Source organism: Carettochelys insculpta, chromosome 1, assembly GCF_033958435.1.
Source record: "Carettochelys insculpta isolate YL-2023 chromosome 1, ASM3395843v1, whole genome shotgun sequence".
NCBI classification, from domain to species: Eukaryota; Metazoa; Chordata; order Testudines; family Carettochelyidae; genus Carettochelys; species Carettochelys insculpta.
Genome location: NC_134137.1, coordinates 266,481,919 through 266,770,276, shown reverse-complemented (window position 1 = coordinate 266,770,276; position 288,358 = coordinate 266,481,919).

The window sequence follows — 288,358 nt, the reverse complement described above, 5'->3', positions numbered from 1 at the left end:
GCCTGATGCAAAAAGGGCTCTTAAGCAGCTGTTATCAAATGTTTTAGGAGTGATGAAAACCAGGTAATTTGGCAGCAATTGCAAAGTTTTTGCCGGCTTGCTGTGCTGTTGGAAAAGTTCAAAAAATAAAAAAGGAAATCCATCCTCAGTAATGCAGTTACGGGAACGAGCATCCAAAGGGCAGTTTCACTGGGGACATAGTGATTTCGGCATGTTACAATTAGAGGTTTGCGAAGCTCATCTATTTCATTTTGCAGCGGATGGTGTTTTGGTTCATATGGGGTCACATTCTTTGAGGGCTAGACTGTAACATTATAATTTGCCCTGAGTAAGGAGGGACATATCATTGTATTGCCCTGGGAGAAGACCACAGAATTAATTGTAACTCTACCATTGTTCTTTCCTTGATCTTTCAGAGCTCAGGAGAGTAAGTTATTTCACCTTTTTTCAGAGAGCATCTTATTTCCCTTGTGTGCCTGGCCAGCTTCTTTGACCTATGAATGGAGAGAGAGCAGTAGTGGCAGACACAGAGTTGCTCCTATTTCCCCCTTTCCATGGGTCACAGTTCAGGGCAACTGCAAATATCTTTTTCCCCTCAGTGGTCCAACAACAGAACCCATATTAAGTCTTCTGATTCCCTTGCGATGGGCTTCCTTGGGTAGAACCATTGTCTCTCTCTCCAGCCTGACCAGGGTATTTCAATGCTGAACAGCTTCCTGCCTCCCTAAATTATTCCCCTTAAAAGACAGTTTGCCTAAGCCAGCTTGCTTGCTTTGTCTGCAGACACTGGGCATGTCTAAATTGGCATGTTCTGTTGACAGAACAGGCCTTTTGTCGACAAACCTCACCAAGCACCATGGTTAACGGGTTCTGTCAAGAGTTTGTTGACAAAACTCAGCTGTTCAGTCAGCAGCGTTATCCCTGTTCCCAATCAGGAATAGTGCATCTGTTGACAGTGTTTTGTCAACAGAGTGCCTGTGTAGATGCTTCTGTTGACAGAGAGGACTTCCAGTTCCCTGGGCAGCCTGTTTGCGGAGCTTCTGGTCAGCTGTTCTGTCAAGAAAGGGCAGGGCAGTCTGGGTTTTTCAATCTGCTTTTGTGTATAAACACCATCTGTTGACAGAGTTACTGCGGAAGTTTCTCTGTCAACAGCGACTTCTGTGGACAGAGGCTGCCCTTGTAGACATGGCCACTAAAAGTAGTTTAAATTGTCCACAGTTTTAAAACATCACAGTTCTTTCTAAGCAAGCTTATTCTAGGGCAACAGCACTACAGAGAAACCTATTAAATGGTACTATACCATACACAGAAGCTTATTAGTTCACCCGCACCACTCCTACCCCATCTACACAAGGGGTCTGATTGGTGTCAGTCATTTAATTCTTTCTCTAGGAAATGGGGCACAGGTTGCCAGCAGAAGGGATTGAACCTGCAATTAGAGAGGCTAAAGCCTTGGGCTCTACCACATGAGCTAGAGGCTAGCAGCCTAGGCTGTATTGCAGGGACTCACTCACCTTAGTACATGGTCTCAGCACCTCTGGGGATTACCTGTGGACCAAAGTGTTTGTCTGTTTGCTGGATCAAAACAAAGGCCCCTGAGCCAGTTCACCTCCAGGTTATCTATGTTCTTTATCTACCATTCTCTAAGGAATCTAGTCTGAACCTTTGAGGAATCGATAACAATGTTCCCTATAAGCTGAGCACTTGGACAGCTTCTCAGGAGAGATTCAGGTGCCACCCAGCTGATTAGCAGAGTGCCCAGAACTATACACAATAGGTGGCATATGTTTTTCTTGGTGGTGCACATTTGCACATGCCTTGGTGCACATAACAAAATTTATTCTACCCAGGAATGGGAAAAATGCTCCATAAATCGGTAATCAGGCAAACAATGAATCCTTTCACCTAGGCAAAGCTTTGAAGGGCTGATGACCATTACATGCACCCCTTCTCCTGGAGAAGCTACATGCAATCTCACAACATACAATTTCATTTTTAATACAATGGACTCCAGAGATATTAAACTTAGTTTGAATTTGAGCCACAGAATTCTGATTGGAATTAACACTTTCTCTGAGTTTGAGAAATGGAACTCATTATAAATCATTGGTAAACATATATTCATACCAGGAAAAACAGACATCTCACTTGCATGTTTCAAATGTTTGTCTGAATCTTTTCTCTAAATTTACATCTTTGGTCTTGTTCAGTGTTATCTTCAGAATTTTATTAAAGGCTAATCAATTTAAACAGAATTAATTATTGTTATAATGTTACCCTAGCAACAGCATGAGGGTTACCATAGTGATTTTGCTTATACACATTAAAATAAGTCCAGTCTATGGTTTACAGAATTGGCAATTTCAAAACCAAAGAAGAAGACATGAATTTCCTTATCTGGGTCAGTGGAACATCCACTACAAAATTAAAAGTGGACCAAATCCAGGGATCCCTATTGTTTTCAGTTTCTCAACTCTTTTTTTTTTTTTTTAACCTTAGCCCCAGTGGAATTTTGCCTGTGTAAGAATGAAGAAAAGCTGAGAGCTAATACAAGTATTTTAGACACAGCCTATAAGTGGTCATGCTCTCCATTCCTGGGACACCTCTGGAAGGAATTCTGCCTCAGGGAGCTGAGATTTTTCCTGCAGTAGCCTATTTCTGGACAGTTTAAAGAGGAAGAAGTTGTTCCCTCACAGTATGAATCCCACTCTGGTCTAAAAGAGGAGCAGGGCCAGAGCCCTTTCATCACCTTCCCTTTTCCCCCATTGGTGGTGTTCTGGTGAAATGAATGCCTTCCAGTTCCCAACACAGCAGCACTGTCATGAAGAGCACTGCATGGCTGGAGGATGAGTGGAGGAAGGAGCTGACCTCTCCACTCCTTAAAGCTTTGGTTGGCTAGAGAGCTGGACTGAGATCCCACCCCAACATAGTACTGCCAGCTCTCCTCTCTTTAGAGGATAGCAGTGCCACTGGGTTGCAGGGCAGGGCATATGTTGCTACTGCAAGGACACAGCAGGCCCAAAGTCAGCCTGAGGTTGGGGTAGGAGGTACGCCCAATTTGCAGCATGGCTGTGTGGTTTTGAGTATTCTTGCACTCTCCGCCACACAGGAATCACCCCTACACAAGGGAAAGAGTGCTGTAGTTTGTGACTAAGGGCTGAAACCATTTATGCTGTTTGTCGTGGTTTGAATGGAGACCTTCTGTGAAGTTTCTTTGGTATATTTTATTCTGTTCTCCTTAACTGTTCCGCCTAATGACCCTGTCCGTGATTCTGCCACTGCAAGTAAGAATAGATGTGCATGCTGGAAGGCTGCTGAGGGAATCCCAGCCTTCCCAAATGCAATCATCACAAAATTGTTGTGTGGTAGGTGAGGATTATTAACTGCCATTACCAAGCTGGGAAACTAAAACCCAGAGGTGCTTTTCCAGGGTCCCAGAAAATGTTATGTCTGGAGCCACAGGTTCTCAACGCCTTAATGGAATTCTTGTATCTTAGTGTTTTCTTGCTGCCATGAAGACTATCTGCATGTGTGCTTGAAAAGATACTGCTAGACCATGCCACTGTGTTGTGAAGTTCTGCAAAAGTCCGTGAGGAATCTTGTGACTGCTCTAGTATTGCCATGACATTGTAATAAGTCTCACAAAAACTAGTATTTTCTTCGAAGATACATCTCCTCAAGTTCAGTGAAAATGCAAAAAACTGAAATTTCATTTTTTAAAAAGCAGGTGCATGGTGCTGTCATGGTGGTGGAGAAAAGAACGAAAATATGACCCAGACATACTCTGTCTCCTCAAAGACAAAGAGTATCCCAAATACATTGTTTAAAAACAAATCTCATGATTCATAAGATACTCTTGATTTTGGGGGATCCAATTTATTTTTTAACGTTTAGGGTTGGTAACCAGGCAATTAATTTATAATGTCACCACAATGTCAACATTGCACATTTACCTTAATTAACAATGTCCGTTTTCTTATTAAGCTATCACAACCCCACAACTGCTTTGTATTAGCCCACCTGTAGCCGCAGATTGAAACCAAGCATCAAATACCATCCTTTACAGCTTTCATCACTCAAGTTTACTTCAAATTATTTCTTTCGGGAGCCAAAGCCAAGGACCCGTATGGGTCAGACATGTTGTATACCATCTTCTGCATTATTTGGGCTACTAAGCTGCAAACCTGCTACCATGTCAAGTGACAAAACGCTCAAAACTTCTGAATAGGAATGCAAAGGTTGCTCACAATGTGTGTTTGTTGGGTTTGACTCACTTCCTGTGACTACACTGGCTTCTGCCCACAAATAAATGTTTGTGCTTTATAAATGATTTACATGGTTGTTTCATCTTTTCTGTCAGGGTGGTCAAACAGTGGAATAAATTGGCGAGGGAGGTTGTGGAATCTCCATTGCTGGAGATATTTAAGAACAGGTTAGATAGATGTCTGTCAGGGATGGTTTAGACAGTACTTGATCCTGCCATTGGGGCAGGGGGCTGAACTCGATCACCCCTTGAGGTCCCTTCCAGTTCTAGTGTTCTATGATTCTATTCTATGATTCTGGGAACCTGAGTTGCTGCTGTTACACAAATGAACTTACCTGTTTTTTACAGCTGTATGTAATACGCACTCTTGCAAGTGTCTATTGGCACCTCCTTTGGTTGCTGTTTGCCTTGGTCAAAGGCAATGGTCACATGGGCATGTCAAACTCAAAGCCTACTGTGTGCCACACAAATGAAAACTGATAGTTTTCAGCATCACCAAAGAAAATGTACTTCTTTTGGAAAGATGTAATTTTTATCATTATAGATTATGTTTGAGGTATATTTTATAATATATTTCAGGTCTTCTTTGAACATAATACAATAATTTTAACTGAGACTTTAATATAGGTTGACCCTCTCTCATCCAGAACTATCTCATCTGGCAAACTCCATAATCCAGCATGATTTTAGTTAGCTGGATGACCCCTTACCATGGGTATGGCCAAGTTTCCCATGGTCCCATAATGTTTGTTTCTAGCCACTAGACCTGGTCGCAATGCTCTATGCTCTTATTTTTCTCTAAGTATCTTCTAAGAACCCAGTAATCAATGGAAGTGTTGGTAATGTGCTAGAAAATATTGACCTTTCATCATCTGGCAAATTCCCTCATCCATACCAGTCAGGTCCCAAAAGTGCCAGACAAGAGACATTTAACCTGTACTTAGCGTGAATTTAATTTTTTTAATTTTATTAATAGTTCATAAAATATGACATGTAAAATTGTTGTTACTTGCTCATATATAATAATTTTTAATTTAAATATAAATTTAAGGTACTTCTTGCTTGGTTTATGATACATAACTTGTTTTTTTGACATTAAAACAAGTATAAACAGTGGTTAATCAAACAGAACAGGCTTCTGTGAAAATGTGAGATACTTTTTAAGTTTGAAATTTTTCTTAAACATATAATTATTTGTGCAGTTGCAAAAATGAACATATATTTATTGATATAAAATTAACATAATATATGTTGTGATTTTATTTGGGAAAGTTCCCCTGGCTGTGTCTCCAGGACTGGAGCTTCTGCCAGGCTCCACACCCTGAATGGCTACAGGGGTTCCCCTGACCCCAGCCGGGTCCTCAGGGTGGGAGCTGCCAGTGGAGCTCCCAGCCCCAAAGCTGCCTGGTTTCCCCTGGCCCTGGCTGGGTCCCTGGGACTGGAGCTTCTGGCAGGGCTTCCAGCCCAGAGGCTGCCAGGATTCTGGCCCCAGCTAGGTCCCTGTGGCTGGAGCTGCCGGGGAGGGTACATGTAGCTGCCCGCTGCAAAAAAATTGGTCAGGCTGCATATGGCCCACAGGCCACATGTTTGACATGCTTGGTCTACAACAAGGGGTTCAGATGTGGGGAGGTGCTGTTAACTGGATGTTCAAGTAAAGAAAACATGGGATAAAGAAAAGATGACTCCGAGAGACTATTAAAGCACAGGGCTAACATATATGAAGGGACGGCTCTATTAGAACCTGAGCAAGGAATAGCTACACATAATTAATTCATTGATTTAGAGGTTTGACCTTCATCATTACATTGGCTTTTGAGCTGGGTAGACAGGCCAGAATGAAGCAATTTGGTTTGTTTATTGCTTGGAAAGGAAAACATCTTGCCGTAAGTATTCTTATTTTCTAAGAAAACCTTAAATTAATTCATATAATCTCTTCTTGGAAGACTTGCAGAAATTATATATATATATGAATTACTTATTATATTACATTACTATATTACATATTATATATATTAATTACAGTATGGCTATGTCTACACGTGCCCCAAACTTCGAAATGGCCATGCAAATGGCCATTTCGAAGTTTACTAATGAAGCGCTGAAATGCATATTCAGCGCTTCATTAGCATGCGGGCGGCAGCGGCGCTTCGAAATTGACGAGCCTTGCCGCCGCGCGGCGCGTCCAGACGGGGCTCCTTTTCGAAAGGACGCCACCTTCTTCGACGTCCCCTTATTCCCATGAGCTCACGGGAATAAGGGGACTTCGAAGTAGGTGGCGTGCTTTCGAAAAGGAGCCCCGTCTGGACGCGCCGCGCGGCGGCAAGGCTCGTCAATTTCGAAGCGCTGCTGCCGCCCGCATGCTGATGAAGCGCTGAATATGCATTTCAGCGCTTCATTAGTAAACTTCGAAATGGCCATTTGCATGGCCATTTCGAAGTTTGGGGCACGTGTAGACACAGCCTATAAGAGATAAGATTAATGAATTTTACAGTATAATGAATTAATACATAATTATGGTGGAAGTTGATACAACCAAATACATGGCCCCAACCCACCTTCCAAATTTAAGTTGATGGGTTCACTAACCAAAATATCTGTAAACACAAATATTTGAAGCTTTGTGGGAGCCCTAAACCTAGTGATTATTAGTCTTGTGACTTAATTCTGTTATCAGATCATTTGGTTTCCAGTTATACAAGACAGCTGGGAGGAGTTCAAGTTTTATTGTCAATCATACATGCTCTATAACATGTCTAAAAACATGTACAGATACACAGGTATTTTGTCAAAGGTATTTCTATAATCTGCATATTTAATTTTAATTTATATATATTTTTAAAGGACAGCATTAGGAACCACAGAAATCCATGTCAGAAAAATATGTCATAGCTTTAAACTTCTTTTTCCTGTGATTGCTCTGTTGATGGCACTGGCTCACCCGCTCTTTGGTTCAGTAGAAAAAAATATTTCACCTTTGCATCTAGTCATTTGTCAGAATGGGTGAGGTTGGGTGTGGATTTTCATAAGGCACTGAACTTGCGCTCTAGAGGGCAAGACATTTAAGGCGACATTAAGATACTTTTGTGCTTTCCCAATTCTAGAGTGTTCTGAGTGCTCCCTATGGGCCCAAGTTTTGGCATGCTCCATTGCCCGTTAGTCATGTGCCAGAGATGTACAGAAGTTCCACAGTGCTGTGAGCTGAGCTCTGCCCCGGCATACTCTATCTGCCTCAGCATGACCTCTATCCCTTATGGATGTCATCTATAGTGCTTGTTCTTGCGGAATCCTCCCCAGCCTTACACAGCACTTGCAGGGCTCTTTCACACTCCTCCAGCCCTCTTAAGTAGTATACAGTGGCCAAAATGGAGGTGAGGAACTCTCTCAATCAATCAACTGGGTCGACAACACAGATGCCAACTCATGAAGGTAAATGGCAAATGTTTATTCCGTATGTGACTGATGCTGCTTACCAGAGCCACGTTCTGCTCTCAGTCAAGGGGTTTCCCCTGTTTAATATATTGTATATGAGATCAAAATCTGGCCCAAAGGGTTTATTAAGTAAGTTGATTTATCTGTACTTTGCAGAAAAAGCTTATTCATTCACATAATTCATTCCTGCAAGAATCTTATGGATGATTTATCAATTAAATAGCTTCTCATGTGACAAGCAAAAAGGAATAATGTGTGATTGAATTAATTATGATATTTTGTGAGGAAATATCCTTTAAGTAGAGAGTCTGTTAGTAACTGTAAATGTGGGATCATGATAAATTTAGAAAAGCACCAAGATTTTTGCTCAATTAAAATGCTCTTACACAAATTAGTGGCTTTTTAACAAAGTCTAAAGCTGGGTTTCTGTAAAATCTTTGTACATTAAGTCTTAATTATTTCTCCCTGTCTTCCCAAAATATAGCATAAAACCACTTGTACAGGACTTTATATTCATAAAGTACATGACAAACAATAATTTAAGCCTCAAAACACTTCCACTAAGTAGGTGAGCAATTATTTCTGAAAAAAATACTTCACTAAGGCTACGTCTACACATGCATGCTACATCGAAATAGCTTATTTCAATGTAGCAACATCGAAATAGTCTATTTCGATGAATAACGTCTACACGTCCTCCAGGGCTGGCAACGTTGACGTTCAACTTCAATGTTGCGCAGCACCACATCGAAATAGGCGCTGCGAGGGAACGTCTACGTGCCAAAGTAGCACACATCGAAATAAGGGTGCCAGGAACAGCTGCAGACAGGGTCACAGGGTGGACTCAACAGAAGCCGCTCCCTTAAAGGGCCCCTCCCAGACACAGTTGCACTAAACAACACAAGATCCACAGAGCCGACAACTGATTGCAGACTCTATGCATGCAGCATGGATCCCCATCTGTGGCAGCAGCAGCCAGAAGCCCTGGGCTAAGGGCTGCTGCACATGATGACCATAGAGCCCCGCAGGGGCTGGAGAGAGAGCGTCAACCCCTCAGCTGATGGCCGCCATGGCGGACCCCGCTATTTCGATGTTGCAGGACGCGGATTGTCCACACGTGCCCTACTTCGACGTTCAACTTCGAAGTAGGGTGCTATTCCCATCCCCTCATGGGGTTAGCGACTTCGACGTCTCACCACCTAACGTCGATTTCAACTTCGAAATAGCGCCCAACACGTGTAGCCGTAACGGGCGCTATTTCGAAGTTGGCGCCGCTACTTCGAAGTAGCGTGCACGTGTAGACACGGCCTAAAAGAGTAAAGGAAGAAATTGTATTACAGAGGATTCCAACTGTTCCAGTTTTTTGACTCCCTTAAAGAAATGCAAACATCTTGAACTCAGCTCTCGCTGTAATGATTCCAAATGCAGTGCTCCCTCTATAGTTGGTTTCTGGGCAATCTCATTCATTGACACAACTTCAACTCAGATCAATTTAAAATATAATCTTAACCTGAATAGGACACATAGACGCTACTCAGTGCAAATAGAAATATTGCTGCTTCTATGAATAATTGTTACCCAGGGCAATATAACCCTTCATTATTGACTGTCAGACCACATTACTTCATCTATAGTGCTTTAACTTTAAAACCTAAAAATGTATAATACATATGCAACAAAGGTCAAAACAATCAAACAAACAAAAGACTAGCAGGTCTCATTTCCTAGTCAAGTGATCCATTTCCACTGTACAGTCATACTAATATATACTGCAATGTGACTTCTTAGAGAGAAAAAAGGCCAGATTCAATGATATACCAGTTAATCTGGGTTAACAGTGTCTTAGTAGGTGCATATGTGGAGTGAGTCGAAAACTGAGTTTGACCACTCAATGCAATTATTTTCCTTGTGGTACAGATTAGGCAACCAAGGCACAGAAGGTATGTGTATGCAGCAAAGAAAGACTCACGGTAGCAAGTCTTAGAGCCAAGGTCAACTGACTTGTGTTCACAAGGCTCATGCTGTGGGGCTAAAAATAGCATCCTAGATATCTGGGCATAAACTGGAATCCAAACTTAAATCCAGCCCAGGGAAGGCTACAGAAGGAACCAGTCTTGAAACCCAGATTTGAAATTAGTGGTACTTGATTTTAAGGGCTAAAATCTAATTCAATCAGCTAGAAAAAAATTCAATCAGCTAGAAAAAAAAAGTGCATTGCTTCATTCGTAATTGTCCAGTGTATTTTCTATAAGGCTATTATTTCCCTCTTATTTCCCACAGTGCTTGTGCAAGTATACTTAATGACCTAATATATTTGTTAGTTTCTAAAGTGCTACATGACTGCTTGTTACTAATATGGCAAAGTGAGAAGCTGATCTAATGTAACTAGGCATATTATGAGATGCTCCAAATATCGGAAACCCTTTCGCTCTGCTAAGCTGGGGTACCATGAATATGCCATAGTGACCAATGGGCAGGAACTTTAATATTTGGAAACAAAATCTAAAGATATGGTTCTAAGAAATATCCCCAAATCTTTATTCACTAGATTGCTCAGGCTCAGATTCTAGATGACTTTGGAGTGCAAGTCCCAGTGGAAGTCAGGCAAGAGTGTCACCCAATTCCTCACATTGGGTGCGTCTGCACTAGCTGGCTACTTCGAAGTAGCCGGCACAACGTCGAAATAGCATGTGTCGCTTCTACATGCGCCGTGTGCTATTTCGATGTTGAAATCGATGTTAGGCAGTGAGACGTCGAAATTGCTATTCCCATCTGAAGATGGGAATAGCGCTCTACTTCGACGTTCAATGCCGAAGTAGGGTGTGTGTAGATGACCCGTATCCCACTACTTCGAAATAGTGGGCTCCTCCATGGCGGCCATCAGCTGAGGGGTTGAGAGACACTCTGTCCAGCCCCTGTGGGGCTCTATGGTTGCTGCGTGCAGCAGCCCTTAGCCCAGGGCTTCTGGCTGCTGCTGCTGCTGCTGCTGCTGCTGCAGCTGGGGGTCCATGCTGCATGCAGGGGGTCTGCAACTGGTTATTGGCTCTGTGGATCTCGTGCTGTGCCAGCCGAGTGTGTCTGGGAGGGACCCTTTAAGGGTTTTGCTGGCCCCTTATTTCAACAGGGAGCTCTTGTGTGTGTGGACGCTCCGCATTGCCTTCTGGGGTGGCTCCTTTCGATGTTCTCCGTTGCTACTTCAACTTTGAACGTCGATGGCACCAGCCCCGGAGGACGTGTAGACAAGATGTGTAGAAGTAGCCTATTTTGATGTTCTTACTTCAAAATAGGCTACTTCAACATAGTAATAACAGAGTATTAACAGGTAATAACAGGGGTAAAGCTTTTATTTATAGATTTTGTTGTTATTGTTATTGTTCTGTTTCATGAGGATTTGCAGACCTTGAATCTCATCCTTGAACACAAGATATGAAGCAAGATCAAGCCTCAAAGCTAAAATCCATCTGCTGCTACCCGGATGTATATGGTTTGAAGTAGCAAACTTGGAAAAATCACCAAAGGGTACCTGGGCTATGGCACAATTGCAAATCAGAACGGCAACATCTACACTAGAAGCATCTGTCGACAGTAATCTCTGTCAACAGAGTAGTGACGATAGATGCCAGACTGCTCTGTCCTCTGTCGACAGAAAGGCTGACCAGAAGCTCTGCAAACAAAGCTGCCCCAGGAACCAGAAGCTTTCTCTGTCGGCAGAAGCGTCTACGCTGTATGCTTGTTGACAGAACTCTGTTGACAGAAGCGTTAGTCCTCAAATTTTTGAGGGATAACATTGTCGAGACAGAAGCAGAGTTCTGTCAAGACTTTGTCAACATAACTCTCTAGGGTAGACACAGCCTACAGGTTTGGGCAGGCTTGTCTGAGAGGTCTGCAATCTGAAGTTCACTGGAGATCAAGACCTATTTTGTAACAAAACCTGAAGTAAGATAACGTCTTCTGGTTACTGATTTTGTTACCAAAGTTTCATACAACACACTACAGGTTGAAACTTTCTAGTCTGGAACTCTCTTGTCCAGCGACATCAGTAATCCAGCATGATTTTAGTTGGTTAAACAACCAGTTATCATGGTCCCATAAAGTTTGTTTACAGCCACCAGTCCTGAATCTCAGTGTTCTGTGCTTTATTTAGTTGTATTTCACCTCTAAATGCCTTCTAAGAGCCTCATAAGCAGTGCAAGTGTTGGTAGTGATACTAGACAATATGGACTTCCCTGGTCCAGCAAATTTTCTCGTCTAATACCAGTCAGGTCCCAAGGATGCCGGATTAGAGAGGTTCAATCTGTACATAAATTTTTAGGCTGCAATTCCCCAGTGAAAAGAGACAACCCTTGGGACAGGGTGACTGTCTCCTTGAGGGCACTAATGAATAGTGGTCAGTCAACACCTCTTCTGTTGTGTGTCTGTTAACTCCTGAGACATTCTAGAGTGGATAAAGAACTACAGAAGCAGAGCTACATGCTGGGAGAGAGGAAGATGGTTGCAGAGGGATAGTTAAGGCTTAAGGGAAATGCAGGCTGCAGTTTCTGTAAGGACCTGAAAGAAGAAGGATTGGGTAGGACAGGATTCCCATCTTTCCCAGCCAATAGGGGAAATCTCAGAACTACGGAGTCCAGCAGGAGGCAGTCTACTTGCTGAACCCTCCTAGATCAAGTGTCAAAGGCCTGATGTGGGGAAAAAGGTTAGCTGGAGGGAAGGCTGGCTGAGGCTGTAATGGTGGCCTAAATTACAATTCTGGGTTGAACTGGAGTCTGGAGCTAAGTGTAGACACTGGGGGAGAAGAAGCTTCTTACTGAGTGGGGTAGGACTGATGACATTTGTACTTCACGTCATTATTTGAAGAGAGAAGCAGTTGTGGAGTAAAGGAGTACAAGAAAGGAAATTGAAGCAGAGCATCACAGAGCCATGACAAGTCAAAAGGGGTACGAAGGGGCAGACATGCCCAGGCTGGTGCCAGACTTCGCTGGACCCTAAGCAATGGGGGGTGGGCCTTTGCTTGGGGTCTCCTGGAAGGGGCAGGGCAGGGGGCTAGTCTCCCACTGTAGGCCCTGAGTTCTGCCCAGACCATACCATATTCTGGTGTCATTTTAAAGGGGTCTAGGCCTCCAGCTGCTGCTGCTGTGGTACTAGCAGCAGCAACCTGCAGCTGTGGATCTTTTTGAAATCACTGGGTCTTCAGGCATCTACCCCCTTTGCCCCTCCCCTGTCAGCAGACTTGGTCATGTCCTTTGACAACCATGCTTTCCACGCATCCTTTCCACAGTATTTTAGTGCAGGCTCTGGGCTGGCATAGGCCCTCTGGCTTCGAGTGACATTCATCTTGTTGTTTTTAAGGGCAAAGAAAAATGTTAGACTTGACGAGGATACAAACACAATCAGTTTTAAATAGCACTGCATTTAATTCTTCATCCCATGTTTGAACTCAGTCAAACCACTAGGATTTTTGGAAAAGCTTGTTATTTACTCATTGCTGTTTACCTGCCCTACTCGGTGCAATATGCTACGACTTAAATTGGGTGGGCGTCACTGACAGAAAGATATGCTCAGGGTCAGGGTACAGAGGTAGGTTAAAAAAAATCGATGTATCTGGCTCTAGGCAAAGCCTTCAGGGAGACCTTAGCAACCCCCAGAATGAAAAGAAAATCTGGGAGCTGCCAAGAAATCCTCAGAGACACATATTCTGTTTCTCCTTTTCACGTAGTCACTCATTCTGGGCCCCAGTTTTACCTCATAGACATTATGGACTTTTTGTCACTGACTGCACTGGACTAAAGATCTAGACAGTAGGGCTACATCTACACGTGAATGCTACATCGAAATAGCTTATTTCGATGTAGTGACATCGAAATAGGCTATTTCGATGAATAACATCTACACATCCTCCAGGGCTGGCAACGTCGACGTTCAACATCGACGTTGCGCAGCACCACATCGAAATAGGCGCTGCGAGGGAGCGTCTGCACGCCACAGTAGCACACATCGAAATAAGGGTGCCAGGCACAGCTGCAGACAGGGTCACAGGGTGGACTCAACAGAAGCCGCTCCCTTAAAGGGCCCCTCCCAGACACAGTTGCACTATACAACACAAGATCCACAGAGCCGACAACTGGTTGCAGACCCTGTGCATGCAGCATGGATCCCCAGCTGCAGCAGCAGCAGCCAGAAGCCCTGGGCTAAGAGCTGCTGCACACGGTGACCATAGAGCCCCGCAGGGGCTGGAGAGAGAGCGTCTCTCAGCCCCTCAGCTGATGGCCACCATGGAGGACCCCACAATTTCAATGTAGTGGGACGTGCAACAACTACACGGTCCCTACTTCGACGTTGAACGTCGAAGTAGGGCACTATTCCTATGCCCTCATGGGGTTAGCAGCTTCGACGTCTCGCCACTTAACGTCGATGTTAACATCGAAATAGCGCCCAACACATGTAGCCTTGGCGGGCGCTATTTCGAAGTTAGTGCCGCTACTTCGAAGTAGCATGCATGTGTAGACACGGCTTAGAAGTGCTGCATGTAGTAGAAGGGGGAGATTCTAAGCTTACTGGCTGCAATGAACATAAACATCTATCATGGATGATCTAGAGCGGGGTGGCCAACCTCTGGCTCTGGAACTGCATGCGGCTCTTTGTATTGGTGTAAAATGTGGGACTGGAGCAACAGGTGTCAACTGTCCCATGCGCCTGGGATGCTCCCTGCTGAACACTCGGCTCTGCCTGAGACCCTGCCCCAACTCCGCCCCTTCCCCAAAGCCTGCTGTGCTCTCACTCCACCCCGCTTTCCTCCAGAGACCCCTTCATGCTGTGAAACTGCTGATCATGGTGGCAAGTACCAGGGGACCTGATCAAGGGGGCTGCTGGTGGAGGGTGGGGTGAGGGGTGGAGCTAATGGGATTGTTGATGTATTACCTTGGCTCTTTGGCAATGTACATGGGTAAATTCTGGCTCTTTCTCAAGCTCAGTTTGGCCCCCCGATCTAGATATTGCTTGGTCCTGCTGTGAGGGCAGGGGACTGGATTTGGTGAGCTCTCAAATTTCCCTCCAGTTCTGGTGTCCTATGATTCTATATTCCTATTTGTTTCACTTGGCTTTGGATCATGCTAAATAAACTGAATATTCAATAGAGATCACAGAGCAGATCAGAGAGGAGAATTTACTCTTATTACTGTTTTTAAAATTTTCTCTTGAAATTCAGACTCTTCAAGAAAAGTGAAAGAAGAGGGTTTTGGTGTTTTTTTAGACTCCAAAAAGCTCCACATTTCCAGAACTTTGAGTTTTGTTGATGGGTTCTCTGAGCTAAAGCTTTACTTAGGTTTCACAAGGGATTTTTCAAGTCCTTGCAGTGATAATTCTAGGATATACAGGTCAACAGAAAAAAGTCTAGAAGCTCAAAGTTCAAATTTCATTAGTCTGGAACAGCAGCAGTGCAGTCCTGTGCCCTGCTTCTCTATTAATCAACAGAAAGCTTTCTCAGAAATATAAACTAAAATTAGAAGTGCCCCTGCTGTTTAATCTTCTCTTTATTAAAGGATGTCCCATTTCTTTTTAAAAGTGCTGTGTGTTTTGGAAGTGACTTGTTTTGTGTTTCATCCTGTGTGGATTTAATCATAAGACGAATCCACCAGAGCGCGGTACTTAAAATGAAGCAGCAATCCTTGACAGGACTAAAGGCTAGTGGTCAGTCAACATCTATTCTGTGGTGTGTGTGTGTTAACTCCTGGGACATTCTAGAGTGGATGAAGACCTAAAGAAGAAGAGCTACAGGTTGGTTCCAGGGGGATAGTTACCTGCAGTAACTCACCTGAATTATTTGGTCTAAATGAGATGGGAAGGAGGATCAAAAGGAAAGGATCCCTTTCCACAACTAAGCAAATCCCATGTTCAGTCTAGGACACTCCCAACATGGCTGAATTATTGTCCTGGGCACAAGTAACTTGGTTTCTTCTAAGCTACAGAGAAATAAAGTCAACACAGAGATATGCTACTTTTAAATAAACTGAGTTACTGCAAAAGGCTGTCAGCAGGTGAGCCTTGGCTCCAGAGACAATGATAGACTTCACTACAGTAAAGGCATGCGGCAAGCACTCTTTTTCAGGTGCAAGGGAAGGTACAATCAAGCCCTTTTAGGCTGTACAAGTGAATGAGGGCTGCAAGGACTGCCCCTGGCAGTAAGGTTGATGGGTCTGAGCTTAGCCAAGGGAACAGTGTGTTTCCATGGTTGCATAGGCAGCGGCCAGGAGACTGGCTGCACACTGTGTGTGTGTTGTCAGAAGAGAAAGCCAGGCAAAGGAGTTAGTTAAGTGCTACCATGACAGGACACAGGGTGAGACCATTTCATGGAAATAGAGGGTTGCAAAAAGGAAGATCTGAGGACTTCCAAGGAAGGAAACTGCTTACCGTGTGATTCTACTGTGTTCAGGCAAACTATATATTTTTTTATAAATAAACAATTTTACACCAATATACCTGCCTCATGTCTTCAATTTCTCATCCCAACAATCAACCCTGCACGACCACAAATAATGGTGAATCTCTGTGGCCAGTGGAGCAACAGTATTAATAATCTTGGGATCTGAATTTCTGCTAGAAACTGTTTTCAAGCAGGTATCTAAAAGTTACTTGATTTGCCTTGGCCTTTCTCTTAGGTCCATGGTAGTGAATTGTGAAATTTGTGTTGCCTTCTTGACCCAGGCTCCCCTGTGGTTAGCACTGGATAGCTATTATTATTCATAACACTAATTAACAATTATTACATATTCCCCACTAAAGACAGTCAAATTGTATTCATAATGATTTATTTGAATAATGTTTCATGTCAATTGAAGAATAATATTTCAAATCTTTCTGCATTAATCAGCTATATAGATGGCTGACTATTGTGGTATATATTCCTATGTACTTGAACATTTCTAGATCGTATTCAAACAAAACTTCTACTTTCTCTGGAAGGAATGGAGGGTAGGTCCACTGTATTGATCTTAACTAAATGTTTATATACTTGTGAAAAAATAATTGTTTTGAAAACTTATCATGCTAGCTTCCTGTGAATTGGCTAAGGGCTTGAGTGAGCCTCATTATCCCAAGAGAAGTTTACCAAATAAACAAACTGGAAAAAGCAATAATTTGCCCCTAAATTATTTCATTTATAGTTATATGCTACCCTGATTACTTGATATAACTATTCATAATAGTTAGCTGTATTGCCATGATGTTCAGAGGCCAAAATTAAAATTGAGCACCTTGTAAATAAACAGTAAACAAATGCTAAGCAGCTGGGGGGCAGGTATTAATGAAACAGACAAAGGATGGGAGTGGGATCACAAGTACAGAGCTTGGCCTAAAGTCATATTCCATGTTATTGGCAGAACCAAGAATGAAATCTATGTGCTCTGACTCCCAGTCCAGCACAACATCCCTCAGACCATGTCACTTAACAGCACAGAAAGAATTGGTAAATATTTTTACAAAAATGTTTTTTTTTTAAAGATGACTGTCACTGTAAACCAAAGCAGCAGAAATGTAGCATTTTAAAGACTAACAAAATGATTTATTTGGTGATGAGCTTTTGCGGGACAGACCCACTTCTTCAGATCAAGTTCATTTCCAACACAGACTCACATGTAAGTACAGAGGACCAAAAAAATCAAATAAGATAGAATGAAGGGGGTGAGAGGTGGAGGGATGTTAATTGTCTGTCTGAGATAATTACGAGCATCAAAGAAAGGGAAGCATGCCTTGTAAAGTGTGAGGTAGTTCATGTCTCTGTTCATACCGTGTGTTAATGTGTTGAATTTGAATATGTACTCTAACTCAAAAATCTCTCACTCTAATCTGTTGTTAAGTTCTCTGTGTTCCAGGACATAAACTCTCAGGTCTTTAACAGAATGGCCCATTCCACTGAAGTGTTCACTGACCAGCTTATGTGTATTGAGTTTCTTGATGTCTGCTCTGTGTCCATTTATTCTTTGGCAAAGGTTTTGCCCAGTCTGTCCAATGTACATAGTGTCAGGGCATTGTTGGCACATAATGGAAGTGCACGAGAATGTGCCTTTTATCTTGTAACTAACATGATTAGGTCCAGTGATGGTATCCCCATAATACATATGTGGACAAAGTTGGCAGCAGGGTTTGGTGCAAGGAAGAGTTCCAGAATTAGTATTATTGTGGTATAGGCTGTGATTGCTGATGAGAATCTTTCTCAGGTTAGGAGGTTGTCTATAGGAAAGGACAGGCCTATCACCTACAGCCTTCTGGAGTGTAGCGTCCTGAACCAGAATAGGTTGTAGATTTTTAATGATGCATTGCAGGGGTTTGAGCTGGGGGCTCTCGGTAGTGTGTCACTGTAAGACTTCCTAATTAAACATCACAATATAAGATTTGCCTTGCAGCTGGTTAATAAAAAGTGGAATCCCACCTTCAGTATTGGACAGTACTTGGAAGGAAAAAACAAAGTATTAGACAAATTAAATGTAAGGAATGTGCCAGCAGGAGCTCAATACTGCTGAAGGACTCACCAAGGATTTGGGGAATGTCTCTTTCAGAGATCATTTGCATGAAAATGCAAAGGTGTACATATGTAATGCCTTGTAACAAAGCCTGATAGGAGCAGGTGAAGCAATGAGGTTTTGTCTATTGTAAACAACATGTTGTAAAGTCACAATTTATGACATCACCCAATGTAAGAATTGTAGAGTCTCACCAATGCCTGAAGTTGTTGTTGGGGTACAGGGCAGTCATCACTGCTGCATAAGATATGGATTGCAGAGGGCTCCCTCTGTCTAAGCATTGTAAGGAAAAAAGGAGGGGGAGGGATAGTGGTTGAACCAGCTGTCTGGAAGCCTTTTGGCTGTACAGCTGTAAGGCTGGTTTGACTAGTTCTTTCCCTGGCTGTTCAAAGGTAGACCTAAAGACAGGTCTATAGTTATTCTGTGAGAATCCACCTTGATGGATATTGAGATGCTGTGGCTAGGCCCAGAGCAGAATGGCATTGTGAGCTGAAATCACTGGTAGCTGAAGCTATGGTGAACTGGAATCACAGGGTTTTACCTACAGCAAACCACAAGGATCAGCTACAGGCTGGTAGGCACGACTGGCAGACGGCTGGTAGGAGTGACTGGTGGGTAGCTGGTGAGGCAGCTGGCAGGGAGCAGGCAGAATGCCGAACCACTGCAAAGGTGGCATTGCCTCAGGTTCAATGAGGCAACGCATCCAGGTGATGTGTCAGGGCCTGCATGAACTGGACAGAGTTGTAAGTGGGGCATTTGAAGGGGGTACACAGAAAGTTTGGGAGTCTGGATTGGCTGTTTACGGCATTGGATTGGAACTCCCACATATTAGCCGTGTCTACACGTGCACGCTACTTCGAAGTAGCGGCACTAACTAAGTAGCGGCCACCCTGCATGTCCCTCAGCCATCCAAACCAGCCACCCCACCTGCGATGGCTGCCCGGCAGCCCCCCCAGCGCCCCAGGGGATCCCCCCCCAAGGGGAGCCAGGGCAGCCAGCCCAGCCAGGCGGGCAGCCAGGCTGGCAAGCGGCAGCGGGGCCCCTCCTGGACGGAGGCCGAGCTGCGGGACCTGCTGGGGCTCTGGAGCGAGGAGGAGGTGCTCCAGGTAACGGGGAGCAAGAGGCGGAACGCGGATGCGTTCGCTTGGCTGGCCGATGGCCTGGCTGCCTGGGGTCACCCTGCCCGCACTCCTGATCACGTCAGGAGGAAGGTGAAGGAGCTGCGGCAGGGTTACTCCCGGGCCCAGGATGCAGCCAGCCGATCTGGGGCCGTCCCCATCACTTGCCCCTTTTACAGGGAGCTCAGGGACATCCTGGGCCCCCGGGACACCTCCTCCCCTCCGGCCACCCTTGATACTTCGGCCGACGAGCCCCAGCAGGCCCTGCAGCCGGAGTCCGCCCCGAAGGTAAGCCCCGCACCCCAGGGGCCCCCCCCGGAGCCCACCCCTGGGACATCGCGGCAGGAGGAGGAGGAGGAGGGGGGCTCCTCCTCCGCAGAATCCGGGCTGCAGATCCTCCTCCTGCCATCCCGGAGCAGCAGCCGGACTTCCCCCCCCCGGGGATCTCTGGACCGTGGGAGTGGACCGACAGGTATGTACCCCCCTCTGGTGTACACCCCTGGGCTTGAGGGGAGGGGGGTAATAGATATGTGTCCGGGGCCCCCCACATGCTCACATGGCCATGGCCCCAAGGACAGCAGGGCAATGTCCCTCACAGCAGTGCATCAGCCCCTGCCCCCTCCCACCCTGCACGACAGTGCCATGCCCCATCCCCGGGGCAGGGGGGAGCGGAACCTCAAGGGGCCCCCGGGAGGAGGGGGTGGGACACCCCGCAGCAGCAGCAGCAGCAACAGCAGCAGCAGCATGTGATGGAGTCGGGGGAGTGCAAAAGGGAGACTCAGGCTAGATATGAGCAACAAGAGCCGAATAGCTCCCAGGGGCAAAGGATGATCCTGGGGCTACAGCTGGCAGGTGACACCTCTGCCCTGAACAAAGAGGAGGGAGGAGCTGAGCTGGCTTGGAATCGGGGGGGGAGGGCGGGGGCCACAGGTAGAGGCTAGGGGAAGGGAGACCTGGAAGGCAGCCAGCCTGAGGAGGGGGAAAGCTGCATCCCAGAGGGGCACCCCTTGGGGTCTTCTCCCCAGGACAGGTTGGAAGGACTGTCTCTTCCGACAGCTGGTGCTGTCACTCCTGGCAGAAACTGGGCATCTGTGGCCTAAGAAACCTCTCCTGTCAGACCCTGCGGAGTGAAGTGAGAATCGCTCCCACCAGGGGACGGGGTGCAGTGCAGGGGGACCCCTGAACCCCATCCATCACAGAAGCATCTCCCGGGGACGGGGATGGGGAACCTGCAGCAAAGGGCTGGGGGGAAAAAAGGCCACTGCTCGGGGCCCACACTAACGCCTGTCTCCATTCTTCTTCCCCCCCTCCTCTCCTGTGTCCCGCACCTGCACCATCAGAAGGACCGGAAGAGAGCGCTGTTGAGGCATCAGCGGTCCCAGAGAGCCCTCTGGGGCCATCGCTCCAGGCAAGCCCCTTGGCCGAGGACCGACCGGCCCCACGGCGGGCTAGACGGCGGACCCCGCACCACCACCAGCCGACGGCGACGGACCCCCAGCTGCTGGCCATCCACCGTTGGCAGCTGGAGGTCGCAGAGCAGCACCTGCAGCTGCAGGAGCGGGCGCTGGCCTGGCGCCAAGAGGCATGGGGGGCCTACATGGAGACTTTCAACCGCCTGGTGGACTACCTGGCCCCCCATGACACAACGACCGCCGCAGCGCCCGACGTGCCTGCTCCACCCGCCGCACCACCAGCTGCTCCGCCTGTCGCCGTCCCGTCCGCTGTCGCCCCGCCACCCACCGCTGAAGGCCGGAGCGCCGAGGGACCCCTGGAGCCAGCTGAGACTCGCCGGGCATATCTTCCGGTCCGGCCCGCCCCCAGCCAGCCCCGGAAAGGGCTGCGGCCGCGGCGGGGCTCCCGGCCGCCACGCCCAGTGCCGGACTTTAGGGGCGAGGGGCCCAGGACGTGGGCCCCCCCCTTGTATATAGTTGGAACTTATTATTTTGTGCCCCCCATTTGCCCCGTCCCCCCCATATAAATAGTTCTCCCTTTTATCCTCCCTGGTTTTCTTTTTATTACTGAGCACACTTTTTTCTTACTATTGTTTTATTTGTACGTATTACTTTGGTTCCACACGTTGTATATAGTTTGTTCTTGTTTTATATATTTATAGTTAAAAAAAGAGTTCTCAAAGAAAAAGCAGTTTAAGTTCAGCCACAAGTGCGTGCTGTCATTTGTCGAGGAAAAGTGGGAGGGGGGTGTGGTTGGGTGCTCCATGGTGTGGGCGTTGGGGCAGGAGTGTGGTGGCGGAAGGGGCGGGCAGTGGGGGGCCTGGCAGAGTTCACCCAGCGGCCTCATCATCGAAGTGGGCCCGCAGGGCCTCCCGGACCCGGGTCCCTTCAGGGTCCACCTGCCGACTGGGGGCAGCGGGTGGCTGCACGTCGGCCCTGCCAGCCTCCACAGCCCAGCCCTGGAAAAAGGCCTCCCCCTTGCCCTCCACCAAATTGTGCAGGGCGCAGCAGGAACCCACAATCAGGGGGATGTTGTTGGGGCCCGCATCCAGGCGGGTCAGGAGACATCTCCAGCGTCCTTTCAGGCGGCCAAATGAGCGCTCCACCACCTGGCGCGCGTGGTTCAGGCACTGGTTGAAGCGCTCCTGGCTAGCGGAGAGCTGGCCCGTGTACGGGTGCATGAGCCAGGGCCGGAGGGGGTATGCCGCATCTGCGATGACGCAGAGGGGCATGGTGGTGTCCCCCACAGGGATCTCCCGCTGGGGGATGTAGGTCCCCACCTCCAGCCAGCGGCACAGGCCCGAGTTCCGGAAAACCCGGGCGTCGTGGGTGCTGCCAGGCCAGCCCACATAAACGTCCTGGAAACGTCCCCGGCTGTCCACCAAGGCCTGGAGGACCACAGAATGGTAGCCCTTGCGATTCAGGTATCGTTCTCCACTGTGATGCGGGGCGCGGATGGGGATGTGAGTCCCATCCAGAGCCCCGAAGCAGTTGGGGAAGCCCAGGGTGGCAAAGGCCGTGATGGTGGCATCTGGGTCCCCCCACCTCACGAGCCTGTGCAGGAGCATGGCGTTGATGGCATGCACAACCTGCAGGGAAAGCACATGGGACAGCACCAATGAGGGGTGAGCAGGGTGTGCGTGGCCCTGCCCTGCCCTCCCCCGCCCTCCTCTGCCCTGCCCTGCCCTCCTCTGCCCTGCCCTCCCCCGCCCTCCCCTCCCCTCCTCTGCCCTGCCCTGACCTCCCCCGCCCTCCCCTCCCCTCCTCTGCCCTGCCCTGCCCTCCTCTGCCCTGCCCTCCCCCACCCTCCCCTCCCCTCCTCTGCCCTGCCCTGACCTCCCCCGCCCTCCCCTCCCCTCCCCTGCCCTCCTCTGCCCGGGCCCCCCTCCCCTGCCCTACCCTCCCCTGTGGGTTCTCTTACCTCCATGAGGAGAGCCCCGACAGTGGCCTTGCCGACACCAAACTGCTGCCCCACGGATCGGTAGCTGTCGGGAGTGGCCAGCTTCCAGACAACGATGCCGACCCGTTTCTCCACTCTGAGAGCACGCCGCATGGCGGTGTCCTGGTGCCTGAGGGCAGGGGTGAGCCACTGGCACAGCTCCATAAATGTCTGCCGGCTCATCCTGAAGTTCCTGAGCCAGCAGTCGTCGTCCCACTCCCCAAGCACCAGCCGCTCCCACCAGTCGGTGCTGGTGGGGTAGCTCCACAGCCACTGGCATGTGAGGTGGGGGGGGGGGTGCTGCAGGGTTGGGGGTTGAGCCCTGCTGCCCTGGGGGCAGCTCCTCCTCCAGTGTAGCAAGGAGGTGCTCAGCTGCCTCCCACATGGCATGGATCAGGGCAAGCCCTGCTCCTGCCGGGAGGGCTGGGTGGACCTCTGGCTGCTGCTGCTGCTGCTGCTGCTGCTGCTACTGCTGCTGCTGCTGGGGGTCCATGACTGCGTCGCCCGGGGTCTGTGTGCCTATGGCTCCTCAGACCGCGTGCTGTGCAGGCTGAGTGTGTCTGGGAGGGGCCCTTTAAGGGAGTGGCTAGCTGTTGCCCCGGAAGCGCTAGTCCACCCTGTGACCCTGTCTGCAGCTGTGCCTGGCATCCCTATTTCGATGTGTGCTACTTTGGCATGTAGACGTTCCCTCGCTGCGCCTATTTCGATGTAGGCTTCACGTGTAGACGTAGCCATTGAATCCTGCCTTGGTTGCTGCTGATTCCTTCCGGCAGAAGGGCTACATACACAATGAAGTAGATGGCTAAAAATTCTACTGTCTAGAAGTTAAGACACAGCTGATAGAGGTCTGTTTAGCAGGAAGTTCAGAATTCAGCTACTCGGTATTCCAGTGCTCTTATTATCAAAGAGACAAGAAATTTCACTTCATATAACCACTTAACCCTTCTGCCATTTAGACAATCTGTCTAATCAGATGAGGTAAAGGAACAATTACTTTTAAACTAGGTGAGCAAATTAGGGTTTACGAGAATATGCACACAAGAATGAAATTACACAGAAATGTACAAGGGAGCAAAATTACCATAAATTGGCAGATTCTCAAATGGTGTAAGTTGTCAGTAGAGCTATGGCAGTTTGTGCTGGATGAGGATCTGCTTCCGAATATTTAAGAGATGTGAATATTTACTGTTGCTATTCCCTGACTCCTTTAATCCAAGTTATTTTTGGTAATGGTGAGAAATGGCTGAGAGAGCTGAAGAATGAGCACCTCTTGATATTCCTTTAATAATTGAATACCAAAAAATTCACACCAAAAGAGAGTTAAAGGTTGGAAGTGTGTTTCAGTGCATTCCAGCTAATGCCTTTCTTCCAAAAATATTACATTTCTTGAATAAAATTCTACACCTTTCAGGGAAAACAGCATAACAGGGAATGAACAGTTACGGAACATAGCCAGTTCCACAGTGCTGTAAATAGAGTGATGGATTATGTATCAGTTTCAAAATGTCTGGAAATCTTTAACTGTACATGTCCTGAATATGTAGACTCTGGATTTTTCAAAGCTATGGAATTTTTGTGAAGACAGTGTGATACCATTCTAGGGGGATTAGCTGGATTAATTGGTAACCCAGTTGCAAGATGAAATCTTTACTTTTTTTTAAAGTGGAAGGTTTTGCTTGTTTGGCATTTATTTATTTATTTATTTATTAGAAAATTCCCAAAGGTTTAAATTGGGCTGGAAATAAATAGTCAAAAACAGTAAAAAAATTGGTCAGTCGGCTGACTGAGAGCTGGTACAGTCCTAGTCCTTAATGTACAATGAGTTATACCATCGTAACCAGTCCCAAAATTTTGTGCTGCTCAGCATACTCCCTATGATTTGGACCCATGGTATAGAGACTCTAGAAGAATTCCACAGAGACTTTAACAATCTGTACCCCACCATCAATTTATGCCTCGATTACTCCATGCAAGAGATACATTTCCTGGACACTACAGTACAAATCAAGGATGGCCTGATTGGTACCACGCTCTACCAGAAACCCACTGATCGCTATACTTACCTACACCCTTCTGACTTCCATCCTGCCCACATAACTAGATCCATTGTTTACAGTCAAGCCCTGAGGTACAATCACATTTGCTCCGATCCTACAAAGAGCAAAAACTACAAGATCTTTACCAAATATTCATAAACCTGAATTACCCACCAGGAGAAATAAAAAACAAATCGACAGGGCCAGACAAATACCCAGAGACCAGCTACTCCAAGATAAGCCCAAAAAAGCCAAGAAGAGAAAGCCACTGGTCATCACTTACAGCCCCCAACTCAAACCACTGCAACAAATTATTAAAGACCTACAACCTATCCTCAATCAGGATGCCACACTCCAGAAGGCCCTAGGTGACAGGCCTGTTCTGTCCAACAGGCAACCTCCCAACCTTATGAGGATTCTCTCCAACAACCACAGTCTATACCTCAGGAACACCAGTCCTGGAACTCTTTCTTGCAACAAAGCCCGCTGCCAGCTTTATCCACATATCTTTTCTGGACATACCATCACTGGACCTAACCAGGTTATTCACAGAATCAAAGGCACATTCTCATGTTCCTCAACTAACATCATATATGCCATTATGTGCCAACAATGCTCAAATGCTTTGTATATTGGACAGACTTCAAGCTCCCTTAGACAAAGAGTTAAGGGGCACAAAACAGACATAAAAACACTCCTAATCCACAAACCTGTCAGCCAGCATTTTAATGGAGTGGGCCATTCTGTTAATGACTTAAGAGTTTGCATGTTACTGAAGAAGAATTTTCACAACACTCTAAAAAGAGAGACTGCTGAACTCTCTTTTATATTCAAATTCAACACATTAACACATGGTTTGAATCAGGATGGGAATTTTCTGAGTCACTATAGGGGCTCATTTGCATACTTGGTTTAATCTAATTCTTGACTCCCCCCACCCCTCTTGTGCCCCTCTACTCTCTGATTTGCTCACCTTGATAATTTTTTTTCTGATTTTCCATCTTGATTGCTGTTTTTGGTTCTCTGTGCCTTAAATATTGAGTTTGTTCTGGTATGGCTATGGTCTGAAGAAGTGGGTCTGTCCCACGAAAGCTCACCTAATAAATTATTTTGTTAGTCTTTAAAGTGCTACTTGACTACTTTTTTGTTTTGATAGTATGTAAACTAGCATGGCTCCCTCTCTGTTACTATTCCCTATGTGAAATAAGGACAACTGGTTTTGTAAAGCAAGAGGTTATTGAAGTATAAATTAACCACAATGACTCACCAGTGATTCTCAACTACAGGCAAATTAGGAACACCTTAAAGATACACCATGCAATCTTCTTTTCTGAGAGTGCTGTCAGTCAGTTTTTATTAGTGCTATGTGATGTGAACATGTTCCCCAGCAATTATAGTGGAAACCCCCTCCCAGTTCATTTTGCATATTGTGTTATACAGCTATAATCAGCGATGAATCAACACAGCAACATGATCTCCTCCCACTCCCTTGAATTTTGGTGGTTTGAATAAAATAGAACACTAAGCAGAATCACTCCTGGGATTTGTTTTCACACACCCAAAACCAGACTGATAAAGATTTGCAAAACCAAGTCTAAATCCTGGCCTTCTCACTCCATTTCCAGTAAGAACAATGAGTCCATACTGACCTGGGTTCCACTGGGGGCTTCTTTGCCTCAGCAGGATATGATGGGAAGACGCATTGTATCCCATTATCTGTCCATAGTACCATCTACCCATCACACAATGTTTTATTAGAACAATGTAGAATCATGAGACCATTCTGAAAGGCTACTTACTCAGAATCCAGTCACAGCTTCCATTTCAAACACCTGGCGGGCATGGAGATAAATGAAGAAAACAGCTTGATTTGCAGTGATTCACACAAATGTCTGTAGTTTGTTGGTTACAGCCAGCAGCACCTGCATAGTCACAGTATTTTTGTTTGAAATTCAGAACACCATTATTCCATGAAAGTGCTTTGATGGCTAGGTGGGTGGAATGAACAAATCTCAGGTCATGACTGGGGAGCCAATACGCTGAAGCTGATCTTTAGGTCTTGGAACTTTTATTATAAATCTGCTAGCATGGGCTGGCTCAGGGGTCAACAACCCTTGGCATGAGTGCCACTCTGGGCATGTGAGACAATTTTCTTTGGCATGCAAGGCAGGAGCCCAGCCTCGTCCCTTCTCCCCACATGCAGCCAGGAGCTTGCTCAAAGCCATGCCACCTGCGGATTAACAAAATCCAGCTAACGCTGCCAACCACCACCTAAGCAGTAAAGCTCTGCATCTTCATCTATTTATTAATGAAACTGTTGTAAATTGGACTATTAGTGACTTTAAAAAATATCACCGGCACTCAGACCATACCAAGAGGTCAAAGGTCAAATATGGGCACTGTGCCTCCAACAGATTACTGATCCCTGGGCAGTATATAGGATGGCTTACTTTTATTGTATGGCCTAACAACGCAGATTTTTAATTAGCATGGCAGTCATTTACAGAACATATTCAAAGAAACATCTGATCACATTTGTATATAAATAAACTGCTCTCTCTTTAGGAGCTAGGCTTTTAAGAATGTGAAGTTATTCTTTAAATCTGATTTAATTAGTTTACTTTTGAAAAAAATGTATCAGATGGATGTGAAAAGGTCATTAGAGCCGTGTCTACACGTGCACGCTACTTCAAAGTAGCGGCACTAACTTCGAAATAGTGCCCGTCACGGCTACACGTGGCGAGCGCTATTTCGAAGTTGAAATCGACATTAGGCGGCAAGACGTCGAAGCCGCTAACCCCATGAGGGGATGGGAATAGCGCCCTACTTCGACATTCAGCGTCAAAGTACGGCACATGTAGACGATCCACGTCCCGCAACATCGAAATAGTGGGGTCCGCCATGGCGGCCATCAGCTGAGGGGTTGAGAGACGGTCTCTCTCCAGCCCCTGCGGGGATCTATGGTCACCGTGTGCAGCAGCTCTTAGCCCAGGGCTTCTGGCTGCTGCTGCTGCAGCTGGGGATCCATGCTGCATGCACAGGGTCTGCAACCAGTTGTCGGCTCTGTGGATCTTGTGTTGTATAGTGCAACTGTGTCTGGGAGGGGCCCTTTAAGGGAGCAGCTTGCTGTTGAGTCCGCCCTGTGACCCTGTCGGCAGCTGTGCCTGGCACCCTTATTTTGATGCGTGCTACTTTGGCATGTAGACGTTCCCTCACAGCGCCTATTTCGATGTGGTGCTGCCCAACGTCGAAGTTGAACGTCGACGTTGCCAGCCCTGGAGGATGTGTAGACGTTATTCATCGAAATAGACTATTTCGATGTCGCTACATCGAAATAAGCTATTTCGATGTAGCGTGCACGTGTAGACGTAGCCTAGGTGTTCTATTGTTCCTTCAATGTTGCTAAGAGGAATGGTACTTAAGGCAAGCCTCCATCAAAACAGAGGGGTTAGGACCTGTGGTGAATGGAAGGGGATAAGACAATTTTCTGACATACTAGCCATTCAGATAGCTAAAGTACTTAACCCTAAATTCCTTGCCTGTAAGGGTTAAAGCCACAGACAGTGAGCCCTAGTGAGTCCCATAATTGCTTACGGAAGTAGGTAGTGAGTTAGCAGGAAGCCAGGGCAGCCAATGGAAACAAAGTATGGGCTTTTGAATCGGAAGCAGCAGCCTCCTGCTGAAGTTGTATGGCCAGAGCTGAGCTTCTGGAAAGACCTGTAAGGAGCCAGGGAACCAGGTATGGAGAATCCAGTCACATCCATGCCCAAGGAAGGGCTAAGTCTTGAAACTACAGATATGTTAGCAGAACAAGTAAAGTTTAGTCAGGGGTGATCAGGCTATTTTCTTTATTTTGGAGTTTGGTGGACTTCTCTTTGCTGAGCGCATTTAGCTGCCCTCTTACATTATAACTTTCCAAGCTGAAAATCAGAGAAGCAATGCTCTGTGTTTTTAATCCTTTTCTCAATTGCTCTGTAACACCTAGCAACCAAGCAATGTTTCATCAAATGTGTTTTCTTTTAGTTTTAAATTTAAAAAAAAAAAAACTTTTAAGAACTTGATTTGATTATTGTGTCCTGGAAGGCAGGAGGTTTTGTGTGCAGTTGCCTAAGACTGCACAGCCATTCTCCTAAGAAAAACTAAAATTTCATTTTCAGCTGATTTCAGCAGCTGGGTTTCAATTTTCCTAAAGAAGGAGGGTTAAAGGATCTTGAGGGTCCCCCATACGAAGGAATGCCCAAGTATGCCCTACTGGGTTCTCAGAGGCGTTTTGCATTTGGGTGGTGGCAGTGATACCAGTCCAAGACTGAGGACCTGTAGCCTTCAGGAGTTTTTAGTACAAGCCCTCAGTGGCAAGGTGTTTTAAAGTTTCTTGAGCATCCCCACCTTCTGCACTCAAAGTGCTGGAGTGGGAAACAGCCTTGACAGGACTTTGATTGATTAGTCACTGCCTGCCACTTCTAAAAGGGACTGAGCTCCCACTCCACCATCTTTGCCAGAAGAAACATCATGTCTTCACTGTTTTCTATTCTCTCAAATTGATGTCCACTGCATTGTTCACTGAAGGAAATTATGGCGGCTTAAGATATGGATGTTAAATCATGTATGGATTGAAGTAGAGGATGTGTCAAAACCCTCTATTGTGCACAGTATTTACCCATGATTCACAGTTTGGTCATGGAAGTATGCATCTGAGAGCCTGGAATAACCAATGGGTTTAAACTCTACACTGAATCTATATCTGGTATGGTATGCCAAGGTAAGTTGTTCCTTGAAACAAAAGGAAAGCATCATTTAGCATCCCTTGATTTCACATTTATTCTTATTCATAGAGTCAGGTACTGATTCCATATTTAAGCAATGACTAAGAATGTTTTTACCTCATCTCATCATCTTGAAAGACATTTCTACCTGCTTGATGCATGGCATATGTGGGCTCCCGCCTGGTATAATATCGCAGTCAGACTATATGGCCCTGCATGCAGATGTAAAGTTATACCACTAAATCCAGTTATACCAAGTGGAGCTCATTAACACCATGGCAGAAAGATAAAAGGGTATAAGCATAGTTCTGAGACTAAAGACAAGCACAGGAAAACATTGTGAGGCGAGGACCCCTGGGAGTAAATATATCAAGAGGGTGATAAGGAACTAAGATTTATGTTGAACTGTTTTTAGGTATAGTCCTACCAGAAATTTAGGAAGCTGAATTGGAGGCCAATTCCAGGAAGGGGAAGAATTGAATAAGACCCAAAATTTATGTTCATGAGTCCTTTAATTGTTGCAGAATATAGGCCCTTCCTCTCTGTACTTTGTACCATAATTGAGATTTCCAGACAGCACCAGAGATTTTCTTCACAAAGGGAGACTATGGAGGATATCCTGAAACAGGAATGAGAGAGCCAAGTTTAGGCTGCAACCCAACAGCCAGGCAAGAAGCCATGCAGGTGGGGGCGGAATGGAGAAGAAACTTGTGACAGGTTTGTCACTGGGCACTGCAGTCCATAATCCATGTCACCTTGTGTGCCTATGGATCCTACAGTTATTTGTGGCTTCCAGCATGTTCCCTCTCCCCTCCCACTCATAGGAGATAGTGAGCTATTCCATGAGATGAAATGAGCTATTTTCTTCTAGGATGACATGGTCAGGCCTAAGCTGTTTCCATGAGGCATCTCACAGAATCTTTTTATGAGAAAAAAGCCGTCTCATTAAGGCCAGAGCACTAACCAGAATATATTTTCTAAATTACCAAAACCAGCATTTTCTTTTTTCACAGCCAGAACCCTGGCACTCAGAAGAATTTCTGGGGCATTTCACACATCCTTTAGATAAGTCACTGTAATCTAATTTCTGTACCTGCATATATATAATGCAGTTTGAGATTTAAAGCACAAGGATCTCCATAACTAGCAGTTGAATAGTAGTTAAGGACTTCTAAAACTGACTAAAAATAAAATCCCTTTAACACTGACTTCCCTGCTGGAAGTTTAACATTTAAAATGTGTAGTTCTGCTTGAGTCTAGTTTGACTGGCAAATGTCAGTCCATTTTCAATTATCTCCATTTTTGACACCAACTTATCTTTTCCTTGAGGACACAGAAGGTTTCATATCAGTGTCAGTGAGATCCGTGGGCATCTTGAAAAAATAACTGAAGTTTGATTTAGGTAACTGTGATCCATAAACCCACTCAATGCCAGCTAGCAAGGGGGTTACAAGAATCTTGTGATCCTGGTCAGCAGGGCCAACAGCCACTTCAGGCCCAGAGACAAGGTGGAGGGGTGCCTGGAAAGGGTGGGGCTTAGGGCAGTCATCCCTCCCCCCACCCATGCTCGCTCACAGCCACGCGCAAAGCCGTGGCACAGAACTACCACAGAGTTTCAGTGGGGCCTGGAGCTCCGGCCACCGTTGCTGCTATTGCAGAAAGCACCTGAGATTTTCTTCACAAAGGGAGGCTATGGAGGATATCCTGAAACAAGAATGATAGAAAGAAGTTTAGACTGCAACCCAACAGCCAGGCAAGGAGCTGTGCAGATGGTGGAGGGGTGGAGAAGAAACTTGGGAAGGAATTGTCACTTGGCTCTACAATCCATAATCCATGTCACCTTGTGTACCTATGGATCCTACAGTTATTTGTGGTTTCCAGAGCATGACCTCTCCCCTCCTGCTCTTGGGGAGATAATGGGATATTCTCTGATCGTGGTACATACATTCTGATTCACCCAAAATATCAAAAGACATCTTATATTTCACAAAAAATATGAATAACCACTGTGACCCCTGCTTTTATTTATGTACAGAGGATGTATGCATACTGAAAATATACTCCTAGCATGTGGGTCCACACAGAGTTGACAACCAAGATTCTGACAGGTAAAGGATGTCTCTTCTCTTCTCTGCCTGCTTCTAAATTAAGCACTGTAAGGTAATATAAGGTAAGCACCCCTTATATACAAAGTCAGTGAGAGAGACGGGAAATCTGTAAGAAGTCAGCACATGAGAAAATAAACATGGGGACTTTATCCTGACTCTGGGTGCAAACAATAAACTTGGGAGAATGTAAGAGGTTAGGCAAGGAAGACACGTCTTTATCTTGCACTCAGGAAATAATAGGACAGCCAGATTACATGGAATTACAATAGTCCCTGGCTGAAATGCTGCAAAGGATACCGGGGGAGAGGAACTTCTTTAGGCAGAAGGATGGCCTGTTCCATTGTGTTTAAATCCAACTTTTGGATGAACTTTTGCCAGTGATCTTGTTTTGTCTATTATTGTAGCTGAGTGCTGTGGTATGATCCAAGGTGTTCCTCTTGAGTCAAAACATTCAAGCTGGTGTGCACTTGGTTCTCTTGAGAAGAGCAAACCTCCCTGGTATTTCTGTGTGTTCTGTGGCAGAGGGGCCCGATGCTCAAGTGGAGCCTTTCAATGGGGGCTGGCATGCACCTACTGTTAGCCTGTAAGGCAAAGCAAAGGGTGGCATAGCCAAGAAGAAATTGTTTGGGTGGCTAACAAGCAGTTGGTGTCAGGGAGCTGACTCTCAGTTAACCACAAACAAGTCTTCATCATGCTGAAGGTTAAGCACAGTCCTGAGCTCCCTGAGAGCTGTCACAACAATTTACCAAGTATTTGACAGAGAGTTCAAAAGAAGTGGTTCTTTAAATTCATTCCTTTGGGGAAAATGACAGTTACGGTAAAATCACTGACAACATTTGATATTAGAATATCTTATGAATCTCTCTTTTGGGGTTAGAAGAGCCATCTACACTGTCATTCAGAGCGTTTGTCAGAGGCCGTCTAGAAAGTGCCAGTGTTATGAGGGTTGACAATACCTCTTTCAATTTCATCTTTGTTTTGTAAGAATATCCATAAGAAGATTTATTCTTTGTGTTTACAGAATGTTTGGACATTTTTCTTCACCCGAAAAAAAATGGAGCTTGTGAAATCAAGAATGCTAAAGCCAGGCTTGCAAGAGACAGATGTTGGGCAAGTTTTCTCTCTCTCGCAATCACTTGCTAATGCTTTTCCATGTCAAATGAAGATTAGTCCTCATTTGTTCTTCTTCTCATTTTCTAAGAACTGAGCATGCGTGAAATATCAATAAAAATTTGCTTAGATTCTTCAGTGGAGTTCAACAGTGGAATGAGTTTTCATCTAGAGAAGGATTTCTAGTCACATTTCTTATGAAAGGCAGGTTCAGAGATCCTTTTAAAGGATTAATAAAATGATGAATAGTTGTAAACCTGTTGCAGAATAGAGGTAGCATATCATATATGGTTAGGCTTGGCAGCATTTAATATCTATCAATTGTAAAAAAATCAATATAAAGCTTTTTCCAACTTAAATTTCCATAAGTGTGCCAAATTATGGGGTTTAACATGCCCCCCATTTTATTAATTTAAATGTGTGCAGCTTCAGGAAATTATGGAGGCTGGTCAGCAAATAGAGTGGTCAAACCACTTAGGCTGCGTCTACACGTGCACGCTACTTCGAAGTAGCGGCAGTAACTTCGAAATAGCGCCCGTCACGTCTACACGTGTTGGGCGCTATTTCGAAGTTGAAATCGACGTTAGGCGGCGAGACGTCGAAGTCGCTAACCCCATGAGCGGATGGGAATAGCGCCCTACTTCGACGTTCAACATCGAAGTAGGGACGTGTAGACGATCCGCGTCCCGCAACATCGAAATAGCGGGGTCCTCCATGGCGGCCATCAGCTGGGGGGTTGAGAGATACTCTCTCTCCAGCCCTTGCGGGGCTCTGTGGTCACCGTGGGCAGCAGCCCTTAGCCCAGGGCTTCTGGCTGCTGCTGCTGCAGCTGGGGGTCCGTGCTGCATATACAGGGTCTGCAACTAGTTGTTGGCTCTGTGTATCTTGCACTGTTTAATGAAAGTGTGTCTGGGAGGGGCCCTTTAAGGGAGCGGCTTGCTGTTGAGTCCGCCCCGTGACCCTGTCTGCAGCTGTGCCTGGCTCCCTTATTTCGATGTGTGCTACTTTGGCGTGTAGACGTTCCCTCGCTGTGCCTATTTCGATGTTGGGCTGAGCAACGTCGAAGTTGAACATCGACGTTGCCAGCCCTGGAGGACGTGTAGACGTTATTCATCGAAATAGCCTATTTCGATGTCGCAACATCGAAATAAGCTATTTCGAAGTTGGGTGCACGTGTAGACGTAGCCTTAGTGACAGTGGCAGTTCAAATTCAAAACCAGCTAAAGCATTACAACCATTAAAACACAAATGGTCAGCATCGCTCATCAAAATATACAAACTAAATATCTTTAAATCAAACTAATAAGTTCTCAAACACCATTTTCCTTACTTTGTCTATCTGTAAATACTTATCAACAAATGTATTTGTACTAGTTGTGGGTATATGATGAAATCGATGTTTAGAAGAAAATGGTTGAGTATTTGGTCATTATAACAATTGAATAACTGTTTATTAAACATCTATTAATCATTTATTAACCCTTTATAAAGTATTTATAAGTCTGCCCTTGGTGTAGTGTGATTGAATTTGCATGAACACTTCATAGTACAACAGCAGATCTGTCACCAGAAGTAAAGTAACTGAAGATCTTCTCTTCAAATTTGCAGTAACCAAAATACAGGGACTGTTTTTACTTTCTCTTATCACTGAATTGCAGCAACACCTGTGATTGAAAGCGACAGTGGATAGATACTCCAGATGCCAAATCACTGACCCCATCCGCTTCTACCTGCTATCTCACGTGTATGACATCATGTCTAGACAGGGGGAAAGAAAGCCCAGCTAGACAAGGTTTCCTACATACAGCAGGCTGTGACTTTAATCACCAAATGCCTCCAGATCCTGCTTTTCTCTGCAATTCATTTCTACAAAATGAATATTGTATCTGGTGCATCTTTCCAGTGTTGAAAATAATCATTCATGTGGCACGTACGCTAAAAGGAAATGTGTTTCTTTATTGGTAATAGGGACCAGATGCAATGGGAAAAAGACAAAAGGATGTAATAAGTTTAAAATCACAGACTGAAAAACTAAAAGGAAGGGTACTATCTTCCTGCCCCAATCCAACCTCCTGCTGACAGGAGAGGCTGGTTACAAAGGGATTCACCCAGGAAAGGTCAGCCAGCGACAGACATACCTTGTCTCCCCAGTGGCTTCATAGGGAGAAATAATTTTAAAATCCATCTAGGACTCCACAGGAAAATATAGCACCTATCCTCGTGAGTCTGGCCTTGCAGCCTGTTGGTCCAGCTCTTCTTGTATTGGGGGTAGTTCCAGCTGGCTCATAAACTGCACTGGTATAGGTGAGTAAAGTCACTGGGCAGTCTTCTCTGGACTGTCTTTCTATCAGAAGGACAATGTCATGATAAATATGTGAATTATAGACTCAATTGGAATGTTTTTTAGGAAAGAGTCAGAGCAAAGGGAAGACATCTCTGCATCTAGGATACATCCCAAGAATTTTCAAAGATCATTGCACAAAGGAAGAATTTCAGCCATGAGCTCTGGAAAAAAATAATCAAATTTCCCTGGAATTTTGTGCCGTTTGTACCTCTTCTAAATGAATCACTTTCCAACCCCAGCCTCAGGGCTATTCCTTCTAATCTGAAAAAGGAAACACAACATCAGGGTGAAAAAGCTTTTGGGCAGGTTCTGTTCTCAGTTACAGTACACACTTCTTTGTCACTATGCTATACTTTAGCAAACATGGTAGGTGTGAATATAAAAGCGCACACCTACTATACATTTAAAATCTCTTCATTACCTCAAGGCTTATAAAAACAGTTCTGCTGAAAACATTAACATTCTTTGGCTTTTCCTCCCTCCTGAGAGCTACAATTTGTGCTTCATAATCACACATGTTGAAAGGAAAACAAAGAGGAGCAATTCATGTAAGTCTGGAAAAAACTCTTCTGGGATCAAACCAATGTTGCAAACTATGCCATGTCAAGGCAGTATAGCTTACCCCAATTTTATCTATAAGTAGAGTCATTGCTAACTAAACTAGACTGGATGTATAAGGAATCTGCCTGTTCCTAAGGGAAAATATATTCCTTGAATCCCAGGAAATTTGAATTGGCATTAGTTTGTGCATTTTTCTTGTTGGTGAAAGGAGTTGGTAGAGGCAGAATTATTCCACTAGATTGAGTCCATAGTGACTCCTATTAAATATTTACCATCAAGTCTTAGCTAAGAGCTAGCTATATCTCCTTTCTCCCACACCAGGACTGCACTGACCTTAGAATACACCTTGCTATTTTAGAGATATGGAGCTCATTCCGAGTATTTGTAAGCTCTGGTGGAGTGCTTTTGGTAATCCCATTGTGTCAAACTGTCCTCCAACACTCTTGTTCTTCCTTCTACATTCCTGGAGAGAAGGGAAGGTTTGTTATTGTTATCTAACAGGTGACGGGGGGATGCAAACAAATTGTGAAAGAATTGTACTGGGTAATGCTATCGCCTGGGCAGCCTTTTTATAATTCTGCCCTCTTTGTACCAGAATCTCCAGTCTGTAATGCTGTGTTTAAACTACTATAACTATATTGACTTCAGTGGTGTTCCACTGGTAAAACTCACTAGGGAATCAGACCCTTGATGGATTGCAGCATCTTATGGCCAGCCTGCAGGATTTTGCTGTACTGTGATATCCTTCTCCTTCCAAACTTGGGCTAGAGCCACACTACAGTGGAAGACTGACCTGCTGATGGTCGGTCTTCTGGGGTTTCATTTTATGCATGCATGAAAAGATGCTCCCAGAGGTTATCGACCCTCATACTCCTTGCAAGAGGTGAGGAACAAGGAAGGGTGATGAGAGAAATGCTCCCATCAACCTTCCTCTGTGTGGACAGACATGGAAGTCAACTAACAATAAATCGATTTTAGCTATGCAATTGGCATAGCTAAAATTATGTACCAGTGGTCAACTTTTATGTCTAAGATGTAGCCCTTGGACAGGGATATTGTATTAATATTGAATGGCCTTATGTGGGTCATTGTGTTCAGGTTTTGTGAAGAGAATGACTAGAATCTCAAAGTTCAGCTCCAAGATCTAAAGTATGGGACAAAAAAGCAGTCCTGTGGCATTTTAAAGACTACCAATATAATTTATTAGGTGTTGAGCTTTCATGGGACAGACCGACTTCATCAGATATGGAGAATCTTGATGAGTGAAAGAAATTATAGGGTTCAGATGAATGAATGCAATTATGGGGTTACAGAACCAAGTTTTTGATTTACTCTCATATAATCTCTACTTTTTCCTGAGGTACCTATCACCCTGGTATTTAAACACTGAGGAATCTCTAATTCTAATATGTTGCATTTAAAAGTAACACTAATCACTCCTTTTGTCATCTGTTACTTGCTTGTGAAACTTCTTCTGTCTCCTTTGTCATTTAGCAATGCTGTTTTCAAATGAGTACTCTTACATGGGAAGTACTGCATATTTGAAAACAAAAGGGGAACAGGGAAGTGTCCTTGGTTTAGTAGGAATTTCTATTTCCAGATGAATTGCTCCAAAATACACCTGTTACACATTTTTAAAGCTGTGCTTTTGTCATGGATATTTTTTAGGAAAAGTAATGAACAGATCATGGGCAACAAACAAAAATATATGGGAGCCCCTAACTAGTCCATTACTTCCACTAAAATATCCCTGAAAATATGGGATGGTAGGTTCAGCATTCACTGCTGCTGGGTCTCCAGGGTCCCCTGCTGTTTCAGTGAGCAGGAGCTCTTGGGTTTCCCCATGCAGCAGCTGAGCAGCTCTGTCTTCTGCAGTGAGTGTGAGCTCCAGGATCCCGCCACCAGTGGGGGCAAGCCTACAGTGGGGTATCCCTTCCCACCATAAATAAGAGCAACTAAAATATTAGTGGGCAAAAACATTATTAGGGGGCTGGAGCATATGACTTATGAGGAGAGGCTGAGGGATTTAGGCTTATTTAGTCCACAGAAGAGAAGAGTGAGGTGGGTTTTGCTAGCAGCTTTCAACTACCTGAAATGTGGTTACAAAGAGGGTGGTCTCAAGTTGCAGTGGGGAAGGTCTAGGTTGGATATTAGGAAAATCTATTTCACTTGGAGGGTGGTGAAGCACTGGAATAGGTCAGCCAGCAAGGAGGTAGAATCTCCATCCCTAGAGATTTTTAAGTCCTAGCTTGCCAAAGCCCTGGCTGGAGTGATTTAGTTGGGGTTGGACCTGCTTTGAGCGGGGGTGGGGGGGGTTGGACTTAGTGACCTCCTGAGGTCTCTTCCAACCCTATGATCCTATGACCATGGCCACTGGGATCTCAGCCCACTCCTCCCCGACTCAATAGGCAGCTGCAGGGTCCCCCCCGCACCAACCACCACAACTGAGCAGCTGCAGTGTGCACTGATACCCACAGTGGCTGTCCAGTTGCAGTGTCCCCACTGCTTCCTGCTGTGAACGGGCAGCTGCAGCTCCAATGCCCACTCAATGGCCTGCATGACTGGTTGGCAGTGGGGTCCCTCACCTGTGAGAAGGCTGGTAGCTGTGGGGGGGTGGGGGCATGCTGGGTGGGAGGTCCAGCTGTGGGGCAGAAAATATCATGGGGGTCAATGAAAATTACGGGTTCTGTAACTCCTGTGGCATAATCGTTGCCTTATCCATTGCTCATCAGCTTGCTTAAATATTGATAAGTGATGCTTTTGTGTATAGCAGGTGAAACTCTTCTTGTCTGTATTCGTTTCAGGCAGCACATCTGCCGCAAAGACAGAAATGAAAGTGGGCCAGTATGAGTGGCCATGAAGGACTGTCTGGGGAGTCTGGTCCCTTCTGCTCTCTTCTGTGTCTGAACCGGTCACTTCCAGGGGCCCAGATCTGCAACCCTACCTTGTCCAGGACCTCAGCATTCCAGCAAGTTGCAGCTGTTACTTTCACCCCTGCCCAAAGACCAGTAGGTTGTTTTATGTTTCAGTTTAAATGGTGTTTAGAAGAAATGAGACTATCATTGAATCCTGGAGCAAAAACAAATATCAGAGCTCTAGCAGGAAAATGCCTTGAAAGTTATTTTATGTCTGTGTGTCTTCATAAAAACTGAAGTGCAAGTCTCTGCAGTATATGTAATTCAACAGTGAATTTAATATGAAGTGCTATCCTAATCCTTTAAATATTCATACAAATTATTTAATATTTAGGCAGTGCTGTCTCTCTAAAGTTATGAGTGCTGCTTCCAAAGTTCATTACCAAGATTAACACCTTCCTATATGCAGAAGAGTAGTGGAGACAACATATTTGTGGGTGAATTTAGCTAAAAAGATTGTACAAAGAAGTTACAATAAAGTTTGTGTATCCGTGAAATGTCTATTAAAAATGAAATACAGCTCCTGAACTCTTAAATCATCAGTATAATAAAAGAGAGAAAGCCAAGCTAGTGTTTGTTTAAACATGAATGCTTTAGAGAGAGATGGCAACAGAAAGCTGTGTCTACACTGCGAATGCAATGGATATGCCTTGTCCTTGAGTAATTTGTGCTGGAGGCAACTATATTGAATTTCTAGCACCAAACAGAAGGGAGAGACAGGATGGCTTTCCAGCTTTAGATGTTCTCCCTTCTTTCAGTTTATTATTGAGTCAGTGCTGCCAGAAGTAATTTTTATCCAAAGTCCTATAGAAATCTTTCTAAATACCTTACTTTTGCTCTTTTTGCATCCCACTATCTGTTCAAAAGTAAGTTTTGTATCTCATTTGCTATAGTCCCCTCCACATACACAAGGTCTTTTTCAGCTTCTTTCACAATCCCAAAATTTCAAAATACAGAAGCTGTGTTTTTACTGTCAACCTACAAAAGACCACAAAAAGGGCCATACTGGGTCAGACCAAAGATCCATCTTGCCCAATATCCTGTCTTCCAAAAATAGTGAATGCCAGGTATACCTGAGGAAATGAAGAGAACAGGTAACCATCAAATGACATATTCCCTGTGGTCCATTTCCAGCATCTAAGTTCAGGCTTATCAACCAGCTAGTAGCACATCTCTACTATTTGGGTACCTGGTAGTATAACTGCCTATAGACAGATTTGAACCTGCAACTGCTAGAGCTCAGTGCAGGCACCTCTGCACTTTGAGCTAAAAGCCAGTGGCTTCATAGCTCAGGTTATAAAGGACACTCATTCTTTCTCTGTGAAGTGGTCTAGGTGCCACTACATGAGACAGTGACCCACCCATAGCTGAATATTAAAAGAGAGAAAGCTGTGCTAGTCTGTATACTATCAAAACAAAAAAGCAGTCCAATAGCACTTTAAAGACTAACAAAATAATTTATTAGGTGAGCTTTCGTGGGACAGACCCACTTCTTCAGACCATAGCCATACCAGAACAGTCTCAATATTTGAGACACAGAGAACCAAAAATAGTAATCAAGGTTGACAAACCAGAAAAAATATTATCAAGGTGAGCAAACCAGACAGCAGAGGGGCAGAAGGGTAGGGGGAGTCAGATTATCTGATTTGCTTACCTTGGTAATATTTTTCTGATTTGTCAACCTTGATTACTATTTTTGGTTCTCTGTGCCTTAAATATTGAGTCTGTTCTGGTATGGCTATGGTCTGAAGAAGTGGGTCTGTCCCATAAAAGCTCATCACCACACATAGGTGTGGGGGTTTGACCAGCACTGAGCTGTCCAGGGTGCTACAGTTCCCTTTGGCCAGCGAGTAGCACTATCTCTAGGCTTTAAGCTCCAGCAAAGTGACTATCTCTAAGGCTACGTCTACACGTGCACCCAACTTCGAAATAGCTTATTTCGATGTTGCGACATCGAAATAGGCTATTTCGATGAATAACGTCTACACGTCCTCCAGGGCTGGCAACGTCGATGTTCAACTTCGACGTTGCTCAGCCCAACATCGAAATAGGCACAGCGAGGGAACGTCTACACGCCAAAGTAGCACACATCGAAATAGGGATGCCAGGCACAGCTGCAGACAGGGTCACAGGGCGGACTCAACAGCAAGCCGCTCCCTTAAAGGGCCCCTCCCAGACACAGTTGCACTAAACAACACAAGATACACAGAGCTGACAACTGGTTGCAGACCCTGTGCCTGCAGCATAGATCCCCAGCTGCCGCAGAAGCAGCCAGAAGCCCTGGGCTAAGGGCTGCTGCCCACAGTGACCATAGAGCCCCGCAGGGGCTGGAGAGAGAGCATCTCTCAACCCCCCAGCTGATGGCCGCCATGGAGGACCCAGCAATTTCGACGTTGTGGGACGCGGATCGTCTACACTGTCCCTACTTCGATGTTGAACGTCGAAGTAGGGCGCTATTCCTATCTCCTCATGGCTGCGTCTACACGTGCACGCTACTTCGAAGTAGCGGCAGTAACTTCGAAATAGCGCCCGTCACGTCTACACGTGTTGGGCGCTATTTCGAAGTTGAAATCGACGTTAGGCGGCGAGACGTCGAAGTCGCTAACCCCATGAGCGGATGGGAATAGCGCCCTACTTCGACGTTCAACGTCGAAGTAGGGACAGTGTAGACGATCCGCGTCCCGCAACATCGAAATAGCGGGGTCCTCCATGGCGGCCATCAGCTGGGGGGTTGAGAGATACTCTCTCTCCAGCCCTTGCGGGGCTCTGTGGTCACCGTGGGCAGCAGCCCTTAGCCCAGGGCTTCTGGCTGCTGCTGCTGCAGCTGGGGGTCCGTGCTGCATATACAGGGTCTGCAACTAGTTGTTGGCTCTGTGTATCTTGCACTGTTTAATGAAAGTGTGTCTGGGAGGGGCCCTTTAAGGGAGCGACTTGCTGTTGAGTCCGCCCCGTGACCCTGTCTGCAGCTGTGCCTGGCTCCCTTATTTCGATGTGTGCTACTTTGCCGTGTAGACGTTCCCTCGCTGTGCCTATTTCGATGTTGGGCTGAGCAACGTCGAAGTTGAACATCGACGTTGCCAGCCCTGGAGGACGTGTAGACGTTATTCGTCGAAATAGCCTATTTCGATGTCGCAACATCGAAATAAGCTATTTCGAAGTTGGGTGCACGTGTAGACGTAGCCCATGAGGTTAGCGACTTCGACGTCTCGCCGCCTAACGTCGAAGTTAACTTCGAAATAGCGCCCGACGCGTGTAGACGTGACGGGCGCTATTTCGAAGTTGGTGCCGCTACTTCGAAGTAGCGTGCACGTGTAGACGCAGCCTAACTGTGGCTTTGAAGCTCTTCTCATATGGCCCTGCTTGGCCTGATGGGCTGCTCCCTACAACCTCTCTGATTGGCTGCTTTCCCTGCAGCCATTCCAGGTTGCTTGGAGAACTCCTCTACTGCTCTTTTCCTGGTAAAGGTGTAGCAGGATATTGAGGCCTCCAGCATGGTGGGCCTAGTTCACCCCATGAGAGCCCCTCCAACAAACTGACAGTACATCGCTATTGCCTTTACAGTAGGGTGGAAGATCATGGAGAAAGAATGCATGATAAGGGGTAGATGAATAATTTTATCTGAATGTTTCCATGATTATTTCAAATAGCAAAATTCAGTTTCTTTTCAGGTTCAAAATCAGGCCACTCAAATTAGGTCAGAAATGAAAACTTACAGCAAGTGTCTTTGTTCCCCAGACCCCTCCCAGCCACATTAGCTTTCATACACCCATTAATCCTTCCAGGGTTGCCTGAAATTCACTTACCCTTTCCTCTCTTCAAACTCACTGTCTCTTCAGGGTTTCTTTCTCCTCCACCCTGCTGCTGTCTGCCCCATAATCTTTTTTAGCAACTCGTAAATTTGTTGTCAACAAAGGAGTTTCAGTTGAGAATGTGTCACATTGGAGTCCACCTATTCCAAAACACAATATCAGATTTCCAAAGTTCTATACCATGAAAACAGAATTTTAAAATTCTGGAAATGATCAGTTAATGATCCAGCCATTTTATTGTATTTCATTATTCGCTGCCATACCTCTCCTCCAGTCTTGACATCAGCCCTCCAACCTTAACTTTGCCCCTTAACATTTGTGACCCTATTTGCAAAGGCCAATGTAAGGTTATTAGGCGATCACAAAATACTGCTTCCTGGTCAAGAGGTACATTTCCATTATTGTGTAATGCTGGAACATATTACAATGTTACTCACTACAGAAAAGAGTACATATATTGGTTGATGTACAAGGTGGTTAAAATACAATTATTCAGGGTGTAATGGGGCCTCTCTAGCTCCTGGTCTGAGGAGCCTGTTCTGTCCACAAACTAGGCGTAGACCACTTTGGTGGCAGGCACATGTGCTTTTATTGAGTGTTAAAAATCCCGCCACCTTCTGTGTTGCAATTCTTGGTCACAGTAACCCGTCCAGTTACCCAAGCTAGCTTCTCCCACTTTCACATTCTGGGGCTGCTAGCCTGTGCAGCCAAACCCAGCTACAGGGGAGCAGAGCCTTCCACTCTTGGCTCCTCCCCTACCTCTCTCTCTGTACCATTCATGCACTCCCCTTCCTCTCAGTACCAGCTGCCTTATACAAACCTCTGCTCAGGAAGCTTGCAGCTGCCCACCATCAGGCCTGGGCTTGCTCAGGTCTCTCCCGTTACTCTTTTTGGGTGGGGCTGCCATAACAGTGCTCTGGCTCAGGCTCTTTGGCCAGTGATTGTCCTTCAAATAGCTGGTTTGCAGTTTTACATAAGAAACTTAAACCAGAATGTAAATCTGCAACATCATAAAATCTGGGTCTACATGTGAGTGCCCTTTCGAAAGGGTGAAAATCAAAGTTTGGCAGTTGATATAGCGGCCGTTGAAAGGGAGCACCCGCCACCATTTTTTGGATCACCACTTCGATCTGCTCTTTCAAAGTGCTGTCGAGGTCTTTTGAAAGAGAGTGTCCACATGACTCCAAGCCCTCTTTCAAAAGAAAGGAGGCAAGAAACACCACAGATGGGGTCCCATGGCCAACAAGCCCTTCTGGAGCCGCAGCCAGCCTCTCTCTTTAAAGACCAATCCCTCCACCCTCCCCTTCGCATGAGCCGGGTGCTGCCCAGCCTTTCCCAGCCCGGAAGAGCCCACTCGTGCCCATGATGGAGGCCCAGCAACAGCTGCTGCAGGAGGATACCCTCATCATGGACATCTTGCTGGCAGTGCTGTGCACCACTGCTGCAGCTGCACCTGAGCTCATCAGGTGGCTGGGCAGTCCCCATGGGGCCGCAGGGCTCCCCCACCTGGGGCACCGCTGGGTGTCCCCCCCAGGTGCCCTGACACCTCTGGACCCACCCCAGCTGCACCAACTGGTGGGAGTGCATGGTGCTAGGGGAGTGGGGTGAGGAAATGTGGCTGCGGAACTTCCACATGTTGAGGCAGACCTTCGAGGAGATCTGCCACTGGGTTGCCCATGCACTCCGGCACCAGGACACCTGCATGCAGCCAGCCCTCACCCTGGAGAAACAGGCCGCGATCTCCATCTGGAAGCTGGCCACCCAGGACTCCTACCGCTCTGTGGGACAACAGTTCAGGGTTGACAAGGACACCATGGGGGCTGTACTTATGAAGGTAAGGTGGGGCCAGGTGGGTGGGGAGGCTGGGGCAAGGGGAACCCTCTGATGCAAGGGGCTGGATGGGGGCAGGGGCTGGATGGGAGGGAGGCAGGGGGCTAGACAGGGTGGGGGCTGGATGGGGGGGCAGAATGGGGACGAGGCAGGGGGAGACGGCCGCCACACCCACACTAGAGCACGTGTCCGCCTTTCCCACCTGCAGGTCATCAGAGCCATCAATGTGATGCTGCTCCATAGGGTTGTCCACCTGGGGGATCTGGACGACACAGTCGCCGGCTTCCAGGACATGAACTTTCCAAGCTGCATCGGTGCTTTAGGTGGCATGCACATCCCAATCTGCACCCCGTCAGCACAGCACCAGCCAGTACATCAACCAGAGGGCTACCATTCAGTGGTTCTCCAGGCACTAGTGGACATGAGCAGCCGATTCACCAACATCTGTGTGGGCTGGGCCAGCCGCACCCACAATGCCCAGGTCTTCCGGAACTCCAGCTTCTGCCAGCGCATGGGGGCCGGCACCTTCATCCCCCAGAGGGAGATCCCAGTGGCGGAGGATGTCATCATGCCTCTCTGCATGGTGGCAGATGTGGCACACCCCCTGCAGCCACGGCTCATGAGGCCATACATGGGACACCTCAACACCACCTGGGAGGTGTTCAATCAGCACCTCAACCACGCCCGCAACTTGGTGGAGAGGGTGTTCAGGCGCCTAAAGGTGCGGTGGAGGTGCCTCCTTACGTGGCTGGAGGTCAGGGTCCTCAACGTGCCCCAGATGGTGGGCACCTGTTGCGTCCTCCACAATGTCATGGAGGGAAAGGGGGATGCCTATGTCCCTTGGGGGAAGCCCTCTGGCCAGCACCAGGTATGAGCAGCCAGGCACCGCCCCATCTGCCAGGCCCACCAGGATGGCCACCACATCTGGGAGGCCCTCAGGAAGACCTTTGCTGACGCCACTTCTGACCCGCATGCACACCCACATCCCAAGCACATCTACCCCCCACCATCCCCATCCCCAAGAGCACCACACCCGCACATCCACCACCCACCATCCCCCTGAGGGACACAGCATGGAGTGGTGAACAATAAAAGAAACATTTATCTATACTATTTTCGTTGTTAACTATATACGGGAGCTGAGGCTAACCTAACTTGGAGGGGGACAAGGCACTCATTCTGCGGCTGGGGTGGAGGGCTGCAAGCCCCGTTGGCCCCTGGAGCCCCTGCCTCCCCAGGTGAGGGGCCCCCTCCAAGGAGGAGAGGGTGTGGGTAGCACCAGCAGATATTGCCAGCGAGTAGGCCTGGTGGGGGCGGGGGGGGCAGGCTTGGTGTGGGTGGGGGGGGGCAGTCTCGGTGGGGGCAGGGGGCAGGCTCAGTGGGAGCAGGGGGGCAGGTTCAGCAGGGGAGCTGCCGGGGGGGCCAGGAGGCAGGCAACGGTGGCCGTATGGTCCTGGAGGATGTGGCTAATGTCCACCAGGGTGGTCAGCAGCCTCTCCCAGGCTGCCCTCCTCCACTCCATGTTGGCTTGTGCGAGTCTCAGGTGTTGCTCAGCCACCTCTGCTTGGCACTGGCTATCTGGGTCCTATTCGGCCCGGTGGGGGGCCCTCTGGCCACAGCCCCAATTGCGCACTGCCTGGGGTGGCATCCAGGCACCTCCAAGGGCTCTGGGGCGGGGCTCTCGGGGACAAGAGACAGTGCAGGGCTCTCCTGGCCCATAGATGGTGCAGCTGTGTGGTGAGGAGGACAGCATGTCAGTAATGTGTCCCGGACAGAGGGGACCAGGCTGTGACCCATCCACCTGAGCCCACCCCATGGGGCCCCCACCCCCACAAAGGACACTGACCCCCCAAGGGGCACCGACCCACCCCCCAAAGGGCTGGGCCTCCCGGCCTCTGTGTGCGTCCAGGGGTCTCTCATGCAGGTGGCCCTTCCCAGCCTGCGGTGTGAAGGCCCCAGGCACTGTCTGGCACTGACCAGCTGCCACCCCTGTGCGGCTTGCAGCGCTGTCCACTGAGGGCGGGTGCTGGGCATCGCTGGTGCACCACATCCCATGTGGGGGATGAACCTGTGTGTGGCCCGGGACAACCAGTCCTGTGTGTGGGCAACTAGCCATTGCGTCACCCCCACCCTGTGGAGCAGGTGTGCGCCCCTCCCTGTACATACTGGAGGGTCTCTTGGCGATGTCCAGGGATGACCAGCTCCCAGTCACCTGGCTGGAAGAGCAGGAGGGAATGACGATGGTGAGGTCCCCCTCTTCACTCAACCACTCTGTGGTCCCCTCAACCTCCTGGGTCCCCGGTCTCCTCATCTGGCTGCAACTCCTTGGTGGATGTGTCCAGGAATGCTGGAGGTGGGGAGCTGTCCTGGGGCCCCAGGATGCCCCAGAGCTCCCAGAAGAAGGGGCTTGTGGCTGGAGCTGCTCCGGAGTGGCTGGCCTGGTCCCTGGCACACACAGAGCCCTGCCACAGCTCCTTGACCTTGGAGTGTACCTGCTCTGTGGTACGCTTCGGGTATCCCCTGGTGTGGAGGCCCTGCACCAGGTGGGTGAAGGCAGCTGCATTGCGCCGCTTCACCCCCATGTGGTGCAGGACCTCCTCGTCCTTCCACAGGCTGAGGAGGTCCCACAGCTCCCACTCCATCCAGGAGGGGGCCCATTGTTTTTGCTCCCTCTGGGAGCCCTGGGAGCCCTGTGGGGGCTCAGAAGCGGGGCCATGAGGCTCATGGGGGGGCTGGCTGCTGACCACGCTGCAGTGCTGGACCGTGCGGCTGGAGCACATGCAGAGGCTGCTCCTAGCACGCTCTCAGCTTCCTGCCACGGGTTTCCTGCGTGCATGCAGCTTTGAGGCAGCCGAACGCAGGGACCGTAGAGCCCCGCTGCTACCAGCTGGAGTGGCCCCGCTTTCCAGCTGACTGCCACCATGGCGGACCCCTCTTTCAAAAAAGCGGACTGTGGAGCTTCTACATGTGTACTCTTTTGATTTAGTATTTCAAAAGGGGCCGATCTTCCTGATACGGGATCTGGGTTTGGATTTCGAAGTCTGTGCCCTGTTCTTTTGATTTTCTTTCGAAAGACGAGTTTACACGTGTGGACGCTCCTCCCGCTCTTTCGAAGAAGGGCCACTTATTTCGATTTTTTTGCACGTGTAGACACAGCTCAAATGAATAGAACTGTGTGAATAGAGATTTTTTTGGTTCACTGGAATGTAGCTTCTGATTGTCACCATACAGTATGCCTCTGTTGCTTTTGTTACTTGGTGATTGAGAGCTTTATTACATTACCAGTTTACATGTGATATATGCATTTATCTTTAAATAGAATGATGAAGTAATTACAAAGCACAACCCCTTACAACATTGTTGATCTTTTAGATTATTGGAACTTCAGCCGTTCAAAGTAGACTTGATCTATCTCCTCTCCGCTCTATATGCACCTTTCAATGATGACTCAGTGCAACTGGAATGACTTTCTTATGTACAGTAGCGAACCAGCTATTTGGAGGGCTGTTTTTAGTAACTATCCTGTGTTGAGTCAGAAAACTAGAGTGCTTTTTTTTTTCCTTTCTTTCCATCCTGCACAAACCTCTTATTTGTTCTATTTCTATAACTGAGAATGATGGCTAGTGTGGGTGCTTCTGTGTTCCTGGAGATTATTTCTATAGGTGAAAATAAATATATATACTCAGAATGAATCAAAGAACTGATATCCTTTACCTCCCTTCTCTCCTTTTCCTTTGGAAACAGATAAATTACACTCGGTTTGAACTATCATTCATTTAAATACCTTGTGATTTTATGTTTATTTAAAGTGGTTTGAACTTCGTGATACATAACAGTCACTCAGTATTGTTTGCCACACAATACTGCCAAGTGTGTGCTTGCATGGACCTTTTTCTTTGCTGGCACAAATCTCTTAAACTCTAATTTCAAATAAATAGCTTTAAGAAGTGAGGATGGATATTCAACACAGCGCACCAAAGAAAACGAAAAGGAAATTAAAATTTCTGGGATGCTTATCCTGACCAAAAAAATTCAAGCTCTGTACATCTCATTGTATAGAAACCAAAATTAATTAATAAACAGTAAAAGTTTAATTGTATTTTGGGCATGAGCCTATAAAATTCTACCTTCAGATAGGATAGTACTTTACTGTGGCCTACCTCATGAACCAAGCATATCCAAAATTGTACCTAAGTATGCTAATTTTTCCAGCACTTCATCTCATTTAAATACTGTAGGCCTGACTTGCAGAAGCCCTACACCAGTATAAAACACAGATGCTTGAACTTTGGGCACAATTGCACCCTAGGGCTTCAAATAGCAATCACAAACAAAATACACAGTCTCCGCCTTCTGCAAGTCCATTTACAATTATTCCAGCACCATGGCTTCAAAGTAGGTGTGAAATCAGCAAATCAGATGATATAAGCGATGCACAAATTTCTGGGCAATGAAGAATCAAGGCTTGTAGATTGCTAAGATTTTACAGTCTGTGGGGCACATAATTGAAAGAGAGATTCCAATCTTTCCCATCAATGGTATAATACCTCTCCTGATGTTGAATAAAGAGCTTTTTAGGCTCTCAGATATGGCAAATACCAATAACTATGTGCACTATTGGGGAGGTGGGATTATAGCAATAAAAATGAACAAGGCAATAAATGGGGAAAGAGGTGGGTGTTCACTTGCTTACAAGCACGTACACATATATACACACAGGAGGGAATATATGATCAGGCAATTTTATAAAGGTTTTATCATGAGTTGAGAATGACAATAGGATTGATATGAAACTAATGCACACATGTAGAAGTAATTATAGCAGTAAAGATGGATGGAAAAGACACCACTCATTGTCTAGTCCATCTGATGGCCAACAGCTGTAATGTTCTTCCTGTTTGGTTTTAAATATCAAAATCAAGAAGCTTCCACCACGTCTTCTGGGAGATTATTGAACAGCCTAAACGAGGTAAATGAATTGAAGAGACAGAGTTCTGGTAGAACTAATTGAACTCAGAAGACTACTTTCCTGCTTAAATTCAAGTGCCTGCTAAAGTACTTTGATGAATAGAGGCCTTACTCTTGTCTAATAAATGGATTCACCAAGTTCCCTAGTTATTTTAGACTCACTCTACTTCAGAAATTTTTTTTGAGTAAGGACATACAATGAAGGGAATGCAATATCCCATGTTTATTTTCCTTACAGCTTTACAGAGAAGGATTATTAAGTCACTGCACCTTCGCATGATCCCTCTGCACATGCCACTGAAAATTGCCATGTTCATCTTTATTGCTGTAGGACAGTGCAGATTCATGTCTAAGTTTCAGTCACCTTTTCCCCTTTCCATAGACAGGGAGAAGAGGAGATGTACTTACCAATACCAAACACCCCAAGTGCCTTTCGGATAGCAAACCGAGTTCTGATTCCTCTTTGAATGCGAGAAGTTCCTCCCCTACAAATGTACCAGTGTAGCTGCCTAAATCTCTCGCTTTCCTCTGGCATCATGTACAAAGCAGTCATTCGAAAATCTACAGCATGTTGAAATGTAACAGTTGACACAGAATGAAATATTCTGAATCGCCTCTTAAAATGTATGAATTTCACTAAAATGCTGATTGGCCTGGTTAGAAGGGGGAGATTAGGGGAATGTAGAAGTATGTAATTCAGGGCCCACAACCACATTCTTTAGATTGACCATATGGCACTGGATACATGGCCATGTTTACTTAAGTTGGAATAATAAACATTTCATTGTATTCTGAACAATTTCACTTCAGAACATAATTATTAATTTCCCCACACTTTAGAAAATTGGTTCCAGCCAGTCGCACTGAAATATTAATCTAGGCATGTGCAATGACAGTTTTATTATGGCTTAGGGTTGTCATTCATCCTGTTTCTTTTTGGTTTTGTTTTGGTTTTGCTTCTGTTTTGTAGGTCTGTTCCCACTTCTGTGCTTTTCACCTAAATTCTACAATCAACATTTACAACATACAAATGATTGTTTGATGATTGAAGGAAAAGCTCAATGAAACTGTTTGAATTTAATTTCTACCCTTCGTGTGCATCACACCATTGAATGATGTCATGATGCAATACACAACATAATGTTGTCACGGACATGAGGACTCAATGTTATGGTGTCATAATACGTCACAGTGATTAGTCCTGTAATAAAATCCAGAAAGGCTCTAATTACAAGAACAACCCTCCCACACTAAAAATTGCAGCCTTTTCAATGCATGTTCGTGTTCTTTTCCTCAAACATTGAAAGAATTGCACAATGTTTTAGGAAAGTGATTTTTGAGTAATTTTGCTTTAGTATTTTTCAACATTGATTAATATTCTTGAATAATTCTTGAATAATTCTTTTCACTTTCCTCTCTGAGCACTGACTAGTTCCTAAAAACAGCCAATCACATTTGTTTAGTTTTGCTCGGAAATGAGCAGTTTGGCACAATCTGAAGTCATTTTTACTGAAAAAGTTTTTCCTCCACTGTCTTTGTCCCTTGTTTCTCTCTCCTCACCCCCACTCCAGCTCTCTAGTCTAGAGATAGACGTTGTCATGACAACATGTTTACAGCCACTGTATTCCTATGAGTTTTATTTTCCTTTTGCAAACAGCATCTGACAGGGATTTTATTAAGAGCCATCAGTATAGATGTATCTTCTTTCAGTGCACATCAATAGCTGCTGAATGCTCTTGGTAAAATGGCTATAAGGAGAAGTGTTTCTAATATTTAGTTACACTTTGTATTTTGGGGAAAGGGCCTCCTCCAAAAAGCACCCAGGAGCATATAACATGAACCGTTAAATACGAATACACCAAAAGCCTGAACAATTTCATTTCCAAAAAAAATCAACATTTGCATTGATCAGCTGGGTAATTCTGTGCACATAAAGGCAGTTCTGTATGAGATTACAAATGTGCGTGCACAAATTTTTGCTTTGTGAAGCCAGTTGGCTCATGAGCCTCCATATTTTGCAGGCACAGCTTCAGAACGTGGTGAAGAATGTTGAAAGTGTAATACTTTGGGAGACCTTCAGCACAGCTCATGTGAGTTAAGTATCTGAATTTCATCATTTAATTTTTTGCCTCAAATGTATACCTGTGTGTTGGTGCAGGAAGGGGCAGGACTGCCTAGGCCCCATCCCTAGGTCTCACTGCTCATCATTTGCCTCTCTATGCTCCCTCAGTGGTTGCACTTGGGAGAGTTCTATGGGACAATCACACCCTGGCAGAGGATTAGAAGCAGAGTCTGGCTGGGATAGAGGTCAGCTCCTCAGACAGTCCTTGGATAGAATTTCACAGGCTCAGTCTCACGGAGCCTATTGCCCTTTGTGGGGTTTCTCTCCCTCTTCCCGAGGCATGTTTAGTGTTTAACTTGTGCCAGGGCTCAGCCCTTATGCCTTTAGACTTGGCAGATCATAGCCCCAGTGCTTCTGGGCTTGCTGCATCAGTTATCGATGAAAAAAGATTCCTTGAGCCCCAGCAACACTTTTATTACACATTAAGCACTGGGCATATTGCATGGCTGTCAGCCAGGCCAGTTCTGGAAGCAGTATGTTCTGTGGCTATCTCCTGGCTCACCAACGGGAGAGGAGTGGGCAGAGAGGGCAGTTGCCCCAATGCCAGGTGATTTAAAGGGGCCTAGAGCCCTTTCAATGGATGCTGGGGCACTGCTTCAGCACTCCACATGGCTCTTACCTGGGGAGGCAGAGGCAGGGTGCGGCATGCTCCAGGCGATGCTGGAGACAGGGCTTCAGGACAGACAGGGTGGTGCTGAGGGCTGGCTGCCCTCAACCACGTCCCTTCCACCTTTGGCCCCACACTGTCAGGGAGCATGGAGCCACTGCCCTTGTATATCTTGCCCAGGAGCCCAGCATGGCTGTTGGCTCCCAGGCTGTACCCTCCTCGGTTGGCCTTCCCCTGTTACTAGCAGCATCTGTATGGAGGAGCCTTCTTCCTGTTCAGCGCCCCTTCCTAAGTTAAGCTTCCCCTTGTAAGTCCCTCCTCCTCCGGCTGAACAAGCCATGAAATGTGCCTTGTTAATGCACTACAACCACAAGCACAGAAGAGCTCAGGAGCCTGGGGAGGATGTGTCCCCTCACAGTTGGATTTTTTTCCTCTCTCCTTCTCTAGATGATTCCTTTTTACTATTTAATTTCTTTCCTGGCTTTTTTTGTTGTTGTTTTTTTTTCTTCCTGTCAGCTGTGGATTGAAAGCCTATTAGGGCCTGTCTGACTCCTTCCCAAGGGAATACCCACAGAGGTTGTTCATCTTAAGATGAGGGATAAGCTGGGGAAGAAAAGTAGGGACTCCATAAACACTCATGGGCTGTGTCTACACTAGCCCAAAACTTCGAAATGGCCATGCAAATGGCCATTTCGAAGTTTAGTAATGAAGCGCTGAAATGCATATTCAGCACCTCATTAGAATGCCGGCAGCCACAGCGCTTGGAAATTGACATGGCTCACCACTGTGCAGCACGTCCAGATGGGGCTCCTTTTTGAAAGGACCCTTCCAACTTCAAAATCCCCTTATTCCTATTTGCTGATAGGAATAAGGGGATTTCGAAGTTGGTGGGATCTTTTCGAAAAGGAGCCCCATCTGGACAAGCTGCGCGGCGGTGAGCCATGTCAATTTTGAAGTGCTGTGGTTGCCGGCATTCTAATGAGGTGCTGAATATGTATTTCAGCGCTTCATTAGTAAACTTCAAAATGGCCATTGTGAAGTTTTGGGCTAGTACAGACACAGCCATGGTGTTTTGCTTGGATTGTGTGTCAAGAAAGTGTGAATCTGGAGATTCTTGCATCTTCTGAAGATACACACCTCCTAGAGTGGGAAGAGACCTCAGGAGGTCATCTAGTCTAGCCCCCTACCCCCTTAGCAGGGCCAAATACCACCTCTAATACCTATTTGGCCTGATCCCTAAACAGTCTCCTAGAGGACTGAGCCCACAACCCAAGGTTTAGCAGGGCCATACTCAAACCACAGAGCTATCTCTCCCCATGACAAATAGGTCTTCCTTCCTGAGTCTAGGAAAATATCCAGTAGGAATTGATCATATAACTTGGGACCCTGCACCTCTGTATCTGCTCTAGTGCCTTCTGATGGTCTGGCCTCCTTGAAAATCATGACTTATTAAATTTGTCATGAGACTAAGTATTGCAGGAAGTTTGCTATTCAAGGTTTAGAGAGGATCATAAATGGGACCAAAAATTCTTGAAATATTTTGAAGTCATTTTCTTACCATAATTTTAAACAAAAAGGAATAGTTTTACATTAAATTTTTTAAAAAAATCATTTTTGATTATTTTTGCCACATTCTTTCTTTTCACTCCTTTTCCCCTCCCCCCATTTTGTCTCTGATTGAATGGGAGGGTGGAAGAAAATGAGTGAGAGGCAAAATGAAAAATGAAACCCATTATATAAACAAACTGGGAAAGCAAGGATGGATGTACAAGGGAGCAAAATAAAGAAAAAAACATAATTTTGGCATTTCCTAAATATGCAGTTTCATTTGTGATAGAAACAGTCTTTTAACCTGCTGTTTTGTAGGTAATTAATTAGGTCTATAAAGAGGGAGAGAATGAGTGCATGCATGAAGACATGCACTGGTGAATACTGAAAAAAGTTAAATGAGTTTTCACATTTTTAAACTTTTTTTTTTCCTTTCTGAGAATACTCTGATGAAAGTGTTCCTGGGAAGCAATGTTCAATGGAATAGAGAATAAGAACCAAATATTTCAGAATATGTATTGAAAGTGGAATTTGAACTTGTAATATGTGCTGTGGCAATCCAGTCTTTATAGTGATGGGTCAGAAACTAACTTAATAGTTCAAATATTGGCTGTACACAACAAACTGATTGTGAACGACCTGCCCATGATGAATAACTCAGGTCTACTGTTAACATTAATATTTTCAAATGGAGAAAGCTTTGATATGGTGAAGGATTGTCTGCAATGAGAAAGTGTCAAAGTTCTCATAAATAATTCATGCTACCTGTTATTTGCCTAGTTTCTCTCTGTATCCTGTTCGCTTGGTTGCTGTAAATCTCACACTCATTCAGTCTGAGTGTTGTATGGAAGACTGAAGTTGCTGTTCTCAGGGGAACCTGGGGATGAAGGATGCATATTGTCAGTCATTTTTACATCCCTTCGCAGAGCTGCCAAAAATACTAAGCTGTCATTGTGCCAGGTTTTCCGGTAGTTAGTCACTTTCACCAGAGGTAGAGATAACATGCCAGCCCACACTTAGCTGCTTAAAACCAGTGATGGATCATGACAGTGTGTTTTTTCTAATGAAGATTATTTTATCTCCTCCCACTCTTGTGGCCTAGGGGCAATGCCAGGCACAGGTGTGGGCTGATGTGCATGTTAATGCCATACAAGTAGACAGGAATAGTTAGTATTTTTTATCTGTGAGTGAATAGAGCACATATGCTCATCCTTCCTTCTCAAGTTCATTGGTTGTGATTCAGAAATTAATCATTTTAAAAAAAGCATAAGAGAAAGACTTTTGTTGGCAGTGAACACATCTGTGTCTCAGACAAGGCTGTGGGGATTCAGTACAGGATTGTGGCAGTATCTATTTATTTACATGTATAACCCACAATGGATATGCCTGGCCTAGATTTTAGGTGCCATAACTTCCAATTAAATACACAGGTCACATAAAACATTAAGTTTCCACTTATTCCTCCCCTCAACTCCTGTCCTTGCCACATGTACCTAGCCTTATCCATCCCCAATACCTTGTGTAATCACTTAAACTGGTGTAAACACTACCATTCCCATCAGGCACACAGCGGTGGAGAATGAAGTCTAGTGTCCATTGCTAATAATGCAAAGCTAACCTGGGGGGAATTCCTTTCTGATCACCATTCCTCAGTTCCCACTCATCCTTACACTGCAAACAAGGAAGGATCTCTCCTGCCTGGCCTTTATGTGGCAGATCATTTTGCATATATAAAGACCTCACCTCCCAAAACTGCCAGTCCATAACTTATGGCATTTAGAGTTCGATTTTTAAAACACCTAGCACCCAGCAGCTCCCATTGTCTTCATGGGACGCTCCTGGGCACTGAGGTCTTTTAACAAATTTGGCTGCTTATGTCAGCTCCTTTCCTGGGAGCTGAGCTCTTTCCAAACTCCGACCAGAATAGCTGTGGAGCAGCTTTGACTATAGGATCCTTCGGCACATATTGGGCACATTTAAATGTGAAATGTTCTTCTGAGTCACTGCTTTCCATGACAGCCTTCCATCCTGTAGGTATTGCAGATTTTCTTTGTTTTCAGATGTTTTATCTTCCACTGAGTTGTATTAAAACACACTTCTGTTGGATTGTGGTAATTTAACCAATCAATTCAAATCATTCTGTAACAGTAACCTGTACTCCACAGTATTCATACCCTATCAATCTTTGTGCCATCTGCAAACTTAACTAGCAAAGATTTTTTATTATCTTCTTGAGTGAAGTTAAAAGCATTGAGCAATGTCAGTCCAAGAACTGACCCCTGGAGGGATCTTATGTGGACTAGCCCCATTTATTGATATCCCCCTATTAACAGCTACGTTTAGCAATCTGTCAGGGCTCCAATTTTAATTAATATAAAGAGTGTACCAAATTTATCTGACACAATGCAAGACTTGTGGACTGATTTAACCCTTCATGGACCACATCTCTCCTGTTTCCTTTAGGGTGCTTCCTTATTTGTTGCCACTTCTGAGGCAGTTTGTAGTGTGGCTGCTGAGGCCTCAGCTATTCAGTGCATGCACAAAAGAAATCTGTTAATATTGGGTCCTACATTGTAAAGTGTCACTTACAAACCTCTTTTCTGACATATCCACTCACTTTCCAGCTGAACATTGCAATGGAATGCATCTCGGCAAGCACCATATTCATGGTGAGTGTGGAGGTGGGAGTGGCTGGTAGCTGTGCATACACACAGAAGAAATTCCGTATGGGGCTAGAAAATTTCCTGTGCAGGAACATAGTCCTAATTATACGACGCTTCTCAACAGGTGGGTAACACATTGGCAGACATCACCTTTCTAAAGATAAGCAAGGAAACCTGTGCATAACTTCTCCACATGGAATCCACCTATGTTCTGCTTTGGTCCTTGCACAAGTGATTGCTCAGTGGACTGGCATAGTGTCTTACAAAGGGGCAGGGGACAAAGCTGCACTGCTATGGAACCTGCGGCAGAAAATTAAGTACCTCGGGAAAAGTTTTCATAGCCCTCTCTGTATAATTCCTTTGAGATCATGATGAGCAGGAACGCCCTGCTTGGCCATATCAGTTAGCCACACAGGGTAACATGCAGCTCACAGAAACATAGCCAGCCTCCCTCTTTTCTACTCCCTTATCCCTGCATTCCACAAGCCATAACCACTTACTCTGGGCTCATTCCCTGCTTTCTGGTCCCCAGAAATCAGTTCCTTAGACTGTCTATGCACCTCAATATCAGAAAGTATTTCCTGGCTGCCTGATACAGTCAGTGACAATGGGGGATGTGGGGAAGAGGAGTGGCCCTCATCTACCTCAACCTGTTTATCTACTATTTCATCGTCCAGGTTAGGTCCTCCATGTACTGCCTCTGTGTCCTCCAAAAGTGCCCAAGGGACTGTTGGCAGTGGAGGCGGGGCTACCATCAAGGAGTGCATTCATCTCCTTAAAAAAACAGCAGGTCTTTTTCATGTTGAGCTCATGTCATGGGCCTTATGATAGGGTTGTCTGAGTTCTTTAATCTCTCCAGTGCACCACAGCATGTCCCATGCAGGCCCCTTTTCACAGCAGGGTCAAGAAATGTGCCTGCACATATCCCAGTTCCTGTGAATCACTCTCAGCTGGGACTGAACAGACTCCTCTCCCCATACACTGATCAGAGCCAACAGCTCCAAGGCAGTCCAAGCAGAGGAGCATTTGGCGTGGTGGCCAGCCACGTGCACCTTGGAGGGTACCATGAGACTGCTGCACACTGAGCCAGCCTGCAGAGGGGTAGGGGCTTCAGTTGCTCAGGCTGCGTAGGGCGCCACGACTTGGAAAGACGGCTCTGCGTGGTATATCTCATCCCTTGCATCAAATGCCCCAGCAACTATGTGGGTGAAACCAGACAGTCACTATCGTCTCCAATGAGCTCACAAAGAAAAGCCAGCCAACCGGAAATGGGATTTATATTTCATGAGGTTTGCAAGGGGGAGGAGTGGGTAGCTAGTCATCTAGCTGCAGGGCCTCAGAGTTCAATGTGCTGCCAGAGTGGATGATTGGGAATTGTGGGCCATTTCCTGGAATCCAGAATCAGCAACTAAATGACTCAAGATGTCTACGCTGCATGCTTGTCAACAACAGAAGAGGGTGGAGAAAATAGTCCTCTGAGAAGCTAAAAGTTTCATGTCTTTTTGTGACAAAATTTGTGTTGCAGTGTGAATGCTCGTGCAGTCTGGTCACCAACAGGCACATTATCTCAACAAAACATGTCAGTGTAGACAGCACCTCAGTCCCATCCTCAAAGGAAGGGATAAGCCTGGGAGCTTAAATTCATGACTTTACGAGAGACTAAAAATTCTGTACTAAATAGAGACACTAAATTTCCCTATGGTGTTAATGGGCCACTTCACCCGAACAGTCCCTTGAAATGTAACTGAGTCTGTTTATTGAGAATATTGAGTCTGTTCTGGTCTGACTATGGTCTGAAGAAGTGGGTCTGTCCCACAAAAGCTCACCTAATAAACTATTTTGCTAGTCTTTAAAGTGCTACTTGACTGCTTTTTGTTTTGGTAGTCCCTTGAAATATGTGTCAACTACTGCTGCAAAACAATCACTTCCACCTTGTATTTAGCTGTAGCACTGAGTACATTTCCCAGACCTTCAGCAGAGCTTTGTGAAAGCTCAAGAGCTTGTCTCCAGCACCAATAAAATTTGGTCCAATAAAAGATTTTACCGCACCCACCATATCTTCAGAAGAAATAAAAATAGAAATAAATACAGGCATAGTGAGTGGACCTAAAACATTTCTATTAATTTGAAAGATGTTATCAATTCTGCTGGTAATTCCTCTTCATTTTAAAGCTAGAGGATCTCTTTCAAAGTGTTAACAAGTTTGTGGTGGTTTGTTTTTGAACAAGAATAATCTTTTTTAAGGTTTATAGACAGATGGAAAGTGTATGTTTGTGTATACAATACTGCCTTAAATAGCTGATGGTATAACAACAAACTGCATATTAGAGGCAGAACTGGTAGTTGTCTGCGGTGCTCATTATGATAGCATCTGAGTGTTCTGCAGACTTGTATTATTTATTTTCACAATAATCCTGTAACAAGGTGGTGTTTTTAACCAAAACAGGGAACAGCAGCACAGAGAAAGTAAAGCCAATATAATCAAAAGTGTACACTAATTGTGGATCTCCAATTTAAAATGCCAAGGGCTAGATGTTTCACAATGTTTAGCATTATGTGGAGTTGATGGCTTTTGTATGCTAACTTGTTTTAGCTCAACATACAGAATCTAGCCTATGGGTTCCTTGCATTACAGCCAAAATATTCTAGTAGAAGTCTATATATCTATTGTAAGAAAAGATATATAAGCAAGTAAGCAGACCAGCCCTATGGGCTACACTGATACTTTATATGTTCAAGCTACTGCTCCTGTTGATGTCAGTTGCAGTTCTGAATGCTCATCACCTCTGCAAATCAGATGCTAAGCTGGTCATGTGGGAGATAAGGCACATACAATAAGCAACCACCTGTGAAAAGGTTGTCTTATATGGTTTGCTCAGCATAATACTGGAACTCCAGCAGAAGCAAGGAAGGAATATAATTCAGTTCTTTAACATGGCATTCAACTTCTTCAGTCATGAGGTCCTCCTTTTTCTTCCCGTTGTTCCCTGTCTCAGTCATTACACATCTACCTTCTGCAGCAAATGAGGCAGGTATCATACAAACAGTCAGCCTCCTGCACTATGCTAATTCATTCCCAAAAGCAGGTCTGTTCTGTGCTCTGAATGAGGCAGGGCCCTGTGTCAAGAATTCTGAGACAAGAATGAAAGACTATGTATAATGCACAAGGAGTCTGAATTAAGGTTGCTCACACCGCTTTCTGCAGCCCAGGAGGAAACTAGTAAGAGCAGAATGTGAGAACAGATTTTAACTTGGGTTCTGCTGCTAGGTTAATGAGCCTTCCAGCCAAATTATCTAGTGGTTCCTTTTAAAAAGTGAATGTATTGTATACTTTGGCATCTGTTTACTGGTATCATTTACAGCTCGATACATTTATTTGTCTATTTCATACACCCTCAGCACAGAGTTGAGGTCTTGTTAGTTGGGATGCCTTTTCCAGATTCACATATTAATCTTCATTTGATTTGCAGTCCCCGGAGATATATAAAACTAAGGATTTTTCATGGCAGGCTAGTACTAAATGAAAGTAATACAAGGGATTGTTGGCCAGTCTGCCGGATGTGTAATGAGGGCTAGAGGAGCAAGGTGATTACTTCATGAAACTGAAGCACTGATGGACAAAAGCCTGGATTTAATTGCAGTTTATTGTGTGTTGTTTGACCCTCCTTGTACATCATTTTGAATAATATTTTATTTTATTGTGTTACGGAGCCAGATACTCAACTGGGATTGCAGGTGCTTTATGGATAGCAACTAAAAGACAGTCCCTACTCAGAAGACTATTGCCTAAGGACCCCATCCAGCAAAGTTCTTAAGTACATGCTAAAGTCTCACACTATTCAACAAAGGACTTAAGACCAGGGATTTTCTATTTAGACAGCAAGTTATTCTGTGCCAGGATTTGTCTTTTATTACATATTTGCAAAATACCATGCACAGTGAGGCCATGACCCTGATGATCTCCTCTATGCGACAGCAGAGTAAAAATGAAAATAAGGTTTATTTGTTCCTCTCCTTGCATGAAAGCATCTCTGGGTATTTGTAAAGCAGAAAAGGAACCTACCTAAGAAACCTTCCTGCAATAAACTATAGAAAAAGTATAGTTAGAATTATTAATACTTAACAGAGCTGGTCAAAAATGTGAACAACATTCACTCAGTACAATATCAAATGGTAAAAACCTTATGTTTCCTAAACACTCTCTCTCTCTCTCTCTCTCTCTCTCTCTCTCTCTCTCTCTCTATATATATATATATATATATATATATTGATCTAACATTTTGTCTGTACATGTGAGGGTTCAATTAATTTGTTAAGATCTAAATGAGGCAATTTTTTTCTGTGCCATCTAATTACCATGCTCTGATTTCTGCTCATGAATGTGACACTGCCTCCAACTCTTTGTGGGGAGTATCTTCCTTTCCAGATTTGAAACCTGCAGGCTTAAAGGCAGAGTCTAATGACACCCTCAGGAGCAGTCTCCTTTGAAAGTTAAGACCAAGAGCTTTGATTTCAGGTCACCCCTCCCATGTGGCTGTCTTTAAAGTTCATCTGAATTAACATTCAGTGATATTTTTGGCAGCTTTGACTGCCAGCCAAATCATTACAGTGGAATAATAATGCAAATAAACTTTGCATAGCCCCATTAAATCATTAAATGCCACATTGTTCTGTAATGGGAGTGACATTTCAGTATTTCTAAAGCATCAAATGCATCCTGTGCTTGCTGCCATTTATTATGTCTTCAGGTGTTAAAATTGGTGGCAGAATATGATAACGCTGGGGCAAGTGAGGGGGTAATCTGAGGACCTGGGATAAGCACTACAGAAGCAGAAATGATTGGAAAAATACAGAGATAAGGGTATGTCTCATAAAAGAACTGCAGTATGTATCAATGTGGGGTGTCTCAGAGCATGCTCTGCTAAAGCTTGATCTGTAATGTTAATGACCACACATTATGACAGCTCCACAATGAAAAGATTATTTGGCTAACATTTGGGGGAATATTTTCAAAGGCATTTTTAGCCATGATTCCTAATGACTTTTCTGGGGGCTGAATGGTTAAAAAAACCTGAGCAGCTCTTTGAAGACGTACCCCACCGCTCACCATATAGTGCATGGCTTAAAAAGTAAAGCTGCAGGGCTTTTTAAAGGATTTTCTGAAGCCCAAAGGCACCCCTTGAGAAAAAGCCAGATCATTCAAGAGGATTTTAGGGTTGTGTTTGATTCTTTTGCCTTTTAATGAATTGACTGGTATTTCTATTGGTTAATTATTTTTATGACAAAAATATGGCATAATCCAAATTATGGCTCACTAAATTCTGTGATTTATAGAAAACTGGAACAAGTTATTATTTCAGTCTGCAAAATACAACCAGCTGGCCGATCCTGAGAGAGTCCACAGAGCAGAGATCACAATATACCTGCAATCTGGGTTTGTCTGGATGCCCAAGTAAGACCTGACTGGAGCACAGGAAAGCCTGTCTGGATTAGTTTTAATCTAGCTGGTGCAGGTAACATAGTTGTGGGGATATAATGACATGTGTCTTCAATGCAGGCTAGCTGTCCCAGTTCAAGCCTACTGGGGATAGGGGTGTGTACCTAGCTGTGAGTGGCTGTCTTATTAGACCTGGTCCTCTGAAGAACCCCCTGCAGCTGCAGTGCTAAGGGCAGGGAGAAGTGAGCTTGTGTCCACACATTCCCCTGAGAAGCCTCCCCCCATCCTGCCCCCCAGCAGCGGCTGAGGCCAGATGATGGGGAGAAGGAGTGAGCAGGTGATTCTTCCTCCTCAGAAACAAATGAGCAGGGAGCCAGCAGAGCACGGAGTCCAACCCTGTCAGACCATGCCCCAGCCAGTCAAGCTGAGGCAGCACAAGGGGGAGGATGTTAAGTATGTGTAAGAGATTAGTGCTTCCATCCCTGAAACAAACAGGAGTGGGAAAGAATTGTGATTTCCCAGGTTTCCTAAGTAGGTGCAGCTGCATCCCTGTCAGAGGACTGGGCTTAAAGTCACAAGCTAGCCCTAAAGGTCTGCAAGAACGATAAGTTTTGAGGTTTTAGTTGGAAAAGCCTAAGAAAAATAGACAGCTTTTTGCATGTCACCAAGAGCTTTGTTACTGAATAGGCAAAGAGTCTATGGCTAGAAAAGATCATTAGGATAATCTAGTCTGACCTCCTGTGTACCCAAACTGAAGGATTTCATCCAATAGTTCCAGCAGTGGAGGGGATTACTCTTTGCTGCTATGCCAGTGAAGGCTATCAAGAGCAATAAATTATGGTTGGGCTAAAGCATATCGTTCAGAAAGACATCCAGCCTCCAGTTAGACCGGCACTTCAAGGGAGCTTTAAGGGAATTAGATGCCCAAATCCCTTGGAAATGGCCCCTTTGAAAATCCAAAACTTCAACTGAGGGTAAATCTACCACTTCCTCCTTGGCAAAAAGTTGCATCTTATTTTCCATTTCAATAGTTTTCAACTTCCAGCCATTGGCTCTTCCTCTGTTTTATTGCAAGGACACAGCTATGCAACAGCTGCACATTCATAGGTCTCAGAGAACCCCGGGAGCAGACTTTGCTTCTGGGGGCACGTTGTCAAACTGGCAGGGCGGTAGAGCACTTAGCTAAGAGCACAGTCTATCACACACAAAGAGGTGACTGCCTGTGTGCTATTGATTGAGGCACCCAGAGCTACCAAATTCCTATTATGCTTTTATCTTGTCCCACGTCAGACCGATTCCAACATGTAACACTTTTATATTTAAGTGAGTGGAAAATGAATGGGTATTAGTATCTCCAATTCCCTCACAGGTTCTTCTTCATCTGATAGAGAAAAATAAGGTGCCTCCAGCATTAGCTGCATGAAGGATTTGTGCTATCCTGGCTAACAGGTGCCAATTGCATCCTCACTGTCATCACAATTCTCCTTTGTGGAGTCACCTAGCTTTGCAAATCTGAGGGTGGGGGAAGAACTGACTGCACAAGAACATTATATATATTACCCTATGAGCCAAAGAGGAGGGTGTTTGTCTCATTTTTAACACTAATGTTTTGTACATACAGCTGAAATACTTCCTCCTAAACTTTTGGGCACTGTAATAAAGAAAAAAAGAACCCTGATGTGTTTGCATGGTCAGGCTGTTCAACAATCGTGCAGCATTGGAAAGAGGTGGCCACAACAGTGAAAACAGTATTTGGCTTCAGTAGCCAAACCTCAGCTGAAAATTGTGTCTGAGGCTACAGACCAATGACCTGGGTTTGAACTCCACCACACAGACATTGGTTATTGAGAGCTATAATCATTACTGAGTGTGTGATTTTATAAAAATGGAAGAGTAGAGAACAAAGCAATGGCATTCAGACCTGTCTGAGGTAGCAGCAGTGGAACGAGCAGTGTATTGATTCAGAGAGCACTTTTATGAATTTGAAGGAATGGGGGCCATATTTTGAAATGCATTTGGATTAAGCATGCTGATATAGGCTGAGGCTTCCATTCTACAGGTCTCCTACATCTTCCTCCCCACACCCTAGTCCCCTCCTTCCCTTTCATGTCCATTTGCATTTTTTCTTTCAGGCTTACCCCCAGACTCCACTATACCTGTCTAATATTGTCTGATTTTTGTACTGTTTGATTTTGCAGCTTTGACGTACTGTAAAGCTGTGTAACTGAATAATTGCAGTGCTTTTCTTCATTTTGGGTATTGGCACCCTTACCACCAGACTGTCCAGTTATGTGGGCTCCCTCCTCAAACCCTATGCCAACAAAACTCCCAGCTATCTCCAAGATACCACCGACTTCCTGAGGAAATTACAAAACATCGGAAAACACCATCCTTGCCGCCATGGATGTAGAGGCTTAGTGCGCTAATAGTCCATATGAAGATGGATTACAAGCAATCAGGAATACCATCCCTGATGTCACCACAGCCAGTCTGGTGTCTGACCTCTGTAACTTTGTTCTCACCCACACTTACTTCCGATTTGGGGACAATTCATACCTTCAGATTAGTGGAACTGCTGTGGGCACCTGCATGGCCCCACAGTATGCTAATATATTTATGGCTGACCTGGAACAATGATTCCTCAGCTCTTGTCCCCTATTACCACTCCTCTACTTATGATACATCGATTACATCTTTATGATTTGGACCCATGGTATAGGGACTCTAGAATTGCACAGAGACTTTAACAATCTGCACCCCACCATCAACTTATGCCTCGATTACTCCACTCAAGAGATACATTTCCTGGACAATACAGGACAAATCAAGGATGGCCTGATCAGTACCACACTGTACCAGAAACCCACTGACTGCTATACTTACCAACACACTTCTAGCTTCCATCGTGCACACACAAATAGATCCATTGTTTACAATCAAGCCCTTAGGTACAATTGCTCTGATCCAACTGACAGAGAACAAAAACTACAAGATCTCTACCAAATATTCATAAACCTGAATTACCCACCAGGAGAAATTAAAAAGAAAAGAAAACAAATCAACAAGGCCAGATGAATACCCAGAAATCAACTACTCCAAGATGGGCCCCGCAAAAGCCAAGAACAGAACACCACTGGTCATTACATACAGCCCCAACTCAAACCACTGCAACACATTATTAAAGACTTACAACCTATCCTTAATCAGGATGCCACACTCCAGAAGGCCCTAGGTGACAGGCCTGTTCTCTCCTACAGACAACATCCCAACCTTATGAGGATTCTCACCAACAACCATAGACTATACCACAAGAACACCAATCCTGGAACTTTTCCTTGCAACAAGCCCTGTTTACAACTTTGTCCACATATCTATTCTGGAGATACCATCACTGGACCTAATCAGGTTATTCACAGAATCATGGGCACATTCTCATGTTCCTCAACTAACATTGCCATCACGTACCAACAATGCCCAGATGCATTGTATATTCGACAGACTTCAAACTCTCTTAGACAAAGAATTAATGGGCATTAGACAAACATAAAAACACTTCTGATTCGCAAACCTGTCCCCCAGCACTTGAATGGAGTGGGCCATTCTGTTAATGACCTGAAAGTCTGTGTTTTACTGAAAAGGAACTTTAACAGCCGTTTGGAGTGAGAGGCTGTTGAACTCTCTGTTATATTCAAATTCAACACATTAACACATGGTTTGAACTGGGATTGCAATTATTTGTGTCATTATAAGGACTCTTTACATACTTTGCTTTATCTAATTCTTGACTCCCCCCCCCGCTTCTGCCCCTCTGCTCTCTGATTTTCTCACCTTGATAATAATTTTTCTGATTTGTCAACCTTGATTACTATTTTTGGTTCTCTGTGCCTTAAATATTGAGTCTGTTCTGGTCTGGCTATGATCTGAAGAAGTGGGTCTGACCCACAAAAGCTCATCACCTAAGACATTATTTTGTTAGTCTTTAAAGTGCTACTGGACTGCTTTTTTTTTTGATAGCAGAGTATTAGAGGATCTTATGATGAACACGTCTAATGTGTATAAGAAAATCTGTGACCAGTCCACGTCTGACACAGAGGCACCTGCCATGCTGTGAGAAGTGGGGTGGGAATATTGCAAGGTTTATATACAGTATATAGCTTATCATTGCCTTCTTAAGTAACATTAATGACCCCTTAATGAACAGAATTGTCTGTTACCATATCATGGTATAATTTTGACTAATAAACAACTTAAACCTTAACTGTATAATAGAAACTTTAAGATTCTAAAAGAGAACTCACTACTAATATGCTTGCCCCAAACCAAAGGGACGAATTCCAGACTATTACACCAGAACCTACCTCTACAGCAGTACAGCATGGATACAGACCAGCACAACACCAGATGAAAGACAACAAAGACCCACTGTTCAAATGCTGGAAAAGAACTTATTTCCAAAGTGGCCAGACATTAGGGCTGTATGTACACTAGCAAGTTCTTTCAAAAGATTTTTCAAAAGAAGTGGGCTCTTTCGAACGATCCCACAGAGTGTCTACATACAAGAAATATTCTTTCAGAAGTAAAATGAAAGGATGCAGTGTTCCCTTCAAACTTACTCTTCCAGTCCCTTTTCAGGAAGAACGCCTTCCTTCGGAAGCTTCTATTGAAAGAAAACATGTAGATGCTCTGCAGAGCCTTCTTTTGAAAGATCAGTCCTCATAGCACCTGACTTTTTGATCTCTGGCCTGTTCTTTTAAATGAACGGAGGCTGTATAGATGCTAGCCGTGTCTACACGTGCACGCTACTTCAAAGTAGCGGCACTAACTTCGAAATAGCGCCCGTCACGGTTACACGCGTCGGGCGCTATTTCAAAGTTAACTTCGACGTTAGGCGGTGAGACGTCGAAGTCGCTAACCACATGAGGGGATAGGAATAGCGCCCTACTTCGACGTTCAACGTCGAAGTAGGGACCGTGTAGTCGTTGCGTGTCCCGCAACTTCGAAATAGCAGGGTCTGCCATGGCGGCCATCAGCTGAGGGGTTGAGAGATGCTCTCTCTCCAGCCCCTGTGGGGCTCTATGGTCACCGTGGGCAGCAGCCCTTAGCCCAGGGCTTCTGGCTGCTGCCGCAGCAGCTGGGGATCCATGCTGCAGGCACAGGGTCTGCAACCAGTTGTAGGCTCTGTGTATCTTGTGTTGTTTAGTGCAACTGTGTCTGGGAGGGGCCCTTTAAGGGAGCGGCTTGCTGTTGAGTCCGCCCTGTGACCCTGTCTGCAGCTGTGCCTGGCACCCTTATTTCGATGTGTGCTACTTTGGCGTGTAGACGTTCCCTCGCAGCGCCTATTTCGATGTGGTGCTGTGCAACGTCGAAGTTGAACGTCGACATTGCCAGCCCTGGAGGACGTGTAGACGTTACTCATCGAAATAGCCTATTTCGATGTTGGCTTCACGTGTAGACGTAGCCGCTGTCTTTCAAAAGAGCCGGTCACTCTTTTGATCCACTTTTTTTGTGTGTGGACGCACTCTTTTGAAAGAAGTACTTTTGGATGAGATCTTCTGGAAGGGCTTCTTTCGAAAGATCTCTGTAGTGTAGACGTAACCTAGGAGAGGAGCCAATTTGGATAAAAAGGCTAAAAGAGCTTATAAACACTTCCCAACAGATGTTACTCAGAGAACTGTCAGTTCTAGAATCTGATGATATATTTTATTTCAGTTCACCTCAGCCATGCCTGGCAGAGCATTGCAGGATCGTCAGATGAACACATGTGGTGTGTATATGTGAGTGCTGTGACCTGTCTGTATCTGGCACAAATGTGCATGATATTACTGAAGATGAATTCTACTTGTATCTTTTACAGTTAAGAAAGGAAGCAGTGTAGCTGGTATTGAATTCTGTTAAATATCTTAAATACATCTGTAAGCCCTTGGTAGAAGCTGGAATAGGAAACAAGTTGTATGTATTTAAAGAGCCTGTCACGATATATACGCCCACAAGTAAGGTAATTTACTCCTTTTTTAATCCACTTCTCCTTTGACATTGGAAGGCTGGGGCTGACAGGTCTGAGAAATTCTGTTGTCAACCACAAAAAATTAAAACACTTTTTGATGGAATTGGGCAAAGAAAAAAAAAATCTCAGTGTTATTTAGCCTAAAATTGACCTGTCAAAATTTCGAGAACACCAGTCTTCTTTTAGCCTGGTAATAACAGTTTCAGTGCTAGCAGCAATGCATTGCTGTTTAATGTCCCACAAATTAACCTTTAAAATCAGCTAAGCTTTCATTTCAGGTTGGCTTCCAGATGCCCCGAAGGAGAAGTCAGTAACTGCTCAAGCCAACAGCGGTAGAGGGGGATCGAGCTGAGTGGAAACTAGGACTTTGCAAGTTTTTGGCTAAAGTCTATAAGGCTTAAATCCTGTATCTATGGACCACTGGCCTACAGGATATGCTTTCTATGAACCCCACCCCCATCTCTTTTGCAACGTTTTCCACCCTGCCTTAATAATTGAACGATATGGCATAATTAAAGGCTTCAGAAATCATTCATAATTTCTCCCCATTGTTACATTTTACGTAAGAATAGATACCACAGTTACTAATCAATAATAGTACAAATTTTATCTGTAGATCTCACAGTACTTTGACAGTGGGTAAGCACTATTATAATTTCACAGATTGGGAAAATGAAGCATGGAAGTTTGAAGTGTCTTGCCAAAGATGGTGGCAGAATGACTGAATCCATGCTTCTTGACAACTATAGATTTCTCATGTCTGTCAGTCCATTCCCTTGCCTATTGGGTTATGATGATCATCACCTATACCCCATCTAAAGAGTAATGCATCAGTCGAATGCAGAAGTGACCCTGTATTCCAGTCCTTGTACTCCACTGGATTCTGGCGTAACTCTGGGGACTTTATCAAGTGGTATGAGTGAAAAATTAGAACTGGGTCTATCCATTCTGGCAAACAGCAGAGCTCTTCAGTCAAACAGAATTTTGTTAATAAATTGAGTCAATAATAATATCTGTTAGGTGTTATGGAATTCACAAGACAATAATATAAAACTCAAAATGACCTCAATTATTAGAACTCAACCACTGTGAAGCCTCCTGGTATGGAGACATCATTCAAACTGACAGTTTGAATTACGTTGCAATGTTTGACCTGGTCTGTCACATTATAAAATATCCACTTGTGAGAATTTGACTTTATCCTATCAGACATCTTCGCATGCTTCAGGAAAGGTTGGGAATCTGTAGGTGGTTTGCCTGTGTTGCTTACAGAGTGGTTCTGAATAGCAACTCTCGTTCTTCAGCCAACCCTCGTTCTTCATCCAAGATCAAATTAAATATGGATTGTGAGGTTCACTAGGCTACATTTGTACAAGTGACTCAGGAGTTTTTTTCTTATTCTCAGAAGGAACAGAGACCATTTGATTTGTAAACCCATTGAGTTTCAAAGTGCCATTTCAAAATGGGACTTAGCCACCTTTGAAAATTTGACCCTATACCCCTGTTGCTCATGTAAAAATGAGACCCAAAGCTTGTTTTCTGTTATTTACCTAATTGGCAATTTGCTCTCAGGAGCTGGAGCTGAAAGTCCATGTTTACTATAGCCTCCATAACCCTGGGAATATTCTGATTTTACCTCTCTTATCCTCTAAGAGCTTCTCGTCAGCAGGAGCATCCTGACAAAGTTGGTAATGTTTGCTGGGGTTAGGCCAAGGCAATTTGAATTTATACTTTCCAGTGAAGGTGAATCTGGCCCAATGTGGTTTTCAGTGAAGGATCCTCTGCTTGCCAAAGTCAAAACTCAAAATTCTCAGAAACAAAATCCACCGCTTTTCATCAGAATTAACTTTTTAGTCCTGCCGTGTATTATGTTTATCCTAATTGACATACTGCCAACCTAAGTGTGGCAGTGGACTCCCTGCAGCTGCAATACATGCAAGAAAAATATTCTAACAAGGCCTCACTGCATTCTCAAAGAAGGACTAACATCAAATGAAAAATGAAATCACTATCCTAGAAGATTAGGGGCTTGTCTACACTAGCTCCCTACTTCGAAGGGAGCATGGTAAGTAGGGTGTCGGGAGATTATTAATGAAGTGCTGCGCTGCATATGCAGCACTTTATTAAGCTAATTCTCCCCTGTGGCAACTTTCAGGAGTAAAAGGACTTCGAAGTTGCCCAGGCACTTTGAAGTACCAGCAGGTTAGCCACAGCTACACGCGAACTGGCACTTCGATGTTTTAACACTTTGAAGTTGCACAGGGGATAATTAGCTTAATGAAGTGCTGCATATGCAGCACAGCACTTCATTAATAATCTCCCAACACCCTACTTACCACCATCCCTTGAAGTTGGGAGCTAGTGTAGACAAGCCCTAGGACTAGGAAGAAAAAGTTGCTGTAACAATCCTGCAAGGCACAGAAAATCTTTACTGTTTTCCAACCAATACGAAGTGCATCAGCATCAAAGTACCTGTGAGGGGAGACTCCAATATCTCCTAAGTATTTCAAGAAATAATACAAGTAGAGGAGCCCAGCAAGTTAGCATAATATCTAAGGTCCATTTGATGGTACTGGGTCTTGCAGGCCACAAAGGGGACAGTTGCACAGGGGCCTGGTATTTCAAAGGAGCCCGGAGTTCCAACCACAGCTCCTTCAGCAACAACAGCAGCCAGCGTTCTGGGCCCCTTTGAAATACCACAGCATTATTGCCCCATTTCGCCGCACAGCTCTGAAGAAAGGGGTGGTGGGAGGAAGAAGCACCAAGGTCTGAGTGGCAGTAAGGGTTGACAGCTCTAGGCCCCAACCCTTCTGCCCTTGGCCCTGCTCTTTCAGGGGTCATGAAGCTGGCTCCCTCACACCTTGCTTTGGGACCTGAGGTGACTGTTGGCCTCACTAGAGGCTTTACAAATGGGCTATAGAGCTTTTCACTTTTCAGCCTTTGGCTCAAATGCAGCTTGTGTCTGTGGTGACCAATACCATTATTGTCCATTTGCTTTTCAGCAGCGTCTGTGAAAAAATTAATCAAGCCTCAATTTAATTCCTGGTGGAGGGCCATATTACAAAGCTACTCTATAGCTGTCACTGTTTGTCACCCTTGTTGGCCTTCACATTACCAAAAATAAAGACTGAATCAGCCTGGAGACCGAATAACATTATCACAAGTAGAGGAGGCCGTTTAATGTCAGAGATGAGATGCATTGTTGAGATCTGTGAAAGGTTGTTCTGAGGCAAATCTGTCTTGTGTGTAGCACCCTGCATGGAACTTGGAGAGAAGAAGATGCTAGGAGTTTGGAGGAGGCACAAGCTGTCCATCTCACTTCTTTCAGAAGCACTAAATTCTCATTTAAAATGATTAAAACCTGCGAACAACATCATGTAACTGGAGAAGAAGTGATGTTTTAATTATACTTCTCCCAGCAAGATTTATAGGGCCAAATTCTCAACTGGTGCCAATCAGAAATCAATGGAGCAGGAGCAATGCTCATTCATGCCAGCTGACAGGCTGACCCATGATGTCTAATTGAAATGGCATTGGTAAAGACTTTTCCCCTTCTCTGTGTCTTTTTTAGAAAAGAGACACATGATTTCATAGCCAGAAGTGACAATATGACACAGTATTGGTCAAACAAAGCAAGGCACTAGGGCAAATCTTTCTATATAACCCAGCCCTGAGCACAGTGACAACAAAATGGATAATTTTAACTTCTCTTAAGTAAAATAAATTATATTAAGATATTTCATAGGACGTACCCTTCAGCTCTCTTTCCAAATAGTCTCTTCTCCTAGCCAATATTAGAGCAAAGGAGAGTGAATTAAAAATACAATACCTCATTATTCATCAGTGCACTTGGGCCATTATGGCTTTAGTACGGAGAAAATATCCATATGTAGTTACTATGGTGAACAAGCTGATTTTCAATTCTACTTAGAAATCAGTGCTTGAGATATTGTTCATCATAAAACGAACAGGTTACTTGACATTTGCCTGATTTTGTCATCTGACCTGTCCAAAAAGAGCAAATGAACAAAACAACACTTGCATAAACTGCTAAGCTGGAAGAAGGGGAAATATGCCAGCAGCCTTGGTTGGTTAACTTGGTAGCAATATCTGAGTTAACAACACCTAACATGCAGCCTTTGAAAGTCTATTCATCATGAAAGGATTGCTCTCTCCGCTTTGCCTTTAATCCCACAGGAGAGATCTAAATTAGGTGCACTCAGTGAATCCAGGAGCTGAGAAATAAATAGTTGAAAAGCTCTAGCCACTTTGTGGTTTTGCTTTCTCTAAAGATGAAGCAACTAGGCTTAAATGGTACCTAGGTCTACAGTAACTGGGAAGGACAGTGAAGGTCACAATGTAATTTTCCGTATTAGAGGACAGTGACTAGATTAATAGGATTTAGGGACTAAAATGTGAAATCCATCACAAATGGAAGGTTTGCAAAGACACATGCTGAAAAATTCACATTCTAAACATTAGCTGTTCAGCATTTCAAGCTTGCCTTCCCACCATTATAACACTGACAGTATTTAAGCAGCAGTGCTTAGCAAAGAAGTCTCTGCCTACCCACATGAAAGTAAACCAGCATCTGAAGCAAAGGTGAAAGTTAGGGGTTACAGCTTCTCTGCACTGAACATCTTTTGCTTTGTGAGGCATGTGTCTCCCAGTCAGAGTTCTCATGTCATCTTTCTCTTTTTCCAAACAGAAATTTCTTTTAGTCATAAGATTTGGATTCAGACTTGATTTAATCCTCCAGAGTTAACCCATGAAGAAATTTAGTTTGGTAACATAGCTGGAATTCCAGATGTTTCAATAGAGAAACCATACCATAATATAAACATAGTGGTAATTGTATTACAAGGGTAGCTGCCTCATTGTGTTTCTCCTTTGCTACATTATAAGCAGAGTTGTCTTTACTGATGTGACTGCTGGGAGCAAATGGTCTCTTCCTTTCATTATCAGAGAGGTAGTAGCCGTGTTAGTCTGTAGCTTCGAGAACAACAAGAAGTCTTGTGGCACCTTGTAGACTAACAGATATTTTGGAGCATAAGCTTTCGTGGGCAAAGACCCGCTTCATCAGATGCATGAGGGGGGGAATGGTTTCAAAGGGGTATTTAAAGAGTGGGGTCCCAGTAAGAGGGAGGGTCAGAGCTGACAAGGTCTATTCAGCAAGGTGGAAATGGCCCTGTATCAACAGTACGTATCAAAAGAGGAAAAAACAAGTCAGATCAGACAGTGGGATGTGAGCCTTTGTCAGAGTCTAATGGGGAGCTATTAGCACCCAAAGCAGAGAAGCTGCCTTTGTAAACTGTAAGCCACTCCCAGTCTCTGTTTAATCCATGGTTAATGGAGTCAAATTTGCAAATAAATTGCAGCTCAGAGATTTCTCTCTCCATTTGATTTTTGAAAATTTTTTTGTTTCATAACTGTCACCCTTAAATCTGCCACTGAATGTCCAGGAGGATTGAAGTGTTCCCCCACCAGCTTCTGTACATTACCGTTCCTGATGCTGAGAAAGAGAAAGCCTGTGGGGGAGCACTTCAATCTCCCTGTACACTCAGTGGCAGATTTAAGGTTGACAGTTATGAAACAAAAAAATTTTCAAAAATCAAATGGAGAGAGAAATCTCTGAGCTGCAATTTATTTGCAAATTTCACTCTATTAACCATGGATTAAACAGAGACTGGGAGTGTCTCGCAGCTTACAAAGGCAGTTTCTCTGCTCTGGGTGCTAATAGCTCCCCATTAGACTCTGACAAAGGCTCACATCCCACTGTCTGATCTGACTTGTTTTTTCCTCTTTTGATAAGTACTGTTGATACTGGGCCATTTCCACCTTGCTGAAAAGAACTTGTCAGCTCTGGTCCTCCCTCTTACTGGGACCCCACTCTTTAAATACCCCTCTGAAACACCTCCCCCATGCATCTGATGAAACAGGTCTTTTGCTCACGAAAGCTTATGCTCCAAAATATTAGTCTATAAGGTGCCACAAGACTTCTTGTTGTTCTTCCTTTCAGTAAACCTCTAGATTTTTTTCCTGAGGACAACCCAGCTTAGAAAATGTCCCAGAAAAAATGGTCAGTTCCACTTTAGACATCAGCTATTCTTTGAGCTAAGAAAAAGAAGTAAAATACTAAGCCATCTTGTCCACATGGAAATAATTTTACACATCACGAAACTTGTTGGGAAGCCTTTTTTTTGAATACTAGCATCTTATGGAACTTTACACAGATTGGAATATATGGCAAAGTTTATAGAGTGAACTAACTGTAAATAAGTAGCTGACCCAGCTGCCTATGAAGAAAAACAAGGAGCTAAAATGAATTCATGAACATTTAAGCCCTATCCCCAACTGGTAGATAAGCTCTAGGGAAAGAATTCAGAAACAATCATTTTTTATGTATAAGACAGGACCCAAAGAAAGACGTGGAGACAAATATAAAGTGATCAAGATCAGTACAGATTAAATCAGCAACAGAGGTGCAAAACACATATTTTCCCAGGAAAAACACATTGAACTTAGTGTAACTTGAAGGGGTACGAGTGCCAGACAAAATTTAGCTTTCAGTCTTGCAAATACGGAGCTTAATGTGCCCTGAGGTATGTTGATGCAAAGTCCACTGAAGTCATGAATTGAATAGCAGAATTTGCCCTGCAAAGATTCCTCCTTTCCATGGATCGGTCTGGCCTAAAGAGAAAACATGCTCACATGAAAAGTTGTGTTGGAGTAGAGCAGATAGTGCTGGTTGGAATATGTTCTCTTCAGTTTCATTTAATGTAGTCTGGGTGGAAGCATGAGGGAGGACAAGACTGGCTCATGATCTGCAGCTTGGTAACTAGGTCAATGAACTGGTGAGTTACAGGCCCAGGTTTAAATCACTTTTCTGTCTGAGTCAGAGTGATCTGGAATGGGGAAAAAACCCACCTCTGCTCTACTAGGCAGGCAGCACAAAGAGGAAAGATCTCTCTTTTTTTTTCCTTCCACTCACTGAGTCAGACTTAATATAAACTCCAAAGTTTTGTCAGCTTAATTATGTCAATCAGGAACTCCTTTCCCCATCCCCAGCTGACATAACTATGCCAGCAAAACCCCTCCTGTAGAAGCAGATATGCTATCATGAAAGTGCTCCTGCAAGCATAGCTAACGTCATTCAGGGAGAGGACGTTATTATGCCAACGGAAAAGCAATCAACATGAGCTTCATGTTAGGCTCTGAGACAGTACAGCTTAACTAGCAAGGCATCTGAAGCATAGATAAAACCTTACCCCTAATCGTTCTACCAATACTTACATTCTGAATTAGTGGAAATTACTGATTAGTGACTCCAACATTAAAATGCACTATCAAGTTGCAAAACCCTTTTTAAAGGTTAAGTTGTTTTTGGCATATGAATTTATACTTTTTTACCACATAATGTTTACAATAGTCTTTAGTCATACTTTTTTATGTGCTATATACATCCTGACTTCTACATGGGAGTTTCATAGGAAATGGTCCAATTACCACATGGTCCTTTGTTGTTGTTTAGTCTCCCATTATTAAGGTACAAATCCTCTTGGAAAGCATTGCAACATGCTGTCATTAATCACAGGTTTATAAGCCTGTTGCTAAATCATTAAATTATCAGCTGGCCCATAGGAATGAGCATGCATAAATATAAATCTCCATGTAACATTTAATATCTAGATTCTGGAGGAAGAAAAAAATGCTTTTCATTATAAAGTTTCTGTGAATCTATCATAATATAGGACTGAGGAAACTAAGCAATATAAAAAAGCCAAATAGAGCACTGAGACCACATCACTTCTGCACTTTTAGCAGAGGATCATAGAGTTTGATAAATGTTTAGGTAAAGGTTGCCATTTCTCCCGAGGTAATCATGATGTCATCATGAATTTGTGTCAGTCAGAAGCAATCAACTTGTTGATGTTGCATGCAAATGATTTCCTTGCATACATAAATGTTCTTTGACCAGTGCTAGCTAGGAGACAAGAACCTTCTGGGGAAAATTAGGATGCCTTAGAAAAACCCTGAATGGATAGCAATTTTTGCAATGTATACAGCATAGGTGGTCATAACTAAAGGTTAGAGCATGAGTCAGGCTTAATGGTCAGAGTGGAATATAAAAGTCAGGTACTAGGCAAAAGGCCAGAGCTGAAAACAGTAAGATGGTAATCCAGGTATCGAAATCAGAGAGTGTAAGGGACCAAGTCAGAAGTCAGAGCCAGGTCCAATATCAGGTGCCAGGCCAAGCCAGGCCAGGGGTCAAAGACTGTGTTGGGGTAAGGAAGAGTAGCATGGGCCTGGAATAGATCAAGACAGCAGGAACTGGGAGTAGACAGAGGTCTAAGATGAGATGACAGGAAGCAGCAGGAATGCAGGACTCAGAAGTCAGGTAAACAGGAGTCACAGCCAGTCAGGGATTCCTCAGGTTGCTCAGAAAATGTCCTGTTATTACTTCTTGATTTATATAGAACTCCTTAGTCAATTGGGGGCTGAATATTTCACCCAGTCAGGAACTTTGAGTTTGCAGCCCTCATGAGCAACTCATTTCCCGGTCTCACTTTTACTTACTCAGTTGATCTGGTGGGAAACAGCACTCCCAATGGACCTGGATTCAAGGCCCGTGATCCCTCACAGCTTATGGGACATGTAGGCATTACCAAACCCGTGTTGAGTAATGTCTTGCTCTGAAAGTAATCCCACTGGAAGCAGCTGTTTGCGCTCTCTTTCACACTGGTGTAAATCTGGAGCAATTCTACTGAAGTCAATGGAGTTATGTGTGTATAACATCTATGAAAGAGGAGACTCAGGCAGGCCCAATGAATCTAAATAGGAAGTAAGATGCTATTCAGGACCCACGTCGACACGAGCCGGCTACTTCGAAGTAGCCAAGCCAACTTCAAAATAGCGCCCGCCACGTCTACATGTGGCGAGCGCTATTTTGAAGTTGAAATCAACATAAGGGCTACGTCTACACATGCACCCAACTTCGAAATAGCTTATTTCGATGTTGCGACATCGAAATAGGCTATTTCGATGAATAACGTCTACACGTCCTCCAGGGCTGGCAACGTCGATGTTCAACTTCGACGTTGCTCAGCCCAACATCGAAATAGGCACAGCGAGGGAACGTCTACACGCCAAAGTAGCACACATCGAAATAAGGGAGCCAGGCACAGCTGCAGAAAGGGTGACGGGGCGGACTCAACAGCAAGTCGCTCCCTTAAAGGGCCCCTCCCAGACACACTTTCATTAAACAGTGCAAGATACACAGAGCCAACAACTAGTTGCAGACCCTGTATATGCAGCACGGACCCCCAGCTGTAGCAGCAGCAGCCAGAAGCCCTGGGCTAAGGGCTGCTGCCCACGGTGACCACAGAGCCCCGCAAGGGCTGGAGAGAGAGTATCTCTCAACCCCGCAGCTGATGGCCGCCATGGAGGACCCCGCTATTTCGATGTTGCGGGACGCGGATCGTCTACACGTCCCTACTTCGATGTTGAATGTCGAAGTAGGGCGCTATTCCCATCCCCTCATGGGGTTAGCGACTTCGACGTCTCGCCGCCTAACGTCGATTTCAACTTCGAAATAGCGCCCAACGCGTGTAGACGTGACGGGCGCTATTTCGAAGTTAGTGCCGCTACTTCGAAGTAACGTGCACGTGTAGACGCAGCTAAGGAGGAGAGATATCGAAGTCACTATCCCCATCAGGAGATGGGAATAGCACCCTACTTCGACGTTGAACGTCGAAATAGGGCACGTGTAGATGATCCGCATCCTGCAACATCGAAAGACCGGGGTCCGCCACGGCAGCCATCAGCTGAGGGGTTGAGAGACGCTCTCTCCAGCCCCTGAGCTCTATGGTGGCCGCATGCAGCAGCCCATTAAAGTTCCCCGCCCCCTTATTTCCTGTGCAGGAAGCTGAGAGCCTGTGCAGGCAGCAGTACTGCCACGTGCAGAGCCGTCATGGACCTCCTCAGCCTGAAGGCAAAACCCTGCACCCCATGGCACCGGACATTACGGGTGCGGGGCCGAGGATGTGCCCCCCACCCTTTGTACATATCCCCATTTGTAAATAGTTTGCGTTGGACCCCTGTTCTGTTTTGCTTCCTGCCACCCCATGTAAATAGTTCCTCCCTTTATATATATATATATATATATATATATATTATTAATAAGAGAATGCACTGTTTGGTTACAAACAACATGTTCATTTATTTGCCGGAAAAGTGTGTGGGGGGTGCTCTTGGGTGCTCTGAGGTGTGGATGTGGGGCAGGGAGTGTTGTGGAGGATGTGGGGGGTGCAGTGGATGGCGCACCCACAGCTGGCCCTGCCAGCGTTCACCTCACAGCCTGGTCAAAATGGGCCCGCAGGGCCTCCCGGACCCGGATCCCCTCAGGGTTGACCTGGCGACTGGGGGCAGCGGGTGGCTGGATATCGGCCCTGCCAGCCTCCACAGCCCAGCACTGGAAGAAGGCCTCTCCCTTGCTCTCCACCAGGTTGTGGAGTGCGCTGTACGCGCCTGGCTGGCTGTGACATGGTTCGTGTAAGGGTGCATGAGCCAGGGCCGGAGGGGGTATGCCGCGTCTGCGACGACACAGAGGGGCATGGTGGTGTCCCCCACAGGGATCTCCCGCTGGGGGATGTAGGTCCCCGCCTCCAGCCGGCGGCGCAGGGCCGAATTTCTGAATACCCGGGCGTTGTGGGTGCTGCCAGGCCAGCCAACATAAATGTCCAGGAAGTGGCCCCAGCTGTCCACCAAGGCCTGGAGGACCACCGAATGGTATCCCTTCCTGTTGAGGAAGCGTCCTCTGCTGTGCTCCGGGGCACGGATGGGGATATGGGTCCCATGCAGAGCCCCAAAGCAATTTGGGAAGCCCAGGCTGGCAAACCCCACGATGGCAGCATCCGGGTCCCCAAGCCGCATGAGTCTGTGAAGGAGCAGGGCATTGATTGCGCGGACGACCTGTAGGGGAAGGACATGACAGAGCGCCAGTGAGGGGTGTGCAGGGTGTGTCTGGCCCTCCACCCCAGGGGTCCCCCCCAGGGCTCCCCAAGGGCTCCCCACTCCCAGGATCCCCCAGGGTTACCCCCCCAGGGCTTCCCTCCCCAGGGTCCTCTTACCTCCATGAGGACAGCCCCGACGGTGGCCTTGCCCACGCCAAACTGCTGCCCAACGGATTGGTAGCTGTCTGGAGTGGCCAGCTTCCAGACAACGATGCCGACCCGTTTCTCGACTGTGAGGGCACATTGCATGGAGGTGTCCTGGTGCCATAAGGCAGGGGTGAGCCACTGGCAGAGCTCCAGGAATGTGTGCCGGCTCATGCAGAAATTCTGGAGCCAGCGGTCGTCATCCCACTCGCCAAGCACCAGCCGCTCCCACCAGTCTGTGCTCGTGGAGTAGCTCCACAGCCAGCGGCGTGTGCGGCAGGGCAGGGGGGTCAGAGGGCAGCAAGGTCTGGGGCTGCTTCCTCATCCCCTGGGGGCAGCTCCTCTTCCACAAATAGAAGGTGATCAGCTGCCTCCTGCATAGCATTGAGCAGGGCAAGCACTGCTCCTGCAGGGGCGGGTGTATGGACCTCTGGCTGCTGCTGCTGCTGCTGCTGCTGCTGCTGCTGCTGGGGGTCCATACTGCTTCAACGGGGTGTGCGTGCCTGTGGCTCTGCAGACCGCGTGCTGTGCAGGCTGAGTGTGTCTGGGAGGGGCCCTTTAAGGGAGCAGCTAGCTGTTGCCCCGGAAGTGCTAGTCCACCCTGTGACCTTGTCTGCAGCTGTTCCTGGCACCCTTATTTCGATGTGGGCCGCTGTGGTGTGTAGACACTCCCCTGCAGTGCCTACTTCGATGTGGTGCTGACCAACATCGACGTTGAACGTTGACGGCACCAGCCCTGGAGGACGTGTAGATGCTATTCATCAAAATAGCTTATTTCGATTTCGCTACATTGAAATAAGCTATTTCGATGTAGCGTCCCTGTGTAGATGTAGCTAGGGTGAGCAAATTAAGCTGCCTTTGGCCCCTAAACTATAAGCTCTTTGAGTCAGGGCCATGTTTTCTGCAGAATCTGTAAAGCACCTAGCCTATTTTAGTTGCTAACCAAAATATGATTGTTAATAATGATGGTAATTAATGGGGACAAAATAATGTACTGAGTTATGAAATAGCCAGCCTGTTATTCAACTTGTCTTAAGTATGCACTAGATTAATGCAATTTTGAAGAGAAAAAATCACAAATCAATCTTCTCCTGCCCTCCTTAATACTATTTAGACACCAGAGTAATTATGCTGTTCTTTTTAATGATTTAATTAAAAGTTTTTGTCCTTCACTGAGATCTCAAAAAAATGTTCCTCAGCAAACAGAACTTTTCCACATGATGCAATTTAAAATAATCCTTCACTCTCCACCTGCATAAGAATTGAAGGCTTTGCAGGTTATTTTCCAGGGCTGTAGGCACCTGGATATTTTTTCCCCTCATTAATTCCTTGCCTTTTGTGTAATCACACTGTGTGCTTTGGTTAGTGTTATACTGATGTGGTTGCTTTGTTTTTCGCCTCATCTTTGGTCAGAATTACATTTTTCTTTCACTGTTTTTATAAAATATTGTTTGCAAATTTTGGAAAATACTTTTCATGGACGAGATAACCGACTAAGCCTGGTTGTCCTTTCACTTGCCTTAGTTCACTGGCTTGGACTCAGTTCCCCATTTACTAATGCGCAAAGGGAAGGTGGATCAGTCCCTAAAGGCAGATTCTCAAAGGGATTTAGATGCCCAGATCTCATTGAATTTAAAGGGAGTTAGATGACTAAATAACTTTACAGATCTGAGCCTAAATGTCTTTTAGAATCAGGTGTTATTTTCCTCACACACAGTAGTGAGACTCCATTGAAGTCAAAAGAATAACAGCGGCAAGGGAGCAGACAGGCAGGCCCAAAATTCTAAATGAGATCTGAATTAGGATTTATTTCAGTCACACAAAATTTCACATCACCCTGCTCTTCTAGTTAAAACATGCATCGTGTCAAACTCAGGCTGTTAACCAGCGTTTTTTTGTTAAAAAAATAAAAAATAAGAGAAGCCAGTACTCAGTTAACTCCCTGTCCCCCTCCTAACCAATCTCATGGCTGGGGCTGCCAAGGTGCTGGAATAAAAAAAAGCACTACCACTAACACCTGACCCAGTTGAAGTCAATAGAGGTTTTGCCCTTGACTTTAGAGGGGTCAGGATTTCATCCTTTTGAGTCAATGAGACAAATTCCACAGATGATGGTTCTTTTCGGAGATGAGAACACTCTGGGAATATCTACACTGCAGAGATTTTCTGGAATAGCTTATTCCAGAGTTATTATTCTAAAAAAAACTATTCTGGAATAATGTGTCTACAGTACAGGGAAGTCCCAAAATAAGCAAAACTTATTCTGAAATATTGTGTTTACACACAATAGGGCTGATTTTGGATACTGCTTCCAGGGGCTCTAATCCAAAATAATATGTCTACACAGCCACTTTCCCAATTTGGTAAGAAGGGTGCTTTCAAAATCAGGGCACTCTTACAAAGGAATCCTGGCTAAATGGCTATTTCTTTTTCAAAATCAGCACTTTCAACAGGCCAGGTGGCTACCATTATGCAAATGAGGTGCTGAATATTTATATCAGTGCCTCATTTGCATTTTGAATAGCCATAATTTACATGACCCTTCCAAAAAGGAGGAGTAGTGTAACCATGGTCAATGAGACTTATCAATTTTGAAATAAGACAACTGCTCTTTCAAAATTATTTTGAAATAGTGATTGCATTGTGTAGACACTTGTAAAGTTATTTTGAAATAGTGGCCATCATTACGAAATAACTTTCCTATGTAGAAGTACCCTCTAATAAGAACAGCCATACTGGGTCAGATCATATATCCATCACTCCCAGTATCCTCTTTTCTGACAGTAGCCAATGCTAGGTGACCCAGAGAGAATGAACAGAATGGATCGTCATCAAGTGATCAGTTCCCTGTCACCCATTTCCAGCCTCTGGCAAGCAGAGGTTAGGAACACCCTCCATGCCCATCCTGGCTAATAGCCATGGATGGACCTATCCTCCACGAACGTATCTAGTTCTTTTTCAAACGCTACTATAGTCTTATCCTTCACAACATCCCCTGGCAAGAAGTTCCACAGGTTACTGTTCCTTGTGTGGAAAATAAAATCCTATTGTTTGTTTTAAACCTGCTGTCTATTCATTTCATTTGGTGACCCCTAGTTCTTGTGTTGTGAGAAGGAGTAAATAACATTTCCTTATTTACTTTCTCCACACCAGTCATGATTTTATATACTTCTATCATATCCCTTCTTAATCGTCTGTTTTCCAAGCTAAAAAGTCTCAGTCTTATTAATCTCTCCTCATACGGCAGACGTTCCATACCCTACATCATTTTTGTTGCCCTTTCCTGAACCTTTTACAATTCCAATATATCTTTTTTGAGATGGGGCAACCACATTTGCACAAATTATTCCAGATGTGGACATACCATGGATTTATATACAGGTAATATGACATTTTCTGTCTTATTATCTATTCCTTTCTTCATGAATCCCAACATTTTGTTAGTTTTTGATAGCTTTTCGGAGAACTATCCACAATGAGTCCAAGATCTCTTTCTTTGGTAAAAGCTAAGTCAGATCCCATCATTTTATATGTACAGTAGGGATTATATTTTCCAATGTGCATTACTTTGCATTTATCAACATTGAATTTCATATGCCATTTTATTGCCCGATCACCCAATTTATTAAGATCCTTTTGTAGCTCTTCACACTCTGCTTGGAACTTAACTATTTTGACTAATTTTGTGTCATCTACAAATTTTGCCACCTCCCTGTTTATCCCTTTTTCCAGATCATTTATAAATATGTTGAATAGCAGTGGTCCAAGTACAGACCCCTGGAGGACACCACTATTTACCTCTCTCCATTCTGAAAACTGTCTGTTTATTCCTACCCTTTGTTTCCGATCTTTTAATTAGTTACCAGTCCAAGAGAGGACATTCCCTCTTATCCCATGACAGTTAAGTTTGCTTAAGAGCCTTTGGTGAGGGACCTTGTCAAAGACTTTCTGAAAATCTAGATATACTATATCCACAGGATCCCCTTTTTCTACATGCTTGTTGACCCTTTCAAAAAATTCTAATAGATCAGTGAGGCACTTTATATATTGTATATTGGACACATTTCAAGCTCCAGGGAAGGGATAGTTCAGTGGTTTGAGCATTGGCCTGCTAAATCCAGCAACATGAGTTCTATCCTTGAAGAGGCCATTTAGGGATTGGGGCAAATAGATGTCAGGGATGGTGCTCAGCCCTGCTAAGGGGACCAGACTAGATGACCTGTTGAGGTCCTTTCCATTTCTAGGAGTTGTGTTTACCTCTGAGTTAATGGGTACAGAACAGACACAAAAATACTCCTGATCCACAAACCAGTCAGCCAACCTTTTAATGGAGTGGGCCATTCTGTTAATGACTTAAGAGTCTGCATCTTACTGAACAAGAATTTTCACACTACTTTGGAAAGAGAGGCTGCTGAACTTTCTTTTTTATTCAAATTCAACACATTAACACGTGGTTTGAACCAGGATGCAAATTTTCTGGGTCATTATATGGGTTCTTTTGCATACATGGCCTAATCTAATTCTTGACTCCCACCCCCACCCCTCTACTCTCTGATTTGCTCACCTTGATAATTTTTTTTCTGATTTGTCAACCTTGATTACTATTTTTGGTTCTCCATGCCTTAAACATTGAGTCTGTTCTGGTATGGCTATGGTCTGAAGAAGTGGGTCTGTCCCACTAAAGCTCACCTAATAAATTATTTTGTTAGTCTTTAAAGTGCTACTTTACTGCCTTTTTGTTTTCTTAGGTCAGGAGGCCATCTATAGAAAAGGACAGGTCTATCACCTAAGGCCTTCTGAAGTGTAGCACTATGAGTCAGAATAGGTTGTAGGTTTTTAATGATGCGTTGCAGGGGTTTGAGTTGGAGGCTATAGGAGATAACAAAAGGTGTTCTTTTTTTGATCTTCTGGGGCCTCTCTTGAAGTAGCTAGTTTCTGGGTATTCGCCTGGCCCTGTCAATTTGTTGTTTTTTTTTTACTTCTCCTGGAGCGTTATTAAGTTTTATGAATGCTTGGTGGAGGTCTTGGAGTTTTCGGTCTCTGTCAGTAGGATCAGAACAGATGCAATTGTATCTAAGGGCTTGACTATAATTGATCATGTGGTGTGTGCTGGATGAAAGTTGGAGGCATGTAGGTAAGTGTAGCAGTCAGTGGGTTTCTGGTAGAGAGTCGTGTCTATGTGGCCATCAGTGATTTGTTCTATGGTATCCAGGAAATGAATTTCTCATGTGGAATAATCAAGGCTGAGACTGATGGTAGAATGCAGGTTGTTAAAATCTCTGTGGAATTCTTCTGGAGTCTCTTTGCCGTGGGTCGGAATGATAAAATATCATCAATGTAGCGTAAATAAAGGAGGGATAACAGGGGACGAGAGTTAAGGAATAGTTGTTCTAGGTCATCCATACAAATGTTAGCATACTGTGGGGCCATGTGAGTGCCCATAGCAGTGCCACTAATCTGGAGGTATAAATTGTCCCCATATTGGACATAATTGTTAGTGAAAAAGTTACATAGGTCAGTCACCAGATTTGCTATGGTAACATCAGGGATGGTATTTCTGATAGCTCGTAGTCCATCTTCATGTGGAAAATTGGTGTAGAGGGCCTCTACATCCATGGTGGCAAGGATGGAATTGTCAGGAAGGTTTCCAATGTTTTGTAATTTCCTCAGGAAGTCAGTGGTATCTCAGAGATAACTAGGAGTGCTGGTGGCATAGGGTTTGAGGAGGGAGTCTACATAGCCGAACAGTCCGGTAGTAAGGGTGCCAGTACCTGAAATGATAGAGCGCCTAGGTTTCCAGGTTTGTGGATTTTAGTCAGTAAACAGAATAATCCAGGTCGGGGCTCAGATGGTGTGTCTGAGTGAATTTGGTCTCGAGTAGAGGCAGGGAATTCTTTAAGTAGAATGTGTAGCTTCTTTGGAAATTCTAAAGTGGGATAGAGGAAAGAGGTGTGTAAACTGTGATGTTGGATAGTTGTCCAGCTGCCTCCTGTTCATAGTCTGACTTCTTCATGATGACTATAGCACCCCCTTTGTCAGCCAGCTTGATTATAATGTCCAAGTTATTTTTGAGACTGTGGACAGCATAGCGTTCAGCACAGTTGAGGTTGTATTTCATTTGGTGGTGTTCGCATATCATTTCAGTCTGTGCATAGTTGTGGAAGCATTATATGTAGAAATCTAGATTGTCACTACACCTGTCAGGGGGAGCCCACATAGGATTGTTCTTCTTTTGTTGTTGGTAGGGGGGATCTAGTGAGTCAGACTGATGATCATTGGTGAGTTGGAAATACTCTCTTAGACGGAGAGGATGAAAGAAGGCCTCGAGATCACCACAAAATTGTATTGGGTTCATGGAAGTGGTGGGGCAAAAAGAAAGACCCCATGATAAGAGAGGCTCTTTACTATTTAGTTTATCAATTTGCTCCAAAACCTCTTCTAATGACACCTGTATTTGAGACAGTTCATCAGATTTGTTACCTTAAAAGAATTACTCAGGTTTGGAAATGTCCCTCACATCCTCAGCCATGAAGACCGAAGGAAAGGAATCATTTAGTTTCTCTGCAATGGCCTTTTCATCCTTGAATGCTCCTTCAGCACCTCGGTCATCCAGTGCCCCACTGGTTGTTTAGCAGGCTTCCTGCTTTTGAAGTACGTAAAAATGTTTGCTATTACTTTTTGACTTTTTGGACAGCTGTTCTTCAAATTCTTTTTTGGCCTTCCGAATTATATTTTTACACTTCACTTGGCAGAGTTTGTGTTCCTTTCTATTTTCCTCACTAGGATTTCACTTCCATTTTTAAAGGATGCCTTTTTGTCTCTCACTGCCTCTTTATTGTGTAACCACAGTGGCATTTTTTGGTTCTCTTACTACATTTAAGTTGAGCCTCTATTATGGTGTCTTTAAAAGTTTCCATGCAGCTGGCAGGGATTTCACTTTAGGTATTGTGCCTTTTAATTTCTGTTTAACTACTTCATTTTTGTGTGGTCTCCCTTTCTGAAATTAAAAATGACACTCTTGGGCCACTGTAATATTTTCCCAGCCATAGGAATGTTAAATTTAATTATATTATGATCCCTACTACCCAGAGGTCCAGACACATTCACCTCTCGGATCAGATTCTGTGCTTCACTTAGGTCTAAATCAAGAATCGCTTCTTCTCTTGTAGGTTCCAGGACTAGCTGCTCCAAGGAGCACTCATTTAAGGTGTCAAGAAACTATCATAGTTTTCCGTCCTGAGGTGACATGTACCCAGTATATATGGGGGTAGATGAAATTCCCCATTATTATTGTGGGTGTTTTTTTTTTTTAATTTTGGTAGCCTCTCTAATTTCCCTGAGGATTTCACAGTCACGATCACCATCCTGGTCAGGTTGTCGGTAATATGTCCCTACCATTATATTCTTATTATTCAAGCACGGGGTGACTATCCGGAGAGATTCTACGGTACAGTTTGGTTCATTTATGATTTTTCTTTCATTTGATTCTATACTTTCTTTAATGTATCGTGCAACCCACCCCTTCGCAGCACGACCTGTCGTGTCCCTTCTGATAAATTTTGTACCCTGATGTTACTGTGTGTCACTGATTATCCTCATTCCATCAAGTTTCTGTGATACCCACTATATCGATATCTTCACTTAACACAAGGCACTCTAGCTCACCCATCTTATTATTTAGACTTCTAGTATTTGCATATAAGCACTTTAACAACTTGTCACTCTTTAGCTGCCTGCCATTACATGATGTGATTGAAAGAGACTCTGTTTTACGTGACTGTTCCTCATTAGATACAACCTGTGTTTTATCATGTTTATCATGTTTCATCCTCTCCTCCTTACTAGGACATAGAGAATCTCCAGTAAGAGGTCCTACCCTAAGGGATGCCACCATCTGAACCAGGTGCGCCTTTGCACCTGTTGGCTTTCACCCAGCCTTTAGTTTAAAAACTTGCTCTACGACCGTTTCAGTTTTAAGTACCAGCAATCTAGTTCCATTTTGGTTTAGGTGGAGCCCATCCTTTCTATATAGGCTCCCCCTTTCCAACAGTTTCCCCAGTTCCTTGTAAATCTCAACCCCTCCCTCTTACACCATCGTCTCATCCACACACAGAGACCCTGCAGTTCTGCCTGTCTAACTGGCCCTATGTGTGGAACTAGAAGCATTTCAGAGAATGCTACCATGGAGGTCCTGGACTTCAATCTCCTACCTAGCAGCCTAATTTGGCCTCCCAGGACCTCCCTCCTATCCTTCCCTATGTCATTGGTACCAACATGTACCACGACCACCGGCTTCTACTTAACACTCCACATAAGTCTATCTAGATGTCTTGAAAGATCCACAACCCTTGCACCAGGCAAACAAGTCACCATGCAGTTCTCCCAGTCATCACAAACCCTGCTGTCTATGTTCCTAATGATTGAATCACTCATAACTAAAACTTGTTTCTTCCTAATAACTGGAGTTCCCTACCCTGGCAAGGTCTCATCTGTGCGAGAGGATACTCTGACATTATGTGTAAGGTAGGTCCTGGCTCCAGGATCATTTCACTCTGCTGCAGGTAGATGTCCTCCTTCCCTGAGACTTTCATCTTCCTCAACAGCGCCAAGACTGGACTGTCAGACTGGAGGTGGAGCCGTTCTGCTATATCCCCAAAAGTCTCGTTTGTGTACCTCTCTGTCGCTCTCAGCTCCTCCAGTTCTGTCACCCCAGCCTCCAAAGCATGTACACAGTCTCTGAGGGTCAGGATTTTCTTGCACCGTACGCACACATAGGCCACCTGCCCAGAGGGAGGTAAACATGCATGCTGCATTGGGTGCAATAAACTGGATAGCCCCCACCCTGTTACTGGGCTTCTGCCTGCATGGTCTTATTAAACTTGAAGCGGGTCACATGGGCTAAGTTAGGTTGTTACTGACTTTAAATTCAAGTTGGACGATTTAAGTAGAGCTAATCCCCCCTCACTTTCCCCCTTAAACTCCCTCGCAAAACTCCGCTGTTAGCTGCTCCTGTTTAAAAGATCTTCTGGTCACTTAGGCACAGGCTTTATAAAGCCTTTCCCTGCCTGAGTAGCCCCACCCCCTGGTTAAGAGTTCAGGGGTTGCTGTCCACCTTGCCTACCAGGCTGCTAGGCTCAGCACACGGTCAGCACATGGTCTTCCAAACAAACAGACCACACGGCATTTTTCAGGCAGGCAGCAAGCACACTACAACACAAGAACGCACACTACAGACAACAAACTTACCCCAAGGGTCACATAATCACTCCTCCTACACCTGGAGGACTCCCTCGTAAAACTCCCCTGTTAGCTCCTCCCTTTGGCTAGCTTGACGTATGACAACCTGCCACATATTTACATCTAGGTATTATTGACTCACACACTAGAACTGAATTCAGCTGGCATATCAGTGCTATGCAGGGTGAGAAAGTGATTGCAAGTCCTAAACCATATAGAATTTTATAAATCAAAGGCAACCATTTAAATTTCATCTAGAGGACAAGGAGCCAGTGCAGTTGCTGAACTGATGAAATGTGCCAGTGCCACCAAGTATTTCTGAGGAATAGCCTTGTATGGACTGCAGTACAGTAACTGAGTCTAGGAGTCACCAGGTCGTGGATAATGGTGGCAAAGATACCGAAGGAAATGTCTCAGTCATTTTACCAAAGGTAAGTGAAAAAGATGCCTGTAGGCTCTGGTGGCATTTAGGACTCCCCAAGCTGCAATCACATCTGTCACAAGCTTCAGCCGGCTGGCTGTCGGCCATACAACTCACCAAAGTGCATAGGCAAAGACCTTCATAAAACTAGACACAGGACTCAGGTGCAGTATTTTGGTAAAACCTTTATTTTAGGAAGTTACTTTTGGTAATTACAAAGATGCAAGCAGCCCACGTGGGGAATTAAAGGAGGCTCTGACTCCCCATTAATGCCTGGTTTGGGTGTGAAATCCAAATCCAAATCACTGGTGAGCCTTGAAAGAGCACATGAAAGGGTGACTCTGCCAGGAAAGGGTTAAAAGCTACCTGCCTGTCATCCAACTCAAGGAGGGATTAAGGGAAGGAGGTGACCTCCTCTGGGGGAGCTGAGAGTGTTAAAGGAGAAGTATCTGGAGGCTGTCTTTGTCCGGGGAAGTGGTTTGATTTGTGCTACTCCTGTGGTTTTGTGCGTGAATGAGAAATTGTGACTGACACAGGGCTTTGAAATGGATTTTATATGGCACTGGTTCTTTCCTGCGGCTGGCAAGAGAACCAAATGGCTTACAGATCTCCAGACAAATGCAAACCAAAATACCTTAGGAAGCACCAAAGTTGGTAACTATGTGAGTGTATGGGTTTTACTATCCATTATTATTCATTTAACATGGGAGTGCTAGACTTGCGGTGTGTTTAACTGGCATTAGGCTGGGATGCCTCACAAAGGAGGTGACTTTTCAGGAATGGTTTGAAAGAACTCAGGATTAGAGCTGACCACTGAGACAGGTGAGTGGGGTTGCACAGAAGAAAGCATGAGTGAGATTGCTGGAACTGCATCTGAAACACAAAAACAAGTGAAACTGGAGATTTAGTTGGGGTTCGTCCTGCTTTGAGCAGGAAATTGGACTAGATGACCTCCTGAGGTCTCTTCTAACCCTAATCTTCCATAAGTCTATGATCTCAAATAATTCTAATAAACTCCTGCCGTGTTAGCATGGTAATTGCAAAGTTGCTCTCCCAGAAACTTTCTATCAGCTTTTGAAGACACATCCCAATGGAAAAAAAAAATTATACACAGCTTCATCGATCATTTCAGGAACTAGTCTTATTCGGAGTCAAGATTTTCTATTTGAAAACCTAGCTGAGCTCTTTTGATTTGCATCTTGCACTAAATGCCAAGAAGTCACTTCATCCACTGTAATTAGCATCTCTGTCCCTACCTTAATTTGAGTTCTCTCTCCCATACAGCATCCATTTGAATCTAAATTATAGTTTTATTTATTTGCTTGTCCTTTTAATTAGTCTCGTCTTCTTCTGACTTGGTTCATCAGGGCTTTCCTACAGCTCTCAGAAGTGCTTGCATCAATAGTGTCCTAAACACAGTAAGCTTCCATTAAAAAAAAAAAAACAAAAACTTCCTAGAGGTGCAAAGCACAGGGAGATTTGACTTATCACCGATATGAGCACTGCAACCTGTCAGGTGCTTCCGGGTTTCTCTTGCCTCCAGGCATTCATTCTGGTTGCCAGCTATGAAGGTATTGCTGCTGAGCTTGTCTATTTTTAGAACAATATTGACAGCGAGAAAGGTCTCTGGAGGGAAATATATATCCAGACGGCAGTGTTAAAGGAAAAAAAAATACTTTCTCAAACTTCCCAAGGATGTAATGCAGTTGGAATGCAGATGCTTGTGAAGTCATTGTAGGTGGCTATGGCTATATCGGACATTAGAAAAAAGGAGGTGGGGGGCACAAATATAATTTAGTTAACTTTAAAATGGCTTGGAATTACTGGCTGTACAGGTGTGAGCAGCATATGTAATTACCTACTGGCTACCACTCAGCAGTCACTAGAGCTTTTAGTAACAGTAGTACCCACTAACTTGTAGTAGAATTCTTTGGAACATGGCAATCTTTCTGTATAAAGAAAAGCAGGATTTAGCTGAGCTAAAGACTTTGGTCATGACATTTATAAACACTCTTTCTCTGAGTCACTCTGCACTGTTCTAAAGAAGGCTGTACAGTCAGAATTTGGAAAAAGATTGTGGAACCTTATTAGGAGGCTACTTCTTACTGAAAGTAACAGTATATTTTTAACAGTGAGATATTTCTGTATACCAGTCCATTAAATCAGTTACAAATGTATCTTATTAAAAGGAAGAAAAGAAAATCTTTTGAAACTTTTTTTGGAAAAAAGGAAACACTTTGTAAAAGTTACATGAAATTGATGCAAGAAAAAAGTTAAAGTGAACTGTTGGGTCCACTTTAATTTCCAGGGGTTCCTTTCTCACTGGTCCATAGAACTCATCAGAATTTTTGACAAATATTTTCCACATCTTCTGAATTTTTTTCTGCCTTTTGGGCAGCTTTTATGATGGCTAAAACTTTTAAAAATCTAACCAAAATGTCAGACTTTTTCTACATCTTTGAACCAGTTCTATTTGTGAATGCAGATGTATGGGAAATAATAGCTGCAGTAACATCTATGAAGGTTTCCCAGAATGCCACCTGGAACTGGTCAATAGTCACAGAAAGGTTTTCCTTCCATTTCTTTTTTCATTCTAGCTTTCTGTTAAATTCTTGTTGTGCCAGTTTACTTTCATCAAAATTTCCAGATCTGAAGAAGTGGGGTCTGTCCTATGAAAGCTCATCACCTAATAAAACATTGTGTTAGACTTTAAAGTGCTACATGACTGCTTTTTTGACCTGGAACTGGTGTACATCTGAAACCTCTGGCTTACCAAGCAGGGTTCCCTCTCACACTGGGAATAGGTGACAAGGTACAAACCTCTCCCAGGACTGCACTTGCACAGACATCCACAGGCAGGGACACACCCAACTGAGTTACATGAATACTCATGAATCAACAGGGAGGCTCCAACCAATTCTCCTAGCTCCCCAGCTTTGTAATTCAATCTGTACCATCTTGCCCTGATCTGTCACTTCTGCAAAGGAAAGTGGATGTGCTCCAACCCTGAGCAGATTTCTCAAGCACTTCAACCAAAACTCAGAGACCCCAGATGAAAGTTGGTTAGCTAAAATCACAAGTTGTTCTATAAACTAGGCAGGCTTTGAATCAAGCAGTGTCTCTCCATGAAGGATGGCATTCTTCCTTAATACCTAATCTAGGAATCTCCTTTCCACCCCAAGACCAACTCCCAAGTTCGGTCTTTTTCTTCCAGATGTGTTCCCAGGTGTTGATTTGTAGGTAGAGTGAGGCCTAGTGATGATGTCACCACCCCTCTTCCAGCTTCCTTGTCAAGCATTCTCCATTGTCTATGGGCTGTCTCTGAGAAAACTCCCTTGTATACAGTTCCGGGGAGTGTGGATCCCTTTAATGGACCATCAGTGTCTGGGTCCTCCACTGTTACACCTGAAAGGCCAGTTGTGGGTGTTCCCAACCGTACAACATATTTCAGTACAACACAGAGCAAAGCTTCATAACTTTACATACGACAGTACATAAAATTCAACAGGCTATTGATTGTCAAAAGATCAAGATTTTTAAATGATGACTCACAAGGCATACTTTGCATAAAACATAAGCATGTGAAAGTGGTGAATATGGGACTTCAGGATGCAGCTGTGAAGCAAGTATGCCACACTAGCTCTAAAAAGTTATCCCTCCCTTCATTTCAGTATGGCCTGATTCAGCCACATATCTATGGCTGGTTTAATCACCTCCAAGATTAAAAACAAGTCACTGAACAACATAAAAGAAGTCTTCATTTCTCTTTCTGTCCAGGCAATATGTCTGTGTAAATAAGTCTGAGATGATGCTTGATACATGCGCAGTAACTGCTCTGCTGCCATAGACCTTCTAATTTTTAGCAATCAAGCAGTTGAGATACCCCATCACAGACAACCAAGTTCAGTGACAGGATGGAATAACTTATATGGTCATGAATAACTGCAAAAAAGTAATGGGAGACCTGTTTATAAGGCTGCATGGAAGCAGGAGAAAACAAAGGAACTGGTGGTTTTAAAATGAATAAAGGAACAGAACATTCAGAAGCTACAGTATCAACACTTATAAAGTTCATACAAAATGAATCTCAACTGCAGGAGCCCCCTGCTCAGGTATTAAGTTAAATGCCACTTTGCAGCAGCCATCATGTAAATTGTACTTTAGTTCCATGAAACATACTTTTAAGTACAACATAACAAAAGGTATTTCCTGAAATGCTCTCTTCATGTTGCACCTCCCCATGTGGGGCAGGAAAGGACCACATGCAGTAACTGAAGTTTCTGTACTATAGCTAGTCAAGCCCTGAACGACATCACTTCTCATGTGTTTGGACAGTGCTAATAGATCTAAAGCGATTGCATGGTAACAGTTCCTAAACTTACACTGGAATAGAAATCTTGATTGTATGTAGAACCAAAGGGTTGGATACATACAGCAAATCTCTTTTCAATTTTTCTCTGCTAACATCTATATTATCCTTTGGTATGTGAGCCATTGACCCATTAGTAGGTAGTGGAAGCCCTGGATCTGCATAAAGGGAAAAAAGTAGAGATGGGTGAAGAAGTTTGGACAGCATAAAAAATAAGATGAACCTGTAACTCAGGTGTTACATAATTTGACATTAATGACATTTTGGCTACATTTTTTAAATTTTACTATGAAATCTGTTGAGCCAGATCTTCAACTACAAGAGGCAAAAGACATTTTGTCTTTGAAAATGTATGAATAATTTTTTGTTACAAAGTGATGTAAAACAGAAATGGCTTAATTTTTTCTGGTTTTGAAAACTGTATAGGTAGCCAAAATGTTTTTCAGGAAGTTAAAAAAAAAATCTCCAGTGTAAAATAACTGATTTTATTCGTATCTGTTATCTTGTATAATCCCATGCTGTAATTCCAGTGAAATGAACAGCCCTAAACCAAATTATCTCAAGTGAAGAAATGACCCATCTTGTGTGTGTGTAATCTGGTTAAATTGCTGATTATAAAGGCATTTAAGTTGTGTGACTCCAGTCTCCCTAGACGAATACTCTATGTGTGAGGTAATTATTACCTGCCATTTGAAAAATAGCTCCAGTTCTCAGCCATTCTCCCCCATTACTTCCAGTTCCAGCTCCTCTGCCTTCTGATAAAAATTACTGTCAAAGAGTAGAACTGATGTATGTATTCCATTAGTTTCCATCAAGAGCATCTGTTGTCTTTTAGGTTCAAGACAACTGATTTCCATTCTGTTACTTTCCCCCTTTGTTTAATTGCTGTATTGCAGCTTTCTCTATAAAGTAACTTGTCCTCAGTGAAAGGTTAGATGAAATTAATGTATATCATGTCTTTACCGCCCCGGTGGACTCAAAGAAGTTGGCTGCTATATTAACAATGTTCATCCAATTTTGTTACTTGAACAAAATGAGTAGAAGAACAAATTTATAATGAACAGCAACATCTGATAAGCTGGTTGTTTCAGGTTAGGAAGATGATGGAGTGTAAGCTACATAGTATAATGAAATTGACGTTCAAATAAATCTGCTGAACTTTGTTTTCCTCATTGCCTTGTCACAGTGACATTATATTGCTGACTGATAAGGGTTTAAATGATCATATTAGCAATAAACAATTGAATTACCACAGGCATGTTGAGGTTTCTACTGCATTGAGATTGGAGCATATCCTAATTTTATCACCACATTTTGTATCTCGTTTTTATGTTTCTCTGCTGTTGTAGTTTCAAGAAAATTGAATTATTAATGAGCTGAGAAAGCTTAGTCATTAGGAGAAATGAAATATATTTTTCCTAAGTGATTGGTACTTTTAATTATAGAATAGGAAACCTGAAAAGACCAGTGATTCATTTCTTTCAGTTCAGCTTTTATCAGTAATGCGATAGTCATATTGGTACAAGTCAGACCTATCAGGGACAATTTGTTCAGCTCTTTTAGCTTCTTTAGGTATATGTAGTAATAATATGTCCATGTGTAATATTCTCCTGTTTTATTCCCCTAGATAAATTCTTTCTTTCTGCCTTTCTCACATACAGACACTGCAACAAATGTATGTGATGTCCCGACTTATTCAATGTAATGATAGTTTTAAAAATGTTTTGACTATACCACAGTTTCAACTACTTTAGTGTGATACACAGGCACACAACATGGAATTATAATTGTAAAATGCTTTCAATGTTATTGATGGTCGATAGGCCTGATCAAAAGCCATTTCATGTCAACAAGAAGACTTGCATTGATTGGAGAAGCCTTGGATAAAATAGTAAGAGAGAAATCTATTTATTGTGGTGATTAGATGTAACACTGTTTGTAATTGCTGGAACTGAGAGCACTGGCTGCTGGGAGTCTGGAAGCACAGGAAACAGGAAGGAGAAGGGATGAGTTTAGCCCAGGGCTTAGGAGAGCTACAGAATGATTCATCAGCTTTGTAAATAGGTTTCACTTTTGTAAATAAAGTTCTGTTGAAGGTTGCTAGTACCGTGCTTGCACAATACAACATATAGGACTTCAAAATATAGGATGAAATTGTTCACTACTTTTAGATGACTTCATTTCTAGGTGTTAATTTTGAAACAACTGAGCCTAGCTTTTCGGAAGCAATCAGGTAACTGCGAAGTGGACAGGAAGCTGCAGACGGGAGTTTAAGCAAGAGTTTGACAGACGGAGGCCTACGATGGTTAGGAAGACCTACAACACCTGTGCCAGCACTAATACTGTCTCCTCCACCTGTGCCTGTAGCCAGACAGACTGCCTGATCATGGATGCTTTGCAGGGACTGTGGCTTGCAATTCCCACTTACTGATATCCAGGCTGGGGAGGCCATCCAGTGTGAAAGGTGCCTGCTAGTGGAATCTCTCAGGCAGCAGGTGGGAGAGCTACAGGAGGAGGTAGCTAGGTTGAGGAGTATCCGACTCCATGAGCAGTCCCTGCAGAGTATTCATGTGGAGACAGCTGAGGTAACTGTCCCAGTACACAGGACAGCTGATAAACCACTGGTGGAGGAGTAGATAGATCAGGGTGGATGCTGGCAGCTTGTTACTTCTGGCAGCAGGCAGTGTTCCACCCCTGCTCAGAACCCTCCTACCGTGGTACTAGGAAACCATTATGCTGTACTTGATACAAGAGACAAAGAATCACCCCGTATAGCAGAGGAGAAGCCTCATACCCCCAAGGCTGGGAAGTCTCCTGCTACCACTGCGAGGAGGAAACGTAGAGTGGTGGTGGTCGGGGACTCTCTTCTGAGGGGGATGAAGGCGCCCATCTGTCACCCGGACATTTCATCTCAGGAGGTATGTTGCCTGCCTGGGGCCCATATCCGAGATGTTACAGAGGTGTTGTCGAGGATTATCCAGCCCTCTGACAACTATCCCATGCTTCTCATCCATGTGGGCACTAACGATACCGTGAAGTACGATGCTGAGCAGGTCAAGAGTGATTTCAGGGCTCTGGGGGCAGGGGTGAAGGAGTTTGGGGCGCAGGTAGTATTCTCCTCAATCCTGCCTATCAGTGGTAGGGGCCCAGGCAGAAACAGGTGCATCCTAGAGGTGAATGCCCGGCTTTGAAGATGGTGTCACCAGGAAGGCTTTGGCTTCCTTGACCACGGGATGCTATTCCGGGAAGGACTGCTGAGCAGAGATGGCCTTCACCTTTCGAGGAGGGGAAAGACCGTATTTGGACACAGACTGGCTAACCTAGTGAGGAGGGCTTTAAACTAGGTTCAACGGGGGCAGGGGAGCAAAGCCCACAGGTAAGTGGAGAACATGGAAACCTGGGTAATGGGTCAGAAATGGGAGGCAGCATGGGCAACAATGTCAGAGTAAAAAGGGGGTCAGGGCAAAGTAGGGAGGCAAGATCAAATCAATATCTTAGATGCCTATATACAAATGCAAGAAGTATGGGTAATAAGCAGGAAGAGCTAGAAGTGCTAATAAATAAATACACTTATGACATCACTGGCATCACAGAAACTTGGTGGGATAATACACATGATTGGTATGTTGGTATTGAAGGGTACAGCCTGCTTAGGAAGGATACACGGGGAAGAAAGGGGGGAGGCGTTGCCTTATATATTAAAAAGGTACAACTTGGACTGAGGTGGAGATGGATGTACGAGATGGACGTGCTGAGAGTCTCTGGGTAAGACTAAAAGGGGTAAAAAACAAGGGTGATGTCCTGCTAGGAGTCTACTACAGGCCGCCTATCCAGGTGGAAGAGGTGGATGAGGCTTTTTTTAAACAACTAACAAAGTCATGCAGTCCCCGGACTTGGTGGTGATGGGGGACTTCAACTATCCAGATATCTGTTGGGAAACTAATACAGCAGGGCACAGACTATCCAGTAAATTCTTGGATTGCATTGGAGACAATTGTTTATTCCAAAAGGTTGAAAAAGCTACCAGGGGGAAGCTGTTCTAGATTTGATTTTAACGAATAGGGAGGAGTTGGTAGAGAACTTGAAAGTGGAAGGCGGCTTGGGTGAAAATGATCATGAAATCATAGAGTTCACAATTCTAAGGAAGAGTAGAAGGGAAAACAGCAAAACAGAGATAATGGATTTCAGGAAGGCAGATTTTGGTAAACTCAGAGATCTGGTAGGTAAGGTCCCATGGGAAGCAAAACTGAGGGGAAAAACAGCTGAGGAGAGTTGGCAGTTTTTCAAAGGGACGTTATTAAGGGCCCAAAAACAAGCTATCCCTCTGCGTAGGAAAGATAGAAAATATGGCAAAAGCCTGCCTTGGCTTAACCAGGAGATCTTGCATGATCTCAAAATAAAAAAGGAATCATATACAAAATAGAAACAAGGACAAATTACGAAGGATAAATATAGGCAAACAACACAAGAATGCAGCAGCAAGATTAGAAAGGCTAAGGCACAAAATGAGCTCAAACTAGCTACAGGCATAAAGGGAAACAAGAAGGCTTTTTATAAACACATTAGAAACAAGAGGAAGACCAGGCACAGGGTAGGGCCATTGCTCAGTAAGGAAGGAGAAATAGTAACAGGAAACTTGGAAATGCCAGAGATGCTTCATGACTTCTTTGTTTCAGTCTTCACTGAGAAGTTCGATGAAGGAATGCCTAACATAGTGAATGCTAGTGGGAAAGGGGTAGGGTTAGAAGTTGAAATGAAAAAAAGAACAAGTTAAAAATCACTTAGAAAAATTAGATGTCTGCAAGTCACCAGGGCCTGATGAAATGCATCCTAGAATACTCAAGGAGCTGATAGAGGAGGTATCTGAGCCTTTATCTATCATCTTTGGAAAATCATGGGAGACAGGAGAGATTCCAGAAGACTGGAAAAGGGCAAATAGAGTGCCCATCTATAAAAAGGGGAATAAGAATAACCTAGGAAACTACAGGCCAGTCAGCTTAACTTCTGTGCCAGGAAAGATAATGGAGCAGGTAATTAAAGAAATCATCTGCAAGCACTTGGAAGGTGGTGAGATGATAGGGAACAGCCAGCATGAATTTGTAAAGAACAAATCATGTCAATCCAATCTGACAGCTTTCTTGATAGGGTAACGAGCCTTGTGGATAGGGGAGAAGCGTTAGATGTGGTATACCTAGACTTTAGTAAAGCATTTGTTACGGTCTCGCTTGATATTCTTATAATAAAACTAGGCAAATACAATTTAGATGAGGCTACTATAAGGTGGGTGCATAACTAGCTGGATAACCATACTCAGAGAGTAGTTCTTAATGGTTCTCAATCCTGCTGGAAAAGTATAACAAGTGGGGTTCCACAGGGGTCTGTTTTAGGACCGGTTCTGTTCAATATCTTCATCAACGATTTAGATATTGGCATAGAAAGTACGCTTATTATGTTTGCAGATGATACCAAGCTGGGAGGGGTTGCAACTGCTTTGGAGGATAGGGACATAATTCAAAATGATCTGGATAAATTGGAGAAATGGTCTGAGGTAAACAGGATGAAGTTTAATAAGGACAAATGCAAAGTGCTCCACGTAGGAAGGAACAATCAGTTTCACACATACAGAATGTGGAGAGACTGTCTAGGAATGACTACAGCAGAAATGGATCTAGGGGTTATAGTGGACCACAAGCTAAATATGAGTCAACAGTGTGACGCTGTTGCAAAAAAGGCAAACATGATTCTCAGATGCATTAACAGGTGTGTTGTGAACAAGACACGAGAAGTCATTCTTCCGCTCTGCTCTGCGCTGGTTAGGCCTCGGGTGGAGTATTGTGTCCAGTTCTGGGCACCGCAGTTCAAGAAGATGTAAAGAAATTAGAGAGGGTCCAAAAAGAGCAACAAGAATGGTTAAAGGTCTGGAGAATGTGACCTATGAAGAAAGGCTGAAAGAACTGGGCTTGTTTAGTTTGGAAAAGAGAAGACTGAGGGGTAACATGATAGCAGTTTTCAGGTATCTAAAAGGGTGTCATAAGAAGGAGGGGGAAAACTTGTTCTTCTTGGCCTCTGAGGATAGAACAGGAGGCAACAGACTTAAACTGCAGCAAGGGAGGTTTAGGTTGGACATTAGGAAAAAGTTCCTAACTGTCAGGGTGGCCAAACAGTGGAATAAATTGCCTAGGGAGGTTGTGGAATCTCCATTGCTGCAGATATTTCAGAACAGGTTAGATAGATGTCTGTCAGGAATGGTTTAGACAGTACTTGGTCCTGCCATGAGGGCAGGGGCTGGACTCGATGACCTCTTGAGGTCCCTTCCAGTCCTACTGTTCTATGATCCTATGATACCAACTAAATCCACTAGGAGCTTTGGCTTTGCATCTATAGAAATCAGGGAGCAGGGATCTCCAGCTGGATGACCAAATATTGACACACACCGCAAATTAGAAGACATGCTTGAGACTATCGCCTTTAAAGCGTGTACAGTCTTCTTAGATCTTGTAATAGCCAATCCTGTTTGGTTTGCTCCTTTCTGCTTAACGATATCATTATTAATTTGTATTACAGAACACTACAACCTCAGTTATGCAACTGTTGTTAAAGAATTTTAATGATTATGGATAGTAAATATTTCAAATAATCAAACAATATTCAATGTAGAAATTATATGCTAGAGAACATGATTTTATATTCATATCTATAACTTGAGAGTTTAGGAGAACTACGTTTGGATAAACAACATGTCGCACATTTACCTAATAATGTAAAAAACTTTTCGTGGTCATGCATTTTGGGAAAGAAACTAAGACAACTAACTGTGTCCCTTGTTGTCCAGCTCCATGCTCCAATTTGGCATAACTGGAGATCAAAACTAATCTTTAATGGAACTCTACATTATTTATAAGTAATCTTTTAAATTTAGCACGTACTACAGTAGTGCAAACAAAACATTAAAAAGTTTCCACAGGGAGAGACATGCCTATAAAACACATACTCACATAATATTGACACATTTGGCTTCTTTGTGGGGTCTACAGATTGAATGTGTCAGGCAATTTAGAATTAAATATAATTTTAAAAGTCTCATCAATGCAGCAAATATATTACATAGTGTAAAGGCAAGCAACATTTACAGGCACAATAAGTGGCAGGGGAGTAGCTTCTCATTCAGTCTGTGGTTGTAAAATGTACTAAAGAGCACATACTGTAGGCTAGTGAACATGGTCTGGGAATACTTATGTAAGGTTTTATCCTCATCATCCCAGTTCAGCCATACATTTCTTAGCCTGAGAAGCACACCAGAGAAAAATGATTTCCCCTTGAAAACAAAATGAAGGAGTCTGGGTTGATTTTCTGTCAACAGATTCTGGCTGGGTGTACACAGAGGGATACTGCAGGCAACTTCATGCTAATAAGCAGTCTTGCAATTGCAAATGGATACTAATTTGCATAATCATGAGACTAATTAACATAGCCACATGAGATCTCGCTGCCGGCAGAAGCAGCTGCCAGCAGTAAACAGACCATATAAGCATGCCTCTGGCAGCGAAAACTCCCTCTACCTTAAAAAATTCAGACATAAGGGGCTGGTGATAGAGGGTTTTTTTGCCAGCAGAGGAAGGTCTACACGGCCTGTTTACTGCAGCAGCAGCATCTGCCAGCAGCAAGATCTCACGCTGCTATTCTAATTAGCCATGTGATTATACTAATAAGCAGCCATTTGCAATTGTGAGTCTGTTCATTAGCATGAAGCTGCCAGCAACACCCCTCTGTGTAAACCCAGCCTCTATGTGGGATCAACATAAGCCCCAAGAAATTCTTTGATTTAAATTGGCTTGTTTCAAACAGGGCTACACATGTAATAAGAGATGCCTCTGTCATGAGCATGAGGGTTAACCAGCAGCCTGGGCGTAAAAGCGTTAACCTCCTTAACCAGGTGGGGTTGGCCTATAAGAATGTAGGTAAGAATTGAATTTTGGCTCCTCCCTCTTCTGTTCTCTGGTCTTTTTTCTTTTTCTTTCCAGCCATGAGGAAGAAAGACATAGAATATCTCTCTCCAAGAACAGGCCCTCCAGTCTTCTGTAAGTAGGGTAAAGTTTAGATAAGTCCGTTAGGCTTTATTGTTTTATGGTTGGGAAGTGGGGTCTGATGTCTGTGCACTTTTTAGAAATGTTCTTTTACTCTCCTTGTAGCTAAGTTCTAGGCCCATGGTGGAGACTCCCCCTGTGTTTTACTTTGTGACTCTTCCATCTAGTCATGAGGCTTGCAACACGAACATTGTTGTAATAATAAAAGTTCTCTCTTTTTCTTTTTATTAACCTGGTATTGGTTAATGTTTGTGTCCTGGTTTTTACTTTTGGGGCTGAGATTTCCCAAATAGTCTCTCCCTGGTTTCCTTATTATTACTTGGGTGGTGGCAGCAAATTTCATCCCCAAAATCTAAGGTTTTTAGGATTTTGAGGGGAAGTTTATACCAAAACCTGGTAGATAAGGTTTTGGAGGTACTTTTGCTGGCCCCCATTTCTGCATTTATCTTGCTAGAGTGGGGAAGGAGCCATGACAGCCTCACTATGAATTCGTGGCTGTAACTGGGTGAAAATTTGGCCATTGAAGAGCTAATACATATTTTGGGGGCTTTGGTGGCAGTATTTTGAGTTTCTTCCCCTTCTGGGGTGTGAAGTTCTTTAAAGCCTGAAGTCACCAAATCTTATCTGAGGGACAAAAAGAACCTGATTCTCTGGTGCCTTGTGCAGCCATTTACGTGAGAGCCAAGATGTCCAAAGAGGATGTTAAAATACTGCCATTTTGTCATAGTTACTTTTATGCCCCTGTGCTCATTTGTGAATAATTGCACAACATACAAGGTTACACTGAACCAAACTGACGCTGACCAGCAAACACACATATACTTAATATTATTGTTATAAACGTTTGGTTGTCCATAATCATGCAGAAAAGGCAGAAGTGTTGAGTTAATATTTCTCTGCTGTAGTGGGGGAGCACATGGGGTAGATAGATTGTGATGATGAAATACTTTCCATTAAAAAAAAGAGTAAGGAAGATGTTAAACAGCAGCTACCACAATGACCATGTCTACACTAGCCCCAAACTTCGAAATGGCCATGCAAATGGCCGTTTCGAAGTTTACTAATGAAGCGCTGAAATACACATTCAGCACCTCATTAGCATGCGGGCAGCTGCTGCACTTTGAAATTGATGCGGCTCGCCGCCGTGCAGCTCATCCAGGCGGGGCTCGTTTTCGAAAGGACCCCGCCTACTTCGAAGTCCCCTTATTCCCATCTGCTCATAGGAATAAGGGGACTTCAAAGTAGGCGGGGTCCTTTCAAAAAGGAGCCCCATCTGGACGAGCCGCGCATCAGTGAGCCGCGTCAATTTCAAAGTGCCACGGCCACCTGCATGCTAATGAGGCGCTGAATATGTATTTCAGCGCTTCATTAGTAAACTTCGAAATGGCCATTTTCATGGCCATTTCAAAGTTTTTGGCTAGTGTAGACATAGCCAATATATTTAAAACAGCAGATCTAAACAACTTGCATATAAGAGGTTTGAAGAGATGACCAAGGAGCTTGCTGTTTTGATATTGTTGATATTCAACAACTTTTGGAACACAGATGAAGTTCTAGAAGATTGGAAGAAAGCTGGTGTGCAAATATTTTAAAAGAGTTCATGGGACAATCCCCCTTTCTTAATAGTGGAAGCACATATTTGAATACAGACTGGCCAACATAGTGAGGAGGGCTTTAAACTAAGTTTGAAGAGGGAAGGTGATGAAATCAAAAACGTGGAGCCCTGGAAGAAGGGTTTAACTTGGGGGGAACGTGAGCTGTTACAGCAGGGATAAGAAAGACAATACAAAACTGGGGAGGGGGACCAAATCTTAGATGTCTGTACATTAATGAGACAAATATGGGGAGTAAACAGGAGGAACTCAAACATGCAAGTCAAATAACAATATCTATGATAGATGTTGGAGAAGAGCATAATAGATACGATGGATTTCAAGAAGACAGACGTTGGCAAACTCAGGGGCTACAGTTACACTAGTGAGTTTTCCTGACAAAACTCTGCTTTTGTCAACAAAACCCACGGAGCGTTTACACACAAAATGGATTTTGTTGACAGGGTGTCAACAAAACCCAGCACATTTGCTGGAAGCTTTTTGCCTCAATGACACAGGCATAACACTTTGTTGACTGCTCCTGTTGACGAAACAAGCTAGTAAGGAGCCTGGAGGTAGTGGGGGGTAGGGGGCAGTGTTTGTTGATAGTACAGTCCCTCATGCCACTGGCTAGTTGGAGCACCAGGATGCCCTTTTCACAGTAATCTGACCTCTATGCTCAGTGCCTCCAGCCACTTTTAAAGAGACAGGCAGCCTCAGAAACCACATGGCAGGAAGCTGGTCCATGCATGCAGCAGAGCCCCACTCTGCCAGCTGCATGTGCCATCAGCCACTCCTAGAGTACTGAAAAAATGAGGCAGGCTTCCTAAGACCCCACCCATCTCCTTGTGGGATGCGCGCCGGGGGTCAACAAAGTGGGTCCTTGTCCTGGACCTGAGCACAGGAGCAGATGTGGGCCAAGGTGAAAGAGCGCCACCAGGGCTATGTGAGGGCCTGGGATGCCAGGCAATGGTCAGGGGTGCAGGCAGGGACACCCACCTATCCCTCTAAGGAAGAGCTCCACCAGCTGCTCAGAGGGATGATGGTGCCCCAACAGTGAAGCACTGCAACACGTCTGAGGCGGCCACCTCACAACAGCCAGAGCCAGACCAGGCACGCCCCAAAGGAGCCCCAGCCAGGGGATAGCTCAGACCCAGACTTGAGCCAGGGGAGCCTGGTCATCTTCTTAGGCCCCTCCAGACAGGCCACACCCCGGACATCACCACACTTGTTCAGCGGTCCCACTGGTGAGCACCCCACAGGTCACACACACCAAAGCGTGGAGGGCAGGCACACATGGGGTAGGTTGCATCAGTCACCAGGCAGGCCTGATTGCGGGGGTCCCAAAATGTGTGCTCCTCACATGCAGCCATGCAGCTGGTGATGTGGCCCACAGGGACCCAGTGCACGGCACCTGGCATGGGTGCCAGCCCGATGCCAGCCCCAGGGGAGGCTGCATGTGCCCCAGGGCCCTGGGGGAGGAGGGATCCAGAGAGGGTCAGTCCACACTTAACCTTCCTGCCACCCATGTGGAGATGGTTCGGTGGCCTGACCCACTCCCCAGGGCCACTAGACCATTTGGTGGGAGGCCCAGTGGGGCTGCAGCAGTCAGCCCACTCCCCATGCCTCAGCAGGCCTGTCAGGCTGCAGGGCCCACCATGCAAGGCACACATGGTCACGTTCCTGGGATGGCCTCATATCCCATGTGTTGGAGGTGGGGGCTTCTGCTTGTGATGGATTCAGGGTAGGGTCATAGGGGTTGCCTGGTGGGAATGATTCATCATCCTTCCTTCTGTCCTCCTATACAGCCACACCTTTGCAGGGTCAGGTCAGCACCCCCACATCACCAGGGCCAGCCAGTCCAGGACCAGCACCCACCACAGCCAGGCTGCCACCGCCACCATCACCATGGGAGCAGGCCAACATATGGTGGTCCCGCCTCACCACCAGGGCAGAGGCTCTGTGCCTGTATATGGCCAGGCTGGTCTGCCAGAGCCAGCTGCAGGAGCAGTGCCTGTGTGAGGACCAGGAGAAGCAGAAGTGGGCACTTGAGTGGTGGGAGGAGGCATAGGGCCAGTTGCTGGATGAGGTCTGCAAAATCCAGACTGTGTGGGAGGACACGCTGGCCTGGGTGTACCCACGTGCCGCCCTTGCTGCCCATGGCTGCCCTCTCACACCTGCCTTATGCCTGCCTCCCCTTGGACCCCAGACCACACCCACCTCATTCCCCCGGCCCTGCCATGTCCCTGTGTTCCCCAGCCCCTGCACCCACAAACTTTGCCCTTCTGGTCCCCAAGACAGAAGCTGTGGTGCAGGCACTGCACCAGTGGGCAATGGCCACATCCAGTGCCCCTGCTGCCCCGCCCCTCTTCCTCCCCAGCCCCCCTCAGCTGCTCCAGCTGCTCCTGCTGCCCAATCACTCCTTGATGCCCCTGTTGACCCAACCCCAGCTTTGCAGGTCCCATACCTGGCTGTGCTCCCAGCCCCAATCCAGCTCCAACAGGGTCCCCGACCCCACATTGGGAGTGGATTGCACAGCCAAGGCCGCTTGGTGTCCCACTCCTCCTCAGGGTTGCAGCCTTCCGCCCCCTCCCTAGACTGAAGCTCCCAACATCCCCCAGCCCAACCTGCCCCCTTTGCACTTAGTTTCCAATAATTACACATGGGACACAATTTGGATTAGTGATGTTTCTTTTAGCACCCGCCACATCCCCCCATGCCAAGCCCCCTGAACCATGTTCAGATCCCCACCTCCCACCTTCCCGTACATAGTTACCTATGATTGCCCTTTGTGAATAGTTTGCATTATTGACGGTTTTCAGTACAAATTTTGTTGTTGTTCAGTAAAATAAGGTTCTTGTATCACTAACCCCATGCCCCTCTTTACTGGAGTAGGCGTGGGGGAAGGGAGCCAAAAGGGTAAGGCTGTGGGCCTGAGGCCTCAGCCATGGATACCCTAGGTGGGTTTACTGGGAGAAGGTTACCCAAAGGGCCTCCCAGATTTGCACCTCATCTGCATCCACCTGGCAGACTGCACCTCTGGAGGAAGACCTCCCTCTTTCCCTCCACTCGATTGTGCAGAGCACAGCAGGCAGCCTCCACCTTGGGGATGCAGTCCTTCCCCATGTCCAGGCAGGTAAGGAAACCTCTCCTTCAAATGCCCAAAAGCACACTCAACAGGGAGACACACCCGGCTGAGGTGAGCATTGAAGAGCTCCTTTGTCTGATCCAGGTAGTCAGTGTATGGCCATATTAGTCATGCCATGAGGGGGTATTGACCTCCCCCGTGATGCACAAGAGTATGTGAACATCGCCAGTGGGTACGTTGCACTGGGAGACGTATGAGTCTGCTGCCATTTTATGGTGCAAGATGGAGTTCCTGAAGACCCTGGCATTGTGCACCCTGCGCACCTCCCCATGGTATGTATATATCAGAGAATGAACCATAGCAGTCCACCAGGGCCTGCAGGGTGACCGAGTGCTCCCCTCTCCTGTTTATGTAGTGTACCACATGGTAGTCTGAGGTGGTATTTGTATCCTGTCAATTGGCCCCAAACAGTTGGGGAAGCCCAGGGTGTTCAATCCAGCCCTGGTTACATCCAGGTCGCTGACTTGGACAAGCCTCCCCAGCAGGTGGAAGTCCCCACCTGTGCAGTGCCCCCTCCCCACTCCTCCTTGCCCCCCAGAGTACTTGGGTGGGGGTCCGTCCTTCCCTCTTCTACACCTTGCTGAGACCACAGCCTGGGATGGCTTAACTGCATCAGAACGACCCTGACGGTGCACTTCCCCACCCCAGATTGGTTGACCACTGAGGGATAACTATCTGGGGTGGTGAGATTCCACAAAGTGATGGCTACTTGACGCTCTACTGTGATAGCCAGCTGCATTCGGGTGTCCTGGCACCGTAGTGTGTGGGCAAGCCACATGCACAGCTCCTGAAAGGTTTCCCTTCTCATTCAGAAGTTTTGGAGCCACTGGTTGTCATCCCATTCCTCCATGACTAGGTGCTCCCACCAGTCAGCACTGGTGTTGTGTCGCCACACCCACCATGGTATCAGGTGGGGGACGAGGGCGCATGGGGCACTGGGGCAGCCAGGGCATTCTCACCAGTCTTGGGGTCCAGCAGTTCCCCTCAGATGAGGTGAAAGTAGTCCAAGATGATAGGCAGCAAGCTGCAGAAGCTGCTGGGCAGGGAGGAGCCAGCCCACGGGCTGCTCCTGGTCCATGCTGGCTGTGGCCTGTGTTTAATCCCTCGGGGGCAGGGCAGGAAAGTGTGAAGGTCTAGCCTGTGTGTGCCTTGCAGAACCACTGTGAGGCTCAGCATGGGCAGGCACTGTCCATGCAGGAGGGCGAGGGGGAAAGGGAAAGGGGTCTTAAAGGACACTTCTGGCTGGAGCGCCCGGAAGCAGCTTCTGTCGAGCCACTTTGATGTGTGACCACGATCTGTCAACAGGAGTTTTGTATCTTCCAACGGTGACCTCTGTCAACAGAGTGCTGTAGTGTAACTGTAGCCAGCAATCCCATGAGAATCTGGTTTCAGAGGAAAAATAATGCAAGAGATTTGGCAATTTTTCAAGGTAACATTATTAAGGGCACAAGAACGACTATCCCACTGCATAGGAAAGATAGGAAGTATGGCAAGAATCCACCATGGCTTAACCAGGAGATTTTTCAAAGATCTAAACATCAAAAAAGAGTCCTACGAATAGCGGAAACTAGATCAAATTACAAAGGGTGAATATAAACAAATATAACCTTGAAGGAGCTACTGCAAGGTATGAGTGTAACTAGTTAGAAAACCATTCCCAGTGACTAGTTATCAGTGGATCATAGTCATACTGGAGGAGCATAATGAGTGGGGTACTGCAGGGATCAGCTTGGGGTCCAGTTTAGTTCAATATTCAATATTTCATGATTTTAGCTATTTAAATCTGAAATGTCACAGTGTTGTAATTGTAGGGTCCCTGATCCACAAAGGAGTTGCAGGGGGCTTACAAGGTTATTATAGGGGTAATTGTGGTACTGCTACCCTTACTTCTGCATTGTTGCTGGTACCAGGGCTGTCGTCAGAGCTGGGCAGCTACAGAGCAGCAGCTGCTAGCCAGGAACCCAGCCCTAGAGCAGAACTACCACCAGTAGCAGCACAGAAATAAGAATGGTATGGTATTGAACTGCCAACTGCAGTTCTGCACTGTGGCTGGTAGGGTACTGCCTTCAAGGCTGGACATCTGGCCAACAGCCACAGTTTTCCATCTGACCAGCTCTGAAAGCAATGCAGAAGTTAGGGTGGCCATAGTGTACTCCTCTTAAAAAACATTGCACCCACCATAATTCCCTTTTGGGTCAGATTCCACAATTTGAGAATCAGTTGTCCCCCAAGAAATCTGTATAGGGTGAAAGCGTATATTGGATTTCACAGGGAGAGACCAGATTACATGGTCCATGATGCATTTTTCATGGCCATGAATTTGGTAGCACCCTACTTGTAGTAAGAGATTCAAGGAGCTCGATCAATTTATCTTAACAATGGAAAGCCTAAGAGGAACAAATGTTTGACAGGGGGATCTTCAGTCTAGTGGACATGGCTGTAAATTGAAGTTAGACAAATTCAGATTGGAAGTGAGATATAAATTTTTAACAGTGAGGGCAATTAATCATCTGGACAGTTTACCAAGGGTTGTGGTAGATTCTGCATCACAGGCAGTTATTAACTCAAGATCAGATGTTCTTTCTAAAACATATATGCATAGTTCAAGCAGGAATTACTTTTGGGAAGTTCTGTGGCCCATTATTACATGAGGCTCAACTCAAGGACAGCGTTGCCTTCTCGCCTTCAAATGTATGAATATAGAACTTTATTGGTATTACATGCATGAAGTAATGTCACACCTTAAGGAACTGTGAATTATTCTAATTCTTAACCCTTGAAGTTTTGAATTTAGAAAATGGCCTTATAACTGAAAATGAGACCTCTCATAAACATCTATTTCAACAGCATTCAGAGAGGTTATTTTGCCATTGTCAAAGTGTTTTTAAACTGTGCAGTTTGGATAATAGCAATTACTTCTACTGGTTAAAACAAAATAGCTGCTGTACACATATTCCAAAATATGGGTGAAACTAATATGGATTTAGGGGATTTTTTCTATACATGTAAAGTATTTTCTATTTCAGAAGACTGAGGATTTAAAACGCTGCTGGATTTCAGTTTTGCAAAGATTTATAATATTTCTTTAGTCTGGCTAGCAGCATTGCCGATGGTATTTTCTGTAGAATGCTAATTTATTTAATTTAAATTACTTTTACTTACAAACACCTGATCCCAACTCTAGAAACTAATTTGTGCGTTAGAGGTTTTACATGAAATGGGCAATTTTTTATACTCAGGAATAGTGCTGCATTTCATGTCAACTTTGTTTCTAATTATGACTAACACAAAGAAATGTCATAGGGCTAGAAAACATATTGTATGTCTTTAAAGGAGATAAATACCAAACAAGATATCTCCCCGCCACATATTTGTTTATTTAACAAAAAAGCTTATGTTTACTTCTATTTTCCAGAACCAAAGATTTTGAGGATTAAAAATAAATAAACAACTAAATAAATACATAAAATAGAAAGTGCTCACACAGCTTTAAATCCCCCAGATGCCAATATTGCTCGAATTTGAAGGGAACAGAGCTGGAAATTGGAATCTGAATTGGTGGCATGATTCCATCTTTCATTTATATTGTAGTACAATAGCTAATTTCTGTCTAGATTAACAATTGACATCAGTGGAGTGGTTCAATTGTAACTGAAGGCAGAATTTGACCCTATGGACCTCACCCAATGCCCATTTGAAATCAATGGAAAGTTTCTGTTTTAAACTAACAAACATAAACAACCTCTTCAGATCAGGTTTGAGGTACATTGGCAGGATATTCTGTAGCTGTTCAGACCATTCTGGACCTGCTCTGTAAATAAACTGACTGCTTCTTTCTTATAGAAGTCATTGACCTTGCTTTCTATGGCCTCAGGCTGAGTTTAATCCATTTAGATAGTTACCCCCTGGAGGTAATACATAACATACCACACCTTAAATAGTAGCATTGACATTGTCTCTCTGACTCATCATTGTCATATGACGAACAGAAGACCATTTTTTAAAAAATTCTGTTAACAGGTAGGTTGGTTTCAATCTCCCTGCATCCTTTGTTCTTTATCCACTCACTGGCATTCCTGGAAGAGAAGGTTTAACTCTGACCCTTGTAAAGGAGTAAATTTTAGCCTTTGGATTAGGCCAGGCTGCAACAAACATTTTCTAGGGCAGAAGATTCTGGATTCTCAGTTCTCTGGCATCATCCCTCCAAATTACCTTAGCTGAAGACTATGCAATGCTAGGCCAATACTCATTTTTCAGAACCAGAGTTAATTTTTTTAGCATCAAATTTTGGCCCCCACTAAAATTAAGAAGAATTTTTCCCTTGGTTCAGTGGAGACTACATTTTATCCTGTTTCACTTCCATCAAAATGCAGCTTAATACAAATTGTTTGGCCCACTGCTGCCCCCTTTCCTGGTCATAGTTGAAAAAGTACTTTTGTTTAAATGAAAAACAACAAAGTATTTACCTCTTATTACATCATCTGTGCTGCTAAAGAGGCCTGTATCAAAAATCACTGAAGTCAATAAGAGTCTTCCCAGTCACTTTTCATGTACTGCTGGTGAGAAGACAGCAATTCTGTCTTATGACAACTGGCAAGGGTTTAAAGTTTAATTTCGTTCTGCATTGGAATGGAAGCAAAAAAATTTGAACAGCATAGAGTTGTGTAGCAACACTTATTTTCATAGCAGACTAGTCAGATTTTCAATTAATGTCTCTCATCATAAGTGACCAGATCTCAGAAAATTCCTGGTGAAAATTGTGGTCATCATCAGTATGTCTTCAACAAATATTTCAGCCATATGAACCCACACATCTTGATGGTACACAGGCTCATTGCAAGCTCATGAGGAAAGGTTTGTGGAAGCACCTTGTTAAAATACTGCCAGCCTTTCACTGACTCAGCATCAGGCAATATTTGTTTACTCTTCTGGTATCTCCTGGAAAGCAGATGAATCAGTAAAAGGAGAAGCTGGTCCTGGAATGCCACCAGTAACACCACAATCAATATGGATATACTGAGGGGATAAAGCCATTTCATTCCCCCCATCCCATGTCAGTATTATAGATGAGTTCCTCAAAGCAATGTTGTATGATATGAAAGCCTTGTCAGGGAGCTGCAGAAAGAGTGCTGTTGAAAATCTTTCCATTTCTTGATCAGAGTGCTGCAAAGGAGCAAACAGTATTTCTTCAGTCTGGAGATAAATGATCTAGTGTCAGTGTCACGATACTCCTCAATTAATTTTGAACAGCTTTCAACACTAGCAATAGGAGAAGTACACTAATACACTAGCAATAACTAAGAATCTTTTATATTTACATTTCACCTATCATTCCCTGCTCCTGGAGGATCACAAATTGGCTAGCAAACTAGATACAGGATTAATTTCAGTCCAGAAATACAGCCAGTTCAAGGATGAGATACAGCAGTTTAATGCGTAACACTCAGCAATAGTTAAAAAGAAAATGAAAATGAGGAATGTAACTGAATATTATGGGGAAAGGCCCTTTCACTCTCTGCACTTCTTCCACTCTAACTTCAGTGAGTAAGAAATTACCAATCATACTATGTCAATGACTTTTTAATATGAAGCTGTTATTTTTGATTTTATTTTGAATTATTAATTATGTATTCGTGTACGTTTCTCTTGTGCTCAAAATTTTCCCTCAGGTACATGTGCACACAAATCTTTTTGCATTTAAAATGTGTCTGAATGTGGGCCTTTTGGGGAAAAAGAAAAACCAAACAAACACGGAGTAAATATACTCCTAGGGCTTTCTGTTCAGTCATCCACTATCTACCCTGTGAAATAAAAGCACATATCTCACTGAATTAAAGGCAAGGAATATTACACACAATCTTTCTTCAAAATTAACTAAGGTTAGTTAAGTACAACATGCTCCCAATGCAAACTGTGAAAGGCTTTAAAGCAGCACCTGGGAACCTCTGTATTCACTATTATGATATGTTTTTTCCAAAGTACTCATTCTGGAGAATCATTTTAAAAGCCTTGATCTAGTGAACATCAGTGTCTTTTGGGACTGTATGTGCTATCATCACAGAGAATCATAGGACTGCAAGGCTATGTCTACATAGCAGAGCTATTTTGGTATCCTGAAATAGCTACTCCATGTCTTTGAAAAGCACCCGTTATTTTGAAATATTTTTCAAAATAATGGACGTGCTATTTCAGTATCCCTGCATTCCTTGTTGCAGGAGGAGTAAGGGATGTTTTGAAACAGTGCATTATTTTGACATTTGGTGCTCTTTAGACAGGGCCAAATGCTGAAATATCCTATTTCAAAATAAACTCAGTTAGATATGCAGTTTGCGTAGCACAAATTGTGCATCTTCTTTCAAGTTTAGGGTATTGTGTAGGCATAGCCCAATGGACCTTGAGAAGTTACCAAGTCCAGTACCCTGCAGTCATGGCAGGACCATCTAGACTGTTCCTAACAGGTGTTTGTCTAACCTGCTTTTAAATATGTCTGATGATGGAGACTCCACAATCTCTCTAGTTTAACTAGAGTGTTTAACTACCTTCAGTTAATAAGCTTTCTCCTCACATCCAATCTAAACCTCCCTTGCTCCCGGTCTTAAGCTTCCTGTCCTATCCCCAGTGATTAAAGAGAATACAGTAAACCCTCAAAACGCACGATTTTGAGTTGTGCTTAACTTGCATTAACGTGAGTGAAGCGCAACTCAACATTGCACTCCTCTCGGCTTTGGCTCAACCCACCCAGCCTCATGCAGCCCTGGTTCAACCCTCCACCATGGCCCTGGTTCAAATCCTCTGCAGCCTGGCTCACCACCCCTTGCTCGCAGCTCCATCTCACTATCACCACCCTGCGCCACCTCCCCTCTGCCCCAGTTCAAATCCACCGCAGCCATGCTCACCACTCCCGCACGTGGCTCTGGTTCAACCCCGCTGGCCCTGGTTCAAACCCCGCACGCACATCTCTGGCTCAACCTCTGCCCTGGTTCAACTGTCCTCACCCTGGCACACACCCCCGTATGAGGCTTCAGCTCCCCGCACGTGGTTCCTGCTCAACTTCACCCTCTCCAGCCCCCTGGAGCCCCAACCCACCACAAGGCTTAATCCCCCACCCCCAGCAATCCCAGGATTTACCTTTCAAAAGAAGGTCCAGGTACTCCTGCTGCTTCCCCAGCTACAGAATATGTGTTCCGCCAGGGAAAAAGCTGCCTCCCCCCCACTTACATGAAACTCGAGTTACGCAAGGGTGCGTGGGAACACAACCCTCACATAACTGGAGGGACTACAGTACTTTTGCTCTCTTCTTCCTGTAAAACCTTTTAGGAACTTAAAAACTGTTACCATGTCCTCTCTCAGGCTATGGCTACACTACATTGCCCTTTCAAAGGAGAAATGTAACTGAGGGAGATCAAAAATGCAAATTATGTTCTGATTTACAAATCTCATGCCTCATTTGCATAACCTTGTGTAATCTCATTGCAGGAAGAGACTTTTTCACAAGCAAAAACAGTCATGTAGAGAGGGGTCCTTCAGAAAAAAAAAGTGTCTTCAAAAGAGTACTTCATCCTGAAACAAAATAGGAAGAAGGGTTCTTTTGAAAATTGGATTTTTTTCCCGTAAGGAACCCCGTCTACACAGCTGTTTTTGTGTTCAGAAAAGTCTCTTCCTGAAATTAAGTTGTGTGTGACTATGCAAATGAGGCACATGATATGTAAATCAGTGCTTCGTTTGCATTTTTGATCTCCCTTATTTGCATTCCTCCTCCAAAAGGAGAATTTTCTGTAGCTGTAGCCTCAGTCTTCTCTTTTCTAGACTAAACAAACTCAGTTCTTTCAACCTTCCTTGCTATGTCCTGTTTTCTAGATCTTCAGTCATTTTTGTTGGTCTTCTTTGGACATTTTCTACTTTGTCCAAATCTTTCTTATAATGTAGCACCCAGGGCAGGACACAGTATTCCAGCTGAAGCTTAATCAGCATAGAGTACAGTGTCTTGTTTCTTATTGACAATACACCTGCAAAGACATCCCAGAATTTTGTTTGTCTTTTTGTCTTAGTTTGGGGTGAGGGTTGCAATAGTATCACACTGTTGACTCATATTAAGCTTGTCGTCCACTATGACCACTAGATCTCCTACCACAGGATTCCTTTCTAGGTAGTCATTTCTCATTTTGTATGTGTGCAACAGATTGTTCCTTCTTAAGTGAAGTACTTTGCATTTATACCATTAAATTTCATCCTAATTACTTCAGACCATTCCTCCAGTTTGTTCAGGTAATTTTTCAGGTATAGTGCTTTCCTCCTACAACACCTCGCAGGTGGGAGTCATCCACAAACTTTGTAAGTGTACCCTCTATGCCATTATCAAAACCACTGATGAATACATTGAACGGAAACAGACCCAGAACTGATCTCGGCAGGACCCAACTCAATATACCCTTCCAGCATGACTGTGAACCATTGATAACTACTCTCTCGGAATGGTTATCCAACCAGTTATATACTCATCTTATATTAGCTCCATCTGGGCTGTATTTCCCTAGCTGTTTTCTGAGTAGGTCATGTGCAACAGTATCAAAAGCCTCACTGAGGTTTAGATATATCACATCTGACACTTTTCCCCATACACAAGGCTTGTTACTCTGACAAAAATCCTATCATATTAGTTTGACATGATCTCATCTTGACAAACGTATTCTTACTCTTTCTTGACCCCTTATTTTCTGCTAGATGTTTGCAAACTGATTCTTTAATTATGTGCTGCGTTATCTTTCCAGGTACAGAAGTTAAGCTGATTGGTCTGTCATTCACTGAGTTGTCCTTATTTCCCTTTTTAGAGGTGGGCACTATATTTGCCCCTTTCCAGTCATCTGGAATCTCTCTGGTTTTTCAGGACTTTTCAAAGACAATAGCCAATGGTTCAGATATCTCTTCAACCAGCTCCTTGATTGAAGGTATGAAGTACCGCTATATGTGTTACTAAAATGTGTTGTGACAGTGGAAACACCCACAACCAGTCTTTGACTCACTATAAAGCCATTGATAGACAGACAGCATTAATGGCTCGTCAACACACTGCCCAGAAACTTTTGAAGACGACACATCCATCTTAGGGGTGGACTAACCTAAGTCACAGCAAGGATCTTTTAAGCAAGCTGGAAGAATGTACAAAAGAGACAATGACATCATCACTTGGCCTCCATCCACACCCAACTCAACACCTAGAAATATAGTGGGAGGACAAAACTTTGAAGTGGGGAAGTGTGGTCCAAGTCTGTAAGATAGTCCTAGCCTGTGTACTGAGTAACTGTAACCTGCTGCTACCATCTATCACAGTGAGAAATGCTATTTGATTCACCTCTTCTTTAGACTAAAAGATTAGGATTTAGAATGTGGTTTTTTTTTTAATTTCTTCAGGTAATTATTCCTGACCTCTCTGCCTACCAGTTACAATCACTTAGTAGTTAAAAACTTCACGTATTATCCTAAACAACAAATTTGTCTAAAGTACTTGGGAAATCTTAGCTCAGGTTACAAGGTCTGCTGCATGTCCATTTCTCTATGAAGAACTGGAAAACTAAGCAATGAGCTTACAAGTCAGGTGTCTGACCAGTGCAAAATGGTTCTATTCTGGGGTGCAAAACTGGGGAACTGGGAAGGAACTGGCTAGATCCTCTACTGATGGTTGATGAGTGACTTGGAGATCATTCATGTAACTCCATTAGGTGTGCCCCTGCTGGTGGACGTCTGTATAATTGCAGTGCCTATCACACATTTTTAGCTTGATATCAACATCAAAGTGTGAGAGGCAACCCAGGCTGGTGGGCTGGGAGGCCTCAATGGTCCCACAGTCCAGGTTGCATCTTGGGGACCCTCACACAAATCCTGAAGAGCAAGAAAATATCAAATCATGGGCAACTCTTAGCTGTTCTTTAGTGCATACACAACACAGGACAGCTCGTCAGTGAGTATAAATCAGCATGTTATTTATTATATTTAAATATTTAAAATACAAGGGACACCTTTTCAAGGCTGTAGGTGCCCTGCCATGAAATTATGACAACAAAATTCAATTGTTCATAGACTGCCAAACCTCTCATTATGTAACTCATTAGTTTCCAGGGACAGTGACAGATTCTGCACTCAGAATTTCCATATGCCTCCAGCCGATGAGGAAACATGCTTCACCTGACACATTAATCTTAAAAAATTAATTTTACCCTGGATAACACAGCATTGACCTATGCTCAGAGCTTCGAGGATGCAGGACGTTCTGTGTTTGTAAGAGAATTATGAGGTCATAATTGAGGTGTTGCATTACACAGGGAGGTTAATGTGTTGTGTGTCTTGTGTTTGCTCTCTCCGTCCTACAGACTCAGGAAATGCACAAAATGAATGAATCTGTAACAATAGGTGGTGCCCTATTATTGGACCTCATCAGTTATTCCTGTCCAAAATTTCCCTGAATTACCTTTTCCAAACATTCCTTGTGTTTGGGGGGTTCTTTGCCTTTGGGAAAATCAAATGTCTGAATCTCATTCCAGTAACTTGCTCTGTAAGTCACTTATGACCCAGTCAATTTTTATCTCTTCCTGTCCTTGCAATATTAAAATCAATAGTATTGGTAACAGTCTTTGGCTATGTCTAAACTAGGAGCATCTATCGACAGAAGTTACTACAGATTGCATCTACACACAGCTTGCTCTGTCAACAGAGAGCTGCCAGACTGCACTGCCCTCTGATGACAGAAAGCGGAACGGCATCAGACACCAACGGGCACTGAGCCCATGGTTATTGATGATGGTGGTGAGCTCTGCAAAGAGAGCTGCCCGGCAACCAGAAGCCCTCTCTGCTGACAGAAGTGTCTACATGGCACTTCTGTCAATACTACTTGTTCGACAGATTGTTGTGCCTCAAATTTTGGGGGACGATGTAGGTAGTCCGTTGTGTCCTACGATGATGTCGAATGTGCAAAGAACCTGTGCGGGAGAATGTTTAAAGTGGAAAAGCCATTGCACAGGGGCAGTTCCACTCTCGACCTCAGAAGCCTGGTTCCAGCGGTACGAAAAGACGTCGCGGCTGGGACTTCCTAGGCTGCAGTGGATGGCCATGCCGTCTTTGGTGCCTTGTCATGCCCTTTGCTCTCCACAGAGCATTGCAGAACCTCCTTCCTGGTTGTTGCATCTTGCTGTTGATCTCATCTGCCCAGTCCACCAGGGCCGTCTTTGCATGCTGGGATAGGCAATTCCCTGTCTCACTGCAAATTTCAGGCCTGCCGGCTACCCTCACCTGGTTTAGCCCGCCTGTCAAAGCCATTTATCAGGGTGTGGCCGCTGCATGCTACAGCTTCTTGGAGCCACAGGTGACAGCTAGGTGCCAGGTGGGGACCAAAGGTGCATGAACTGTCCATGAAGAGACACAACAAGTCCCCACACCAGGGGTGCTACCCCTCCCTTGACAACCCATACATCCCCTGGTAGGGGGACAATACTGTTGAGGCAAATGCAGAGTTCTGTCGAGACTCTGTCAACAGAATGTTTTAAGTGTGTAGACTCTCTGGCTGGGTCTACACTAGAGAGTTTTGTCAACAGAGGGGGCCTTTCGAAAAAGACCCCTGTGTAGACTAGCCATGCGGGAGCAAAACGCTGCAATTTTGAAGTGCCGCAGCCAGCAGCACGCTAATGAGGTGCTGAATATGCATTTCAGCACCTCGTTAGTATTCTTCCATCTGGCCTTTAGCACAGCCATTTCAAAGTTTTTGGTAAGTGTAGACGTAGCCCCTGAGTTATGTTGTCAGAAGGCCCTTTCTGTTGACAAAACTCTCTAGTGTAGACACAGCCTTCCAGTATAAATATCCTATCATCTACAATCCCCCCATCCTTTGTTCTACCTCCATAACCTCCCCCAATTCTTACACAAAGGAGCCCCAGACCTGGCAAGCCCCCCGCCCACATTTACATTCACTTCCTAGTTTGATCTAGTTTAACCACTGGTTTGTGCTGACAGGATGTGACAGTATTATAGGTCCATGTTGGAAGGGGCAGGTTCAGATGCTTACACCAGCTCCGCAAGCTAAGTCTTTTGGAAGGATGGCTGGATGGCAATTGTTTTCTGGTGACTGAACAGAAAGGTGGCAAAAGGATTGATTATCGATTGGAAACAGATGTTTCATTTTGGCATTTGCCTATCAGCTTGGGGTTAGTATGATTAGAAAAGGGGTTCTGATATGAGGTAGGTAAAAGAGCAGTTACTTGAGCAAGGAAAAAAGGTTGCGCACTGTGTATCTCATTCCATTCGAAGCATCTTCTCATCCCTAGTTTTAAATTTCATGGGGCTTGTCTACACTAGCTCCCTGCTTCAAGGGAGCATGTAAGTCGTGTGTCAGGAGATTATTAATGAAGTGCTGCGGTGCATATGCAGCACTTCATTAAGCTAATTCTCCCCTGCGGCAACTTCAAAGTGTTAATGGTGAGGAGTTAGGGGTCTTCAAAATAGCCCAGGCACTTCAAAGTACTGGCGAGTGAGCCGTGGCTACACACAAGCTGGCACTTTGAAGTTTCACACTTCAAAGTTGCCGCAGGGGAGAATTAGCTTAATGAAGTGCTGCATGTGCACCACAGCACTTCATTAATCATCTCCCAACACCCTACCTACAAGCTTCCTTCAAAGTAGGGAGCTAGTGTAGACATACCCATATAGAGCCAAGCACTGCTATCATCAGTGATGCCTAACTCCACTCTAGTTTAGTGCTGGAAAGGAAAGTAAGGAAATAACATTTCGGCCAACTGATTTACTATCCCCCTGTCCTGCAGCCTTGGGGTACTTCCCTGGAGGTTTTCAATCTCAGTTCAAACCAGTCTAGCACATGAGAGCTGATCAGCTTCACAGCCGAACATGGCAAGGGAACTATGTGTGGTTACTATTAGCAGAAGAGTCAAGGTGAGCTTTTCAAGAGTACTCAGTGTTGGACAGCATGGGAGTTTTACCACTGACTGTTAACAGAGCCCTGGGTGCCTCTCAGAACACCATTCACAGGTCTCAATTCTCCACCTCTCCATTTCTACACTACCCCATGTGCATTTGTCAATTCTCTGCCTCCCTCCACCTTCCCTGCCACCATCACCTTTCCAAACTTTTTCCAATATATAACAACTCCAAATGCATGCACGTTCTGTCTGGGTTACTTTATTCTTGGCTAAATTACTATTTTTCTCTCAGAATACATTTCATGGGTTTTTTCCTCAGCAATTAGAATGAGTGCAATTTTTGTAAGTCTCTGTCACAGGCAATGTAATAGTACTGTAATTCAGAGAAAAGTCCTGCTGCATTGGATTGAGATCTCATGCGAACATTTCACAAGGGTGAATTAGCCTTCTCACACTGCTCTTTTAAAGTTGGCTCTGTGGTGATCACAACAACAAGCTGGAGAAAAGCAAACTAAAGCCAAAGACACATTTGCTCTTTAAGCTTTAATAGCATCTGGGCTGCTGTGTGATCTTTCTTACACCCACTGATACAAAGTGCCACTTGTATACAAATACAGCCACCAGTGGCTAAGATGTATGAGCATTGGAATGACACCCAGAGAGCTGTTGCATTCATGCAATCAAGTGTTCTTCTACATACCAGTTATATGAATATGTTTACTGTGCTGTCTTAAGTCCTGCCTTATGCAACTAGACACTGTACAACATGCATATTGATTTGTGTGCTTTACCAGATATGTTTATTTTGCTTTCTTTAAGTCCAGTACTGTAAACATATAAATGGTCCAACCTGCAAATAACTAAGTGAAAACTAATTCCAGAAAGAACTGCTTGTAATCGGGGGGCCAACAGCCCCTGGGGATCCAGGAGCAAAGTGGGAGGGATGGCCAGCAGCAAAGTGGGAGGGGGGTCCAGCTTCCTGCCCCTGGAAGGGTGGGACTAAGGATGGAAGGGGCAGGACTTAGGGTGGTCTACCTTGCCCTGCCTCCATGATCCCTCAGAGCCACATATGTTGTGGTGTCAAGGTGCTTCATGGCATTTCAAAAGAACCTGGAGCTCTGGCTGCTACTGCAGATATTTCAACGGAAGTTGTGGCCAGAGCTCTGGGCCCCTTTGAGATACTGGGCTCAGGGGCAACTACCCCCTTATCCCCCCTCTTCCCACGCCTTCAGTGGGCCTGTTTGTAACCCCCTAAATTAGCAATACTAATCATTTTCATTGTGTACAAGGAAAGCAGCTGTTCCAGATGTTTTGCAGGTATTGATAACATTGGATAACATTGCAATACTTGGGAGCACATCTGTAGCTCATCCGACATTCTCTGAGCCTCTTGAAGTTACTGACTTTGCTGCTGCACCCATTCATCCATTAGTCATAATGTCATCCCATGACTCAAGTTTCACCTTTAGAAATTGCCCAGAAGCCTGTCACTCAACAACAGTGCTGTGGGCTCTGTGAGGCATAGGTGCCTCACTAATTGTTGGAAAGTGTCCTGATGATTTAGTCACAATCACGGTTGTTTTGTGGATGCAGTAACCTACTGGAAGAACATGAGATGAACTGAACTGATTCATTCAATGAATGCACCTTGTTTAGTGTGTATGGGCCCAGTGAGTCATCCAAGCTCCCCCCACCCCCCAAAGAGAGCCAAAGTCTGCTGCCACAGGCACAGCCTGCCAAAGTACAGCTCATGTCACACAGAAAAGTGTCAGGAATCAAGAATCCATGGGCAGGCTTGTGATTGGGAGCATGCCTTGTTGTACTGGTAAGCTGCAGGCCTGGAGGATGTTTTGTGTCAAAGTTCTATTTAAAAGACATTTAGAGGGGAGAAATCACATCAAACTTTCCCTTGGCTATCCAGCTCCAGGCTAGATAGCATGGGGCCCTACATTTTGTTGTGACTGTATTGGTTTTAGCAGGTTTGGTCTCTGAGCTTGCAGTGATTTCCCTGTACTTTCTTATAAAGTCCCCTTTTCTAACTACTGATGTTGGTCCCTATAGCTGTGTCTACACATGCACGCTACTTCGAAGTAGCGGCATTAACTTCGAAATAGCGCCCGTCGCGGCTACACGCGTCGGGCGCTATTTCGAAGTTAACTTCGACGTTAGGCGGCGAGACGTCGAAGTCGCTAACCTCATGAGGGGATCGGAATAGCGCCCTACTTCGACGTTCAACGTCGACGTAGGGACCATGTAGACGATCCACGTCCCACAACGTCGAAATTGCCGGGTCCTCCATGGCGGCCATCAGCTGGGGGGTTGAGAGATGCTCTCTCTCCAGCCCCTGCGGGGCTCTATGGTCACCGTGGGCAGCAGCCCTTAGCCCAGGGCTTCTGTCTGCTGCTGCGGCAGCTGGGGATCCATGCTGCAGGCACAGGGTCTGCAACCAGTTGTCAGCTCTGTGTATCTTGTGTTGTTTAGTGCAACTGTGTCTGGGAGGGGCCCTTTAAGGGAGCGGCTTACTGTTGAGTCCGCCCTGTGACCCTGTCTGCAACTGTGCCTGGCACCCTTATTTCGATGTGTGCTACTTTGGCGTGTAGACGTTCCCTCGCAGCGCCTATTTCGATGTGGTGCCGCGCAACGTCGAAGTTTAACATCGACGTTGCCAGCCCTGGAGGACGTGTAGACGTTATTCATCGAAATAGCCTATTTCGATGTTGCTACATCGAAATAGGCTATTTCGATGTTGGCTTCACGTGTAGACGTAGCCTATGTGTCAGAAACAGCACCCAGGGAGTAACCTCTTTTAAGATCACAGTGACTGAGCTATATACAATTAGTAGGAATAAGGGATGCCCCAAAGGCCGTGTCTACACTAGCCCCAAACTTCGAAATGGCCATGTAAATGGCCATTTTGAAGTTTACTAATAAAGCGCTGAAATACATATTCAGTGCCTCATTAGCATGCGGGCGGCCGCAGCACTTAGAAATTGATGCAGCTCGCCACCGCACGGCTCGTCCTGACGGGGCTCCTTTTCGAAAGGACCCCGCCTACTTCGAAGTCCCCTTATTCCCATCTGCTCATAGGAATAAGGGGACTTCGAAGTAGGAGGGGTCCTTTCAAAAAGAAGCCCCGTCGGGACGAGCCGCGTCAATTTCGAAGTGCCGTGGCCGCCCACATGCTAATGAGGTGCTGAATATGCATTTCAGTGCTTCATTAGTAAACTTCAAAATGGCCATTTACATGGCCATTTCGAAGTTTGGGGCAAGTGTAGACATAGCCAAAGTGATACATGATGCACATGTGCTGCAGTACTTCCAGGGCAGCTGTCCTGAGATTTGAGACATGGGTAGTTAATTCAACCCACTTTTCTCATGTATGAGTACATCAACATACTAGCTCAACTAGGAGGTTAGTCAATTTAAAGCAGTGTGGTGAGACACCAGCCAGGACAAGGAGACGGGACTGGGACATGTGTAGTTCTGCTTAGGAAAACTCAGCTCCAAACTCTAAGCAGCTCTGCGCTGCCCCACTCTCCCCTCTCCCCAGCAACTGCGTTCTGGATCTTTTCAGGAACAGCTGCCTCAGTTCAGCCTCTTCCCAGGGTGGCTTGGGGCAAATGAACCCCTCAATGCAATGTAAACAGGATTTGCTCCAATATCTACAGCTGAAACCACACTCCCTCAACCTGTTGGATGAGTCATTTCCTGATATTTCAACTTTTTTTGTCTAACGGCAATGCCAACATTATCCATCCCATACCATTTCTTGCTGAGGCCATCACCTAACGGCAATATTATTTGATAAAGGGCCTGAATCAGTTCAGGAAGTCAACAGAAAGATGGCAGTGGACTGTGTGTCTTATTTCTGGTCTTCCAATAGTTTATATTGGTACAACTCCAAATCTTCTGTGTACACAGTCTTCTTTGCTCTGCATTACCAACATTGACCAGAGGCTCCATATCAAATGTAAAAGGCAAACGTTCACTTTACAATTATTTTAACTGCCCTAGTGCCCAAAATATGCTGTTCTCACACCACAAGGAGAGATTCTATTTAACATTTAAGGGTGCGATTTCAAGAGCAGTAATTTTTGACCTAACCCTGCTCTTGCTGAAGTCAGTGGTCAAATTCCCAGTAGAAACAGCCAGGGCAAATCTGAACACTGTTGAAAATCCCTCCTTAAATTCACACAGAAACCTGAAGCTTCTGCTACTTGCAGCCCATCTCTCTCTGTTCTGCTTGGCAGTTCAGAGCCCTTCCTGCCAATATAGAAGGCTGCAAGCCCAATATTCTGGTGCAACAACAAGAGCACATTGCAGAAGCTGCACTAACACACAGGAGAGCACAATCTCCATCCAAAAGAACTGGCAATATGTTATCATCTGTGTATTTGCCACAGTTTTGCTACAGTAACTCTGTGTTGAATCTCTCTGATCTGGCACCCTCATGACCTGACCAGTGCTGAACACGAGAATTTTCCAGACCATGGGAGGTCAATATTGTCTAGCACATTACCAACACTTCCACTGCTTTCTGAGCTCTTAGGAGACATTTATAGATAAATTAGACCTAAATAACAGCACAGAAAGCTGAAAGCCAGGACTGGTACTGTAAACAAACTTTATGGGACCACAGGAAACTTGGCCACACCCATGATAAATGGACATCTGGTTAACTAAACTCATGCCAGATTATAGATGTTGCCGGATGAAAGAGTTCTAGATTAGAGTTTCTACCTTTGTAGTTTTATTGGAATTTTTTAAATAAAAAATAAATGGTGTAGTGGGTTGTTCCCACTCCCCACCTCATAAATGAATCATTATGGGCATAATGAACATTTGAATTCCCTCTTCACCAGCCACCATAAAATTCCTCCTTGAAGACTATCTCTTATGATCTCAGAAAGAAGTGCTATCTGAGTAATTAAAAACTTTTGAGGAGGTTCTCACCCACCACCTCAAAGCATTAACAAGAATACCCTGGTTGACTTTTTCCCTTGTTTTGAAGTGTGTGAAATGCCAATCAACAAAGAGCATATTACTAATCAAAGAAAAGTTCATCAACTGGGATTCTGCTCCATCCTTTTATTTGCAACCTAGGTTTGCTTTGTACAACACGCTGAGGAACTTTACACAGTTCCTGGAAAAGTCTAAAGACATCCTATTGAGAGGAAAAATACTACATTGTTAAAATTAACACCATAGTGGACATCAGCGAGAGGCATTGCTGAGGCAGTTGTGGAGCTGCTATTTAATGGTCTCAAAATATTGATATGTTATATGTGATATGGTATGTGTGACATGATAATACTATGAATACTGTATGCAAGCTGGTCAGGGAGGTTTATTTCCTGTATAAATTATTGGTCTAGCTTAAAATGGGGCAGTTGGAAAAACAAGTAGCAAAATAGTACTTTAGACACAGATAAGCAACCACCCAAAAATCACTGGAGATGGGGGTGGAGGGGATAGACAACTACAGAACAATGGCCTCTTTTCAGGTTCCAGCCCAAAGCTGCACGTTGCTTATGCCAGTGCTAGGAGCTAATAGACCAAATCAGGTCAGATAAGCCATTAAAAAGCCACTTAGTCCCTAAGGTGCATGGGTGGGGGTGATCAACAAGCATTTTTAAAGGACATGCTGACAGAATCGCCAGGCATCTGGGCAAAAGGAGGTGGGGCTCCAGGGGGCAGGCTGGGCTGGCTGAGACAGAAAAGGCACTGCTGGGGCTACTCTCCCCCAGCCAACCCTTTGGTGCTGCTTGGTGTGCACTGCCCATGGCTCCAGCATCAATTTAAAGGGCCTGTGTCACTGGCCACTACTGCAGCAGTGGTGACCCTCTTAAATCACTGGGCCCTGGGCCAGCCGCCCTTTCCCCCGACTGGCAGCCCTGTGTATAGCAATTGTCTTCTTCAAAGTACTGTTAAATATCAGCTACCTGTTTACTTAGTGGTCACCACAAGCTTGTTGGGTAGGTGATTGTTATGTGCATTAATAGATGAAGGAACTGAAGCAGAGCACTTAAGTGACCGGCACAGGCCCAGAGAGGGTGCTGGTGCACACTGTGGGGTTATCACTCAGGAACTTCTTGCAGTCCTATGTTCAGATCACAAGACTCTATCTCTTCACTGAATAATAAAGGTCAAGGAGAGTGAACGAAATGACAGCTAAGGTGATAATTCTTTACACAAACAAGCAGAAGCCTCAGAGAAAAGCAATAGTACAATGTAGTAGCACGTAAGAATAAAGTTTCAGTATCTTTTGAAAATATGTAACAGCAACTAAGGGTCCTGTGGCACCTTATAGACTGGTCCAGCATCTGATGAAGTGAGTCTGTGCTCATGAAAGCTCATGCTCAAAACTTTTCTGTTAGTCTATAAGGTGCCACAGGACCCTTCATTGCTGTTACAGATCCAGACTAACAGGGCTACCCCTCCGATTTTTGAAAATATGGACTCTCTCTTAGCAGTCAAGGTGGTTAAAACAATTTTTTGCATAATTTTTTTGGATTTTTTTCATCAAAAAACCCCAAACCCACAAAACTGATTTTTTTTCAGTTTTCAGTCACAATGTTTTTCTTTGTCAGGGTTTCTCAAAAAAAAAAAAATACTGATAGAAGACATTTTCTGCAAATGTTCATTGATTTGGAAATCAATTTTTCATTGTGTACCTATTGGATGCCGGGGGAGTGGGCAGGCATAGCCTGCCCACGGCTACAAGGCCCCTCTCACGATGAGAGGGGACCCATTAAAAACAGCCCGGTTCCAAGTAAATACGGGGGACAACGAAAGAAAAACCAGGAGTGGGAGTGAGGGTCAAAGGTTTAAAATGAGGGAGCCAGAGGGGGACACCGAGCAGAGGACCCCGGACAGCGCCCACCGTTCTTCAAAGGCATCCAGGGAGTTAGTGGACGCCGCCCAGAGGAACTCTGCTCGGATTCGTGAGCGGAGGGAGGAACGGAAGTAGGCCCCACAGTCGCAGGTCACCCCCCCTGCCAGCCTCCTCTCCCTGGTTTTGTAAATGGCCATTTTGGCTGTGGCCAGGAGGAGGCTGACGAGGAGGTCCCGCGACTTTGTGGGGCCACGGATAGGGTGTGAGAGGATGAGAAGGTGTGGGGAGAAGTGCAGCCAGAACCTCAAGAGGAGGTTCTGGAGGAGCTGGAAGAGGGGCTGCAGCCTGGCGCACTCGATGTAGATGTGCGCCAGGTTCTCCCTCGTGCCGCAAAAGGTACAGGTGTCCGGGATGGGGGTGAACCGCGCCAGGTACACGCCCGTGCTCACCGCTCCGTGGAGGATTCTCCAGCTGATGTCCCCGGCGGGCCGCGGGACCAAGGTGGAGTAGAGGCCGGCCCACCGGGGCTCCCCACCCTCCGATGACGGCAAGAGGTCCCGCCATTTGTGATCGGGGCGGCACACGAGGGTGGGGAAGTGGAGTGTGTGAAGCACGAGCGCGTACAGAAGGTGTCGAGGCGCGGTCCGGAAGGGGACCGGCTGGAAAGTGTGCAGCCGGCTGAGGTGATGGGGGGGAGGGGGGCGGGCAGGATCGCGAACCCGGGGGCCCACAAAGAGGTCCGGAGGGATAGGAGTGGGAGGGGGGCGGGGTGCACCCTCTCGCAGGACCCGGCCGAGGTAACTGTGAGCGGTGGAGGGCAGGGCAGCCTTCACCTCCCGGAGTACGAGACGGGGGGAGCGTAGGTCGGAGAGCCCCATGCGCCGGGCAAGCGCCGGGGCCTCCATCCAGTCCCCCCGCTCATAGTCCAGGAGGTCTCCGACCCTGGTGATTCCACCTAGGACCAGCCTCCGGCGCACCGTGCGAGACTCCGCCGCCTGCACACGAAGGTGGGGGTTGTGTAGCAGGGGCTCCGCGAGGAGGTCTTCTCCCACGGTGGCCCCTAAGCACCTGGAGGCTGCGAGCAGCCGCCAAGTGTGGAGGAGGTCCTGGTAGAAGGCCGGCAGCTCCGAGAGGCCTCGCGGACGGTCTCTGCAGGATAAATAGAGGAGCTGCCGGTCGCATCAGAGCCCTCGGTAACGGCGGAGGAAAGCGTGCGCCAGCGTGCTCCATGCCGGACTATCTGCACTGTTGGTGTTGAGAAGCCTCTGCAGGGCCCAGAGGCGGAAGACATGGACCTGAGTGCGCGTGCAGGTCAGGCCCTGTCCCCCCTCCTCCGGGGGGAGATGGAGTACCCCTGCAGGGACCTAGTGCAGTCCTGGCCAGAAGAACTCCAGGATTAACCTCTGGAGCTGGTCCAGGAACCCGGGGGGTGGGACCAGGGTGCTGAGGCGGTGCCAGAGCATGGACAGGACTAGTTGGTTCAACACCAGCGCTCTCCCTCGGAGGGAGAGACACTGGAGTAGCCCCGTCCACCTCCGCAACCACTCAGCGACCCTGCTCTCTAGGCCTTGCCAGTTTTCTGGCAGAGAGGGATGCGTGGCGGAGAGAAAGACGCCTAGATAGAGCAGCGGACCCGCGCTCCACCGGATGGCCTGAAGCGCAGGTGGGAGGCGGCTTGTCTGCCATCTGGTCCCGACCACCAGGCCAGAGCTCTTGACCCAGTTGACCCGGGCGGAGGAGGCTGCCAAGTAGATAGCTTGGCAGGCCTCCAGACGCGCCAGGTCTCCCGGGTCCTGGACCACGAGGAGCACGTTGTCGGCGTACGCTGACAGGACTAGCCGCAGCCCTGCCTCTGGAAGCGCCAACCCCGTCAACCTTCGCCGAAGGAGGCAGAGGAAGGGCTCGATGGCCAGAGCGTACAGCTGTCCTGAGAGCGGGCAGCTTTGTCGTACTCCCCGTCCGAAGCTGACCGGAGCGGTCAGGGTCCAGTTGAGCTTGACCATGCACTCCGAGGCAGCGTACAGCACCCGGAGAAACCCGACGAAGCGGGGTCCGAAGCCGAAGGCCTGCAGGGTGCCCAGGAGATACCCGTGGTCCACCCTGTCGAACGCCTTCTCCCAGTCCAGGGACAGGAGGGCGAACGACAGGCCATCCCTACACCCAAGCTCTAAGAGATCCCAGACCAGGGACAAATTATGCAGGATGGCGCGGCCCGGGACGGTGTAGGTCTGGTCGGGGTGCACCACGTCCTGCAGCACGGACCCCAAGCGACGGGAGATGGCTTTGGCAATGATCTCGTAGTCCGTGCTGAGGAGCGAGATGGGACGCCAGTTCTTGAGGTTGCGGGGGTCCCCCTTCTTGGGTAGCAGGCTGAGGACTGCACGCCTGCACGAGAGGGGGAGCACCTCGCTTTGCAGGGCCTCGGCCCAGACGCCGAGCAGGTCTGGGCCGAGGACGTCCCAAAACACGCGGTAAAACTCCACGGTCAGCCCGTCCATGCCCGGGGATTTATTGGTAGGCATGAGACAGAGGGCTTCCGAGAGCTCGGCCAGAATGAGAGGAAGCTCCAGCCGGTCCCGGTCGCCCATGCTGACCGACGGGAGTGGGTCCCAGAGCGCCCTGCGGGCGTCGGCGTCGGTCGGATCCGGGGAGAAAAGGGCGGCGTAGAAGGCGCGAGCCCTCTCGCGCATCTCCACCGGATCCGCAAGAGGGGTGCCATCCTCCGCCAGAAGGCAGGGGATATGTTTTTGGGCGCCCCTCTTTTTCTCCAGGGCGTAGAAGAAGCGGGAGCCGCGGTCCATCTCCCGGAAGAGTTGGATTCGCGACCTCACCAAGGCCCCCTGTGCCCGATGGGCGTCGAGGGTCCTGAGCTCGTCCCACTTCTCCTGGTACGTGCCACAGAGGGATGGATCTCCGGGGCTGGCGGCTAGACGCCTCTCCAGCTCAAGGACCTCCCGTTCCAGCTGCCCTATCAACGCATCCCGCCGCCGGCTGGCCCCCCGAATATAGTCGCGGCAGAAGAGCCGCGCACGCACCTTTCCCAGGTCCCACCACCGCCGTGCCGAGGGAAAGGCGTGCCGCTGCTCGCACCAGGCCAGCCAGAACTCCCGGAAGGACGCCACGAAGCCCACGTCCTCCAGCAGGCTGTTGTTAAAATGCCAGTAGGCTGACCCCCGCTTCCCTGGCGAGAGGGAAGCCTTCACGGCCACCAGATGGTGGTCCGAGAAGGGGGCCGGCCGTACGCTGGAGGCGTGGGCCTGGGAGAGATGGTGCCGTGAGATGTAAATGCGGTCCAACCAGGAGTGTGCAGATTTATGGCCCACCACCAGGACGTAGGTGAAACCGGCGTCCTCGTCCAGGTGGTGGCTGCGCCAGACGTCCACCAGGGAGCGACGGTTAATGAGCTCCCTGAGGACGTCCGCAGCGGCCTGGCACTTCTTGGTCCCCGTGCGGTCCCGCTCCTCGAGGGCGCAGTTGAAATCCCCGCCGAGGACCAGGCACTCGCGAGGATCGATGGTGTCGAGGAAGGCCGCCGCCTGCCGGAAGAAGGGGATTCTCTCCGGGCCGAGTGTCGGGGCGTAGATGTTGACAAGGTGAAGAGGCAGCCCCTCCACCTGCACCCAGAGATACAGCAGGCGGCCCGGCATGACCTCGACGCTTCCCAGCACCTCGGGCTGCAGGTCTGGGGAGAACAAGGTCGCTACCCCCGGCCTGGTGGGCCGAGAGATGACTAAAGTGGACCCCGTCTCCCCACTCCAGCCGCCACTTGGCTTCGGCGGCTGGAGTAGTGTGGGTCTCCTGTAGAAAGGTGACCGAGTACCCCCCCTCTCGGAGGAAGGAGAGCACTCGGCACCTGCGGAGACCCGACCCGCAGCCCCTGACGTTTAGTGTGGCAAAGATGAATGGCGCCATTTGGAGGGCTGGGGAGGATCCTCGCCAGAGGGAGCGCCGGCGGTTCCCGTGGGGCCACGCAGCAAGCCGTGAGCCACGCCGAAGGTGACGAGGGCGTCACGGAAGCCACGGGCCCATTGGTAGACTGCGGCGTCCCTCTTCCCGGTCCCCTTGCCCTCCCTCAGAAGGGCCCTCGCGGACTCCAGGGCAGAATGAAAGTCTCCCCAACGCTGGAGGGCGAGAGTAACCTTGTTCTTGGAGCCGCGAACGTCCTCCAAGAACTGGCGCATCTCGCCTGCCAGCGCGTGGGGTGCCGAGGTCTTGGGGTCTTGAGAACCCGTCGGCCTAGCATTCTTTTGGGCCCCCTGGCCAGAGAAGAGGTTGGGATAGGGACTGGGGCCTGAGTTTGGGAGGGATGGGGGCGGCGGAGGGAGAGCAGCCCCGGAAGTGCTGGGAGAGGGCAGTGCAAGAGGGGCCTCCTGAGGGGTTACGACCTCGGGGGCAGGTATGAGTAGGCAGGGGTAAAAAGGAGGGGGAGGGATGGGGGCAGGGGAGGTAGAGATCAGTAGGGGAAGAGAGGGGTCATGTGGGGGAGGGAAAGGAGGGAGTGGGGGGGGAGGAGGAGGGGGAGGGTTTAGAGTGGGGGGGATTGCGGGTTCTGGAGCGGGGCATTGGCCGGGAAGGGGTATGGCGGGGATGGCAAGCAGTGAGGCCAAGGTGGGAGCAAGGGCGGAAATACGGGCCAAGGAGGTCTCCAGGAGCGGGGCTTCCTCAGGCAATGGCAGGGTAGAGGTTGAGGTGCCGGCACTCTCAGCAGGAGGCGCCGGCAGGTCGGGGGAGAGGGTATCGGGGTTTTCAGTTGCGGGGACGAAGGGGGGTGCAAGGGGAGCCCTAATTCCCCTGGGGCGTCCGGGGGCTGGCCGACCTCCGCCGGGGGGTCGTCCCTAGTTGAGGGAGGGGTTGCCCCTTGGGACAGCTCAGGGCAGAAGGAGGTGGCAATTGAGGGATCGCTAGTGGGAGGGGTGAGGGAAAGTGGGAGGGGTGGGGGAGAGTCCATAGGCGGCCCACAGGCCTCTAATAGCAGGCCTTCCATGTCCAGGGCCACCGGGGTGAGGCCCAGAGCCTCGACCTCATGCGAGAGGAGGGCGAGGCCGGGAGCCACCTCCTCCGGGCTCTCCGTTACAGCCGCCTGGGTAGCGGCCGGAGGGGTGTCAGAGGAGGGCGCGGGCGCAGGGAGGGCCGTCTCGGCCTCTCTTGGCTCTGGCTCCGGGGCCGAGGGGGTGTTAATCTCCTCGGCCGCCACGGCGGCAACCTCCGTCGCCCCCGGCAGATGGTTGGTAGCCGGGGGTTCGGCGGGTGGAGCGGGGCTGGCGGATCTCTTGGGTGCCTTGCGCGGCACCTCCACCCCGTCCTCCAGCGGGGTGGGGTGCCGGACACGCACACCCCCTTTTTTCCTTTTCCCCCCCCACCAATACCCAGCCCTCCGAGGAGGCGGGCTGGGCAGTAGAGGAGGAGGGGCCGGGGGATAGGGCCAACAAGGAGGGAGGGAGGGAGGAGGGGGGTGGGGCGGCGAGGGAGAGGGGCGACCCGCCCTGGGGTGGGCCCTCTTTTGGTCCTGCCGCCGGCCCTGCCTCCCTCTCCTCCGCGGGCCCGGCTTTTGTGCCCGCTCGGGCGCCGGCGCCCGCTTCTTCTCTCCCGGCACCATGCTGCCGGGCGCCCTCCGACGCCCGAGCGGCAATGGATCCGTCCGGGCCTAAAAGAGGAGGGGCGGTCCCAGGGCCTGTTGTGGTCGGGGCGCCGCCGGTCTCGTGGCTGACGCCCCCCGGGTCGGAGGAGGTCCCGGGCTCCTTTCCTTCGTGCCGGGCCAGGGGGCAATCCCTCCGGACATGCCCCGCCGCCCGGCACCCAAAGCACCGGGCCTCCCCCAGGGTGTAGAAGACCCGGTACTGGGCCCCTTGATAGGGCACCAGTATAGTCCCCTCCTGGGCCACCCCGCCCTGTGCTGCCGCCGGCGGCAGTTGGACTCGGGCCTGCCGGCAGAATGAGAGCACGTGCCGGAGGGTGGGGTCTTTGCAGCCTAGGGGGAGGGGACTCAGGACCGTCAAAGGCCGGCCCAGGGCGGTGAGGAACGGCAGAAGGGCAGAGTTGGGAAGGAAGGGTGGAACAGAAGAAAAAACCACCCGCACGCCCAGGTCTTCCAGCGGCTCCAGGGGCACGTGCACGCCCCCAACCGCCAGGCCCCTCTCCACCGCCTCCTGGGCGGCGGCCTCCGAAGCCAGGAAGAAGACGATCTTCCCGAACATCCGGGAGGCCGCCACCACGGCCGCGGACCCCACCACCCGTGCCAACGCCCGCACGTAGGTTTCCACGTGGGGCGAGGCAGCCACCAGGAGGCAGCGGACCCCGTGCCTCCTGGTGAGCGCGGGGAAGGGGCCGCGACCATCGGGGATGCTAGTCCTGGCGGTGGCGGAAGGAGCAGGGTGCGGGGCGGCGGCCGCCGCCTGGGCATACAACCTGGGGGCCGAGATGTCGGGGCCCCCAGGGGTGGTGGAGGGAGCAGGGGGAGGGGGAGGAGGGGAGGCTGCGGCGAGTGCTTGGGCAGCCGGAGGGAGAGTCCCCGCCGCGGGGGGTTTAGCCTTCCGGGCGGGGCTCTTGCCCTTTCTTTTCCCCTGGCCCTTCCTGCCCTTTTGGGGGGGTGGGTTCGGGGCCAGGTTGCTGGAGGACGCCGTGGTGGAGGTGGTGGTAGCCCCGGAGCCTGCACCCGCGCCCTCAGCCGACATGGCGGCAGAGTCTTGGGCGGCCCTGGATGAGTGGGCCGCCGTTTCGGGGGTGGGAGGGGTGACAGTGGAAGACGAGGGGAGGAGGGGGTCACTGGATGACCCTCCGGCGGGTGTGGGGGTCATGGTGGTGGGTTTGTAAGATGGGGGAAGTTTGTTGAGCGTGGGGGCCTTTAAGAGAGAGCGGGGGAGGGGAGGAGAGTGGAGGGGAAGGAAGGGTGGAGGCGTGGCTGCCCCTCCCCCACGGGCCAGGCTGAGGACCCAGTCAGGTGGGGGAAGGGCAGAGCAAGGGCAGTGAGGTCAGGGGAAGGTGAGACCTAAGATGGCCGCTGCTCCCAGCACAAGATGGTAAAATGTCTCCTTTTCTGCACTGGGATGTGAGGGATTAAAGTTTATGCATATGTGGTGGGGGGGGTGGGGCTCAGGCACTTGGGTGAAGTGAAAAATAAAGGGGGGTGGGAGGGGGCGTGGGCACAGCCAACCTGGTGGAAATGGGGAGGGTGGGGGTGCCCACGCGCGCCCGAGGGTCGGGGGGCAGCCCACAGCAGCTGCTGCAGAGCCCCCAGGAAACCAGGGGGAGAAGGAAGGGGCAGCTGGCTAGAAGGGGGCCCAGGTGGAGGAGGGGCCCCCAGCGGCAGCTGGGTGTGGGTGGGGGGGCAGTAAGGGGGGCGGGTGGCTGCAGGGGTGGGGCAGGGGCACACCCTAACACCCCACCCCTGGCTATGCAGCCACCCCTCTGGAGCCCCGGTGGAAAGGAAGGGCTCTGCCCAAACTCACCCCTCCCAGGCCACTCCACAGGAGGAGGCCTGTGGAGGGGGCCCAACCGCCGCTTTAAGAAGCCCCTTACCTTTCCTGGGGGGTGAGGATGCAGCAGCTGCTGGATGAGGAGGTGGGCTGCTCAAGTGGGGGGCAGCAGCAGTTCCCCCACCCCAGAAGATGGAAGGAGGAGGGGACAGGGAGCCGCCCCCAGAGGCAGGAGAGCAAGGGAGCCCGCCCCCGTCCCCGGCAGTGCAGGGAATGGGGCAGAAGGAGAACGCAGTGCTGCTGAAGGCTGGGAGGAATGTGTCTCCCAGAGGTCATGTGCATGAGAATGCAAAGGGCGGCAGGTGTGATACCTTTTCAGGCAAAGCCTAATGGGTAGCAAGTAAACCATGAGATTTGATCTATTGTAAACATGTAGTTGTAATCTCACAATTTAAGCTGACACTTAATGCGGGAGTTGTGAGATCTCACCAATGCTCTGGGTTGTTGGCGGGGACAGGGCAGTCGCCATAGCTGCATAAGACATTGATTACACAGGGCTCCCTGGTTTAAAGCATTGTAAGAGAGAAGGGGAGGGGTATTGGTTGAGCTAGGTTGCTGAGTGCCTTGGCCCTGCCTATGCCTTGGCCATATAGCTATAAGCCTGGCTTGACTAACCCTCCCCACCTGTTGAAAGAAGAGCTGGATACTAGGGTGTTTGTGAAACCCCATATGCAAGATACCAGGAGCTGAAATCACAGAGTGGCAGCTGAGGGCACACAGAGCTGAAATCACAGGGTTCTGCCTTAGGGCAATCCCAAGCAGTGGGGTTAGGAGTGACAGCGGCAGGCGGCTGGTAGGAGTGGCGGTGGGTGATGGTGACCAGCGGGCAGCTGGTAGGAGGAGCGGTGGGTGATGGTGACCAGCAGGTGGCTGGTAGGAGGGGCGGTGGACGACGGCGACTGGCGGGCGGCTGGTAGGAGGAGTGGCGGATGACAGCGAGTGGCGGGTGACGGCAGGCAGCTGGAGGCAGCAAGGGGAGGCTGCAGACAGGTGGACAGCTAGTACTGCCCTGGTGATATATCTGCAGGCTTTGGGTTTGGGACTGCACTGCAGAAGGTACACCCTGTAACTGTGTGTGGGGTAAAGGGCCAAGAGCCCCAGCAAGAGACTGGGTTCTACTGCATATGGGGATGGTATCTGGGTGAAGCGGGTTTGTCTCTTCTGTGCTGAGATATACTGCATCTGTCACTGTAACCTTGGGGTAGGTTATGGTCATTAAACAAGCCATTTCTATCTCAGACTCTGTGCTTGCAAGAGGGGGTGAGAACCGCCTTACAGACACCCAGCACGGGGGTGAAATTGTCCCAGGCCACTGGGTGGGGGCTCAAGCCGGTTGGTTGTATCCTTGACAGGAAAACCCCACAAGAGTTGAACCCGGCCTTCTGGCAGGCATCTGGCATTAATAGAAGGGTTACAATTGGAATAAAATTCTCATAAGAAAATCTTCAACCGGTCCTACTAAGCAGCTTCTAGTGTCTCATTTATGGACATTTTCAGCAGAGCTCTCCAGGCAACATAATTAGCTCTTCTGAAAATTTGGCCATCTATTTGGTGCTCAAAAGAATAACAGAGGTTTTTGAAAATCTGCCTCAGCACTTCTGAAAATTCCAGCAACAGTGTTGCTGAAGAAGACTACAAGTAGGAGGTGATTAACTGATGGTTTGTATAACCCTGAAAAGATCAGAACTTACTCTGAGCTACACTACTCACACTAGAGATTTCAAAGACACACTGATCGCCAGTGTCTTCAGGAAGAGCAGCAAGTAAGAGTGTAGAAACTATCTTGGCATCTCCTTCTGGCAATGGCAGAGAAAGTCTAAGCTCAAATCCTTACAAACTGACTCCTGCCACTCAAAAGAAATTCTCCCAGAATCCCAGTGTGGCTTCCAACCATTGCAAGGTGATCTTCACCACCCAGCAACTGCAAGAAAAATGTTGTGAACAAAACCAAGCCTTACACAAGAGTTTCATCAACCTCACCAAAGCTTTTGACTCAGTCAGTCACAGCATCCTGTGGTTCAGCCTCTCAAAGACTGGCAACCTCAAAAAATTCAGTAGTAGCTTGAGGCTGCTTCACAACAACATTACTGCCACATGACTGAGCAACAACGGATCCCAAAATGGCCCTTTAAGGTAAAAACAGGAGTCAAACAAGACTGAGTAGTTGCCCGATCACTGTTCAGCATCTTCATCTCCATGATCCTTCACCACACTGATGGCTTGAAGATTGTCTGTGGCATGAATGGGAAGCTTTTCAGTCTCAGGAGACCGAAGTCTGAATGCAACATCTCCACAACCTTGATCATGGAGCTCCAGTACAGATGACAACATGGTTGCTGCTCTTTCTCCCACAGCCCTTCAGACCATCCTAAGTGCCTTTGCTGAAGCATACAAGAATCTCAGCCTCACACTGAACATCAAAAAGACCAAGGTGCTCCACTAACCCTTGCTGATGGGACAATCTCATGTATCTTCTATTGAAGTCAATGAAAAATGGCTGGAAAATGTGGAACACTTCCCATACCTTGGAAATCGTCTTTCCACTAAAGGCAACATTGATGCAGAAAGCCAGCATCACTTGAGCTATGCAAGCTCTGCTTTCTCCCTCTTGAGACAAAGGGTCTTTGAAAACCAGGACACCCATCCCAACACAAAGCTCCTTGTATACTGTGTGGTGGTTGTTCCAATGCTACAGTACACACATGAAACCTGGGCGACATACAAGCATCATTTGAAGACACTTGAACAATATCATCAACACTCCCTCTGGAGAAGCCTAAATATCTCTGGGAGGATAGGCACATAAACGCTCGTGTCCTGGAAGAGTTGCACATGACCAGCATTGAAGCTATCGTCATTCATCAACAACTTCATTTGACTGGTCACGTGGTTTGGATGTCTGATCAGTGCCTCCCAAAACAGATTCTGTTTTCTGAGTTGGAGGACGGACAGAGGAGCATTGGGGGCCAGCAGAAGTGATATAAGGACTTCAGAAGACACACATGAAAATGTACAGCATTGGTGTCAACACTTGGGAGAACCTTGCCCAAGACTGTCCCCAGTGGAGAACAGTAGTCCATGAGGGAGTGGCACAATTTGAGAGGTCCTGCCACAGTGCAAACAAGGAGAGGCAAAGAAAAAGAAAAGAGCAGCAAATAATGTCCAGCACCTCTACAACAGCTACTAACACCTGTCTCTTCTGTGATAAGATCTGTGGCTCCAGAATTGGGCTGATCAGCCACCAACAGACTCACAAACGGGAGGGTGACATGCAGACATCCTACTCATTATCAAGTGACTGTCAAGAGAGAAAGAAGACACGATATACACAATTCTGTGCATTATTTAGTATACTGTTATTGATTTATCAGGTCTGTAAAGATAGCATAGAGATCCTATGCACTACGCACTTTTCCTGGACCTGACAGACCACAAAGATCAGGTCCATGGTGCTGTAGCCTGGGCGAAAACCAAACTGTGCCTCTGGTAGGTTCACCTCTGAGATGCTGGTGATCAGACACTTGAGGATGACTCGAGCCAAGATCTTTCCAGCAGTACAGAGAAGGGAGATGCACTGGTAATTTCCACAGTCAGCTTTGTTGCCCTTGCTCTTGAAAAGCGAGATGATTGTGGCATCCTTAAAGTCTTTGGGCATGCCTTCTTTTTCCCAGATGCTGATCAAGATGTTGTGAAAGGCTTCAAGTGACACTGGTCCTGCTGCTTTGAAAATTTCAGCAGGGATACCGTCCTTCCAGGGGCTTTGCCAGAGGTAGTCTGGCTGATTGCCTTTTTGACCTCATCCATTGTAGGGGGCAGGTCAAGACTGTCTATTGTGGGTTTCTGAGGGATCTGGTCTAGGGCCACAGGGTCAACAATGGAGGGTCTGTTGAGAAGGTTGCTGAAGTGCTCTCTCCACCTATTGTTGATGCTGTTCTTCTCCCTCAGAAGGGTCGTGCCGTCTGCAGACAGGAGAGGTGTAGTACTTGGCTTTGAAGGTCCATATATAGCTTTGAGAGCACTGAAGAACATCTTGGAGTTCTTGGTGTCAGTGTAGTATTGGACTTCGTCAGCTTTACTCTCCCACCACTCGTCTTGCATTTTGCGAAGTGCCATTTGCGCCTGGCTCTGAAGGTGTCTGAAACAATCACATTTGGAGATTGAGGACTGATCGTTTTGCCATAGCAGAAATGTGTTCTGTTTTTTCTCTAAGATCTTCATGATGGCCTCGTCATTTTCATCAAACCAGTCTTGGTGAACTCTCTTTTTCAGTCCTCGCGTTGACTTGGCTGACTCCGTCACCAGGGTTTTGAACTGGTCCCATTTTTGTGTTGGGTCTCCAGTCAGAGGTCAATGGGACGTCAGCGCTTCATCAGGGCAGGCTGCAAATTTCTCACAATGACCAGTATGCTGCAGCTTCCTGATGTTGAAGGAGGGTCTGACAACCTTGACCTTCTTGCGGTGCAGTGGTGTGATGTGCAGCATAAGGACTGATCTGACGAGTCTGTAATCAGTCCAGCACTCAGCTCCCTGCATGGCCACAGAAGGTGGCCATTGGCATTCATGTTACCAATACCATGATGCCCCAGGACCCCTTTCCAGGTCCTACAGTCCTTGCTCACCCTGACGTTGAAGTCACCCAACAGGAGAAGCTTGTCACTAGGAGGAGTTGCTTTCACAAGATAGCCAAGATTCTCATAGAAACTTTCTTATGCTTCATCTCTGCTCGTCAGTGCAGGAGCGTAAGCTCTGATGACTGTAACGTGGTGAGAGGTGTTGTGAGTGAAGCGGAGCTTGATCAGGCGCTCACTAATGCAAGTTGGTAGGACGCCGGCGTTTGACACAATCAACAGAGAAGCCCTGTGGATTATCCTGGCAAAACTTGGCTGCCTGAGAAGATTTGTGAATCTCATACGCCTGTTCCACGATGACATGACTGGCTTTGTCCTTTCAAATGGTGAGTCCTCAGATCCATTTGACATATCCAATGGTGTGAAGCGAGGGTGCATGCTGTCCCCAGTGCTATTCAACCTCTTTTTCACATGCATCCTCAGCCATGCAGTTAGGGACCTGGACCATGGAGTCTACATAAAATACAGACTTGATGGGTCACTTTTCGACCTTTGTCATCTGAATACTAAAACCAAGATGCTTGAGAGGCTCTTCCTTGAAACCCTTTTTGCTGATGACTGTGCACTTGTGGCACACAAGGAATCTGATCTCCAGCTCATCGTCAACAAGTTTGCTGATGCCACTCGCCTCTTTCGTTTGACGATCAGCCTAGGAAAGACCGAGGTACTGTTTCAGCCCACTCCAGGATCTGCTGCTTTCCCCACTTCAATCTTTAGTGAAGGAACAGAGTTAAAAACAGTAGAGGAGTTCAAGTACCTTGGCGGTGTGATAGCCAATGATGGCTCCCTTGACAAAGAAATTAATGCCAGAATCTGCCAGGCCAGATGGGCATTAGGATGTCTGAGAGCACAAGTGTTGAATCAGCACAATATCTGACAGTGCACTAAACTGAAAGTGTACAAGGCCGTAATCCTGACCAGTCTCCTGTATGGCTGTGAAACCAGGACATTGTACAGAAAACATATAAAATTGCTGGAGCGCTTCCACACACACGCAGCCTGAGGTCAATGCTGCACATTCGATGTCAGCACAGAGTTAAGAGCCTGGAAGTCCTGGACAGACCAGGAACCACGAGCATCGAAGCCATGATTCTGAAAGCCCAGCTTCGCTGGACAGGGCACGTCATACGAATGGAGGAGTCGAGAATCCCTAAGCAACTCCTCTACAGTGAACTCTCCCAGGGCAAAAGAAATCAAGGTAGGCCTCGCAAAAGGTATAAAGACTGTGTGAAGGCCAACATTGCTCACGCTGGTTTAAAGCCGGATCAGCTAGAGCAGCATGCAAAAGACCGAACAGGCTGGCTTGCTCTCATATGACACACATGACAACTTTGAAGAGCAGCGATGTGTACACCTCATTGATACTCGTGAGAAGAAGCAAGCAACAGCAGCAGCCGCACCAACAGAGCCAGGACAATTCCCTTGCCCCCACTGTGAACTCCCATGCCGTTCAAAGCTTGGACTCCTCAGCCCCATGCGAGTCCACAATTGATGAGCCTGTGCCAGCTCAAGACATCATTGTCGAACACGACAGACTACCTACATTGATTTATACATCTGGCTATAAAATTCAAGTCACCACTGATCAAAATGAGCAGAGAGGAAAGAATTCCAAAGTACCTAAGCAACAGACACAGGCCCACCAACAAATGCCTCTCTGCACTGCTGAATAGATCTATGATGCCCCAGAATTACACATAATGCTTGCAGTCCCAATATTCCACTCAACCCTTCATTTAGCTGTCAGTAGAAAGATGTCTAGTTTCTATAGTAACTGGCACGTAAATTGTTCTCTTTATTAAATGGTACCTCTCAGATACAGAACACCTTCTGAGCTAAGAATATACATGCTGTTGAGTTATCTTCATTCTTTACAATTTGAGAAAAAAATGTGTTCTAGAATGCGCAGTTGAGATCCTTTTGCCTTTAAAGATATAACTAGTTTTGCAGCAACTCCTTTTATGTCACCTCTTCCCAAATGTGTTAAATAACTAATTTGTGGGCTGATTCATAGAGCTGAAGGCTAGAAGAAACCTTTAGAACGTCTAGTCTGACCTTCAGTACATCACAAGCCATTAAATTTCACCCATCTATCCCTGTATTCAGCACAAAAACTACTTGTTTAGATGAAGCATTTTTTCAGAAAGGCGTCCAGCCTTGATTAATGACATCAAAGAGATGGAGAATCCACCACTGTCCTTGGTTAATCCAGTGTTAATCACCCTCATCATTAAAAATGTGAGAATCATTTCTAATTTGAATTTTTCTGGCATTAGCCTCCAGGTAGTGATTCTTGTTATGTCTTTCTTCACTAGACTAAAGAGCCATTTAATACTGTGATGAAGTGAGGATTTTTGTGGTGTTTTGAGTGAATAGCATGTGCACATCTCTATTTCCCTGTGTGCTGCCCATGCAACAAAGTGGTGAGAGAGGGTTTGCTCTTGCAGAGGAACAGGTGTGACCTGGTCTAGCTGCTGGGACACCGGACAATGGTCTGGAGATCGGGGACCCTAACAAGAGTCGACCTGGTGTCTAACAGCCCACCCCAGAATGGTGGAACAAAGGATGGAGGAGAAAGGGCCCAGTGACCTGTTTATCTGGATGGAAGACAAAGGACAGGGGAGGATCTATTGGTGTAGGTAATATTGGATGACTCAGCTGGAAGGAGGTTGCTTCTGTATCAGTGAAAAAAATCAGTCAGAGTCCACCTGGATGCAGGAGAGACCTAGATGTACTGTGCTGATGGATGCTAGGCCTAAGGGCCTGGAGAGTTTCCTGTGGTGGATTCAGATGATCAAAACATCCTTCTTGCATGTTTTTGTTGGGGGGGATGTTTTTGTTTTTGTTTTGTTTGTTTGTTTTGTTTGTTTGTTTTTTTGTGCTGACTGAGAACTGCTCCAGTCTAGAGATCAGGGACGCATTATTTCCTGTTAGCACAGAGGTGCGGGAGGTCCAGGATGGACACCCACAATGACAAACAGCTTCCAGGAGGCAGAGGGGTGCAAAGCTTAACCTAGGAGAAGCACTGTTGACTGAATCACCCTAGTGAAGTGCAGCATATTCACCGCAGAACTTCATTAGTAATCTCCCATCACCCTGATTACTATGCCCTCTTCAGAGAAGGGGCAAGTGTAGAGGTAGCCTGGGAGTTCCAGTCAGAACAGTTAACTTGGCCATTAAATGTCCAGCTGGCAGGTCAATGGGATAAGGTAGGCCCCCTGCTTGTCCTGGCTCCACACAGCTCCTAGAAGCAGAGGCATGTCCACTTTGCAACTCCTATGCTTAGCAGCAAGGAGGGGGCTCTACATGCTGCCATTGGCCAGGGACTACAATCAGTGGGAATCATGAGGGATGTGCCTGTGAACAGGGCAATGTCTCAGTGCTCCTGGGAGCTGCTCAAGGTAAGCATCACTGGGAGCCTGCACTCCTGACTCTCTCCCATGCCTCAGTCCCCTGGAGCAGCCCTGATCCCCTTTCCTGCATTGTGAACCTCTCAGTCCCAGCCTGGAGCACCCTTCTACACCTCAAACCCCTCATCCACAGCCAGACCCCTCACGTCCCCCACCACCAACCTGATCCTCTCCTGTCCTCCAAAGCCCTTGATCACAGCCTGGAGCAATGCCCTATACCCCAGATATCTCACCCCTAGACACACCCTAGAGCCTTCACCACAGCTGGAGTAACCACACCCTGCACCCTAAACCCATGTCCCAGCCTGGTGAAAATGACTGAGTGAGTACAGGTGGGAGAAGTGATTGCCAAAGGGACAGGGGATGAAGTGAGTGGGGAGAGAGGCTCAGATAAGGGTCAGGATAGAAGAAGAGCAAGGTTGTTCAGTTTTGTGTGAGTAGGATATAGGCAATCCTACTCCTCATCATTATTTACCACGCTACCAAAATTTGTGCCATCCACGTACTTTATCATCAATGGCTTTGTTTACTTTCAGATCATTGATGAAAATGACGGCACCATTAGATAAAGTATCAATCCCTGCAGAATTCCATTAGCTAGACCACCATTCAGTGATTCCCCTTCACCTTCTACTACTTGGAAAGCTCCCATTTACCCAGTTTTTAATCCATTTAATGTGTGCTTGTCATATTACAAAGTGCTAATTTTTAAGTCAGAATATCATGTGGAAATAAGTCAAATGCCTTACAGAAATCTAAGTATATTACCTACAAATATATGCAACGTTATTGAATCTATGCAGTTACCTTCACCAAACAAACTTGTAAACGCAAAGACTAAAGTCTTGTTTCTTGACAAGACCTATGTTCTCTGTAGTTTTCTATTTCATTCCTCCAGAGATAAGTTCCTCAGTAGTTGATTCAGAGAATATAGTGATAATGCTTCCATACTTTTATCTGAATTTCCTGTTTCTCGTTCCCCTGTTGGTCAGAGACCACCAGTACACTCCTTCATTTTTTACTTTCTACAGTGAACTTTTTGCCAATCCTTCCCCTGGTGGGGTCTGTGGCAATGACTTCCAAATCATGTTGTCCAAGAAGTCTTTGTTTTCTAAGAGACCGTGCAGTGTTGAAACTTGTACTTCCAGACCATGCTGCTTCCCTGGTGTGGCCTCCGGTTTTCACTCCAGGCACCTAAAATCTATTCTATCTTCTGGCATGAAGGAGAACATACTACGTCCAAGGTGGGTCACAGCAGTCAAGCCCTGCTTAAACTGAAGCAACACACACCTTTTTTTTTTTGAACACCCCTATTTGCTGATCCTGTTTGATTGTTCAATGGTTTGGTTGAGTTTTAGTGAGTTTTTTGAAAAAGCTGGGTCACTTTCGAAAAATCTCACAGAGCATCTACACACAAAATGCATTCTTTCGGCATTAAATCAGAAGAGCACAGCACTTCTTGAGGTGGCCTTCTGCCATTCCCGGATGAGGAAGAATGCCTTTTTCCAAATGATTCTTTCAGGAAAAAAATGTGTGTAGATGCCCTGGGGGCCGTTTTTTCAGAAGAGTAGTCTTCGTGGTCCTGGATTTTTTCATCCCTGGCCCATTCTTCCAAAAGAGTGGGGTCAGTGTGGACACTCTCTACGAAAACAGCAGACCAATTTTTTCAATCTGCTTTTTTGGCTGCGGACATACTCTTTTGAAAGAAGTTTTTTCAGAAGAGATGTTAAACAACTTCTTTTGAAGGGTCACTGTAATGTAGACTTAGCCTACGTCTCATTGCCTATTTTTACACTCCTCCTAACGGGAGGATTAACCACTTCGAGATCTCAAGCACTAGTCCAATCAAAGATCACTGGGTCCCAGCCACACATTATCCAGCTCTCACACAGATTTATATATATATAACTCTACTGGCTTTAGATCAGTTCTTTGAGATTTAATATATCCGAGATTAGAGCAGAACGTTATCTTTGTTTCTAATCCTTGCCTAAATATTAATAAGGCTTGTTTCTGGAAGGGGGATCCTGAGAAGCACGGCCTTTCCTTACCACAGTCCACTCTTCCTTTCAGATAAAGGACTAGGTTCTCAGTTGAAATCAGTGATTCTATTTACTATTTCTATTTACAGTGGCTGAGAATCTGGCTTTAAGTATATTTTTAACTCCAATCCAGTTAGAGTTAAAGGGACATAGGAATTGTTATGACAGAGCCATGGCCCATCTAATCTAGCCAGGACACAAAGATGGAAGTGTGACTTCAGTGCTAATAGAATCATAGTCGGTATAGCTCATATCCAGCAGAAGTGAGAAGGCAGGAGAAGGTAAATGGGAAGTTACCTATTGTAATGTAAATAGCACCCCAGGTGTGAACCAAAGACTAAAGAGACAACTGGAATGGTATTCATATTACAAAAGGTATTTTCCATTCAGATTCTTCCATCTTCTCATCTCTGTTGGAAAAGGGCTCCGTGAAATCTGATTCTACTACCTCTGATGCTTTGAAAATAAGGCCTTTTTGGATGCATACATGTAAATATTTGAAGTGGATCACACAGATAGAAATCTGTTGATTGGTTTAAATGAGCACTGAATCAGGCCCCTGTTGAACAGCATGATAGCATAATTTTGAAAACGTCACCCACAGAGTTCATTTCTTTCACTAGCATTTTATGATTAATGAAGCAGGATCTTATTTACTGCCAACACTTCTTAGTAAATTTCACAAATGACATGACCTTTCTGAAAAATATATCATCAGGGTTCTAAAATTAATTGTAAGTGTAGATGATAGTGCTAGGGAATGAGTCAAAATCAGTATCTTTGCATTTGCTGTAAGGATTATGGACTTAAAATTGATTAAAGAGAGTAGAATTTATTTAGGATTGTCACGGTATGCTTTCTGCAATAAATCACCTCACAATCTTAGAACATACAGAATGTGTGCTCAGACGGCTCTGTGATTGGTGATGATGCAGCACAACTATAAAAGAGTACAGCTTGGGCAATTTTATTGAAGATGGCCAATTCATCAGGCAGTTATGAAAGAACTGGCATAAACTTTATATGTAATGGACTGGGCTCAGGCTAGGTCAATTTTGGCGTCTACTGCTGTAAACTCGAATGTGCAGCTTTGGCATAGGGTAGTCTACTAGGGAAGGGGATAAACCTATTAAAATTATCTACAGACCTTAGCAGGGGAGACAAGGCTGTAGAGAACCACCTTCAGTTCTCAAGTATGTGGCGCTGGGAAGTTAAGCTTTCTGCCCAGGAATGTGCACATTAAAATATTCATGAATTGAGCTTGAACACACCCCTGTGAGATATGGGGATAAGGCGATGTGCCTAATACAGAACCAAGACATAGAGAAGTTAAGGCCAAACATCTGTTCTAATTTTGGGTGCCTCTGTAATTTAACACAGCTGGTCTCCAGTTTATGGTTTCAAATCTACACCCGCAGCTCTGGGCTGATTTCCCACTCTTCTCCCAACTTTCCTCCTGCCCTTAGGATCATCTCTTTCATGGTGCCTTACTGGAGTCTGTATATGCCAGGCTTGTGTTTAACCCTGTGTGTTCCAAGGGTTGGGTAGTGCTGCACCCCATCACAGAATCCGTCAGGCAAAGGGTTAAATTAAAGACTATTGCAGATGAGCTGTGTCTGTGACTGAATGGTTTGGACCTAATGCTCTGCCTAATGCACCGGGATGGAGTAGCTGAAATTAGTCCACCTATTGTATCAAAAAGCAGAAGTGCCTTTCCACTGTAACAGGTTATAATGACTTCCTTTTGTTAAAACTGGGCACCCAGCTGAGCTACCATCGCTTTCTTGAATGGCTCCGACTGACAGATCAAACGCAGCAAAACTATAATGTGTTTGGAGCAAAAGTAAGATGGACACAGTCCAGTAAAGCTCTGGAGAAGGAAAAGTGAAGGACTAAGGCTGGAGATTTTGGATATTTAATTGCATGTAGATTTGCTGTCTTTGTTCAAGTATGTAAATTTATAAATAAAATAGATTAACAAATATGTTTTATTTTAAGTTTCTGTCAGCTTATTTATCTCCCGTCAAACCAGTAATACACTCCATAAATGCCTCCCTTCTTTGACTATTTCCGAGTTGGGACAATGCCTTATCCAATTGTGTGAGCCAGGCAAAAGAAGCATCATAAGGGGAAGTCTTCTGCTTGTCTTGTAATTCACAGTTCTAGCTCCTGTCTATAATAAAGGGAGTAATAGCAAATGTTCAGTTCATGATTTATTCCATATCAGTATTTCAGAGTTTTCTAATAATTGGTTTCCAGGCAATAGTCAGTGCAAGCAGGATGTGTTTGACAGCACAGTGGCTGTCATATCTGGATGATATGAGTAAACCCGTAAAAGCAGTCATCCAAAAAAAACAAAAAAAACAAAGAGTTAAAACCCTTCTGTAGCAACAATCATTCCTGAGCATACTTTGATTTTATATTTTCCAATAATGACCAGTTAAAGTTTTTTCTTTCCGTACTGAGCTGAGTCAACTAAGTTACTGTTGAGCTTTACTTTAGCTCTTTCTAAAGAAACCAGATTAATTTCTTACTCACAGTGGCATTTTGGCATTATACAAGCAGGGATCTATTTTAATTAATACATAATGGATTTCTTAAAATAGTTATGACCTCTTGTGGGGTGCTTGATGGCATAGCAGGAGGCAAATAGTCTTCTTCATATTAAATAAAATGTGCTCTGGATCATTCGCCAATAAATCCTCATTAAAGGATTGCAGTATGCCCATATAGGCTTCCCTTACAGTTAATCTGGAATCTACAGCTGCTATAAAATCAGCTAGCCTTCTGCTTGTAAATATAGGTGCAGGAAAGTCAATGATATCTGCTCTCAGTAGGTTCCTGTATCTGCTGGCATGCTGAAGTATATACTCCAAGGACATATGACTGATATATATAACCCTTAATAACCTAGGAGAAAGGTACTCTCAGGGTCTTTAATGTCCTGCCAAGGCAACTTAACTTGGTTGGCTCGTCCTTCTTTACTTTATCAGGCTTCAACCTAAACTGGCCAAAGGGCAGATCCTTCTAAGTGGTAGGGCTTCCCTTGTGATGTCCATCAGAACTCTTCTGTGTCTGTTTTTGGAACTCATGTCATTTTTTTTAAAATTTTTGAGTCAGAAAAGTTCACTTGACTGTAACTTCTTCATAACTAAATCCATCTGAAGACATGAACAGCATGGAGCTGTCAACTCTTGTCTGAGGAGATTAGGCAATTGTTTAAATACAGTTAACCTTTGATGCCAATGAAAATATGAGATGATGCCATTTTGCAGCAATCCTCCTGAAGCTAGTCTGAACCAGTTAGCCTTGTTCTTAAATCAATACGGGAAGTAGAATCTTCAGGCACTTTAATAATTTTCTAGGTAATCTGCTATATATTTTAGAGAATCTGTCTGTTTGATCAAGAACTCTTCTTAAACAGTAGGAGCTAGGACCACCAAATCCAGTATACAACTTCATTTTATCATATCTTAAGTATTTGCTTGTCCCAGGAAAACAGGATGTGCCTGGAATGGGATTGCTTCTCATAAAACCAAAAAGAAAAGAGATAGAATCACCAGATCAAGTACTATCCTCGAAACTGACATAACTAAGGCTATGTCTACACTTACCAGAAATGTTAACAGCTGCTATGCAATTTTAGGTGCACCAATTGCGTACCTAAAATCAATTTTGCAGCCATCAACATTGGTCCCTGCCCTCACTGCAGAATGTTGACAGGAACACTCCTCCCACTGATTGCAGCTCACAAGGACTTCTGGGGTCAACATTGACCCAGGAATGCACAGTTTCATGCATGCATGAAATGGTGCCCTGGAAGACTGAATCTAAGCATTTGCTCTTCTGCGGCCTGCATAGACCTAGTAACCTCAATGAATGTTGAAAGAGGCTGAACCAAGTTAAGCCAGGTTCATCCTATGTTTCCAGAAGAGGGCTGCTTTTCAATAATCTTACAGAAAATAGATTAAACATGGAAATTTGGAGCAATGCTCCAAAAGTTTTGGTGCAGCTAAATCAAGGGTTGAGGTTGGAAAACTAGAAGAAAATATATTGGAAAACAAACTGATGATAGCTCTTTTTTGCTAAAATATAGTGAATGCCAAGAGTTTATGAGGATGAATTAAAACAGACTTAAAGGAACTTCCATTTTTAAAAAAATACTAAAAAAATTAGGCAGATTTTAGCAATCTACTTTTTTAGACATCCAAAATAAAAATTAACTTGATAAAAGTAACCCTGTATTTTTGAAAAATACAGTCATTCAAACAAATGACATACATAGTCCTTTTATTATTGTGTCTCTTGATGACATCTTAAAGTACAGCACTCTTTAGGGGCCAAAGTTCTATTCTACTGCACTGTAAAGGGACGTTATTGTGAACTAAGGCCCCCTTTTCTTGGAAATCCATGACATATTAAAGAGACAATAAGCCACAGACATATGCCTGGAGTGAGAGATGTCCAATCATGGAAGTACAATGGTGTGGGAACTGATGGCAGCAACGGGCAGAATCCTTCAGGCAAATAAGAGAAAGTCTAATAATTAGAAGAGACAGCTACAGCAGAGAGCAATAAAACAGTAAGTGCATGATGTAATATGACAGTCAAAACCCAGGGTGGATAACAGAGACATGGAAAAAGCAAGAGGTGTTCAGTAGCACTGTATGTAGCCTTAAGAAAGGACAATGAGCCAGTTACTTACAAAAGTCATTTCTCTGACCAGTCCAACTAATGCATTTTTGGTTTTTGAACACCATGGGTACGTCTACATTTACTAAAAACTTCAAAATGACCATGCTAATGGCCATATCCAAGAACACTAATAAGGTGATGAAATGCACATCAGTGCCTCATTATCAAGCCGCCGGCCATGGCACTTCAAAAGTGCTGTGGTTCGCTTGCCCTCAGCTCGTTTACATGGGGGTCCTTTTTGGAAGGACCCTGCCAACATCAAAGTCCCCTTATTCCTATCAGCTGAACTGGGGCTGGGGGGAACAATTTTCAGGGGTTTGGGGGAACTGTGTACAGTGGAGAGGGGGCAGATTTTAACAATCCACTTGTCATATTACATCATGTCATATTACATCATGCGCTTATTGCTATATTGCTCGTTGCTGTAGCTTAGTGTCAGCTGATAGGAATAAGGGGATTTCGATGTTGGCAGGGTCCTTTTGAAAAGGCCCCTGTGCAGACGGGCCGCAGGCAAGTGAACTGCAGCACTTTCGAAGTGCTGTGGCCAGTGGCATGCTAATGAGGTGCTGAATATGCATGTTTTCAGCACCTCTTTAATATTCTTTGATTTGGCCATTAGCGTGACCATTTCAAAGTTTTTAGTAAGTGTAGACACAGCCTAAGAGTCTTTTATTTTGTGAAACATATATTTATGATGCTGTAGAAGGGGATCATGAAAAGATTCACAGAGATGGAACCGTATAGAATCACAAGGCTCCAAGGAGCTTGCAGCTATGTCAATAGAGGTGGAGCTAGTTTCCCCATATCCTACAAAAAACAGCAGCAAAAGGTAAGTCAACATTTGACCACATTGATCATGCAGCTTTGTGTTAGACACAAGATTCCAGGGTGCTTGTTACTGAAAGCCCCATGAATTCCTTACTAGAATATAGAATACATGATTAATACTAAGGTCATTTTGAGGGTATCAGAGTACGTAGGGTTCTCTGCAGAGTACAACATATTCAGCATGTGGCAGAGAAGCAACTTGTTGATCTGTATCTTTAATTCATGGCAACACCTAGAATCTCTCTTTTTAATATGTTATCTTTAAAAACAATTTTCTGAAATATCTAGGTATTTGGGAGTGAGCTAATGTGATTAGAAGCTAGCATTAGTTCTCCAAACTTTAATGTAAATGGTCTGAAGAATGCCCTCCTAATTGGGAAGAACAGGCTGGGTGAGCTAATATTGGACCAGCTTCTGCTAGTGAGAGAGACAAATTTTCAAGCCACATAGAGCTCTTCTTAAATAGGGACAGTTAGCCCCCTGAGGGCTATCAGTGTTAAAAATACCTGCAAAGCTTATGAAAAATCAGGTTTTTGCAGTTCAAAGTACAATAATGCGTTTTTCACTCTCAGTAGTTAACGATTGGGTTTTGGTCTCATATTAGGTATAGCTAAACTGCAAAAGGTTTAGAGATGAGCTTCCTTTGGGATAAACATTCAAATGCTGGCTGCTTTTCCAAACCACTAGAACCATTTTTTCAGCTGTGGCCCAGAAGTCCTGTATGGAATCCTCCTCTCCATCCTAAAAACATTGAGCTAATTCCCCTTTCCTCCCGCCAAAAAGTCCCAACTCCTCCTCTCTGCTTGCAGGTCTCGTTGCGAGAAGCCTGCTATCCCCGTTCCTTTATGCTGGGGAGATCAGATGGAAATAGACACTCTTCTCCGAAGTCTTGAGAGAGCAACCAACTGGCCTGCTCCCAGCTGCATGTTCAGGATGAAACACTATAATTCTGTTCCTGTTGCTTTTATGTGTTGCTCTCCAACCTTTCTTCTTCTCACTGTTATTCCCACCTGCCATTGAGAAGTCAGACCGGCACGTTTCCGTTCTTCTTTCCCCTTCTGTCTCCACAGCTCCAGCAGCCGGCAGCCGTATGAGCCCCGTCCATGGGCCAGGGAGCCCAACCTCTGAGAGTGTGGGGGAGAGGCTGAGACCCTGACCGAGGACAGCACGGGGCTGCGTTTGGGGCGTCCATTGGCGCCACCGGGCCAGGGATGTGGGGGGCAGGGATTCTTCCCACACTGCAGGCCTGCAGGTCTTCATGGGTGTGCTGCAGGAGTAGCTTGCCATGGAGCGGCAGGCCTGGGACAGGGTGGTGGCCAATTTGGATTCCCTGACCCAGGCCATGACTGGCCACCTGGCCTCAGCCACCGGCCCCTCGTGAGACACTCCCACACCTGCCCCTCCCACTCCCACCCCTCCGTCCCCAGTCCCCCTGTCACCTGGCCCCTTCCAGCATCCCCCACTCTGACATCCTCCCTGCTCAAGCCCCCTCACTGACTGCTCCTTCACACCAGCACCCCCGCACCCATGAGCCCAACCTCACTGCCCTGGTCCCAACCCACCTCCCCCTGCCAGCCTCATGCAACTGGCCCACATGCTCTTGGCCAGGGCCAGCCATGATGAGGTGGCACCCCCCTGTTCCCTGCTCCCCCCATGCCAACCCCAGTATGCAGTGTCCCTACCTCCCCTTGCTCTCAGCCCCAACGGGGTCCCCAGATATGGGAGGGTAAGGGTGGGTGGTGGGGATCCTGTCCCTCAAACCCTGTTGAGAGGTAAGGACCCCCACCCTGACCCTTGGCCCTCCTGGGGCGTTGAAGTCTGCCTGCCTTGGCCCACACCACCTCTGTAAATATTCCCCCAGCCCCAATTTCCCAGTTCCCCCCAGCCCCCACTTCATGGTTCCCCCACCCCACTGTACATAGTTCTTCCACTACCCGTATAAATAGTTCCCTCCAGCCCCACCCTGTAAATAGTTCCCCCCAGTCCCACCCCCAGTTTCTAGTTCCCCCAACCTGCCTGTGCACAGTTCCCATGGTTATGGAGAGGCACAGTCTCTTTTAACATGCTAAGTAAATGGCTTGTTGGTATTTAACACTGTGTCCCCTGTTCATGTTGGGAGTGGTGGGGGGGGGTGCTTGGAGAGGGTGGTGGGGAGGTGTGTGCATGGGGGTAGTGGGGGGGCACATGCATGGAGGAGGTCAATGTGGGCCCCTGGGCAAAGGCCTGGCAAAGGGCCTCCCTTACCCATACCCCATCCTGCTGGTCCTGGCAGCATGGGGTGGCAGGCGGCTGCTTGCACCTGCACCCAGCCTCGGTGGCCCACCCCTGTGCAAATGGCTCTTGCTTTGCCTCCACCAGGTTGTGCAGGGTGTAGCATACCCCAACCACCACTGAGATGTTGAGGCGGCTCAGCTCCAGCCTGGTAAGGAGGCATCTGAAGTGCCCCTTCAAGTGGACGAATGCCCTCTCTACAGTGTTCTGGGCCTGGTTAAGCCGCTCATTAAAAATGTCTTTTGTCAACTGGGTGTGGCCTGTGCATGGCCTTATGAGCCAGGGGGTAGGCCATGTCCACCACAATGAAGGGCGGCATCCTGATGGGGAGCTCCCACTGGGGGATGTAGGCCCCCTCGTCCATCCAGTGGCCCAGCCTCGAGTTCCAGAACTCCCTTGCGCCGTGGCCGTGACTGGACCAGCCCACGCAGATATCCTGGAACTGTTCCTTGGCATCGACAAGCACCTGTAGCTCCACGGAGTGATAGGCTTTGTGATTCATGTGGCCCTCACCACTGTGATCTGGGGCCCAGGTGGTGATATGTGTACCGTCCAGCGCCCTGAAGCAGTTCGGGAAGCCCAACTCATTGAAAACCCAGATGGCATCATTGAGGTCCCTGACATGGATCAGCTGCCTGCCACAGGAGGACCTTGTAGATGGCCCAGACGATGTGGGGGGAGGCCCCCTGCAGGATATGGTGGGAGGAAGAACTCTTGAGTGTGAGGTGGGGAGCAAAGTGCCCATCTGTCCTCGTCCCCACTGCCCCATCCCTGCCCCATCACCTACAGGGCATGCCCCCTGGGGCAACTTCCCCCTACCCGCTGTATACCCACCCATCCCTGTCCCCTCTCCTGTCCTTGCTGGGTTCTGACCCTCAGTTCCAGATGGTACCCCTGGCCTGGGAGGCCCCTCCCCCCCAGCTGCCTGCCCCCCTCCTATGGTGGGAGGGTGACCTAAGCATGGCATACTGGGCATGGATCAAGCCAGCCCTGAAGATGGCCTTGCCCACCCTTAACTGGTGGCCGACAGATTGGTGACTGTCCGGGTTGGCCAGTTTCTACAGGGCAATGGCCACCCTTTTCTGTAGTGGGAGTGCTGGCCTTGTGGGTGTCATGGTGCTGGAGGGCTTGGGCAAGCCAGTGGCACAGTTAGAGGAATGTCCCATTGGTCATCCAGAAGTATTACAGCCAAAGGTCATTGCCCCAGTCCTCCAGCACCAGCTGGTCCTACCAGTTTCAGCTTGTGAGGAAGCCCCACAAGCAGCAGATGGCTTGGGGGACTGGGTGAGGGTGTTGCACCCTAAGGACAACCTCCACGAGTGTGGCCACCAGGATGGCCAACTAGAGCCGCTGCTGCACCGTGGCCAGTGCACTGGCCATGGCCTCAATGTCGCAGGGGAGCTGCTCGAGGTCCATGAGCTAACGTGGAGTGCCTCTCGCAATCACTCTCCATCTTTCTGCCTGGGGACAGCTAGCCGGCCCTCAGTATGTGCAGGCCATGGCTCCTGGTGGGGTGGAGGGCCCTTTAAGGTGGCAGCTGGCAGCCGCCAAGCGACCATGCCCATGGCATTTCCCAGTTCTGTACTTTCAAAAGGGCACCCTGGGACATGTGGACACTCTCTTTCGAAAGTGCATTGGGTTCTTTCAAAGAGGCGGGCCAGGCCCTTGGTCCCCGTTTGCTTGAGTGGATGCTCCTTTTCGAAAGGCCATCTTTCGACGTTCGTTTTCTAAAGCCACCCTTTTGAAAGGGCATTGTAGTGTAGATGCAGCCATAGGCCTACGCACAATATGTGCTCTTAAGATCTGAAATCAAAAGAATACAGCTTTTCTTCCAGAAGCCCTCTTCCCCTCCCAGATCCGGAAGAGCACCTTCTTTCGAAAGCATCTATTAGAAAAACCATGTGTAGATGCTCTGCGGGCCTTTTTTTCGAAAGACCAGTCCTCGTGGTGCCAGATTTTTTGATGCCTGGCCCATTCTTTTGAAAGAGTGGGGGCTGTGTGGACACACTTTATCAAAAGAGCAGACTGATCTTTTGATCCACTTTTATGTGCGTGGACACGATCTTTCAAAAGAGGTTTTCTTGGAAGAGGTCTTCCAGAAGAACGTCTTTCAAACGATCACTGTAGTGTAAACATAGCCATAGTGCCTATTTTGAAATAGTGCCATTGGACACCATTATGACTAAGTTTGAAATTATGCTATTCTCTGTCTTAGCAGCTGTTTTGAATCAGGCATTATTCAAAATAAGGTGCACACTATTTTGGATGTATTTTGAAATAGCGTGCGTATAGTGTACATGCTCACAAAGCTATTTTGACATAACAGCTATTATCTTGAAATAACTTTGCTGTGTGCCCCTAGCCTTTGTCTCAGAAACCCGAAAATACTAAGGAATTCCCATCCTAAGGTGAACTGAATTCTAAGCTGGAGTTTGGATGATTATTTATCCAAACTAGTTAATCTATCCTCGTTTACATCCTTATACCTGCAGATGCAATAAAATAAAAATCCAAATGTCAAACATCTACGCACGTGATCCTAAGTCCATTGACATCAATGGGAGTCTCTCCACTGACTACACTGAAATTAAACACCCACAACTGTCCCATATCAGCTGACAAGGGCTCGTAGCTCTGAGGGACAGTGCTGTTTAACTGCAGTGTAGGTGTTTGGGCTGGGGATGAAGCCCATGTTCTGTGACTCTCCCTCCCTGCCGGGACCTAGAACCCAGGTTTCAGCACAAGCCCCAATGTCTACAATTAAATAGCCGACAAGATTTAGTTGCTGACAGGCTAGTACAGGGTTTAACTGTCTTGTAGTCATATCCCAGATAGGCCCTGTACTTGGATTGGATCAATAAAACAGCATCAGCATCAAGAAAGGTTGAGGGAATTGGGACTGTTTAGTCTGCAGAAGAGAAGACTGAGGGGGGACTTGACAACAGCCTTCAACTTACTGAAGGGAGGTTGCAAATAGGCTGGAGAGAGGCTGTTCACAGTGGTCACGGATGGCAGAACACGGAACAATGGTCTCAAGTTGCGGTTGGGAAGGTCCAGGTTGAACATTAGGAAAAACTTTTTCCCTAGGAGGGTGGTGAAGCATTGGAATGGTCTACCCAGGGAAGTAGTGGAGTCTCCATCCCTGGAGGTGTTTAAGTCTCACCTCGACAAAGCCCTGGCTGGGTTGATCTGATGGGTTTGGTCCTGCTTAGAGCAGGGGACTGTACTCAATAGCTCTGTTAGGTCTCTTCCAGCTCTATTGTTCTATGATTCTATGATATAAGAAGAGTGCAGCCTAAGTCGTTTTTATTTTTAACCTATGAGTTCAGTCATTTGGACAATCCATATACCTAGGGTATGTATGAACAAAGAGGCACTGAAGAATTGGTCCCAGTGTATTCCAACATAGACTATCTAGTGCACATACTGTAGATTCATTTTTCATTTCTGCCTATTGAAGATACTTCATAAAACAATAGTGGCGGAGCCACAACGGAGTGCTAAAAAGTTAATAACTCAGGAAATGAGATTGTCCATAATAATTACACTGTTTGAATTCATCAACATTTTAAGAGCTTCTGATTCTGAAAATAAAAATTTAAATAGACTCAGCTATGTGTTCATGGTAGAAATCACTAAAAACTAAAGCCTTGGATTTTTGCAGTTCCTTAATGAAAATTATCCATTTACACATACCATATAAAAGCTATTTTATATTTACATTTTCTCTCATAATAATAATTAATTAACCATTGTAAAAGCAGACAGATACTTTAAGACAAAATGAAGGACAATATTTTTGGGTATTAGTTGAATTTTTTAACTTGGAAATATTACGCAATATTATCATAAATATTTGTGCCTATTTTTTAGTTTACTTCCCTTAGAATGTTTATTTCTAAGATCTAGTTTACTTTGTTCTTGGGAAGTGAAATTCAAAGGAACTTAGAATCTGTATTACCAGTTTACTTGGCACAATATCCACACCATAAGTGATTGAGGAATTACTCAACAGAATCAGTTTTCGAGCCACATAATATGCAAACCCATATGACTTTTGGGACCAATCACAAATGGCAAACAGCTGAGAGCTGTTCACCGTCAAAAAGTAAAATGAAAGAAACTGTAAATCAAAGTTAAAATATTTTAAAGTAAAGAATCTGTCTCCGGAAACTGTGATGTATTTTTGCATTTCCATGAGCAGGAACAGGTCAAATTAATTGCATGGATTAATTATTGCTAATAATTAATTCAGGTCTAGTGAAGTCCAATGATTTCGGTATCAATCTAAAGGTTTTGAAAATGTTTCAATACCTAATCTTTCTAATTCAGATCTGTTTTCTTTTCAAAGTCCATATATAAATTCCTATATCTGTGCCTACACTACAGAGTTCTCTTGACAGAAATCACTATGGACAGATATTTCCCGACAGAACCTCTGCCTACAGAACACATCCACACCTAATAGGGGCTTCCCCATTGACGCCAGACTGCCCAACCCTCTGTTGATAGAACAACCAACTGGATGCGCTGCAAACAGGGCTGCCCAGTGAACTGGAAGCCCTCTCTGTTGACAGAAGGGCCCCCTCCCCTTCCCAGAGCATCTACACTATTTTTCTGTTGACAGACTCTGTCTAGAGAGCTGCTATGCCTCAAACTTTCAAGACAGAACTCTGTTGGAGAAAAGTTTGCATTCTGTTGACAGATTCGAGACAGAACGCATTTGTGGTGTGGACGTTCCCTAGTTTTGTTGACAGAAGGCCTCGTCTGTGGACATTCAAAAGAAAACAGACCTGAATTAGAAAGATTTGGTAGTGAAACATTTTCAAAACCTCTAGATTGATACACCAATCATTGGACTTCACTAGACCTGAATTAATTATTAGTAATAATTAATTCATCCAATTAATGATGAAGTCCTCTTCTGTTGACAAAACTTTGTAGTGTAGACACAGCTAGTGATTGGATTCTTCTGTAGTATATTAGAAAAGACCTTTGATTATGTTCCTTCCACTGGACCATTAAAGAGGTGTCATCTAATGACCATATCTCACAAAAACTGTTTGAGGTAATTACAGGATAAAATTGAAGCTGTCTTATATTCAGGCATCAGCTGGTACTTTTTATCTTCCTCTGTTATGTTCATCAGTGATACCAACAGTTATAGCTAAGCATCAAGAGGGGTAACGACCATGTAGTTGGTATACAGTTCTCACAGAAAGTATGATTCACATCCTGGTTCAATTCAAGTCAATGGCAAGATTCTCCTTGATTTTAATTGAGCCATTGTTTCTCTCATAGAATATGATTATCTGGTAGTATAAAATGATCTCTCATCTCACTCAAAATACCCATACTATGATATGCCAGAGGATTGGAGAAGAGTTAATAATGGAGGTTGATACATATGTAAGGAATGTACCAAGAGGATCTCAACACCACTGAAGGATTTGGGGAATGTATCCTTTAGAGATCATTTGCATGAAAATGCAAAGGTGTGCATATGTAATGCCTTGTAAACAAAGCCTGATGGGTAGCAGGTGAAGCAATGACATTTCATCTAGTGTGAGCAACATGTTTTGTAAAGTCACAATTTATGCTATCACCCAGTGTAAGAATTATGGAGTCTCACCAATGCTTGAACTTGTTGTGGGGGTACTGGGAAGTCATTGCTGCTGTGTAAGATATGGATCACACAGGGCTCCCTCTGTCTAAGTATTGTGAGGTGGAAGTGGGTAGTGGTTGATCTAGTTGGCTGGGAGCCTTTTGGCCATATAGCTGTCAGATTGGTTTGATTATTTCCCCCTGCTCCCGTGCTGGTTCAAAGATAGATGTAAAACTACTGGATCTATTGTTATTTTGTGATGATCTGCCTTAGTAGATGCTATGGCTAGGCCCAGAGCTGAATGCTACTGACAGCTGAAATCACTAGTAGCTGAAGTCACAGAGAACTGGAATCACAGGGTTTTGCCTACAGCTGGTGGCTGGTGAGAGAAACAGCAGGTGGCTGGCAGGAGTAACTGGTGGGTAGCTGGTAGGAGAAGCAGTGGGTGACCAGCAAGGCAGCTGGCAGGAGCGAGCAGCTGGTGGCTGGTGGGGTAGCTGGCAAGGACAAGCAGAACACTGGACCAGCACAAAGGTGACATTGCCTTAGGCTCAATGAGGTACTGCATCAGGGTGATGTGTCATGGCCTGCAAGGACTGGACAGAGTTGTAAGTGGGGCATTTGATGGGGGTACAAAGAAAGTTTGGGTGTGTGGATTGGGTCCTTATGGTGTTGGACTGGTGAGCCTGAAAGGCAAAGGACACTGCTCAAGCCATCTGAGCTGGGACAGTTACCTAAGGGTTGATTATGAACTCTGGGTGTAGTATTTTCCCAAGCTTATGCCATATGACCTCTTTTGCCTCTTTCATTAAAAGTTTCTTTTCTACACTCAGACTCTGTGTTTAAGAGTGGGGAAGCATGGCTTGTCCAAGGCACCCAGGGGTGCATGAATTTCCCAGGCTACTAGGTGGGGGATCAATCCAGTTCTATGTGAGATGGATGAAAAGGAACCCCTAGATGTTGAAACTGTCCCAGGTTGCTGCCAACTCCTTCCTGCAGAAGGGTTACACATATATCTTTGTAGTGAGCCGGTATGGCCTCCTGCTGACTCAGAGGCAGAGGAGGCTGCGCAGAGGCCCTGGTGGGCGGGCCCAGAGCCAGAACACCAGTGGCCCGCCCCTCAGAGGGTGGGGCCTAGAGCCAGAAGGGCCAAGGGCAGGGCGTGGGATCCATTAAAGCCTGGGCCTCCAGGCAGGGTGGGAGTGCCGTCACGAGCTCCCCGGTGCCGGGGCAGAGAGCCCGACCGGTCCGGAGGAGCAAGCCCCCAGTGGCCCAGACCAGCCAGGACCCTCATGACGGTGGAGACCCCCTGCCTTGGAGGAAACCGCAGGCACTGCCAGACCGACGAGGGCGAGTGACCCCAAGGCCCCAGGAGTGGCCTGCTGTGGAGCTCCGGTGGACCCCGGCAGCCCCCAGGCCCAGGATTGCCTCTGGCCCACCGTGCTACCGCTTCCAGACTACCCCAATGATGTGGACATGACCGACTGGCCAGAGCCCCCAAAGGTGGATGATCTGGAGGGGGCCCACCCTGTGGGACCCCCTGACCAGATGGACTGGTACCTTCCCCCGGTGGAGGCAGAGGTAGGAAGTGGCCCAGGGAACGACGCTCCCGAACCCATGGTGGTATGTTGCGGCCTGGATCCCCACCGCCGTGGTATATGTGTGAGTGACCCACAGGGCCCCAGGCTGGGTCGCAGTGGAATGGGAGGGCCTGCGACCCCCTACCCCTCCCTCGTTGACTGGGCAAGCCCTTGCTGGGCCTGCGCTCCAAACCCTTGTGCTGCTGCCCCACCCCAAACTGAGGGCCAGGCTTGTACACTAAACTGTGAACTGCTGCCCTGCCCTGGACTGAGGGCTGGGCCGGGCTTGTACTAAACTGTGAACTGCTGCTCCACCCTGGACTGAGGGCTGGGCCTGTGTTGTAACCCTTTTTGTTGCTACACCGCCCTGAGCCAAGGGCTGGGCTTCACAGGACCGCTGGTGTGGCTGCAGTCCCCTCCGGAGCTACAGGCACTGCCCTAGCTCCGGACGCCTACAATCCTGAAAAGAAAACCATTCTCTGACTGACGTGATAATGGGCATATCCCCAGATATGTTTAGCCTAGCAGTTCCATGACCTGTAGACTGGGGTATATCATTGTGCATACATACTGCTATATCAGTGAGCCCACGTAAAATTAGGCACATGCTTGCTGAATTTGGGTCATAATGTGCATCTTTATCTATTGCAACTGCTCTTCCTGATTCTTAAAATGTAGTGGTATGTTTCTCATTGTTAGGCATTTATGGTCTCTCCCTGTCGGTCAGAGCAGGAGACTCCTCTCCCTTGCTATGAATTCCTGAGTGCAACTCAGTCAGTGGGGAATTAGGCAGAAGTCATTCAGTTCTATCTGCAGCTGGGCCAAACAGCAGGGAATCTCTAATCCCCGCATCCCTCAAGCAGGGCTGGGGAGTGAACAGCTGGGGTCCTGGATGGCAAACAGTCATTGAGTCAATTAGTTTAACTCCCCGGGGCCCCCAGTCAGAGTCAGGCAGCCTATGGATAGGAGTTCTGGGCTGAGTCCACACAGAGCAGTGCACTAATTTCAAAGTGAATCAATTCTCAGATAGGATCAGCTGTCAACACTCACCAGGTGTCTCCTAACTCTGGTGGGCATCACACAACCAGCCAGTAGGGTGGCCTAATGGGGGGACAGGTGGCCACCTGTCAGGGATGGGGTGGCTGGTATAGGGGAACATAGGTTCTCCCACTCAAGTGCCTCCCATCCCAGGGCCCTATCAGTAGCAGAGTACTACTGGGTCAGTGCAGATCTGCCAATATCACATGAGCCAGTTTACAATTTGTCCCACTGCTGAACCCTATTTAGCTTCTCTGCTCTCCTTCCTACCCTCCCAGTCCTGGGGTACCTAAATGCTGCGGTTATATTGTTCTTGCTTGGGTAAACTATCCTACCAGGGTCCCTGGTGTCTGACAGATTTTCCAGATCTCTGGCATGGTAGCAGCCTCCATCAGCTCCAAGCTCCAATAGCAGGGAGAGGAATTTTGCTGCTCTGACAATTCTCCCACAACTGACCAAGAGGGCCTACAGTGGCAAGGTTTAGAGCTCTGGTTCCTGTCCTGACCCTCTGCTTCTGGTGGGGTGGCCACAGATGTCAGGAAAAGTCATGGGCCTCTACCCATCAGTCAGGGCAAGAGACCACACCCCCTTGCTATGCCTGTTTTATTTTAATCTGATATCTATTCCAAGTTTCCAGTCCCAATTTTGTCACATTTTTCTTTGTTTGCCTAGTTAAAGCTAACCAAACTGAAGATAAAGGTACAGCAAACAGTAGGTTGATGAAGATCACTGAATTCATTGCTGAAACTGAACTAGTTTTTTCTCTGTTCAGTGAAACAGGAATTATTAATCCTCTAAATTTCCCAGTGGAGAGCATATGCAGTCTGATCCCACTGTTGCTGCAACTGGGGATGGTTCAGGAAATGCCACAGACGCGTACTATGGAAAGTGAGCTTAGACACTGAGCCGGCAATAATTCTTCAATACCTAAAGAGACAGATCTACTACAGTTTTGACAAGAGGAGAGCACAAGAAAAATAGGTGACATTTCCCTTCACTATTGTCCTGATGGACTCTTAAAGTGCAGCCAGTTCTGCTTTGTCATACATCTTGGCAGGCTGTCAGGCAGCTGTATGAGGAGAAAATGATTAGCTCTTCTGTTTGATCAATCAGTGAGAGATTAGGTTGACCCACCTTTATCCCAGCTACATGACTGCTCCTAGATGCTAAAGAGATTTATCAGACACCTTATTGAAGAGAGGGTCTTGAGCACTCTTTGTAGATAGCTCAACTGATGGTGAAAATACAAAGTTCCCTAATAATAAGCCTTTTCATCTTCAGCTCAAGGAACCTGCATAACATCTGTATCTATTTTAATGATCTGCTTTGCTTGTTGGAAAAAAACAAGTGTTGTTATTTATTCCTTGTTTTCGTTCACTCTTTTTCAAAAGAAAATTCATTTCTGCAGTTAATACAGAAAAGATTCCTTTTATCCTTCATAGAAATAAATAGTTATGAATAAATAGAGAATAAGGAAGGTTAGATTTTTAAAATCCTGCCTATGTGCAAATATGGATTTTGATACAACTGGACTAATACTTCATTGGTTATTGAAGTAGGAGTAACCTTACATTAGAAGTGACTAGCAATTTTGTGCTTAATGAGACAGTTCTGTGTGACATAGTGTATCCACAACGTTCAGGAGAGCATTCTACTCTGTGTCAGCATATTCCTCAAGATAATCAGATGTTACCCATCTGTGCCAGAGTGCATCTAACCCATCATGGTCCCGCAGAGGTTAACTGTGCGTCAAACTGAGGGACCCATGCCCGGTCACCTCTTCTGGTTATGCACAGCCTGAAGGCAAGATATAAAAAGTAATCCAGCTCAGGCTGCTAAAGGGAGAAGATACAGTCTGCAGTCTCTCTCTAGGGAGCTGCTAAAGACCCTGACCCAAGAGATTAGATACAGAGTCCCAGATGGACTCCAGGCTGACTGATAAACCCAGAGATAAGGCTTGCCATAAGGAGTTACATGACCTGAAGACCTCGAAGACCTATGGGAACTGTGGACCATCACTGGAGAAGATAGGGTAGGAAGCAGCCCAAGGCTCTTAGACTTGTCTCTGGTGGGTGAACCGGGGAACCAGTCAGTGACTATGGTTAGACTAGCAAGTTTTGCAGACAAAACCCGGTTTTGTCAACAAAACCCGTGGAGCCTGCACACGCAAAATGAGATTTGTTGATAGTATCTCAACAAAACACAGCACTTTCACTGGCAGCATTTTGTTCTAAGCTTTGAGGCATAATGCTACTGTTGACAGATTCTGTTGACAAAAAATGCCATGTAAATGCCCCCTGGGGATCTTCTCTTGACAGACAGGGCATCCACAACAATGGGCAGCCCTGGCTGCTGTGTTTCTACGTGCCTCTTTTGTTGAGAGAGCAGCCAAGCCTTCCAGCGGCTCTGCCAACAGAGCAGAGTGCTCTCCCAATTGGCTTTTATTTGTGGCCACACTCTGTCAGACGTTTTGTTGGGAAATGACTTCCACCAGTGACTCCTGTTGACAGAGAGCTGTAGTGTAACTGTAGCCAGTGTGTTTTGGGAGGGTCTTTGCTGCCTTTGTGCGTAATCCTACCACTACTACAGCCCTGGGCTGGAGCTCAGAGAAGCAGGCAGTGCCCAAGTCTCCCTAACCTGAGCATCAAACATCTCTGAATGGTGCCCCACGTCCCAAATGGGTCAATAGGCCACACAGCCCTACAGAGTTGTGCAATTTTATGGACTCTGGCCTCTACGCCGCATTGTCCTGCCTGTAGCGATAGCTTTATTGACTCTGGCCATTAGGCCATGCTTGCCATGCTGCCCTGTGTAAGGGAAATTTTATCGATTCCATCCACTTAGCCATACTGCTATATTTTATAGTAAGGGTTATTAGCATAGGCCAGTCTCTTCCCTTTCTTTTAATCACGTGACCTGACACTGAACCCATGACCCCATGCATCTGTCTAGTACATGCAACACCTGCAGCAGATTCACTTCTGAATCATGCCAAAGGTACTTCTGTATATGTTCGTGCCCCATACTTTGCATTTCTTTACCCTCCTGTCCTGTCCCAGTACTAATTATTGCCATCTGCTGAGGGTGAGAAACCCTGATGGGGCAATCTGTATTCCAACTTGGTCCTCTGGCCCACTGGGGATTATAGTTGATGGTTCCTTCATGGAGCTATAAGCATGGACAGGTACCTGGTGTGTTAAGCCCTTATCCCCAATATTTGTTCTTTTTGTGGCATGAGGGAGATATCTACTTTGAGTGTGCCGGGTTGCAGCCCATCTCTCAGCTCCTTCTCAACCCGCTTTTGCATTCTGTATGCACTTCTCTATCCCTCCCATCCCACCCTCCTCACTTCTCACTTATGCATGCCCCATCCTGGCTCCCCCATGTACTTGTAAGACCTCCTCATCCACCTCATCTTGGCAATGGCCAAAGTCACTCTCTATGAGAGAGGGAATGTTAGCCGAGGGGGACTCTGCGACTTGAGGCCTATTTCCATTCCTCTTGCTGTTCATGTATCATGGCAGAGTTCTTCTTGACAGGTCCCATGGCTCCTTGGTTAGCTATGAGGAACAGTGGTTGCTGTCTAGTGTTCTCTGCTCCATGTCCCATTCAGGTTCCCTGATATTGACCCTTTGACCTTCACACCTGCCCCTGGTTTTTTCCCTTATATTAATTTGAGTCCCAGGGTCAGTAGTTCTTCTCCTTGGGCTGGAGGAAGGTTAGCTGTGGACGGGTGTGCACCTGCCCACTTCTGGGAACCAAAGGGGAGAATTCACACCCGCCTATAAATTAGCGATTGATTTGAGTAATTTCTATTGAACACTACAAACTTGCATGTTTTTATACCAATGAAAATAGTGTTTGGGATCTCATTCAACATCTAAGTATTAACTTAATGTTAAACATCTTGATATCTGATCAGTACACAGCTGTCTCATATTATGTGGGTGGGATGGCTGAGGGAGATCACAGGGCAGGGGCCAATGAAAAGACCCTGAAGGTCCAAGGTGCAAGAGAGTAGGGGAGCACCCCCTTCCTCCTGACAAGACCACTTATGGTAAGATTAAGAGAAGGACAATGAGGATGACCTCACCTCCTAAAGTACGTGCCAGTGAGCCTGAAGGGTGGAAAATTCCATGCACTGAACACTCACCAGGGGATCCATCCAGTCTTCTTGACGGTAGTCCAAGAGTCTTCCAAATCTGGCAGCTCCAAGCAGGATCAATCTCTGGGTCACCAAGTGGGGGCTCTGCCACCTGCACACCTAATTAAGGATTACATAGTAGGAGTTCTGCAGGGCATGTACCCCTAGAGTGGCCACTATGGGCGTGGTTGCCAAAACCAGCTTCCAGGTCCAGAAGAGGTCCTGGTAGAAGACCAGCAGCTCAGAGAGGTGTCAAAGAACACTGGTTGGACAAAAATAAAAAAGTTGCCAGAGGAAGGAGCACACTATCATCCTCTACAACTGACTGTCTGCACTAAACAGATGTCTTGTTGGGCACTGAGATGAAAGATGTGTGAAGGAAAATCAGGCCCTTTCCCCCTATCCACCAGGGGAGACTCAAGACCCCTTGCATTTACAGTTTGAAATGATAATGATGTGTTAAAACAGATTGATAGATGCTAGTTCAATCATTTCTACAGGGCCTATCACTATAAATGATATGCTGTACCACCCTCATTCCGTTTTCTGTCTGAGAGGAAGGGGCAGTACAAATCTGGAGATAGTCACAGATGCTGTTCTGAGCTATTTGTATACTATTTGAGCAAGAACTTAAGCCTTTTAGGTGCTCTTTGGAATGGGTTTGTATGTAGAGTCAGTTACATCTGTTGAGTGAAAAAGTGTTCTGAGATGCTCACATGAAGGGTGTGCTAGAGGGTAAGGTCAGTAGATTGATTCATATTATGTCATTTGTTTCAGTCACTGCACTGGTGATGGCACAACAAGGAACCCGCAGCATCTCCTCTTATTAAGGTATCGATGCATTCATTTTTCATTTCTGGTAATGTCAGTAATGTGTCCTGGATCTGTATAAAGACAAAATAGACCCAGACCCAGCCCTAGACACTTTATGATCTAAATTTAATTGCAGATTGCATTCTGAGAAAGGCAGTTTAAGAGCATCAGTTAAATTTATACTAGGTAGCTCTTTGTTGCTTTACTATTTCAGCATACAGCAGCTGTAAAGAACAAAAAGACACATAACTCGGATGAAGATATACAGATATGCTATTTTTAATGTTCCATTGGCCGTGGAATACATTCTCACAGGCTGCATCTACACTAACACACTACTTCGAAGTAGCCTATTTTGAAGTAAGAACATCGAAATAGGCTACTTCAACGTGTATCGTCTACACGTCCTTCAGGGCTGGTGTCATCGACATTCAGTGTTGAAGTAGAGACGGAGAACATTGAAAGGAGCTGCCCTGGAAGGAAATGGGGAGCATCCACACACACAAGCGCTCCCCATCGAAATAAGGGACCAGCCAAGCCCCAAACTGCGCCCTTAAAGGGCCCCTCCCAGACACACTCAGCCTGCACAGCATGAGATCTGCAGAGCCAACAACAGGTTACAGACCCTGTGCACGCAGCATGGACCTCCAGCTGCAGCAGCAACAGCAGCCGCCAGAAGCCCTGGGCTAAGGGCTGATGCACACGGCGACCACAGAGCCCTTCAGGGGCTGGACAGAGTGTCTCTCAACCCCTCAGCTGATGGCTGCCATGGAGGACCCCGCTATTTCGACATAGCGGGATGCTGATCATCTACACATGCCCTACTTCAACGTTGAACGTTGAAGTAGGGTGCTATTCCCATCTTCGGATAGGAATAGTGATTTTGATGTCTTGCCGCCTAACATCGATTTTAACGTCGAAATAGCGCACGGTGCATGTAGACACGACGCTTAATATTTCGACACTATGCCAGCTACTTTGAAGTAGCCGGCTAGTGTAGACGCACCCACAGAGTGTTTTCACTGGGAAAAAAGTTGCGAATAAAGATTTTTTTCAAGAGAAAGTTCCCAATTCCTCCGTTTTTTAACCTGTTAGGATTGTAGGTTCATTCCTTGGTATCTCAGACTAAGCCAATGGTGGGCACCCTGTGGCCCACGGGCTGCATGCAGCTCATCAGATTAATTGTTTGCAGGCCATGAGACATTTTGCTGACACTGACCATCTGCAGACACCACCTTCGTGCAGCTCCCATTGCCTGGGAACAGCAAACTGCAGCCACTGGGACATCAGCAAAATGTCTTGCTGCCCACAGTCAGATTATGCTAATAGGTTGGAGGTTACTCACTATTTGAATAATCCCCAAAGATCACCCCATACTCCTGCTTTATTGGAACACCTTCATTCCCATCCTTATTAAAGATTCCTATTGTTGCTACTGTTTCCCCAGCTGCAGATATTGAGTTTCCTTGGTTTCCAATCAATATCACTAAGCCAGAGGCTTGTGCATCAAGGATAAAGTGATAGAAGCAACTTTACCACTTCCTAGTAGTTGAACAGGCTGCCCCTCTCCACAGGGCTGTTCTTTCCTGCATGGGTAGGGTAGAGGGAAGCCATTAGTTGATGCAAAATGTCATTCCTGTCAGTATAGGGCACCCACTAGGCCATCAGTTTACACTCATATCTTTGGTAGGGTGAGGCCTGACTTAGGAATCGTGGCAATGTTTTCCTTGCATGCTGTCTGCCCTCGGCTTGCTATTCCAGTTTGGGGGTTGTAGAGCTAAGAAATGTCAATCTCCTGTCTAAATCTATGACCCAGAACAGGTGCCATAAAAAGGCGTACAGCATCAAGGACATTTTCAACAGATTTAATTCACAGCAGCCTGAGAAATCCTCTCCAAATGTATTTCTGGAGTGCAGAATGGCACTGGAAATATTCCCTACATTCTTGCAGCTAGATTAACCTTTCATACAGGAAACAAAGGAAAGGCTACCGAGCTTCTGTAAGGAGACTCATTGCCCTGGCATAAATAAATAAGGCTTTAGAAATGACTCTGCAAGTGTATCTGTTGTCAAGACTTTGCTGCAAGAGCCTTGAAAACCAATCAGTTGGTGAGATGGCAAGTAATTAGGGAACCATGTATGAAAGCCACAATGTCTGCCAAAAAGAAACTAACAAACAAAGAGCTGGAGCATTGTTAATCATTGGTTGGATTGAAGCACAGATAGGGGAATTCATCCAAGGAAGAAGAATGTGATTTGCTTCAGATAAATCAGCTACTGATATAGAGATTTTTTTTTCTATTTTCCCTCGCTAATTCGAGGCAAAACATGACAACACTAAAAAAGTACAATAGCTGAGTAACAATAGTATAATCTTATATAACTACTTTTTTTCTCTCTCTCCTTGGGGTCAAGGAGTTTGTGCATTCAGCATCTTATTTCAAGGCATGCTTTATAAAAGTGAGTTTATTACAGTATTGCATGGAGTTAGCAGTAATCATTCTAAATCAGTGGGTCTCAACTTATTACACATTGGCTACGTCTACACGTGAAGCCAACATCGAAATAGCTTATTTCGATGTAGCAACATCGAAATAGCCAACGTCTACACGTCCTCCAGGGCTGGCAACGTCGATGTTCAACTTCGACGTTGCGCGGCACCACATCGAAATAGGCGCTGCGAGGGTACGTCTACACGCCAAAGTAGCACACATCGAAATAAGGGTGCCAGGCACAGCTGCAGACAGGGTCACGGGGCGGACTCAACAGCCAGCCACTCCCTTAAAGGGCCCCTCCCAGACACAGTTGCACTAAACAACACAAGATACACAGAGCCGACAACTGGTTGCAGACCCTGTGCCTGCAGCATGGATCCCCAGCTGCCGCAGCAGCAGCCAGAAGCCCTGGGCTAAGGGCTGCTGCCCACAGTGACCATAGAGCCCCGCAGGGGCTGGAGAGAGAGCATCTCTCAACCCCCCAGCTGATGGCCGCCATGGAGGACCCGGCAATTTCAACGTTGCGGGACGCGGATCGTCTACACGGTCCCTACTTCGATGTTGAACGTCGAAGTAGGGCGCTATTCCGATCCCCTCATGAGGTTAGCGACTTCGACGTCTCACCACCTAACGTCGAAGTTAACTTCAAAATAGCGCCCGACGAGTGTAGCCACGACGGGGCGCTATTTCGAAGTTAGTGCTGCTACTTCGAAGTAGCGTGCACGTGTAGACACAGCTATTGTGAGCTATGTATGTAGCCCATATTATGTTACCTGGGCCACACAGGTTGGGTGGCAGGACAGCAGCAGCCTGGACCCCACAGGGCCAGATGACTGCCCTGCACCTTACCACATGGCTACCCCAGACAGTGTCTTGTTGGCTGCCTTAGATGCCGGCGTTTGTGTGGTTTAACCAGTTGTCCAAGATTGGTAGTCTCTCCCACTGCTTGGCTCTCTGTAGCAGTGGGAGGGACACTCACCTTCTCTGAGTGCCCACATCTAGTGGAATGAATATCTGCACTGCCTCAGTTATTAGCTTTTCTAGCTACTTAGCCCTGCGGCCGAGTCATACTCTACGTGAGCCAAAATATCCCAGCTAGGGTACACGTTTACCTCAGCCCCATCTCTATGTTCTCTGTGCTCTCTCAGTCTATTCCCTGTGCCTTGGACAGGGACTAGGGCCTCCAGGATTACCCCTCCTGGAGGCAGTGGCCTCACCCATACCTCAGGGCTTTATCACAGTCCATCAGTATCTATCCATGGCCCACAGTCTCTCATCAGCTCTCCATTCAGAAGTCTCTGTAATGCTGCCACTCCCTGAGACAGCCCATCACCCTTTCTTTTGTCTCCCTGAGAACTCCAGCAGCACTGAGCTGACTCTCATCGTGCAGCTGCTTTTATAGGGCTTTTCTGGCCCCGGATTGCCTGCTCCCCCTGCAGATCCTCTAGCCTCCCTGGGAGGATTTCTTTATGGTTTGCTGGGATTGTGAGTGGCAAGGCCACAAGCCTCCAGCAGGGGGCTTCAGGGCCTAGTCTGCCCCATCACACCCCTCTCCTCTCAGAGAGATGTTTGGTTGGGGCATTTCCCCACAACCAGCAACAGCTCCTGCAAAGGAGAAGAAATCAGTTTCCCCATGTTGGGATGCTGGACAATGTTCAGTCATGAAGGCATAAGGTTGCAATGCCAGATGCCATGTAATTCATGGGTTCACGTCCTTCACGTCTTGCAGACATCTGAAAAAGGTGTTTCAAAGTATAAACGACAAAACACTCCCTCTCCCAGGTCCTCCCCTGCCATGCCAGCCCTTCTTCCCCACATTTATTGACAGATTGTTGTAGTGTAGACATAGTTTTAGTGATTTAAGGGGAAATGTCTGGTTTAAATTACAAAAAGAGTATTGTCCACCCAACCTTTTGTTCCTAAATCAATTAACACCTTCGGTGAGACTGGAGTAACTGGAATGGGTGTCAGGGGGATGGATCATTTAATGATAATCCTGTTATTTTCATTCCCTCTGAGACACCTAGCATTGTTCACTTTCATAAGACAAGATAATGGACCTTTGGGCTGACCCACTGTGGACAGCCTTATATTTATTTTCTTAACTCTGTCTGAAGACATGTCTTCAGTATTGTCAAGAGTTGTCAGAGGGACACAGAACCCTGCAATTTTGACAGGTCAAAATCTCTTCAGTTCAGTTTTCATATCCTCCAACTGGGTTATTATTCCTGCTTGATTTCTGGATGAGCCACTAAGTCATTGCCACTAAGTCTTGAAAATTTACCTGGTCTTTTTTTTCCACAGAAGCTTTTATTGGCTACATCTACACGAGCCCCAAACTTCGAAATGGCCACACAAATGGCCATTTCGAAGTTTACTAATGAAGCGCTGAAATGCATATTCAGCGCTTCATTAGCATGTGGGCGGCAGCGGCACTTCGAAATTGACGCGGCTTGCCGCTGTGCATCTCTTCCAGACGGGGCTCCTTTTCAAAAGGACCCTGCCTACTTCGAAGTCCCCTTAGTCCCCTGAGCTGATGGGAATAAGGGGACTTCAAAGTAGGCGGGGTCCTTTCGAAAAGGAGCCCCGTCTGGATGAGACACGTGGCGGCAAGCCGCATCAATTTTGAAGTGCCACTGCCGCCCGCATGCTAATGAAGCGCTGAATATGTATTTCAGCTTCATTAGTAAACTTCGAAATGGCCATTTGCGTGGCCATTTCAAAGTTTGGGGCTAGTGTAGACATGGCCATTATGCGTCTTCCCACTACAGTAGATCTCATGCTATAGTCTTCATATGCTACTGATAAAATTATGACCACTTTGAAGACATGGTGCTCTTCATTAGTTTGAGACCAGCGAAGAATAAAATCAAAAGTAGGCCATTAACTTATCTTACTCTTCTGCTGATTGTAAGAAATTGTCTTTAAATAAAAAGGTCTAATATTATCTATAGTTTCTGGAAATGTGCATTGTCCCGTTTTTACTACAAGTAACAGATGAAGTATTAGGTTTATAAATTTTTTTTTGGCTTTGGTACAGTTTGTGCCAAAACCTTTTCTAAAAAGCTCTTTGTAATCAAATAAAACAGAAAAGGGTAGCTCTATTTGCAAAATGAGGTAGGCATGCTTGCCTTAGTTATATGGTTCTCTTTTATGTACAACCTTACTAAACCAGTAAATGTCTTCATGACTTAGGATTTTGTGTTGGAAAGAAACACAATCTTTTATTTTAGTATATGTCTGTGTTGCCACTATGTTTGGGGCCTTATTTTTAGATGCTAGTAATCACTTTAACAATCGCTGATTTGAAAATGATCATATTCATTACAATTAGAGTTACCCTGTGTGCAACACCTAATTCTTTGAAATAAATATTTTTCTGGAAGCTAGAGCGAAGAACTTAAAAAGATGGCCCAAATGCCATTTTTTTGTTTCATTAGTACGCTCTCTCAAAAAATGTGTCACTTCTCGCTAGAGATGAGTCTAAACTGAGATCTTATATCCAATGTTTGACGATGACCTTCTGCAATGAACAATCAAAGAAACAAGGGACGTATCCAAATTAATAGTAAGATTTGTGCGAGCTGGAGAGAGAGGCTCATCCAAGAGAGAACAGGATGATCATGAATCACGCTTTCATATGCAAATGCAAGATGCAATTCTAAAACTTAGTTCTACAATAAAGTATTCTTGAAAAGCAGGAAAGCCTATGCCCTCTTTTCCCAATGCACCCATGTGCACAAACAACCGCTTTCTGTGGGACAAAGGAGACTATGAGATGCCAATGGAACACTAGCTTATGTTTGCTTATTTTCTTGAAATGTCTCTAGAAGCTGTGGTGCTGATCTTGAATAAAGACCTAACTAGATAGATAATACCCACTACCACCACTACATTTTGGAGGAAAGTTTTTGCTTTAAATCCCAGGATCTGAATCCCTATGTCTACTGGTGAACACTGTCTCTTTCCCACTTCTTCTTTTGTGTATGTGTATTTTGAGGGTATGTGGGAATGAAATGGAGAAGGTTTCAAGGCTAGACAAGGATGGTTTTACACATAGGGTCCAGGTGTGGTCTAAGATAGAGGAAAGATTGTGAAAACAGAAGACCTGATACAATTTTGCTATCTCAGGCTTAAATATCATTAGATCATTCCCCAAGAATGCAGTGCCATCATCCTGAACCCTTGGTTGTGCCTGAAACTTGAAGTCTAAACCTATTCCAGATCTGAAACACCCCAAAAAGCTTTCTTAATTTTAGCTAAACATGAACAGGTAAAAATAACTTGCACCCTCTACTTTGCCTTGCTCTATGGGTAGTCTTGTATGGACACAAAATATTTGCTACAGCAACGAAGGGTCCTGTGGCACCTTATAGACTAACAGAGAAGTTTTGAGCATGAGCTTTCGTGAGCACAGACTCACTTCATCAGATGCTGGCCTTGGAATTCTGCAGGGCCAGGTAAAATATTTGCTGACTGTTCAGTAAACAGTAGCAGAAAACCTGTTGCAATGACTTCTTGTTCTGCCTCGTACTGTGTGAGTGGAAATCCCTTCAAGGTAAACCAAGCCTAACCTGACCATTCAGGCACAACATAGTTATTGTCTTTCATAATAAATTGATTCTGTGTGTCTGCCCTGTTTTCTGACAGTCTCTCCCAAGGCTGGCTTTTTCAGCTGTGGCCCACTCAAGGCACTGTAAGACTGCTGAATCTCCAGACATCTGACCTGGAGGTTAGCGCTTCCCTGTAGGACTGGGATCATGCCTAAATTTAAAGAAATCTGTGTCCTGAAGAACTTAGCATTTCACCTGCTGATTTCAAGTAAACCATTTCAAGAAAACACAAGCTACACACTCCACTAGCTCACCACCCCCAAGGATCTATCTCCTAATGTAGCGGTTGGTGACCAATGAAAACAGGCAGGCAAAACTGATGTAATCATAGAAATGCAGTCCTGGAAGGGACTTTGTGAGGTTCTCTTGCTGACCTCTGTGTTGACATAGGTCCAAGCAAACTACCCCATCTCTCATTGGTGTTTGTCCCACCCCTTCTTAAGAACGTCACATGACAGAGACTCAACATCCTGAGTTGTTAATCTGCTCCAGTACTTAATTATTCTTATGCTTAGACTATTTTTTTTCTAATATCTAACCTAAATCTCCCTTCCTAAGGATAGGTCTACACAGCAGAGTTGTTTCAAAATAACAGCTAGTATTTCAAAATACCTATCCTTGCATCTTCTACACAATGCACACACTATTTCAAAATAATTTCAAAATAGCAGTTGGCTCCTTTCAAAACTGGTAACCATTATTCTATGAAAAATAGTACCTATTTAGAAACAGGCACTATGTGTGCTGACTATGTATTTTGAAATAGGTAAGTACTATTTCAAAATAAATTTTTTGTGTGTAGCAGCCATATTTTTAAATAGCTATTTCGGAATAGCTTATTTCTAAATAAGGCTGCTGTGCAGACAAGAGGTTCCTGACCTTTTCAGTAACACAGCACAGTTCAATGAGGCAAACAATTCCACAGCACGCCCACTTTTTCCAGCTGAACCGGTTCCTTGTAAACATCACATTTACTTACATTTACTATGGATACGGTCAAAATAGAGAGGTTTGCAACACAGTCGTGCATACAATAAACTAAACAAGGATCAAAAGCATTAATGTTTCAAATCTGCCACAGAATACGCTGTCTTAGACAGTGAGCACAGAGACATTTTGAAAATCTTCTCAGCTCCATGCTAGGGATGTCAAGTAAACGAGTCACCACTGAAAGCAGGCTCCCCTCCCTGCCAGCCTGTTGGAGCCATTATGCAGCATTTAAACTGCAACCCAGATCCAATAGTCTCATCCCCTCCCTCTTCCTTACCACAGCAGTGAGGCAGGGTGGTTCTCTCAGCCAGCTCGTTTGGGCTAGGAAGCAGCATTTCAGTTGCCTCCTGGTACAAACAGGTTCCTGCAGGGTTGGTGTTTTCCCTCATGGTGGCTGTGAAAAGAGCCACAGCACAGGGAAATTGATGAAATTTCACAACACACTTGGACAGTTCTCACAGCACACCAGTGTGCCGGGGCATACTGGTTGAAAATCACTGGTGTAGACAGACCCTCAGGTGCTACAGGGTTGCTTGTTATTTGTGAAGCTACAGAATAACATGGCTACCTCTCCAAGGCTGTGTCTAGACTGTGATTGCTATTTTAGAATATAAATGTATCCCAAAGTAGCAATGCCATGGCTAAACACCATGCTCAGAATAGCAGTACTATTGTGAGCGCAGTATTTCGTTTCTGCTACCGCTCGTCACAAGAGCTGTAGTCTCGTAACTTGAGACTAAAAATCAACTAGTTTTTTTCAGGCAGATGAAAATGTAACATAGCTCATCATTGACTTGTAACAACAAAAATCAATGGGGCAGAAAAAGTTTCAAAATGGAAGTTTAATTTAGGCACTGACACAATAACATCATTGTAAATATTTTTGTATTCAGCAACAAATCAGCAGCAGTTTGCAACTGAATCCATCTAGTGACATGGACTTTGAATAAGTTTTAGTTAGATCGAAGTATGAAACCCTGAGACACATATAGGATCGCTGCTCCTATGTTCTTTAAGACCTCAGTGGGCCTCCAATCCCACCAGACATCTTTGCCTTCAGAATGCCTCTTCCCTATGCACCTACTGACAAGTGTCCTTGCTAGACAATCATTAACTTGGCCTTGAAGGAAGGGATAGGACTGTGGATGGCCAGACAGCTCTATAGTCACTGTTTAGAGCAATCTACCCATCGAGATTTGATGACAACTTTGCCAGAGCAGTCCCTAAACATACCAGATGACTGTAATCTACACTCATTCTGCAAACCTAATGAATTCTTCTCTGGTGCCAGTTAAGCTACCATCCCCCTTACACTCAAACCACTTTTGCAAGCAGTTTGAATTCATGTATATGCAACATTACTGATATCACCATTTTTATTTCTTCTCAGACTCCTCCATTCCTCTTTTTTTGTGGTCCCATCATACTTTCTTTGACACTTTAAAAACCATTTTCACCAGAAGAACCTTCCTTCAGTACACTCGAGAATACTTCCACTTCTCTCTGGCTGTGTCTACACTACAAAATTACTTCTAAGTTAACTTCAAAGTAAGGGGCTATTTTGAAGTAGCCTGCAGAGCGTCTATGCACACTTTTCCTTACTTTGAAGTTAACTTCACCGTAAGGGAGGCTAACTTCGAAGTCACTACTCCAGTGCCACGAATGAAGTAGTGCTCTACTTTGAAGTAGAGTTGTGTGTAAACATTCTGCACTCACTTCGAAGTAAGGTGTCTGCCATGGTGGTGACCCCACCTGGAGTATGGAGACACTCTGGCCAGCCCAGGCAGGGCTCTATGGTCTTTCTTGGCCACCAAACAGGAAGCAGCTCCCTGGCAACCCCAGGCAGGAAGCAGAGAGTGTGCCATAAGCAGGGGAAGCAGGAGCTCCCACTTGGCCTGCCCTTACTCGATGCACCACCCAGTGTCCGCACCCCCTGCCTACGATGGCAACATGCCAGGACCCCCCCGCCCCCCATAGGCCCTGGACAACACCTCCGAGGGCTCACAGCACCAGGGCCAGGGTCTCTGTGTGGGGAGGAGGAGGTTCTTCGTCAAACCAGCACCCACCAGAGGAATGCCGAGGCCTTCAACAGGCTGGCCAGGGGGCTCACTGCCCAAGGCCACCCCAGCCGCACCAGAGACAGCATGTGGATAAAGGTCAAGGAGCTGAAGCAGGCATACATCAGTGCTCCACTACAGGGAGCTGCACTACAGGCTCATGGTACTAAGGGAGGTGGCCACCCTGGAACAGCTTGTCAACACCGCCGATCTCCCCCTGCAGACACGGATGAGGAGGTGGCCCCTTCAGCACCACCAGCCCCCAACACGGGGACTGGCCCACTGAGACTGAGGGTGATGATGAGGTCTCCAGTGATGGGACCCTCATTATCGCCCTCCCCTCTGGGACACCCAGCCATGCCTTGTCCACCTGTGCCTCGCCTGAGCAGTCGGTACATACAGGGCGAGCGGGATATCACAAAGGCCGGGGATGGGCACCCCACCCCAGAACAACCCCAGAGCCCACAAGCCTGGGGATGGGGAAGGGAGAGTGAACACAGCCCAACCCTTGTGAGGCAGGAACCTCTGGGTGCCCAGGATCCCACAGGTCTCAAGGGCTATTGGGCAACAGTGGGATGGGGTGGGGGCCAGTGGAGCAGGGGACCCGGCCCCCCTGGGATTGGGACCCAGCACTCATGGGCCATCACCCTGCCCCCTTCTATCTCCACAGGCCCATTGTCATGCAGCTGCCACAGTCCTTCAGACTGGGTCGCAGCTGCAGGGGGCCGAGAGGCTTCCCCGTCGCCCCAGCCTGCATCCCCCCACAGCTGCAGCCAGGACTCACAGAAACAATACTGGAAGGACGAGGAGACAGCCACCAACCAGGAAGTTGTGTGGGAGATGACCAGGGTGCTCTGGGACTGGCTGGTGGTGGAGCGGAAGGTGTGGGTGCAGCTGGCCAGCAGCGTGGACACCATGGCCCAGACCTTGGCTGCCCACCATGACCAACCTCCCACCCCGCTCTCCGCCAGGCTTGCAGCCACCCCTACAGCAGCCGCCCCACTGGCAGCGGCCCCCCAACCCGAAGGCACCCACCACGTGGCAGACTTCTCTCTGGCTGCCCACCTAGCCCAGCCCCAGTGGCCCTCTCCACATACCCTGTGGAGGCTGAGCCCACGGCGCCCCCCGACCCCTATCTATCTCTGGTCCTGGCTCCGTTGCAGCCATGCGGGAGGCCCAGGACTTGGTACAGTAGGGGCAACCACAGCCACTGCAGCTCCCAGCCCTCCATGCTGCTGGGCCACTGAGCTTTCTACCATCCCAGTCCCACTCCAAGTTCAGGTTCCCCACCCAGCCCTCCACCTCCCCTCTGTGGACCGTTCCCCCCCATGCATTGTAAATAGTAAGACACGTTCTGTTTTGTTTTCTCAAATACATTTATCCCCCAATGGTAAAGTGTAATGTTCCCACCCTTACCCCGAGTCCCTGGTGTGTGGTGGGAGAGTGGTGAGGGGCACAGCAGGACAGGGTGCACTTGGTGGGGGAGGCTGGGGTGTGGAGTGTGGCTGGGAGGGGCAGGGCAGGCCCTGCATAAAGGCCTGGTGCAAGGCCTCCTGGACCCTGACCCCATCACTCTGGGCCTCGCGGCACAGGACAGCAGGAGGCGGTTAATACCTGGCCCCCGAGTCCACAGTCCAGCCCTGGCTGAAGGGCTCCCACCTGCCTTCCACAAGATTGTGGAGGGCACAGCAGGTGGCAATCACCAAGGGGATGTTTGAGAGGCTGACATCCAGCCTCGTGACAGGCTGTGAAACCTCCCCTTCAGCTTCCCAAACGTCCACTCTGCCATGCCACTGGCATGGCAGAGGCATCCATTGAAGCTGTCCTGGGCCATTGTGGTGCAGCCAGTATAAGGCCGCATGAGCCATGGGTGCAGCAGGTACGCAGCATCAGCCACCATACAAGGGGGCATCAAGATGAGCCTGAGTGGGAGCTCCCACGGGGGGGGGCATGGATACCCTCCTGCAGCCAGCATCCCAGCCACAAATTCCAGAACACCTCGGCACCATGAGCCCTGCCCAGCCACCCCTCGCACATGTCCAGGAAGTGACCCCTCACATCCACCAGGACCTGGAGTACCACCGAGTGGTACCTCTTCCTGTTAATATATGCACCCCCACTGTGGTCTGGAGCCTGGATCGCCACATGTGTTCTGCCCAGGGGTGCGAAACAATTGGGGAACCCCAGGTCCACAAACCCAGCTAGGGCAGCATCCAGGTTCTCCCAGCGTGATAATGCATCACAGGAGCACTATGTTGATGGCTTGGATGACCTGCAGTGAAGGGGGGGAGGAAGACATGTCCAGGAACGCCAGACTGGGATGCCCCCCTTCCCTTTTCTCCCACCCTTCCCCTCTACCAGTAGCCCTCTCCCCAGGGTGGGTCCATGGTGGGGGGCAGGACTTACCTCTATCAGCACCGTTCTGACAGTGGCTTTGCTAACTTTGAATTGGTGGCCGACACACCAGCTGCTGTCAGGGGTGGCCAGCCTCCACAGCGTGATGGTCACCCTCTTCTGCACCGGTAGCTCTGGCCGCATCTTGGTGTCCTGGTGCTGGAGGACTGGGGCGAGCCAATGGCAGAGGTACTCCAATGTCTGGTGGGTCATCCTGAAGTTCCTCGGCCACCACTCGTCATCCCAGTCCTCCAGCACCAGCTGGTCCCCACCACTCACTGCTGGTGGCGATGGCCCACCAGTGCCAGATAATGGGTGCCTGGGGGAGAGGCAGAAGGGTCGTGGCCAGGACCGGGAGGCTGGGTCCCATGCAGGCAACCCAGTCGTGCCACTTAAAAAGCAGGGCAACCAGCATGGCCAGCAGGCTGGAGAGGAGGTCCTCATCAGGGAGGGTGTGGCTGGGCATGTTGGTCTGCTTTTCTCCACAGCACGTGGCCTGCCGTGCTGTCTGCAGCCTGACAGACTTGAGCATGTGAGGGTAGGGGTGTTGGGAAGGGCCCTTTAAGGGGTTGGCTGGTTATAAGCCCAGAAGGGCTTGTTGGCCATGCAACCCCCTGCCTGAATCATTCCCTGGCCCCTTACTTCAAAGTAGGGGCTATTGTGTGTAGATGCTTTACTTAGAAGTAGGGGGGAGCCTACTTTGAAGTAAGGGACCATGTTTTTTGTGTAGACACTCTATTTCGAAGTTGCTTACTCTGAAATTATACTTTGAAGTAAGCACCTTCGAAGTTACTTTGTAGTGTAAACATGGCCTCTAGAAATCATATATTCATTACTCAATTCTAATGCATTCATGTGAGAAACCTAAGCAGATCTTTTATCTTTTAATTTCTGTACAAGGTTTTCCTTATTTGTCACGCTTTGTATTAAAAGCTACACTTACAAAGAGTTAATAAGTGATTAACTGCTATTTTAATATGTGGGTAATTAATTGTTATGTAGTCCAATAGGTTAACAAGTTGCTAACAAGCATCTATAACACAGAGGGGTTGCTATGTTAATCTGTAGATTCACAAAAAAACAAGCTAACTTGTCACAACTTACAGACTAATAATTTTATTTTTTAGGTAATGAACTTTCATGAGTAAGACCCTGACCTGCTTACAATCATCTGTAACAAATGCTGCTTATTTCAGTAAAATGCTCAGAGCATTTATTTTTTTTTATTGTTTTATAAACTTTTTACAAAATCATCCTTAAGATAAAGTGTAAGTATTTAAGCAATGACATTTACAAATATCTTGAGTAAATAGTGGGAAAGCTATCGGAAATTAACACTCGGTATTGGATACATGCACAACAGTCAGATGTTTAACATATGGAAGATTGGTGGGAGGGGCATTACCTGCTCTGCTCGCTGATCTATCAAAATTGTTTATTAAAAGCTTAAATACTTCAATGTCCATGATCAGTAATTTAAAATTATAACTAAAACAAACTGAAACACAGCTATCACTACGGCTCCATCAAGAACCTTTTTAACCATTTTGGATGGAATTAGAGCAGATAATTCAGACTACTCAAGACATCCATCCACTTTCTAGTTGCTCAACTGTGAAGTTTCAATTTTATGCCACTAATCTGTTTCCCACTGACACCAGTTTTATGTAAAGCATTTTCTCCAAGGCAACTAGTATTTTTACATCCTATGTATACTTCATGCTCTCATTCATGATTCCAAAATTAAACTTCCAGACAGCCAGCAGGTGCTCTAAAAGCAGGGATTGTATTATGCTCCCACAATTACCCACACATATACAACATACATTAATTAGATTCAGCTGGGTAATTATTATTGTTGTCATTTCGGAGAGTGAAGCAAAATTTTGATGACAATTAGCACATGTAATATAATGCTTAAAAATTGTACAGCCATTAAACCTTCCTACTTGCATTCACAAATGACTGACTCAGATGAAGCCCAATTAAAGAGCTAATGACTGAATCCAGTAGGCTACTCAGCATTATTGTGTTTGCTTTGTGCAGTTATGCTTCATATTGAAGCAAATATGAATGCCACCTACACGTCATCTTCAGCTGTGTATGGACCAGACCCCCACATCTGTGCATGCTGAATGGTATCCCAATATACACATGCCCATTTTCAGCAAATTGAAGTGTTTTTGTACTCACTTTGCACAGGTGCACAAGTAGGGTCCATAAAGTTATTGACATGCCTAAACCCCAGATTTAGATACCTAAATCTCAGGTATGGGTAGGTGCCTAAGTCCCAATTTTGGCTTTACTGTGATCCACAAAACTTGCTGAAATCTGTAGGTGCCTGAACTCCCTCAGTAACTATGTTTTTCAGAGTCTATTTTTTCCCATTGACTATTCCAGTGAAGGTGCATGACAGGGAGAGAGAGAGAGAAGGGAAATGACTCACTAATCCAGTGGTTAGGGTACCTACCACCTTGGGTTTGTCCCCTCACTTAAGTCACTCTTTCATTATGTACCCACACTGCAACAGTTTCAGTAGAGAGACTGGGAGAGCCCCAGATCAGACTATTACATTGTCCACTGGTTAAATCACTCTCCTGAGAGGCAGGAGACTCCATTCTCCCTTCTGGAAGAGGGAAGAATTGTATCTAGTTCTCCCACATCCCAACTGAGTGCTCAAACCACTAAACTAAGCGTTGTAAGAGGAAAGGCACAACTACCTCCTCTGGCCGTTTTGTTCCCTCAAAAGCTGGCTTAGGGCCCAAACCTCCCTGAATTCAGGAAGCAAATTCTCATTTGTGGATCACTAAATGGATACTGGTGCATCTCTGAAGCCTGGACCCAGGTTTCACACATACCTTTCTTGGCATCTCCCTTTGCCTATCTTAGACAAGGAGCCACAGAAGCCGCGTCTACACATGCACGCTACTTCGAAGTAGTGGCGCCAACTTCGAAATAGCGCCCGTCACGGCCACACGTGTTGGGCGCTATTTCGAAGTTAACTTCGACGTTAGGTGGCGAGATGTCGAAGTCGCTAACCCCATGAGGGGATAGGAATAGCGCCCTACTTCGATGTTCAATGTCAAAGTAGGGAACGTGTAGACGATCCACATCCCGCAACTTCGAAATAGCGGGGTCCGCCATGGCAGCCATCAGCTGAGGGGTTGAGAGATGCTCTCTCTCCAGCCCCTGCAGGGCTCTATGGTCACCGTGTGCAGCAGCCCTTAGCCCAGGGCTTCTGGCTGCTGCTGCTGCAGCTGGGGATCCATGCGGCATGCACAGGGTCTGCAACTAGTTGTCGGCTCTGTGTATCTTGTGCTGTTTAGTGCAACTGTGTCTGGGAGGGGCCCTTTAAGGGAGCAGCTTGCTGTTGAGTCCGCCCTGTGACCCTGTCTGCAGCTGTTCCTGGCACCCTTATTTCGAAGTGTGCTACTTTGGCATGTAGACGTTCCCTCGCAGCGCCTATTTCGATGTGGTGCTGCCCAACGTCGAAGTTGAACATCGACGTTGCCAGCCCTGGAGGACGTGTAGACGTTATTCATCAAAATAGACCATTTTGATGTCGCTACATTGAAATAAGCTATTTCGATGTAGGCTTCACGTGTAGACGTAGCCAGAGTGTGCAGGCTTTCTGAATGCCAATCGCTCACCATTCATTGTATCAGGAGCCAAGGCACCTAACTTTGGCTTGTGGATTGCAATATTATCCCTGTAATTGTCTAGAGGTCTAAAAGATGCACCTTGTGATGCTCACTGTTACGAAGGCTGAGCCTCTTTGTGGAGCCCACCCACCAGCGATAACACAGGCTACGTCTACACGTGCACCCAACTTCGAAATAGCTTATTTCGATGTTGCGACATCGAAATAGACTATTTCGATGAATAACGTCTACACGTCCTCCAGGGCTGGCAACGTCGATGTTCAACTTCGACGTTGCTCAGCCCAACATCGAAATAGGCACAGCGAGGGAACGTCTAGGCTACGTCTACACGTGCACCCAACTTCGAAATAGCTTATTTCGATGTTGCGACATCGAAATAGGCTATTTCGATGAATAACGTCTACACGTCCTCCAGGGCTGGCAACGTCGATGTTCAACTTCGACGTTGCTCAGCCCAACATCGAAATAGGCACAGCGAGGGAACGTCTACACGCCAAAGTAGCACACATCGAAATAAGGGAGCCATGCACAGCTGCAGACAGGGTCACGGGGCGGACTCAACAGCAAGTCGCTCCCTTAAAGGGCCCCTCCCAGACACACTTTCATTAAACAGTGCAAGATACACAGAGCCAACAACTAGTTGCAGACCCTGTATATGCAGCACGGACCCCCAGCTGCAGCAGCAGCAGCCAGAAGCCCTGGGCTAAGGGCTGCTGCCCACGGTGACCACAGAGCCCCGCAAGGGCTGGAGAGAGAGTATCTCTCAACCCCCCAGCTGATGGCCGCCATGGAGGACCCCGCTATTTCGATGTTGCGGGACGCGGATCGTCTACACGTCCCTACTTCGATGTTGAACGTCGAAGTAGGGCGCTATTCCCATCCGCTCATGGGGTTAGCGACTTCGACGTCTCGCCGCCTAACATCGATTTCAACTTCGAAATAGCGCCCAACACGTGTAGACGTGACGGGCGCTATTTCGAAGTTACTGCCGCTACTTCGAAGTAGCGTGCACGTGTAGACGCAGCCACAAATTGTAAGCTAGAGAAGGGTTCTGACCAATTCACAAAATTACAAAATGGCTGTTTCTATCCAACAGGAAATTACAGAATAATTGACCATTCTAAAGATGATCACAACCCCAATTCAAACACCCTGGAATTTTGGCATGAAGATGAAATAATCCAGTTATTTTCATTTATACTTCACAATAGCGGTGCAATGTTGGGTGATGATTCTGCTACTGATTTTTTTCTTTAATTTCATTTTGTCTTTTTCTTTTTTAAATCTCTAACAGGAGAAGAGCAACCTATCACACACTGCCAGACTTAGCAAGCAGAAGTGGTAGTACAATACACCAGAATGACAGTTAATTAGGAGCCATATATTGAAATGTGCTTTAACACCATGCTATAAAGACTATCTTCTGTGTGCAAACAGGCTTAATTAGAGTCACATTCTTAACTGATTATGGAGGAGAACAACAATAAAAGAGTGTAGGTTTACCTACAAAATAATAGCAAATCATAATTAAAGCAAACTTCCCCCAGGAAGAGAAGTGTAGAGAAACACTTTGACTTTTAAATACCTGCATTGTAAATTAGGACTGCCCTTCTTTCCTTGCCAATAATTTGCCTTATTCTCTCTTCTCTGTGCCTCCTCTTTATTTTCATTAAATACTGCCTGGTTGTCTAGTTCTGGTATACATGCTGAGTCTAAATGATGGCCATCTGTTGGGTTTGGAAAGGTTTTTACCCCAGGTGAGATATGCAGTGATCTTGGGGATTCTCCCCTCCCTGTTTTTTGCAAGCATGGGGTATGAGTCACTTGCCAGGATCACGTGGATACATCCCATGTGATCAAATCCAAGGCCATTGTGGTGCTTTTAGGTATTAGGGTATCTTGATCCTCCAGCTCTCTGCCTGTGGAACATGACAGTCCTGTCTCCTGAGAGATGTAATGCCTTGAACTAGTTTAAGTTGTTGATTTAGCGTGAGGATGGTTGGTGGTGTTGGTGTCCTGCAAGCACCAGAGGAAAAGAGGAGGGGAAGGAGGGAAAAAAAAAAAAAAAAGGATAGCAGACAGTTGCCCTCACTGTCCAGGGACCTTCCCTTCCGTGGGTCTGCACCCAATTCCTCACCCCTTACGTCAGGGGTGGGGACCAAGTACCCACATTCTCCACCACATGTAACATGTCCAGTGACGCCCAGCCCCTTGGTCTAGGGCGGGCGGCAACAAAAGGGGGTCAGGGCAACAGCCCGCACTCAGTTCGGGCAGTCAGCGGCTCACCGCTACCACCATGCAGGCCCCAGCCCTCAATCCAGGGTGAGGCAGCAGTTCACAAGAGTTGTATAGTTCTGGGCCCAGCCCTCAGTCCAGGGCAGGGCAGCAGTCCCAAGTAATAATACAGTTCTGGGCCCGGCCCTCAGTCCAGGGCGGGGCAGCAGTTCACCAGGGTTAAGCACCGGCCCAGCCCTCAGTTTGGGGTGGGGAAGCAACTCAAGGGTTAAACACCGACCCACCCCTCAGTTTGGGGCGGGGCAGCAACACAAGGGTTAAACACCGGCCCAGCCCTCAGTTTGGGGCGGGGCAGCAACACAAGGGTTAACAGACAGGCTCAGCGTGGGCTGGCCCTGTCAAGGAGGGGGGTAGGGGGTCGCAGGCCCTCCCACTCCACTGCGACCCTGCCCGGGGCCCTGGGGGGTCGCTCACACGCAACCCCGGCAGTGGGGATCCAGACCGCAACACACTGCCATTGGTTCGTGAGCGTCGTTCCCCGGGCCACTTCCTACCTCACCCTCTGTTGGCGGCAGGTCCCAGTCCATCTGTGGAGGGGTCCTCCCAGGTCGGTCTCCTCCGGGTCATCCACCTTTGGGGGCTCCGGCCAATCGTCCATAACAGTGTCTTTAGGGTAGTCAGGAGGCGGCAATACAGGAGGCGCAAGGCGGTCCTGGGTCTGAGTGCTGTAAGGATCCGCCGGGACTCTGGGGCAGCCTGCTCCCGGGGCCTCTTCCAAGGTGGGGGGTCTCCGCCGGCGGGAAGGTGCTGGTAGGTCCGGGAAGTCCAGGTAGTCTCCTTGGGGCATATGGACCCGGGATTGCGTGGAGCCTCTGGGGGCCTGCTCCTCTGGCCTGGCCGGGCGGCCGCAGGCCCTCTCCCTTTGGCTCCGAGGAGCTCGTGCAGGCACGTCCTCCCTGCCCGGAGGCCCAGGCCCGAATGGTTCCTGAGTCCCGCCTTTGGCTCTTCTAGCCCTTGGCCCCGCCCTCTGAGGGGCGGGCCTCTGGTCTCCTGACTCCGGCCCCGCCCACCAGGGCCTCTGCATAGCTTCCCCTGCCTCCGGGTCTGCAGGAGGCCATACTGACTCACTACAGGCACACAGTGCAAAGACTGAGTCCCTGCACGTAAAGGGTGTGTCTACACATGCACAGTATTTCGAAAAGACTGGCCCTCTTTCAAAAGAGTGAAGTGAGCGTCTACACATACCATGTGCTCTTTTGATGTGAAATCGAAGGAACGCAGCCCAGACATCAAAAGCTGGACCCCGATCCCACATGGGAAAAGCGCCACCCATTGAAAAACAACATCGAAAGAAGGCACGTGTAGATGCGCCATGGCCTGCTCTTTCGAAAGAGGAGTCCTCCATGACGGTGCCCAGTCTGAGCGCAGAGAAGCCCTGCCTGGTCAAGCAGAGCTCTATGACCCGCGCGTCCAGCCGCTCTTAAAGCCTCACAGACCCAGAAACCCCGTGGCAGGAAGCTGAGAGTGGGCAAGCTGCGAAAGCACAAGCTTCAGGCAGCACTCCTTCTCAGACTCACCCAACAACACCGACTGGCACATGGCAGTCCCCCGAGCCCCAGGGTTCCCCCTCAGAGTCCCCACATGGCTCCCAGGGGTCTGTCCCCAAAAAAAAAGAAAAGGGGTCACTCTTGGATGGACTGTGAACTTTGAGACCTCCTGGGCCTCTGGAGGGAAGAGGAGGTCCTCTGGGAGATGAGGGTAAAGAGGAGGAACACCACTACCTTCGCCCACCTTGCCCGGGGACTGACCAGCCAAGGCCACCTGGAGCGGACCCCAAAGCAAAGTTAAAGAGCTCTGGCAGAGCAATTCCCAGGTCCAGGACGAGGCCGGGAGCTCAGGAGCAGGCCCCTCCAGCTGCCCCTACTATAGGGAGCTCCATAGCATCCTGGGGCCCTGGGACAGCTTCCCACCCAAAGTGGTCCTGGACAGCTCGGAAGACCAGCCCGAGCTAGAGGAGCTGCAGGAGCCAGGATCAGCCAGCCGAAGCCAGGGAGCAGACACCACCCAGGACTGGTCCAGCGAGGAGGGAGACCTCGTCATCGACGTCCCCTCATGGTCATCCAGCCAGGCCACAGGGAGACAGGCATCCCTGGAGATCCTCGAGCCCCCCCCGCCCCCAGTATGTGCACAGCGGGGCTAGCAAGCATGCAGGCAGGGCAAGTGTGGCACCCCTGACAGTGGCCTGGGCACAGGCCCGGAGGCCCAGGGCCACACACCCCGGCTGGCCACAGCCCAGAACATGCCCTCTGCACCTGCCTGCACCACCCAGCACCCAGACCAGTGGACAGTTCCAGGCACCCAGTTGCCCAGTGGGACACCTGCGAGCCAGCCTACACCCAGGGATGGTTCCACCCACGGGGGAAGCCCATGTGCACTTGACACCACAGGGTGCCATGTCCACCATGGCCAGGCCCTGGGAGGGTCAGGAGAGGCAGGTCCCCAGAGGGAGAGGGTCCCGGGGGGAATGGGGACAAGGTCCTGCTTGGAGACTGACGTGCTATCCATCACCCCTTGCAGGTGCAGCAAGTGAGGGCCCACACAGTCCATCGGTGTCAGTGGTCTCCGAGAGCCCCTGGAGACATCAGACAGGGGCTGGGCACCCTCAGCAGCAGCGTTACGCCGGGTGCGCAGCCAGAGGTCACAGCAGTGCCCAGTGGATGACCCCGCCAACCTCCGCCAGGCAGAGCTTATGGAGCACCAGCTCCGGCTGGAGGAGTCCAACCTGGCGTGGTTGAGGGAGGCCTGAGACAGGCTCATGTCCCACCTGGGTGCCATCCATGGGACTTTACAGGAGCAAGTGGGCAATGTGGCCCGGCTTCTGGCCCTCCACACCCCCGGCCAACTGCCCAATCCACTGCCCCCCCAGAGTCCTCCACACCAGCTCACACAGATGCCCCCCCCTGCTATCCCACCATGTCCGTACCTTCCAGTGCTCCCCTCCCCATCCCGGCCCCGCCGTGGCACCCGCTCCCCGGGGGGAAGGGGACCTCTGGGCCAACGTGGCTCTCGGCCCACAACCCTCTTGCCCGAGTGACTCTCCCAAGTCTGGCCCCCTTCCCCACCCCCTTCCAAGTTCAGGCCCCCTCTCCCAGTTCTAGCCCCCTGCCCCATACCCCCCCGACACATTGTACATAGTTGTTGAACTTTTACACAAGTTTTTTACAGTTTATTATTGATAAAGGTTTATGTCGTGCACCACTACGCGTGTCCCGTGGTCCCATGGGGGGAGGCACGGCATAGTGGTGGTGGCTGTGTGTGTGGTGGGGGGTGGATGTATGGGGGGAGGGGAAGGTATGGGCATTGAGGTGCTCAGTGCGGCCCCGGGGCGAGACTTGCACGAAAGGCCTCCCGGATCCGGACACCATCGCAGCTTGCCTGGCCGCTGGTGACAACAGCTAGCTGCTCAAACCCCATGGTGGCCTCAGCTGCCCACCCCTGGATGTAGGCATCCCCCTTGGCCTCCACAATGTTGTGGAGGACGCAGCAGGCACCCACCACTTGTGGGACATTGCGCATCCCCACCTTGAGGCAGGCAAGAAGGCACCGCTACTGTCCCTTGAGGTGCCCAAAGGCCCGCTCGACCACGTGCTGGGCCTGGATGAGGTGGGCATTGAAGGCCTCCCTGCTGGGGTCGAGGTGGCCAGTACAGGGCCGCATCAGCCATGGCAGTAGGGGGTATGCCACATCCACAACTATGCATAGTGGCATGGTGGTGTCCCCAACTGGCATTTCCCGCTGGGGGATGAAGGTGCCAGCCTCCATACTCCGGCACAGGCCAGAATTGTGGAAGACCCTGGCATCGTGGGTTCACTCCGACCAGCCCGCGTAGATGTCCATGAACCGGCCTTTGTGGTCCACCAGGGCCTGGAGGACCGCCGAGTAGTAGCCCTTCTGGCTGATGTAGCAGCCAGTGCTGTGTGGTGGGGCACAGATGTGGATGTGTGTCCTGTCCAGGGCACCAAAGCAGTTCAGGAACCCCAGTGAAGAGAAACCCTCAATGATGGAGTCCAGATCCCCAACGCTGATGACCCGGTGCAGAAGCATGGCATTTAGGGCACAGACAACCTGCAGGGAGGGAGGCCGTGCACTCTCGTGAGGGTGTGGCAGGGTGTTCCCAGCTGGCGACCATCTCCTGCTCCCCCAGCCAGCAACTCCCCCTCCCAGCCCCCGCCGGCTGGCAACCCCCGAGGGGTCCCTGTGTCCATGTGCCTCCTTTCCCCTTCCTGTGGTGGGAGTGTGCCCCAGGCCCGGCTTACCTCCATGAGCACTGCTACAACAGTGGCCCTGCCCACCCCAAACTGGTGACCCACTGAGCAGTAGGAGTCTGGGGTGGCCCGTTTCCACACCGCAATGGTGACTCGCTTCTTGAGGGGAAGTGCAGGCTGCATGGTGGTGTCCTGATGCTTCAGTGCAGGTGCCAGCCAGTGACAAAGTTCCTGGAAGGTGTCCCAGCTCATGCAAAAGTTCTGGAGCCAGATGACATCATCCCATTGCCCCAGAACCAATTGCTCCCACCAGTCCGTGCGGCTGGGGTGTTTCCACAGGCGCCAGGGTGCAAGGGGGCAGGGGGCAGGCTGGGTGTGCTCCATGTCCTCAGGAGGGCTGTTCTGTCTCCAAGGAGGAGGGGAGTGGCTACAGCAACCATGCAGACAACGTGGGCAACAGTGCCCATAACGTCTGCATCCAGTGCGAGGAGCAGGGTGTCATCAGCCATGGTGCTGCTGCGCTGGGGTCCTGCGTTGCTCCTGGCAGCTCAGCAGGCCTCGGCTAGTGCAGGGCTGGGGAGGTGAAGGGGAGCCCTTTAAGGCGGCGGTTGGCTGTGGGCCCTGTAAGGGCTTGGCAGCCATGCGAGCCAGTCCGCGGCATCTCCGCCTCCCTTCTTTCGAAAGAGCACTCGCACACGTGTGGATGCTCTCTTTCGAAATAATGGGACGGGGTCTTTGAAAGAGTGGGTCAGAACTGTGAGCCGCCATTGCCATGTGGTCGTGTTCTTTCAAAAGACGGTATATCGATTTCTCACTTTTGATTTTGCGCTTTTGATGGTGAGCTCCCATGTAGACACAGCCAAAAGGTTTAGGCCCAGGGGTCTCCCAGCTATTTAATTTCCTGTCAGTAAAATCAGTGGAGTGAAATGCCTAAATAACTGATGACTCTGGACCCTATAGTCTAAGCAATACAGGATATATCTCTCTTGGTGGTCATTCGATACTGCATAGGGTATAGTGCCCATGTATAAAAAGGGAAATAAATACAACTAGGAGACTACAGACAAATCAGGTTAACTTCTGTGCCAAGAAAAATAATGGAGCAAATAATTAAGGAGTTCATCTGCAAACATCTGGAAAATAGTACAATGATGCATAACAGCCCACATGGATTTGTAAAGAAGAAATCATGTCAAACTAAGCTGATAGCTTTCTTTGATAGGCTGACAAGTCTTGTGGATAAGGCTAGGTTTTAGTAAATCATTTGGTATGGTCTCTCACAACCTTCTTATCAATAAACTAGGGAAATGCAACAGGGATGGGGCTATTATAAGGTAGATGCATAATGAACCGGATAACCATTCTCAGAGAATGGTTCACAAGCATGCTGGAAAAGCATAAGAAGTGGGGTTCTGCAAGGATCAGCTTAGGAACCAGGTCCATTCAATATCTTCATCAGCAATTTTGATAATGGCACAGAAAGTACACTTACAAAATTTGCAGATGATACCCAACTGGGAGGGGCTGCAACTGCTTTGGAGGATAAGGTAATAATTCAAAATAATCTGGACAAACTGGAGATATGGCCTGAGGTAAACAGGATGAAGTTCAATAAAGACAAATGCAAAATACGCCACTTAAAAAGGAAAAATCAGTTTCACACATACAAAATGGGAAGCGAATGGCTAATGGTGAATGCTTTGCATCCACTCATTTACCCCAGAGGTGCTTCAGTCTCAGAGTGCCCTCATAGTCAGTGGCTAGGTTGAGATATATATCAGTTAGATGGAGCATATATCTGGAGCATCTCCTCCTGAACAACCATTGTCAGCTGATTAACATGCCCAAAACTGAATTCCTTATTTTTCCTATCAATATTAACATGGTCCTATGGTCACCTGTCATTCCAGCCTGTAAGTGGGGTTCTCCTTGACTCCAAGCTCTCCCTCCCTGTGCACCTCAAGGACATATCCAAATCCTGCTGATTTTTATTTTTCTACATAAGTTCAAGTCTTTGAATTGTTCTGTCTCCTTCCTCCCATCTGAAATTCTCACCCTGGGTCTTAGACATCCACAACATTCCTCTCTCCCTGTTGCAAAATACAAGCACAAAGTGCATATTCCTAATTTTATCAGCCTGACCCCCTAGCCCTTTTCTTCCATTCCTCTTCCTGGACTGGGTCTCCAAATTTCTACTGCACTAAGTTTTGTGAGAGATGTATTCAAGAAGTTAAACTGTGTGCACCCAAGGAATTTCAAAATATAGACCCAAAAGTCTTGGAGGATAAATGAAAAGCTATAATGATGGTGGTAGTGGTGGTTAAAGACCTGTTTTTGGAGAGAAGAGTAGCCTTGCCTCCCTCTCTGTCCCTTGGATTTTAGTAGGAATTAGAAGGGCAATTATATTTCCTCTCCCTGACAGAATCTTACCTCTATAATCATGACCCACCGGAAACCTCTGAAATGGCTAAACAGAAACTGTACTGGAGAGTCTGAGCAAAGGAAAATAAATTCAGTGTAATCATCGTGGTTTACCAGACAGGGTAATTAAGCTCTGTAGCAAGAGGTGGACTGTTATTGTTCTTATACAAATATGCACAATTTCTCTCATTAAATGTTTGTGTCACACTCCAAAGATAAAGACCATCTGGGGTTTTGAACTCAATAAATATTTAAACAAATACACTTTAGATGGCCTATGAATAAAATATACTGTTTAAGATGTTGGCTTCCACGACAAAATAGTATTAAAAATTTATGCCCCTGGGACGGGGTGGGGAGGCGGTCATTGACCTTTCAGTGGAATGGCTAGTAGGGTTATGATAGCAACCAGTCCTGGTCAGGAATATTGTAATGACTCCTTTTATTTGAGTAGCTGTCATGTGTTGTTAAACACTTTTTGCAGCCTTTAAAAGATATTGAAATGTACACAGCATTCTCTGTTAATGGAAGAGAGAGTTGCCAGTGGCTGGTCTGCCCAGTGTGAATCCTGATACAACAAGTCAATAGATAGAGAACACATGTTAACCTATTGTGCAGTCTGAATAGAGGGGCTGGAATTGTTTCAAACTCTTCACAATCAACACTCAGATGCATGCCCATCTGTGATGGGGTACGGGGTCCCCAAGAACTGCACCCCGTCCGCAGGCAGGAGTGACTCTCACTTAGCAGGTAGAATGGGAAGTTTATTAATCAACAGAGACACAGCTCAGTACAGAGGTGTCAGTGCAGCTGGCAGAGACAGCCATTCCAACCCATCCTGGGGAGAGGAGCTCAAGGGGTGCCTCTTCTGGGGTCTAGTTTCCCACTCAGCCCAGTCTGGCTGCTTTCTCTCTCTCTCTCTCTCTCTCTCTCTCTCTACCCCTGCTTCTCACTGCCGCTGCCTGGGATTAAAACCACAGCTTGGCTCCTCCCCGCTCTTTGTTCATGGTAGTGGTGCTACCTGCCAGCTTAAGTTACAGCCCCAGGGGGTCATCCTTAGCTGCTGTGAGCTGCTCTGCCTGTCACACACACATCCAGCCTGACTCTCTCACACACACACACTCCATCACACCATCCCTGGAACTACCTTTAAGCTATGTCTATACTAGACATAGCAGTTGACTTCTGATACGCAATTTTAGCTATGCAACTGACACAGCTAAAATTGACTTAGCAGTTGACTGTTAGGGCTGTCCCCATGGAAAAAGGTAGAAAGGAGCATTTCTCCCATCGACCTTCCTTAATCCTCACCACTCTCAAGGAGTTCTGGGGTTGATATAGACCCCAAAAAGCGCCATTTCACTGAGCAGGACGATGTTCCCTAGTAGTGTGGAAACGGGTTTACTGTCATGCCTCTCCCTCTCAGAACGCAGTTATTCCTTGAGGTTTTCAAAGTCCCATGTAATCAGTGCTCCTGCTTTTGCCAAGCTGCTTTAATAGACAAAAATAAAAGAGCTCTATGGTACAATAGTTGTCATTAAAAATTCTATGTATTTTAAGAGTTATTACATCATGGTAACTAAGTTGCTGCATGTATTTCATATTCTAAACACAAGAGTGGGTACAGCTGGGTGAAATTTTTTCAGTAGAAGTTCTCTTGCCAAAAAAGGCAGATGTGTCATTTCACAAATTTGTGTTGACTTTCCCAAATTGGTTAGGTCAGAGATGGGGGGGACCTACCCCAAAAAATCAAAACTTTACTCTGTTTTCAAAATTTATCATTTTGACTGAAACAGCTTTTCATTTCAAAATTTCCATCAATTGGCCTGAATGTTTCATTTGACCCCAAACAACTGTTTCACATTAGTACAGTTGTATAAATAAAATTGGAAGTGAAATGTATCTAGACAGCTTTAGGGTTAGGGAGAAGTAATGTGCTAACAGTCAGAAGCCAACATTAACCATATATTTACTCTGGTAGTTTCAAAGTAGGAACTAGCTTGATGAGGTAAAAGTAACTCGGGTAAAGTAAAAAAAAATTGGTTGCAAGAGTAAACCTGAAGTGTGCCAAGACTCACTTGACTTAAACTCTTGTACTCCAGGTGGAGCACAGGTCGTCCACAAGTCTCCTCCCTGTTGCTCTGTCTTGGGATAAAACTTCAGGCTGGCCCCAGGAGTACCCCAGTTGTTGTCATTCAGTCTCAGTAGATCTTCTCTACATTGTCTGAGGTCTTCATCTTATGCGTTTTCCTTGCAGATCGCATTTAAAAGCTTTATGGGCTATGATGAATGATGGTTTTCTGAGAGTGCAGCCTATCCATCCCCAATTCCTTCCCTCGGTGTGAACGTCAAGTGGTTCTTGTCCTGCTCTGTTCCAACTGTGCCAAGAGGCACTTCCAATTTTAAAAACATATTTAAGCTTCAACTGATTCCTTTGGGACAGAAACTTTAATATCTCTTTTGTTAGTCCAGTGGTTCCCACACCACCACTCCTTTTTGAGTAGTCTGGGCACTTTCTCCCAGGTAGCAATGTGGAAAGGAAGGACAGGTTAGGTTACTCTCCATAGCTGCGTCTACACGTGCACGCTACTTCGAAGTAGCGGCACCAACTTCGACGTTAGGCGGCGAGACGTCGAAGTCGCTAACCTCATGAGGAGATAGGAATAGCGCCCTACTTCGACGTTCAACGTCGAAGTAGGGACCGTGTAGATGATCCGCGTCCCGCAACGTCGAAATTGCTGGGTCCTCCATGGCGGCCATCAGCTGGGGGGTTGAGAGATGCTCTCTCTCCAGCCCCTGCGGGGCTCTATGGTCACCGTGGGCAGCAGCCCTTAGCCCAGGGCTTCTGGCTGCTTCTGCGGCAGCTGGGGATCTATGCTGCAGGCACAGGGTCTGCAACCAGTTGTCAGCTCTGTGGATCTTGTGTTGTTTAGTGCAACTGTGTCTGGGAGGGGCCCTTTAAGGGAGCGGCTTACTGTTGAGTCCGCCCTGTGACCCTGTCTGCAGCTGTGCCTGGCATCCCTATTTCGATGTGTGCTACTTTGACGTGTAGACGTTCCCTTGCTGTGCCTATTTCGATGTTGGGCTGAGCAACGTCGAAGTTGAACATCGACGTTGCTGGCCCTGGAGGACGTGTAGACATTATTCATCGAAATAGACTATTTCGATGTTGGCTGCACGTGTAGATGTAGCCCATGTCTCCTCTTCAGCCCCTGTAAACTGTATACCCGTGCCCACATCTCATTTTCCTTTTACTGTAGTTGTAGATTTTTTCCTTAATGATTGGTTAGCAAACATTCTTTTCTGTGATTGCCACAGTAATGGACAGTGCTTGTCTCTCATAAGTTATCTTAGTCTGCTGGACATTAGTGCATGTGGTATGCAAAGCAATCCCATGCATATTGTTTGCACTGAGAACAAGGGTGCTATTCTGCGAGGGCAAAAGGTGGTGGAAGAGAGCAGTTGTGCATACCAGGATGCCCCTTGCTCTTCCTGGTCCCCTGGCTATCAGGGACTGGGGGGAAAGCACACGTCGCAAATTACTGCTCTGCCCCCTTCCCCTCACCAGCCGGCAGTGAGGGACTTGCACACAAGCTGTGTACATTCCCCTCACTCCTCAATAGTCAGAGAAACAAGAATAGGAGCAAACAGCATCCTGGTACACAGGGCTGCTGCCCCACCCCCTCAGCTCTCCTGAAATGGCGCCCTTGGCTGAGGGCACATTCTAGAACTGGAAACAAAGCACCTATTGTGGGCTGATGAAAAAGCTTGCTTCTTCTTTTTTGAAAATCTGTTTTTTATTATCCTGGCTGCAAATTGATGCAAATTAGGTTCACTCTGATTAAAGCAGAAGAGAGGGTTTAAAAAATACACAACGCTCTTCACTGAGTTACACAGCCATTTTGCTGTCCTTGTCCCCATCAGTTCCAACTGGGGCATTTCCGTGTCAGTGAGGAATGCAGCGCCAAAGACACTACAACTATGTCTGGCATGGGTATTTAAAAGGACGGAGTCAGAGTTTTAAAAGTGCTTAGTCACCAAAACCTGCGGCTGCACTTAACTTTTAGGAGCAACGAAGGGTCCTGTGGCACCTTATAGACTAACAGAAAAGTTTTGAGCATGAGCTCATGCTCAAAACTTTTCTGTTAGTCTATAAGGTGCCATAGAACCCTCCATCGCTGTTACAGATCCAGACTAACATGGCTACTCCTCCAATACTTAACTTTTAGGAGTCTTTTTAAAAATCCCTTGAAGTGCCAAATTCTGATTGAAATAATTACGTATGTGAACCTAGCCCTAGCTTGTCAAAGGGATATAGGAAAGGAGCCACAAATGAATTTAGGGGCCTAAATCCCAATCTCCACTACAGGGTGGTCCCCAGATCTCCTACTGAACTCAGTAAGTGCATAAGCTTACTCAATGCCTAACTTTTGCAGTAAAAGCTTCTTGGGTACCTGTATTCCTGCCTCTGGGCATGCATGCTACTACGTCCTGGGAGGAGTTCAGACACCTAAGACTCAGGGCTTGTCTACACTACCTCCCTACTTTGAAGGGAGGGTGGTAAGTAGGGTGTTGGGAGTTTACTAATGAAGTGCTGCGCTGCACATGCAGCAGTTCATAAAGCAAATTCCCCCCTGCGGCAATTTCGAAGTGTTAAACCCGCCGGTACTTCAAAGTGCCTGGGCAACTTCAAAGTCCCTTTACTCCTTGAAAAAAAAAAGAAAACCCACGAGCCGGCACTTTGAAGTTTAACACTTTGAAGTTGCCGTGGGGGGGAATTTACTTAATGAAGTGCTGCCTATGAACCCCAGCACTTCATTAATAAACTCCCAACACCCTAGCTACCATCCTCCCTTTGAAGTAGGGAGGTGGTGCAGACACAGCCTCAGGGACCTACCAACCAGAGAAAGATAGGTATTTAGCTGCCTAACTCGCATACTGGTTTGGGCCCTGGTAGCTGCACCAAGAAGGGCCTGTTGGGTCCAGTCCTGTTCAAGCTCAGGCTGAGGAAAAGCTGGATGCAGTGTTACATGAGTAACTTCTTTTAATCAGTGATTGGAGCAGGATATCCAGGTTCAATACCCCACCTGCCAAAGAAAGATAATGCACAGACTACAGAGGTATGAGATATTCTGATGCGTGGTATAGGGCTCCATGAATCTCTCCTATTAAAGCTATTCCACTGTGGATAAATGAGTGGTTGAAGCAGGGACGCTGGACCTCGGGTCTCTTGCCTGCCAGGTGGGTGCATGAACTAGTGGACTACAAAATCATTTCCATTCTTATGCCCAATTTTTCTCCTCTCACAGGGTGCATCTACATTAGCCGGATACTTCAAAGTAGCTGGAACAATGTCGAAGTAGCATGCGTTGTGTCTACACGTGCCGTGAGCTATTTCAATGTTGAAATTGACGTTAGGCAGTGAGACGTCGAAATAGCAATTCCTGTCAGAAGATGGGAATAGCGCCCTACTTCGACGTTCAATGTCAAATTAGGGCATGTGTAGACGATCCGCGTCCCACTGGGTCAAAATAGCAGGGCCCTCCATGGCAGCCATCAGCTGAGGTGTTGAGAGACGCTCTGTCCAGCCCCTGCAGGGCTCTATGGTCGCCGTATGCGGCAGCCCTTAGCCCAGGGCTTCTGGCTGCTGCTGCTGCTGCTGCAGCTGGAGGTCCACGCTGTGTTCACAGGGTCTGCAACTGGTTGTCGGCTCTGTGGATCTCATGCTGTGCAGGCTGAGTGTGTTTGGGAGGGGCCCTTTAAGGGAGCAGTTTGGGGCTTTGCTGGCCTCTTATTTCGACGCAGAGCGCTTGTGTGTGTGGACGCTCCACATCTCCTTCCAGGGCAGCTCCTTTTGACATTCTCCGTCGCTACTTCGACATTGAACGTCGATGGCACCAGCCCTGGAGTATGTGTAGATGATACGCGTCGAAGTAGCCTATTTTGATGTTCTTACTTTGAAATAAGCTACTTTGACGTAAGCTACGTCTACACGTGAACGCTACATCAAAGTAGCTTATTTCAATGTAGCGACATGGAAATAGGCTATTTCGATGAATAACGTCTACATGTCCTCCAGGGCTGGCAATGTCGACGTTCAACATCGACGTTGCGCAGCACCACATCGAAATAGGTGCTGCGAGGGAACGTCAACACGCCAAAGTAGCACACATCGAAATAAGGGTGCCAGGAACAGCTGCAGACAGGGTCACAGGGCAGACTAGTGCTTCCGGGGCAACAACTAGCCGCTCCCTTAAAGGGCCCCTCCCAGACACACTCAGCCTGCACAGCACACGGTCTGCAGAGCCATAGGCACGCACACCTCGAGCGACGCAGTCATGGACCCCCAGCAGCAGCAGCAGCAGCAGCCAGAGGTCCACACAGCTGCCCCTGCAGGAGCAGTGCTCGCCCTGCTCCATGCCATGCAGGAGGCAGCTGAGCACCTCCTTGCCACAGAGGAGGAGCTGCCCGCAGGGGAGGAGGACTCAACCCCCAACCCTGCAGCACCCCACCGCCCCCACCGCCTCACACGCCGCCGGCTGTGGAGCTACCCCACCAGCACCGACTGGTGGGAGTGGCTGGTGCTCGGAGAGTGGGATGACGACCGCTGGCTCCAGAACTTTCGGATGAGCTGGTAGACATTTCTGGAGCTATGCCAGTGGCTCACCCCCGCACTCAGGCACCAGGACACTGCCATGCAGCGTGCCCTCAGCGTCGAGAAACGGGTCAGCATCGCTGTCTGGAAGCTGGCCACTCCAGACAGCTACCGATCCATGGGCCAGCAGTTTGGCGTCGGCAAGGCCACCGTCGGGGCTGTCCTCATGGAGGTAAGAGTACCCACAGGGGGAGGGGGAGGCAGCCCTGGCAGGGGAGGGCAGGGGAGGGGGACCCTGGCAGGGGAGGGCCACACACACCCTGCACACCCCTCATTGGTGCTCTCCCATGCGCTTCCCCTGCAGGTCGTCCACACCATCAATGCCCTGCTCCTCCACAGGCTCGTGAGGCTCAGGGACCCGGATGCCGCCATCGCAGGCTTTGCCACCCTGGGCTTCCCCATTTGCTTCAGGGCTCTGGATGGGACTCACATCCCCATCCGCGCCCCGGAACACAGTGGAGGATGCTACATAAACAGGAAGGGCTACCACTCAGTGGTCCTCTAGGCCTTGGTGGACAGCCGGGGCCATTTCCTGGACATTTATGTGGGCTGGCCTGGCAACACCCACGGCACCCGGGTATTCAGGAACTTGGGCCTGTGCTGCCGGCTGGAGGCGGGGACCTACATCTCCCAGTGGGAGATCCCTGTGGGGGACACCACCATGCCCCTCTGCGTCTTCGCAGATGCGGCATACCCCCTCCAGCCCTGGCTCATGCACCCGTACATGGGCCATCTGTCTGCCAGCCAGGAGCGCTTCAACCAGCGCCTGAACCACGCGCGCCAAGTGGTGGAGCGCACATTTCGTCGCCTCAAAGGGCGCTGGAGGTGTCTCTTCACCTGCCTTGATGCGGGCCTCACCAACATCCCCCAGATTGTGGGTGCGTGCAGCGCCCTCCACAACCTGGTGGAGAGCAAGGGGGAGGCCTTCTTTCAGGGCTGGGCTGTGGAGGCCGGCAGGGCCAATGTGCAGCCACCCGCTGCCCCCAGTCGCCAGGTGGACCCTGAAGGGACCCGGGTCCGGGAGGCCCTGCAGGCCCAGTTCGATGAGGCCGCGGGGTAAACGCTGGCAGGCCCCCAACTGTCCCCCCCATCCTCCACAACACTCCCTGCTCCTACGCCCACACCACAGAGCACCCAAGAGCACACACCCCGACTTTTCTTGTAAAAATAAAAGCAGACAGTTGTTTGTCAACTCAAACATCTTTAGTAGAACTCTTTATTATTAATTATTATTATTATTATTATTATTATTATTATTATTAACAAAACAAACTAACTATGTACAGGGGAAATCTAACTGATATATATATATACATTATAAAAAAAAGGGATAACATGAAAAGGGAAGACAAGGAAGGGGAGAACTATTTACATGGGGGGCTAAGGATCAGCATAGTAACGGGTCAAATATACAAACTATTTACAACAAAATAACAATAAACTGGGGCGAATATATACAAGGGGGAGGCCACGTCCTGGGCCCCACACCGCTACAGTCCAGTGCTGGGAGTGGGCAGCCGGGATCCCCGCCTCGGCCGCAGCCCTGGCCGGGGCTGGCTGGGGGCCAGGTGGACCGGGAGATACGGCCGGCGAGTGTCAGCTGGCCCCAGGTCCCCCTCGGCAGAATGGCCCTCAGTGGTGGGTGGCGGTGCGACAGCGGACGGCGCAGTGGCTGGAGCAGTGGGTGGAGCAGGCAGGGCGGGCTCTGCCGGTGCTGGCGCGGCCTGGGGGGGCCAGGGAGTCCACGATGCGGTTGAGGGTCCGCATGTAGGCCCCCCATGCCTCCTGGCACCAGGCCAGCACCTGCTCCTGCAGGTGGAGGCAACGTTCCTCTACCCACAGCCGCTGCTTGGCGACCTCCAGCTGCCGACGGTGGAGGGCCAGCAGCTGGGGGTCCATCGCTGTCGGCTGCTGGTGCTGGGTCCACCATCTTCCCCGCCGTGGGGCTGGTCAGTCCTCCGCCGAGGGGCTGGCCTGCAGTGATGGCCCCGGAGGGCTTTCCGGGACCACTGACGCCTCGCCGGCGCTCTCCGGTCCTTCCGATGGTGCAGCTGCGGAACACAGGAGGTGGGGAAGAAGAGTGGAGACAGCCGTTAGTGTGGGCCCCGAGCCGTGGCCCTTGTCCCCCCACCCCTCTGCTGCAGGTTCCCCATCCCCGTCCCCGGGAGATGCTGCTGTAATGGGGTTCAGGGGTCCCCCTGCACTGCACCCCACCCACTGGCAGGAGTGACTCTCACTCACTCAGCAGGTACGACAGGAGGTTTATTATGCAACAGATGCCCAGTTTCTCACAGAAGCGACAGTACAGCAGTCAGAGACGGTCCTTCCAACCCGTCCTGGGGAGAAGACCCTGAGGGGTGCCTCTCTGGGGTGTAGCTTTCCCCCTCCTCAGGCTGGCTGCCTTCTAGCTCTCCCTTCCCCTAGCCTCTAACTGCCACCCCCGATTCAAACCCAGCTCAGCTCCTCCCTCCTCTTTGTTCAGGGCAGAGGTGTTACCTGTCAGTTGTAGCCCCAGGATCATCCTTAGTCACTGGGAGCTATTCAGCTTGTTTCTCATATCTAGCCTGAGTCTCGCATTTGCACTCCCCCCACTCCATCACATGCTGCTGCTGCTGCTGAGTGTCCCACACCCTCCCCCCGGGGGACCCTAGAGGTTCCACTCCCCCCAGCCCCAGGGATGGGGCATGGCACTGTCGTGCTGGGCGGGGGGCAGGGGTTGATGGACTCTTCTGAGGGACATGCCACTGCTGTCCTTGGGGCCATGGTCATCTGGGCATGTGGAGGGCCCTGGTCATATCTATTAGCCCCGCCCCTCAACCCTGGGGGTGTGCACCAGGGGGGCACATACCTGACAGTCCACTCCCACAGTCGGGGAACACCCAGGGGGCGGACGCCTGGCTGGAGCTCCTGGATGGGAGGATGATGTGGAGGCCGGTGTCACTGGAGGAGGAGTCCCTCTTCTCCTCCTTCTCCTCTGGTGCCCCGGGGGTGGGCTCCTGGGGGGGCCCCCGGGGTGCTGGGCTTGCCTTTGGAGCGGACTCTGGCTCCAGGGCCTGCTGGGGCTCCTCGGCCGAGGTATCAAGAGTGGCCGGAGGGGAGGAGGTGTGCCGGGGGCCCAGGATGTCCCTGAGCTCCCTGTAAAAGGGGCAAGTGACGGGGGCGGCCCCAGATCGGCCGGCCACATCCCGGGCCTGGGCGTAACCCTGCCGCAGCTCCTTCACTTTACTCCGGACATGATCCGGAGTGCGGGCAGGGTGACCTCGGGCGGCCAGGCCCTCGGCCAGCCGAGCGAACGCATCTGCGTTCTGCCTTTTGCTCCCCATTACCTGGAGCACCTCCTCCTCGCTCCAGAGCCCCAGCAGGTCCCGAAGCTCAGCCTCCATCCAGGAGGGGCCCCACTGCTGCTTCCCCTCCTGGCTGCTGGGCTGGGAGCCCTGGCTCCCCTTGGGGGGAGTCCCCTGGGGGCGCTTGGGGGGCTGCCGTGCGGCCATCACAGCTGGGGTGGGTGTCTGTGCTGGCTGAGGGACGTGCAGGCTGGCCGCATGTCTGGGCTGCTGCCTGCACATTCTCTCAGCTTCCTGCACAGAAAGGGAGGGGGCAGGGAGCTTTAAGGGGCCGCTCCACGCGGCCACCATTGAGCTCAGGGGCTGGAGAGAGCGTCTCTCAACCCCTCAGCTGATGGCTGCCATGGAGGACCCCGCAATTTCGATGTTGCGGGACACGCAACAACTACACGTTCCCTACTTCGACGTTGAATGTCAAAGTAAGGCGCTATTCCCATCCCCTCATGGGGTTAGCGACTTCGACGTCTCGCCACCTAACGTCGATGTTAACTTCGAAATAGCACCCAACACGTGTAGCCGTGACGGGTGCTATTTCGAAGTTGGCGCCGCTACTTCGAAGTAGCGTGCACGTGTAGACGTGGCTGTAGTGTGCTAGTGTAGATGTAGACAAACTGTGGCAACATGTGTACACCCCATCTCATAAGGGGGCAGGGTGTGTGTGTGGATATCATAGTTAAATCCGTGAGGTGATCTCAGATCTCACAAGCCCCAAGGCTTAGGGAAAAGGCACTTGCCCCTCTGTCCAAGGCAGTGTGGTCTAATAGCCAGAGTCTATGTAGCAGCCCTTCACTCCAGAGCTCAGTAGCCTAATAACCACTTGGGGAGTCTGGCAGCCCAGGTATGACAGCCCAAATCCATCAAACTTCATTGGGCCCTGACAGCAGTCCTGGGTCATTGGGTATATGTGATGGCAGGTGCCTATCGTTCCACCATTTCAAAACAGTCACATTTAATATGTATGTAAATATATTCGTGTCAACAGATAATACTGAAATTAAATATAAATAATAAACATAAAGTATGAATTTTTTTGAAAACCTGTTAGAATACAGAGTAAGATCTTTCCACAGCTACAATCTGTTTATTCTGATTCAAAAGTATAATTAACTCTCATACAGGTACAATGACTTCATCCAGTTACTATTCAAAATTATGCAAACATTCAAACATTTTTGAAATAAGTGAAGCGCACAATGCTGAGGGATCAAAAGACCCATCAATGCATAGGAAATTTGCTATATTCAATTCACATATATATAGTTTGTCTTATGAGACATGACTTTTATATGAAATACTGATAAAGCCCATACTTGCAGCATAATGGCGTCAATAACTACTCATGGAAAAAAGCTGTGCAGGATAAGGGGCTTTATCAGATGTGCCCAAATAATTCATGAATGCAAGTTCCACTTACTTTTAAGGATCTGTGCTCCTAAAACGCAGAGGCTTTTGAAAATTCCACCATGCATCTTTGTTTGGATTAAAATTAGTAAAATTATTACGGAGGAGCATGTTGCAATATTTAATGAGTTGTATTTCTGAAAATCCGTTCATTCTTCCTCCGTCTCCTACCTAGTCTTCAAACACAGTGGACACAGGATGTATTCTCATCATGATGTGCAAAATGAGTTTGTTTGGTTTTTGTTTCACTGCAAGACGGGGGTATTAATCCCATACCTCCAAACTCAAATTTATTCATTAGGATGTGGCATGTGTATATGGAGCAATGCCAGGAACTACTATATGCAATCAACACTCTAGTTACACACTTGTTTTTTTCCCTCAATTTTATGGACCCTGATTTAGCGAACTTCGGGAACAATGGACGTCCCTCCTTTTTTCCCAAAGTCCTCTGGGGTCAGTAAAATCCTAAATCCCTCCACATCCCACCTTACCCCTCTAGCCACGTGCAGCAGTGTGCCTCTAGCCTCACACAGTGAGGCACATTCAGCCACGTGCAGTGGGATGCCTCTAGCCACATGTGGCAGGGCCAGGCAGGGCACTTCTAGTCACACACAGCGAGGCACTTTCAACCACGTGTGGTGGGGCCACATGCGGCAGGTGCCAGCCACATGGAGGTCCAGCCACTCCTCCAGAGGCAGCTCTGGTAAGTCAGGGTTTTTTCTGGGAGGAGTGTACTGGAGGTAGGGGAGCCTGGCAGGGGCAGTAAAACATCATACTTAATGGCCCTTTGAGAACAACAGACAAGCCTCCCCCACAAATGGCGTGTTAAATCGAGGGTTTACTGTATCTGATTTTGAAATCAGCATATTAATGGTGGCATAACAGGGCTCTGCTGTAGTTATTTTGTGTGCTTTATTCACCCTTACCTATACTTTCTCTCATCTTCTCTAAACAAACTTTGAAGCTATTGTTAGGAAAGTGTGAGGTAATAGCACTCAATACAGCAAAGCCCTTCCAAAAATAACAGTGCCACAGGAGTAAGAGACATCCTAAATATATTCTCAGATTCTTAGTTTTGCGACAGGCAACTCACTTATGGGCCTTTTGAACTGGAACAAAACGTGAGTTATTTTGGGTGTACTTTTTCTCAGGCCCATTATTAGCTTTACAGACACGTATGTGAAATTTCTAGTTATAGAAAAAGAGGATGATGAGGCTTAGTATGTAGGAGGTTGAACTCTATTAAAACTGAGGCTGATCTCCACTGAAAAGAGCAATTGGTAGCAGCTGTCTAATTATAGCTTTATTGGCTCTCTGACTCTTCGGTGATGGATGTGGATAGAAGCCCAATCGAGTTTTTCAGGAGTGAAGACTCCAGATGAAATCCTGACCATGCTAAAGTCAAGGGAAAGTTTGCCATGCATTTCAATAGTAACACCATATATTGTGCTCTTCCTCAGATCTCAAAATGCTTAACAAAGGAAGTCAGTATCACCATACCTACGTGTTCAAACATGAGGATAACTCAGGCATTGGGAAGCAAAGTGACTTGCCCAAGGTCAATGGCAGGACTAGAAGCCGTTTCCAGAGTCCTAATCTAGTGCTCTGTCCACTAGGTTACAGTCCCAGATTTTTCCCAACCAGATTGTTGTATGAATAAATCTGAATGAAAATGGCTGACTTTTGCTCCCTAACCTGCTTTTGGTAACTTTTGTCCAGAACAGTCACATTATTCATATTTCATAAGACCACATCCTAGCATTCAAACATTTTAGCAAGCAGGTGAATATAAAATGTATTGACAGGCTAGGGAATATGCTGGAGGCCTGTTGAGATCCAGGTGCAGGCAGTTCTGGATTAGTCTGAATGTTTTACTGAGGGGAATATAGTTCTGATTTGGGGAAAATTTCTAAGCTTGGAGAACTCGGTGTTTAAAAGAATTTTAAGTGAAGATGTATTGCAAGCAGAAGAACGCAAAATGTAAGTACGTTACACTTTGCTATATGTTTGAGAGTTTCAGTTAGCATATGACCTCACTGTCAGAATCATAGAGAGCACATACACACAACCTGAAGCTGAGAAATCTAGTGGTATGTGCCTTGGAATAAATGAATAATACAACATATAGGGTACGTCTACACTAGCCGGCTACTTCGAAGTAGCTGGCACAACGTCCAAATACCACGTGTCGCGTCTACACATGCCATGTGCTATTTTGATGTTGAAATCGACGTTAGGCACTGAGATGTCAAAATAGGTATTCCCATCCAAAGATGGGAATAGCGTCCTACTTTGACGTTCAACGTCAAAGTAGGGAGTGTGTAGGCGATCTGTGTCCTGCTACATCGAAATAGTGGTGTCCTCCATGGCGGCCATCAGCTGAGGGGTTGAGAGACACCCTGTCCAGCCCCTATGGGGCTCTATGGTTGCTGCGTGCAGCAGCCCTTAGCCCAGGGCTTCTGGCTGCTGCTGCTGCTGCTGCTGCTGCTGCTGCTGCTGCTGCTGCTGCTGCAGCTGGGGGTCCATGCTGCATGCAGGGGGTCTGCAACCGGTTGTCGGCTCTGTGGATCTTGTCCTGTGCAGGTCGAGTGTGTCTAGGAGGGGCCCTTTAAGGGAGCGGCTTGGGGCTTTGCTGGTCCCTTATTTCGATGGGAAGCGCTTGTGTGTGTGGACGCTCCACATTTCCTTCCGGGGCAGCTCCTTTTGACGTTCTCCATCGCTATTTAGACATTGAACATTGATGGCACCAGCCCTGGAGGATGTGTAGATGATACATGTAGAAGTAGCTTACTTCTATGTTCTTACGTCGATGTAGTGTGCTAGTGTAGACATAGTCATAGTGGCATGAACAAGTTTAAAAGAGATATTTAAGTACTTTCCCAACTAGGTAATAATGGAGCTAACTGCATTAACATAGCAAAACTATTGGCAGATTCACTGGTGCAAAGAGAGTGTGAATGGCAAAGAAGGTTAATCATGGTTAGCCAGAATACCACATATGGGCCAGGGATTTGAACCTCACCCAATACAGTTTGAGCTATGTGCAGGTGGAATGGAAAAACATAAGTAAAAATGTGGTTATATTACCTGTCCTTGGACTGCCCTGCTGATTACATAAGAACATAAGAATGGCCATACTGGGTCAGACCAAAGGTCCATCCAGCCCAGCATCCCATCTGCCGACGGTGGCCAATGCCAGGTGCCCCAGAGAAGGAGAACAGAAGACAATGATCAAGTGATTTATCTCCTGCCATCCATCTCCTGCCCTTGTACTGAAGGCTAGGGCACCATACTTTACCCCTAGCTAATAGCCATTTATGGACCTAACCTGCAAAAATTTATCGAGCTCTTTTTTAAACCCTAATAGAGTCCTGGCCTTCACAGCCTCCTCCGGCAAGGAGTTCCACAGGTTGACTGTGCGCTGTGTGAAGAAAAATTTCCTTTTATTAGTTTTGAACCTACTACCCATCAATTTCATTTGGTGTCCCCTAGTTCTTGTATTATGGGAAAAGGTAAATAATTTTTCTATATTCACTTTCTCCACACCATTCATGATTTTATATACCTCTATCATATCGCCCCTCAATCGCCTCTTTTCCAGACTGAAAAGTCCCAGTCTTTCTAGCCTCTCCCCATATGGGACCCGTTCCAAACCCCTAATCATCTTAGTCGCCCTTTTCTGAACCTTTTCTAATGCCAATATATCTTTTTTGAGGTGAGGAGACCACATCTGCACGCAGTACTCAAGATGTGGGCGTACCATAGTTTTATATAGGGGAAGTATGATATCTTTTGTCTTATTATCTATCCCTTTTTGGACAATACCTAACATCCTATTTGCTTTACTAACTGCCGCTGCACACTGCGTGGATGTCTTCAGAGAACTATCCACTATAACTCCAAGATCCCTTCCCTGATCTGTCGTAGCTAAATTTGACCCCATCATGTTGTACGTGTAATTTGGGTTATTTTTTCCAATGTGCATTACCTTACACTTACCCACATTAAATTTCATTTGCCATTTTGCTGCCCAATCACTCAGTTTGCTGAGATCTTTTTGTAGTTCTTCACAATCCCTTTTGGTTTTGACTGTCCTGAACAACTTGGTGTCATCTGCAAACTTTGCCACCTCACTGCTTAACTCATTTTCTAGATCACTGATGAACAAGTTGAACAGGATCGGTCCCAGGACTGACCCCTGGGGAACACCACTAGTTACCCCCCTCCATTGTGAAAATTTACCACTTATTCCAACCCTTTGTTTTCTGTCTTTTAACCAATTCCCGATCCATGAAAGGATCTTTCCTCCTATCCCATGACCGCCTAATTTACATAAAAGCCTTTGGTGTGGGACCGTGTCAAAGGCTTTCTGGAAATCTAGGTATATTATGTCCACTGGGTGCCCCTTGTCCGCATGTTTATTAACCCCTTCAAAGAATTCTAATAGATTAGTTAGACATGACTTCCCTCTGCAGAAACCATGCTGACTTTTGCCCAACAATTCGTGCTCTTCTACGTGCCTTGCAATTTTATTCTCTACTATTGTTTCTACTAATTTGCCTGGTACTGATGTTAAACTTATCGGTCTCTAATTGCCAGGGTCTCCTCTAGACCCTTTTTTAAATATTGGCGTTATATTGGCCGTCTTCCAGTCATTGGGTACCGAAGCGGATTTAAAGGATAGGTTACAAACCACTGTTAATAACTCCGCGATTTTGCATTTGAGTTCTTTCAGAACCCTTGGGTGAATACCGTCTGGTCCTGGAGACTTGTTACTATTCAGCTTATCAATTAACTCCAAAACCTCCTCTAATGTCACTTCAATCTGGGAGAGTTCCTCAGATTTGTCACCTAAAAAGGCTGGCTCAGATTGAGGAACCTCTATAACATCCTCAGCCGTGAAGACTGAAGCAAAGAAATCATCTAATCGCTCCGCAATGGCACTGTCTTCCTTGATCGCTCCTTTTATACCTTTATCGTCCAAGGGCCCCACTGCTTTTTTAGCGGGCTTCCCGCTTCTAATGTATTTAAAAAACATTTTACTATCATTTTTTGAATTTTTGGCTAGCTGTTCCTCAAAACCTTTTTTGGCTTTTCTTACTACATTATGACACTTAATTTGGGAGTGTTTGTGTTCCTTTCTATTTTCCTCACTAGGATTTGACTTCCACTTTTTAAAAGCTGCCATTTTCTCTCTCACTGCCTTTTTAATATGGCTGTTAAGCCATGGTGGTTCTTTGTTAGGTCTCTTAGGCTACGTCTACACGTGCAGCCAACATCGAAATAGCTTATTTCGATGTAGCAACATCGAAATAGTCTATTTCGATGAGTAACGTCTACACGTCCTCCAGGGCCGGCAACGTCGATGTTCAACTTCGACATTGCTCAGCCCAACATCGAAATAGGCGCAGCGAGGGAACGTCTACACGTCAAAGTAGCACACATCGAAATAGAGATGCCAGGCACAGCTGCAGACAGGGTCACAGGGCGGACTCAACAGCCAGCCGCTCCCTTGAAGGGCCCCTCCCAGACACAGTTGCACTAAACAACACAAGATACACAGAGCTGACAACTGGTTGCAGACCCTGTGCCTGCAGCATAGATCCCCAGCTGCCGCAGAAGCAGCCAGAAGCCCTGGGCTAAGGGCTGCTGCCCACGGTGACCATAGAGCCCCGCAGGGGCTGGAGAGAGAGCATCTCTCAACCCCCCAGCTGATGGCCGCCATGGAGGACCCGGCAATTTCGACGTTGCGGGACGCGGATCGTCTACACGGTTCCTACTTCGACATTGAACGTCGAAGTAGGGCGCTATTCCTATCTCCTCATGAGGTTAGCGACTTCGACGTCTCGCCGCCTAACGTCGAAGTTAACTTCGAAATAGCGCCCGACGCGTGTAGACGCGACGGGCGCTATTTCGAAGTTGGTGCCGCTACTTCGAAGTAGCGTGCACGTGTAGATGCAGCTTTACTGTGTTTTTTTATTTGGTGTACACATTTAAGTTGGGCCTCTAGTAAGGTGTCTTTAAACAGTTTCCATGCAGCTTCCAAGGATTTTAGTTTAGTTACTCTACCTTTTAGTTTCTGTTTAACTAGCTTCCTCATTTTAGTGTAATTCCCCTTTTTGAAATTAAATGCTGGAGTGTTTGACCGCTGTGGTGTTCTTCCCAACACAGGAATATTAAAAGTTATTATATTGTGGTCACTATTTCCAAGCGGTCCAGTAACAGTTACCTCTTGGTAACTCTTGGTGTAAAGTTGATCATGATATCCCACTTCACACTCTCCACTGGCTCTTTGCTTCTGTCTTTGTTTTCCACCATTCTCGTGATTCTGAGGGAGTCATAACACTGACTTTTCTTCTGTCTGTTCACTGTGGTATTTCACTGAATAGTTCATTCATTTTAGATTTTAGTAAGGCTTTTATGTATCTACTAGTATCATGTCAATCCCCTTCGTGTATTATATTTACATAGCCACTAGAATAAAGCACCTGTATTAGAGACTTCAACAATTTGCATCCTATATTTGCATCAGGCTATACAATGTAAAAAGATATACACTTAGGCCCTGGGAGGTGCCTGTGGTTTTGGGAGTTTTCTTTGCCCTGACAGTCAGCCAGCTAGGGAATAAAGGTTTACATGGTTCAAGTAGCTCAGATATGTTGGACTTCTTCAGTCTGCTCGTTCAGTTGCAGTTTTTTAATGGAGCGAAGGAGAGGGCTGTACTGAGCTGATGCTTTCCTGTGTATGGGGTCTGATCCAAACAGCTACTAAAGTTAATAGATGTACTCCCACTGACTTCAGTGGGTTTGGGATCCCACTTAGATAGCAGTAATAGCAGGATTTTTTTCTCTTTTTAAATCTTACTCTCAAATTAGTGGGCTATTAGTGTGCCAGAGACATAAAAACTGAGAAGAAAAGAAACTTGAGAAAGCAACTGAATAAAATAAAAGTGAACCATAGAAGACTTGAAATGGATACATAGAGTATAGTCCCAGATGCCACTGAAATCAATGGTCAAACTCCCATTTACTTCAATAGTGCCTGGAATTCATCCCTGCTAACTAGACCTGGTTAGAAAGATTTCAAATGAGACATTTTATTGCCAGCTTTTCTTTTTCCTAAACCAAAATTTTTGCCTAAAGGATGTCAAATTTGTGAAAGACTTTTATAGAAGAATTTAAGTCTAAACATTATCGGATTGTTTATTGAAACTGAAAGATGTCAATGCATTTTGGATAATGTTCTTTATACATTGTTGATAAACATTTTGGTGTGAGACATTCAAATAAACAAAAGAGGCCAGTTATGATCCTTGGTGAAATGAAAACAATTTCCATATGAACACTTATTTCCCCCAAGTTTTTATAATCTTTACCACTGCCTCTAAACTCATTAGTGTTTTTAACTAAGGATTTTATATGGAAAATAACTCTTTCAAGGTATTTTTGGTCCCCTAGAAAAGACTGACAGAGAGCATCTTTTCCTTCATGAAAGGACAATTTTTTTTCTTACGTGGAGTGGGGGAGAAATTATAGTATTGCATTTCCATGTACATAAATGTGTTTAACTATCCTTTTAATAGACCAGAATTTCCAGTGAATGCCATATCTATTTTCAAACAAAATGCGACCTTTCCATGTAGTTTGTTCAGGTTAGCAACTGATAGCTTTATCATTTTGCCTTTATCTAACATGGTTTATTGTCCAGTTTATGCAAAAAACACTCTGAATTTCTCTGGGTGTTGTAGGGCATGACCCTGGGATGTAAGATTTCTCAGTGCTCTCCTGTTTTAAATATAGGTACATAGAATTAAAATCATCCAGTGCTGAGTAACAGTAATGTTCTTGGCAAATATTTCCTGTTTCCAACCACAGGAACATTTTGGAAAGTCTTAGTTACTAAAACTTGTTCTCTCCTTTTCCCATCAAAAGTTGTGGACAGGGGACTAGATTAACTGTGCCTGGTTCTCTCTGACCATTTGCAAGTCAATTTGCCTTTCTGTGCCTCGGTGTGCTCAGTGTTCTTGCCTTTATGTATTTTTGTGCCCTCTTTTCCTTCATACCTTACCTTCCTCAAGACAAAATTGTCACTCTTTTTGATCTTGCAGAAGATAAAATCAATTTTATTTCCTTTTTTTCTACTGCCCTATTTTACTCACAGAGTTTTCCCTTATTCCTTAGGGGAAAGCTTTCTTTCTTGCTTGTCTATATTTCCTACACATAAAAAACAAAACAAAACCATTTTCAAAAATATTTTTCCTTTCCAAATCAGGGGTCTAATCCATTTCCCATTACTGTCAAAAGACTTCCACTGACCTCAGTGGATTCTGTTGAATGCATATGAAAGGGACTTACTTGTATTACAGTTTATATCAGCCTACCTCCACTGCCATCCCTCTAGATTTGTCCTGGTAGCAGAAAGCAAGTGCAATACAGCATGTATATATTTCGGCAACTAAATCATCGTCTTCTCCTCCTTTCTCTGTTCTGGGCCTTATTTTATTTTTCTATTCTGGTTTCATCCTCCACATTTCCCTTCTATTATTTTCTACTTTTCTCTCAACCTATGCAACCAAAAAAAAGTGCATTCTTCTCAGTTGAATACAAAAATGTACTTATCTATAATCTGGATATATTATAGGTTGTTATTTCAGTGTGTTCGTTTTTGTCTCACCCCTATTGTAATGATTTAGTTTGCTTTTTCAGGGATACAGGGAAGTGGTCCTTCAGAGCATTAATGGAGACCTTTATTTTAGCTCACTAAGGTTACTATTATAAAGTCTAAATTTGGTTTGGTCACTAGCTTTCAGCATTGTACTTGAAAGTGTTTGTGCCACTATAGAACAAAAGGACAACTATGGCCTATAAAAAGAAAAACTAATATACCCAAGTAATGTATGCGTGTTCTTGTATTGCTCATTGCTGCTGTTAAAGGCACAAGAGACCAATAAACAATTATTCAAATTTAACATGCAGGCTAGTGCATTTGCTCAGGAGTTAGTACATGCAAGGGACTCCTGAAGGAAGTACATGTTGTTTGGGGGTCTGAGGAGAACAACAGGTAGACTCTTCCTCATGGTACCTATAGATTTCAAAAGCCAGGTCACTCTAGGGTTAAAAGAGTTGTCACGGTGTTTCAACGATAATGGGGGAAGATTTCCGCTGACTTCAGTGTGCTGTGGATCGGACTGTAAGTGCTCTCTCTGGCTTCCTTTTTTTTGAATGTGGTCCCTGCATTAGTTTCCTGTCAGCTTCCAGTCAGTCTCCTGAGTGTGAAAAGCTGTTCGGGGAGATGTGAGTAATCAAGAGAAAACAAATGAAAAGTGTGGCTGTTCCCTCCTCCTTCCAAGTAGAGCTCCATCTCTATAGCCTCATCTCATTTCCCTTTCCTCGAGAGGGAGGGATTATTTTCTTGTTTTCTCACCTGTAATCAAGCTAAGACCACTTAATTTCACTTACCTTTAAACGACAGTTAGGGCTTGCTGGTCACAAGATGGCTCCTGCACAGCCACACCGATGGGGAAGAGGGGGCAAAGAGGGCCACTGCTACCGCAGCAGCGAAGGCAGCTGGAGCTCTAGGCCCTTAAATTGCCAGTGGAGCATGACTCCATGCAGTCTGTGTGGCTCTGAGGGTTGGGAGCAGGGCTCAGTGCCACTGTCCAGGTGGCGCTAAAGGCTGAATATCCCCAGGCCTGATCCTTCTACCTGAGGCCACACCCCTTCTGGGGGCATGGAGTTGTCCCCTTATATATACCTTGTGTCCATTATTACCTTGTTGTCAGGCCCCTCTGGCCCTGCCTCTTTTTTTTATTTTTTTGTCACATGATGGAAATACTTCCTGCACATCTATTCTGCACCAAATTGCTTTAATGGCTCATGCCCATGGCCAATACTGAACCTCTCCTGGTAGGTGGCTTATGAGGCAGATATAGCTCATTGTCTTGTAGCAGCTGTGTCAGCAAACCCACTAAGTCATCCATGCCTTTCTACTGTTCATGGGTGAAGTTCAATGCGGTACACCATCTGAATGACCTATTTAAGAAAAAGTCAGGCTGGTTGAGGTAGTATCTCTTCAATGAACCACCCTCTGCTGGTGGAAGGGACAAAATCTTAAGGAAGAAGGGAGGAAGAGTGCCATGAAAATTGAAATCTTGCTTCCTCCATCAACAGAAGGTGGTCTAATGAAAGATCATACCTGGCCTACCTTGTCTCTCTCTTACCCTGGTTCTTGACTATTGGGATACTCCAAGTTTTTAGTCAAAGTGATGTGATCCAGGACCAAAAAGCTAATGGGGTTACAATATTCATAATGCTGCAGTTTTGTCATACACATCACATTACATATTCAGCATCTTACATATTCATATACCAAAGTCACAGGATCCAGTTTTCATGTAGTCCACAAGGTAAAATCCAAAACTGTGTGGAACCTCCACATTCTCCTCCAAAGTTCATTTTGCATAGATCACTGATGAGCTTAAACTTGTTTCCATCTGTCAGTACTGACCAGGCTTCAATCTGAAACAATGATATAGCATTAAAAGGTCAAGTGCTGGGCTCTCAAAATGCAAAGCTTACTTATGGGGCATAATTCCTCAATACCCATTGCTCCGTTGGTTTAGGTCTTACGCAAAAGAAGAGTGGCAGAATTTATCCCTGTCTTCAATTTTAATCTATAGTTTAGTTTAGTTACTCCCAATTTACATCAGGATAAGCAAATGGAGTATGGTCTATGTTACCGTATTATCCACTCACTGAACTATACAGTGTGTTTGAATCTCTCATTGGCATTTTTAAAAAGGTTTCAGCTTGATTAAAGGTTTTGTTTTTGCTTTTCCAATTATGTCTGTAATATTGTGAGTGCTTTTATATAAGTGCAAAATCTGGATCTGAGGTTTTTTTAAGCTTGAGAACCATTATAGTCATTAGTTCCTATAATTTGTCCTTTTTACATCCATGGTTTCTCGGTTGGAAGCACATGTTGTTTACATATTATTTTTTCTTTGTGATATTTGTGCCCCATTGATAGAGTGGCACGTCTGACTAGCTAAATTAGTGATTAGTTGGAGAGTTGCATGGACAGCTTTGCTGTCTTTTGCACTATTTTTCAGATACAAATGTAATATGGAAGCGAATATAATAAGCAAGGGTAACAAAAGGAAAAAATATTTTATTGATTAAGATCTTTTTACCTTTAGCTGTACTTTAAAAATGTATTTGTCCTTTTTTCCAATATCACGTTAATCCGCTGCAGGATAGTGGTAAATTCTGTAGCCTATCAGATCAGCTTTCCCAGGGGGAGAAATAAGTGAGATGGAGTCTGTGTATACTCTTCTTTATTTACACACACAAGCCATTCCTGGAATCAAAGCAGATAGAAACAACATGCAGGCAATCTCGCTGCTCCAGACATTTCAGCTCACAAACCACTGTCCAGATCCCAGAAACAACTCTTTATCAAGGATCGATTCTAGTAGAGACTTTTTTTTTCCTACTTGTAACAGTTTTTTCCTTTTGATTCTTAAAACATTGCAGATCTTATGACCAAATGAAACGCAATGTGGATAAATGTAAAGTAATGCACACTGGAAAAAATAACCTACAGTAGATATTCAGTATGATGAGGGTTAATTAGCTGCAACTAATCAGGAAAGAGATTTTGGGGTTCTCGCAGATAGCTCTCTAAAAACATCCATGCAGTGTGCGGTAGCAGTCAAAAAAGCAAATACAATATTAGGAATAATTAAAACAGAGATAGAAAATAAGACAAAGAATATTTTACTGCCTCTTTATAAAGGTATGGTACGCCCACATCTTAAATACTGTGTGCAAATATAAAAAAAGATATTTGGCGTTAGCAAAGGTTGAGGAAAGGGCAACTAAAATGATTAGGAGTTTGGAATGGGTCCCATATGAAGAGAGGTTAAAGAAACTGGGACTTTTCAGTTTAGAAAAGAGGAGACGGAGGTAGGGGATATGATAGAGGTATATAAAATCATGAGCGATGTGGAAAGGGTGACTTAAGAAAAGTTATTTGTTTGTTCCTATAATATAAAACTAGAGGACACCAAATTAAATTAACAGGTAGCAGGTTTAAAACTAATAAAAGAGAGTTTCTTTTCACACAGTGCACAGTCAACCTGTGGAACTCCCTGCCACAGGAGGCTGTGAAGGCTAGGACTTTAAGAGAGTTCAAAGAAGAGCTAGATAAATTCATGGAGGTTAGGTCCATAAAAGTCTATTAGCCGCGGGGTTGGAATGGGGTCCCTGGCCTCTGTTTGTCAGAGGCTAGAGATGGATGTCAGGAGAACAGTCACTTGATCATTATCTTCTATCCACTCCTCTGGGGCACCTAGCACTGGCCACTGTCGGCAGATGGGATGCTGGGATAGATGGACCTTTGGTCTGACCCTGTAATGGCTATTCTTATGTTCTTATGACTATACAAGCATTTCTTCCAAAACTAAACTCTTCTTCACTCTCTGAGCACTTGTTACTTTATAACTGTGTTATATGAGAACTTTTGACGTAACATTACCAAGCCTATCTTCCTGTAAGCATAAGACAGTAACTCAAAAGGGAAGGCTTTTCATTCGTACCTCAGTCCATTTACTAAGGTCAAGTATTCCTCATTACTGATTACATATAGCACAATAACATTACATGATTATTTTGCGAACCTAAGGTAATAGCTGCTCTTTTTTCAATCAAATTTTTCCTAGACAAGCAATGTTGTTAGTTTGCTAAGGGAGAACATGGAGATGTTGAGAGTCAAGAGAACAAGGCAAGAAGAAATATTGGAATATGTGAGTGTTCAAAAAGGGAGTGACAACAGAGAGAGATTCTTGACAACAGGCCTAGACTAGACCATTGCTCTCCAAAGTTCCCTCACCTCCAGTATTTTCCCTACCAACTATATGCAAAGTCAAAGGAACAGGAAGTGAACCAATACAAAATACTGTCGAGAGTTGCACAGGAAACAGTGCTAGGTAAATTTGAGCATTCCATGTCAGGCTTGCTTGAGAAACAGGAAATACAAGACTTGATGGTAATGAGTGTGAAAGAAAAGTGGAATTAGCAATCAAAGGATAAAGAGAAGTATTGGGAGTAAGAAGAACTGCACACAGACGGAGATGCAGTGATACAGCTCTTCAAAAGTGAAGATGAGGAGCTCAAGTTTACACCAAGAGATGGAGTTCAATGAAGAAATTCAGATAGTAATGGAGAAGGGAGGGAGGACTTGTCTAAAAGAACAAAAGATTTCTCTTGAATAACAGAACTTCCAGGGTTGGTATTCTGAATAGAATGGTGTGTAGGCAGAAGAGGAGCTGGGAGGCTTGAGAAGAGATGGTTATTCTGGAGAGTGCATGCTCTTCATGACCAAGATTATTGTCTTTATGTTTCACCTTACACAGTAAGACCTCAAATCTGACTGGGGCCTTTGGACCCCATATAATGTTTAATACCCATCAGAAGGTTCATCATGGTAGCCTTTCCAGAGAGTGCCTGCTGGAGGTGTTGTCAATGAAGTGTGCAGAAAGCCATTTGTATGAAAGTTACCACGAAAATGCGAGATCTTTTTCATCATCGCTTGGAACTTAAATTCTACTCTGTTTCAGCTGAGGCTGACATGCTCCACAGGCTTCCACACTTTACAAATGACTGGTGAAAAGGAGAAGATGCAGATTTTTGACAGAATGCCAGTGGTTTTGCAAGTCATCGTTGTGCTACTTGCATAGTGTGTAATTTTGCTGAATGATCCTAGGCTGGCTCAAATTACAGATTTAACAACCCTTTTGCTCATCCTTAAGGATATCTGCACTCCTCTCACATGGCTCCACAAGCTGAACACTCAGCATGGTTAAATCTCATAATGAATAAACTGAATTACGTTTGGAAAATAGATCTTGTAATTGCGACTGGTATTTCTGAGTCTCATCCCGCAAGTAGAATTACAAGATATATGACACAGAGAGTATAGAGCAGGGACCTGGCATTAGACTCTACACTTCTCTGAACATTCAATTTAAAAACACATAACCATCATGAGTTCTGGTCTCATTTGCATAGATTTCCATAATATCTGACTCTTTCATGATGAGCTCTAACTTCTAGACACCAAGGATTAGAATAAAAATCCCTTCCACTGCAGTTATATTACTAAAAAGGCCCTTATCACAAGTCCTCACCCATCAAACCACCACACCCCAAAATGCTAGACAAGAGCTGGAGTCTTCAGGATTATAAAGAATTTAGAGCTCTGGATTATTTTACACCAAATAATCACAACTAACTTCAATGCACTGCTTTACAGGAACATGAGTTAGTGATTGTAGTATTGGATTTGGATGCAGAGGGTATGGGCTTTGTTTCTGCTGCTGCTATGCTCTGTAACTTTGGGGAAGTCATTAAACCTTTCTGTGCCTCAGTTTCCCTTCAACACAGGAATAAAAATACTTATAGCGCCTGCTTCCTGAGGGCACTGTGCAGGCTGCAGTGCCTTTTCTTCACACAGCCTTACAAACACACTCCTCCCCACTTCCCTATCGTGCGTAGAAATGTGACCTGTCTGGAGGCAAAGCAGAATGGTAAAATGGGGCTGGGCACATTGCCCAGCATTCGTGGCAGCCTTGCCTAAGCCACTGGAGGTGTTCATGTAGAGGAGGGACATGTTTGCTCCATGTCAAAAGAACGCTACTGTTATAAGGGAAGTGGCCATGGGTGGGGGGAAATGTGGACTTGTGGTTGTCTAGCCCTTTGGTTGCTGTTTGCAAGTCAGTGGAAAGACCTCAAAGTAGGATGGCAATGGAATAAAGGACCTCGAGAACATCAGTAGTATTGGACTGATACAATAGAAAGGCATTTGCTGAGAGCAGGGCCTATCTGGAGGAGATATCTCTGGAAGATCAGATATTTCTATTCTGCAGTGAGGCATAAAAAATTGAGTAATTTAAAATAAACTTCAGGCTAATAATATCCAAGCTTTCTTTCATTTATTTGAATTAGATCAATAGGTGGGAGGGATGACTCAGTGGTTTGAGCGTTAGCCTGCTAAACCCAGGATTGTGAGCTCAATGCTTGAGGAAGCCCTTTAGGGGTCTGGGGCAAATAGATTTTTTAAAAAAATTCTGTTGGAGATGGTGCTTGGTCCTGTCAAGAGTGTAGGGGACTGGACTGGGTGACCTCCCAAGGTCCCTGCTGGCTCTATGAGATGTGGATCTCAATGTATTTATTATATTACCATCACTGGTTTACACTCATATACATACACATAAATACATTATCTATATCATATCTATTTTGCCTGTTTCCACCCTCTGTTGCATTAACTTTTGGGGGTTTTTTTGGCTAAATATATTAGATAAATTGTAGGATTGGGCCAAAATAAATCTGATGAGGTTCAACAAAGAGAAGTGCAGGGTCCTGCATTTCGCATGGAAGAATCCCAAGCATTGTTATAGGACGAGGACTGACTGGATAAGTAGCAGTGTAGCAGAAAAGGATCTGGGGATTACAGTGGATGAGAGGTTGGATATGAGTCAACAGCGTGCCCTTGTAGCCAAGAAGGCTAATGGCATATTGGGGTGCATTAGGAGAAGCATTTCCAGAAGATCTAGAAAAGTTATTATTCCCCTGTACTCGGCACTAGTGAGGCCACATCTGAAGTATTGCATCCAGTTCTGCACCCACCCAGTATCGGAAGGATGTGGATGAATTGGAGTGGGTTCAGCGGAGGACAACAAAAATGATTAGAGGGTTGGAGCACATGATCTGTGAGAAGAGGCTGAGAGATTTGGGTTTATTTAGTTTGCAGAAGAGAAGACTGAGGGGTGATTTGATAGAAGCCTTCAGCTTCCTGAAAAGCAGCTCTAAAGAGGATGAAGAGAGATTGGTCTCAGTGGTGACAGATGGCAGAACAAGGAGCAATGGTCTTAAGTTCCAATGGGAGAGGTGTAGGTTGAATACTAGGAAAAACTCTCTCACCAGGAGGGTGGTGAAGGACTGGAATGCGTTACTGTGAGAGGTGGTGGGATCTCCATCCCTAGAGGTTTTTAAGTCCTCACTTGACATAGTCATGGCTGGGATGATTTAGTTGGGGTTGATCCTGCTTTGGGCAGGGGGCTGGATTAGATGACCTCCTGAGGAGCCTCCCAGCCCTAGAATTTTAAGAATCTATGAGTGGCTAACTATGATAGGCCCTGTTCTCCACTGTTTTTCTTCTTCATATAGTCCTTTACACCTGTACAGAATGAGTGAGAGGAGATATTAAATCAGAATGGTAGCAATTTGCACCCATTTTACACAGGCGTGAACAATTATACAAGATGATTCCCCTGGAGAATCAGGCCCTATGGAAGGATAATAGGTGATTGATGTATTCAGAAGACAACACATAAATTATCATTTTTCCACTTAAATTGTGTGCTATGCCTTCAAGTCAAGCACAGTAGGAGCCCTGGAAATGTACCCATGAGCACGCTTATCTCTAGTTGTTATTGGATTTTCTTGTATCTCAGAGTTAAGCAGTGAGCGATGATAGGAGACATTTAGGAAATTCTCAGCCTGTTTTGAGTGTAACTGTCTGAAACAGCTATGGTGATCTAGTCCATTCCTCATGGTGGACTATTTAAGCATCATCTGTATCTACCAAGGAATCATTTGGGGTAGCATACCATCATGATGCTGTTGTGAAAAACTCAAGAGAAAACTCACCCGCTGCAGATGAAAAATGGGAATTGAAAGCTTACCTATTATGTCTTGCTTTCAAATCTAATTCTGAATGTTCACTACTGCCGTTAGCCCTAACACAGGCCAAAGGTAATAATTCACTGTGTGGCTGTGAGATGAACTTACAGCAAGCCATTTTGTCCTGCAGTTTTTTTAGTCTATTGTGGCTTTTCTCCTTAATCACTTTCCTCCATTTCCTATTAAGATTTTGTACCTCATTAAATGGTGACAGGCCAAAGCAGTTGTTAAGCCACCTTGTTTTTGAAAATAAATTGTTTTATTCTGTATTTTCTTCTAAAATTTCTTGTACCATAGAAATTTTACAATGCAATAATATTTTGTGATGTGGTGTGAGTATAGGCGTTAACTTCTATAGAGAGAGTTAGCAGTCTAATATAGATTTTCTATGGTAATAGAATTTAATATAATATAGATTTAATATACAGTAGTAATATAGAATTCTATAAAGAGAAATAGTGATCTAAGTAATTAGTAGATGAATTTGACCATCTCCTGTTACAACAGCTATCTACAGAGACAGGATAAATATATCACTTGCCATTGGGTAGCTGCTGGAAATATTGGCCGTGTCTACACATGCCCCAAACTTTGAAATGGCCACGCAAATGGCCATTTCGAAGTTTACTAATGAAGCGCTGAAATGCATATTCAGCACTTCATTAGCATGCGGGCGGCCGCGGCACTTCGAAATTGACGCGCCTCGCCACCACGCGTCTTGTCCAGATGGGGCTCCTTTTCGAAAGGACGCCACCTACTTCGAAGTCCCCTTATTCCCATCAGCTCATGGGAATAAGGGGACTTCGAAGTAGGTGGGGGTCCTTTCGAAAAGGAGCCCTGTCTGGATGAGACGCGTGCCGGCGAGGCGCGTCAATTTCGAAGTGCCGCGGCCGCTCGCATGCTAATGTAGTGCTGAATATGCATTTCAGCGCTTCATTAGTAAACTTCGAAATGGCCATTTGCGTGGCCATTTCGAAGTTTGGGGCATGTGTAGACGTAGCCATTGTCTCTACCCATACTATTAACAGTATTATCCAATGGAGATTAGTTGATGTTGGAAAAAAATGACAGAAAGCATTATGCAAGATTCATAGCTAATAGAACAAAAATGGCTGTAGAAAAATATGGGAAATATTTCAAATAAATCCAATATGGAGAATATGGAGACATTTAAATTTCAAAGCTTTTTCCCTACTTATTAAAAGATTTTCTGCATTTCAAAATACAGTTTTTATGACTGACAATGTAGTAGCACTTAAAGGCTCCAAAATGTTATTTTATCATAATTTATCTGAAAATGTGGATTAGTATTGCTTGATATTCCGTCAAGCAGCAGTCTATTAGAGTACTGACAGAACTAACCTAAAACCACAAGACCCCAAATAGAATTTATGCCATCAAATTCATTTAGGAACATTTTAAAAAGTTGGATTAAAAAGACTATTACCTAACCTTCACACACATACTGTGTTCCCATTGACAAAGTCACCTTATTCTGAAGAATTGTGTCTCTTTGGCCTCCTGAAATACAATCAAACTTGATTGCCGTGGTATCATCTGCATGGTGTGGTATGGCATTTTAGCATATGATTTTCTATAAATGATTTAAATTTACCTCCCTTGTTCTGTTTGTTTTCTTTGATTTAAAATTTTCTGCCCATTTATAACTATCTTTCCCGAAAGCTATTTTCAGTGTTTGTTCACTCGCAAATTAGCTTTTCTTCTCTGGTGGACCTCCTCATCGTGCCAGAGCCCCAGGAGATCCTGGAACTCTGGCTCCATCTGGGTGTGGGGGGAGGGCTCAATTTGGGAGCCCAGTTGGGGTCCTGGCTTCCCTTGTCTGGGTTCCTGGGGCTGCCCTGGGGGCTGCAGGTGTTGGCCTGCTAGCCATCTGACCAGCTTGGGGCTTGGTGCCTGCTGCAGGGCCTCGCCAGAGTGTGGCTGGCAGCCCTGCACATGCTCTCTGCTTCCACACGCTCATGGGGTCTTTGGGTCCTTGCAGCTTTAAGGGCCACAGAACCAGAGACCATAGAGTCCCCATGGCTGATCGCTTCTTTTTGAAGAAGCAGTCCACAAGCCCCTACGCATGCTTTCTTCCGTAAGACTCTTCTGAAAGAAGGCACTCTTCCTGGTTCCACAGCGGACTACAGACTCCAGAAGATGCGGCGCGTTCTTCCAGAAGGAATCCGGAAGAGCGCTTTGCATTTGTAGCTGCTCCACTGATCTTCTGGAAGAAGGCGCTGCTCCTCTGGAAGATCAAGCATGTGTAGAAGCAGCCAGTATTATTTGAAAAATTGTGACACCAGATAGGGAGGGTTTACAGGCACACTGAAGTACAAGATTATAATTCAAAATGACCCTGGTAAATTAAAGAATCAGTTAGAAATCAACAGATGAAAATTGGTAAGGACAAGTACATGGTACACTCAGTTTAGGAAGGAAAATTCAGCTGTACCCCTACACAATAGGGTATATCTGGGTAGCTGATAGTATTGCAGAAAATGATCTGGGGTTTACGGTGGATCACAGATTGTTGACTCTTCCAATATGATGGCATTGCAAAAAAAGACTAATATAATTCTGGGATTTATTAACAACAGTATCATATGTAAAACATGGGAGATTACTGTCCAGCTCTGCTTGGCACTGCTGAGGCCTCAGATTGGCTACTGTATCCAGTTCAGGGAGTCATTCTTTAAGAAAGGTGTGTACAAACTGGCAAGAGTCAAGAGGAGATCAATAAAAATGATAAAAGTTGTATAATATATGGCCTATGGGGAAATGTTAGAAAAGCTGAGTGTGCTTCTTCTTGAAGAAAGAAGACTGAGGTGGGATCTGATGACATATTTAAAGACTTAAGTTCTGTTATAAAGAGGACAGTGATCAGTTGTTCTCCAAATCCACTGAAGGCAGGGGAAGTAACAGGCTTAATGTGCAAGGAGATTTAGGTTAGTTTTTGGAAAATCTTTACAATAATGAGCATAGTTAAGTTCCAGTACAGGTTTCCAAAGGAGGCCATGTAGTCCCTACCAGGAGAACTTCAAGAGCAGGTTGGACAAACACCAGTGAGGTAAACTCAAGCTTTACTTGGTCCTGCCCCAGCACTGGGGATGAACTGAATGACCTGGATGAGGTCATTTCCAAACCTACATTTCTCTGATTTCTTTTAAAAGGTCTGAAGTATCTACTTTTCCAAATAAAACATTTTTAACAGACCCAAATGTCAGTATAATGTACTTGGTTTTACACTTTTTGATCTGAAAAAGTTTGATGTGTTAACTTTTGTCCCATTTTTGGCATGACAACATGGCTACATCTACACATGACCCTCTCTTTCAGAAGGGGCATGTAAATAAAGTGGGTTGAAAGTGCTAATGAGGTGCTAATATGAGTATTCAGCACCTCATTTACATAATGGCAGCCACCTGGAGCATCAAAAGGATTGCTTTTGAATTGCAAATTAGCTGTTTAGATGGGGTTCCTTCAAAAGGCAACCCTGATTTCGAAAGCAGCCTTCTTCACAATTTTTCTGGAAAGAAGGGTGCTTTCAAAATTGGGGTTTCCTTTCGAAGGAACCCTGTCTACATGGCTAGTTTGCAGTTCGAAAGCAGCACTTTCAATGCTCCAGCTGGCTGCCATTATATAAATGAGGCACTGAATATTCATATAATCACCTCATTAGCATTTTCAACCCCCCTTAATTTACATGCCCCTCTGAAATCTACAGAGGTTTTTTTTCCCAAGGCTTTTTACCATTTTGTTCATGAAACTTTTGACATTTTCCTGACCCCTGGGAAAATATTTTTCCAAGTATATTTGTTGATGAGAACACTTTGTCAAACTGTACAAGGTGTGTATATGATAGATGCATCACATTATATTTTAACTTTTGTATTGTGTATCACATTTGTCTGAGTCAGTTTGTTCACCCTTTAGGCAGAAGTCATTTCTTATGAGTTCTGTAATATACAGTGTACCTTTATGTTAATAAATAAAAATAGTAAGAAGAAGAGCACAAGTCTAATAGATCTGTCAGCCAGAGATCTTCTAAAATACCTATACCTGGTTGAGCTAAACTGGAGAAGATCAAAGTATTGGAGTTCAGAGATACACTCTATCTACAGTGTATCTTCAATTGTTTGGCTCTAGCCCTGCATCCTGATTTCATTTGCCAGTCCAGATTCTTAGTAAAGTATTTGGAATGTGGTGGAGATGCAGTGAGTTGACTGTGGATCACATTTTAGCATAAGTGTCTCAAGGGTAATATCTTGTGATACACAAAACTAGAATTGGTTTGGTTTGGGTGTATACCCAAAAGTTGCGGGATACATGTTCAAACTATATGAAGCTCTTGAATGTGCAGAACTGGACAGGAAATTTCTTAAACTAGCACATTAATTTCTGTTACTTTCTGCATCCTGTCAATCAACAATATTGCAAGCAGAAAGCATTAATTTGTCTGAAGGTGAAATCCAGATTTTTGGAGGAAAACCAGTCACATTTAATCTTGCTTTTACTGTTAATGAGCTGAGATTAGCAGTTTTTGTTGGAAGGATGTCAGTGTAAGTTTGAGGTTCTTTCTGAACTACTGAGGAGTAATTTCTTCTAACAGCTCTTTAATGCTTCATTTAACTGGATGTTAATCAGCTACAAAGGAAACCCGATTTTGTTTTTAAACCACTGATTTTTCTTTGATGTCTGGTAACTATTCAGCAACCTAGATGATCAATCTCCATATTTGTGCCAAAAGGATTTCTTTCATTATTTCATATAAACATAGGGTTGGAAGAGACCTCAGGAGGTCATCAAGTTCAACCCCCTGCTCAAAGCAGCACCAATCCCAATTAAATCATCCCAGACAGGGATTTATCAAACCAGGACTTAAAGACCTCTTGGAAAGGAGATTCTATTACCTCGCTGGGCAATCCATTCCAGAGCTTCACCACTCTCCTAGTGAAATAGTTTTTCCAAATCATAGAATCATAGAACACTAGGACTGGAAGGGACCTCGAGAGGCCATCGAGTCTAGCCCCCTGCCCCAATGGCAGGACCAAGTACTATCTGAACCATCCCGGATAGAAATCTATCTAACCCGTTCTTAAACATCTCCAGCGATGGAGATTCCAAAACCTCCCTTGGCAATTTATTCCACTGTTTGACAGCCTTGACAGTTAGGAACTTTTTCCTAATGTCCAACCTAAACCTCCCTTGCTGCAGTTTAAGCCCGTTGCCTCTTGTTCTATCCTCAGAGGGCAAGAAGAACAAGTTTTCTCCTTCCTTCTTATGACTCCCTTTTAGATACATGAAAACTGTTATCATGTCTCCCCTCAATCTTCTCTTTTCCAAACTAAACAAGCCCAATTCTTTCAACCTTTTTTCATAGGTCACATTCTCTAGACCTTTAATCATTCTTGTCGCTCTTTTCTGGACCCTCTCTAGTTTCTCCACATCTTTTTTGAACTGCGGTGCCCAGAACTGGACACAATACTACAGCTGAGGCCTAACCAGCGCAGAGTAGAGCGGAAGAATGACTTCTTGCGTCTTGTTCACAACACACCTGTTAATGTATCCCAGAATCATGTTTGCTTTTTTTGCAACAGCGTCACTCTGTTGACTTATATTTAGCTTGTGGTCCACTACAATCCCAAGATCCCTTTCTGCTGTCATCATTCCTAGACAGTCTCTCCCCATTCTGCATCCATCTAAATATCCAACCTAGACCTCCCCCGCTGCAACTTGAGACCATAGCTCCTTTTTCTGTCATCTGTTACCACTGAGAACTGCCTTTCTCCATCCTCTTTGGACCCCCCCGCTTTAGGTAGAATCATAAAATCATAGAATTCTGGGGCTCAAAGGGACCTCAGGAAGTCATCTAGTCCAGCCCCCTGCCTAAAGCAGGATCAACCCTAACTAAATCATCCCAGACAGGACTTTGTCAAGCCAAGACTTAAAAACCTTTAGGAATGGAGATTCCACCACTTCTCTTGGTTATTCACTCAGAGCCTCACCACCCTCCTGGTGAAACAGTCTTTCCTAATTTCCAGCCTACACCCCTCCCTCTGCAACTTCAGACCATTCCTCCTTGTTCTGCCATCTGTCACCACTTAAAACAGTCTCTGTGCATCCTCTTTAGAGACCCCATTCAGGATGGTAGTTGCAGGCTGCTATTAAATCTCCCCTCACTCTTTTCTTCTGTAGGCTAAATAAGCCCAAATCCCTCAACCTCCCCTCATAAGTCATATATTCCAGTCCCCTGATCCTTTTGTCACCCTCCACCTCACTGTCTCCAGTATGTCCACATCCCTTCTGTAATGGAGTGGGGGGCAGGCAGAATTGGACGCAATACTCCAGATGTGACCTCACCAGTGCCAGATGAGGGAGCATAACCACTTCCCTAGATCTGCTGGCAATACTCCTACTAATGCACTCCAGTATGCTGTTTGTCTATGTGGCGTCAAGGGCACACCGTTGCCTCATATTCAGCTTCTCATCCATTGTAATCCCCAAGTCCTTTTCTGCAGAACTGCTACTTAGCCAGTCCAAACCCAGCCAGTAGCAGTGCTTGCGATTCCTTTGCACTTGTCTTTGTTGAATCTCACTGGATCTCTTTTGGCCCAATCCTCCAATTTGTCTAGTATCAGAGAGGTAGCCGTGTTAGTCTGTAGCTTCGAGAACATTAATAGAGAAAAAACAAAAAGTCTTGTGGCACCTTATAGACTAACAGATATTATGGAACATCAGCTTACATGGGCAAAGACCCGCTTCATCAGATGCATGAGTGGGGGTGGGGAGTTTTCAGAGGGGTATTTAAAGAGTGGGGTCCCAGTAAAAGGGAGGGCCAGAGATGACAAGGTCTATTCAGCAAGGTGGAAATGGCCCAGTATCAACAGTACTTATTGAAAGAGTTAAAAACAAGTCAGATCAGACAGGGGGATGTGAGCCATTGTCAGTATCTCTCCCCATTAGATCCGACTTGTTTTTTCCTCTTTCGATAAGTACTGTTGATACTGGGCCATTTCCACCTTGCTGAATAGACCTTGTCAACTCTGGCCCTCCCCCTTTACTGGGACTCCACTCTTTAAATACTCCTCTGAAACTACCACCCCCTACTCATGCATCTGATGAAGCGGGTCTTTGCCCACGAAAGCTTATGCTCCAAAATATCTGTTAGTCCATAAGGTGCCACAAGACTTTTTGTTGTTCTCAATTTGTCTAGGTCTCCCTGGACCTTATCTCTACCCTCCAACTTATCAGCCCCTCTCCCCTAGTTTAATAGTATCTGCAAATTTGCTGAAGGTGCACTCTGTCCCTTCATCCAGGTCATTAATGAAGATGTTGAACACAACCAGCCCCAGGACCAACCCTTGCGGTGCTCTGCTTGATACTGATCACCAATCAGACATGAAGCAATTGATTGCAACCCATTGAGCCTGATGATCTAACCAGCTCTCTATCTACCTTACAGTCCATTTATTCAATCTGTATTTCTTCAACTCGTTGGTAAAAATACTATAAGAGACCATATCACATCCACCCCCTTCCCCATATCCACAGAGCCAGTTATTTCATCAGAGAAGGCTATCAGGTTGGTCAGGCCTTTGGGGAAGCCATGTTGACTATTCCTGATCACTTTCCTCTCTTCCAAGTTCTTCAGAATGGATTCCTCGAGGATCGCCTCCATGATTTTTCCAGTGACTGAGGTGAAGCTGACATTCTTTTGTTCCTGGATTCTCCTTCTTCCCTTTTCTATAGCTGAACACTATATTTGCCTTTTTCCAATCATCTTGTACTTCCCCCAGTCACCAGGAGTTTTCAAAGATAATGGCTAGTGGCTCTGCAATTACATCAGCCAACCCCCTAAGCACCCTCAGGTGCATGAGATCCGGCCTTTCTAAATATCTCCCTTTTCTAAATAGTTCTTAACCTGTTCTTTCCCCACTGAGGACTGCTCACATCCTCCACATACTGTGCTGCCTGGTGCAGCAGTCTGAGAGCTGACGTTGCCTGTGAAGATAGAGACAAAAAAATCATTGAGTACTTCAGCTTTCCCCACAACATCTGTCACTAGGTTACCTACCTCATTCAGTAAGGGCTCCATACCTTCCATGACCCCCTTTTCATTGCTAAAATGCCTGTAGAAACCTTTCTTGTTACCTTTCACATCCCTGGCTAGCTGCAACTCCAATTGCACTTTGGTCTTTTTGATAATAGCCCTGCATGTTTGAGTCATATGTTCATACTCTTCTCTTGTCATCTGTCCCTTTTTCCACTTCTTGTAAGCTTCTTCTTTCCATTTAAGCTTACCAAAGATTTCTCTATTAAGCCAGGCTGGTCACCTACCATATTTGATTTTCTCACTGCACTTGGGAAGAATGTGTTCCTGCACTTTCTGTAGCACTTCTTTAAATACAAACAGATCTCCTGGACTTCTTTCCCTCTCATGTGAGCTTCCCAGGGGATCTGGCCAATCAATTCCCTGAGGGAGTAAAATCTGCTTTTCTGAAGTCCAGGGTCTGTATTCTGCTCCTCTCCCTTCTTCCTTTAGTTAGGATCATGAACTCAACTATCTGATGATTGTTGCTGCCCAGGTTGCTCCCTACACATTATCTTCCCCAACCAATCTCCCCCTGCCCCCGTTTGTGAGCAGTAGGCCCAGCTGAGTACAGTCCTTGGTTGGTTCCTTCAGTACTTGCACCAGGAAATTGTTCCCAACATTCTCCAAAAATGTCCTTGGTTGTCAGTATACTGCTGTATTGCTTTCCCAGCAGATGTCAAGAGGAATGAAGCCCCCTATGAGTACTGGGACCTATGATCTGGAAGCTTCTGTTAGTTTTTTGAGGATAGCCTCATCTACCCCATACACCTGAACTGGTGGTCTATAGCATATCCCACCATGACATCACCCATGTTGTTCTCACTCTCCACCCAGAGACTCTCAGCATGCTTTTCTCCCATTTCATACCAGACCTTTGACCAATTATATGGCTCTTCTACATACAGTGCAACTCCACCAGCTCTTCTCCCCTGCCTGTCATTCCTGAACACTCTGTACTCTTTTGTGACAGTGGTCCAACTATGTGGGACATACCACCTGGTCTCAATTACTCCAATCACATCATAGTTCTTCCATGGTGTCAGAACTTCCAATTCTTCCTGCTTGTTTCTCAGGCTCCTTGCATTTGTGTACAGATACTTAAGATAACTAGCTGATTGTCCTACTTTCATAGTATGGATGAGGAGTCCCTCTCTGTTATACATTTCTTCTTATGTTCCTTCCCGGTATCACACTTCCCCACTCACCTCAGCGTTTAGGTTACCATTCTCTGATGAACCTAGTTTAAAGCGCTCCTCATTAGGTTTGCAAGCCTACTGGCAAAGGTGCTCTTCCCTCTCTTGATAAAGTGGATGCCATATCTTCCTTGAACTCCTTCTGCTTTGAACATTATCCCATGGTCTAAGAATCCAAAGCCCTCTGTCCAACACCACCTGCACAACCACACATTAGCTACGTCTACATGGGGATGCTACATCAAAATAGCTTTTTTCCATGTAGCAAAATCGAAATAACCTATTTTGATGAATAGTGTCTACACGTCCTCCAGGGCTGGTGCCATCGATGTTCAACGTCAACGTTGGGCAGCACCACATCAAAGTAGGCGCTGCAGGGGAGCGTCTACACGCCAAAGTGGCCCACGTCAAAATAAGGGTGCCAGGAACAGCTGCAGACAGGGTCACAGGGCGGACTGGCACTTCCGGGGCAACAGCTAGCCGCTCCCTTAAAGGGCCCCTCCCAGATACACTCAGCCTGCACAGCACGCGGTCTGCAGAGCCACAGGCACGCACACCCCATCGAGGCAGTATGGATCCCCAGCAGCAGCAGCAGCCAGAGGTCTACCCACCCGCCCCTGCAGGAGCAGTGCTTGCCCTGCTCAATGCTATGCAGGAGGCAGCTGACCACCTTCTATTCACAGAAGAGGAGCTACCCCCAGGGGAGGAGGAAGCAGCCCCAGACCTTGCTGCCCTCAGACCCCACCCCACCGCACATGCCGCTGGCTGTGGAGCTACCCTACGAGCACCGACTGGTGGGAGCGACTGGTGCTCAGCGAGTGGGACAAACAGCGCTGACTTGAGAACTTTCACATGAGCCGGCAGACATTCCTGGAGCTCTGCCAGTGGCTCACCCCGCACTGAGGCAACAGGACACACCCATGTGGCGTGCCCTCACGGTCGAGAAATGGGTTGGCATCGCTGTCTGGAAGCTGGCCACTCCAGACAGCTACAGATCCATGGGGCAGCAGTTTGGTGTGGGCAAGGCCACCGTCGGGGCTGTCCTTATGGAGGTAAGAGGACCCGGGGGGGTTGGGGGGGGGAGCCCTGGGGTGGAGGGCCAGACACACCCTGCACACCCCTCACTGGTGCTCTCCCATGTCCTTCCCCTGCAGGTCGTCTGCGCCATCAATGCCCTGCTCCTCCACAGGCTCGTGCAGCTTGGGGACCCGGATGCCGCCATCGCAGGGTTTGCCAGCCTGGGCTTCCCAAATTGCTTTGGGGCTCTGGATGGGACCCATATCCCCATCCGTGCTCTGGAGCACAGTGGAGGACGCTTCCTGAACAGGAAGGGATACCATTCGGTGGTCCTCCAGGCCTTGGTGGACAGGTGAGGCCACTGCCTGGACATTTATGTTGGCTGGCCTGGCAGCACCCACGACGCCTGGGTGTTCAGGAATTCGGGTCTGTGTCGCCGGCTGGAGGCGGGGACCTACATCCCCCAGTGAGAGATCCCTGTGGGGGACACCACCATGCCCCTCTGTGTTGTCGCAGACGTGGCGTACCCCCTCCGGCCCTGGCTCATGCACCCTTACACAGGCCATCTCTCAGCCAGCCAGGAGCGCTTCAACACGCACTTGAACCATGCACGCCAGGTGGTTGAGCGCACATTTGGCCACCTCAAAGGGCGCTGGAGGTGTCTCCTCACCTGATTGGATGCAGGCCCCACCAACATCCCCCAGGTTGTGGGGACGTGCAGCGCACTCCACAACCTGGTCAAGAGCAAGAGGGAGGCCTTCTTCCAGGGCTGGGCTGTGGAGGCTGGCAGAGCTGACATGCAGCCACCCGCTGCCCCCAGTCGCCAGGTGGACCCTGAGGGGATCTGGGTCCAGGAGGCCCTGCGGGCCCATTTTGACCAGGCCACAGGGTGAACACTGGCAGGCCCCCCACTGCACCCCCCCATCCTCCACAACACTCCCTGCTCCCACGACCACACCACAGAGCACCCAAGAGCACACACACACCCACTTTTCTTGCACATAAAAATGGACCTGTTGTTTTTGAAACCAAAAAACAGTGCATTCTTTTATTATTAATACTACAAATATATATATATATATATATATATATATATATATATATATATAGTAGAACAAAAGGGGGAACTATTTACATGGGGGGGGCAGGTACCCGAAAAGAACAGGGGTCTAACACAAACTATACACAAATATATGATGGGGGATATGTACAAAGGGAGGGGGGCACGTCCTCGGCCCTGCACCCCTCTATTGTCTGGCGCCCAGGGTTGGAGGGCGCGACCCTCTCCTCGGCCAGAGCCCTGGCCGAGGCTGGGTGGGGGCTGGGCGAACCAGCAGATATGGCCAGCGGGTGTCAGCAGGCCCCAGGTCCCCCTTGGCGGAAGGCCCCAGGGTGGCGGACAGTGGTGGGACGGCGGTTGGAGCGGCGGGTGGAGCAGCGGGCAGGGCGGGCACAGCAGCGGACGGCGCAGCATGGGGGGCCAGGTATTCCACTATGCGCTCGAATGTGCGCATGAAGGCCCCCCATGCCTCCTGGTGCCAGGCCAGCACTCGCTCCTGGAGCTCCAGTCGCCGCTCCTCCACCTGCAGGTGCTGCTCCGACACCTCCAGCTGACACCGGAGGGTCGCGAGCAGCTAGGGGTCTGTGGCCGTCCTCGGGTGGCTCCACCGTCGGCCTCGTCCTGGGGCTGGTCAGTGCTCCGCTGAGGGGCTGGCCTGCTGGGATGGCCCCGGTGGGCTCTGCGGGACCATGGACACCTCACCAGCGCTCTCCGGGCCCTCTGATGGTGCAGCTGCAGAACACAGGGGGGAAGAAGAGTGGAGACAGCCATTAGTGTGGGCCCTGACCCTTGGCCCTTGTCCCCCCACCCCTTTGCTGCTGGTTCCCCATCCCCATCCCCGGGAGATGCTGCTGCTGCTGATGGGTGTCCCACCCCACCCCGGGGGACCCTAGGTTCTGCTCCCCCCATCCCCAGGGATGGGGCATGGCGCTGTCCTGCTGAGGGGCAGGGGCTGATGCACTCTTCTGAGGGACATGCCACTGCTGTCCTTGGGGCCATGGTCATCTGCGCATGTGGAGGGCCCTGGTCATGTCTCTTGTCCCCGCCCCTTAACCCCGGGGGTGTGCACCGGGGGGGTACATACCTGATGGTCCACTCCCATGGTCGGGGGACACCCTCTGGGCAGATGCCCTGCTGGAGCTCCAGGATGGGATGGTGATCCGCAGCCCCGCCCATCGCTGGAGGAGGATTGCCCCTCCTCTTCCTCCGGTGTCCCAGGGGTGGGCTCCTGGGGGGGGCCCTAGGGTGCGGGATTTGCCTCCGGGGAGGACTCCACCTCCGGGGCCTGCTGGGGCTCGTTGGCCAAGGTGTCAAGAGTGTCCAGCAGGGAGGAGGTGTACCGGGGGCCCAGGATGGACCTGAGCTCCCTGTAAAAGGGGCAAGTGGCGGGGGCGGCCCCAGATCGGCTGGCCGCATCCTGGACCTGGGCATAACCCTGCCGCAGCTCCTTAACCTTACTCCTGACATGGTCAGGAGTGCGGGCAGGGTGACCCCGGGCAGCGAGGCCCTTGGCCTGCTGAGCGAACGCATCCGCATTCTGCCTCTTGCTCCCCATTACCTGGAGCATCTCCTCCTCGCCCCAGAGCCCCAGCAGGTCCCGGATCTCGGCATCTGTCCAGGAGGGGCCCCGCTTCCTCTTCCCAAACTGGCTGGCTGTCTGGGAGCCCTGGCTCCCCTTGGGGGGGTGGCCTGGGGGCGCTTCGGGGGCTGGCAAGTGGCCATCACTGCGGGGGTGGTGGCTTGGGGCTGCAGGGAGGTGTGCAGGCTGGCCACGTGGCAGTGCTGCCGCCTACACGCGCTCTCAGCTTCCTGCACAGGAAATAAGTGGGCGGGGAGCTTTAAGGGGCCGCTGCACACAGCGACCATAGAGCTCAGGGGCTGGAGAGAGCGTCTCTCAACCCCCTCAGCTGATGGCCGCCATGGCGGACCCCACTCTTTCGATGTTGCGGGACGCACATCGGCTACACGTTCCCTACTTCTATGTTCAATGTCAAAATAGGGTGCTATTCCCATCTCCTGATGGGGATAGCGACTTCGACGTCTCGCCGCCTTATGTCGATTTCAACTTCAAAATAGCGCTCGCCACGTGTAGACATGGCGGGCACTATTTCGAAGTTGGCGCGGCTACTTCGAAGTAGCCGGCACGTGTAGACGCGGCTATTCACTCCCTAAATTCGACTATCCCAAGCGAGCCTTTTTTTTCAACAGGGAGGATGGACAAGAACAGCACTTGCATCTCCAACTCTTTGATCCTTCTTCTTAGCGCCACATAATCTACAGTGACCCGCTCACAGTCATTCTTGGCAGTCACTGGTGCCCACAGGGAGAAGTAGGATGGGGTACTAGATAAATTAAGAAGGGGCCCTAGATAAACCCTAGATAAATTCATGGAGGTTAGGTCCATTAATGGCTATTAGCCAGGATGGGTAAGGAATGGTGTCCCTAGCCTCCGTTTGTCAGAAGCTGGAGATGGATGGCAGGAGACAGATCACGTGATCATTGCCTGTTTGGTTCACTCCCTCTGCAGCAACTGGCATTGGCTGCTTTCAGCAGAGACGATACTGGGCTGGATCAACTTTTGGTCTGACCTAATATGGCCATTCTTATGTTCTTATGGGATAGTGATCTGAAGGTTTTTTGAGTCTCAGAAGACTCTTGGTCACATCTTGAATTCCAGCTCCAGGCAAGCAGCACATTTCTTCAGTTTCCTGGTCTGAATGACAAATGGATGACTTGATCTCCTTAAGAGGGAGCCCCCAACCATTCCTCCTCTTGGGAATTGTGGTCTTGGAACACCGTCCCTAGGACAATGCATCCCATGCCTTCTGGTTGATGGTGTCTCCTTCTGAGTCTCTTCCAAAGCTTTCTCCACCAGAGTATCTGTGCAGAGAAACTGAAAACAATTACTTACCTGTATCTGCACTGGGTTTGCCTGAGTAACCTTTTTGCTCCTCGAGGTTGCATGCTGCCGGTTTTCTTCCTTGTTCTGTGCTGCCTTCTCTGTTCCTCAGCATGCTGTGACTGCATTGTCAAATGCTGACTTGCAACCAAAAACTATTCATTTTAATTTATTTTTATTATTTTCTGTGTTATTTCATTGATTAGTACCTCCATTAACCCATTCAGTGCATTTAACAGCTCTGTCAACCCAGAAAGTAAACTTATAAACAAGCTATTTTTATATACTGGGTAGTAGTAGTAGTAGGCATCCTTCAGTCTACGTAGACTATGGATCGTGCCCTTCGTAGTTCCATTTGGGATCATCATTTGCAGCATCGACTGTGACTGTGAAGGCCCACACGAGAGTGACAGTCCTTGCTGCATATGTTGCATGTGTAGTGGGTGTCTGGCAGGTCCTTACTGTGCTTTCTGTGGGCTCACTTCTCCTCTTCTAGCTGTCTGATCCTCATCTCACCCTTCTGAAGGCCCTTGTGTAGTTCCTGCTTCCATCTGCTGCGATTATCTGCCAGCTCCTCCCAGCTGTCCGGCTTGATGTCTACCTCCCTGAGGTCCCTCTTACAAACATCTTTGTAGCGCAACTGGGGGGGATCTGGGAGGTCTTTTGCCAGAGGCTAGCTCACCATACAGGATGTCTTTTGGGATCCTTCCATCATTCATCCTGTGGACGTGGCCAAGCCAGCAGAGCCACCACTGCTTGAGGAGGGTGTGCATGGTTGGGATTCCAGCTTGCTCAAGGACAGTGGTGTTGGGCATTCTGTCCTTCCATGATATTCCAAGGATGCGCCTGAGGCAACGCAAGTGGAAGATGTTCAGCCTCTTTTCCTGGCGGGTGTACAGGGTCCAAGACTCACTGCCGTAAAGGAGAGTGCTGAGGATCCAGGCTCTGTAGACTTGCATTTTGGTGTGGGTGTACAACTTGATGTTATTCCACACTCTCTTGCTGAGTCTGGACAGAGTTGTGGATGCTTTTCTGATCCTCCTGTTTAGCTCAGTCTCCAGTGACAGGGTGTCAGTGATGGTGGACCCGAGGTAAACGAACTCGTGGACAACCTCTAACAAATAGTTGTCAATGCTGATTGATGGAGGTTCAGCAACGCCCTGACCAAGTACGTTTGTCTTCTTTAGGCTGATGGCAAGCCCAAAGTCCTTGCACGCTTTGGAGAACTGATCCAGCAGTTTCTGAAGCTGGTCTGTGTGTGACACTACAGCAGCATCATCTGCGAACAGCATATCTCTGATGAGGACTTCCCGCACCTTAGATTTAGCTTTCAGCCTTGCAAGATTAAACAGTTTCCCATCAGATCTTGTGTGCAAAAAGATGCCCTCTGTTGAAGATCCAAAGGCATGCTTCAGGAGGAGTGCGAAGAAGATCCCGAACAATGTCGGAGCAAGGATGCATCCTTGTTTGATGAAGCTCCTGATGCTGAAAACATCCGATAATGTGCTGTCATATTGGATGGTTCCTCTCATGTCTTCATGGAAAGACTGGATCATCTTGAGTAACCATGGTGGACAGCCTATCTTGTGGAGCAGTTTAAACAGTCCATCCCTGCTGACCAAGTCAAAGGCCTTGGTCAGGTCGATGAAGACAATGTGTAACCAAGGTATTTTAGCTGAGTGGGAAATCTAGGTCTTACTGTATCAGACAGGTAGCCATATTAGTCTGTAGTTTCAAGAACAACAAGAAGTTTTGTGGCACCTTATAGACTAACAGGTATTTTGGAGCATAAGCTTTCGTGGACAAAGACCCGCTTCATCAGATGCATGAGTGGGGGGGTGGTTTCAGAGGGGTATTTAAAGAATGGGGTCCCAGTAAAAGGGAGGGCCAGAGCTGACAAGGTCTATTCAGCAAGGTGGAAATGGCCCATTATCAACAGTACATATCAAAAGAGGAAAAAACAAATGAGATGAGGCAGGGGGATATGAGCCATTGTCAGAATCTAATGGGGAGATATTAACACCCAGAGCAGAGAAGCTGTTTTTGTAAGCTGTGAGCCACTCCCAGTCTCTGTTTAATCTTACTGGTGCAATATGCCCAGCAGCAAGCACTGTAGTAAGGATGTCATTCAACTATTATGTCTCATTGTTAGCTTCTGTCTAGGAAAAAAGTACACACAGAGACCCTAATCCTGCAAAGCCTCATGGACATGCTTAATTTTGCTGTGAGTTGTCTGTAGAAGTTCATGGCGCTGCCCATATTACATAAAATGTGCAGATTTTTGCAGCATCCAACTCTTATACAGTACTGGAGGGCTGTTTTACTGCAGATCAAAATTCAATGAAATCCCCACTCCATAGCAAATAAAATGATAGGACATTTTTGACTTATCTAAGTTATAGTATCTTCATGCTTGTTGCTACTGAGCTATCTCTCACGAAAGAAAGTTTAACAACGAGCATACATATGTACGTTTTCTGTTTCACTTCTTGCTGTTATAGCTATATCAGAAGCAATATTTACTGTATTTTCTCAAGAACAACAAGAAGTCCTGTGGTACCTTATAAACTAACAGATATTTTGGAGTATAAGCTTTTGTGGGCAAAGACCCGCTTCGTCACATGCATGCATCTGACGAAGCGGGTCTTTGCCCACAAAAGCTTATGTTAGTCAATAAAGCGCTCAGTACTTCTTGTTGTTCTCGAAGATACAGACTAACACGGCTACCTCTCTGATACTTGTATTTTCTCAAGTTCATTGTAAAGCTCTTTACCTCACGTACCACATTTTTGTCTCAGTGTTCATCAGATCTCCATTTTTGGTGATGAATTTACAGTGGAAACTTTGCAGGTGCAAAAAAGAGGTCACATTGGGAAAAGTCTGGCCCACGATAATATATACATTTTTATAACTAAACCTCTTTTTCAGGCTAGTAACATGGCATGGAGGGCTACATTCACAAAGAAACTTTACTGTTGTGATGCTAAGTGTCACTATGCCTGAGAAGTCATTGGTTTTCACAAAGCCTATGTTGGGGACTCAGTTGGACCACCCAGTTCAAGTCCCCCCTCTGTCTGAGTAGAAGAGATTTGAGCAGGGATCTGCCACTCTCAGATGAGTGTCCTAACTGCTGAGTTCTGGGATAATCTGATATGGGGCTCCCTCAAGCTGCCTTGTTGAATCTATTCACTTTGTATCAATAGTCAGTCCCTGGAGAAGAGAGACTGGATTTTGGATATGCTACGGTGTGAGTGTCCTAGCTGCTGCTGGCTCAGCTACCAGACTAGTCATTGATATGCTTGGCCTGGTTCAGAGCACATCTACTGGACTGAGCCCTGCAAGCAATTTAGGGGATAACTGTCTTCCCATGTTTTGGGAATAGGACTGGGATTACATGTCTGGATGTCTAAGGTGAGGCTGCAGTGCACATGCTCAGAGACGGAAACACAGGTGCCTAGGGACTTCTACTGAAAACAAACCAAACCAAACCAAATCAAAACAAAACAAAACAAAACAAAAGAAGGTTTGAGTGAGTTTAGAGCAGGGCTTCACAACCTCTTCCAGCCGGGGACCCATTTTGACAATTCAGGAAGACTGGGTGACCCAAGGCAGTTCAAAAACCAGGGGGAGAGGGGGGAGAGCAGTGCTGTAAATAGCTAATTTTGTGCCTGAGACAAGAATATAAAATTGCTCCCCCATGTTTATATATTCATAGTAGTTATTTCATAGAAAAGGGGCAAATGCATAAATAATAATAAAATAATTGTACTACCTTTATTATAGTTAATTGTTATATTATTATTATAGTGATCTGAGTTGTGGTGGGAGAAAGACCCTCAACACCAAACTGCTCCCCCTACTCATTTCCCCAGCTTAAACCCCACACTCAGAGGTTTGAGAGACTGTGGGGGGTTGAACTCAGGGGCTGAGGGTGTTGGGGGGGCCACATTCAGGGCTGGGGGCAAACTAAAGGGCTGGGAGCTTGGGGAGCTGGGGGGACTCACACTTGGGAGCTGGGATATCATGCTCAGGGGCTGAGGGAGTTGGGGGTCTGGAGAGCCACATAGGGACTGAGGGTCACACTCATAAGCTGGGGGATTGGGGGTGGGGGATCATACTCAGGGGCTGGGGCTGGGGGGAGTCGCATTTAGGGGCCTGGGAGACTGGGGAGGTCACACTCAGAGGCTGGGAGGAGTCACACTTAGGCTGGGTGGGATGAGATGTTCACAGTCAGGGGCTGGGGGTCACACTCAGGGGTTAGGGGTCACATTCAGGCTAGGGAGAGTCACACTCGGGCTGGGGGGCTGGAAGGGTCACACTCAGGGGCTGGGGAGTAATACAAACAAAAAATGAAAACTGCCAAATCAGCTACATAGAACAGAAGGTGGGCAAAAAGCGGGGATGTAGTGAAGAAAATTACTGCAATAGTCTATTAGGTGGCTTGCCTGAGATAGCTGCAAATATCAAAGGTGGAGAAGCTGTCTTTGTAATGCATAATTGCTTCTTTATTAATAGCGATAGCTGCTGGTAGTGGCAGCATTAAGGAACTGCAAATGGCTCTTTTAAGAGCCACGTACAACTCTGAGCTGCTGGCGACCCATAACAAATCTAATCGTGACCCATGTTTGGGTCCCAACCCATAGGTTGGGAATCCCTAGTGTAGACACCTACAGGTTTCTGTGGCAGCTGAGTGGGGAGTTTGCAAATAGCAGAGGCACCTGTACCTGGGATTTAAGTGTTTAAAGTGGCCACTAGGTGCTCAATCCCTATGCAAATGTATTCGGAAGAGTTTTATAATGCACTTTTCTTCCTGGAAAAGTGAACATCTTCCTCTGCATTTGTAAGTAAATATAAACCTGTTTAAATTTACACATTAATCAGAATTTCTAAATGGATTTGGAAAAGAGCACAACAGCAGAGAACACCAAATGTCTGTCAATAGTATAAATCCCAAGTCACTAGAACAACAAATCTGCATCAGATTCTCATGGGTGGATTGGAGTCCATGTGTGCAGCTGTGTTGAAGCCAGTAGGGCTCCAGAGAGACAAAGAGATCTCCATATCTGTGTCACAGACAATAATATTGCATTACATTATGATTCTCAAGGAGGCTCATAGGCATTTATCTGTCTCAAGAGGAGGTTCCGGTGTCTCATTACCCACCTGAACCTCAGCAAGTACAATGTCCCCTTTCTGGTGGCAGCGTATTGTGTGCTCCACATGTGTCAGAGCAAAGAGAAAGCTCTTCTGCCGGTGTGGGAGGCTGAGGCAGAACATCTGGCCAGGGTCTATGAGTATTCAGACACCCGTGCCATACACAGAGCACATCAAAAGACTGTGCTCTTCAGGGAGGCCTTGAAGGACAGTTTTCTACAGGACCACTTTTGAGACTCTCCTCTGTGCCTCTTCTAAAGGGACTCCTGCTTTCCCACGTGTGCCTTTCATCCCTCACACCTCCCTTCCCCTGCACTCCTTTCCCACTGTCTCCCTTTCCCCTGCAGAACAAACAATAAAGAAAACTTTCTGGAGCAAAAGGGAGTATTTATTGGGAGGACATACAGCCAGGAAGGGAAGGGGACATGAACCTGGAATGCATGAAGGAGGCTCAGGGATGGGGCTGCAAGTGCTGCCTGCCTCCAGGTAGTGAGGAGCTATGGCTGCCCAGGGGTCCCACTGCCCCATCTTCTAGGACTCAGGTGGCCTCTGTGAAGCATGGGAGGGGAAGGTTGTGGGGGGGCAGGGACATGGTCAGTGGGCCACTCCACATAGGACACTAGGGACTCCATTGCCATGGCCATGGAGTCCTGCTGGCTCATTAAGTGGTTACAAGCAGCCAGGCAGTGCTTTCCATCTGGTTGACACAATGCTTGCTCATCCTCCAGGCCCTCCGTGATGGCTCTCAGGCAGGTCAACTGCTCTCCAGGCCAGAGCAGGTTGTCCCAGGAGCACTTCCTCCTGCAGATCCCATGCAGGTGTGTGGATAGTGTGGGAGGTGGGTGATGCACCATGTTTGCAGCTGGCCCCACTGTGAAAAGAAGTTATGATGGCTGTCATCACAGGAGACTCTGTGTAGGACACCAAGCCCCAATCTCTGAGTTGACACCAAATGTCTTGCTTCAGAGGCTGGAGATGTGCTTTGAGTATGGCCATATGTTGCCCAGCCAGCAGGCACAATCTATGACACCTACACCCGGGGGATGAGTAGGGAATCTTCCAGCCAGGTCATGGGCCTACAAGTGTTAGGTGAGACAGGGCAGCTTGCCTTCTGCCTGAGTCCTGTACACCTTAGGTCCAGCACTCGCAGCATCCCACAAAGGGAGGACCCCTATCCATGACTGTTGGATTGGGTTGCAAACATCACTTGCCAGGAACAGGACCACCAGGTTCCCCTCCTCTGCCTTCCCCTGCACGACATCAGTCTCCCTCGCAGAACCATGCTGCCAATGGGGCAATGGCTGCCTGAGTGAGGGTCTGACCCTGGACCATGCGCAGCGTTGCAGTGTAGGTCATTGAGCCCAGACACCTTAGTGGTGGCTTGTTGCAGGGAAGTGTCCTACCATGAAGGCTAGAATAAGGCAGGCCTCTGCAGGAACCTTGTGAGAGGGACCATGGGATCGCCATGTGGGAGTGTCCTGGAGCTGATTGCTCCAGACTGCTGGCTGCATGCAGACAGGTGAGCGGGCTGTTCTGCAACTCCTCAGGCCACACGGTCCACGAGAGAAGTGCGGTCGTCCCCAGCCACACCTGCCCCCTCGGCGATAGGGAAAGGTGGCGAACTCACCTGACCTGACCTCACCAGTATCGTGAGAGACGTCCTGGGAGAGGGGGACTGGCTGTGGGATCAGCAGGTCCTCTTGCCTGGCAGGCATGTGGGTGTACCTGGTGTCCTCCCACTCCCTGTCATCATCCTCTGGCACCTTGAGGGTGATGTTGGCTGTGGCCCAGCTGGACTCCATGACTATGGGGGTGGGCAAGTGGTGAAATAGCCCCTTCGAGGATGGCACCCAGCTGCTCATAACAGTGGTACCTGTGGGGTGCCGCCCCTGAGCGACTGAACTCCTCCCGGGTCTTGGGGTAGCCCTGGCACAGCTCCAGGATCCAAGTGTGTTCCTTCTCTGCCAGGCTCGTGGCAACCTGGCCACAAACCTTGGCGTTTCACAGCCTGGTGTGCACATCCTGGGGAGGGCTCTCCTCCTCCCAGAGCCCTGTGAGGCCCAGGATCTTCCCACCAGCCCACAACGGCGCTTGCCTGTGTCCCTTTGGCCTTTCTGCCTGTGGCCAGCTGCTTTACACGGCTCTTGGGGGGGCAGTAAAGTTGGCCACAGGTGTGCCTGGTGTGGTCAGGTCTGCACCTGTGCTAGGCCCCTGGAGGCCAATTGATTCAGAGTAGCTGCCCCTGCACGTGCACACTGGTGCTACTTTGAAATAGGTGCGTGCTCTTCCCAAAACTGGGACGAGGTTACTTTTAAGCAACTCCCCATTACTTTGAAATAACCCCTCTAGTGTAAACCAGGGCTAAATGAGATCCTGGTGTGGGGGAGAAAGAGAAATAAATGGACTCTCTCTCACAACTCTACATCGCCTGTCCATGCACTCTCATTTCTTTTCATTCATTCCTCCTCGCCGTGAAACTAACCCCTCATCTGCTCATTTCTTCTACAACCAGCTTAGTGTGCGTCTCCCCTGTTACCATCTTACACTTAACACTGACACTGTGCCTGTGGCACCAGTCCTGCATTATTCTGTGTGCAACACTGAAATCCCAGCAAAGTTATTCCGCCTTCTGCTGCGTCTGCTCCTTTCCTGCTCTAGAATAAATTGAAGGATTAAGCAAAAATACTACTAATAAAAAAACCTCTCTCTGGTATTCTGTGTTACACAGTTATGGTAGTTGGATGATGAGAGATCCCAATCAGCAGGTTCAAACTTGGGACATCTGAAGCTAACAGCATAAGCCTCTATTACATGAGCTGATAGCCAAAGTTGTAGCAGACACCGCAGTCCCTGTATAGCCTAGGTCAGGGGTTTTCCAAAGGGCTTCAGCCCTAGGTGAAGAACTGTAACTTGAGCCCTGTCACCCAGCTTCAGCGTTGATCTGGCCCCAGCAAGTCTAAACCAGCTCTGACAAGCCCATGAAAACAGAGTTGTGACCCACAGACAGAGAACTGCTGGTCTCCAGGCCTCCTCGGTGCCACAGAGGCGTGGGTCACACCCCTCACCTAGCTGAGGAAGCATATTCTCAGCTTTAAAGATTTCCTGGTCGATTCCCTATTTGTGATGTCAATAGACACCTATAGGCAGGATTGAACATGGGACCTCTAGAGCTAAATGCATGAGCTTCTACTACATAAACTAAAAGCCAAATGTTTAGCAGCTAAGCTAGTAGCAGACGAATGAAGTGCTAGAGCAGGGGGTGCACAAAGTGGGGCACAGGCCCCCTCGGGGGGCATAGCATTTCCTAAGGGAGGCTCAGCATGATTGGCTGCTGGACCTCAGGTTCATCCATCTCATTAAAACTGTTGAAATATGTTACTGGTTTTATGTGTGTGTATTCATGTTTGATTGATTAAAACTCTATTTTATTTATTTTATCTATTCTATTTTAATCAAGACAGGTCTCGCAAGAGGTATAAAGACTGTGTGAAGGCCAACATTGCTCGTGCTGGTTTAAAACCAGATCAGCTAGAGCAGCATGCAAAAGACTGAACAGGCTGGTGTGCTCTCGTATGACATGCGCATGACAACTTTGAAGAGCAGCAACATGTACGCCTCATTGATGCTTGTGAGAGGAAGACAGCACCAGCAGCAGCCGCACCAACAGAGCCAGGACAATTCCCTTGCCCCCACCCCACCCCCCGTGAACGCCCATGCTGCTCAAAGCTTGGACTCCTCAGCCACATGCGAGTCCACTACCGATGAGCCTGTGCCAGCTCAAGACGTCATCATCAGACACAACGGACTACCTACATTCACATTTACATACCGATTAACACAGTTTTTGCATTTTACCTGCTGATTTTCTTACACATGCCTGAAGAGTTGGTTTTTCCATATGAACAGAACCAAAATTTCAGTCAGTCTGGGTTATATTAGACAGGTTGTGGGGGGAAGGTTGCTAATTTCAGGGACAAAAAACGGGGCCCGTCACAAAAAGTTCACTCACTCCTGAGCTAGAGTATCTAGGCGCAACTAAAGGATAAAAGAGCACAATACAGGCAGGCATATTAGCTCAGTGCAGGTGTGTGCTTGGATTTGGTTTTTTGGGTTTTTTGTTTTTGTTTTGTGTTCTTTTCAGTGAAGAGACCTTCTGAGTGCTAGCCCTATATTTCACATACTTTTCTATTAATCAAATGTTTACTGTGGGAAACTACAGATATCAACTAATAGCAGCTGAGATCAGTATGCTTTTTACTGACGAAACAATATTTGTTTACTGCAAAAAGAATACATGGTATTGTTTGTAAAAAGTACTTCTACAATTTCCCCACTGCTTGCTCATTGATATAATCAATTTACATAGTGAGATTTGAAAACTCAGTCTACAAGTTGCCCTGACTCTACTAAAAGAAATATAGGCTGTTTTAGTCTGGCATTTCTGGCAACTGTTTCACGCTAATTTAGTAGTTGCACATTTAGGATTGAGACCTGATTACAGCAGGTACTTTATGAACAGAACAAGAGAAGACAAAGTCCCTGCCCAGATTATGAGAGAAGATAAAAGATACCATAAAAGATCTAGGGCAGGGGGTCCCAGAAATGACTGAATAAAGGTAGAGTGGTTAGGGGTTTAAGTGGGAAGATCATGTGATTTGTTTTGGGCCATGTTTTGTTTAGTTTGCCAGATTTCTAGAAGATGTACATCTGGATGAAACAAAGCAATCAGAAGAGGAAAACTCAATTTGAGTTGTAGGTGTGAAGACTGAAGATGAAAAATATGTGAGAAGATGAGATCATCCATATGAAAGAGGATATGAAAGATGAAGAAGAAAGGCCCCAACATGAAGCCACAGAATGTGGGATTAAGGAAAAGGAAGACCCACTGAAAGAGATACTGAAAAAGCCATTAGAGAAGGACTAGATTAGCAGATAGTAAAGAGAGCCAAGAGGGACAATAATTCAGGGAGACTCACAACTGGAAGCAGCTCCTAAGTCATGAGAATGAGGACACTGCTGATGCTGAGATTTTTTGTTTTTTGTTTTTTTAATCAGGAAATATTTGTCAGGCACATTATTGAAAATAGCATCAGTGAAGTGGAGAAGGTGGAACAAAAGTTGACAGAACCTACAAAGGAGTCGGAGGAAAAGAATTCCCGTTCTCAGAGGTAGAAGAAAGTTCTAGAAATAGTAAACTAAGAAAGAGGTAGGGGTGAGACTTTTGAATCCTTTTTTATTAAATCAAGATGTAAAACCACTTATTTTGTTCAAATTTATTTTTTCTACTTGCATCAATATAGACAAGTCTAATTAGGCATAACAAATCTCAAGTTTACTGTAACTAATACACCTTAATTTACTGTGTCTGTTCATATTAATATTCATGAAAGTAACGAAGTCTGAGGAAAAACTGCTACATAAAAGCCTCCACACCCAACTAAACTAATAAAGATGTTTTATGAAATCTTGCTGCTATTAGACATACTTAATTATTGAAAAACATTATCCAAACAGTGTGGCTTGGAAGCTGGGGAGAGTCAAGGGATTGAATAGTTTTGCCTAGGATACGCAAAGTATCATGTTGCTGCTTCAGAGCAACATTAGCAAGAAATAAATAGAATGATAGATTTCTTAGTTTCCAATCTGACCTCAGAATTTTAGAACTTGACATGAGAAGAAAATAGCAGTGGACTGATGCCAAAAATGTTGAGCACCTTTCAAATCCCACTGGAGTCAGCACATACCTTTCATATGGTCAGCTTCCTCCAAACCTTCATTCCATTTTCAGAAGAAAAAAATTATATGGTGTCTTTTTTGTTTTGGAAAAGAAAAAAAGAGAGAGAGGCGCTGGTACTCAGACAGCTCCCTGCCCCCTCTTCCCAGCCAATCCAATGGGTGGAGCTGCCAAAGTGCTGGTACTCAGTACCAGCAATTACTGGCACAAAAAAAGCACTATATACATATTCTGGAGTATTTCAATACAGAATATTTACCCTTCTGTTTTCCTGGATGAATTTAGTCAACTTCCCTGTAAGAACACCCCTGAACAAAGGACATGTCAGAATTCTAAACACACGTAGGATTATTTTAATACGAATTACCTCTGTAATAAGCTAAATCAAAACTCCTGATCCACACAGCCCCAAGCCTTAAGATGTTTGAAATCTGGGTGCAAGTTCTGTATTTGGAGTCTATTTGCATTACATATCCTGTAAGTACAGATCAAAAGACCCCTGAAATCATAAAAAGATCTATTATTACTTTATGTCTAATGCTGTACCTTAAATTTCACAAAAGTTACAAGTGTTGTAGGCCAGGATTTTCTAAGTAATCTAAGAAGACTTTTGGCACTTAATTCCCAGTTTTGTTTGAAAACTCCCAGCTCAAAAAATAGACAAAGGGAGTTAAAAATACTCTTGAAGTCCCTTGGCTCTCGAGGCAGAATGGGAGACTGTAGCTGGAAGAGTTGGTTTAGTACTAAATAAATTCACGTTTTTGGGAGGAGGCTTGCGGGTGGGGGATAAGCACAGTGTTCGATTTGTTATAAAGCAAGAGATCATGTTCCTTATGAGACTCTTCAGGTGCCCTCTGGTTAGTTTGTGGCTGTGTTCATGAATTCCAAGTCTCCAACTTTAGCAAGAATAATTATTTATTTGAAAATTCATTATGAAAGTTTGTATATCACTTGAGCTGTGTCCACAAGTGCAAAAAACTTCGAAATAAATGTCCCTTTTTTGAAAGAGTGGGAGGAGCGTCCACACGTGTAAACCCGTCTTTTGAAAGAAAATTGAAAGAATGGGGTGCAGACTTCTAAATCTGAACCCCGATCCCGTAACAGGAAGATCGCTCCCTTTCGAAATAATAAATCGAAAGAGTACACATGTAGATACTCCACAGTCTGCTCTTTCAAAATATATTTCCGCCATGGCACAAATCAGCTGGAGCACGGGGCCGCTCCAGCCGGCAGCAGTGGGGCTGTATGGTCCCTGTGTTTGGCTGCCTTAAAGCCACACGCACGCAGGAAACCTGTGTCAGGAAGCTGAGAGCATGCTAGGAGCAGCCTGCAACATGGAACTGGTGGTCCCGGGCCGCACACAGGCCAGCCCCCACATGGGATGCAGCACCCTGTGGTGCCACACCAGTGACGCCCAGCACCTGCCCCCAGTGGACAGCGCTGTAAGCTGCACAGGGGTGGTGGCTGGTCGGTGCCGCATGGTGCCCGAGGCCTGCACACTGCAGGTCGGGAAGGGCCACCTGCGGGACAGACCCTTGGAATCACGCCCAGGCGGGGAGGCCCGGTCCTTGGGCGGGGGTCAGTGTCCCTTGGGGGAGGACGGGAGCCCCATGGGATGGGCTTGGGCAGGTAGGCCAGAGCCAGGTCCCCTCCATCCGGGGCACACAACTAACATGCTCTCCTCCTGTCCACACAGCCGCACCATCCGTGGGCCAGGAGAGCCCCCCACCATTCGCCATCCTGGAGAGTCCACCCGCAGCCATTGGAGGTGTCTGGATTCCACCCCAGGCAGCGCTCTGTCGAGGCCATGGCCAGAGCGCCCCCCGGAGGGCCAAGGGAGGCCGAGACACCCAGTGGCAGGCCGAGGTGACCGAGGAGCACCTCCAGCTCGCCTGGGCCGACATGGAGTGGCGGAGGGTGGCCTGGGATAGACTGCTGGACACCCTTGAGGGCATTGGCCACTCTGTGTGGGAGCACATGGCCACTGTGGCCCACCTCTTGCCCCCCGCAGCATCTCCCCCTGCTGGCCCTGCCCCCTCTGCCCCCACCAAGCCTGCCCCCTCTGCCCGCACCAGGCCCACCCGCTAGCAATATTTGCTGGTGCTACCGGCACCCTCCCCCCGCTGGGGACCCCACACCCGGGGAGGCAGGGGCTCCAGGGGCCAATGGGGTTCGCAGCCCACCACCCCTGCCCCGGAATGAGCACCTTGCCCCCTCCAAGATAGGTTCCCCCCTCCGAGTTAGGTTCCCCCAGACCCCCTCCAAGTTAAGTTCCCCCCTCCAAGTTTGGTTTCCCCCTGTACATATTATTTATGAACACCCAAGTTATATAAACGTTTCTTTATTATTCACCACTCCGTGCTGTGCTCCTCGGTGGCTGGTGGGTGGTGGATGTGCGGGTGTGGTGCTGGTGGGGGTGGGGGTGGCAGGGATGGTGGGTGACAGATGTGCGTGGGATGTGGGTGTGCCTGCAGGTCAGAGGTGGCCATTGGCAAAGGCCTGCCTGAGGGCCTCCTGAATGCAGTGGCCATCCTGCTGGGCCTGGTGGATGGGGGCAGTGCCTGGCTGCCCATAGACTGTGCTAGCCGGAGGGCACCCCCCAGGGACATAGACGTCCCCCTTTCCCTCCACAATGTTGTGGAGGATACAACAGGCACCCACCACCTGGGGCATGTTGGGGACCCCGACCTCCAGCCGTGTGAGGAGACACCTCCACCGCCCCTTTAGATGCCCGAAAGCCCGCTCCACCATGTTGCGGGCATGGTTGAGGCACTCATTGAATGCCTCCTGGGTCGGCTCGAGGTGTCCCATATACGGCCTCATAAGCCGCGGCTGCAGGGGGTACGCCACATCTGCCACCATGCAGAGCAGGATGGTGATGTCCTCCACCACGGTGATCTCCTGCTGAGGGACGAAAGTGCCGGCCCCCATGCGACAGCAGAGGCTGGAGTTCCGGAAGAGCTGGGCATCATGGGTGCAGCCAGCCCAGCCCACGTAGAGGTTGGTGAACCAGCCCCTCGCGTCCACCAGGGCCTGCAGCACCACTGAATCATAGCCCTTTCTATTCTCGTACTGGCTGGCACTGTGTGATGGGGCATGGATGGGGATGTGCGTGCCATCCAAAGCACCAATGCAGTTTGGGAAGCCCGGGTCCTGGAAGCCAGTGACGGTGTTGTCCACATCCCCCAGGTGGACGACCCTATGGAGCAGCATTGCATTGATGGCCCTGACGACCTGCAGAGGGGAAAGGGAGACACGTGCTCTAGTGCGGGTGTGGCAGCCATTGCCCCCTGCCTCAGGCCCATTCTGTTCCCCTCCCGCCCGTGCACCCCCCGCCCCCTCCCGTCCAGCCCCAGCCCCATCTGGCCCCTTGCAGGGGAGGGTTCCCCTTGCCCCAGATCCCCTGCCCACCCAGCCCCACCTTACCTCCATAAGCACAGCCCCAACAGAAACTTGCCCACCCCGAACTGCTGTCCCACAGAGCAATAGGAGTCCAGGGTGGCCAGCTTCCAGATGGCAATCACAACCCATTTCTTCACAGTGAGGGCTGGCCACATGCAGGTGTCCTGGTGCCAGAGTGCAGGGGCGAGCCAGTGGCAGATCTCGTCGAAGGTCTGCCTCGACATGCCGAAGTTCCACAGCCAGCTTTCCTCGCCCCACTTCCGCAGCACCACGCGCTCCCACCAGTCGGTGCTGCTGGGATGGGTCCAGAGGTGTCGGGGCACCCAGGGAGGTGCCCCAGTGGGGGGAGCCCTGTGGCCCCGGGAGGACCACGCAGCCACCCGATGAGCTCGGGTGCAGCTGTGGCGAGGGTGCACAGCACTGCCAGCAGGGTGTCCATGTTGAGGGCATCCTCCTGCAGGAGCTGTCGCTGGGCCTCCATCGTGGGCACGGGTGGGCTCTGCTGGGCTGGGACAGGATGGGCAGCACTTGGCTTGTGCGGAGGGGAGGGCGGAGGGAGGGGCCCTTTAAAGGAGGCGGCTGGCTGCCACCCTGGAATGGCTTGTCGGCCATGGGACCCCGTCCGCGGCATTTCCTGCCTCTCTTCTTTCGAAAGAGGGCTTGGAGACATGTGGATGCTCTCTTTCCAAAGACTTTGACAGCACTTTGAAATAGCAGATCGGAATCCCAATCTGAAAAATGGCAGCGGGGGCTCTCTTTCGATGGTCACTTTTTCGAAAGCCAAACTTCGATTTTCACCCTTTTGAAAGGGCGCTTACGTGTAGACACAGCTTTGATGTTTTTCCTCTAATTTAAAAAGTTACCCAGTCAGGAAGCAGAAGCTGTATCTTCTGATTTAGGGGATCAGATGCACAAGCCAGATAACAGCAAATACTGGCAATTTAAAGAGAAGAACTTGCAAACAAAATGGGTGCAAATTATTCAGCTTAATGGCATTTGGCAGATGTTTGAATTGTTAATACAGCCACGCAAACTGGGAACAGCTTCTAAATAGATTGTATGCCAAGAAAAGGAATGAATTTGCGATAAATAGTTTAACTAGCACTCGTAGCTAATCAGTTGGCAGTGGATCAATCATTTCACAGGAATACCTGATCACCTTGCTCATTAATAGAACAAAAGGCCCCAGCAGGAGAGCGGTGGTATAAATTATTTGCTGTGATGCATATCGTTACAGTTGTGCTGGTAGAAACCAATCCAAAGCACATCAGCAAATAAAACCCTACCCCCATTGAGTATGATCACAGACCTTCATCGCTGTAGGAAGGCTTTTTACCTGATCTCAAGGGTAAGTGCGAACTGGAATTGCGGAGGGTACACGAAGTCTCTCCTTCTCCTTGCACTTTCTATACAGGAGATAGCACAGTTGCAGGCCCCATAATGTTGCCTGAGCAGCAAACAACATCACAGAGGATGAGCAGAAAGAGGGACAACATGCTTCTCTATTCTACATGTTTGGCAGAGGTGTCTGTCTGGAAACACAAAGTGCTGATGGGTTGGCTGTGTCTCTCCCACATGCTAGACAAAGTATATACCCCTCCACAACCCGTCATCTCTGCTTATTCAGTGAAAAGAGCCATAGGTCCATCCTTTCTGTCCCCTTTAAGGTTCATTGCTCCTCAGGAGAAGTCATGAGGTCTCTAGCTATACTTTTTGTATCTGTATAGCATGCCCAATTTGAAGCAGTAAGCTGAAGGCACAATGTGGCAAAATAAATAGAAGAAATACATCATTGTAGGCTATAAGCAAGAGATGGGCTACAATCAAGTTCAGACAGGTCCGTCAAATTCAACAAAATGTTAGTACCATGATTCCAAAGATATAAGAATTTGGTTTGTTTCCATCTGAAACTATAAAAGCTACACTTTTCTTATTGTGCCAGCTGCAGAATATCCCAATTAGCATTTATGTTCTATCGGAAATTATAATTGTGCAATAGATTAGAATACATGTGCCTCTGCCACCTACAAGTTCACTCAGCAAACCAAGTAGCTGTCTTGACTGTAAAGTGATAACAAGAGAAAATATTTTAAATAAATATTTTGTATAAACAACCCTGTTGGGAAAAGTCATGTGCTTATGTTTTACGACCTTATTTTCTTAGTTAAAAGCACCACAAAGTTACTATAGCAACTTACACGATAGAATGCCTTCTTGGAGAAAGATATGGAGGTAAATGTACTATTTGTTTGTATGTTCTTTTTCTCAGAAAAATAGAAGTTATTGAAAAGCAAGTATTCTAACCACTTTACTTACAAATAGAGAGAAAGAATGTTAAACTGATCTGAACAAACTGTTTTCCCAATGGACCTTGAGTCTACTTTAGCTGACTGAAAATAGAATAAATTGGTGGATTTTTTTTTTTTTTAAAGATAAAGGGGTTGAAAAGTATAGGCCAAATTAGTCAATGGAGTTATAGCTGCAGAGGATGTGGCCATCTATTTGAAGAAGGAAGAACAACGTTGCCAAAGTCAAGCAATAGCTAGCCACAACAAAACATTTTACATAGTTGGTAATTAACTGTTCAAACTTACGATTGCATTTTTGATTGTTTTGCTTTTGATGATGTCTTTGAAGGTTCCACTATTTATATGATGAAAGACACTTTGTTCTCTTCTGCAAGGGGAAAGTGCTCATGTTTGATGCAGGTTTCAAAATGAACTTGATATGCTGTAAGAGATCAAGGGTTTATCTTTGGAAATGCAGGCACAGACGTTATTGACAAAACTTAAAATTTACAGGGCACAGGAATAACATGGACAATAAAGACAAAAAGCAAGTAATGAGACTCAACATTTGGAGTAGAAGCTAAAACACAGTTTGACTCTGAAAAATGGCCATATGACACTGGCACCTTCTCACTCAACTGGTCTGTTTCTGATGCATAATTGCTGACTTCAGTGATGCAAAGATTTACCTTATTTTATTCCAGTCAATCCTGTAAAACCAACAGCTCGGCTGAAGCAAATATGATTCTGTTCCTTAGTATGCATCACTAAGGCATTGTATACTACATTATGTTTGGTGACACTTACACAATCCCCTTTCTAATGCATAGGGATTGCAAAAGTATCATGCAGGAACCAATTTACAGACAAAGGGGTTGCATATGTAGAAAGAGTGAATAATTTGGCCTGTACAGTTTTACTGATGTGTGAGGAGAACAGTAATTAGGAAAAATAGGGTTTTTTAACTAGTAAAATAAGGACATTTGATCCAGAAGTGTCACTGGGAGAATAAACTAGGAACTGTTTGGCATTGTTTCTACCACCCATTTTAGAAGGAACTATCCTTTGACTCAAACAATAATCTGTGATAACTGTAAGGTAAGAATTAGAATTTTGAATATAGAAAACATTTCTGTGGGCTACAGGAGTTAATTAGGTACATAAATAACTGGAATTTAAATAAGGGATATTAATACATCATCCTTCAAGACACAGTACCCCTAAATATGTACAATCATTATTGGCTGAAGAGCTGGGTCGATGTTACAGAGTGGTGTTGACAGAAGAGGCCTTCTGTCAACAAAACTAAGGAGTGTTCACACAACAAATATATTCTGTCAAAAATCTTTTCACAGAACTTAGCAGTTTTCCCGACAGAGTTCTGTCTTGACCATATGAGGCACAGCACCTCTTTTGGCAGATTCTGTCGACCAAAAGAATGGTGAAGACACTCCAGGGGGCTCTCTGTAGACATAGAGGGCTTCCTGTTTACCAGGCAGCCCTGTTTGCAGAGCTTCCAGTTGGCTGCTCTGTCAAAAGAGGGCTGACTAGTCTGGCCGTTTTCTGTCAACAGAGGATGTTGACAGGAGAAGACTCTATTAGGTGCAGATGTGATCTGTAGACAGAGGTTCCATCAGGAAATATCTGTCGACAGTGACTTCTGTTGACAGAATTCTGTAGTGTAAACATAGGTAAGGTGAAAAGAACCATCTATTGAACTAATAGCATCACTGTCTTGGACAACCTGGCTACGTCTGCAGTACAGCAGTCCTTCAAAAGAACTTCTGTCAGAAGATCTCTTCCAAAAGTCTTCCTTCAAAAGATCACAACTACACACAAAAAAGCAGATCAAAAAATCAATCCGTGCTTTCAATGGAGAGGGTCACACCCCAGCTGCTCTTTTGAAAAAACAAGCCAGGAAATGCCGTGTATCGAAAAACCCAGTGCTATGGAGGACTGCTCTTTCAAAAAAAGGGACCCCAGGGTGTCTACAACTTTTTTTTTTCCAAAAAGAATCTTGCAGAAGAAAGATGCTCTTCTTCATCTGGAAGCGGAAGAGGGCCACCAGAAAAAGATGCCACATTCTTCCAATTTAATATTGAAAGAATGCATTTTGTGTGTAGGAGGCACTCAGGATTTTTTGAAAGAGCCCCAGCTTTTTCAAAAAACTCACAAGTGTAGATGTAGCCCCTATGGTTCCTTTTAAAGTATTCTGTGTCCTACCAGTACCAAACCAGCTCCTGTTTAGTTTGTGAGAGTAGACACACTCACAGCTCAGATAATATGTTGTGGAAGTAGACTGTCTGAGATTGTCTGAATAGTTTGATACATCACAAATTAAAAAGACACTCCCAAGTACACCTTCACTGTAGTTTTTTCTCTTTATTATGTCCTCCTGGGAGTTTGAAAATAGAAGGAAAAACTATTCTATCTAATAGAACAGATCATCTTGATGCTGCTATATTTCTAGGTATTGAAATTTTTGGTTAGCTTGTACTCCCTCCGACCTAAGATTTAAATGTACCAGAAGTTTTGAGTTATGTAATTGATGTTGATCGCAAAAAATTAGACTCAAAATTCCATTTAGGTTTAAAATATTCTAGCCTAACAATAACATTAATTGAGGAAACTGCTTAATAAAACGCTTCAAATTATTTTGAAGATGGAAGATAAATTGATGTTTGGTTTTGTTTCAGAGAATTTCTGTATTTGTGAATGTTAGACTGATAATGCGAGTATAAAAGTAGCTAGAATTGTTGTCATGTAAGTACAGGGTATGATGGGAACCTAGGGGTGCAGTTAGGAATGTGGGGCCCCTGGGATTCTCCAGACTGGGCTGTCTCCAGCATTCCCTGTAAGCTGTATACTTGTGCAGCCACTCAGGATAGACTCAAATGCTGCCAATCTGATTAGCAGAGCACACACAGTTAGGAATTTTGTTTCTGCTGGTGGTGCACATTTATACATGCCTTGGTGCATATAAAATTATTCCACACATAGATAAAAAATTCCATATATTCTTGAATGGAAAAGATTAGAGGGCACTTTGGCTGTTTCTCACAATATTTTTCTAATGACAAGAATGAAACCTCTTCAGGCACTGTTACCACTCAGCACAACCCACGTGGAGCCCCACAGCCAGATGATTGCATGCATGCTCCCAGAGCCACTCATGAATCACACAGATAAAAGCACCATCCAAATTCCCTCCCACCCCAGATCCTAGTCTTGCCCCTCAGGAACAGTTCAATATTCGAGATGAGCAGTGCAAATTTATTAATTTTTTCACTACTTCATCAATGTAAAGTGGCTATACACCAACCTATGTCAAATCTGTGCAAATTTACCAGGAACTTACGGCAAACTCATTGGTAAAGATAAACAGTAAAACAAATTTATTGACTGCAAAAGAGAGGTTTTAAGTGACGGGCAAAAAGTTAGAGTTAGTAACAAAAAGAAAATGTAAACATGTAGTATAAACTCTCAACTCTAGTACATCGGGCAACATGAAGAGTAAGCTGTTTTTCTCACCATTCTGAATATTGCAGTCCTTAATATACAGGTTTTTCCCTTAAACAAGGACTAGTCTCTGCTGTTGAGGTCTTCAGTATTCTCAGTATCCTTGTTCTTTGCAGCATAGGTGGTGCAGGATGGAAGCCAAGCATGGGCCCCTGTATTTTGTTTTATATTCTTACCCCACGTGCCTGGAGGATACAAGCCCAGACGTGTCTGGTGGGCATTGCTGAGTCTCCCGGAAAGATTGAGCAATTCCCCTGGTATGATCTTGTGCAGGAGAGTCACTGAATTTCAGTTCTTTTGCTGTGCAAAGGTATTTATTGTTGTTTGACACCTGCCAAGGCATTGGTCACTTTCCTTGCTGTTTCTGCTGTTGGAATCAGCCAGACATTAGCTTTCCAGAAACAATCATAAAAAACAATCTCTAAGTTCATATGCATGAAAGATAGGCATATTTAGGTAGAGCAGTAGCTTTCAGAAGATCATAACCTCTCCCCTGATATCTCACACAGCTTGCTTTACAAGCAATATCACAATTATATACAGCTGAGGAATATGAGGTTTAGGATGTCACACCTCCCCTCCTTAATCAATGGCTAAGCTTCTTTCAGGAAATGATCTTAAATGCAGTTTGTGCTTTAGTTGTCCTGACATCCAGCTATGAAGGCCATGTGCTTCAGGTCCCCCTTCACATAGCAGGACAAATTTGTTACGCTTTCTCTGGTGTGGTGAGTTTTGAATCTGTTTACTGGTATTAGCATCAGTGTTAAAATTAAAAAGACCTTTTCAGGGTTACATAATTGATATTGGTTTTAAAAATTAGATTCAAAAAATTGCATTTAGGTTTAATCTATTCTAGTCTAACAATAACTGCTCACAAAAATGCATCACATTTCACATTACATTAGCCAGGGAAGATAAGCTGATGCTTTGTTTTATTTTCCAAGAATTTGAGTGTTTGCAAATGTTAGTTTGATAATATTAGTATATGGTTAGTATCAGCTTGTTGTCGTGTAAATGCACATTTAGCCTAGACATGATCAGTTTGTGGTCTATGATCGAGAGAAGCATTTTATCAGTATCAGAGAGGTAGTCGTGTTAGTCTGTGTCTTCAAAAACAACAAGAAGTCCTGTGGCACCTTATAGGCTAACAGATATTCTGGAGCATAAGCTTTCAGGTGTTTGCACACAAAAGCTTATGCTCCATTTTATCAGTAGTTGCCATTGGTCTACCATGCCGTTGCACATCACACATAGCACCTTTCAAGTCAAAGGATAGCAGAATACTAATAACAAATACAGACCCCACTGTAGAATGAGCACATGTGAGACAGAATATACCAGCTTTTGCTACACAATTCTCTGGGTGAGGAAGTAAAAGACAACACTCTATCCAAATGGCACTGCAGTCATCAATACACTGAATTATATATATAATTGGAGATACACATCTCCTAGAACTGGAAGGGACCTTGGGAGGTCATTTAGTTTAGCCCCCTGCCTCTTGGCAGGACCAAGCACCATCCCAGACATCTATTTGCCCTAATCCCTAGATGGGCTCCTCAAGGATTGAATTCACAGCCCTGGGTTTAGCAGGCCAATGCCGAAACCACTGAGCTATCCCTCCCCCTAAAGCCCTTTCTCCAGTCTTATGCCACTTGCTTTCCTTCTGACCCCAGGAAAAAGCTGACTATCACAACAAAGCTAACACTGAAGAAGCCAATTCTAGGATTCATGTTTTCTAAACTGTAGAAGTATGGTGGTAATAAAAATAGGTAACACATTGTAGTGGTGTTGGGTAGTAGACAGGGAATCAGGAATAATACCTCTGCCACTGAGGCTATGCCTACACTGCAGGGCTACAGCTACTCTAGTGAGTTTTGCCAACAAAACCCTGGTTGTCCACATGCACAATGTATTTTGTCAACAAACTCAGCACTTCCACCAGCAGCGTTCTGTCTCTCAGCCATGAGGCATAACACTGCTGTTGAGAGGTTCTATTTGCGAAAAAAAACCGATGTGGATTGGGGCATCCAGAACAATGGGCAGCCCTGTTTTGTCCAGAGAGTGGTTGGGCAGTCCAGCTGCTCTGTCGACAGAGTGGAGTGCTCTTCTGATTGGCTTTTGTGTGTGCCTGCACTCTGTCAACAAAAGTTTTGTCAGGAAATCTCTTCCAACAGTGACTTCTGTCAACAGGTCACTGTAGTTTATCCATAGCCCAGGGTTTTTCAGAAGTAACATATTTCAATGAAATAAGCTCTGCATCTTAATTCATTTATTAATGAAGTTGTTGTAAGTAGGACTATTAGTGACTTTAAAAAGTATCCCCAGCACTCAGACCATACATAGAGGTCTAGAGGTCAAATTTTGGCATTCCTCCTCAGAAAGTTTGCTGACCCCTGCACTATGGTATCCCTGAATCTTTTCTATTTCAGCTCTTCCATTCTAAAGAGTGTAGGAATAGGATAACTGGACCATTTGCATCCCAGCTAAGCATCTTATCCTAACCACTGGCGTATCCTATCACTCTCAGGCTGGTCCATTTATACAAAGTGAAACAGCTTCAACAGAAGAAACTGAGAGCCCCACATTGCCCAGCAAGTCGGGTACTCTCCAAGACAGTACAGAGGTTCCTTGTTTAAGTTTTTTCTCCACATCAGATAGGGGACTTGAACCTGCCTCTCCCAGGCTATGTCTAGACAGCAAAGTTATTTTAAAATAATTTGCCAGCATCTACATTTTGCACACACTATTTCAAAATAAATTTGAAATAGTGGGCGTGTTATTTTGAATTTCATAAATCTCATTGCGAGGGGAGTAATGCCTAGGAATAGGTGCTGTTAAGACATGGAATAGTGCTATTTCGAAATAAGTCATAATGGCAATACTTTGAAATAGGCACTACACTATATTCCCCTTTTGAAAAGGGAAAGCAAATAAGGGAAATCAAAATGCAAATGAGGTGCTAATTTACATATTGTGCGTCCTTCGAAAGTAAACCCTGTTTTTCAAAGAACCCTTCTTCCTGAAACAAAATAAGAAGGGTTCTTTCAAAAACAGGGTTTATTTTCAAAGGAACCCCATCTACGCTGCTCTTTCTTTCAGAAAAAATCGCTTCCACAAATGTAATCAGAAGAGGTTATGCAAATGAGGTGCATGATTTGTAAATCAGTGCTTTATTTGCATTTTCAGTCCCTTTTCAAACAAACAAAATAGGAAGAAGGGTTCTTTCAAAGATGGGGTTTACTTTCAAAAGAGGAATGCAAGTGTAGACACAGGAAACAGGGACAGGAAGAGCAATTTTGAAAGGAGCACCACATTCTTTCAATTTACTTTTGAAAGAACTCTTTTTGTGTGTAGACACTCCATGGGCTCTTTTTGCAAGAGCTCCCTTCTTTCGAAAAATCTTTCGAAAGAACTTGCTAGCGTAGACACAGCCTCTGAGGGATGGGGTGTGCAGCCTCTTGTCAGCGTCACCCATTGATGACTTCCGTGGATCCCATTCCTAGGCACCCATCTCTATAAGTGCTGGAAGCAGGGATGCTGGAGGTGCCAATTATTTTTTAGGAGCCAGAAAGTGAGGTGTTGCAAAGCTAAGCCTTGCTACACAAGTCCCTTTTGAGAATGTTGGTCTCATACGACAGCAGATGTTGTGCAGGAGGATGTCAAGCTGTCTGAAGTGGATCAGGAGAGTGAGTACCAAACTCAGGACAGATATTACAAACCAAGACACAGCTCTCAAATTGGTTGTAAGTCCCATAGTTCACCAGCTAAGCACCATGTGTGAATTCCTCAGACACCACAACCGCCTTAACATGGAATCACAGCAGTCATTTTAGGTACTCCAGTGTATCTTGCCATCAAGATAAGCTTGCCTTTAGTGTAGTCTCTTACACTAAAAAAATCATAAACATACTCAGGTTATTCTCAGTCCCAAAGAGTAGGTCACTTACGCTGAGTCTCACACAAAAGACAAACCTGTTTGCCAGTCCTATAATAAACTGAGAAGAAAAAATTAATATCTGCAGGATTAAAGCAGGTAAACATATACACACAAATGAATTACCATCTTAGGTTTCAAAAGGATAAAAGCTGCAGAAATATGCAAGCTCCGTACATCCTCTAGGGCAAAGCACTGAGGAATCCTTTGCTTATATTAGAAGTCATGTCCTCTCCAAATACAAACAGCACTGAGAGACGATTTCTTCTGGCCATGGATTTTTATTCCTTTGCTGCACAGTTCAAGGGCTTATTTGGTTTCCAAGGACCCTTTTTGTGAACAGAACTCAACACCTTCTGTAGAAAGCCAGCCTTTTTATTAACTAATGCTTCTTTCCTCATTACATTACCCAGTTACAGATGTTTACAATACAAATTTTTAACATCTGTACCCCATGTGAAGGTTATATTAAGTGAGACTAATGCATGCAGTATCCTATGAGCATGTCATAAAGTCTAAACACAATTCTATAAATATAATACCTGTTTTAATATTCACACATAGGTGAACCAGACTGGTTCCAGCTACACGTTCACTTATGTCTAGATGGTCTAGAGGCTTTGACATGAACTGTCACTGGGACTGCCAGCATCAGACTTCAGTATCTTTTTAAGTGACATGCTGGAGCTTCCAACCAATCTTGAGTAACATCAGGGATCCTCTAGTTCTCCTCTACCGACACAGGGATGGGCTATTGAAACAGAAAAAGGAAGCAGATGGGGGGAGAGGGAAGTAGGAGCAATGAGAGCTGTAAGTGAACCCACTGAACCAGGGCTCTCTGATAGGGGGCTAGTGACTTTTAAAAACTAGTCCCTTCAGGAGATCTTCTAAAAGGGGTGTATCTGATTTGTTAGTTTTTATTTTATTTATAGCTTCCCCCTTAACTAGATCCTTTACAGGGGTCTTGGAGAATATCAGAAGAGCAAAAATACAAAGTTTTATTACATTTTAACTTTGAAACATTATTGTTTACAAAGTGTTGGTATGTTTTAAGAATATTTTCATTTATGATTGTACAGGTAAAAAATCTAGAGAAGTTAAATTTTGGTTAAGCAGCTGCTTCATGTGACTAACAGCATCTTTTAGCTACTGTCGCTACTCTGTATCCTCACATGATCTCCGATTAAACCTTTTTCTATTTTAAACTGTGGATAATAATCTTCGTTAGAATATTCATCAAGCATTTAGCATGATAAAGAAACACGTAACAAACCTTTGTTCCTGCTGCTTTAGCCTGTCACTGTTTCTCATTGCTGTCGCACTGAAGACATGCTTTCTAAATTCCTAGACTAACTAATATGCAGTTTTTCTTGTTTTTAAGCAGATATGAAAGATCATTAGAAGTCTTTTTAGTGAGCAGTAAAGGAGCTAAAATGTGCTTTATTCCAAGATAGAAGTAGAATACTTGTGTAAAGAATGAAAGTTGAGCTCTCTCTGAATGCTGTATTTAAGGCTGTAATCTAAAGGATAGAGAAGACCAGGGGCCAAATCTAATATACTTTCTTCCAAAAAAACAAAACACTGCATTTATATTTAAGCAGTCCTGGTGCTCACTCTTCCCTGAAACATAAGTAAAAGAACTGAGTTGTTACTGTCACAATGTCAAAGAATTACTTATTTCACATCTTTCCAACATTTGAAATACTATAGACAGGGTTGTAGCCATGCCTACTGTGACTGCATTACCTTTCCAATTGTAAAACACTGTTTTCCATTGGTGGTAATTAAAGCTGATCTATTTTCAGGAGGTGTGGGGAGTCGTTCATTCTCTTTTTTTTTTTCTTTGTCAATGTTCTACTTGGACAGATATTTCAGTTTTAATGATTAATAAAATAATACTGATGGGTGAATGGATGACTATATATACTAAACACAAAAAATGCTAAAATTATTACTTTAGTGCCAAAAATATAGTATTCAACAGTTTGACAGTGCATTTCCTAAGTTTTGAGTGTTTTGACCTTGCAGTTGGTGTGTGTGTATTTCTGTCTATCTCTCTCACAAACACATCCCCTCTTTCCCCTGCCCAGTGTCAGTGTATTGTCGGGTAAGTCATTTTAACTTTTCCTGGTCACCGTAGTATCTCACCATTACAGACCTGAACAAAAACAGCTGGCTAAAGCTTTAACCAGAGACTAATATAAAGATTCTAGATACAAGATACGAGTTTTCGAGGACCTGCATCCACAATTATTGCTACCTCAGTTGAATCCATATGTTCACTGTTAGTAGTTAATGCATAGCTTCACTGTCTTTACTCATGGGCATCCAGGTAGTGGTGGGTTATCATATTTACCTAGCAAAAAGGCTCTCAAGTCCTCCCTGACAGTGGCCTAGCAACAGTGGTTTATGCATTTGCCACTGGGCTATTGGAAACAGGTTGTGACAGTGCAGACCAAAGCCCTCTGATACTCTCACTTCCATTGCTACGACCCCAAGACTCCTGCACAGTAGAGGCAGAGAGGACCCTGAGGTGCAGAGAGCTCATTTGCAAAGGTTTCATTGGGATTCAATGCCAGCTTGCAGCCAGTATCTGTGGGATCACAGATAGGGCCCTGTCATCCATGTTGGTCAACTTCATGGTCCCAGGATATTTTACATAGTCATGGTTTCAAGTGTTTATGTCTGAAATTTCACAGGGTTGTAAGCATGGTGATCCAGGCCCAAAAGAGAGTTGGGGACCATGGCAAAGCTATTCTTTGGCGGGGGGTGCAGAATATGAGGGTGTCATTGTTTTTGAGGGGACAGGCCTGGCTTCAGAGGTGGGCAATTCCCCAAGGCCCCATGACCAACGTGGCATCATGGTCTGTCCACCATCACACACAGAAGCAGTCCAAGGCCCCTTTGACCTACTGAATGCTAGGCCAGAGCCAGGGAGGGGCAGGTTTGAGGGCTCCCACTATGAGCTAGGCTTCAGCTGATAGTTCCTGTGGGGCTGCAACATCCTCTTTCCCCTGCATGGGCCATTCCAGGACAGGGTCAGACCCACCTCTAGGAGTCTCCTCCAGTTGCAGGAAGCTCTGTGACTGTGCTGCCTTTGGAGATGACCTCCCAGTCAGCTGCTGTGGAGCTTCCTGCATCTGAAGATGGTTCCTAGAGGTTCCTCCTCCACATGTTACCATGCACTGAGCTCCAGCCGCTAGTCCCAACCAGGCTGGAGAGGGCCAGGACTTTCTCTTACTCTGCTCATTTCCTTTTTTCACATTTGTATTTCCCACCTTTTAATTGCAAATCTCCTTGTGCTTGTGTTCAGAGACAGGGAGAACAGAAGTTCCTTAACTTCTCTTTTTTATTAGTAGTACAGACTTTTAACAGCTCACTTATTCTCCTCTCCATGAAGGCAAACAATCTCAATCTTTTCAACTTCTTTTCCTGTGAAGATTTCTAGGCCTTTGATCAACCTCATCACCCTCCTCTGAAGTGCCTCTGATTTTGCAATATCCTCTGGTGTAGGTAAGGTGACCAGTTCTGCATACTGTATGACAAATGAAGTGACTATTGGTTTAAATAAAAGCATAATATTCTCTATATTCATCACCACATTCCTTCTACAACTTAACATCTTGTTTACTTTTTAAATTGCAGCTGTGAACTGAGCACTTTTTTTTTGTCTGGCCATCTTCAATAAAATCCACGTTTGTTTATTGACTTAGTTAATTAGAACTCTATTAAGGATACTAATTTAAATATTTATCTTCATTACTGCATTACTTTTTATTTATCAAGACACTTCTAATTTTATAAAAAGCATCTATTCATAGTGTCTGAGTAGGAGGCACATTCAGAAAAAAAGTATTTTAAAATTTCATTATTTCATACCAGGTATGATTACACTAGCAAGTTTTCTTGGCAAAACCCTGGTTTTGGCAACAGAACTCGTGGAGCGTGCACACACAAAATCCATTTTGTTGCCAGTATCTGGACAAAACACACCACTTTCACCGGCATTGTTCTGCCTCAAAGTTTTCAGGCAAAATGCTGCTGTCAACAGATTCTTTCAACAAAAAAGCTCTGTGGACGCTTTGCAGGGGCTTCTCTCAACAGACCGGGCATCCAGAACAATGGGCAGACCTGCCTGCTGTGCTTCCAGGGGCCTGTTTTGTTGAGAGAGCAGATGGGCAGTCCTGCTGCTTTGTCAACAGAGCTGAGCACTCTCCAGATTGGCTTTTGTGTGTGGCTGCACTCTGTCTACAGAAGTTTTGTCGGGAAAACTCTCGAGAGTGACTTCTGTCCACAGAGCGCTGTAGTGTAACTGTAGCCATCAAGTTTAGTTTAAAATTAACTGGTTTTCAATATGGACATTAAGATCTATGTGTACTGAATGTCACACATGATTATTTAAACTCTTTTCTTAGGAAAAAACATAAGCATTTATAACACACTATTTAAATGTTGGGGAATGTCCCATATATAGATAGATAGATAGATAGATATAGATATAGATATAGATATAGTTCACTTCAATTATATAATGAGGTAAAATATTTTGAGGTATTTGATTTGAGGAATCTGACACATTCTTTGTGCTGACACTGTCTCTTTTGTCTCTTGGTTCCATGATTATTTGATTCAAAACCCTAAATATTTAAGCATACTTCTCATTAAAATGTGATTATTCATAGAAAAGTTTCTTTGACACTTTGTGTTCTTTTCAATGTAATATGACCTCGCCTACATTTTTGGTTTGTTTTCTTAACATAACAACAAATTGCTGTCTTTGCCAAATGTCAGCATTGCCAATATCACCCATCAGTTTAGTGGATGGGATACTTGACTGGCTGTGCAAGGTGCTGGACAATGTGTTTTTACCATGAAAGGTGTAAGGTACAAAAGCGCAAGCCCTTCCAAGGGAGGGTTCCATGGCCCACTGGCAAGCCAAAGACTCCACCACTGGCACCATGCTTCCCACAATCATTAATATAAACCCCATGTCTGGTGTTTCTTGACCCTCTTGCTCCATTTTGGACGAACCCGCTCTGCTTCCCCATACTTATGGAGAATAGAAGTTATTGTGATTTTTTTAAGGTAACCATGGATCTGACTGATCATCTGTCTTAGGAGTCAGGAGGGAATTTTTCCCATCAAGGATAAATTAGCTGAGTTACCTGCTTAAATGTTCATATTTTGGGGACAGAATTAAGTTAAATGAGAATAGCATTTAGAAATTAAATATTTGTAATGGTATAATTGTTCACTTTATTGTAACTTGTGGCCAGTGACCAGTGCAGCTAAATGACCACAGGGCTAGCAGTCAGACATAAGAGATGTGGGATTTCACTTGCCTATAGGAGGATGGGAATATATAAGTTGTAATACTGGGACAGAGCATCTTGCCAAGTATTCTGTTTCCAATAGTGACTTTTATTAAAGCTTCAGGGAGAGGTGTGCAGAGCAGGGTAATTATGGAAAGATCTACCCCTGTCTTCAACTCCCACTTTCTGGCAGATACAGATATAACGTCACCTTGAGCATAAGGTTGTATCCCTAACCATCTTGTCTCATTGTCACTGATGAATATATCCTCCATGAGCTCATCTAGTTCTTTTTTGAAACCATTTAAACTTTTGGTTGTCATAAGATCTCATGGAAACAAGTTTGATAGGTTAGTTATGAGCTTCCTCTCTTTTGTAATAAACTTACTGCCTATTAATTTTATTGGATGATCCCTGGTTCCTGTATTGTATCCTGTTTCCCTTTTTTCCACACCACTCATGGTCTTGTCTGTTATACCACCTCTATCATATCCCCCTTTGTTTCCTCTTTCCCAAATTGAACAGTCCCAGTCTCTTTAATTGCTCCTTGTATGAAAGCGGTTCCATACCCTTGATCATCTTTGTTGCCCTCCTCTGAACCTTTTTCAGTTCTACAATATGCTTTTTGAGAGGGTTGATTAGTACTGGACTCAGTTTTCAAGGTATGGGCCTGCCACCAATTTATATATTGACATTATGACATTTTCTACCTTCTTTCAATCCCTTTCCTAATAGCTCCTAACTTCCTGTTCATCATTTTTGACTGCTGCTGCAAATTGCGCTTAAAGGTGCAGAAAACTATGCACTCTGATATTTCTTGGGTGGTAATAGCTAATTGAGAGCCCATCATGCATGCATAAGTGAGATTATATAATTTTCAATGTGCATTACTTTGCATTTATCAATGCTGCATTTCATCTGCAATTTTGTTGCACAGTACTCCTGGAACTCCTCATCTGCTTTGGACATAACCATCTCGAACAAAGTTGTATCGTCTGCAAACTTTGCTGCTTCATTCTCCCCCACCCCCTCCTTTTTTCCAGATAATTCCTGAGTCTGTTGGGCAGCACAGATCTGTATAGATCTCTGGAGGAGTCGGAAGTCTTTGCAGACCTGTGTCCTTCTCTGCCACCTTCTGTCCCTTTCACAGAAGAGAAGGTAAGAGGATACAACAGAGCAACCTGAATCCCAAACATCGACAGGAGAGATTCTGCCCTGAGTTACAGGTTGTAATAGGAGCCCTCTAAACCCTGCACTGGACCCATCTAAATACCTAGCATAGAGAGAGGGGAAGATGGCTCTCTTCCCTGATGTTACATTTAAAATTGAGGTCAGCAGATCTAAAGCCATCCCTGGTCTATGTTCACTCACTTGCATATCTTGATAAATAACACTGGTGAATTGTTAATGTTCCTTTTAAGCTAATATTAGGACATTGCTCTGTAGCAGGAAGTTGATTTATTACAATCCATGTTTTCTCTGGAATCTTCTAGGTGTGCAGTTTGCTTGATATCAGCTCTTTCTCCTGCTGCTGGCTTGGTGATGCATCTTCCATATTGCATTTGATGTGATCTTTAATTGGCTCTCTGTTGGACTGGTGTGACTAATCCTCCTATGAGTCTTCCTGACATAGGTGGCTCACATCTGGAAAGGGAAGAATGAATCATCTCACAATAAAATAGGAATTAATGAGACCCTTTGCCCAAAGCTGAAAGCAAACCAGATTCCTTATGAGATGGAAAAGTAGTCATTTAATTACTTTTAGTGTAGATTTTTCAAATGCACTTCTGGGTTCTGTCTGCAACTGCAAGCAAGAAGGGAAGAAATATCAGTACAAAGAACCTTAGATTTCCCGCTTAATTCCAGCCAGGCAGTGCAGGAAATATTACATGTAAACTACTTATAAAATATATTTTTAAAATAGTTTTATAAATCTTAGAGTTTTAAATAATTTTGGGGAGCTTATCTGAATATGCCAGCCAAACATTCTGAGGTTTCCTTGTATCTAGTTAAAATTATGCTCCTTTTAAAGTAATTGTGACCATTTCAAAACTCCCCTGGCATTGATAGTCTTCTTCATGTTTTGTTGCTGTAGATTTTTGCATTCTGGGATTTGTAGTCCATAGAAGCCATAGACTGCAGCAAATCATGTTGGGAAATGGGGGCTGAGTAATAAAGCAGCTCTTTTTTCAGTAAACCAAAGAAAACTGAAGATCTACTGTGACTAGTGTTGGCTGAAAAATAAAAACTTTTTGGTATAGGAAAGGAGAGTAGAATTCTGTTTCTCTGTCAGATTTTTAAAATGAACATTTCTAACTAGTGCATTAAAATTGAATAGAATTTTTAGTGGAAAATATTCACAAAAATCATCCAACTAAGTGGAAAATATTAGAAAGCATTTAATCGTGTCTAACTGTGAGGAATGTATTCCTACAGGAAATAAGGCCTGCTTTTCTTTTAGGTCTCAGCTAGAAAAGGACTTGGGAAGGGTTTGGAAGAACCTTAGAAAAGAGCTAGAGAAACTATGAAAAATCTATAAAAATTCAACCCCAAACATCACACCTTTCCTCAAGGTACTAAGACAAAGATGAAGGTTGAAGAAGCCCATTGGTAAAGGACTGCTTGTTAGCCATGGAGTGGGACAAGTTAAAGGTGTGAGACTTACCAGACTCTTTGTTTAACTCTTATTAACCCTGGAAAGAAGAAAATAGGAGGTTTGGCCCAGGACTGAACTATACATATATTGCGAGGAAACTGAGGGAGAACTAATGCCATCAGGTACAGAAAGTGAGCCATGAATAAAGCACAGTGACAAGACTTATTCCCCACTGACAACTATAAAACCTTATTAAAATAAGCATGATACCTCTGACAGTCAAGGTCAGGATGGGCCTGTGACTTGGGTGAAAGATTTAGGTTTAGAAGCTCAATAACTAGAAGAAATGCATGTTTTAATCAATAAATCAAAAGCAAGGAAAAAGGCTACCATATGTGTCTGAATGTTATACCCAGCCTGATGCTGGGAGAGACATGCTGGGGAGTTGATAATGGCAATGACATCATGATTTATGAAGACTTTGATAAAGTTATTTTAAGAGTTTGAGCACAGGCTTTCTGAGGTACCATGGAATTTCCTTCATGCTCATCTCTTATCTAATAATCCAGGAAGACCTAAAAAAAAATCTCATTTCTTTGAGTTAATTATCTTTTCTCTCCTGAACATAGTTGAAAACCCCAACAGGAGGAAGAAAAATAACTAACAGTCAATCAGATTAAAGCTAAAACTAATTCATATTAAATTATTGGTCATATTGAACCTCCGGTTTTTTCATCTGAATTTAAAACAAAGAAAAAAATCAAGGAGCTATTTCATAGCTCTTCAAGGTGCATCTTATATACATCATTTCATTCAATCAATTATGTGAGTTTAGCTTTTGTTTTTCCCCTTTATACAATCTTGCAGAAGTGTTGTTGTTCTTGTTGTTTTCAGAGATGTCCTGTTAGCCACAATACCTCTTAAGTAGCCAGGAGAGTTTGTCTTGTTGGATGTAAGCTATATATGTGCCACCCTGCTTGTTTATATAGTTATAGAGCATAGCTTTACAAGGGGAGGCTTTAGGTTTGTATCTTTGCAGATAATGATTTACAGTCTGATAAAGTATCGGAAAAAAAGATTTGTGATGTTTCTTATCTGCGAAATTCCATTAAATCAGAAGTGTTATAACTTGGGTGTCCCCAGGGACTGAGGGGTAGGGTTAAGAAGTCCCCTTTGTAAGTCTCTTCCAAATGCGACCTGCATCAAAAATGAGTGGAATTTGTTACCTTCTGTTGATTATACAAAGACCTATAGAAAATGAGCTGGTGATCTCAGTACAGCTCTTACTGGGTGAGATTCATGTCACAGTAGCTAGCTTTAATCAGCATTCTTGGCAGAGATGTGGAGGGCTGAATAGAGACTATATTGTTGACTTACTGTTAGAAATGCCCTCCCCCCCTTAGGTTAGGGTTAAAGTTCAGCAGGCATAATATAGAGAAGCTTTCTCTAAAGCTATCCTTTTTGTTCCAGTACTGAGGATACTGTCACTCACTAGGGCTGTGAAAGGCTGTATTTCCATGTATTTCCATTTCTATATCAACTTCAAGAAAGGCACAAAATTCAGATTTTCAAAGTAATAATGAGAGACATATATTATCCTTCACCATGTTTATTAAACAGTTATTTTAACGGAAGAATGTCTACACCAAGAAGAGTAATTAAAGTCTTAACCTACACTTTGGTCATTGCTGTCAAAATTACTTCTCTTCTGACCTGGAAAGTTTTTGGAGCCACTATTTTATAGTGAAAGCTTGCCTATGTCTTGACCTTAAGAGATCACACATTTTTACATGTGGCCTCTCAACAGAATGCCTGTTTGCTGATGCATAGTTCCAAGGCAGTGGCTTGCAGACCTTGTTCCAGACATCTGCTGATGTCTCTCTCAACTAGAGCAGATGTGATTGTATCTGGTATACAATCAATACAAGGAATCTATACCAGCCTTATACAATAATCTTCTGGAAGTTAATACACTGTAGTACAAGTAACATTAGCCTGGGAGACACAAACTAATTTTAGTATTAATGGTACCTAAACACAGAGTTGATATATAACATTCCTTAGCAGAAAATATATCTTGTTTCTGACATATTGTGCATGTACAAAGAACAAAGATTAGAACAGTTATTTATCAATACATTTCCATAATAAAACTTAATATAGGTACAAAGCATTTTGGAAATTCTGTTTAAAGGTTCTACAATTTAGCCTAGATACAAAGTATTTAGGCAATATGACAGATTAAGAGTGCCAAGAATAGATAACTGAAAAAGAAACAAAATCCACTGAACATACTGGAATTTAATTTGCCAGACCATGAGAGGTCAATATTGTCCAACATGTTACCAACCCTTTCATTGCTTCTTGAGCTCTTAGAAGACATTCTGAGGTAAAAAAGGAAGTGGGTCTGTCCCATGAAAGCTTCTCACTGAATAAACCATTTTGTTAGTCTTTAAAGTGCTGCATTTCTGCTGCTGTGTTTTGTTGGAGCACAGACTAACGTGGCTACCTCTGTTACCATTTAGTGGTAAATTAGAGCTAAACAACAGCACAGAACACTGAGACCCAGGACTGCTGGCTGTAAACAAACTTTATGGGACCATGGGAAACTGGGCCACACCCCGATAAGTGAATGTCCAGCTAACTAAAATTATGCTGGATTGCAGATGTTGCCAGACGAGAGTGTTCTGAATTAGAGAGGTTCACCCAGTATATGTAAATTAGAGAAGGGCCCTATCAGGGGTTTTGGAACAATTTTTATTCTGGAGCTCAGGAAACCCATCGAACCAAACTGGAAACCCTGTACATGACAAAGAACAGTTCAAGCCAGCACCTCAAGTTCCAGATCACATGGGTCCAAGCTAGAAAGAGGAGACTGAAATTTTTTAGCATTTCCTGGTAATGACTGGGTCAGAAATACTGCAAGAACAGCCATTCTCATTAGATTTCACCAAGTTCTTCTATGGGTGCGTCAGGATGCTCCGAGATGTTTTAGCGCGGTGTGAGGTTCTGAGTGAGGATATAGGCTATGTGTAAAATATGAGCTCCTTCATACTTCTCAACATCTCTGGTGGGGAAAATGGGACAGCCACTGTTGAGAATGCGAAGCCTGGAGTGGAAGATTGTGCATTGCCCCTCGGGAGTAGCAGAAGTGGAGGTGGGGGAGGAATGGGAATTGCAGCACAAATTTACCCTCCAACATCACTCCACAGCAGCTGTTCCTATGGGTCTGGCTGGGCTCAGTTCCCTGCTCTGAGCACTGCAACCTGGTCCCTAGCACATGGGATTACGGCACTGCTCGAGTTTGGCTTGCAACTTCCTTACTGGGCATGCAAATTGCTCATATGTGAGTGAGCAGCACAGCAACTCCAGAATGGCGGTAACTGTTGCTCAGACTTGACCCCATCCCATTGTGGGAAGAAGACAGGCCAAACCTCAGCAGCATGGAAACCCCAGGTCACAGGACCCAGAGTAAGGAGCTGAGACCAGCCATTCCCTGTGGGACAGGTAGGGATTTTATGGGGCAACGCTGAACGTCTTGTGAAACCCAGGGCTGTTGGGAGTTGCCCTCCAAGTCAGGGACTGTTTTACTACCTCTCCCCAGTGCAATGTGGTTGAAAACCTATAAAAAGGGACTAACACAGTTCTATTACAGGTGTCTGTCTAGTGCATAGGTAAGACAAGGGTAAAGCACTGAATAAGATTGCTAGTGCATGTTATGAAAAGATGAAGATTTAAGTATATCTATCCCTCTATCAGCACAATGAAAACCCATCTTAATTAACATACTGTTCCTTTAAATTCATGTTCTGTCAGCAGCTTCTCTGTTTCAAGGAGAAATTGACAGGGCTTTAAAAAAAGGCAGATGAGGTACTTGTGAAAACTAAACAGGGTTTTGGCTGGTGGAACTATGCCAGCCTGTTTTATTTTAACACATTTCTATGCTCAAACACAGCAAAGGTTATTGCACATGCCAACTGCAATAAAGATGTGACAAGCAATGGAGAACATACTTCAAAAGGCATCAGACTGATATGTCAGATTACCTTTCCACTACCTGTAATAAGAGATGAAATCTTAATGGCAGAACTCTGATGAATGGACACTGACATGACTCGGTGATTAAATACTGAGTTCTCTTTATGCTTTGATGTAAAATACAGATTAGACCTGTTTCACAGTTTGAGTTGTGTTCTTTCCAACAGATCACTGATCTAGAGTAAACCAGTTTTCACATATCTAGTACTGCAGGCGAACTCCCTTTATGTTTACCCACCTCATATTAGATTGAAACCTTATAATGCTGGGAAAATGCATGTTCACTCTAAGCAAATTTCCTGCCTCATCTACTGTAAGATGCATGGTTGCTTGATGTTTGCCAAATGCATGAAATTCTCTTGTGGGTTTTTCATGTCAATAAAACCTGACAAACATTTTCAGTTTAAGAAGTTACTCTTATGTCTACATATTTGCAAGATAGGGACCATAGCCATACACCATAGGGCCTTTATCCTGCTTGAGGCTTTAGTGAGCTACAGTAATGTACATACTGAATAGATTTTTTTTGTTTGCCCTGTAAACAAATGCAGTAAAACTTGTCTTTGTTTTCATAGCTGTGTAAAGCAGGTTTGGATAATGTGTGACGGGGCTTATTTGTTGCAGGTGGGGGAAGGGAAGGAGAGCCCAGTTCAGCATGTTGCCAGATGACTATAATGGTGCATTTCCAACTCAACTGAACGCACCAGATAAGTCTCTGATCTGGGAGCTGAACTGGGCCTAAATGTTTTATCTCTATGGATGTTTAGCTCAATTAATAGCTTCACTAGTACATTTTAATAGCACAGATGAAGGAATCAGTAAAAATATAATGACTAAAAAAGAGATTTCAGAAATGACAGCTAATGACAAAAATAGCAATATAATATGGATTTTGGGAAGATAAAAGTAAAAAGAGCAAATAGATAAACACCTTTTTCTTTTGAGGTAGTACTAAGGAGTTCAAAAGAGCAGTCTTCTGTATTTCATGTGTGCCTGTGCAGCAGAACATTTTATTAATGAAGCTTTTAAGGCCATGTTTTGTATTAATGAAAGAGTAAAGCACAGTGTCCACATAAGTTGGCATCAGTGCTGTCACAAATCACTTTAAAATAAAATAACTCTTTGATGAAACATTAAACTGGTCAGTGATTCTCTTTTAAACAATGTTCTTACATTAGTTGTAAAAATATCATAGGACAAGCAGAGAGCTCTGTGAAAAGTTTCTCTGGATAAAAGAATCAGACTTTGTTTTGTTTTGTCTGATTTCTGAAGTACAATCTGAGGGCAAAATCAATACCCCTATGTTTTCACTTTAGTCTTATAATACTGATACATGCCTTTGTGGAAAAAAACATAGAAAGGAAGCAGCGCTAGAACAATTTCTATAGTGGGGGTGCTAAAAGCTACTGACCCAAACTGTAATCCCCGTATGTGGTGGATACCACTTCAAGCCAGGAAGCATGACAGTTTGAGCACCTACACAGAAGGCCTGGGAAGAAATGACTTGCTCATCAATGATAATGGTTGATGTCCTGTTGTATGTCAGCATTAATATTCATAAATATGCAATGGTTTTCGATAAGGAACGTTGGAACACATTTTCTGACCTGCAGGCCATTGAAAGTACAGTGTAGCAGCAAGTATCTGCTTTAATCAAAATCTTTACCCTCTGAAGAGTTTAAAAAGGGTAGGTATTAATTTTGGTTTTAGCTACTTGTGCAATTCCATTGATTGTACTACAAGCATTAATGAGTTGCCAGACTGGGCAATAGGTGCTGTGGACTCAGCGCACAATGTATGAGGAGCAGTACACAGAGATCCTCAAGGCCCCTCAGAAATGCAGGGACATGCTGGCTTCTTCTGAGAGTAGCAAAGGGCAAACACAGGCAGGGAACTTGCCTTAGCCCCACCAGTGCACTGTAGCTTCAGCCGTTCAAAATCTCCAGGAGTCACTGCAGTAGCTCCAGGAGATTAAGCCCAAGTCCATGAGACTCCTAGCAAAACTGGAAGGGTTGGCAACCCTACCTTCTTACAGCTGGAGCCTGCACTCCTGAGCTTCTCTAACATCCCATCACCTGCCCCAGCCCTGCACCTCCTCCAGCACTCAAACTTGCTCCCAAACCCTCCTCCAACACTCCAGAGCCCATACCCCAACCCCTTGTCCCACCCCAGTGAAAGTGAGTGAGTGAGGGAAGAGCAAGTGAAGGTGAGAGGAGCAATCAGGTGAGGGAGGGAGGGATCTCACAGAAGGTACAGGAAAGGGACATGACCTCAGAAGGGGTGGGGCACAGCAAGGGTCTTTTGGTTTGTGTGATTAGACAGTTGGCAACCCTATGAGAAGGATATCTTGAAATTGTGGCTCGGCCAGTCTAAGAAAACTTGCTATAAGACAGTCAACAGGATGTAATCATTGTTCTTCCAAAATGGGAATCATAACCTGAAAAGAGAAAAAAAGAAATAAGTGGTATTTCCTTCATCTCCATAACACTTCAGCCAATCCAATTTCAAATAAGCATTGTGTAAAGTACTATAATTAATTAGATGCTTAATTTATGATGATTCTTCCTTTCTCAGCATGCAGAAAATCATTTGCATCTCTGGTTTCATAGACATACTCATTTTGGAAACGCTGTACCTTTGTGATTTCTTAATAGCTTGACACGCAGGATCAGTTTTATGATAGTGGAAGGTAGGAGACATCTGTGAATTTTAGTTCTCTCACTGATCTGTCTTTGTCTTCTAATTTTTAATTGAGCTATAACGCCCTCAAACATTTTTTTAAAATCTATAGTGTCTGAACGACTGGACTTGTCAACCAGCTTCAACCACAAAGCATTTCCCATGCAGACATTTGTACTGGATCTTTGTACTAGTCATATATTTGCTTGCTAAAGGAAACGTGGTCTGTGTGTGTGTGCAACATTCTGCATGCACATACATATAATTAAATTTACATATGCAACCTGAACACAAGCACTGAATAAATACACGGTCTTTAATGTCATCAGCTGATAGTTTCCATTTAATTTTTTCCCTTTCTTGGATGTTCTCAACAGACTCTTGTTAGGTTTAGGGACTAGCAAGGAGGTCTAAATATTTTAATGAAAACAGCTATAACTCATATTAGCAAGAGGAGCCAAGTTCTCTCCTGTAGAAGGACAAATCTTCTGAGAGGGAAAGCTGATTAAAAGAACATGTCTTTCTCAGGTCACTCCAGGACATTAGAAAGGCAAAAAGCTATGGAGAGCCAATGCATATCTTACGCTGAAACAACTTTGCTGGCCTGTTTTTATTGATATTCTTCTTCAACTTTGCTCCTTTCTTACCCACAAACCCAAGCATCTTTGTATGCTTCTGTATGCAGCGTGGCTTATCTCTTCTCCACCCTTATTTTCCTTTACCTTACTTTTCTGTGTCTTGCCAACACCTCTTGGAGCTGATCATGAACTGATAAGAATGGATGGCACTCAATGCAGCTGCATTGATTTATTGTCCATCCTGTAGCCATAATATTATCTATAACCCAACCAAGGAAGAAAGGAAATTTATGCCAAGAACTGTGAAGACCCTGACCTTTAAACACTTCTGTTGTGATTATGTAGAACACTGCAGTGATGTAAATGACACGAAGTTCCAGGCAACCAAGAATTAAACTGAGGATCGGTAGAAATGTCATGTCTTCCTTTAATTTATCACGTGCAAAATGCTGTGGGTGTTAATGTTTGTCCACTGAGGTCAAAAGCACACTTTGCACACCCTAAACCTACTATGCTGAAAAGATTTTGGGTTACTCATAACTTGGGAGAAATTGAGCATTTCTCTACAGTTATCAGTAATTAATTATATCTCTGAAGCCGTGTCTACACGTGCACGCTACTTCGAAGTAGCGGCACTAACTTCGAAATAGCGCCCGTCACGGCTACACGCGTCGGGCGCTATTTCGAAGTTAACTTCGACGTTAGGCGGCGAGACGTCGAAGTCGCTATCCTCATCAGGAGATGGGGATAGCACCCTACTTCGACGTTCAATGTCGAAGTAGGGACAGTGTAGTCATTGCGCGTCCCACAACTTCGAAATAGCGGGGTCCGCCATGGTGGCCATCAGCTGAGGGGTTGAGAGACGCTCTCTCTCCAGCCCCTGCGGGGCTCTATGGTCACCGTGTGCAGCAGCCCTTAGCCCAGGGCTTCTGGCTGCTGCTGCTGCAGCTGGGGATCCATGCTGCAGGCACAGGGTCTGCAACCAGTTGTCGGCTCTGTGGATCTTGTGTTGTTTAGTGCAACTGTGTCTGGGAGGGGCCCGTTAAGGGAGCGGCTTGCTGTTGAGTCCGCCCTGTAACCCTGTCTACAGCGGTGCCTGGCACCCTTATTTCGATGTGTGCTACTTTGGCGTGTAGACGTTCCCTCGCAGTGCCTATTTCGATGTGGTGCTGCGCAACGTCGAAGTTGAACATCGACGTTGCCAGCCCTGGAGGACGTGTAGACGTTATTCATCAAAATAGCCTATTTTGACGTTGCTACATCGAAATAAGCTACTTCGATGTAGGCTTCACGTGTAGACGTAGCCTGACTCTGTTAAATATTGTTCATTTATAACAATGTTTTTCAAAATACCAATAATAACCTTTTTGGTCTTGATTTAGTACTTCTTTGTGTTTGAAAATCATTGCTGTCATTTTCTTCCACTAAGATTTGCGGTGGTTTGCATCCCTCCACATCCATCTTGATTTAGGCATTTGGAGGGTTAGTGACTAAAGAACTTTTGAGTTCTGCTAAATCAGCATGGGATGGTTGCCTGGTAACGGTACCTGTGGAATCTGAAGTATTGTATCAGGCTTCTGCCTGTTCAACCTCTTTTTTGCGGAGGCATGGAGAGACAGCAAAGAGCTGGAGACATATTTTATTTAAGGTGCTTAAAAGATTGTTGCCAGTTCACTGAATGCAGTAGCTGGAATGGAGCTGAAGTGAAATGTATGTATTTTTGGAAGCTCTCTTCAGTAAAGTGGTGCAGAATTAAATGAAATCACTCTCATTACCTCTTTAGCATCTGTTCTCAGCAAAAATCATGTTCTCTGCTGGATGAGAGAAAAGGAGTGGAAACGGGATTACAGCCCTTTGACCCTACATGTCAGCATCAAGGCAGGTAATTTTTCAGGGGGATCCATACTAGCCTCTGAGCCATGGCCTACTGATGTGACCAGACAGCAAGTGTTGGTTGGGCATTCACTGTGCTCTCTTTAAGAGGAGATTGGAGCCTGAGAGCTGCAAAAAGCAGACATGTTCTGCACCATTTCTTCTCCCTATGCAGCTCCAAAAGAAAAGAGCAGGATATTTGCCTCCTGTCTTTAGTGCAAAGATAAACACCAACCTATTGAAGTAATGCCAAATGACCTGATCAGGGTACACACAGAATTACTCTAAAACTAATCCCTGATTCTTCCCAATCTCTCCCTACCAACACCAACACTGCTCTGTGCTTGTACCTGCATAAAATCTACCTGTTGAAATGGGTGGCCTTCGTTGATTACCAAATGGGGGCCAAGTGAGTAACAAAGTGATGAAGTTAATTAGATGCACACATGCATTTCAGTTACACGCATGGAAACTTAAGTATGGTGGGCTATTACATTTGGGCCAGAGAGAAAGCTACGCTGTTATTTATCAGAAGGACATTGTGTCCATTTCAGTCCCTTCACGTGTCTAACAACTGTCTCGAAACCCTTTTTCGAAAACAAAGATTCATAGATTTGCAGGCCAGAGGGAACTGTTATGTTCTACCTAGAGTCTGACCTCTTGTGTAGCACTGGTCACAGAATTTTATTCACTGATTACTGTATGAAATCCAATTGCCACTGCTTTATGTACAATATATTTTAAAATTGCGTAATCTTAATTTTAAGAGACTGGGGATCCAACACATTCATAGACTAATTATTTTAATTGTTAATAACCCTAACTGAGGAAGAAAGGGCTTATTTTGAGTCTGAATTTGTCTAGATTTAGCTTCCATAGATCTTGAAGAATCCACAAAAATTCACTCATCCTGAGAAAATACCTTTCTTCCCCGTTGTCTCTGGCTTCCACCAGCTCTGTCTCTCTGGTGCTGCCTTTGAATGCAGATCCTTGGGAGATTCCATCAAAAAATGCATTATTATGCTAGACATTTTCCGTGGGGGTGAGACTGTGATTCTGCAGTTATCAGCAAGGCCTACTTACCTACAACTGTGAAGACGCCATGCGCCTCTCTGATCATCCCAGAACTCCCACCGGATAGATGCTCTTCTGCATTGCCCCACAAAGGACTAATGCCACCAAGGTAATGGCACACTTTTGCTCGGCAGCTCCTACTGGAAGCAGAAATATGTTGTGAGAATATTTTAACTCTAAAAATGAGCCAGTACCTGGTGGGATTCACTGGAAATACAGACAAGCAGTGGAAATGTGCTCATGTTTCACACACATACATGTTCCCCCTAACTTTTTTGCATTATGCACACCATGGCATGTGCAAATGTACACCACCAGTGGAAACACATGCTGCCATCTGTGGATGCCATAGGCGATCTGCTAATCAGCTGGGCAGCACCTGAACCTCTCCTTGGCAGCCGCCCAAGAGCTCAGCTTACAGTGAATGCTGAGACATATGTACGCATGCGTGTGTGTTTGTATATAACAGCATCTACAAAATACTTTGATGTCCAAGCTGCCAGTTTTGATTAGCAATAATTTTAGCCTGCAAAGCCTCAAATCATCTTGCTGCTGTTTCAGGTAAGGCAAATGTGACTTTATTTGATTTTTGTTGAAGTTCTGTCACTATTACCTTGAGGTTACTTCACCTGTAAGGCAGTCAATATTCAATAATTTCAGCTTAGATCTTGGGTGGTTCAGACCACTATGTTATGCTAATAAGGTGCTGATATGAATATTCGCTGCTCCATTTGCATAACGGCAGCCACTCACCACGTTGAAAGTGCTGCTTTCGAAATGCAAAATAGCTGTGTAGATGGCATTCCTTCAAAAGTAAGCCCCGCTTTTGAAAGCACCCTTCTTCCTAATTTGCTTTAGGAAGAAGGGTGCGTTCAAAAGCAGGGCTTCCTTTTGAAGGAACCCTGTCTACATGGCTATTTTACTTTTCAAAAGCAGCACATTCAACGCTCCAGGTGGCTGCCATTATGCAAATGTGGCAATGAAAATTCATATCAGCACCTCATTAGCATTTTTGAACCCTAAAGGGAAGGGCTGTGTAGACGCAGCCATGGAGAAATAACTCAAGCTGCTGCTACTACTACTAACAGTTATTTCAAAGATTTTACCATCTTCTCCCTTCTCCCTTCTCAATATACAATACACAATACACAAAGTTCATATCCTAAGTGTCACCGAGTGTTGAGTATGCTCCAGCCCAATGAGAGCTGTCACCACTTTCCCTGTAACACTGAATGCCTCACGATGCCTGGCTGCTATAGTTCCCAACATGGAATCGTCACAATCAACCTTTCAGCATATGGGTCACATCCCAAGTGCCTATCTGCTTAGACAGCTCTAGTCCAGCAGCTGTGACCCCAGAAGCCTGTGTGCAGCCCCCACAGCCCCTTCTGGCTTCCACCAGCCTTGGTTACTCCTTGCAGGATGATCCCAATTCACACCCAGTCCTAAATTTCCCAAACACTGTCCAGCCTTCTCTGGGATAGTTCAGAGAAATGGTAAGATTCACTTGTCCCTTTAAAGACATACTACCTGCCCACTTGCATGTTAGTTGGAATTAATGTTCATTTGAATTAAAACACTACATTGGTGGTTAAGATTAATATTCAGACAAATGTATTAACCAAAAAAGAGAGAATTTTAGGTGAGTTTGAGTATAAGCAGAAAGTTAAATTTACAAGCAAACAAAAGTGGAAATACATTAAAAGTATAGAAACATAATCCAACTACAAGGTTTGTTCAAGACATTTTCTCATCTAGTCAATGTCCTGAGGATTCACCTTGGTTGAAGGACCCATCCGTGAGCTGGTGTGTTGGTGTAATGGTTCTCCCTTTGCCCAGACAAAGCTTTGCCCTGACATCATTCACTCTGCTTGAACTAACAGTTCCTGGTGTCCTGAGCTCTGAAAAATCTCCTGAGTTCTGAAGTCTCTCAGGAGCTTGCAGGAGAACCTAGGCTCACCCACACTCCACTGGGTTCCAGCTGAGAACCCTTAAAAAGTGGACGGACTGAATGAGGACTTGAAGGTTTGAGTCATTCCCTGAGCTCCTTCCTACTTTCCCTGGCTTCCGTCAGTTCTTCAGCCTGTTGGTCCAGCTGTCCCTTCTCAGGATGCTGCTCCTGAAAAGCTTCCCTGTAGCTGGCTGGCAGTTCTATCTCAAGCCTGGTCATTCTTCAACCACACTGCTTCCCCTCTCTTTCATTCTCCAGGCTGCTGTGAGGTTGCCAGTCAGCACTGGCCAATACCTGAATTAACCCATTGGTTGATGGACCTGATTTGAGTGTATACACCCCATGACACCATCTTTCTCAGCTTGCAAGCACTCTGAGAGAGTTAAGTGTCTGTCTAGTGATGCATGCAAAGATGACTTCCCTCTTATCCAAACTTAAATGAACTTGTTTGAAGACGAAAGGTGACCTCTTGCTGATCTTCTTTTCCAGTGAGTTTCCCTACCCTGATAAGATTTCTATATGGATATGGATTCCAGCCTGCTTAATTTACAAGGAAACAGATAGATATTAGCTGTGATATTATTAATATTGGCTGTGATATTATCTCCTGTGTTGGAAAACTGTATTGCTCGATGTGAATGTGCATCCACAATTTCGTATATCATGTTACTACATATATTTCACAGTGATATTAATTTCCAGTTTGTTATTAGCTTTCAGGAAAGATCTTAATACACTCCTTTATACTATAGTAATATTGTACACAATTCAACTGCTAATGACTTGTGGTTCACCCCCTTGTTTTAATGGAAGATGAAACCTTTACCACATAGTCTCTGAAAGTAAAAGCTAGACCAATCTTCTCTCTCCTGCTGGTCATCAGTGTCATGCTGTCTTCTCCCACACTTGTTAATGTGATCAAAACAAAAAAGCCATCAAGTAGCACTTTAAAGACTAACAAAATAATTTATTAGACTCAATATTTAAGGCTGTTCTGGTGTGGCTCTGGTCTGAAGAAGTGGGTCTGTCCCACAAAAGCTCACCTAACAAATTATTTTGTTAGTCTTTATAGTGCTACTTGATGGCTTTTTTGTTTTGATAGTATATGGACTAGCACGGCTTTCTCTCTGTTATTGTTAATGTGATGTGACGTTTGCTTCAACTCTTTGTTAGCTCATGATAGGTAATGCATTTACTTTATCTTTCAAAATACGTTGGGGAAAACACATTCCTGTTTATGGGACAGACAAGTTTACCAATCCCCCAAATGTCTGTTTTAAACACAGTAGAGTCATCATTCCAGCTTATGTCATAACTCATAATATACGTCACACGAGAATATTAACTCTCAGTGAGTTAGTGTTCAAACGATACCTCTCCAAGCATATTGTGTATAGAGATTATTATGTTAGTGTGGAAGGTGTGAATACCAGGGTATTAAGCGTCCACTTTTACAGCTCATGTTTATGATTTCTTAATGCTGTTCAAACATGAAACAAGATGACCAATATTATGGGATGCTGTTTCCTTTATCAAAATTCATAATTCAATTTTAATTATGTACTAATTCAGCATCCTCTTAAAATATTACATACCCCTGGAGGAGTATGAGCTGAAAGGAGTATTTCTGTGGTGTAATTTTTTGTCTTATAGAATTTGGGGCAAAATCATGCAGTAGATAAGGCTTCGGGCTGGGACTCAGTCCATCTGTATTTTAGTGCTGTCTTTGCTGCTAACTGAGTGGGTGATCTTGGGCAAATAACATCAGTTCTGTGCTTGTTTCCCAGTCTACCCCCTTTCTGTGTTTATCCTGTAAAACGCTTAAGAACAGGGATCATTTCACAGAAAGTATTTCAACAGTATCTAGTACAATGTGGCCCCAGTGTTGCATGGAGGCTGAGGCACAACTGTTATGGAAATAAATATTGACCTGTAATTATGGTCTTTGGATAGTCTCTGAGAGGTAGCCATGTTAATCAGTATCTTCACAAAACTAAGAAAGCAGTCCTGTAGCACCTTAAAGACTAACAATAATATTTATTAGGTGATGAGCTGTAGTGGGAAAGACCCACTTCTTCAGATCTAGTTCTAGATCGGATCTGAAGAAGTGAGTCTTTCCCATTGAAACTCCCCACCTAATAAATAAAAACGTTAGTCTTTAAGGTGCTATAGGACTGCTTTCTTGGCTTTATTGTCTTTGGAATTAACTTGTGGTTCATAAGCTACTAATTTCTAATTTGCAATGCCATGGAAATTGAACACTACCATTAGGAGTGTTTTAAAATTAAAGGGCAAAAAGTGGTTGGCTCAAGCATTTAGGCAATATTCAAGTTCCTGCAACCCAGTTTCCGTTAGGAAGAGAAATTGATTATATGACTGAGGGTTGTGGGGGGGGGGGCTTTTTGTTTTATTTCTGTGTAATCCTGTTAGTTTACAAAATCCTCTTTTCCCTAAACCAAAGCCAGTTCTGTGACCCAAGGAGCGACGTTCCAGTTCCCTGTCAGACCCATGCTACCATGTACTTTTCATTGGCTGCTTACTTTCTGGCTCTTTTCACACAGACAGCTGCAATCAAAATAATGCCCCATCCTCTCATTTTACACTTCAAGTCCAGAGGACCCCCTCCCTCCACAGGCCACGTGACGTAGAGTCAAGGCAGGTCCTGTCACGTTGGTCCATGACTTGGGCAACGTCTCTATTGTTTCAGCTACCGTTATCCACAGGTGCATTAACTGATACCTCATTTAGCCTGAAGGAAAGATGGCTAACCATGCTCATTACCTTCCTCTAGGTCTGTGACTGCCCATAGATCAAACCTTTTGGCAATCACCAGTACACTGCAGCATAACATACTCAGTTGATTTAAGCACGCAGAAAGTTAATTGCCTATTTAGGCTAGATGCACCCTATAAATTTTTGCTGGCATTTCTATCTTGTTCAGAGGTGTGATCTCTGCCTGATATAGCAAAACCCCATACTTTAGGTATATATGCTGGTCAAACTCTGCTATTTCCAGTGTAACTCTCTGTGCTCAGGGGCTGGAATAAGCTATAAATGTGAAAGTACAGTTTTGCTGGTCTAAGTACTTGTACAGATATAGCAGTAGCATGTTTTTATTAGAGACCTGGTCCTCAGCAACTCAACTCTAGACAAAGTGCTTTCATAACAAGCTGGTACTTTCATACAAGAATTCCCAAATAATGAGACTCTCTTCTCTTCACTGTCTTCTACTTTGTATCTTTTTTTTTCCTTTATAGCCAGCTTGGCAAGCAAATCAGAGCAATCCCTCTTTTTTATTGTTATTTACATTTATATCACAGTAGGTCCTGCCGTTCCAAGTGAGACCAGGCTCCCATTGTGCTAGGCCCTATGTACATACACAATGGGTGCGTCTACGCTAGGAACTAACTTCAAAGTTAACCTCAAAGTTAGGCACTACTTCGAAGTAGCCCGCAGAGAGTCTACACACATTTTCCCTTACTTCGGAGTTAACTTTGGTGTAAGGAGCCCAACTTCAAAGTCCTTACTTCATTCCCAGGAATGGAGTAGTGCCCTACTTCGAAGTTTAACTTCAAAGTAAGGTGTGTGTAGACGCTCTACTTCGAAGTTGCTTACTTTGAAGTTATACAACTTCAAAGTTATTTTTGTAGTGTATACACAGCCAATGAGAGAAAGACCATGTTCCAAGTAAGTGGAGACAAAGGGCAGTAGAAAAAAAATACTGTTCCCATTTTATAGAACTGTATGTGCACAGCTCAGACACAGAGTATATCTACACACCAAAGATATTTCGAAATAATGGCTGTTATTGTGCAATAATACTTGTTGAAAACTTTGAAGTGGCCATTCTAATGGAAAAATTGAAGAATACTAATGAGGTGCTGAAATGAATATTCAGCTTCTCATTAGCATGCTGCTGGCTGTGGCACTTTGAAAGTGCCGCTTTCGAATGTGTGCAGCTCGGCTACACAGGAGTCCTTTTCGAAAAGACCCTGCACATTTTGAAAGCCCCTTATTCCTCTCAGCTGATAGGAATAAGGAGATTTTGAAATGTGCAAAGGTCCTTTTGAAAAGGACCCTCATGTAGCTGATCCACATGCATTTGAAAGCCACACTTTTGAAGCATCTTGGTCAGCAGCATGCTAATGAGGCACTGAATATTCATTTCAGCACCTCATTAGTATTCTTCAATTAGACCATTAGCAGGGCCATTTCGAAGTTTCAGCCCAGCGTGGCCATAGCCTTTGTGAGCATCTACACAATGCAACCACTATTTCAACTTAATTTCTAAATAGCAGGAGTCTTATTTCAAAATTGGTAAACCTCATCGTACAAGGAATAGCCTATTTCAAAATGGGGGCTGTGCAAACAAGGAAGAGAGCCTATTTTAAATAAGCCATAACATATCCAGTGGCTCCAATTCGATACAGGCTCTGTTGTGTGTCGTCACAGTATTTCAAAATAGCTGAGTACTATTTCAAAATTCATTCTGTGTGTAGCTGCGCCATTTTGAAATAAGCTATTCCGGAAAATCTCTTCAGAATAATACTGTTGTGTAGGCATAGCTACAGAAATTAAATTACGTGCCCAGGTCCATGGCAGAAGAATTAATTGAACTAAAATCTAATCTTGTCCTCAGTTCAGTGCTTAATCACAAGACCATCCCCTACCAGCCCTCTTCTTCCCCCTCTTCTGCCTCCCCCGGGCTTTAATATCACTTTTCCTTTTTTGTAGATATCTTTGCCAGCCATGGTTAGTTTGCAACTAACCATGCATATTTCTCTGTTAGGCTAGTCATGATTAAGCTCTAAACAGATGAGAACTGTGTTATATGTTAGGTAACATAAAGATTTACTAGGTTAAGACTCTTCCCTCTTAAAGGACCTTGGGCTAAGCAGGAACTCTGAGAATGCAAAAGAAAACAAATTCCAGAGGACATCCTGTTCAGCTGAGGGATTGATCCATCTAGTTTAATTAGCCTGTATCTCAGTGTTTGCTAGTTTGGTTAGAGAATACCTCTCCGAACAGGATGTTCCACAGTCCAGATTTCCTTGGCCTTTTAAATTTTACAGAAGGGCTACATCTACACTAGAAGCATCTGTTGACAGACGTGTCTGTTGGAAGGGATTTCCTGACAAAACTTCTGATGACAGATTGTGTCTACACATAAAAATGTATTGGCCTTTCAATCCATTCTTTTAACAGAAAGCGGCCACACAGTTCAGCTGCTTTCTCAACAGAACTGGCCCCAAAACCCCAGAAGACAGGGTCGCAAGGATGACAAGCCCTTCCAGGGCCTCCAGCCAGGCACACCGTTAAAGCCCCCCACCCAACCCAAGTTCCCTGCCCACGCTGAGGTATGCGTACCTCTTTGAGGGAAAGCAAAGCCATTGCAGGGCTCCCTAGCCATCTTTGACAGACTCAGTTCTTTCCTCGCTGCAAGCATGCCAGAGCAGCTCCTGGGCTCACCCTGGATGGATGAACAGCTGCTGCAGGTGCCACTATCCATCCCGATGACTGCCTTTCACTACATGAGGGAAAGAGCATACCATCTGGCCCATGGAGCAAGCCTGCAGTGTCCCAGTACTCTGCCCACCCTTGTCCCCTTGGGTGCTCAGGAGAGTCTGGAGGTATCCCACCAGCTCTGATTGGTGGGACCAGCTAGTCATGGGGTCATGGGGATGACCAGCAGTGGTTCCAGAATTCCTGGATGCACAAGGAGACATTCATGGAGCTCTGCACCCTCTGATGACAGGACATACCCCATGTGGCCCACCGTCCCCCTCATAAAGTGGGTCGCCATTGCCCTATGGAAGCTGGCCACCTCCAACAGCTACTGCTCCATGGGCAACCAATTTGGTGTTGGGAGGTCCACAGTTGGGACTGTATTAATGCAGGTAAGGCACTCCCAGAACACAGGCCCTTCCCACGGGAGAGTGAGGGGAGATAGAGGAGTGAGGTCCCACCCCAGGGGGAGTCTCAGGGTGTAGGGTGGTGTTAGGGCGGTTAGGGATTGGGGGGAAAGCCCTGCTGCTGGTGGGGGGAGCTCCCAGAGGGCTCAGGGGAGAGAAGATGGGAAGTGGCAGGGGAGCCCTCCGGGTCCCAGGGCTGCTCTCTCCACCAGAGTCGCACATGCATGTCTGATCTCCTTCCTTTGCAGGTAGTGCAGGCCATTAACATGCTCATGCTCTGGACGCTCGTGCACATCACTGATCTGGATGCCATTGTGGCTGGCTTTCACACCTTCAGCCTCCCCAATTGTTTCAGGGTGATCAACAGCACCCACATCTCCATCTAGGCCCTGGACCACAGTGAAGCATGATATATCATTTGGAAGAGCTATTACTCCGTCGTGCTGCAGGCCCTGGTGGACCACCATGGACAGTTCCTGGACATGTATGTCAGGTGGTCAGGCCACACCCACGTTGCCAGGGTGTTCCACAACTCTGGCTTGTGCCAGAGGATGGAGGTGGACAACTATATCCCCCACTGGGGAGATGGCCTTTGGGGAAATGGACATGCCTTTGTGCATGGTGGGGGATGCAGCCTACTGACTTATGCCCTAGCTCATGAAGGCCTACACCAACCACCTGGACCTCACCCAGGAAAAGTTCAAAATCCATCTCAAGCAAGCATGCTACCAAGTTGAGTGCACCTTTGGCACCTAAAGACAAGGTTCTGTTGTCTCCTCACCTGGCTGGACATGGGGGAGCAGAATGTCCCCCACATCACAGATGCCTGCTGTGCCCTCCACAATCTTGTGAAGGGGAAGTGGGAGACCTTCCTCCTGGGGTGAGGAGGCCAGGCAGTGGAAGTGATGGCTGCAGCTCCAGCCCACCAGGTGCACAGAGATGAGGTGTACATCAAGGAGCACCTACAGGAGACCTTCACCCATGGCTCCCAGTGACGCTCCCTGGGGCTCCTCCTGCAGGGGCCCTGAGTCTGCAGCCCTACCCCATCCCCACCACCACCCTTCCCTTCTCCCCGTCAATCTCCATGACCCCTTCCCAATAAAGAGGGATACAGGGGTCGTGAGACCAGAATGTTTACTAAAATGTAGATAAATGTAACTCAAATAAACCTTTTTACATAACAAACTATTTACCTATGTACGGGGGGCGGGGGGTGGGCATCTCAACTTGGGACACAGGGTTGATGGCGTTTAGTCCAAGGAAGGGGTGGAGGGTCACAAGCCTGTGGGAGATCAGGCCTCTGAGTGCCATTGGCCACTGGATCCCTGCCTGCTGTGGGTTTGGGGTCTCTGTTGGGGCTGGGATGAGGCCAGGAGCATGGGGAGGTATGGGTGGGATGGGGCTGGCGTCATGTTTCATGGAGCGAGCAGAGGGAACCTGAAGAGCGGGGGTGCAAACAGGATGGGCCAGGCTGGGGGCAGGGGTGCCAGCCATAGCCACTGCCCCTGGCATGGGGTGTGAGGGGAAGGGGCAGGGGCAGGTGGGAGAGCAATGGCAGTGGGGAGAAGGGGGGGGTTGGATTCTGTGGGCACAGAGGCCTCTGCCACCCTGCTCTCCCAGATGGTGAGGAGATGGTCTGTCCTTACCAACCAGTGGTCCAAGGCCCACACCTGCTCCTGTTCCACTCTCAGTCCTCCCGCAGCTGCTGCTCCAAAAGGTCATGTGCCACTGGAGAGCAGCTGTGTACACTTGCAGACATCACTGTCACCCCAGCAATGGCCCCTCTAGCCACAGGTCCACCCTGGTGGTGGTGGGATGCTGTCCCTGTGGGGTGCCACTCCTGTGCTGGCTGGCTCTGGGATGGGGCTGGCTGAGCCTGGCAGCATGACTGAGCTAGCCTGGCCCTTGCCCGTTTCAGATGTAAGGAGAGAGGGGAAGACAGTGAGTCTCTCCAGCAGCACAGGCCCCCGAGGCCAAGCCCCCCCATTCCCCTGCAAGCAGCAGCCCCCACCCCAGGCCATGGGATGGGGCTGTCCTGGGACCACATGCCTGTGCTCCCCTATGGTAGGCCCAGCTGCACAGCGACCCTATGCTGTCTTGGGAACTGGGCTGCCCACTGTGCCCCCCACCCAACAGACTAGCAGCTTGAGTGGTGTGTGGCCACTGAGGGGTCTGGCATGGGTGGCAGGTGAGCCGGGCACAGCCTGGCCCTCCCTAGGGCTACCTCCACTCGTGTGGCCCAGTTCACAGGGGATAGGTGCTGCCTGTCACCTGCAGGTGTGCCCAAGTGCTGGCAGCACAGTGCCTGGGGGTGTGTCTGGGGTTGGGCTGGTGCTCGTATGGCTGGACTGCTTGCAGCCATGTTAGGGACAGGCAGCCCCCTCCCCTGCACTGGGCACTTACCAGATGGTTCCCCAAAGAGGTCCAGAGATGCCCTAGATGATGCGGCCTGGCTAGATGAGGCCAAGCCCAGAGCAATCACCAGGATGCCTGCTGCAGACTCAAGGTCCAACATCAGCTCCAGCTGCGGATCCAGCACAGTCCCAGGCTGGTCCTCCCCCCGCTGCGGCTCCAGCTCCAGAGGTGCTGGGGGTGACCTCTGCTGCAGTGTCCACAGGGTCAGAGGGGGGACCTGTCCTTGGCCCACAGCTCACTGTGCAGCTTCTTAAAATAGGGACAGGTCGCAGCGGAGCCCCCGATGTCTGGCCACATCCCAAGCCCTGGCATAGCCCTGCTGCAGCTCTTTCACTTTGGCCTGGACCTGTTTCATGGTTCAGGTGTGGTGGCCCTGGCCCCAAAGGCTTCTGGCCAGGCAGGTGTAGACACGGGTGTTCTGACTCGTGGTTGCAGGGTCCCTTACCAGTTCCTCATCAGCCCAGAGGCTGAAGAGATCCTGGATCTCATGCTCAGTCCAGGATGGAGCCCTTTTCTTCGTGGCCCAGGGTGGCTCCTGGTCCCCTTCCTGTGGCTCCCTGAACAGCCCCGGGGTGTCACAGGACTGCTGGCTCACTGAGGGAGGTGCTGCAGCATCACTCAGATGCCCTGGGTGGCAAGGGCATGCTGCTGGCCCTCTCACAAGTGCTCAGCTACTGCCATGAGGTTTCCAGGGCACACTGTGTCTTTAAAAGCAGCCAGAGGTGGAGAGCAGAGAGCTGGGGTTGTAGTGGAGAGGGCACCTGCTGGGTCCAGCTGTCTGGGGCCACGGAAGACCTCTCAGTCGACTAAAGGACCTCCCCGAATATCTACATGGCTTTTTTGTTGATAGAAACTGTCAACAAAGGCATTCTTCCTCCTCCGAATGAGGCAGAACGCTGTTAGAGGAAGTGCCAAGTTTTGTCATCATTTTGTGTGTAGACACTCCATTGGTTTTGTCGACAAAACCCTCTAGTGTACACATAGCCAAGGTGTGGAAGCTCTAAATTGCTATTCCCAAATATAAGCATAACAGTTTCAGAGTAAAGGAAATAACTTTCCCCATCTTATTTTTCCTCACAGTCTTTATTTTGTGTTATCATTCAGTATAAGCATTGCCATTCTGAATCATCCCCATCGGCCAGCTAATACAGTAACCTGCCTCTAACAAATAGACAGCCCCGGATGTATCAGCAACAGGTAGAAGAGAAACAGCAGAAGGCGGTTTGGGGATAATCTAGCCCTGGGAAATCTCTGAAATCTTGATAATTAGAGACAGGCATGAAGCACTGTAACATGATATTTTATAGCCCTTCTAAAACTTTTTTGTTTCATTGGCTACGTCTACACGTGAAGCCTACATCGAAGTAGCCTATTTCGATGTGGCGACATCGAAATAGGCTATTTCGATGAATAACGTCTACACGTCCTCCAGGGCTGGCAACGTCGATGTTCAACATCGACGTTGCGCAGCACCACATCGAAATAGGCGCAGCGAGGGAACGTCTACACGCCACAGTAGCACACATCGAAATAAGGGTGCCAGGCACAGCTGCAGACAGGGTCACAGGGCGGACTCAACAGCCAGCCACTCCCTTAAAGGCCCCCTCCCAGACACACTTGCACTAAACAGCACAAGATACACAGAGTTGCAGACCCTGTGCATGCAGCATGAATCCCCCGCTGCAGCAGCAGCAGCCAGAAGCCCTGGGCTAAGGGCTGCTGCACACGGTGACCATAGAGCCCCGCAGGGGCTGGAGAGACAGCGTCTCTCAACCCCCCAGCTGATGGCTGCCATGGAGGACCCCACAATTTCGACGTTGCGGGACGTGGATCGTCTACACGGTCCCTACTTCGACGTTGAACGTCGAAGTAGGGCGCTATTCCGATCCCCTCATGAGGTTAGCGACTTCGACGTCTCGCTGCCTAACATCGAAGTTAACTTCGAAATAGCGCCCGACGCGTGTAGCCGCGACGGGCGCTATTTCGATGTTAGTGCCGCTACTTCGAAGTAGCGTGCACGTGTAGACACAGCTATTATTTGCTGTAATTCTGATATTTTTAATTCCAATATTCTCCCTTTGAACCTTCTAAAGTTCTTGGCCTCAATGACGTCATGTGGCAATGAGTTACACAGTCTATTTTCACTTTCTCCCATTGTTGCCCTGTCCCACTACAGTTTTACACCTGTATACTGTTATACAAAAGTTTACTTCATCAGAAATTTGCATGGCAATGGTGCTCTAGTGTATTCGCTCAAGTATGGCAGTCAGTTGAGCATTCATTGTTTTGCAAGCTGTGGTGTCAAAATCCTCTCATCTATGGACAAATCTATTCCTAGCCACTTATCAGATGGTGAAGCAGGAAGGAACTATCCTCCCTATGTCACAGAAGAGCAGCAAAGCTATCTTGGACTGACTCATGAGAACAGAGCTTTTTGCACAGTTTAAAACCTCCTACCTGCTGAAGCCCGACTTTTAAGGCAAATCCAAAGACATTCTAAAATCCCAACTGGATTGAAATGCTAAAATGCAAATTATAACAAAAGGAGGTCTGGTCTTTGTTTTTTTAGCATAAGGGAGATTTAAAGCTGTCCATATTGGACTCTCTTGATAGGGTAAAATCTATGTGTCTTTGATATGTATTCCCCAACTTCCTACATATGCAAGCATGCCACTGTATTCAGTACCATGATGGTGGCTGGAGGGGAAGTCCTGAGTCAGCATACATCAATCCAGCTGTTGTAGGTTAGAGCTATCTTTGAGTTCCCTTAGGATGTACCAGTCTTCAGCTGAAGACCAAGTTCAGAGGATGCAAATCAAAAAGTTGTCTCATGAGCTACTATAAACATGATTACTAAATACATACATACATGCATACATATATATAAGAATAAAAGTATAAAATGTTAGAGTTTATTATTACTATTTTTATGTGAATAAATGTTACAAATTCACAAGTGTTCCTCTCTGGCCTTCCAAACATCAGCTTACAGAAAAGCAGATCTGTTTAAATGCTGAAGGAGGAAATTGTATAATGATCTCTTCCTTATCAAATAACATAAGCACTGCTCTCATTAACTTATAAAATTGTAGGCTTTCAGCACTGTACTGATCCAAATTCATTAAGAATCTACAGACTTGACATTGTCTGTACAGAACTATGTTATAGTTTCTGAAATCTAATTGCCTAGATTCCTTCCTAATAAAGCAAAAAGTCCTGTACTTAGGAAGGGCTCTATTTCATTTAATACAATTCTTTTCTGGAAAACTGTATTCTACTGGTGAGATTTTTTCTGAAAGATGAACAAAAGAACACAACACAAGGTACCACATTTGATGGTTTCTGGTAGGCTAAGACCAACCTGACAGGAACTTCTGGACAAAATTGAGGATGCAAGGTTGGGTGGCTGCTGCTTCCACATGACTATTGGTAAGTTTAAGCTAGGTTTCTGCTGGAGGAGCCTGTAAAAGTAGGCACACCCCTCATCATTGGCTTTTGTTCATGTATAAACAAATGGACAGCACAGTGAGTTGATGGAGGGATGACCCAAACTGCCTGCCTGCTTCTGCTCTATACCTAGCCTACCAGTCTACCTGAGACTCTGGTTCTGACCCTGGTATGTCCATGACTTCATTTGCCTGCTGTCTGTAACCTGGTACCTAACCTTGGCTTCCTGATACCCAGACCTGGCTTGACTGTGACCCCACTACTTATATTCTGATGGCAACTGTGTAACTGACCAGTCCACATAAGTCATTATGGCCCAAGCATGACTGATAACAATGCCACAGTGAAACCAATCCTTAATAACAAGATCCTCAACTCATGTAAATTGGCATAGCTCCATTGACTTCACCTAGTGACACAAGGGTTATGTCTACACTAGGACACTGCATTGAAGTAGCCTATTTCAAAGTAATGACATCAAAACAGGCTACTTCAATGCATATCTTCCACACATCCTCTGGAGCTGGTGCCATCGATGTTCAGTATTGAAGTAGCAATGAGGAATATCAAAACAGGCTGCCCGGACAGAAAATCAGAGCACCTACACACACAAGCATCCCCTTTCAAAATAAGGGGCCAGGAAAGCCTGCAGACAGGGTCACAGGCTGTACTAGCCCTTCCAGGGCAACAGCAAGCCGCTCCTTTAAAGGGCCTGTCCCAGACACACTCGGCCTGCACAGCACAAGGTCTACAGAGCACTAGCCACACTCTCGCAGACTGAGTCACAGCTTGCATGGACCCTCAGCAGCAGCAGCAGAAGCAGCTGCTGGAAGCCTTCCAGGCTGTCACCCAGGGAGCAAGTGCCCTGCTAGGTGCTGCACAGGAGGCCACCCAGCACCTCCTGGGAGGGGAGCCCTCCCTGGGGGAAGATGGGGATGCCCCGACCAGCAGGTTCCCCTGTCCCCACTCCCCGTCCCCCCGCTGGGTGCTCCACCACCTCTGGAGCTACCCCACCAGCTCTGCGTGGTGGGAGCAGCTGGTCATTGGGGGGGTGGGACGAAGACATGTGGCTGCAGAACTTCCAC